We start from the raw sequence: 288,358 nt of genomic DNA on the forward strand, positions 1-288,358 counted from the left end.
ACAAGATTGATTGATTGATTGATTGATTGATTGATTGATTGATTTGTAATGTGCATTCAGAGAGGATGCCGTTGAAAATGTTATCAAGTTACAGATTCACAGAGTATTCTTGTTGAATGTGTCTGGTAATATAGGTCTGAAATATTACTACAGTTCCTGGCTTTGGCTGCCCCAAACTTCACTCTCCAAGGAACCATCCAGAAAAGCGATGCTAACAATTACTAAATTCAATTCTCAGATCAGCTCTTTTTGAAATAGCAGAACATGTTTTTAACAAATTCAGCATAGGTTTCCTTTCTTGTTGAGGAAGATGTGAGCTATAAAGACACTTTATTTTCTGCAACTGTATTATAAGGAGAGAACTGAAGCAACAGTTTTTGGCAGGTGATCCAGAAAGCAGCACACAACCAAGAAATTCTATATGATGAACAGGAGAAATTCTTCTCTCCTCCTTCTCCCTCTTTTTCCTGGTCAGGCCTCCTTTTCTTCCTACTCTTTCTTGTCTCCTCTTCTTTTTTATTGTACCCCTTACCTCCTGTTTAACCATTCCTCACCCTCTTTCTTCCTGCTCCTAATAACTAGCATTTATTTCAGTATTTCTGTCTGCAAAGAGCTTTGCTCCTACCTTATCACGTACCTTGTCTCATTATCACCGCAATCTTACAACATACATAATTATCATCCTATTTTACATGAGAGGCTTAAATAGGCTAATGAAAACAAGTTTCAAAATCAGGCTTCCTTATTTCAAAGCCTGTGCTTTCTTCTGGCACCTCAAGACATTCTTTCCTTCCTCCCTTATAGATCTCTTTTCCTCTTCTTTCCCTCCCTTCAGCTTCATTTCCTGACCACCCCCCCGCCCCCCTGCCGCACTACTTCACAAATCATTGTCCACCCCACCCCTACTCCCATCTGACTGCCCTTTCCAGTAACCTCCCTCATACTCAGCACTCAAAGGACCTTTCCTTGTCCAGGGACAAAGCCTCCCTAAAGCATCACTGACAGTCCTTGCCTCTGTCCCTCTTACTTCATCCCAGGAACAAAACCTTATCCTATCTCTTGTATTATTAGCATCTGTTTCCTGAATTAATCACACAGAGTATCCAAGGGAAGTACCCAACTGGGGAGTTTTGGGTTTTTTCAGTTTTTTCTTCTCTCTCTTTTTCCCTCCCTCCCCAAATCACATATGGTGCTGTTAATGGTATTTAGGTTGTCATTTAAACATTTCCTTACATTTGAAATAAATCTTTTGGATATATAATTTATATTATTATTCTCCCATCATTTTTTTTTAAAGAGAATAAGTTCTTTTGCCCAGAAATAATTTCTTCCTTTGAAAATTTTTGGATGATATGTTTGCCTATTAAAAAAACAACAACAAAACAAAACAGGATTTTCATAAAATTCTGAAGAATTACCTCTCAACCATTTCATTTTAGAATTTTGTGCTCTCACTTCGGTGTTGTCAGTTAGTCCAATATAAACTGTGAAACTAAGGTATGAAAGACAATAATTTTGTATTCCCTAGACTCCTTACAACAGTGAAACTTTAATTACTCAAGTGAAAAACAGTTTCTCGTGCATGATCATGAGGCTAGTGAAAGGTTTTGGACACAACACACACAAAAAATTTTTTTTCTACTTTAAGAATTGAAATTTTGAAAAAGTTTCTTTGTCCTACCAACATAATGGGAACAGAATTATTTTTTGAAATTCAAATTACAGTCTTTTCTGATTTTTATTTTGCCCCAGGGAAACCATTATACAGACACTCAATCACAGTAAAATATGGTCATGGTTTATGATACAAAGAGATTTTTCTATAAAATAACACTTTATTTTTGAGAAGAAGTTGTGATCGGTCGAGTAACAACTAAAATTCACATACAATCAGGGCATACTTAAACCCAAACCAAGTGTTTAAAAAAAAAGCAGAGAAAAGGGAAAAAAAGAGTATCTTTCTTTTATTAGGCACCTGAGCAATCCAGGTATTCAGTTCTTGCATATATAATAAAATAATGGATGCTCTGATCATAATAGTATTTCTAGATACCAAAACTACCAGTAATTAAATAGTGGTTATTTATAATCATTCCCCTTCAGATTTTGTTTTGCAGTAGTTTCTGTTTGTTTATCACACCTCATTTCCAATTCTATAGGCCAGTATAGTACATTTTTATTTCTGTTCTTATTCCATTTGCTATTCTCCCTAAGTCCGTCCCCTAAAGAAGACTACTTCGTTTCCACGGTAACTATTACAAACTACTGCTCCTGGGGTCGTAGAAGGAGAGAAAAACCAGCAGAAGAAAAGAAAAACTAAGTCTGTGTAGTTGGAGCGTAACATATTCTCTGTTATTGGGAGCTACCAAGAACTTTTTCCTGCTTCCCTATTTGGAAAAGTACTTAGAACTTTTCAGAGTAGCATTTCTAGTCAAGCAAGAAATACCTTTGTCTCCCTGACCAATGGTAAGAAATCCTTCTTCCACCTTCCATGATCATGACTGTCCAAATGGGATCAAGGTAGTGTACACATCCTCATTCCATCCACCCATCATTCATTCTCTCTATTTAGACAGTGCACAGCATAAGATTGCTTCTAACTGAAACACAAAGCTTTGTCAATCAGCATGAAATAATGAATGTGCTCATTGATGTGATCTGTCTATTTGATACCTAATTTGAGATTTTATATAAAAAGTATACCCTGAATCTTACCTCAGTCATGGCGAGAACGTTTCTTATTGGGAGTGATTCCCTTACCTAACTCTAGAGAACGCTTAGTTCTGTAATTGGGAAGAGCAGGAGTCCCTTGCTGGGAGTGAGAGAATTGTTTGGGGAATCCTAGAGTGTTTACTCCCAACTTCACTCTCCCTGTAAAAACACCTCTTTGCAAAAGGAATTCTTTCTCCTGTAGTTAAAGAGGATTTGGAAATCTGATCCAGTAGGCAGGGTTGTGTAGGTCTGGGTTTCCTAAGGACGTCTGAACCCTTGCTCCCTTTTTAATATGAGAATTCGAAAGCAGTGGGGAAGTGATGCTGGACCTATCACAGCATTGCTAACAGACAGCCTATTACAGTATTTAATAAAAACAGAAACAGCATGCTTATCATAGGCTAATAATCCTACCTCCTGCACGCTTTAAAAACAGTATGAAGCAGCTTGAACGGAGCTTCAGACAACTAATTTCAAGCATGGCTGTCTAGCGTGCCTGTCACTCCTATTGTCCTTCCAAACTCTTTCAGACATTTTGAGCAGGGAGTATTAATGCTATGAGTTAGCAACGGTTGTGACATTAATGGTCCAGAAAGCCTTTAGGCACGAGAGGTAAGGATGATTACCGGTGGCTCTTTGGAGGACTGCACTGGATCGCTGTCGTTAAGAAATTAAGCTTGGCTTTTGAGGAAGATGTAACAACTACTGGAGGTAAGATTTGCATGTAAAACAAAGGGATCTGTTGCTGTTCCGTGCTTTTTGTTTGCTATGTGCCCAGTCGGTCGTGAATTGCAGCCAGGTGCGGAGTGAGAAGCAGGAAGGAGAGAGAGGGGAGTGGGAGACAGATCTGCTTAGAGCAAAACACAGCGGGTAGTGTTATGTTTTATGGCAAAAATGCCTCGAGGACAGACTGGCTCCAGGCTCGTAGCCTGCTGAGTGTGCATTCCACGTTGCTTTTCTGTGGAGTAGAATGCTTAGAGGTCATGAAGAAAACAGTTTGCTTCTTATCTATGGTGCCAGCTGGACTGTTAGTAGGGTTCAGTGAAGACTTTGGTGGGTGGAAGGCAAAAAGGTGCAAGAAAAATAAAGAGGAAGCGGTCCTGAAGACTTGAAACCTGTTAGATAAATATTTTATTCCCATGGTCAATGTACAGTGATAGCCTGAGTCTAATTTTTAAAAAGGGGAAATTGAAAGATTACAAAGGATTTCCCTAATAAAGAATTACTTCAGACTTAACGTACTATAAAACAAAATTGGGTCTCTTCATCCATTTTGCATATTGAAATGTTGATCCACACTCTTTGTGTTAATGGTTTTATTTACTAAAGCAGAGCAAGAGTTTTAGACTGAAAAGGGGGCTATCCCTCTGTTCCTGCTCTTGCTTTTAAACAACTGCTGGGGCTGCAGATGAAAATGGTGATTCGTTAGAGGTTAGAAACTTGACGGTTTACCTTTTTCTTTTATTCTTTTTTTTAATGAACAGCATAAAAGCAAAATTCTCCTTGAAAGATGAGAGGGTCAGTTGGGTTCCAAAGTCCAGTGGATAATGAGTGGATTTGCAGAGGAACTTATACTGCTTTGTACTTTATTATGGGATCGGTATAGCTCAATCAGAAAAGGAAATGTCAGGAAATCATAGGCTGAGATTTTTAAAGCAAAAGTGCAATGATCAGAAACTAATGTTTTCCCAACTTGATCGATGGTGCAAATTTCAGTCTTTGTCATTGCATATGACCCTCACTGTGAAGTGACAGACACACAGTGAGTGAATTTCTCAGTGCTGCTGTGTTATGTTCCTGATGGACTTCATAAACTCTGAGATGTAAAGATGTTGCTTTAGATTTTCAAAAACTCTTATGTTCTGATGCACTGACTTAGTTATAATGAATGGCAAAGATACATAGAATAATTGTATATTTATAAAAGAACGTAATATTCTAAAATTCCTATATTAATGCAGTACTAATTAGAAATAAAAGTGAAAGATAATTATAGTATGTTTGTTTTCAGCTAAATGCTAGAATTAAAGCTAAGTGGTCTTTTTCTCTTGTCTGATGCAGTTGAGTTTGTACATTTGTGAGCTTCTGTGTATATACTGCCAGTCATATATAAAGTTGAAATCGTTGTTCAGTAGTGTGTGGCATCTATGCTTAAAGTTGTGTGTCTATTTTTTCTAATAGTATGATGAAAATTACTGAAATTCTCTTGGCTAGTCTTTATGTAACCAAGAGCACATGTCCATGAAATAACTGTATAGAATTTCTGATGCAATTGATGGCTATGACATAGTTTTTGCTTCTCTGTGGCCAGTGGGATGTGTGCCCTTGACCTTGTAAAATCCCAATCTCTAGCCAATTTTGCTCACCATCAAGAACCCATATACAGAGAGTTTGCAATACACAAACGGAAAAATACACACCATTTTATTTACGGCTGTCAGAAGTTTACAACTGAATATTATTTCTATTGTTTTCATAATTTTCACTTATTTGAAAAGGACTTTTACTGGCTCTGGTCTTACCAATATCTTCTGAATCTACTCACATCAAGCATTTATTATAGAGGCAATTTGTACCATGAAAATTGTCAACAGGAGAAAAAATTTTGCTGTGGTCATGCTCACAACACCTTACTGATAAAGTAAAATGACTTTTCACAATTTTCACAGATTTATGGAAAAAATTCCTATATTAAACCTCGATGGTGTATGTATCTAGACTGAACCCCTATAACACGAAAAATGTAGGGGAGATATGGTAAATTTCTTTTTCTTTGTAAGCTGTTGGGAAAACCAAGTAATTTAGTCAAAAAATCTATTTGGTATATCAAATTAATTTCATTACCTATTTACATTGATAGATATCAATCAAAGCATTTCCAGATATATTTCCCTTTAGTTGCTACTACACCTAGTCATGAAAAACCAATAATTCTTCAGCTATACAGACAGCAACACTGGAATCCACCCTAATACAAAAAATAGCAAAGCTCTAGTCAGTCTTGTGTTCTTAGTTCCCATGGGTAACAGTCATTGTTCAGTCACTAAGACACAAGTCACCAAGCCCAGAGTTGTCCTCGTTCTCTGTTTCTCTCACATACACACACAGTCATCATTCTACGTTATTGATAGATATTGGACCAGACATTTCTCAGATTAACATAATCTCTTTGATCATCTCTCTGCTCTTATCAAAATGTGATGAAAAAAGAATCGTCCACAAATATTCCTGCTATTATATCAAATAAAAAGCAGACTACAACAATGTATATACAATATAATCCTAATTTTAAGATATACCTGCATATGAAAAAACAGGGAAAAGTACACCATTTTATTCTTTTTATTTATCTGTAAGGTAATTCAATTTTTTCAGAGCAGGAATTTTATTAATGGTCACAAGAAGACTAATATCATAAAAGTTTATATCTCCTATTCCAACTATGTTGCCATCTTTCCCATTATTTTACTTCATATCATCCACTCTGTCTTCACCCCAAATTCCAAAGTCATTTGTTGGTCCACAAAAGACAGAGAAGAAGTGCCATTCCTTATAAAAGCCCCTTCCTCCTTGGAAAAACTCAGCATCATCCTATCATCTTTCTCAGATGCTGACTCCTACATCTTAACTCAGGTTTACTAGAAAAGGAGATTGTGTGTGTGTGTGTGTGTGTGTGTGTGTGTGTGTGTGTGTGTAATTCTCTTTACAGGTAGAGAATATTTCAATGTCCTTTGCTGGCTCCTCATTATCTCTTAAATATTTAAATGTTGGAGTGTTCCGTGGCCTAATTATAAATCTCTTCTCTATCTATACTTCCTCCCTAAATGAGTCTAATCTAGTCTCAAGACTTTAGAAACCATTCATACACAAACAGCTCAGAAAGTCTAATCCCTAACTTGGACTTTTCCCCTAACCTCTATATTTAACATGTTCAACTATCTACGTAATATTTCCACGACAATGTCTTATAGGCATCACACACTTAGCATGTTCAAAATCATATTTCTGAATTTCCACAGAAAATGTCCTTCTCCCATATTTTCTCCCATGTGTGTAAATGAAAACTCGATTCTTTCACTTGCCAGAAGAAAAAATTTTGAAATCCTCTTTGAATCTTCCCTTCACACATAACAGAAAATCACATTGCCTTTACCTTCAAACTGTAGCTAGAATTCAATTACTTATTATTCCCATGGCTACCACTCTGGCCAAGTTACCACCCACTCTCAGATTATTGCCTATATTTTCACCATTGACATCTTGCTTCTGCCTCCCCCTGTTCCCATACACACATTTTAGTCTAAATCCAACACCAGTTGGTCATTTCAAAATTGAAGTTAAATCATAGTATCTCCTGCTCAAAAGCCTCCAACATCTTCCTATCTGACTGCAGATAAAAGGCAGACCACAGGCCACGCGTGATCAGCGTGGGTTTCTCCCTGGCCCGTTAGCTACCTCTCTCACGTTCGCACTCCACTTCAGCCACACTGGCCTCAAACCTGCCACGAACCCTCAAACCTCAAGGCTTTTGACTTTATCGTGACTGCTACCTGGAAAATTCTCCCCCTACATAGTCACATGATTCCGTTTCGCACTTTTTCCAGGTCTCTGCCAAATGTCACTTCATCAGAGAAGAGTTCCCTGAAAACCCTATTTCAAATTACCCCCTCTTGCACACATCCTATTTCTAGTACCTGCTGCCTTTTTCTCTATACCATACCAAATTATCCCTTCAACATATTATTTGTTGACTTTTTATCACCTGTCTCTGTCCCGCCAGAAAGTAAATTCTATGAGAGCAGGGATTTTGTTTTGTTCCTTGATATATCAGTTGTTAAGTGAATAAATAAACTGATGAAGGTAGGCACTGAATGTTTTTTCCACATCGAAATCTATTGGTAGCATGAGACGCCAAGCATAAGGTTTTCAACCTCAGGGTCAAAGCTCTATGCCATAACACCCTGTTACTTTTTCCAAACAGAAAGATACTGAATACCTTAAAGAAATTCAAGGAGATTTATCAAGATCGTTTGTATTCTCCTGTCTACATGGTGGGGGGTGGGGGGGAATCATGTCACTGATTCCAATCTATGTTAAAGCAAATAAAAATTCATTTTGCCTGAGTTTGATCTTATCCAAAAGATGACTTCTTTTTTAAAAAAGGTATCTTCACAGATCTATACAAATGACTTTGGATATAAACACGTCTTATATTTTTTTCTGCTCTCCCCTGGTGATGCGAGAAGGAATAGCAAAACCAGATTGGAGGCTACAGTTGGGGTCAGTACACCTTTCTGAGCACATAAGCTCCAGTAGCCCATGTGGCAACAGGAATCAACCATTAATAATCAATAAACGTACTCATTTGCATTCTTTTATTGCTCTGAAAATCAGCATAGTCAGTCTCGTGTTCCGGTTAACAATGACCTCTCTACCACTCATCAATCACATGTTTTCAAGTAATTAAAGTATAACAAAATAATCTTATTGTCCAAATTGGTACAAATAATAATGCCTAACATTTCTAGAATGTTCTGTAGTCTAGGGAGGTAGTGTTTTGTGAAAAGGACATAGCGTCTGAGACAAGCACAGGCTTTAGAAACAGAGAGACTTGGTCTGAATCTCACCTCTGTACTTCATAACGATGTGACAATGGGTAAGTTCTTAAAATCTTACCGAGCCTCAGTTTCCTCACTGGTAATTAGGGATAGTAATGCCTCCCTCTTTGGGTTGAAGATTAAATACGATCATGTGTGTCAGTGCTCCATTAGAGTACTTGGCACAGAGGAGATGCTTGCAAAGTAATTGTGTTCTCACTGTTATTGTCATTTAATCTTCACAGCATGCCTGAGCAGTAGATATTATACTTTCCATTGAACAGATAAGAAAACTAAGGTATAGAAAAGTTAATCAAGGTCAAAGAACTAGTAAGCTATTGAAATTTACTCTCCCTTCAGCCATAGAGACTCCTGATAAATAGAATGTCAGATTAACCATCTTTAATGTATTTAGTGACTACACACTGCCAGTGATTAAGGAATTTTTTAAAGGGAGGTTCTGAAGAAAAGGTTTTCCTTTCCTCTATGAACAATGCGGAAACCTTATGGATTCCTTCCCTAAAGAAAAAATTGACTTAAACTCCTGTGAAACAACTTAAATGAAAGCTAATTTACTCATTAAGAAAACCTCAGTCTCTCGATGTGCAGTATAATGGGCATCAGAAACCAGCTTCACACCCCTGAAGAACGCGTTTGAACACCAGTTCTGCCAATTGCCAGTTGTTTAAAGCTTGCTAAGCCTCTCTTTCCTCAGCAGAAATGTAGATAGTAATCGTACATCACTCATGGGGTTGTGAGGATTAAATGAGCTAATCTGTGCATAGCTGTTAGCATCGTGCTTGACTCAAATTAAGTGCATAATACATATTACCTATCAGCACTTTAACGATTGTTATCCGGGATGAAACTTTAAACATTGTATATATTATGACACTGAGCGATTTGGTTTAAAGTATCTCCTTTAGTTCTTATTTCTTGGTATTGGATGTCTCTAAGTTCGGTATCATTTAAGAGTGATTTAAGCATCAAGGTATCGTATTACAGTTCAAGGTATCTGAGCATCTGTCCACCACCAGAAACAGAACTTCCTGAAATATGTGACATTTGCTCATTTCTTACTAGATCCAAAATGAAAGAGGCAATTCTGGAAAAAGCAAGAAAATGCCTGCTTTTCTGAGATAATGAACCCAGTTTTATGGATTCATATTAAAATAACTTGAACCAAGTGCCTTTCCTCGACCTTGTCAGGCTCCAGTTTCAACATTTCCTGTCTTCACTCTGTCTATGACTGCACTGACTGAATGACTGGTAAACTGACCAGATGAATGCATCATTATAAAATATGACTTCAGTGCAGGATGGGCATGAAATCGGTTATTCTAGCATCATCGGTTATTCTAGATTTAACATTATGAATTTCTTAATGCAAAGGCATTCCATTTCATTTAACTGCTCCATACAAATACTAATCTACTACGTAGGTTAAACTTTAATTGGTCTGAATTTCATCCTACACCAACTTCTCAACTTTCAAATTCTTGAAGATTGGTTTATGTTATTAATGATTGTATTTTTGTGTGTGTTTCCTTTAATATTCTATCACTTCTCAAATCCACCCCTTATAAATGCAACTAGTCCCAATAGCAGTGTGTGTGTGTGTGTGTGTGTGTGTGTGTGTGTGTGTGTGTGTGTGTTATGTGCCAACTCCTGGCAACCCTATGAAATGAGTGACGTCCACGATGTCCTGTCCTCAACAGCCCTGCTCAGCTCCTGTGGACTCCTGCCTGTGGCTCCTTTATGGAGTCACTCCTTCTCATATTAGGTCTTCTTTTCCTGCTGTCTTCTGTTTTCCCCAGCATTATTGTCTTTTCCAAAGAACCCAGCCTTCTTTGAAAAAGAAGTAGGACAGCTTCAGTTTTGTCATTTTTGCCTCCAACAGTGTTTCAGGCATAATTTGCTCTAGGACCCACATTTTTGTCTTTCTGGCAGTCCAGAGTATCTGTAGAGCTCTCCTCCAACACCGTAATTCAAATGAATCAATTTTTTTTTTCTTTTCAGCCTTATTCGCTGTCCAAGTTTTGCATCCGTACGTAGTAATTGTGAATACAAGCATGTGGATGATCTTAGCCTTGGCCACTGATGACACATCTTTGCTCTTGGTGATCTTTCCTAATTCTTCTTTCACTGTAGTACCTCTCTTGAAAAGTGTGGGTATTTCATTGTCTAAAAATGTCACAGATTTTCAAGGTTTGGCTTTTTTTTAATCTCCAGGAATAGTTTCTACCATGGCCTTTAGCACATGGTGCTATATATGATCTTTGGTTCACTAACCTGCTCCCCTTTTCCCCAGTTAGATTGAAAGTCCCTGGAAGGTTAAGGACTAGGTCATAGTCATTGCAATATGTTCAGTGTCTAGCAGAGTTCTTGGCATTAGTTAATGCTCAATAACTACTGGATCAACGATGTATATACTAGATTTGTTAGTGTCCAGTTTGACCTAAGGAGGGTAAATGACCAAGTGGGCAAATAAATCATGCAGTTCAGAAATAAAGTGCTACATTGCACTATGTTATAACAAAGACCTGGACCTGCCATGTGCTTACTAACTTTCCATTCAATTGTCCTCTCACCTCTTCTCTTTGTATTCTGAGGCCCATATTAAATGCTTTTATGGGACAGTTTCCCCATCCCTTCCTTTCACTGTCTGCCCACAGCAGCTACCCTATCTTTCTAAAGAGCACGGTGGAGCCTTGCATTCGAAGCTAACTTCGAGTCTGACAGCCTTCAACAGCAAACTTCTAAGCCCCCTCCTCATCAAAGCTAGGGTGACAGATGAACCTGGGTAAGAATTTCAGCTCAGGAGGAGGGGAGGGAATAAATCAGCTGTCAAAATGTCAAGCCTGCCAACTTCTTAGGAAAGAAAGAAAAGATGCTTATATTACTAGACAGGAGGGCTTTGGTTTACATTTGCTAGCATTTGTACTAAATAGGGAAAATGTCAGATGAATCCCACATGCAGGTTACTTGTCATCTTGGTGTTTTCCTGAGTGTGAAATTAAGACTCCAGAATATTCTGGACACATGAGCTTATTTTCAGTTTTCAATAAATTCATTCAGTAAGTGAAAAAGAATAGTTAGGCAAGTAGTAAAATACGTAACTAAATTTTAAAGTATAATTTTTAGCACAGATAATTAGGTTGCAAATTCCTTGAGATCAGACACTATATTTTTATAATTCGTAAGTGAATCAAACTGTATTAGACATACACAATTCTTTTTAAAATAATTTGTCGGTTAATGTATATTCTCCTCTTCACCCTGTTCCCTGAGGTAAAGCCATATTAGAGAAGTCAGGTAAATTTCTTATTGTTATTTACCAGGCTGCTTGACTAGAGATGTAGGGTCCTAGAAGCCACACGTATCTTAATTTCAGTGAACCCCCTTTGTGCTCTATGGTGTAGATAAGGCTTTTACAGAGCAGGAAGGAAAGAAAGGTTTCTAAGTTCTGATGTTGCTTGTTCTTTCATGGAAATGTAATTCACAGACTTTCTTTGATTGGAAATGATTTACAAAACCATTCCATGTAGGTTTCTATCAAAAGAAGATTCAATTTGGAACTTGGCCAAAATAAAGCCCTTACTACACTACAAGTGTTTGGGCATTCCACTCTACTTTGTACATAGTTCAGGACTTTATAAATAATGACTTTGATTTTGTCAGACATTTTAAGCCTATTTTTTTCTCATTATTATTAAAATTTCCACTGAAAAGCTGGTAAAGGTCAAGCACCTGACTCTATAATATACTCCTATCTACAAAGGTAAAATATCTTTCAAAGCGAAACTCTTAGAAAGTTGAAAAAATAAGCAGCAATTTAAATGCAAATCTAGAAGCTTTCTTGCTTTGCATAGATGTAGAGGACTGTTCTTATAGTTCTGTATAAGGTACTTAATGAGAAGGAGAAAGAAGCAGTTGGTAAACCTTACCCGTGAGATAATTCTTGAATGTTGAGTTTCGTTTTGTATAAGTATCTGAAAATTTCTGACCATATAAAGAATTTATAGGCCCAACAAACTGAAGTATAATTTATTTCCTCAGAGAGATTGTATTTCTATAGTAAATCTGGAACCACTGATGTTCTTTGGATTTTTTTTTTCATTTCCTAGATGTTTTTTTTTCATATTCCAAATGAAGAAATTAAGGGGGAATAAATAACAACCTGACATCCAGGAGAAAACAATACCTAACTTTACATACAAAATTGTAACAGGATGGATCCAGGTCCTTCCTCTGTGGGAATGATCAATGGCTGGTTTAACTTAGATTCCTAGTGTTTTTTTTGATCCTGTGTGCTGCTGGGGAACAGCCACATGGGGCTCTCTGTGTAGACAACTCAAGGTAACTATTTGCTTTAAAAACATAAAAATAGAAGAGCACAGGACACGATTCTCTGTTGAAATGAATCAAAAGAAAAGTTGAGAGAAAGAGAGAAATTAAAATTCCTATCTAAAGGAAGAGGAAGGCTTAGCTAACAGGTTACCAAATTTGAGAATATCTTTTTGGGTGTGTAAAAGATAACCACAGCCCTGGTACAGAGAAAACTGGTTAGAGAATGTCTATTACAACCTGCTTCTCAATCTTCTAGGCCTATTTCCCCTTTGACAAGCAGATTTAGTGTCTGCCGAACTGGCACTGGGGAAAAAAAAAAAAACTGGTATAAAGAAAACAGGGGATATACTCTGATTTATACGCCTATATGAAAAGTTGACTTGTGTGTAAATTTGATTTCAGATGGTGTTTAGTACGTTTACTAGAAGAAGGTTCTTCCCCTAAACCTGTGAATGTGCTCACATGTCCACATTATATTTATAAAAATCTATTCTCCATCATGCTATCCTTTAATTGAGCAGTCTTCATTTCATGTCTGCATTCATTCAATTATTCATTCATTTATTCAACAAATATTTATTGGGCTTCCACTACGGACTAGGCACCTGATGGTCCTGGGGTTACAATGTTGAGCCAAAGCAGAAATGAGCTCCTCCCCACCAACCATGAGGTGACAGTCTTGGGAAAGAAAGACATTATTCAAATAATCACACAAATAAATATAAAATTACAAATGTAATAAATGCTGAGATTATTTAATTGGAGACATTAATGTAGTCAAGGATGTCAGGGAAAGTTTCTCTGAGGAAGAAATGACTGAGATGCTAAATGAAGAAGCATAAAAACGAAGAAGAAAAATAAGCAAGTGTGAAAGCAGCAAAGATTAGAGAAGAAGCTTTCTAGGCAGAGAAAAAGCTTGTGCAAAGGCCAAAGCAGAGAACATTCACTTATGCAACATTTATCAAGCGCCTGTGTGTGTGTGTGTTTGTGTGTGTGTGTGTGTGTAAGTGTGTAAATGTGTATACAGAGAGAGATAATTAATTCCCTGCCCTTATGGACCTTACATTCTAATGAAAAGCAATCAATAAAAAATTAATAAATGAGATTTTTTGTAAAAGCCTGTTATAGAGAATAGATAAGGACAGTGCCTCTGACAGAGGGTTAGGTTTAGTGCCTGGAGGGTGGGGATCAAACAGCATGTGGTTAAAGACAGGCTGAAGAGACAGCAAAGAGCCTGGTTAGGTACCATGTTTCCCCGAAAACAAGACCTAGCTGGACAACCAGCTCTAATGCATCTTTTGGAGCAAAAATTAATATAAGACCTGGTCTTATTTTACTAACATATAAGACTGGGTATAATATAATATAATATAATATAATATAATATAATATAATATAGTACAATATAATATAAAATACTGGGTCTTATATTAATTTTAGCTCCAAAAGACGCACTAAAGATGATTGTCCAGCTAGGTCTTTTTTGGGGGGGAAACAGGGTAGGACTTTACAGGTCATGTTGAGTTTGCTTATTATTCTAACAGCAATGGAAAGTCATCCAGGGTATTGATCAGGGGGCTGACAAGATATTTCTGATCTGCAAAAGTATCTCTGCTGCAATGTGGTGATCAAAATGGAGACGAGCAGAGTGGGTACAGAGAAGCCCGTTGAAAAGCTATTGTAGTAATCCAGACAATGGTAGTTTGGGCCAGACAGCAGTGGGATAGCAGAAAAGTGGCCAGAAGGAAACATGTTCAGGAAGTCATATCAGAGAGTTGGTGGTGGGATAAATTTGAGAGACCATTGGTAAAGAAGAAGGAAGTGTCAAGGATAATTTTAGATTTCTGGCTTCAATAACTGAATAGACGGTGAGGTTATGGAACTCTGAAACATAGCCAGAGATCCCTTTCATCAAAAACATTTTGAAATCGTAGTCTATACTTACTGCCTCCACTTTCTTGCTCCCCAATCATTTTTTAAGGTGTATGAATTCTGGTGTATGAATTCTGGCCACACTGCTTTCCTGTGATGGCCCTTTTCACCCTTTCCAAGAATCTCTTTATTACCCAATTTGGCTTTTTCACAGCCTTCATAATTCTTGATCATTCTACAGCAATCAAAACCATGGTTTCTCTCTCTCTCTCTCTCTCTCTCTCTCTCTCCTACGTTACATTTCTTTTCTATCTTTCCTCTTTGCTGGGTCCTCTTTTCCCTTTTCTTACTTTTTTTTTCAGTAATTGAAAGTATTATCTGTCTGCATTTACATCCGAAACCACCTCTCCAGCTGTGACCTTACTCCACAACCCAAGTCCTATGTTGCCTGCTACCTGGTAGACATTTTCTTGTGGCTGCCATCTTTACACTTCAAGAGTCACTTGCAAAATTAAATTCAAATTAAGACCCAATAAATCTATTGTGTCTCATGTTTCCATTGCCTCTGCCACTGATCACCCAGGTTTTAAAGCCAGCAATTATCTTTGAACCCGTCTCCAACTATAGACCTAATTGGCCTGAGTACTATTAATTCTTCCTTCAAAATAACTTTTGCATTCAAATAAAGACCCTTTAGTCTCACACCTTGGCTATCATTATAACTAATCAACCTCCTTTCAACCTGTCTAATTTTTTCAAAGTGTTGTTCTTAAGTCACCTGCACAGGAACTATCTGGGAAGCTTTTGTTGGTGGTGGTGGTTTTTGTTTTGTTGTTGTTGTTTAATATTGATTCATGTGGCTTCTGTTTAATCAGAATCTTTTTTGGTAAGATCTGGAAATTAAAAAAGTACCTTAGGTAGATCTATCATACATAACTTTTGGGGGAAAAAACAACAACAACCCTGCTCTAATCTCTTCTTGCCTCTGTGTTCTTCTACATAGACCTTCCTAATGAATAAGTCCAAAACATGACCTTGATCATGGAACTTCCCTAATCACAGCCCTTCAGGAGCTCTCTCCTTAATCAAGCAAATAGTTTCCCAGGACTGGATATCACAATCCTCCAAGATCAGTTGTCCAGACAAATTTCCAGCCTAATCTTTACCTCTCCCTTCTCTCTCCGTTTCCATCTGAGCTATACTACTCGCCCCCCTTCCCTTGGCCTAATGCATATCAAACATCCAGAAAAGGTCTCTCTCCCTTTTCATTTTCGACCGTCAAACTCCTACCGACTCTCCAATGGCCTCTCCTGGGTAAAACATTCTTTCATCCACATAGCATTTTTCCTTTTCCTTTACATTTCTTGCCCTCCAGGTTAGAAGGGACCTCTTCAGGCTCTGAACTCTCTCAGCAGGTTTGACCTTTTGCTATTTGCATATCACGTAGTAATACACATACATCGTTTTCTCTTTTCTTCTTCTACTTACAAATATAATAAAGAGAGGAACTATATTTTATAAAAAGACAGATTTATGGAATAGAAAGAAACTTGACCTGGGTTCAGAATCCATCTAGTGCATGTCCTTGGACAAATCATCATCTAACTTCTCTGAGCTTCACCTCTATTTGCTAAGGGAGGTAATGTCACTCACACTATTAGATTTTGGTCAGTATAAGTTGAGCGCTTTATAAAAAGTTGATCCATATGAAATTGCCTATATTCAATTATTTTCACCTACGAAAATGGAAATTTTATTATTCCTAGCAGACCTCTATATTTTGGTACATTTTCCTTTAAAATATTGTTGTGTACCATACTATGCTTTGCACCTCCTTCACACATCAGAACTTGCCTATGAAACATATAAATAAGATAAATATATATTATATTATATGAAAAATATACGTATATATTATATAACCATAATAATGTTCTCACTATTGGCCTGAAGAGATCAGTAGAGAGAATTGCACAAACACCACGTAGGCAAACTATTAATGCACCACAGTGCTTACCCTTGCTTGTCTGTGCCTTTTTCAAAGCAGGTGAACAAACAATTTTAATAGTAAGCTAAAGTAAGCTGTTTTCTAATGAGACAGTTCTGTTAAATAAAGGTCAGCAAGAAAAGTAACAACTCTGGTTGTCTCTTGTTTATGGTTCATCTGGGCATCATGCAAACTTGCTCAAATTTCTCTCCTGAGCATTACCTTACCCTGAGTTTATCTAAAGGATACACTCCACCTTGGTTGGGATTCTTTGTCATTAATCAGCATAGCAATGATATTTTCAAATGCAACTTCTAAGGAAAGTATGCACATTTTGTCTCTTCAGCTATCTTTCTCTACTCCTGTGATATTATGAAAAAGCCTCTCGACCAATTAACCCAAAGGAAACTCTTACCTTGAGAAGGTTGCTGTTATAGTGGTTATAAAGGTATATGAGCTGAGAAGGAATTGGTGTTTTTATGTTCTTTCTTAGTGTTAACTCTTCAGATTTATCAGTCCGCAGAAAGATTCTTTGTCAAATGCTCCCTTTGTTAAAAACAATAATTTGTGCCAACAAGGCATTATGCTAAAGGAGGTTCTCGAGATGGTTACAAATTACTCAGGAATCATATCAAGTTCCAGAAGTTAAGAATGAGACAAATGCCATAAGAAAGGTACACAGTGCTTTGGGTATTTTAATGAACAGAGAACAATTACAAATAGAAGCTAAGAAAAGGACAGCTCTCCAAGAAGCACCAGTATTAGCAAGGTTACAATCTCTCTAACAAGCTCTCCCCGTCCCCATCTCTCTCTCTCTGGCCACTTACATGGCAGTTATGTTACATTGAGTAAGTTCATTAACATCTCTGTGCCTCAGTTTCCTTCTCCATAAAATGGGGCCACAATACCTGTCACTTAGAAGTATGTGTAAGTCCAATACGATCATGTACATGGGGTGGGAGCACAGTGCAGCACATAGTTGCCCTCAGGAAACGGCACCCATTGCTGCTATTAGTGTGGGTAATCATGTCAATGTCACAGAGAGTTCAGAGAGGAAGGGCTTTGGATTTAGTGCTTTTGGATTTTACTAATTCAATGGTTAAATGGGAGATCATTTTCCAAAACAAGCTTAAGCGTCAAAATTAAGTTCAATAGCATTAAAAGACTGAGTAGATGGTGAGGAAGCAAGTCATTCTTTCAAACAATTTTTTCCCCAAAAGGAAAGCAGGAGTAAGGGCAGCTGACATAGAGCCAGTAAGCACACAGGAATGATATATTCTTTCTTTTAAGAGACTGACTGTGAGGGCCTCTTGGTAGTTGATGAAATAGCATATTACCTTACTTTGCATGTTACACATGGAATTGACACTGACTTCATCTCTTATGAGTCCCACAACTCTGTGTGGTAGCCATCATCACAGTGCCTACAGACGGGGAAACTGAAGTTCGAAGACATTGAAACTACCTGCCCCAAGTCTCACAGCAAGTAATGGCAGACCCAGCCTTCTGACTAATTCCTCCATTTTTAAATCCCAGGTCACACTGCCTCACTTAGTTATGAACCCACCACTTCTATGTGTGGAACCTACTTCACAGATATTCCTAGAGAGAATAGCTGTGTGTTTTTGATAAGGTTTAACAAAACTTTTACAATGTCCATAATGATGCACACCATTAAAGGAACTCTTTGCAGATGTTGTTGTACTTTATAGCAGCAGTAGCTTGTGAACCCTTAGTAGGTGCAAGGCATTGTCCTCAGCATTTGATATACATTCTCTAATTTACAGCGCAGAACATCCCCAGGAAATGAGTGCAGGTACACTTGAAAAAACTGAGGCTCATAAAGAGAGATGAGCTTGCCCAAAGTAACACAACTTTTAGGTGGCAAAGCTGAGGTTCAGTTTGGAGCCAGCCTAACTCCCAAATTTTCAAGTATTGCATTTGACACCTGTGGGTCATATGACACCTTTCCTACCCATGTACCAATGTGCACGGGCCCCAAGTGTGCAGGCCTGGACTATGAGACCTGTGCAGAGCTCCAGGAAACAGAGGGGAGCATATGATTCATGCACAAATGTCTTGAGGGCAGGTGACCCAGGGAATCTGCTTTCCTGTGGATTGACATTTATCTCTGCTCTTTCCTTGCCCACTAAGTAAACCCCTAATGCATGGTGCTGGCCCCCATTCAGATGTTGACCAAGGTTTACAGATATGATTCTCAATGGTAACTGTGGAAAAATGATTTATCGGCTTTCCCTCCACAAGTTTCCACGCTGAGAAGTTGTGAAAGAGAAAGGAGGGTTAGGCAAATAAGCAAAATGTTTTGTAATAGATATCACGTTTTCCCTTAACATAGCATCAAATTGGTTTTCTACTTTTCTGCAGTCTTATCTCTTGAATAACAAAACCAAAAACTGATTCTATTCTTCTGCCACCAATCTCTAAGATAATTCAGGTTGATAACCTCTTTCAGATAAAGTATAAATTATGTCCCAATTCTATTCACCTAATGCTTTCCATAATTCAGTATGTATCAGTGGCATCATAAACTTTATCTCTTTCCCATCCCATTCCCCAAATCGGCTTTGACCTCATCAGTGTAGTGTATGGGCTGCTTTCCTATAAAATCACCTTTCCTCAATCTAGGTAGAATTTAGACCCAGGTCCTTCTATTTCCAAGTTCTGTGTTGTTCTGGGTTTTTTGTTTGTTTGTTTGTTTGTTTGTTTGTTTTAGTAAACTATTTAACTCAAGCAAATATAATAATTATTCTTGATTTTGCCTTTCCTTAAATTACAGAAATTCAAATACTCTATTATCCTGAAATTATTATAATTTGTATTCAAAAGCAATGACCTAATAAGTTACACATTTTAAGCCTCAGTGGTCTGCTAGATTTGTGAATAACTACCATAGTCAATTCTGACAGCACCCTTAATAGTGTTTAGATTTCTTTCTTCTTTGCTAGGTAGTGCAGAGTTTGATGTTATCCATATTTCAAGGAAATAATAAGAGCTAAGGGTTTCATATTGGTAGTTCTTCAATAAAGATAAGCAGGGGGAAAAAATGCCCTGTGCCAAAGTGTTAAATTGGCTGGATTTTTATCACTGCTTGTCAACAAGCTTCTTCTAAAATGATATTGAATTAATTTATATTCACAGAAGCAAATCAATTTTAATAAAACATTAAAATGAAGTTCAAACTGAACCTTCACCTAAAACTTGATCTTCCAAATTGCTTTTCATCTAAAGTCAGTTAAGATTTATGATAGGTATATAAAATGTGAGGAAGGAAAAAGATTTCCTTTATTATCCTACCTACGTGCCATCTGGCACCATGCTAGAAAAAAAGAAGAAAAAAATCTGGTTTGGGGCTAGTCTTGGTCTGGATGTGTTTTTACAAGATTTGATGAAAAAAATTATGAAATATTAACTAGGCATTGGCCAACATAGACTTTTAAGATTGTCTGTTGAAAACAAAATTAAAAAGCAGATACATGCAAGCTACTTGAATGCAAGAAATGATAGGAAATGTGCCCCAGAGACAGAAAGTGACAGTTTATGGCCAAAGACAAGAAGGCCACCCAGCACTGAGCATTCTCTGGTCAGCTCTAGAGATTCTTAGTGGTACTAGGAGATTGTACAAATTGGTTTTCCTGAAAATAGAAACTTGAAAGGGAATAAATGTTGACAGAGAAGAGAGAGTAGATTATTGGAAGAAATCATTGACAAGGAATATACCACAGCAAAACTGTTTTATCAAAAACTCATAAAATTAATCTCTAACGTTTCTTGATTACTTATCCTTGAGTCAGACACTATGTTATGGATCTTACCCAGATGACAAATTTATGAATGGGTTTTTATAATATTTATTCTTCAGATAAGGACACTGAGGCACAGAGAGGTCCAACAACTTGTTCAAAGTTACACAGTTAACAAGTATTAAGACCTTGATTCAATCTCAGGTAATCCAATCCTGATTCCAGAGTCTATACTCTTAATCACCATTGCTAAGAAATTCCAAAGCACTGTCTTTAAAATAATAACTTTCAGAGCATATGGTTATAGGTAACTTTGAAGGAACTTCTAATAAGAATTCAAACCTGAAATATTTATCAGAGTCAAATCCTGAAACTACAGTTGGTACCAAAACACCATGCCGGTTCTTCATCAGTTGTTTTAGAATAGAACTTAAAATTACAATGAGAGTATAGAGTATATAAACCTTTATGTTTAAAAAGAAAATGTGTGTTCTCTTATCAGAATCACCTAGAATCTTATTAGAAAAGATAATTCTTTCCTTTGTCTCTAATACAGAACAAATACCCAATGTAAAATCAATTTAATTCGATTCTTTTTAACAATCAATTGCTGGTTCCCTTTCAAAAGACAGCACCTGTGATTTTTATTTTTCTTAAGAATAAAGAACTGAAATTCACACTGTTTCTATGAAATAAGTATACTTTAGAGTCTAAGTCTGTAACCTTGTAGGATATGAAGATTTTTAAGATTACAAGACATGTCCCATTGTCCTCAAATTTCTTGCAAACTAATATTGATTAGTATTCAAAAGAAAGTATTGTACTGGTGGGTTCCCCAAAGCATACAGGTGTTGTGTAAATGACATAGCTCCCTTCCCTCTGAAAGTGACTTTATCATGGATAGGAGTTGTCTAGAGAGAACCTCATGAGGCTGTGAAACAAATTCTTCCACACCAGCTAGCTGATAAGAACATATGACCAAGTCCAAGATTCTTGTCATTTTAACTGGGATTTCTTAAGGATAATGCCTTCAGAATGAAAAGGGAGACGATGGAAATGATGGACTGACAGACCAGAGGAGCTGGCACATTACTAAAATATCCTCATACATTGCAACTGAAAACCCCCTCAAGGGTTCACAAACCCCAAATTAGCAGTGTCTGGTCTCCACATGCACTATACCTCTTACTAAGCAGACCCAAGCCTGGCAGTAATGGCAGCCAGCCTCAGTTCAAAGCTTAGCCTCTCCCATGCACCTCCAAGACAGCAAGTGACAACCATCTGAGGATCACTTTGTAGCTTATACCAAGGGACTCCGACCTTGGCCCAAACTAGAGCTCCTCCCAAGAAGCCCCAGAACCAACACATCTGGTAGCCAGCTCCAGAACATACCAGAGCACCACCCAATCACCTCCACAAATGACACATCTAAAAAGCAGACTGGGCAGGCACCAGAGCCCCACTGAAGTGAATCCTGTTCTTTACCATCAGCCCCTGCACAACATCTCCTGCACTGTAGTCATGGCCACTCCTCACAACCAATCAGACTGAGAGTCAGTCCCTCCTATTGATGTGCCAGCAGTAATCAAGGCTCAGTACAATAGGAGGGTACACACAACCCACAAGTGACATACCTAGAATACCTGGATCGGGTGACCAGGCAGACTGTACCACGTAGATGAAGCAGAGGATCACATCAGCAATTTGGAAGACAAGGTAGCAGAAAACACCCAATCAGAGCAGCAAAAAGAAAAAAAAAAGCCAAAAAAAATTTAGAATTAAGGGTCCTCTTGGACAACATCAAGTGTACCAATATTTGCATCATTGGGGTACCAGAGGAGAAGAGAGAAAGCAAGGAATTGAAAACCTATTGAAAGAAATAATGATAGAAAACTTCCCTAACCTGGTTAAGGAAACAGATATACAAGCCCAGAAAGTGTACAGGGTCCCAATCAAGATGAACCCAAAGAAGCCCACACCAAGACACATCATAATTAAAATGCCACCAGTTAAAAAGAGAATCTTAAAAGCAGCAAGGAAAAAGCAGTTAGTTACCTATAAGGGAGCTCCCATAAGACTATCAGCTGATTTCTCAACAGAAGCTTTGCAGGCCAAAAGCCATATGCATCAAATGTTCAAAGTTTTGAAAAGCAAGGACCTATAATGAAGATTACTCTACCCAGCAAAACTATCATTTAGAATCGGAGAAGAGCTAAAGAGCTTCCCAGACAAGGAAAAACTAAAGGAGTCCATCACCACCAAACTAGTATTATAAGAAATGTTAAAGGGACTTTTTTGAGAAGAAGAAGAAAGAGGAGGAGGAGGAGGAAAAGGAGGAGGAGAAGGGGGAGGAGGAGACAGAGGAGGAAGAGAAAAGAACATAAAGATAAATAATAAAATGGCAATAACTACATATCTATCAACAATTACTTTAAATTTAAAGGGATGAAATGCTCCAATTAAAAGACAAAGTGTGGCTGAATCAATAAGAAAAAAAGACCCTTCCATATGCTGCCTACAAGAGACTCACGTCAGATCAGAAGACAAACATACTGAAAGTAAAGGGATGGAAAAACATATTTCAAGAGAAAGAAAATGGAAACAAACAAAAAATCTAAAGTAGCAATACCTATATCAGACAAAATAGACTTTAAAACAAAGTCTGTAACAAGAGACAAAGAAGGACCCAGTAATTTCACTTCTGGATATTTATCCAAAGAAACCCAAAGCACTAATTCAAAAAGACGCATCCGTATGTTCATTGAAGCATTATTTACAATAGCCAAGATATGGAAGCAACTTAAGTATCCATCCATAGATGAATAGATAAAGAAGTGGTACATATATACAGTGGAACATTACTCAGCCATAAAAAAAGAATGAAATCTTGCCATCTGCAACAACGTGGATGGACCTAGGAGGTATTATGCTAAGTGAAATAAGTCAGAGAAAGATAAATAGCATATGATTTCACATATATGTGGAATCTAAAAAGCAAAATAAACTAACAAAACAGAAACAAACTCATAGATACAGAGAACATTTTGATGGTTGCCAGATGGGAGGGAAATTGGGGGGATGGGTGAAAAAGGGGAAGGAATTAAGAAGTACATGTTGATAGGTATACAATAGTCATAGGGATGCAAGGTATAGCATGGGGAATATAGTTAATAATACTATAATAATTATGTATGGTGTCAGATGGGTGCTAGATTTATCAGGGTGATCACTTTGTTAGTTATATAAAGTCTAATCATTATGTTCCTTACCTGAAACTAACATAATAATATAATATTGTATGTCAACTGTAATTGAAAAATTATATATATATATATATATATATATATATATATATATATATATATATATGTTTATTTATGTATATATAAAACAAGGTTTGAATAAGAATTAGAAGTGAGGAGGAAATAGATGTCTTAAAAATTGCAAAGGTGACATAGATACAACTTGGAGATTCATGGGACATGGCAAATGAATAAAAGAGAGAAAAGTGACAGAAACCCAGAGTTTTTAAGTTCAGAGAACTGGGAAGACTGGTGGTCGGAGTCTACAGAGAAGGAGTGGAACTGATGGAAAAGCATGAGTTTGGTTTGGAACATGTTGAATTTGAGGTGAAGGAAGGACATCCAGATGAAGATATATCCCGTTGAGGTGTAGCTTGCAACTCAGGAAAGGGATGAAGGCTTCAGAGTCATTTTCATGCATGTGATCATTTAAACTTAGGCGATTACTTTGAGGGAGAGAATAAATCAAGAATTTAAGAGCAACTGGGATTAAACTGCAAGAAGCTTCTATACTCCAGTACTCATAGAGATATAATTTTAAAGGAAATTTTGGGGACCTGTGAAAGAAACCAAAAGAATGCAGAATCACAGAAGCCAAAGGAAGAGGGAATTTCATAGTGGCAATGGTAATTAGAAATGTCAGGCCCTGCAGAGAGCCTAGGGAGGATGAAGACAGAGGGACCTTGTTGGCCATGTGGTGACCTCAAAGAAAGCCATTCCAGTACTGACTGGGAGCAGAAGGTAAAGTGAGAGGGAGGGTGATGCATGGAATCATAGCTTGAGGAACAAGGGAAGGTGTTTTATTAAGACAACAGAAGGCTAAGCACATTTGTTGATTGACCAGAAGGAGCCAGTAAAATGGATTAAAGCTGAAGAATAAACAAAGGTTAATTAATGCTTCAAGACCCCAGAGCACTGGTTATCAATGCTTGCTGAACATTAGACTCCCCTAAGACCCTTATAATAACACCAATGCCTACTGTGTTTCCCCAAAAATAAGACCTAGCTTGACAATCAATTCTAATGTGTCCTTTGGAGCAAAAATTAATATAAGACCCAGTCTTATTTTACTATTATACAAGACCAGGAATATAATATAATATATTTTATATTATATTATATGTAATATAATATAATTAATACAATACAATACAATACAATACAATACAATACAATACAATACAATACAATATAATATAATATAATATAATATAATATAATATAATATAATATAATACTGGGTCTTGTATTAATTTTTGCTCCAAAAGATGCATTAGAGCTGATTGTCCAGCTAGGTCTTATTTCGGGGGAAACACGGTAGTCCTGATCTGCAGAGATTCTGATTGAATTGTTTTGGGTAGGAAAGACACCTGTATTATTTATTAGTTCTCCCAGGTGATTCTAATATGCATCCAGTTATGCGAGAACCACTGACTTAAAAGAATCGGGCATTGGATTAAGGCCACAGTGGAAGGTTGCTTTTGGATGACAAAGGCTCTGTTCTTCCTCTGAGGTGGGGATATAGCATTATTGGGATGGGAGGTAAGGACAGTTTAAATTAAGAACAGAAAGATTTTGAAGGAAGAACATTGAAAGAACTCATGATGGATGGTTTGTCTGAGAGACTCGAAGGTGAGCTGCTTAAAAGGGCAGGAGTAAAGGTGAGTTATGAAAAAAAACTTAAAATGTCCCGAACAACCACTAAGATTTCACCAGGGATATAAATAAGGTCATTGTCCATTTACTGCTTCATTCTTTCTACACTTATTGGTTGGCCACTCCCTGACATAGAAAGGACCTTGCTGACTTTCTTGTTCCTCTGAGGAAAAAGAAGAAGAAAACGTCAAGTTGGAAACAGGAAAGATCTAGAAGAACAGTAAAAATTACAGAGCCTTAGGGAAGACTTAAGGAAGACTTAGAGTATCCAGAGTGAGAAAACCTAAGCTGCAGACTGAGATCTCTGTAGAGTCACTTAGAGCTTCTCTAAGTGAAAGTGAAAGCATTTTTGAGACCACCTTGCCCAGCTCCTCCCATTTAAAGGATAAGTAAACTGAGGTTCAGAACTCAGTGTGATTCAGCCTGCGAACCTGTACACACCTTCTTTATGACCTTTGTGGCTGAGGTTCCCAGTGAGCAGAATGGCTGCAGCTCTTCTGTGAGGATTAATAAGAAAATCCTCAAGTAAATTGTTTTTAGCTTGTTGCAAGAGAGAAAAAAGAATGTTCAATTTCTTCTTTATTGCTATTATTATGTGAGCCAGATTGAATTGCTGCATCTCTTTACAGTTTCTTATGACGAGTGTGAAGTTTGCCATTTTAACCCAAGCCAGTTTTAAATTGCCCATAGAATGACTGTAATAATTCAGTTGCCACGCTCAGTGCATTGTTTGAAATACAACCAAAGGGAAAGAGAAGAACTTGCTAGCCTGGAGAAGCAGCAAGATAGAGCCTGCAAAACTGTAAAGGGACAAATTTCAGATAATTGAGAAGGGGCAGGGTGTGGTGACGAAAATCAGTAGGTCTCCTGCACTGTGCGGCCACAGTACGTGGACGGGGCTTTAACCCTCTGGGTCTGGGTTTTCATCTATTAGGTGAGATGAATGAATCAGATCCCCTCTCAGGTCTCTTCCCTTTCTGTCTTGTTTTTAATTTTTCCATCATCCTCTACAAAAGTATTCTGACATAGTTTAAAACAAACTCCATAGAACATCTCCTGGATCACATTTCCTTTTTCTTTTTTTTTTCTTTTTTATTATGAATTTGTGTCTCAACTTCAGGTTTCTTATCTGTGAAGTAGAGGAGTGCTGGAGTAAATATTCTCCCCTCGCGGCTTTGTGCTGCAGTGGCCTTTTGGTAGTTGTACCAGGCACTAGGTCGGTTGCTATTTACCTTGCATGGTTGAATGCTCTGTTCCTATGTCCCACACAGCCGGGGTGGGGGATGGGGGGTGGGGCACTGACCAATGAGCTCTATGTCCTGGTACAAATGCCCCTGGGCACCTTTCTCTTTTTATTTTCTTTTACCTTATCCAAGTGTGCAGTACACTCTTAGGTCATGTCAGGAGCCCTGTGGGCATTTTGAAAAGAACTGAGACAGCAACAAAGCAGAGAGTGATGCGACAAGGTGACATCCACTATAGGTAAGCTAGAATCTCCCAGAAAACTGTATTTGTTTTGCTTTTATCTTCTTGAATTGGTAAAGGAATTGGTGACGTTGTTATGCAGAAAGAAACTACAATTCAAGAGAATGGTATTGGTTTGGATGTTTCACAAAATGACTAGAAGATAGAAAGCTAAGGAGCACAATGTTTCCTAGTTTTGGAACTATCTGTGTGGCTGCAAACTCAGGAGTAGAAGGAAATGATAACTGTGGAATGCTTTCTTTCATAGGGAAGTGATTTTTCTTTCCTCAGTTGGATTTAGGGTTGTTTCTTGATTCTAGTGTCTATTTCTCATATTTTTAAAAAACGGCGTAGTGTTAATTTATAAGTTGCAGGTTTCAACGCTAACATATTGGAGTTGTGTGGAGTTATGTTTTTGTCTTTCAAATTCTCGATTATCTTAACATAAGAATTTTCTTCTATTTGATCAATTTTCTGAGAGAAACTCTGCCTAGACAAGAAAACTGAGTTGGAGAAAGGATACAAATAGCTAGAAGACTCTAGAAAAAAGTATCTCAATTGGTTGTTTTAGGTAACAGTCTTTGATTTTCACTGGTATTAATTATCCAAGCATCTGTTTAGATCTCTAATTAATTTTGCATACATAGAAATTGACTCACAGAAACATTTAATAACATTGTTATTTTACAGGCAATTGTCTTCCTCTGCAAACCAGACCATAGTATTTTTAGTGATGAGAAAATATATACAAATTCAAGTTGACAGCCATTCACAGATCCCCAATATTCCAATGTTTCTAGTAGGAGATGTGATCTAAAAGTACGGTGAATGTTTAAATTTAAAAAGTTATTACAGTAAAAGACACATTGCTATTAATCCCCCTCAAAATCCTCCCCCTCGCTTCAGACACACTTTTCCCATCGTTCTTGCCATTTTCTGAAGCAGTTCTGGAAGTCCTCTTTTGTGAGTGTCTTTAGTTGCACTGTCGTGGCTATTTAGATATACAGAATCAATTCAAAACATTTTCTTTTCATGGTCATTTTGACTTTGGGGAAGAGCCAGAAGTCGCAAGGTGCCAGATCCGGTGAATAAGGTAAATGACGACACACCGTAATTTTTTTTTTTTTTAGCTATATGAAGTATACAACATACATGCACACACTTTAATTTTTTTTTAATTGGGGAATATTGAGAAACAGTGTGCTTTTCCAGGACTCATCAGTTGTTGTCCTTCAATCTAGTTGTGGAGGGCACAGCTCCGCTCCAAGTCCAGTCACCATTTTCAATCTTAGTTACAAGGGGCGCAGCCCCCCATCCCATGTGGGAATTGAACCAACAACCTTGTTGAGAGCTTGTGCTCTAACCAGTTGAGCCATCCAGCTGCCTCACCGGCAGCTCAGCGGCAGCTCATTGTCTTCAATCTAGTTGTGGAGGGTGCAGCTCACTGGCCCATATGGGAATCTAACTGGCAACCTTGTTGTTAAGAGCTCACAATCTAACCAACAGAGCCATCCGGCCGCCCCTGTAATATTTTTATTTGACAGAAATTGCCATACCAGAAGCGATGTGTGACATGGAGCGCTGTCATGATGGAGGATAAAGTAAAGAGACTCATGAAAAAGGACTTCCAGAACTGCTTCAGAAAGTGGCAAGAATGACAGGATAAATGAGGGGGAATATTTTGAGGGCAATGTGTCTTTTACTGTAATTTTTTTTTTTAATTTAAACATTCACTATATATATTTTGATCACACCTCATATATGTCACCAGTCTGCAGAATGCTTATTAATAGCCTGACTGAAAACTTGCTTAAGAAACATTTAATTTCAAATCAAGCATAACTATTTTTCTTTTAGATTGTACAGATACATTGTTAAGGCCATTTTCCTTCCCTATATTCAGTTTACTTCGCCTGTTTAAAAAAAAGAAAGGTATATCTATATATCTATGTCAGTGATATAGATATAGATATATAGAATGAGGACCAAAAAAAAACTTGAAAGGGTAGAATGAAGGAATAAGAAAGGAAAGAAGGAAGTAAAGAAGGAAGGAAGGGAGGAAGGAAAGATTTGGCAAGTAATTAGTTCATTTGATTATTTTAGGTCACCAAACAATACTTGAAGTCTTTCCAAAATACTTTGTACCACTTGGTTCAAATGTTTTTCTTTGAGGGCTAATTTATTAGTAACAAGAGAATGTTCAAGATAAGGCAGGGTGGACACCCAAGTAATTGACAACCAGCCAGGAGGCCTTTGTCTGAGAACCTTAGGTGAATAGGAAACACTGACAGTTAAAGGGATGGAGATCAGTTTGGAGAACATTTCTCACAAGAAAATAATTCAAAGTTAAGTTGAAGATAACCCCCTGAGTGAGGCAACTGCTATTCCCCTTAGAACTCTTCTTCAAAGCTCGAGATTTCTGTTGTGGACAAATAGCTACATTGAACCACACAAACAGAGCTCAATCAACCAGTAAGTCAATCAATAAAATCTAAGTATTTCAGATCCAAAGCCCAAGTTGTCTTCCCCTAAATGCATTCAGATCATTGATTTTGCTCTCTAATGTGCTTTGAAGAAGCACAGTAGACTTCACTGAGATAGAATGATAAAGATTTTGAACATTATCTGACACCTCTGAGCACTACATGTCAGACATGTGCTAAGTGATTTCTGTCTTTTAATGAGATCTTTGAAATAACTCTATGAAGTAAGTGCTATTTTTATCCCCAAATGAGAATACTGAGACTTGACTAAAGTTATTTTTCCACAATACCACAGCTAGTAAATAACAGAACCAGGATTGCAACACTGCCTGACCTCAGAGTCTGTGCCATTACCCACTACACTCTTCCACCTCCTCAGAGACAACTTTGTATGTTTTCCAGATGTTTCTGGACACTCAGAAGCCCATGACAGAATATTAGTTCTCTGAGGCTACAAGCCATGCCACATATTGCCTCTGAATCCCCAGAAGTGCTGGGCACACAGTAGGTACTTGAAAAATACCTGTTGAATTAAATTTACAAATGAAAACTCTTTGTTCTAATGCTTTATCCTCTCACTGTGCATGAAACTGAGTATGAATCCATAAAATTTTAGTCATAAGCATAATGTTATTTGAACAGGAACAAGATAGCATTATGAATAATAGATATCGATCTATAAAGCACAGAGCTACAGCTACAGTTTAACAGGCTAATTCAGGGATTATTATAAAATCTTAAGAGATTACTGTACGTGACACATGATCCCCTTCACTATCAATAAACACAAAACAATGCTGAGAAATAGACTTTATTCTTTATTTGTTTTTACATAAAAGCTGCACAGAGTTGTGCAAATACACTAGAGTTAGGACAGCTGGGTTCTATTCTTGGTCCCAAAACTAAATGGCTTTGTGACTCTCAGCGAGAGGCTGATCCCTTTGGGCCTAAATCTGCTCATGGTTAAAATTAGGGGAGCATCAGATTAGACGACCTATAAGGTCCTGCCAAGTTTAAAATCCTATCATTCTTTAATATTGCTGCATCAGGTCCCAGTGTTAGCGTAGCTGGAAATGCCCGCTTTGTAATTTTTTTACCTTTTGCAAAATGCTCTGTCAGGAGATCCAAGAGACATTTTATGGAAAACTTCAGTAGGGAAAGAAATACAGCAGCCTTTTAGCCACAAGTTAGACTATAGCAACTAGAGTGTGTGTGTGTGTGTGTGTGTGTGTGTGTGTGTGTGTGTGTGTATTTAAGAGGAGAGGAAATTCAGTCATCTGCTTTAGTGTAAACCAAAATAGTATCACCAAAATTTAGCATGTGTAGAATTAGTGACAGTTCATGTATAAATAGAGTTTCTAGTAATATCATCCACAGCACAATTTTACATACACAGACCTGGGAAGGATGGGTGCTGGCTTCTATGCCTACCTCTCTATGAATTAGCTGTGTTACCTTAGCTGACTATCATGGCCTTTCTGGATCTGGGTTTCTCCATCTGTAAGAAGAGAGCTGGATTGGATATGTTGCCTAGCTCTACCACAAGTGATCTTATTGTGATAGGAACAAATATGTTTTAGTTATTGCAATCATTTGCTGCCTCCTGATGAGCAGAGAATGCTGTGGGCTGAAGAGATGACAGGTGCGACCACTAGGTTTGGCACAGCTAGCCCAGAACAAATTGCTCTGCATATTAAGGGGATGAGATTGAGAAGACTCAGAGAAAGGATTCCAGGAAAGGAAGAAGGAACCAGTAAGGCTAAGTGTTGGCACTGAGAGAGGAGGTAAGGGAATAGAGAAGACCCAAGAAATGTAAGGCTAAGATCCCTGGAGGAAAAAAATTGGGCTTTATAAATGTTCTCTTTTGCCTCCAGTTCTGTCAATAAAGTATACATCCCTCAATAATGTTGATGCAAGTGAATTTTTTATTCTGAATGTAAAGTTATTATATCCAGCTTCAAAATCTGTGTGGAGGAACAGCTACCATATGGATTAAAAGTTCATTGTGAGGAAATGTATTATAATAGATAAATCTGGATTTGCAGTATTGATAGCATCATAGAATGAAGGACTCTTTCAACGGGGCTGTGGCCAGACAGCGTCTAGGTTCGGTTTGGTTCTGGACATGATACTTCAGCAGGGGTCTCAAACTCAGACACCTTTAGGGGCCAACTTGAGTGAAGCCAGAACTGACAATAGGCACAGATGGGAACTTGGAGCTGGAGAATGCATGCCCTGTAGAAAAACATTCAAATTTCTTTTGCTATTTCTTTCTTATTTAAAAACAAAACAAAAAAGACATTGTGCCAAGAAAAACACATCTGTGGGCCAGAGCTAGACAGCTTGCAATCTCTGAAAGAGTCATTAACAAATCAAAGGACATTTAGAGGGGAGTGGTCAGTATATGCAATAACTCTCAATTGTGCAGTCTGTGAAACAACTGAGTGAACTGGGATTCTTTAATTTGAAAAAAAAGAACATAGCGCCTGGGGTACTTGGTGATTCTTTTCAAAGTATTTGAAAGCTGTTACACAGAGATAGTATGAGAGATGTTTTATGGAACTAGAAAAATGGGGGCAGCCACTAAGGATTTAAATGAGTTAATATTTGTAAAGCACCCAGAACAGTGTCTGTACAGAGTAAACATTACAGAAGTGACTATTAAATAAAATCAACTTGATATTCAGAAGTTGTCCACAGCTTAAACAGGCTCTGTGGTGGCTGACTGGACAGCAAGAACCTCACAAAGGTGGTTGGGGGAGGAGGCCAGTAATCTGAAAGATATCAAGGTCACCCACTCTTGGAGACTACCAGTGTCCAGGCCCAAAAGGTTCTTTAAGGTAACCTGTAAACTTGGATTCCATTGCATGTGCATGAAATATACAAAGTAAAAGACATTCTCCTCTAATGAATGGTCTTGCATCACATCTCACTTTTCAAACAAGACTCATTACAGCTTTGAGATGGGAATCAACCAAAGTTGTGAGTTAAGTCCTCAAGAAAAATAAAGTTTGGGGAGGTATACACAATCCTAGAAAGTAAGAGTGATCTCAATGGAAGTGTGGGGACTTCAGAAAGAAACTACCGGAGTGCCCCCTGAGTCCACCAACAAAGGAGTGGAGAGATGGGCATAGTGATTAAGCGCATTAGAATTTAGCATCTGCAAATTATGCACAGCCTCATTTATGACTTTTTATCAGAAGAAATAGATGTGGACACGTCAATGTTGGATCATTCAAAATAGAAATCCATGTCTCGAAACTCCAAAACACATGGAAACAAAGAGCCACAACAAGAAGACTGAAAAGACGTCTGCAAAGTACTTGTAAAACACTGAAATTGTTAATAGGATGGTCACCACGTGTCATACAAGGATCATGGCCTATATAAAGACAGTAGTGATTAGAACTAACTTTTACAGTCAAGAAACTCAGTACTGATGTAGGTGTGAATATTAGAGTGCTGAGAACACTGCATATACTCCAGGTGGAAAAACTGAATCCTCTAATAATTGCTGTATTATTGCTTTGTGTAAAGTGGAATAGTTGGAGAAGTAAAAAGATGGGAATGAAGATTTATCAAGCACTCATTTCGGGCCAGGTATAATTCTAGATGTTTTGCATGCCTTATCTCATGTAATCCTCATATTAACCTTGAGAAATAGGTAATTTATCCCTGTTTCATACAGAAGAAAACTAGAGCTAAATGTAATAAACTTCCCCAACTCTTATACACATTTGATAGATTATAAATTGATTTAAAATATACTCTATGAAGAATAATTCAGAAGAACCTATCTAAAAATTTAAAGAGCAAAATTATTTCAGCAGTTTCATTCATAGCCATGTATTCCTTAGAGAGGCTTTCACAAGTGCGCCAGGGTATTATGTGCAATTGTCTTCATTCTAGCATTATTTGTAATACTGAAAATTTGGAGATAACATAAAGGTTTTTCAGCAAAATAACTTATGATACATCTATAGTCTAGAATACTTTGAATACAATAAAAAGATTGAAGTAGATGATGTTAAACTCATTCAGAAGGATGTCTTACAAATATTTTTGAACATACAGATTAAGATACAAAACATATATAGCAAATTAAGTTTATGTTCATAAAATATACATACATCTGTATGTACCTAATAAAAGGCCTGAAATAACTTCCACGTGATTGATAGTAGTTACATCTAGAGAATGAAAGCGAGGAGCTGGGATGGAAGAGATCACTCTCTACTTTCTGCTAATCTGTATTATTTAGAACAAATACTGTATGCTGTTCCATTAAAAATAGAAAGATTGAAAGTCATAATGAACCCAAAGTCACACAGGTAGCCACTGGCCCTCAGGGTTCAATAGAGTGCTTCCTCCAAAATGTACTTCTAAATTTACAGTTTGGAAGTTCTCCCCACCTGAAATGCATTTACTTTATCTAGGGCTAAAAAATGATGCAAAGTAGAATTACCTGAGAGAAAAAGCAAAACTTTTCCAAGGAAAATCAATTAAAGCATGGACAGGGGGCATGGCAACAATCATAAACACATTTTCCTGCCGAAGAATGAATATATACCTCTAGCCATGAAGATTTACAGAAAACAGTGTTGTGTCACATCAGTTTGTTTTCCCAAGACACAATTCTTTACAGCATTTCCAACTATTTTATTAAATTACTCCAGCAGACATGGTACATATAGCTATCATTGATTGTGTATAGCTATCACTGACTACATCACTGTGTCTATCAATTCATTTATATCTCTAAATTTAAACTTCAGCATCTCCTCTGGGTCTTCTCAGATAGTATGGTGCTGAAAATCAGGATTTGATAACAATAAATCACATCCCCACAGTGTAAATCCCATGGCAGGCAGAAGACATGGGTTTTTAGAAATATCACACTGTTTCACAACAGTTGACTATAGCTCTTAATGAGGTACAGAACCCTGAAACAAGGCAACTAGGAAAGAATAGAACATAAACATAAGAAACTTGAGAATATTTACAAAGTTCCATAGATATTGAGAGTGGGCAAATTAAACAAAGTGATTATGAATTATTTCTTTAGAGTAGGGTGGACTTTTAGTGGCAGGGGAATATCATAAGAAAAAATATTTATTAAAGAATAAATAAGGTGAGCTAGATGTCACTGAGGGTCTTTCTTTCCTTACGTGTATTTCCCCTAAAATATCCAAATAATAATACATGGAATCTTTCCAATGGAAATACTTAAGGTTAATTTGCTAAGCCCTGTAGTGGTCTATAACCCTCCCAAAATATAGCCTTAGTCGAAACATTTTTTGGTTTATTAAAAAACGCAGAGTGGGGGGATAATGCTTAATAAGCAGTTCACTGAAGATAGCAATTTTCTATTAGCTACTTGTAGACATAGATTTAAATATAAACCTAAGTCACATCTGCAAAGTTCAATGGTCTCAGCACTCAAGTAGGTAGTATCTGGCTACATCCCACAAATACACAGGTATGCTTGTGTGTACACACACACACACACACACACACACACACACACACATATACACATGTGCACAGACCTAATTGGCCATTTTAGCTCAGAGAAAACTCATATAGACTATAACATATAAGTCACTTAAAATTTTTCTCCAAAACCACATGAAAATAAAAAAGGCAGTCTGTCTAGCTAATACATCCTATATCCTTCCAGAAAAATCACTGTCTCTGTTTTCCATTTTGAACCAATGTCAAAGAGAAGAAAAGTATTGAGTAGTTTTTTGTTTTCATTTTTTTAAATCAGGAAAACACCAAAAATCCATTTCCCTGTCTTACATTCAGATAAGTGTGTAAAAATCCAGAAAACTCCATATTTATATTGCTCAGATGGGAATATTTCAGCAAAAATAATTTTACTAAAGCTATATTTACAATACAAACTTTGTGAAAGTTGTTAAGCAGCCTTGTGCTTTAAAACGTATACTCATATTCTACAGATTAACTGCCTAATGGCTCCAAAGGAACAATTACAGCAAAACACATTGGTGTTAGTATAATTGAGAAGTGCTCATTTAAAGATAAACTTTCTACCTTGTGTAGCTCCTAGGCACTGAGGATGCATAATAATGAGTAATCACATGAATTAATAAGATGCTTTCAAATCTTTCAGCACTTAATGAAGGTAATTAAATCATTACCCAACCAGCTTATCATGACTCTATGGAAGGTGTCCTTGGCATATCACCATTTGGGTTTTTCTCATTCCCATCTTTACTCTTGCCAATATTTGACCAAAGTCAGAAAGGTCAATGAAAGTAATCAGAGCTTCTGAGTGTGTATATATGTGAAAATGTATAGACACACATGTACATATGTGTCTGTCTACATGGAGAGAGAGCAAGAGAGACACAAATATAGTCATGCAGCATTCAAGACAGGACAGGGATATGTTCTGAGAAATGTGTTGTTAGGTGATTTCATCATTGTACAAACATTATGGAGTGCACTTACACAAACATAGATGGTATAGCCTACTACTGTAATTGTATGTGCTATACTTTTAAACTACTTGCAGCGAAATAGATTTGTTTACACGAGCATCATCACAAACATGTGAGTAATACATTGCACTATGACATTACAATGGTATGACATTACTATGCAATAGGAATTTGTCAGTTCTTTGGCATAACTTTATGGGACTACCATCATATATGTGGTCAATTGCTGACTGAAACATCATTATAGGGTGCATGACTATATTTGTGTATGTGTGTGTGCATATATACATAGAGAGGGTGCCAAAAATATGTATACACATTTTAAGAAAGGAAAAAATGGTATTAAAATTGTAATACTCAATGTACACCAAAAACAAAAGATGAACACAAGTCATGTGCATACAGTTTTTTGGCACTCCTGATATATATAATATATAACATCTTCTGTTTGAAATTTACCTGAGACCTAGAAAATAAGGGGGGAAAGTCCTCAGCAACCAATAGAAATGTCTAAAATGAGGAGTAAGTAGACCACATATGTGATACATCTCATGCCTTATAAAAATATTCAATAAATGATCACTGTATTAGCATTACTATCATCATTATTGATTCCATATGGCTACACAAAGGGCCTAAGATCACTTATTCTAGAACACCTACTTAGATTACAAGCAGCAAAGAAGCAATCAACTGAAATGGAGGGCACGTTTTGCTATAGCCAGGCCTACTAACAATAGCAATGGGTTAACAGTTAGCATTCTGACAATACGAGAGAAAATGTAGAGAAAATTATAAAAGGCAGTCATAATTCAAAAGCAGAAGCAATGTGAGACCATTTGCACCAGGACAAATAGTTTAGAGTATTTGAAGCCATGAAGAGTATCATTTAATTTTTGTTAAGAACTCACTTTATGTTCTTAAAGATGACACTGTGCTAAGAATAGCGAGGGTGGAGTCAGGCAGGTCTGAGTTCAAATCCCAGCTCTACGACCTTGTGGTTTTGTGATCTTGGCTATGTTACTTAACCATTCCAATCCTCAGTTTCCTCTCTTAAATGAAAATTGTACCTCTTCCGTCACAGGAATAGGACTAAGTGAAATGTTGAATGTGAATGGTTAACACAAGGAACACCACATGGAATCCACTTACTAAATGGTAGCTATATTATTACAGTACTTTGTATAAGAAAACATGGAACTATATAATGCATTTTAAAAGATGTCTTTCAAATAGCTTAATGTTATAAAACAATTTTGTCATTTAAGGGAGTAATTTCCAGTTATCTAGAAAATTAACATATAGAAAGCTTAATTCTCACGTGATACTTCCACAAATATGAGGACTTAGTTTATAATGTAACATATAATCAGACATAGATGCATGAGAAGATATGTAATCAAAAAGCAGAAGAAAGGATAGTGTCTTTTCTCCCCTTTCCCTGGGTCAAAGCAAGTTCATAAAGGTCTCAGACTTAAAAGGCTGTTGAATAATTGTTGAAACTGGACCAGTCATTACACTTCTGTAAGTATAATTAATTACTAGCTTTGGAACTATATTTCTGTGCTTTCTTTCATGATATTCCTTTGTTTGTCCATTTTAAATCACAAATAAAATGTGAATCACTCCAAATATACACTTATAAGTGCCAGCGATACCTTAAACACCCACAATGTGAGAGGAAGGAATTCTTTTTTGAAAGAGTATGAACCCTTCTGATGATGTTCATGCTATGATCATGAGGATATTCAATCAATTTAATAGCCACAGTGTTTCATAGCTATTAAGAGAAATGGTAAAAGGAAAGGGAGAGAAGTACAAAATAACCAGTGCCCCCCCCCCCACCCCGTGCTTGAAACACACTCAAAGGATACCTATTGGACTAATAAATACATTTATCCTAACTGGAATGTAAAGCGTATCTTTAAGATGATAAATATATAGACAGACAGATAAAATTAGGACTTTGTTCAAAAGAATTGAGTCTCTGTGCTATTCAGAAATCTGGATGTAAGTGACAGAAACACAATCCAAACACATCCAAGTGAATACGAAAAGTATCAGGTAAAAATGTCAATACAGATGACTAGCTTTGGCATAGCTAGATCCAGATGTTCAAAAATGTCTTTTCTTCATTTATTGGTTCTTTTTCTTTAGGATTGACTCTATCTCCCAGAAGATTCTTTCCATGTGTTAAGAATCGATAGCCACCCCCAACTTCAGATCTACACAGATATTTCCTTCAGGAAGATAGAGGGGCTCCCTCTTCAAATATCCAAATAATTACCTCAAAAAGGACTCCAAGTAAACTTACTTGGATTTGATTGGCCCTGGACTGATTGTGAAGACCAATCATAATGACTAGAAGGATAGGGCATTCTAATTTGCCACCTTGGTTCATGTGATCACATCTGTACAGAGAGAAGGAACAACGTCTTTGATAGTCTTACCAGAATCATATAGCAAGAGAAAGTGGCAATTTCTAAAAGGAAAGGATATAGGAGAGACAAAATAATAGATATCAACTACAGTCCCTTACTAAAATTATTTTTATATCCTATGTTGGTTTCCTCGAGCCTCCAAAATATTGTAGTCGGTTGTTTACATGCTCCAGACCTTCTCAGAATGTAAGCTTCCTCAGAATAGGGGACATGTTTTCCTCACAATGTGAGGCATTGAGCATTGTAGGCACTCATTAAATTAAGGGGAAATTTATACACAAAAAAACCTCTATGAACTGTAAAGAATTATATAAATATAAATATTTAGGAGGATAAATTTAATTGTCTTTGACCTTCTGAGAGAGTTAAAAACATCAGAACTTTTATCTCAAAATTCAGTGGTTCAGGACTGCTTCTGGCAATGGCTTCTGCATCTATGTTCCTTCAACTCATATCTTTTTATTGCCTGCCTTTTTTTCCTTATTCACACTATAATGATGCTGAAGATAAAATTTTAAAATTGTGTTATTACTTGGAAGTATAACTCCTATTGTAACTGTTGTAATATTGTTTCCCTGCTCCTGGCATATAGCCTTATCTGCTTTCCTTTTTGTTAGTTATAACTTCTAATCTGGTCGCATTGAGTCTTTCTCCTATAGATGATGTTTCTCTTAATACACAGAATGAATTGGTTTGTGGTCAATACAATATATTTTCAGCCTCTTACAAATCATCACTATCTTGAAAGTTCAGTCTCTCACTTATTTTTCTAAAATTTTATTTCTGAACTCTCTTAAGGTTCTCTGATTTTCATGTATTTACAATTATATTAGAGAGACACATTATAACGCTGGGAAGGAGGACCATGCTTTACACATCATGTTTTAATCACTCACCATTCACTCACACACACACACACACACAGCCCCTAAAAGTGAATTTTTATTGTATGAGAAAGGAAAAGTGTGTGGAGAAAATGTGAATATATTTCAGTAAAGATAAGAATAGAAAGTCAAGTCTCATTAAAATGAACACTACAGCAGTAGAAATTGCCTATAATTAAACTATTGCCAAACTCTCTCTGGATTGTGCCTTTTGATCTTGCTAAAATAAAATTTTCCTTTGTTAATAGCTCCACACAACAAAGGCTTTATTTCTTAGTTCTTGTCCACTTAATTGTCAATAGCTATTGTGGAGGAAAAGCGCCGGAACACTTGATTTGGGACTAAAAAGCAAGTGGAAAGAGGAGCAGAAAAACACCAACTACAGCAGTAAAAACCTCCTCACACACACACACACACACACACACACACACAAAAAGACTGTCAAGGAGATATGAAATGCAGCAGTTTTTGTTTAAAAGAGAAGGAAATAAATAACGGAATTCATGGACTCTGCCAACAAAATGGTCTTTGACCAAAAAAGGTATGCTACCTTACTGTACACTTTACACAAAAGTTTTAGCTATATCACCTCATATAGTGTAACCATTCAACAAATTTACAAAGTAGATATTATATTTTTATCACTTTTCAGATTCGGAAACTGAAATTCAGACTTCAAGTGTTTTTCCCAAGAGAGAAAACTAACCACCTTCTTATTTAAATATTTTGTACTGTTTCCATCGTGCCACATCTGCCCTCCACTAATCAACCAGTACTTTCAAAAACACTGAGTCTCTATGTGCACTTTGAATGGAACTTCTAATTCATTACAATTTCATTCTTTCTACTTTTGTCCTTTCCACTTTTTAGTTGTCCCACCTGTATGTGTCTAGGTTATAGCTTTACTCCTCAATCATGTTTTCTATAACCTCCCTTTAACTAGCATCACCTAAAATGTAGATGACATCTAATAATTTAATAATGTAGATTGGAATAAGATATAAATTATAGTTATGAAACAAAATAACCCCAGTTGTTTTCTAGTTATAGGTGCTTAATAGTATAATGCAAGACTTGAAAAAGTGTGTTACACACTGAAATGTGTCAGCATTGCCTACAATAAGACAATTTAGATCTACCACAAGCTTTGTCATCACTTTGCAGCATGGATGAGAAATAAGGACAGAAGGAAAAGTCTACGCAAATGTGTAAGCATGAAAGACTTCCATGAGCTTACATCTTAATTATGAAGACAAGGAAGATGCACTAAAAACATTCCATATGTCTCTCCATTCAAGGTCACCTAACTAGGAAGGAAATGGCCTTAAAGACACAAGTTCCATTACTTCAATCATTTGTATGATAGAGGCTACTGTGAACCCTCAATTCAGTACATTGGACAGCATCTTGGCAAAAAATAAAAACAAAAACAAACAAACAAAAAAACAGAGAGCCATCTACTGGCTAAGAATCTAAGCAATCTTACTAGAGTAGCAGCTGGAGTTTCAAATCTTCAGATTCTAAGATGAAAGAGAAAAAGAAAATTTGTAATGTTCCTTTTTCTGTGGACAATTTTTTTTTTTCATCATGGTGAGGTCTATGGAGACTCATTTCAGCTCCCTCAAACAGGACCAGCCAGTTCATGCAGCCCTGAACAGAGATAACTGACTAGAGCTCACCAGTGCCCTTCACCTGGGCTCTGACCAGTTCTGTATGATCCTGCCATAGTAATTACTTTGCAGACAAAGTATAAAAATGGCCAAGCTTTCCAGTTTTCCAGCATTGCAAATGTTTTAAAGTTCCAATTCTAATGTTGTTAATATATCTTCCCAAGCAACCTCTAATAATGTGTTAAGTAAATATTTGGTGATTGACTGTTGTAGGAATATTTGTAAGTAAGGTAAACTACATGGATATTTGAACATAATTTGGACATATGGAAATAATTTTGTTGCCTAATTGAGCCAGTTTAAATGAACAAGTGATATGATTGCACCTGAAATTCTTTCCTCTATACAAAACTATTTTCGTTAAAATATTTTAATTAAAAATAACCATGTGCACTGACTCAAACACCCTTCCTTAGTATTTACTTCATGCAACTAGTCCTAGAAAATGTCCTATTTGCTTAGAGAAATAATTGTTGGATAACATTCATAATGATAAAATTTTCAACCCAAACACCATCACTTATAAAAATAAATTCATACATTTGTACATCAATTTATAGAGTGGAAAACAGATCAGAAGTGTAAACCTGGAGATAGTAAGATAGTTTCTGGGGTAGAGAGTTTTACTTAAGCATTTTGAAGAAAGTTTCTCCAATAATGCTTTATGATCTCTTGCTATTGGTACTTACCAGGAATACCTTGTTTTGAAAGCATGCATGAATTAAGCACTTTTGTACTTAAGATATTATCTCAATAGATTCTCACTGTGACCTTGTAAAATAGTTAAGGCAGGAATCAGCTGCCTCATTTTAAGGATGAACAAACTGAAGCTCAGAGAAATCAATTAACTTTTTAAAGTCACATAACTAAGTTATTCTAGAACTGTATCTCAAGCCAGTTCCACCGACTCAGGGCCTATTCTATACCACTGATCCTCACGTACCTGTGGACGCACATATCAAACACACCTCCTCCGTGGAGGTAGATAATAATCCACTTGTCTCACTTTTCACATGTGTTCATGTGCTCTGCAGTGTGTCTTAACTCTATTTACCCCCTACTGAAGTGAAGAGAAGATAAGGCTAGTGGGGTGGACAGGAAGGCATAATGTGCTTTCTGGAATGGTATTTAACCATGTGCTTAAACTTGTTTAAGCCAACAATGCTTAATTTCTGAACTTAAAAATTGCTAGTAGGTTGGTGCAAAAGTAGTTGCGGTTTTTGCAATTATTTTTAACTTTTTAAACAGCAATTACTTTTGCACCAACCTAATATATGTATGAAGAATAAAAGCAATTATGAGTGCAATATTATTTTACTTGCAATCTTTGCTCTACAGTGCCCTGACAATACATACCAGCTTGAGAAATCATTTCCTTATCCTAGCCTTGCCTACACCAAATCATCTTTAACATTGTAGCACTCTGGCCTTGCTATTCCAATGGCTTCCTATTGCCCTCTGGAGAAAAAAATAAACTCCTTAGGATGACCTTCCAAGCCATCCATGATGTAATCCTCCTTTCCTCTCTAACACTCTATTTTCTTTTTCTACCTAAACTGAACAAGTTTGCAGTTACCCAGTATAGCGCATATCATTTTACATCACCACACCTTTGCCCATAATCTGCCTTCTTTCTAAAAGGTCCTTTTCTGCTTCTTCTTTCTGAAAACTCCACTTGTTCTACAAACCCAATTCACGCATCTGTCCATAAAACTACTGGAGTACTTTCCACTCCTCCACAAAGCAGGGATGATGATTCTCTCCTTTGTGTATACCTGGATTAGAGTTAACTGTTAGGTTCGACTTTGACACCTACCATGGAATTTTATAAACAATCGTTTGTGTGTCTCCTTCCATGTTTTATCTTATTGCCCCTGTTTCTAGTACAATACATAGCAAGACACAGCAGGTGCTCAATAAATATTTTCTGAAGAATCAATGAATGCATGAATACCCATTTAATAGAGTAGCTAAGGAAACAGAAATTCATCGGTTTTTTTCAAGACCAAATGTTATCTTGTCTGATCCTTCCGATGCCCTATCTTAACTAATATTAATGAAAGATTACCAAGGCTCTCAAACACATGACTCAGTATATAATAATATAGTTGCTTAAAACTTTACACCTAGTGAGAATTAGAAGGGAGGTTTAGTCACCTCATGCAAAATTCTAGTGCCATCTTTACTGCCTTTGAGCAAGACTTGTAATCTTGTGCATTTTGATTACCGGTATGTTTTTCATCACCCCTCTTAAGACAGTTCTGCATCTTTAAAAATAAAACAGCAAGAAAAAACAAAGGGAAATTCTAGGGGTTTTGAGGAAAATATGGATCCCGTGGTTAATGATCTTATTCACGCCAGACTCAATCCTCAGAATACCACTTACATCGTAAGAAAAGCAATCACCAAATCTGAAGAACCTCATGGAGACATAGTATCAGAGGTTATGGTATTGAAAAATAAGTGTCTAAACAAATGCTTGTAGTAACTGAAAGAAATGGATCTGGAACTAATTTTATAATTGGATGCCTGTTTTAAGTGCTCTTTTGGTCATTTATTTACAAATTTGTACAATAATATGGGAGGTTCCCCAGAAACTGTTGTGAATATTGTGTGAACTATAATGTAACATAACTACAAATATGAAATATTTGAAAAAATGTACATAACAAATATATTTGGGGAAAGAAATATTTTTAAACGACAACTCCAAATTTTTTAATTTAAGGTCTAATACAATTAAATGTGGAATTGCTTCACATTAACTCTTAAAAACCATTTCAATATTTGAACAAAGATTCTATTTAGCAACAATGTTGTGTGAGACAGAATGCTAAACACCGTGAGGGATGAAGTGAACAGGACATAGTCTCTACCTTCTAGATGCTTAGTGTCTAGTAGCCAAGGTAAGGCATTTACAGAGATAGAGCCTGTGATCCATGCTAAACGAGATCAAAGTGATAATCAAGTACATAGAGAAATTCCCCACCCTGAGAAAATCAGGAACACTTCATAGACAGTAATTGCTGTTAGGAACAAATGGCATAATATACATTAAAGTACTCTGCACACTGTTACATCCTGTTCCAACATTAGATGATTTTTTCCCAAGAACAGAATGGAATATGTTGCATTCTAAATTAGACATCAAGGATAGTTGGAGTAGGCACTTGTAGATGTAAAAACAGAGGTTCACCAAGACACAGAAACCAAGGAAACACACACAATAACACAAACAAGGAGACACCAGGCAGAACAGGTTTTCATGGAGGAGGAGCTGGAAGTGGAAGCTTGTTTGGAGATCAAGGTTACTGTGAGGACCTAGACAGCTGAGCTTGTGCCTGTTCACACTTTAGTGTGAACATTCTAGTTTGGCTCTTCATAGGGTTCCTCTTCCTCTCACTACAGAACCAAGTGAGCTTTCTATCTCCCCTGCATATATTTTCTCTCTCTGCTTTGTTAACATTTCTCCTGCATATTCCACTTCTTACCCAACTTGGCCTCAGACTCTACTTTAGGGCTGCCCTCTATACATATGTCTTCTCCATATCAGGCCATGTCAGTTATCCCTGTAGAGCTTACAGATTAGCTGCCCTTGAGTCAGGTGGCCAACCATTGTCCAATCAACCTTGAACAGGGGAAAAGGGTCATGTGGTTCAAAGTGTGATAGCTTAGTGTTTCTCCTTCATTCAATCATTCATTGTTCTATTGTACTGATGATGCAATGTGAATGAGATTTTTCACTAAAGTCCCTTTCTTCATGAAGTTGGAAGAGACAATAATAAAAGAAAATAAATAAGCAAGATATGTAATGCTGTTTATCTAGGTAATAAATGCTATAGAAATGTTAAAATATGTAATAAGTGTGACTGGGAGTGATAAGGGGAAAGAGATGCTAATTTGGGCTGAGTCATTATGGAAGGAAATGGCATCCTGTAGAGGAGTAGAGCGAAGAGTGTGGTGTCATAATGCATTATATTGTAATACCATAAGTAAAATATATCAACACTGCTAAGTTACTATACCAGTTCTCCTCCCAACCAAGTTTTAAATGAACATATCAGGTTTAAAATATATGTACTAGCTATTATGAACTATGAGAAATCAACTTACAAACTAGAAGCACAAATCCAAGACAACCTAGTGATAGTAAGAAGCGATAAATCATCTCGGATTCATTGATAGTGATTATTGATAGGATAAAAGCCAATTTGAAATAAAGGATATAAAAACAATTTTAGATAGATCATTACTAGTATAGAGTGAAGGGAAGGACATTGACTCCCAATCCAGGTAGGCATTGACCAATCCCACCTTTTGGAAACTCTAAGCAATCTAAAAATGCCTACAGTATACACTCATGATGTTCAATGGAGAGAACACTACCAAGACTGAATTTCATTGAGAAGAAAACTTTACATGCATGTACTTATGTCATCCCTGTTAGAAATATTATTTAAAATCAAAATCCATTCACTGCACCATTTATTTACCCTAAGTGAATTGTAATTTCCAATGCTATAGCTCATAAAAATATAATTTTTTATCAGAAGTGTTTCTCCCTTTTAGACATTACATTCTCAAGTCCTACCACCTTTTCTACATCACCCTAAGCTCATATAAAATCAGATAAGTAGCATGACTAAAATATTTTAATTGCTTTCTCATTATAGGCATCATCGTGTAATTACCAGGTCATAGATTATCTAGTTTTACAAATACAGGTGGAAATCGTTCAATAGATCACTTTTTTCGATTAACCTCTTTCTGCATTTATCACCAATTCCTCTTCACGAGTTAATTTACATTGAGCTTTTCTCTGCAGAATGGTCTTTTACTATATTCATTTCTCTATGTCTCCTTTAGAACTTCAAAAAACAGGAGGACTTTGTTTTGCTTATATGGTTTTGTTTATATGTACACTTACAAAAATTAAACAATAATTTCTCTTTGGAAACATCATGGTTCAGAGAAAGACCTACAACAAACATTATTTTTACCACTAAATAATTGAGTGAACGTTAGCAAGTTGTTTAACTTTTCTGAAATCCAGATCCTCAATGGTAAAATTTATGACTGAAAGAGATGATGTATGTAAAATCTGGGGCACAATATAAGGACTCAATGATCTTAGTCCTCTTTCAAGAGGGAATAATTTTCTATATGTCCAACTGATTATAGGAGGAAAGAGAAATAATGTTTTTTGAGTTCAGTATAATGTAGGGATTAGAACTTCAAGTGAACATTCTCAGAGTACACATTATTTACTTGATGGATGAAATGGATACCTTAGAGTTATCAATACATATCAAAATGCATGTCTCAGAAATAAAAAAAAATTATAGAAAATTATACATACAGTATAAATTGGCTGTTCAAAATATAATCCTTTTGATATTTGCATTTTACAAGGTAATGTAAGCAATTACACTCTCTCTAATCATTGGCTAATCTTATACTAATCGTTTACTAAATCTTATTTTCCCATCTAAACCAGAATTAAGTTATACAAATATAAAAAGTAAACTCAATAAGTTTCAGTCTCTTTTTGGCTGAGAATTTATCAAAAACATTTTTTAATTCAGGAGTTGGAGATGATATTCTGTGATCATAAATACTCAGTTCAGAAATTTGAACTACTATTTTCAAATATGTCTGAGTCACAAAATGTTAAAAGAATAATGATTTGCCTTTGATTGGATCTTTCACCTTGATGACTTCAAAAGGATAGAATTTGGAAGCAAAAGATAAATTTTCTTCTTGAGGCTAAAATTTACTGACTGTGTAATCCTGGAAAATTACTTAACATTGCTGAGGCTCAAAACTTTTCATTTATAAGAGTGGAAACAATGTCTCCGCTACTCTCTTCATGGAGCATTTTGAGGGATAAATGAGATAATGCACAGAAAAGCACTCAGAAAACTCTGAAACACTAAAAGAGGAAGGAAGGAACTGGGCAGAATTAGTGTCTCCTTTCTTTGAGTCTCCAAACAGGCTGTTTATAGTGTTGTAATTATCTGCTATTATGGCCAGAAAATGATACAATGGCAGGGGGTGAGTAGAGACTTGGGGTCTGGTATACTCCAGATTAAACCATCTGGTCTCAGCAGCCAGGAAAAGCCTGGATTGAAATCACTTATTTAACCAGAAACAGTGTTGTTTTTGTGATGTTTCCTGACATCCAGCTTCTGGGAGGGAACTAACAAAAAAGGTGTGCAAAACACAAAAGGCAGGTTGTCCTGCCTGTTTAGCACCTCTGTCCTGGCTGGTTAGTACTTCTGTCCTGAGTTAGCACCTCTGTCCTGGCTGGTTAGCACTTCTGTCCTGAGTTAGCATCTCTGTCCTGGCTGGTTAGCTCTTCTGTCCTGAGTTAGCACCTCTGTCCTGGGTTAGCACCTCTGCCTGGCTGGTTAGCACCTCTGTCCTGGGTTGTACCTCTGTCCTGGCTGGTTAGCACCTCTAACCTGGGGTCAGCACCTCTGTCCTGAGTTAGCACCTCTGTCCTGGGTTAGCACCTCTGTTCTGAGTTAGCACCTCTGTCCTGGGTTAGCACCTCTGCCCTGGATTAGCACCTCTGTCCTGGGTTAGCACCTCTGCTTCAAGGAGGCAATGGAAGGGGTGGCTCATGGTTTTTATACCCCAGCCAACACACCAGTTTAGTAATTACAGAGGATCCCACCGTTCACCATGAAAATCCCTGAACAAGAATGAGAAATTGATACAATTCCTCAGGAATATTAGAGTCTTGCTGAGGTAAATTGGTGAGGCTTGGTGGGAGACAATGCAGTGTACTCTGCCCCAGGCACGAGTTATTCAGATGTTGCAGGAGAGAACCTGCTCAGCCTCACATACGTTCTCTCTCCCTTCGACCCTCTCCAAGATCCAAAGCTTGTATAAAAAATCATCCCTAGGTCTCGATTTTTGGACCCAATAGTCAGATTTCTACTATATTAACATCAAGAAGGAAGGACCCACTCAAATATACTCTTCTTGATAAAAGGGTGAGTTGGTTATTACACTTGCTGTTTTCCCCTGGCAAAAGATTGTAATACTTCCCTTCATTCTCTTCAAATAAACAAACAGAAACCATTCCAGGCAGAGCCATTGTTTATATATTATATTTGTGTTCACCTATCTACAATGTTCTTACTTCTAACCAGGAGTGTTTGTCTGCCAACATTTTCAAATTTAGAAGCAGGGCTCTTCTTGATAAACTAAGAGAGGGGTCCACAGAGGAATATTCGTCATCTGAGGAAGGTTTTTGGGTAAATTAAAACTCTCTGGACAGGATCCTCTTTCCCTCACTTAGATTGCAGTGAACAGAAAGTAGATTATCTCTCCAGGCCATTATCAACTCTAAAAGTGCTTGTGGTTTTAAGGCTTTGGCAGAACTTGTTGAAAACAGCATCATCATAATACACTTGTTCAAACTCTAATTTCAATGGCTCTTTTGTCCCACATGATGAATGATGAAATCTATGGTCTGCTTCCCTGCCTCGGGTCATTTCTTTTTTCTTTTTTTTTTCACAGAACCAATCTGCATCACTTAAGTCCAAACTATTATATTAATCATCCTTTACACTAGACTAGAGAACTTCTTTTTAATTGTCCATATCATGGCCACCATGCATCAAAGGTAGGATCATTATTTTCCACTTATTTTCTTTTTTAGAGACCCAGATTCTTGTAGGAGGAGTTCTTAGGGTTGGAAACAGGCAAAAGTCAGAGAACTGGGAGCAGATTCCACCGTCAGCAATTTGATCTGGGTACTTGAATATACCAAGTCCAGGACACTCCATACGATACCATATTCAGTTTTCAGTCTGACTTGTTTTCCTTACAGATGTAGGGTGGACGGACTGGGACTTGATCCAGAGACAAGCATCTGATGAAAGCTACTTGAATAATTTTGCATTTTTAGTATTAAAGCAATATAAAGTAGTTTTCTGGGGCACTGTAGTCTCGCTTAAACATGTATAAACTGCTCAATTAGAGATTATAGCACTATTGGGAGAGAAAGCAAAAGTGATCATTTATATGATAATATGAGCTGATAATTTAGAAATGATTCATTCTCATAAATGTTCCAACATGGCCGTGTAAGTTTATTACTGAGTACGGATGGTGGAACAGAAGTCCTGTCCAGAAAGTAAGGCCTTTTATAAACCAATCTTTAATTGACTTTTTTAATTTTTCCTGTGTGGTAGAGTGGCACATAAAACTTAGTAAGATTTTAGGATGTGAGGATATGAGCATCCCCTCCTGCCGTGTCCCTGCTCTGAGTTCTTTGCCTCGTTCACAGAGACTGGGACAGCTGATGTGGGCACATTCATGGAGCTTGAGGGGATTTGTGGAGGGAGTGCATTTTTGGAATGGGAGATTTGACTAGTAGATGAATTCTAAGTTTTCTTCCAACCCTGACTTTCTCCTGCCCGAAACAGGAAATGGAAATAATTTCTAGCTGCAAACGCTGGCAGAGATCCAAATTAAAAAGGAATTTTGTGATGTGCCATTGGACAGGAAAAAAACAGTAATTGTAATTACAGGTCAAACAGAAAGTCTGAGGATAGACTATTTTAGTCAACATTTTATTTCAGCTTAAAATAAATCCTGGGTTTTTACAAGTCAATTTTTGAAGGCAGTCACTTATGTTACAATCTTTCTCAGAGGATGAGAAAGGGGTAGAGGATGGGGGCTTTTCCAGAAGCATATTACCAAAGATGAAAAAATAATCTCTACTAATAAAATAAGAAGAACTAATACAAGGCAAAATTGTGTAATAGTTAAAGATCCTACCCTATTTTTCAGATAGATAGATAGATAGATAGATAGATAGATAGATAGATAGATAAAACACAAATATATTTTCTCTAAACATGTTTCTTTTTAATGTTTTTTTTTGGTAGCATTAGTAATATATAACCACATGTCCTTTGCATTACCTTCACTAGAGGTAACCATTGTTATGTTATTAAATATTTTTTTAATATTTACATATATTTTGCATCAGTTTTTCATTTTTTTATCATCAAATATGTCAGTCTTTTTCCTATGGTTTCAGGATTTGATGTCAAGATTATGAAATTATTTCTAGGACAATACAGTATTTTGTGTTCAGAATTTTGATCTACCTGGAATTTGTTACGGATGATATGTGAGGAATGTTATTTGTATTTTTCTCCAAATGGGTGTAATAAAATATTCTTTTCTTCCTTTACTGATTTGAAATGCCACATTTGTCATAGAAACATAGCAGTTAAGACAGAGGGTATGCTCTCTACCTTGTTCTGTACCATCGGTCTACTATCTATTTCTCTACTGCTACTGTATGGGTGTTAACTTATACTTACATTTTTTTATCTACTAGGGAAAATAGATAACCTCTAATAAATTTTCTAGCAGAGATGAATTATTCCAGCTTGAGCTAAAGCCTTCCTTGGAAGTGCTGGGAAATAGAGGGTGGAAGGACCCTTGTAGTCCAAGGATTTTTCTCCCTCAATAAACAGAATTTGCTGGGTTGACTATATTTTCCTGATCTTTCTGTGGGAAGTGACTCTGCCTGACCACACTAGGAGATGGCAGGTAACAGAACACCTGCACGGGCCAGGGTGCATAACCTTGACCAGATTCAGTCCTTGCCTTTAAGGAGCTCACAGCCTAGCAAGGGAAGGCACCTAGATAGAAAAGGGTCTCATTCTAACTAGGGGTTGAATGAGAGGCTAACATTCCTGCCACCGTCACCTGAGGTAAAAGCAGAATAACTCATTTAACTAATAGGAGAGCGAAACGGTTCCCAGGAACCTCTGAACAGAGAGATGGCAGAAAGTAACTAACACTCTGTCTGCCCTAGGAGTATGTTAGCAAACCTCAAATGAAAGCTTCTTCATTTGCTTCTCACCATGTAATCCTCTGCGGAAGCAAATTGGTGTTTGAGAAAGATTTCTGTTAAAATAATTTATTTTATTAAACGTTTATTATTTATGTCACAGAAATGCATGCACTGTGTGTATATTAATTTTTGAATTTATAATTTTAATATACATGTATATCATATGTGTGTGTATATCTTCATTTATTCATGACAAACTCCCTGGGAGGTAGCTCTTATGCCTTTTATTTGCCATTTGAATACACTGAGACTCAGCTGGTCAGTATTATCACCATCTTACAGGCCCTTAGGCAATTATTGCACTACTCTAAACCTCAAACTCCTCAGGGAGAAAACATGAGGATTGATGCAAAGGACTACTGTGAGTAATTTGTGAGATAATGGATATAAAACCGGGAGTGCAGGGCCTGACACGTAGAAAGTGCTAACCAGAGCCTGTATGAATAAGGATTCCCTGCAGGCTCAAATCAAACACTACATATTTATTTATTTAGGTTAGGTTTTTCATAACTATCTTCTATAGCAAACAGAAGAAAAAAGGTCCTTTAGTAAAAAGAGGTTTATCTAAAAAGAATATTATTTAAAATATATGCCTGTTACAAAACTAATGTAATAAGTCTTTAGTCCAACATTCCAACAGCTCAGCTTTCACCTTCCAAGCCCTTCGGTCAGGTCACTAACAGGTTTCCAGACCCCAGATTTGTAACAGAAGCACTAAAAAGCATTCCCTTTTGCCAGCATCTTTAGTTCTACCTGAGCCCACATCCAAACACAGAAGCCTGTGCTGAAACAAAATGGATACTGCCCCATGCCCCACAGACAATCCCCAACCCTAATCTCCACCATTAATCAGGGTATCTCCAGGCAGCCACACATCATAGGGACTCAGGCCACAACTTTCTCTGAGCTGAGCCCAGCCAGGGTCCGCTCACATCTGAAAAGGGACAGTGTGAGGTCATCTGGAAGGGCAGGAACCCGTTCAGGTCAGTTTTACAACCTGGGCCTAGAGTAGCCATTCAATAAATACTTGCTGGTTCATTGATTGGAGTGGCAGGACCAGGTGAAAGCTTGCTCTCAGAACTCCAGGCTGCCATTCCCTAAAGCTAGAGGCCCCAAACAAGGTCATAGCATTTTAAATTGTTCATTAAGAGCTGGGAATCTTTTTAATGATCTCCTTGTCAAAACCTACAAAGAGAAGAGGTGAGATCAAGCCAATGTTTCCATGTTAATAAACTGAAAATTACTGGCCCAAAGTGTGACAGTGAGAGGGGAGGGTTCACATGAGAGTAAGATGTCATCCCACTGAAATCTGGGGTGGTTTAACCAGAGGCATTGCATCTGAACATTCTCATTCTTCCTCTCACCCCTCTTCCCTCTCTTTTTTGCTTTGGTGCTAGAAGGTCATAGTGACAAAGAAAGAGGAAACAAGAGAAGGTGGATATTTTCAAGAGGAGTAGATTAAATGATTTTATCTTTCCATTTGTCCCCTTTCCCTCCCCTTCATAAACACACTATTTCATTTAAAAATTGAACATCAAAGTTTGGTTGACGGTGGATTTGGAAAAGGGAGAAGCTTTTCAAAATTGCCAAATTTTCAAAAGTGGATATTTTTTCTTTGTTTTGGATTCATAATTTTAATTTCTGTTATACTATAACATAACATATTCACATAAAAATTGGGGGGGGGGAACTGAGGGGAAACAAATCACCCATTGTCCCACTAGTTGGAAATAATAACAGCTGACATTTATTGAGAACTTTGTAATGCACCAGGCACTTCACCAAGAGCTTTATGCATCATCTTGTTTAATCCTCACAACACTAAGAAGTAAGCACTATTTTTATATCCCATCTATAGTTGAAATTAAGGCACACAGTAGTTGAGTAACTTGCCCAGAATCACACAGCTTGTAATTGGTGAAAACAGGACTCAGACTCAGAGTGATTTCAATGCCCAAGCCTTCAACCACACTACTTCCATCTAATATTTTCATCCTTCTAAAATTGGAATTAAAATCACACTGCACGTACAATTTTGGAACAGACCTATTATACTCCTCCGCCACTCCACAAACAGGGGGATTTCCTAGTCCTCATCTGAATGAAAGAAAAAGTAAGTCTACTATTTCAAAGTGTTCTATAGAGTTTCATGAGCCATTAAGAAACACATAACATAAAATTAGTGACTGAAAAGCAAATTACTTCATAATTTTGCCAAGAAAATTTGTGGGGAAAAAAGTACAATCTAGAATGGAGAAGAGGCTAATATCTCATGAATCACCTTTTTATGGGTCTTTATCTAAAGTAATTCTCATCCTCACACAGTCGGTCCCACCAATCTGAGTACGACCAGAGAAAAATCTCAGACTTCCCCACATACAATCAATACACAGTGGTAGCACTCCCTATCTCTCCTTTGTAGACCGATGTCCCTAACGAAACCCACTTTGAAGAAAACAGCACTTAGCCAGACCTAAAGAGTTGAGTTGTTAAAATCTAGTATCTATATCGAGGGGCAAGAGGCAGCTTGACCTCTCAGGGTCCCCGGACCCTAAATTTGAATTTAAGGCTCCACAGCTTCCCTGATATGGGCAAATCCCTTAACTTCTTTGGTCATAGTCACTGCACTCAAAAATGAAGGCATGGACTCACACAGTGCCTTCCTGTGAAACCTGGGCTCTGATGTAGGATATCAGGTCTGCCAGTCAGCAGGTTGAGAGAATCAGACCCAGCTCTCCCTAGACTCTGGCTTCATTCAAAGCAGCCTCTGCCTTTATCTTTTTATATTTTGGAGGTTCTATATAAAACTTTGTTTGAAAAAAGGACTTGCAGCTAATTTTTTTTTGGTAAAAAATACTGAATTAGATGATGTCTAAAGTCAGCTTCAGTCCTATGCGATCTTTTTTTATAATAACCCAATTCAAATATGTATGTTTTATGCAAAGCCAAAACGTGCATCCCCCTCACATCTGTAGCATGTGCTGTTTTTCACAGGCCTCCATTTTTCTTTTTTGCTTTTACTGGCAATATTTATGAAGGGTCTGAATTATCTTAATCACACCAGCAGCTGTATATCATGTTCAGGCTACATAATTTATGATCTCTCACTCTCAACTCTCAGCATTTTGGACCACATTTTTTAGACTCTGGGAAACCAAGAGTTCTAGATAGAACACAAGGGAAATACTGATCAGCCCCTGCCTCCCTCAAAAGAATGTTCACCTCTGGTTTCCTAAGGCAGAGGTTCATTGAGGGCACACATATCATTTAACATTTATGTTATTCTCTGACTCTCTTAAGGAATGACACACGTGAGATGCATCCGAATTAGGAGAGCTTGATACTCAAATGTCTGGAAAGGAATAGCTGGATTTGCAATGACCATGTTATGTTGCCATCAGCCGTGAAGGTCTCAAGATGGGCTGTGTGTATTTTCCATAAAAAGACGCTAGTAGAGAAGTTCATTTTATTTATGTTTTTTGTTTTTGTTTTTGTTTTTTGGTTTTTTTTTAAGTAGTGTCTGTCAGTTTAAAATCTGGGTAATGCTATAATCCTGGAAGGTGACTATGTTTTGGTAAACTTATTGTTTGTGCCTGCCTATTTTGTTTCATTTAAATCGTTCTCAAATTGTGGCACATGTGATACACCATCTGTCTTAGCATCATGGCAGGGAGGTATATTTGAAAGTGACGGTTTCTACTGAATCAGGATCTCTACAAGAATGGGTTGTCTTCTTAATATGCTCCAGTGGGCTTTTAATGCTCATCAAAGTCCTTCTCTTTTTTCATGTGACTCTTTTGCTGTAATATGGCCTCAGAAAACATAATTTGTGTGTTCCAAATGTTTTGGCCACCAAAGGTATGAAGTTTGGCACATCCCCTTGCCACTCAATTTCTTTTTAAGAAATAAAATAGGGACTCTAAGGCTGGGGTGAGGGTTCTGTAGATGATCTCTGAGGTATCTTCCAACTCGAACATGTTATTCCTGAGGTTATTTGGGTAACTTAAACTTGGAAGCTAGAGCAGTTTATTACCTTAGGTACTTTTTAGTTAGAGCTCTTATCCATTAAATGGCACACATTCAACCAGGAGGAACAGAAACTTTTAAAATATTTATGTACATATTTATGATGTGTGAAATGGAAAATGATACATCTGGGACCAAGTACCGCATATGACAAAAGTGCCTAATAAAATAAGCAAACCACTAAGAAGTCATATAACATCTGACTCAGTTCCTCCTAGAGGGGCAATCGAATGAAATCTACCTTGGAATCCACAATTAAATATACTATAGAGTCTAGTCACAGAATACTGCATCAAAAGACATAATTTGGTCCTTTATGAGCCTGCTATTTTGTTGAATAAGTTAATGTTCCTAAACTGAATTCTAGGTAGTTTTTTGATTCATTGATCTAAATTTTTCCCACTGGTATCTATTTACTCTAAAAATCAGCTTCTGACCAACTTTTATTCTATTGATTTTGACCAATGCTTATTTTTTGGACCGATGGTTATTTAATGTTTACAAGTGTGGCATGTTCTACTTCCTGAAATACTCTTGATCATCTTCTATATTCAGTGTCCCAGCCATAGATTGAGCCTTCAACATCTTTTGCCTGTGCCATTGCCACGTCCTCCCAACCCATCACCCTACCCATTTCAATACATCTTCCACCCTGAATTCCTAAAACGCAAATCTGATTATGTTACTCTTCCCCTTAAAACTCTATTGGCTACTCATTTTCTGTTGGGATAAACTCCAGCCTTTTGAACATGGCGTACTAGTCCATTCATTACTTAGCTAAGCCTATATCTTGCATAGGCTTATCCCCAAACACTGAAATTTCAATCACGCTAAGTTCTTTGACAGCCATAACTTTAGAGATGCTGTTGTCTCCTTCTGGGATGCCCTCCTTCTTCCCTCCATATGTAGCCAATATGCCTGGCATGTTTGATAAATAGCAGGAAATCCACTGAGGGAAGACCAAAGTGAACAGGGGAAGAATGTTAGAAGATGGGAGATAAAAATAGAAAATCACATAGGGCCTTATACTTTGAGTAAGACAAAATATCATTGGAAGAATCATAGCAAGAGTAGCCTGATTTGTTTTGTATTTTAACATAGAATTCACTCTGGCTGCTGTGGTGAGAATAATCTGTGAGAGTGGGGAAGTGTGAGAAGAACAGAAGCGGAGAGACCAAGTAGGAATAAATTACACTAACGTGAGCAAGAAATTAGTGTGGAAACAGTGAGAAGTACCCAGATTCTGGATATATTTTAAAACTAGAGCCAATAGGCTTTCCTGATGAATTCATGTAGAGTATGATGGAAATAAGAAAGCAAAGATGACCCCCCAAGTTTTGGGTGAGAGCAATCGGCAAAATGGAGTAGCCACTTATTGAGATGTAGGAAGAAGTGTACATTTACAGGAGATGGTAACACATTAGAAGTTCAGTCTTGGGGATGTTGAATTGTCTATTAGACACTCAAGTGAGGCTATATTGTAGGCAGCTGGATACATGAGTCTGCAATTTAAGGGGAAGGTTGTATCTAGAGAAATTTATTTGGAAGTTGTCAACTATAGGCATAATTTACAAGTGGTACAGATATAAAAGAGGAATATGAACACATAAAACACTATAAAAGTGAGATGAATGAATAAATTAATGAATTATACTGATTGAGATTCCAACTTGCAGAGTGAAGTGAATAATACAAAAGTCTCATCAGTATCACTCAAAGGATTTCATTCGTCACTCTCTTCTCTAACGGAAAACTCGTTGGCAACCCTCATTTCCAAGAACACACCACTGATGCAGTTATTTATTAGGCTAATATAAATATAGTGCATACAATTATCTGTTTGAATATTGAATAACTCATGTCTTCTTGTTCTGTACCTTAGAGGTTACAAGTATATATTTGCAAAAAGAAACAAAATGCAATACAATATGATGAGACTGTCAGGTTTTTAGATGGATATCACAGCTAAAAGAGGTGTCTGGACACATTAAAAATTCTTCACATCCTCACGTGATGATTTACAGTTTACAATGTGCTCTAGCATCTATTATTTCTTTTTGACTTTGACCTCATGACATGCACATAGTAGGCAGGTGGACATTACTATCCCTAATTTAAATTTGGAGAAACTAAGGCTCAAGAGGTGAAGTCATTTTCTTGACTTGATGAATGGGTCATCCTGGCCTGAGTCCTGGTAGTCCAACATCTGCCTGCTCCACTTCCACTTTCCTGAGGAGCCCAAGGTCTGCCCCATCCTTAACTGTCATCCAATAAAACTGTCACAGGATGGCAAGTAGCATGAGTCTTTTTCCATTTCATAGTTAAGAATGAGAAAATAAATGGTCCTTACTGACACCAGTTTGCCAGTCAGCAAAACTACGTGTCTTGGATCTGAGATAAATCACCGGAAACACCCTGAGGCATGGAATCTTGGGCTTTCCCAAGCAGCACCATGGAGAATGATGACCCTGAGAGTGTATCTGGACACACCTTCTACTCACCCACCTTCCAGTCATCCACTTCACCCCCTTGTCAGCCCTTGTCACCTTTGCACTTGGATTTGTACCCTCAGACGCCGAGGGTACATTTGCTCCCCACTCAGATCTGACATCTCTCTATCATTAACCTCCCATCTTGGACACTTTCCCTTTATGAACTAAATTTCTAAGTCTTACCCACACACTCCCTTACATCCAGATGCAGATGGTCTATTTTAATTTTAATAACCTCTGCTCAACAATAGTGCAGAATAAGAATGCCATTGATTTTATACTTGCTACGCTCTCGGCCTTTACCCACATTTATTTAAGCTGTACAATAATTCTAACAAGAAAGACATTGTTTTTCTATTTTACAAATGAGGAAACAAACTCAGAATGACATGACCAAACTCCTATGGTCACGTAGCTGCTAATAATAGTAAGAATTGAGATATGAACCTACGCCTATATTACTCCAAAATCTAAGCTCTTTCATTAACTCTGCACTATCGCCTCCCCTCATCCTCTGTCCCACTCTCCATTTAGCTCAACACAAGCTCATTTGTACTCTATTTTTCTCCCTCTGGATGAGATTAATCACTTCTTGTTTCTCCCTTAAGAGATCCAACAAAATTTTCCATGGTCTTTCATTCTCTGTCCCCGTGTCTCCACCACCACCACCCTGGAGACTGTCAAAACCTTGTTAGAATTAATGAAACCCAAAAATGAATCAGATATCTTTACAACACCCAGGTTAAAAGGAATTCCCATGTGTCTAAAAGACAAAAGATCCTATTTTGTATCAGGCTCCAAAACTGTTTCTCAAATAGCTCTCATAAATCTTTACCAAAATCAAAAGATATGATTTATAAGAGAACCTCTTTTAGTTAACACATCCATCCCATTGTTATTTTAAAGCAAGGGTTCTATGTGGCATGTGGTTAGAGAGGAGGGAAAGGGTCAGCAGGGTTTCCATCCTGCTCAGTCTTGGCAGGTGTACCTGGTGTTTCTCTACACAGATGCCAGACATGCTGGGAGACACTCATAAACGAACAGGGTTACTCACACAGTCCCAAGCTACCTTCCCTAAACAGGCATCATGGGGAGGAGTTTAAGTCATAAGCTGACATTCTTATGTCTGTTGCCCATAATGGATTTTTATTACATCATAAAGGAGCTCATCAGCCAATTAGAAATCATTGCCTTGCTGAATCAGTTATGATTGCAGGGCACTCTGGAATGTTATGTTGATTGCGATGTTAATAGGTAGGAAGATACACACAATGTGCAGCTCAATAACCATTCCATTAACGTCCAGTTTAAAGTTCATTTCTGATATCATTCTTATGAAGGAGAAAATGAGCCAAGGACTCAGCATTGGGAAAAGTAAAACTCCCTTATAAGTATGCAGACATCTAAAAGCTACTTGCCTCTCCCCAGCTTCGTTCATCATGAAATGTGCACAGAACTGAGTTTGCACAGTCAGACCCATTCCATAATCAAAGGGAAAGTTTCAATTGAGACAAAATTGGGATGCAAAGCATGAGAGTGGGGGCAAAGTCACACTGTCATTTCCATTACTGATGCAGTAATACAACAAACACAGCTTTCGCCGTGAATTGCATTAAAACTCCTGAAGCAGAAGTACCGCCATGTCAGTGCTTTCACATAAATACTATATTTGAATGATGACTGGGTTCCATTTGCCGTGAGCTGTGTTTGACATGATTATGGGCAAGGTATTTAAACACTGATTTTCATTTTTCCCCCTGATAAACACTGACCTTGTTTATAAACGCCTGGGCTGCAATTCCCTCTTTTGTTTGGGCTCTGCAATATTCCAAATGTTAAAATCTGGAGGGGAGAAGGAATGACAGAAAAAGCAAATCATGAAGTCTTAACAAGAACTCACATTTTTAAACTTTGGGTGGGAGGGTAGTTTGATGACAAGAAATCTGGAGAAATACAGGACAACAGACAAGATATATGAACCTCGAGTTTCTAATTAGAATCTAACACCAGCCTCCAAATCTCTAGAGCATACATACAGTCATAAGCTCAAATTGTCTGACCTGTCAGCTACACTCTCTCCATCTGAACCCAGACAGTAGTTCCAGGCAAAAAAGGGTTTGGCGAGATGAGTTTGGGATTTATAGAGGACTCCAGGTTTGAGTCCAGTCAAGTGATCTACACAGCACTGCTTTTCTGAGATACAAATTATAGACAATTAAAGTCTGTAAAGCACCACAGGATATGAATTGGAATATAGAGGCAGAGTGATCAGACTTCTTAGCAACCTGGTAGACATGCTATTCATTTATTCATTTATTCATTCATTCATTCATTCATTCATTCTGCTAAGGAAACTTATTCCATGGATACACACCCGTGATAAGCCAGTTAGTGAGGGAACGAAAAAGGAAAAGCTATGATTATAGTAGTTTGTTCATTAATCAGAAAGGAGAGGGAGAAATAAGGGAAGGACGGAACCAACTTGAAACTGGTGATACTTGAGCTGTGTTTTCAAGGAGGAATCCCAATCTGTCAGGATAGAACAGAAAAGGCCAGAGTGAGAGGGAGCAGCCTGAGCAGAAGGAAGAAGGAGTCAGAGAATACATGTGTCCAGGGGACCTCATCTAATCCTAGCTGTGCAGGTCCATGTTGAAGTTAAATGTAATTGGGCAAAGATCACACCCTGAGGGTCACGTGAGTCAGGTTAAGGACTGTGTACACTTACCTCTAAGTTAGTTGTTTGCAGTTCTGGCTGCACATTACGCTTGAGGAGCTTATGAAATATACTCAGACCCCATCCTCAGAGATTCAATTTGTTTGGTTTGGGGAAGGTCCTGAAGTGGCAATTTTCAATGCTACCCAGGTACAGCTGGGGCTGAGCACCAAATTACAGGGATGGAGTTATGCCAAGAATGTTTAAGCAGAGAAATGTCAAGGTCAGTTCTGTGTTGAGAAAGATAAGCCTAGCAGATGTGTGGAGAATTGATGGGAGAAGTGGAAACCAGGTAGGAGACTAACATAGTCTATTAGAGCAGTGGTGTTCTAACTGGTTCACCAATACTCGTCTAGGATTTTACGGAGTTTTTACAAGGGTTATAAAACATTGGCTTTTGATTTGTTTTTTAAACATTTCTTTAATTACTGCTAAAACGAATTATTGACAAAAAAATTCCGTGATATAAATCAAATTTTAACACATTAGCAATGGTTGAATTTATGTTTCCAACTTAATTGAATATTCTTCTGAGATTTTTAATTGGCAAATAGTCTAGAGTTATATGGGAAGCTGTTTCAAAGGGGTGGGGGCGTCACCGAGCTACAGGATTTTTTAAAAAGAGCATACAAATAAACAGAACACACATTGAATGTTAAAGATGAATGGCCACTCAGGACTGCAGACTTCAAATATTTGTGTTCTTCAAACTCATTCTCATATATTGACTTCCTTTTTCTTGTACATTTACTTCTTTAAAAAAAATTGTGGCAAAATACACATAGAAAAATTTTACAATCTGAACAATTTTTTAGCGTACTGCTCATTAGTGTTAAGTATATTCTCATTGTCATGTAACCAACTTTCAGAGCTTTTTCGTTTTGCAACTGAAACTCCATTCTCATTAAACAACTCCCATTTCCCCCTACACCCAGCCCCTGGCAACCACCATTCATTCTGTTTCTATGAGTTTGACTATTCTACATACCTCAAATGATAGGAATCATACAGCCTTCTTGTGACTGACTAGCTCATTTCACTTAACATAATGTCTTCAAGGTTTATTCATGTTGTAGCATATGGCAGAATTTCCTTCCTTTTTAAGACTGAATAATAATTCAATGCATACAATGGAAAAAACAAATTTTGTTTATCCATTCGTCCATCGCCAGACATTTTGAGTTGCTTTCTTCTCTTGGCTATTGTGAATAGCGCAGCTCGAAACATGAGTATGCAAGTATCATGATCTCTTCAAGACCCTGCTGTCAATTCTTTTGGCTCTATCCCCTGCAGTGAGGTTGCTGGATCAGATAGTAATTCTATTTAAAAATTTTTTAAAGAATACATTTACTTTCAATAAGGGAAAGTAACACATTGGAAAATAAATGTATCCTTATAAGAAACAGGTTTATCTATTTAAAGTTAGAGTTCTACTTAAAAACTTATTTAGAAAAGTTGGGAGGGGAGAAGAATCTGCTGCTTTGGGGGAGAGAGAAAAAGGGGGTACCACAGGACAGAGACGATAGGAATGGAGGGCAGTTGCCAAGATGGATCAGAGAGATCTCTGGAGCCTCCCCCACAACCATCACCCTACTCTTTAATGATTGTGGCCTTGAGGAGGAGTCCTGGTCTTTATGAAAGTAAACTCCAAATTAGGAAACCCTTTAGAGAGCATAATCTTGGAGTCAGGGCAAGTTCCTGTCCACAGCTGACTCAGAGGAAAAGCTGCTACAAAAACTATAGAAAAGTGAAAAATTGCATTATTTCCCCAGACATTTCTCAGCAGTGGGTCTCCTTTTAAGTCACAGGGTAAAGAAATTGTACAGAGAAGCTCCTCATTCTGTTTTGCCTGGGGCCTTGTCTCCTCCTGCAATATTCCAAAATGTGTAGCACCACAGTAAATTCTGCATTGTGCTTTGAAAGGCAGGTTACCTTTCTGGACATATCAGAAGAGAAGGTTCCTATCAGAGGAAGTGGAGAACTACCTACCAGCGGTCCTCTTAAGCAATTAGTTGGGGCCAGAAAACAACAAAAGCAACAAAAGGAAGCCATTATGCAAATATACAGCCAATAATTGCCCACCCACCTTAAGTAGCCTTGGCAAAGAATGGAGGGGAGCACCTGACTTGAAGGGTTTCTGCCAGGCTAAGTTATTAGACCTCTTTATAGTTAATGACAGACTTCTGCCTAATTTTTCCTCAACAGGCTTACTGTCTTCACATGGTGGGGGGGGGGGGGGGGGAGGAGGACATAAGAAGCACGGCTCAAGGATAACACCTTGGTCACAGCTCAGATGACTTAGCAGAGGCCTGGAGTACAGGGTGGAGAGAGGTTCGGGGACTTTGAAAAATCAGCAGTCTGGAGTAGGTACAACCTGTAGCTATAGAGCAGCATGAAGCCGGAGTGAAACAGGGCTCAAACCAAAATCATTCGCCCAAAAACCTTTTGTCTGGATCACCTACTATGCCCATGGAATAATCCTTGTTGCTGGGAGAGCTTTGATGAATAAAACAAACATGGTCTAAATCTTCAGGGAGTTTCTAGGGGATGTAACAGGCAAGTGAGCAGTAATTACATTAAAGGCGGTCAATGAAAAAAAAAAAAAGAGGTTGCCAAGAACTCTGTGGGACACTTAGGACAAGCCCCTATTAGAGCTCTGGGGATTGGGGGAGGTAGTCCAGGGGACGTGGCGTCTCAGTACAGCCAGAGGGATGAGGAGAAGCCAGCCAGGTGAGGGGGAGTGGGTTTCAGGCAGAGGAAGCAGCACAAACCATGTTTCCCTGAAACTAAGACCTAATCAGAAAATGAGCCCTAGCATGATTTTTTCAGGATGACATCCCCTGAGCATAAACCCTGATGCATCTTTTGGAGCCAAAATTAATATAACACCTGGTCTTATTTTCGGGGAAACACAGTACAAAAGTCCTGTGGCAGGAGAGAGGCTGGCGTGGTGGGTAAAGACAAGGAGCTCAATAGGATGAAGATGAAATGAGTCAGGCGAGGAGGTTCGTGACACTCGCCTACTTTAGTGAGCACCAAAGCCATTTTGACAACTTGTGAAAGTACAGATAGCTGGGCCCACTACCAGATTTTATGATATTTTAGCTCTGGAGAATTCACATTTCAGCAGGCTCCCAGGTGATGCTGATGAAGCTGATCTGGGGACAACATACTGGCAACTACGAATATAGAGAATATAGTGGAGTTTGAAAGCACATTCCATCCAAAAGTGATCATTATAGTAAGAAAGATGGCAGCTGCCTGAACTACAGAGGTAGATATGGGGATGGAGCGGTATGGAGACTGCAGAACTGGCAATTCTCAATGACTAACTGCATGTAGAGGTGATGGGGTATTCAGAGTGTAGTGTCAGAATGATTGTGTTACTCCCTGAAGCAGGGAGAAAAGAAAGAGCAGATTTGTGGAAGAAAATGGCATTTGGGTCCTGAGCGTGGTGCTTATGAGTCACAGAAGTAGAAAGTAATAATCAAACGAATGTTATTTCAAATGTATGTATCAAATATATATAAAGCAGGTAATCAAATGTATGCTCTTTAGGAGCTAAAGGAAATACAAAAATGGGCTGGAGGCACAAGTTAGGTTCCCAGGACAAAATCCTGAAAGGAATAAAACAAACAAATAAGAAACCACATGATAATTTGAGAAATAGGCAAAGAGAAAGCAAAAAAAAAAAAAAAAGACCCAAAACCAGGAATGCCCAAGAAATGCACCAAATAGAAGAGAGAGTTTCCAGGCGTCAGTGTTCTACAAATACAAAGAGGACCAACAAGACAGGGTCACCAGCATCCATAGACTTTAGAAACAAGGAGGTGTGAATTAGGGAAGGTGTTTTTGTTGAAATGACAAGGGGGGTAGTTGGATGTCATACCAGGCTGATGGTTCTATATTCTGTGCAGTGGAAATTCTATTGTGAAATGGAAATTTGACAATAGAATTTGCTGATTCCCTAGTATAAGCACCTTAATTCTACCTCATGGGACATTTGAAAATGTCATGTGTACGGGAAAGCAAACTCGGAGGCTGGTAAGAGAAACTGACATTGAACATATATTGGTCTGAAAGGAAGCGTGCCCACAACACAGTTCAAAGCCCCAGAACAAGAGTTCTCACACGGAGGAGACCCAGAGCCATCCCAAGGCGACTATGGCAGCCCTTTGCTGGAGAAGCTCAGCAGACTAACCTGCTGACTACAGCTCTGCTCACTTCTTTCCCTCAGGTTCATGCAGCCTCTGCTCTTTTTCTCATCACCTCATCCTCGGCGTGCTCTCATCCTTGCCCATCCTCCCCAGGAGTCTCATTCCTCTGGGACAAAGCAATTGAGAGTACCAAATGTGAGCACGGCTCAGGGGTGAAAGAATGAAACCATAGGACAAACATGCAGCTGGAGTGGGGTTGAGAGTAGCATGAGGATAAGACAGACGAAGTTAGGTATAATAGAGAGAAATTATAATATTAATTCCAAAATATGGATGATAATGCCACAAATAGAGGTTAACTAAATATCATTCAATACAGAAACGTGCTGAAAGAAACTATTAAATCTCGCGGGGAGGAAATGCAGTGTAACCCAGAACCATGAATATTTCATAGCCAGAAGCATTTAGAAATGTCTGAAATCCACATTACAGTTTTCTCATAACCTAAGTTTACCATACAGTTTTAGTTCAAAAATTTGAGCATGATGTTAAATGTTTTATGGATATTTTAAAAATGAAATAAAGAAATATAATGCAATTGACAACTTTGAGCTGACAAGATCTGATTTTTAAACTTAGAGAAATACGGAAAATCTCATTTTAACCGATACCTGCTAGCGGTTTCCCTTACCAAACCATTCATCTGACTTGTTAGTGCCTAATGATATTTATTTTGAACTTACTTGCCTTATGATAAAGCTCAGAATCTGGCTGTATTGCTGGCTAATATATTTGACACAAAGTAAACCATTTAATCTATCAGTTTCCTATTAAGTAAAATTACTCAATTTGAGTAGATGATCTCTAAGGTCCTGGCGAGCCTAAGGATTCTGTAAATGTGACACATTATACTGATAACTCTAATATAATACCTTATGACCAACAAAATCATAAAGTAGACAAAAGTTAGATGTTATCAAATTCAACCTACATGTTTCACTGATCAATAAAAAGAGTCCCTAAAAGAGTTAATACCTTGCCTATTACCAAGCAGCTTTTCAGGACCAGATCCAGAGTCAGATTTAGGACCAGTACTATTTCTACTACAGCAAACAGCTCTTACAGAGAGATGAAGAACATGAAGGATTGAACACAGAAACTCAGTACTGAAAGGGGACAGTAAAATTGCAAATATGATGGACTTCTTAGAAGAAAGATCTTTTAACTAACTTCTAAAGAATTTGAAACATATGGAATGGCTGAGAGGAAGTAGAGAATAAATTAAGAAAGCAAAAGACAAGAAGGATTGTGGATGGTATATATTATTACATACTTAAAAACTAATGTTTTTGTGTTTAAAAGGCCTTCAAACCTCTGGTCACAATAGCCTGCTAACTTTAGTTTTTAAAGTGCCCAGATTTCAGGACTACAATTAGAGTTGTGTTTCTCATTCTCAGCAATGGAGGTATTTTATTTTATTAATAGTTGAGAATATATATATATATATATATATATATATATATATATATATGTTCTCAATAGTTGAGAACATATATATATATAGTCACCATAGTAAAGAATAAAGTAAATGCAATTATCACTTCAGTTAGCAATAGCCCTCTGAAGTTCATGCAGAAAATGTGTGCGTGTTCGTATGCTTCAGGTTTGTTAAGTGGTTTATCAACAAATACTGAAGACAACAAAAAAAAAACATAATTTCCGAGGTCAAATTAATAGGAGTAATTTCCTTCTATGCTCTGGTATCTTGTTGACACAATCTTTTAAAACCAGATTTTTCTTAAAAACTTTAATGAAAAGAGTAAATCAATGTGCATTGGATCCATGTTGCTTCTCAGCTTGCAGGAATGTGCTTCTGTGGTAGTTATAGGGTTCTCCTTTAAATAAAATTTTAATGTGGATGTGGTAGTAGACCCAAGGAACACAAAGGGAATAGGCAAGCTTAAACATATGGGTCCATATTATGAGTCATTCTAAACAAACATGAAAATATATACTGAGGAGAAATAAGATTATAGATAGTCATGGGTTATAGAGGCTTAGAGGGAGGTAAGAGCAAAATAAACAAGATTAGAAAATTAAATTCAAACATCTAAAGGAAAACAACAAATAGCACAAATGCTTTGGGGGAAAAAATAGGATGTACTTTCAAGAGATTTTTAACCCTAGAAAAGTTTTATAGTTTTACCCACAAGCTGGTAAAAATCATTTGACCTGTCAGGACATAGTGTTAAAGTTCAAATGCTCAAATTACCTCTTATTCTCTTGTTAAAACAGCCCTAAAATACATGTAGGATTGGTTTTATAATCCCCATTTCATAGATAGAAAAATTGAAGAAGAGAATAAGCTTTCATGATATGTCTACAGATCCATAAGAAATCATTTGTGAAAATGGAAAATGGGACCTAGATATCTTATCTCCCAACCCATTCCTTTTTCATAGACTAGGCAGGATTGGATGACCAGAGGAATAATTCCATTTCCTTTCCTAGAGAGATTCTAGAACTAGACAGATACCCATCTATCTCATTGGGGAAATGTGGCATGGCAAGGCCAATAGACATGTTTTAGTTTTTGTTTGTTTGTTTGTTTTCCTAGGTATTAAAACTCTTTAAGGTGATTTTTATTGTGCATGTATTACATTCTAAAAGGAACATACAAACAAATAAGAATTATCCAAATTCCTAGGAAGCAGAATTAATTATTACTATAATATTGAAATATTTGCTTCTAATCGTGTAGGTCAGTTTGCTTTTAAAACTCATTGCTATTAAAAAAGTGTTATTATCATATTAAAAAATTAAATGCTTTCAAAAAGTGCAAAGGTTAAAGTTTTAAAATAACACAACAACAACAAAAAAAACATCATCCAGGAGAAATCATCCTTGACATTAAGAAAACATCATTCCTGATACATTTCCAATGTGCATATACCTATAGAAGAAATGGTAGATAGATACATAGATTTATAATAAAATTATAATTATTTTATAGGTGGTATTTGTAATTAAAAATAATGAATTTAATTTTATTTCCTATAGGTAATAAATAAGAAAAAAATTAACTGATACCAAATTGCTTATATAAGTCAAATTCTTACTTTTTCTTATTAAAAATGAATAAATCACCACCAACTTGAGTTGTATGCATTAAATATATACAGCTTTTTAACATGTCAGTCATAACTTAATAAGTGTTGTCATGTTTGTTTGTTTTTTTAATCAGCACAAATAATACAACTTTCTTACTTGTTTTGGTGGGGCTTTCCTTCTAGCCAACACACCACCACCACTACCATCATCATCACCATCATCATCATCATCGTCATCATCATGGTCGTCATCATAAACACTGCTATTATTTAGGGCTCACCATGTTTCAGATACCATGCTAAGTTTTTCTTTACATTAATTATGTTATTTTATCCTCAGAACTCATCTGACCACAGATATGTGCTGAACCATCTTCCCTTAAACTTCTCTAAACTCACCTATTTCATGAGAAAGGCAGAGCAGGTAGCTAACCAAACAGACCCAGAGAGCCTCATTCTTGCATTCAGAGGATAAGCATGGAGAGTTTTGACACTTTCTATCACGTTCTTCATGCCCTTTTCTTACTTATAATTCACAAGTGAGAAATCCGGAGGTTAAGAGAAGGTAATCTGTCTGACAAACAGAAATCTATATTTGTAAAACTGAAGTTACTGAAAGAAAATCAGAAAGAGGTTTGGAAAAATCTCAATGATTCTGCCGTTTTCTGATCTTCCCACTACTTTTCATAGCTTTTCCTTTACATAGTTTGTTCTCTTCTGAATTTAGTCTCAGCAAGAGGAGAGGCAAAGAGAATAAAAAATAGAAGTTGAATTGGGATGTCTCCAAAAGGAAGGGGAGATTTTTTTAGTGTATGTATACTATGTGGTAAGCCCTCTCACACACATTATTTCCTTCAGACTTATGGCAAAGTAAGAATTCTTTTCCCCTCTATTTGTATCAGAAATTGGGGGCGGGGAAGATAAATGACATGTCCAGGAACACACAGCAAGTGATGGGTGGATTAATACCCAGCTCTGTTTGATCCTGGAGCCCATGTCCTAAAAAGGTTCTCTAATTAATGGTCAGGGTGAGGAAGTATAGTCATCATTAATTTCCTCAGCTAATACTTACTGCACAGCTACCAGACACAGTTTATGTTCTGAGGATACATAGTAGAGCTTAAATGGCTCCTGGCTTCAAAGAATTAAATGGCTCCTGGCTTCAAAGAATTTGTAGTCTGATGGAGGAAGGCCAGCGAAGTCAGAAGCACTCATATGCTATCCTCCATCCACTGCAGGTATTACAGATGTATTTAAAATATGGAACTGCTCATCTCTTCTAAGAATAAAAGGCAGAAATCATATGGATATTTAAATGCAGAGAACAGAAGTACCTCAAGTAGCCTGCTCAGTTGTGGCCAAGAGGATAGAAACCTAAAGAAACACCCAAAGCACTAAACGTGTCACTCTTAGTAAAAGATGGCTGCCAGGTGGAGTTATCAAAGATTTATAAACTAAAGATGGGTGAGAATCCTGTAAGACTTGCAACCAAGTTGGGAGTAACAGAATAAAATAAGACCACCTCTAAGATATTTTATTATGAAGATTTATTAAAGTATGAAAAAATTAGGCCTAAAGGTATTTCTGCTTGCAACAATTAAGCCAGAAAAGTCTAAATTATACAAAACCAAGAGCCACAGAAAACATAAGTGAATTTAATCACTATCATCTCCCAACCACATTTTCACGAAAGCTTCCAACCTACTTCCTTGACCCAACAAATTGCTAAAAATACAAATCTGCATTTCTTGAATAATTTTTACTGAGTCTAAGAGTCGTTTTCTTGTGGGAGAAATAAATGTCTTTTGTTTCTCATAGGTAGAACTAGGAATTTTTTTTAGGGGCAGAGAGAAGCCCTTTATATGAGAGTACCCCGCCTTGTTCCCCACTAAGTGATCTACCGTGTTTCCCAGAAAATAAGACCTAGCGGGACAATCAGCTCTAATGCGTATTTTGGAGCAAAAATTAATATAAGACCTGGTCTTATGGTAAGACCAGGTCTTATAAAAATTAATATAAGACCCGGTCTTCCGGGTCTTATATTAATTTTTGCTCCAAAAGACACATTAGAACTGATTGTCCTGCTAGGTCTTATTTTCGGGGAAACAGGGTCTCTTTCAGCTGAGAGCAGATAAATCATGGGAAATTTTCCTAGCAAAATAAAAGGAACAATGGCCACCATTTATTAAGATTCCACCATGTCCTAGGTACTGTTGTGAGGGCTTTAACATATGTCTAATTTAAACTCCACAGCAACCCTAGGAGATAGGCTTTCTCATTGACCCTTAAGGATAAAGGAACTGAAGCTCCATAGAGGAATCGTTACATGTACTATAGTGTCTTCCTACACTTGATTTTATGCAGCCCTTAAAAAACAAAACAAAAAAAAAACAGTTTCTAAGAGTTTTGGTGGACATGAGATTATAATAGAAGAGAGGCAGTTAACTATGGAATCTGGAGTCACTGCTCTCAGAACTTAAAGAATTACACTCGCAACCTCAACATATACAACTAGAACAAATATGTCAAAATACTAATAGCTAGGTGGGTAGTAGAAACTATGGATGATGTTTTATACTTTTCTATATGCAGTTTTTAAATTTTGAAAAAAATGAGTTTTTTATTTCTGTTATTTTTTAGAGAAAAAAATTACATCTCAGAAATAAAAACAGGTACAGCATTTTAAGACCCATGAACCAACTTCTGGCTGGCACGACCTTGGATGGTTTCATGGAAAAAACATTTGACACAGACCTTGGAAGATAGAATTTACACAGATTGAGACTGGAAACAAAGGGTGAAGAGGGATGCATTCCAGACAGGGAAGAGTGGAGCAAGATTGATAAGATGCTGGGGCATGTAAGAGGAAATTGTGATAGAAAAGACCCAAAACAGGTAGAAGTCAGTTAGGAAATGCCACTGAATGCTTGGTTATGGAGTTTGGAGTTTCCTAGACAATGGCAAACTTTGGAAGGCTTTTTGGTCGGGCAGTGCCATGATCAAAGGCTTGCCTTAGGACCTTAATCTGCTAAGTATATGCACAACCAATGGAAGATGCGAGTGTGTAAACACAAAAAAATAATTACAAAGTCACTAAAATAATTTAGGGCTGAGATAATAGGGCTCTAATCAGGATGATGACAATGGAAGAGAGGAGGAAGGAACAGACAGAGAGGCTCCTCTCCCTACCTCTCCACCCTAATGCCCCACTCCTGCTCCTCTTGCTCAATCCATTTCAGCCACACTGGCTTCCTCTCTGTTCCTGAAAAGAGCTAAAGGCCTTCTTGACCAGGCTCCTTATACATCCTGCACCCTCTACCCTTCTCTTTCTAACAATTTTGTTCTGATTTCATCCTTTGGGTCTCAGATTAAATATTTCTTCCAGGACTGTTGTCCTGCCCCTAGGTCTTTCTATTTGAGTCCTAAATAGTACCTTCCAATTTTTCTTTATCACACTTATCATGATCAATAGCTATAAATTAACATATACCATGGATTTGTAATGTCAGCTATTATATTTCATTCTTTACAAGTATTATCTCATTTTATTCTCAAAATAATCCCATTAAGCAGGTATGAGTAATATCCTCTATTTTCCAGGTGAGGGAAACTAAAGATCAGAGAGGCAGTTAACTATGGAATCCGGATTGACTGCTCCCACCCGCCAGATATACTAGGTCCCAAACGGGGGTAGATTGATGCAGTGATTATTAGCATGAGCACAGAATTGAGAACTATATTGATTGGGTTATTTTCTTAGCTGTCCAATTACTAGCTGTGAGACCCCTGGAGCGAGCTGTTTAATCTCTCCGGATCTCAATTTCCCCACCTATAAAATCAAGCAATATTGCCTCTCCCGTAGAATTGTTAGGAGGATCAAATTAGTTAAAGGCTTAGAACAAGACTGGCACATAGTAAGTGTAATATATCTGAAAACTATTATTAGTTGTATGATAATTTGTTTAAAACTTGTCTCCCTATTTATTCTGACAAGATCGGGCACCTTCTGAGTGGTATGGCAGTAGACTCTCCATTTATTCCGTAGGGGCAGAATCTGTCCATAAGAGATAGAGTTTGTGTTTACAACTGTATTGCTGAGTGCCTATTATAGTACCTGGTCATAGCGGGTGCTTGTTAAATATTTAAATGAATGAATGAACAAATGAGAAGCTGAGTTCAGAGAGCTTATCACCTGACACCACCACCATGCACAGAGCACTTTAAAATTTATGATGTATATTTTATCATTTGCTTAATTCTAACTACTAACTCAAAGACGGCAGAGAAGGAACTATTATCATAATTTTACCTTTGAGAATGTTGAGTCAGACAGTTGTTTGCTCAAGGTGATATAGCTAATAAGTGGTAGAGCCTAAAGAAGAACCTAGTTCTCCAATTGCCTAAGGCCATAGCTTGCCTTAAAGACAACCCAGGGGAGACACACAGGGTTGAACCAATCACCACTGACAATGCTGTCCTGAGTTGCCTACCTCTGATCTGAGCCCTGGCCTTGCTGTGATTCCTGAAAATCTCTTTAACTGCTATCTCAGCTTTGCTTTGTATCCTCTGCTGAGGCACTTACTGCTCCCTCCTGTCCAAGCACCCCTTACTGGCCCCATTGCTCACCCCAAATATGAGTACAGCATCACAGACCAAGCCTGACACCAACATAGAGTGCTTTAATTGGACCATAGCAAGGTAGAACACTGATTCTTTCTTGGGTGGATATGAGAAGAAAGGAATTAAATGAGTGAACTGGGTTATATGCCCGGCTAACCAGAAGAGTGGTAAACACCTTAACACAAATAGTCAACAGAGAAGGAGTTTGCTTGAGGGAACATAGAACAGTTCAACATTAGACATGTCATGTTTGGGATGCCAGTGAAGAACTCTAAGTGAACAAAGGATAGCTAGCAATTGGAAGTGGTATTAGTATTCAGGAGAGATGTCAGATAGAACTGTAGGAATTATCTATACAAAAGGAATGATGGAAGCCAAAGAACCCAAATCCTGCACAATATCATTTAACTCAGGGTTTCACAAACTGTGTTCCATGGTGTGTTGATTTTCCTTAATGGTGCACCAGAGTCCAGCTGCCTTGGGCTTGGAGCCTCAGGCTCTGATTCAAACAGTATAGGACCACATTTATCTTATTTATATTGCTATTGTGTCAGAGTTTGTTTGATTTAAAAAAATGCAGCTAAAAGAAAAGATTGAAGTGTTGATTTAGTCGGTATTCTCTCTCCCTGTTCTGCTACCAATGCCTCTTACATCATCTCTCCTCACACACAAATAGATACATGGCAGGAGAACACGGTTAACTTGAATTTAGTTCTCATAATCAGCAAGCTCTTCACACTAGTGACTCTAACTAATACTCAGGTGGCTTATGTGTGATTTAGAAAATATTTTGATGTTCTAGTCTAGTTCCAGTTCAATGAATCAGTTACAAGTTCAAACTGGTTCACTAGGGTTTAATTTTTAAAAACTTTGTTTCATTTCTCAGATCAGTAGAAAATAAAAATAATAATCCTTGGGTTTGATTTAAGATTCGGCGAGCTTATGTAATTCATTCCAGGTTTTTGCTCATGGTTTGCCTCTGTACCACCTGTTTTGGAAAAGTGCCCTATAGATATCCGCAAATCAATACTGGTAGACTGTACTCAATGCCTCCACATAACATGACATGTCAGAACCACCCATGATGTCACGAGGTAGACCCCAGCTAGCCCTTTCCTTGAGTTCCGGGCAAGACTTAGGTCTGTATCAAGGGAGAACACCTGCCCAGTAGGTCTCCTGAGAAGAGGCCCAGATCACAGGATACCCAAAGGACAATAGCACCATGAAGATAAGAAATTACCTCAGACACAGCTGCCCACTTCAGAGCCTCAAGCTTCACGTGGATTAGAACATACTTGTTATTTCTGTCTGGGCCCAACTCCCAGAGCTGTTAACTCATCCAAAGCCCCTCATCGATAGGAGACTTGAGCCATGCCAGGGCAAATTTAAACTGCCACAAACATTCAAGCAAGGGCAGATCCCAACGATCCTTTAGTCAAGATTCAGAGAATTAAAAACAAAACAAAACCTGCTTCCAGGGTATCTATTTATTTTAACCCCTTGATTGGTTGATACCCAACTGACGAACAGGTCAATTCTTTTTAATGTTTCTCATTATTGCCTTGGATTTTTGAAAGCACACAAATTCGTTTTTTTGCAGCTGCAACATGTATGTGCTAAAATGTCTGACTAAAGAAAATTCCACTATGGAAAATGTGTAATGTTGCCTAGAGTCAATTTTTCTATTTTAATTAAACATACTCATTAAGACAATACATTATTTACCCAGTGTTATCCATTTGATCTCAACATTAGTAATTTGCATAATACCTTTAATTTGGGGACTCTTAGAATTCAAATAGCTTTCTATTTTTGAGCCCATAGCAATAGTTCTATCAGAAACATAGAGAATAGAGGTTGCCACAAGGAGTCTGTACATTATTACGAGGAATGTGAAGCAGGGGAGAGTGAACTAGGGGAAAGAAGGTAGGGCCTGAAGTCAGAGAGTCTTAGGTTCAAGTCCCAACTCGTCACCTACTTGTTAGGTGAACTTGGGCAAGTCACTCAATTTTTCTGAACCTATTTCCTCTTCTGCAAAATGGAATGAGAATTAAAAGAGATACTGTGCCAACAATATGCTCAATAGATATTTGTTCACTTTCCTACACTTCGCAGATAAATCAGGGGTCATCTGTTCATGTCCTTCCAAACATATTAAGCACAAAAGGTAAAACCTTGAAATGACTCACCCTACAAAGTGAGACTTGAGTTTATCCTAGACACCACTGAGGAAAATGGAAAATAATGTTTCTGTAAACTTCTATTGCTGGTAATATTCACTCAGGCAATATAAAAGATATTGCAAAAAGGCAAAGGGTCCCTGAAATCCCAGAGACTTGAATTTGAACATCAGTTCTGCCACTGATTAAATGTCAGACATGAGCAACTTATTCACCATTTCTGAGCATTTGTCACTCATCCATAAAGTGAAAATTATAATGAAATCTACTACATACAATTGTGGGAAGGATTAAATAAAATAATGTAAATAAAGTTCCTGGCTCATGGTAAGCATTCCACAAAAAGTCATTATTACTATAACTATGTTACCTCACACTTGCCAATGGTGAAATCCAAGATTATAAAAGCAATTTATAAGTGCTTATGTCTCCTTTGTAAAATAATTAAATATTATTAATACCGTCTTGTTAATTGCCTCATTGAGATTCAAAGGCTTGAGTTAACTGGAGTATTTATAAACTTCGAGGTTTATTTCATTTCATTAAAAGCTTCAGCTTCTGAGGTGCCCCAAAAGGAAAGTTGAAATTCTTTATGTTCATTCATTATGGTCCTGATCTTTTTCACCTGGTAATGTTTTTCCTTAAATGTACAACTACGAAGAAAATGGTAAAATCAATTTATACTATGTCATTTCATAAATTTTGCCTTTTGAAACTAGTTTGAAGTCTGACTGTATAGCTTTGAATATCCATTTAGAGAGTTATAATAGAATGTCCTGGGAGGACATTTTTCTGTCCAGTCAGGAGCGTCATCATTAAAATGATGCGGAAACCCAAAATCCCTAGTCCTTTTCTAAGGGACTTTCACATTTGTTTTCCTAAGTGCATCAGAAAAATAACTCATTTTGATATATTTCACTTTGATAATAACATTCTCCATAAACAACTTTTCTCACGAATATTCAGATAACTCCTCAACTTTGTCTCTAAAAACCTTTTGTTAACTTTCTCTCATCAGGGTGACCATTTGATTAACGGTCACAGGTGAAAAAGAACGGGACCTGCAGCTGCTGATTACACTGTTCTATCTCCACCTGTGTGTCATGAACCAGTTCAACCCTGAGATGCTAATCTGATAACATTGTATTTGAATTAGTTGTTGCTTTTCAAAGACCAAGAATGATATTATGGAGATACCACTCAGTACAGTCAAATATTCTGGTCTTGTATTTCCGTCGCTGATTTTCCAAAGAAAAGCCAAGAATATAAATTTTGATGGAGGAGGAAAAGTGAAACTTGAAATTCAAAAACTGCTAAAGAGGCCAGATGTAATTGTGTGGAAGGAGGCAGTGAATTTTCTGGCCAAAATCCATGAGTGCAAACTAACCGTTTAGCTAGTTTTAATTAAGAAAACAGCTTAACCCTAAATTAACTAAATAAAATCTTGATCCATATTTTTAACATTTTTAAAATACATTCATACCCATACTTCTAATGTGAGTGAGTTTAAAGATAGGTTATTTTGTGACTCATACAGCAACTCTACCTCGGACCCACCCCCACCTTTCTTCTAATACCCTCCTCATTAAACCCTCCTCTCCTGGATTTTGTACCAATTCTTAATGCTGAAAGGAGGATTGAACATGAGGAGTAAAGAGCACTTGGCTTCCTCTGTGAATGGCAGATTCTATTCCCACTTGATTTTGTCAATAAATATTTCTTGAAAAAGAAACCTGCAGGAAAAAAATAATTATTCTGGTTTCTGCCAAGGAAAGTGCATTTAATTTGTCGTTTAACTTCCTACACCACAGAACACAAATTGAAGAATAGATGTGGTCAAATACTGAAGAACATAAGTTAGCCATCATTTCTGAGATTAGAGAATGAGGTTTGAAGGTTGTTACCTGGCAATATTCTCAGTGAATTACAGTCTAAAACTATAAAGAAAACAATGAGTTTTTGTAAGTGCCCAGTTCAGGTTATGATTCAAATGAACTGAAGAATCATTATCGAGAGATGCAATTACAAAAAGACCCTCTAAGAGCACGTGTAATAGACTCTACCATAGAAGGCCATTTTCTGGCTTATCTATTAAGGAACACCATATAGATAAGGGGTTTGGGGAATGGGAAATCATGCTAGAGAAAGGGAGATGCTCAAATGCCTAAGTCTTAAAGAATTCTAGTTGGTTTGCTCTGGACAGAATATTTCTGACTGCGTGTAATTTTTAACCATTATATTTATATCTAAGAAAGCACACCCAGTTTTAAATTGCTCATGCCCTAAAAGTATGGACTACTTTCACTATGAGATCTCTACTTAAATACTTTCTCTTAACATTATTTCAGCAATACAATGTTCACTTGTTTATGAAATTAAATTTAGTTAATTGAATTTAATGTATATGATAAATATTTTCCTTCAGCTCACTCTTTTTATCTAACATTTTAAATGACTCCTAATTATCTACATCATAACTCCAAACCCCTTACTCCAAGCCCCAGTTAGTTTTCCAAACTTCTATTCTTTGGTATGTTTTCTGCATTTTTAGTACCAGCCATATTAAATTCCTCACTGTTCTATAGATAGTCCTAAATTTTCCTACATTTGCACATCTGTTCACATCACTTTCTCTCCCTGAATTTGTTTCTATATCATAAATAGTAGGTTTTGTGGTATAGAGCAAGCAAGGATGAACTAAAAACAATTCTACAGGAACAATTAACAGAGGCAAAAGGGATAATCTCTCCGGGGATGGAGGGTGATGAAGGGCAAATTCCTCATCAAAAGTCTGAGAAGCTAGGTCAAGTTTAGACCCTATCTGTAGGGCCTAATTTGTTTGGGGTGAGGATGGGAGGTGTGGGAAACACAGAGACATTAAAATGACATTGGGATTCTGTGTCATAAATCAGAGAGGTCCACAACAACATAAACAGGTCCTGCTCTGAGCAATAGGGCTACTAATATTCTAACATCACAATCATTCTTGTACTTTGTTATTTAACATTTATTGAGTACCTGCTATGTGGCAGCCTCTGATAGATATACAAAGATCAATAAGACAAACTCTGACCTCAAAGAACTATTCAATGAGCACAAATAATTCAAGCGAATGTAAGACCAAAGAGGAGAAGTAGTGAGGTTGGGCTCATGGAGCTAGCCAAATTGGAAATTCCAAATTGAACCTTCTCATTAAGTTCAGTCCTATGAAGAATGAGGCAAAATGTTCTACATACCTCTGTACCCTCCAAGGGCAATTCTGCACTACAAACCAGTACACAGTAACCAGCATATATGTGCAAGTTTCGAGAAATTTAGAAAGATAAGATGTTCAACGTATTCCCAATGTCACCAGGCATTACCAACAGATTCATATTTATAGTTATGCCCAAATATAGTTCTGACTCTCCAATGCTAAGGGAAGATCTCTCCCTATCCCAGTGCCCACCATATTTCTTCCATGTGCAATGACCACAAAGTCCACTTCCCTGAAGTTGCTTTAAAGACTGTCTGCTACCATTAAACTATTTGTGTTTGTGTGAGGACCATAATAAACAAGGTGGTGTCAAGGGATGAGCTGGGTGGGCTTTAGTTTCCTCCCTCCCCAACAATTTCTATCAATGCTCTCCTAGAATGCACTGCCAACTAAACTTACAATCTAAGTTAAAATTTGAACACACAATTAGTTTCAAAATAAGTGTCCTAGCAGCCCCTTCCAACAATATTGCTTTCCCTAATCTCCCTTGTAAAGCCACCATTAATGCCAAGATAATGGAATATTGAGATCTATTGATGCTAATTATAGAAAGAATAACCCCTTTTAAACACTTTGCTACACTTTGTCACGTTGAGCCCAACCAGGCTTAGGTTGGTTCTGGAATATTACAAATTCTTTCTGGAAAACAGTTTGCCAGCTTCTGGTTCTTATACTATGGGCTTCAGAATCTTCTCCTTTCCTTCTTTCCTGCGTTCACCTTCCCAGATACAAAACAGAAGCTATTATATGTATCAATAGATGAAAATTGATGTAGGGAATAGGGGCCTGAGCTTCAGACCTGCCAAGCAATATGTTTTATAACATTAGTGGGCTCTGCTCTTTAGGTCAAAAATGTCAGAATCGTTTTTAGAAAAATGTCCATGAAAGCCTAATCAGCGTTAGCGTTTTAAGAAGCAAATTACAATTATCTGGAAAAGTGAGTTTATGCGGAGTACCTTCTTCTTTGGTAACATTGGTTGTGAAGTGTTATTTACAAGCAAAGAAACAAACCAAAACCTTAATAAAACTACACAGCATCCCTAAGACAAAGGAAGTTATTTCCTTTGTCTCCTGATGGATGCTAAATTCTCAAAAGAACTGTACTTCGAGAAAGGCTGAGACCCTTTCCTTTCCTTAACATGGTTCTTAGAGGTGAAAATTGCTTCTGACTCACTACCCAACCCTTTTGGCTGTCTTCCTACTACAGTTTCTTTCCTCTCTCTGACTGATAAGGCTCTCAGTGCCTTTTGAGATTTCTGGTAAGGATGTCATTCACAGTGGTAGCTGCCTAACATGGCCCAAAAAGTGACTGACAAGTTATTAGTGTTGTCATTCACAGCTACACTGGGAGAATGAGCTAGAGAACCCAAGTTTCTTAGCCAAAAGAGCCTGTGTGACTGTTACCCCACAAAAAACAACAACAGGCCAACAAAACTACCCAGCACCTGTCCATTTAGCTGGCATCCCTGATTCCTTTTTGTGTCCATGTTTAGGCTCAAATAGCACATGGTGCAGGGATAGGTGGATACATAATGGCCCCTTGACTAGAGCCAGGGTATTTAAAGAACAAGAAAATGAAACTCAAATCTCAAGTGTGCTATCTGCTGCGATTCAAATTAAAGGGTTTGGTGAGGGAAGGTGGGACTAAAGCTACTGACTAAAATTCAGTTTATGTATTTCAGCTTCTCATGCCACTCCTTTGGCTAACTAATTTGGATTTACTAAGAGTTTATTGTTTTAGTGTAAGTCTCTAGCCATACAAGCATACACAGCATAATGGATTTAGTGTTAACTCTCTTATGGGGAAAACAGCAATTCTAGCCACATCTTCATGTCTTGTATTGTTTCTAGCTTTGCCTAGATATGTTTTCCGGTCAAATTAAAATATGGCCAATTTAGTTTGCATTCACTGCAACAGGTTGATAGTGCAACAGGTTTTGCAACCGTTTAGTTGATATCATGAATTATTCTGCATCATCTGGGAGTCAAAACCATATTATTCTGATGTTTTTGTTTCCTTTTGAGCATGATGCCTCAGGAAATGTACACATCTCAAAACAGAGGATCAGAACACAGGGCGCCATTTAACTGTTGGGTGTGGCCCTCTGCCTTTATCTCCATAACAAACAGCACAGAGATCAAGGGGAAAAGGCAGGTTGCAGCCACAGCATATGCTCTTAAACCCTGGAATTAAAGTATAATTCAGAGTTTAGTTTGGTTCGGTAGTGCAAAACCCAATGCTAAACTCCTCAAAAGCAAAATGAATGGCTGCCATCTTTCTGATACAAGATCTTAGGTAAAAATCTTTAAGAAGGCAAGAGGGAGGCAACTGAGATTAAATTTATGGAGTGCCTGTGACTCTTCTGGGGTCTATATATTTAAATTGGTGAGCTTTAATGAAAATGCCTTTGAGGTAGAAGGTCAAGGTCTCCCCGGGCCAGGGGTGAACTAGGAGAGATGGAGGCAATGAAGGGAGCAGTGGCACAAGGTGGAGCCCAGTGGAGAGGAGAAAACTTTCCCCTCTCCCTGCTCCACGTGGAATATTGAGGCTCCTGGACTGTGGCGATCAAAGGAAACTGATCTATGTTTTGGTGTGCGATTTCTCAGGTTTGCGATACGGCAGAAGACAGTAGTACCCTAGAGAAGGAAGTGCTCTTTTGCTGTAGAAAGCCTGGAGTAACACCAGCAATGAATGCCCTGTGGGCAAAGATTTGATTGAGCAAGTACTTAATAGCCCAGGAGATGAGCCAAAATACTTGCTTGGAGAGGGTATTTTCCCAGTGTGCTAGAACTAGGGAGAGCTAAGAGCCAGCCCAATTTGAATACAAAATAGTGATTTGTTCTGTTCCCTACCAATAGGTTCCTGAGGTCTAGGGACCTGCAGGCTACAAAGACAAGTCTTCTACAGACACGGGATTCTGGTTTTCAATGGTTATAAATGCCTTACAAGGTACATATGCAAAAACACAACTTCCTCTCAATGAGCTCAGTTTTCACACCAGGCAGAGTGAAAAGCAAGACAGTTTTAGATGTAGTTACAGTGGACTAGCTCTGAGAAGCTCCATTTCACAGATTTTTATAAATTAATAGACGTATCCTTCGGCATCATGCAATATTCTCCACACCAGGTTCTTACCGCTCTGCCTCGTCTACTGTATTAAATTTCTTCTCTACCCAGGCTGTATGGTCAAGTCAGAGAGCTGAAAGACTACATCCAAATATATCTTCTGTATTTCTTCCACACACCAGTCATTCACTCTGAGTCCATATGGCCAACAGTAAACATTTATATTTTAGCATAATTTTTCAAGTTATTATCATTGTAAAGGTCGCTGTGATAAATGATAAATTACTATAATTATAAAAACCCAGTACTTCACTTCTTGCTCATTACCTATTAATTCATAGTCTTTAGTACCACAATTATTATTGCTAGTTTCATAATTGTGTTGACATTGTTGTTTTTGAGACCAGAAAGGAATATTCCACCTGTGCACCTCATACGTGTACAGTGCATGGTTTGTTCATTTTTACCCAAGAGTAATTTTGGACTTCAGGTTTAAAATTAGATATAATAAATAATTTGTTGTTTGAGTATTTGATGTGGTTGGACTCTATGACTCAGATATGACAATAAATCAGTATCTCGTTTCTTCACAAGCCTTCAACCCCAACACAGGAAATCACAGCAAATATTTTTCACACTAAATGTCCCTTTGATTTAGACAAATTATGTTTTTCAGAGGTGTCATTTAACAAGGCAGATAGACCCATGTCTTAATTCATCACCTTGCAAGATCACTGGAGACTTAAGTATTAGAGACTTAACATATGTATAATCAGAAAGAAAAAGTACGCTCCCTCAGCCTCTTGGTACCTAGAAGCTTCCAGCATTTTGTTTATCTTCATGTGGAACAATATGGAACACTTGTCTAGTAACTTGAACTAGCCATCTGGGGCCTCTTTCCAAGAACAGGGTCTCTACTTGGCATTGCTTTTTCTTTTCCTGAGGTCAGTAGTTTCTTGTGACATAGGGGTAGGCAGAAGTATCTTATGACACAGGGAAGCTTTGGAGAGAGTTATCTTGTAACTGACAGAGGAGTGGTAAGTAGATCCTTCATCAATATCTAATAACCTTTAGAAGCTACTTAATTACATTGATCTTTAGTCTCTTCATATTTACGGTGAAATTATAAATGAGAAAATTTCTGAGGTCCCACACCATCTGATTCTAATATTCTATGGGTTGGTGAATGTAAATGATTTAACATAAGTAAAATGAAGGTCACACAGGGAGAGAGAGTCCATGAAGAAACCACTAAGAAAGTCATAAAGAGAAGCTGGGGATACCAGTCAGTCACAAGAATGGTAGAAGAAACCCAAGGCTCATAACCTCCCCTGCATATGGTGGTTACTTTCCATTTCTAATACACCATTCCCCCTTTCCAATATCTTACTGGACATTCCATCTGGAGGGTCTTTCTATAAGACAAACTTCAAATTTATGATATGCCCCCGTGATTTCAGTATTTCTGTTAAACCTGCTTTTATTGTTTGGGTTGAAGTTTCCAGCACCTTATTAGCCACACAGCCTTAATATGTGTCCCTGGAAATTCATCCAAACATGGCTCAATCCTGCCAATTCTATTCCCACAATTCATTGCAAATATGTCCTTTTCACCCTCAGCACTTTCGTTCAGACCTCATTGTGAATTTCCACAATACCTAATTTACCTCTTCACCTCTTCTCTCTCTCTTTCAGCCCAGACTGTAAATGGCCACCAGAGTTATTTCTCAAAGGGCAGGTCAGATCCTATTATTCTCAGCTACATTCAGCTGTACCCCTTAGCCTGGGCATACAATTCAAATGCTCTAGAATGCTTTTCAATCTCACAGCCTGATATAAATGAGACTTTTCTTTGTTTCCTTCTAATCTCTTTTACTCCTAAATTACTGAACTCCGCTGTCCTTCCTTTACATTTTTCCTGTTTTTATGCCCTTCTAGATAGTCATCACCATTATCTCTACACAGCGAAATCTACTCTTGTGTCAAGGCACCAACCAAATGCCACATGTCTCTAATCTTCTCATCCTCCTGCTAGAAGCAATCTTCCCTACCTTCAAACACCTAGTGTGTAATCTACACCTCTCTTATGGCACTTCTCACTTTTTATGTAAAATATTTTTAAAAAAAATACTCGACAGGTGCTCGCTTCGGCAGCACATATACTAAAAATACTCGACAGGAATGTAAACTCCTGGAGTCACTACTGTAGTGCCTTGTACATATTGTGGCCCCAATTCTTATGCAGATTTGAGTTATTGAATGTCTTTAGTAACGGGGCACTAAAATCTACTCACTTAACCATTAGACTACACCACTCCTGGTAGAGAAAAAAGGATATTGGCCTTGAAGTTAAACAGGTATTTAATTCTGCCTCTGCTAATTACTATTAGTTCTATGATCTTGAAAAAAAATTGTTTTTCCTGTCTGAGATTCTCTTTACTATCTATCAAATGGTTAAAATAACACCTATCTGGCAGAGTTCTTAATAATAAAGAAAACAATATCCCTGTAATCCAATCCCAGGCTCATTACCCTCAGGCATAACTTTCCTCTTTGAAAAAGAGGCTCTTCTCCACCTGATTCTAAGTTGTCTGTTCTCGAGCTGCATGTTCCTTCCTCTACTTCCACACTCCAAGCATCCTGCTGGAACATTAGAAAAACAGGACCCACTACACCACATCCACACCTATGTCCACAGCTCAGTTCTATAAAACATCAGAAAGACTTCTGAAGTAAAAGGTTTTCTTTATTATTTGGTAAAATTCTTGGTTTGTGTCTCCTATTACTTCTACATGGAGTGAGAGATGAAATTAGTGGGCAGGATAAGGATGTATTAACCACATGGCTAAAAGTGGGAGAGGAAAAGATTTCTTCTTGCAGTTTTGCTTTAAGTATTTAGTACAATGCCTGACACAGAACAGATATTCAATAAATATCAGTTGTCTTTTCTTGCCCCAGAAGGAAAATAGCACCATGTAATATTGAAATATTACAAAGGGGAGAATCTTATATATTATATATTGTGGATCTTATATATTACAACTGACTACCATCCAATGAAATGGGCAAACTCTACTGATAAGTTTCAATACCTTGAACGTTTCCCTCCTTTTCTTGTTTATATATATTTGAAAAGTCATTTGGATTAAACATTTAATATTACTCATAACCAAAAATTAACCTTGTATCTTGAGATCTTGCTATAACCACTTATTTCCAGGAGATTTTCCTTGCCAATTTTTTATGATTTTATGCCTAGCTAATCATATCATCGGTGAACAAAAAACATTTTATTTCGTCTTTCCCAAACTGTACGCCTTTTATTTCTTTTTCAAGTAGGACTTTCAGTACATGTTGGATACGAGTGGTGAGAGGAAACTCTTCCCTTGTTCCTGATGTTAGGGGGAAAACATCTATTATAATTTCTTACCCTCAAGTGTGATATCAACTGTGGGTTTTCTGTATATGATCTGTATCAAGTTGAGAAAGCTCCACTCTATTCCTAGTTTGGTAAGAGCTGTGATCATGAATAAAACAATCTCATTTTTAAAGACTCAAACTTTACTTTTTGCTTTCATTTTTAATCTCTGTATGTTTAAAAATTGTGCTTATTTATCCATTTTATTTTTAGGAACATTTGGTTCCTAAAATGGTATAATTAAGCCATCTGGAGATTTCTGTAAGACTTAGTAAATAGCTTGGATTTTGCCCCCAGGTAAAATAAATTACTGCAATTATGTGTAATGACATACAGTAGTTTATTCTAAGTATCTCTAAGATTTGTTTGGGGAAAAACAATCAAGATAGAGCTTCTGTTTTTTAAAAACATGACTTTCAGCAAGTGAATGTTCTAGAAATGCATACATGAGGTACTTTGACATTGAGATTGTGAGAGTCAAATGATGAAAACAGCCTCCAAATAAAAAAGCAAAGATTTCTCCTTTTCTAAAAAGGGTTTACTTATCAATAATAAATAGCAGTCTAATAAGGGTGAGTGTGGAATGAAGATCGAGTTCCAGCTGGGTTCATTCATTAAGCAATTACACAATCTTGGATAAATCAACTGCCATTCTTCTAGTTCTGTGGTCTCATTTGTCAAGTGCAATGACAATAACACCCACCAACACCACCACTGTGCTCCCCACTTACCTCACAGTATTAATTCGGGGTAAACAAGATGATGGATGTGAAACTGCTTTTTTTACAATTTTGAAGCAACATATACGTGGAAAGTATTATTACTATTAGAAGTATAAGTTAGGAAGAAGTTCTAAAATTCTCTTATCAGATTTTCACACCTAAACTCCATCATTCATGCAATTACATTTTCTGGGGATTTCAAGTTTTTAGTTGAACTTCATTGCTAGGGTAAAAATCATTTGGGGTGATCAAGACACTAAAGGCTGAAGTTTTCAAGCGTGTCACCAAATTTGCATGTAGTCTGATCACACTAGCAGGCAAATACAATTGTTGTGTCAGTTCACCTTACTTGATCCACTTCTTCACCAGTCAAATGAGATGACTGATCATTTAGAGGGGCTCATGGTGATGGGTTTGAATCAGAAGGTCAGCATACTTGGCTGTTCTAAATGGTGTGGAAATAAGTTGCTTCAGCTTTCTCCAGTCTTGCAAGATATTTGACCCAGAAAGTTATTTGCAGAGTCAAATTGTCTTTTCACATAGCTAACACTGAGCTCCAACCATCTGTCAGGTACCATACAGGAAATACAGAGATAAAAAGTAAAGGATTCTGTGATATACAACGTATACATACCATGAACTAGAACTCAGCAATAGAAAGGAAAAAAAAGAAAAAACACTGCAGGCAACAACCTGGATGAACCCCAAGCAAATTATGCTAAGTGAAAAAAAAAAAAATCTCAAAAGGGTATCTACTGCATAATTCCATAAAATAACATTCATGAAGTAACATTTATGAAATAACATTATTATAGAGATGGAGAATGGATTAGTGGTTGCCAGGGCTTAGAGATGAGAGTGGAGGGGATGGAAGTGACTATAAAGGGGTCACACGAGGGAGTCTTATGATAATGGTACAGTTAAGTGTCTTGATTGGGGTGATGGTCACACAAGGTTAAACATATGATAAAGTTGTATAGCGCTATGAGTATATAAACGTCACGCACTCATATACACACACATGAGTACATGTATAACTGATGGAACTAGAATAAGCTTTAGGGATTGTACCAATGTCAATTTCTTTGTTTTTATATGGTGCTATAGTTGTGCAAAATGCTAATATTATGAGAGACTGGGAGAAGTGTGCATAGAACTTCCCTGTACATTTCTTTGCAGCTTCCTGTGAATCTACAATTATTTTAAAATATGAAGTTCAAAAAAGACAAGGTGCCCATAGAATATACAGTACTAAGAGTGAACCATAATGTAAACTATGGACTTCAGGTAATTATGATGTGTCAAACAAGGTTCATCAGTTGTAACAAATGTTACCTCTCTGGTAGGTAATGTTGATAATGGGGAAGGTATGCATGGGTGGGGTAGCGGATATGTGGGAAATCTCTGTACCCTCCCCTCAATTTTGGTATGACCCTAAAACTGCTATTGAAAAGTCTTAATTCTTATAAAATAAAATAAAAATTGTGACATGTGAAAATTATATGAAACTTAAATGTCAGTGTCCATAATAAAGATTTATTGGAACACACACACACACACACACACACACACACACACACACACACACAGACACACACACACATAAAAGAGAGAAAGAGAGAGAGAGAAGCTCCCTAAATTTCAGCCTGACCCTCTCAGGGTCTTACGCTGTTATATCTGGGAGCCTTCAGGGATTCCTCACAGGTGCTCACTCCTCCTTCCGTAATCTCCACTGCTCACCATCAATAGTGGCTCCTTCTCAGAGCTGTCTGTGAAAATACTGAGTCTTTGCTAAATACCATCATCCCTAAAGAGCTCAGACCCTGTCTATGAAGCTACTAGAGGAATCAGTAACTGTCTTCTCCAACCCTCTTCACACCCCACACCTTTAGACATCTAAACAATAGCCCTCTCACAGACCATGTCCCCCTGTACAAACCGACATGTGGAATATACCCTCGAGGGCCTACCAGTTCCATCATTTCACCAGCTGTGTCTGGTTGTCAGGAGTCCTTCAGAATCTGATAAAAATGATAATGCCCAAGGGAAAATAAAGTACTTAACCAGAGTATCTAATCAGGAAAGGCCTAAGGTAGTGCTTGACTGAGGCTTGAAGGTAAAGGAGAGACTCTCCAGGGAAAAAGGAGACAAGAGAGAATTCCAGGCAAAGAGAACCTATGTGCAAAGACACTGAGGAAGTACCTGTAGTCAAGAAAGAGAAGTGGTTCATTGTTAGAGTAATGATGTTGGGGGAGGTGGGCAGAGAGGAGAATTGGAATCCAGTCCTGGTGATTTCTGAAATCCATGTCCCCCATGGCTCCCTGTGACCAAGGAGCATCCTCAGACACAATTACATGAGAAACACTGTGTTTGGTCCTACCTAAGGCTTCCACCCATCCTGAGACACCTAGAACTCAACTTGCCTGGCAAGGCAAGCTACACTCAGCACTGGAGCAGCAGAGATGATCGAGGCCAAGAAGGGGCAGCTTTTGTCCCAGTGCACGCACAGGCCGTCCTCAAGCTAAATGTATATGTAAGTAAGTATGTGTCACCAGCTTCTCCTCGTGGCTTCATGTCAGTTTCTGCCACAGGCCCACCCTTCCTTTTGTACCCTATCCACAACCGTGAGGCAGAGAAGTAGGCAAACATGGGGTTGTAGAAGCACTAAGCTAGGAACCACATGATCTCAGTATGAACAAAAGTTCTATGTCCTTTACAAGCTATGTATTAGGTAAGTTCATTTTATTGAGCTTTAGTTTACCCACCTATAAAATGGGGGATAAGAATCCACCACAGAACTCTCGTTAAAGCAATGGGAGAAATATACATGAAAATACCTTTCACAGCCTTTGTCCCTAAGAGACATGTTTGTGTTTCTCCACAATTTTCCTTTCTTTTTCTAATGATAGTTCTCCTTCCTTGTTCAAGATCCAAGATTCTCATGTTCTCTCACTGCCGTGTATATTTGGACTCCTAAAGGAAGTCCCCGAAACAATTCTAGTGTCAGTTGTTTCTTGGAGAGGAGACAGAAACACCTGTAGGAGAAGTGAATTAAAACTGAGAAGGAAAGGAAGCAGGTGATGGGGTGACATCAAACCAGCTGCCTGTTTGAGTCACCAATGTGGAATTCCACTAGTGAAGCCCTTGAAGCTAGTGAAGGATACCTTGGAGAAAGTGTTTTTTTGTTGTTGTTGTTGTTGTTTTTTTTTTTGTTTTTAATCTAGTCACTGATTAAGTGTGGTTCTGCTGGAGCATAACGTCACGTCTTAATAGAACTTCTGTCCTACTGAGCAGGGGTGCGAAAACCCACAGTCAAGACACACAGTGCCTCATGGGAGGCATCTGCAAGTTGTACCCTGAGATGCTAAGGGAGGGGATAAAGGCGAAGCACCAAGAATGAGAGTCAGAAAACACGTGTGTTGAGATAATCAATAAATCTCAGTGAATACATTTACCTTTCAACAGAAGAAAACGTATTTGATATTTAACAACTCTGATAGAATTTCTGGCACCACGGGAATGGGAGACAGGTGTTCTATGGGGTCTTGCTAAAACCACGTGATGAGGACACATATTTTTTCCAGACAGGAGTAAGGCAGTCTCCCATCTCTGGCATCCATCTGCATGCATTAACCTGCATCCAAAGTTATCATCACTTTCAAAAGAAAGTTTTTGATATATACAGGAGAAAATGTGGTTTGCATCACAAAAGGTGACAGTACCCACAGAAGTGGATCTGAGAACATTTGTTTCCTGAGGGCATCTGTCTCCCTGCCTAGATGATAGTCCTGGAGAGACAGCTTCAAGATCACAGGGAAATCAAACAGCTGTAGGGCAAAGCCCCAGGCACATTACCACCTGGCTCAGCCACAGACTCTATTAAGGCTCTGGAAACTGGCAAAGACCTGGCAATGGCTCAATATGCGTGACACAGATTGTAAGGAATAATCAGGCATCATTAATTTGTTTCCTCCAAATTATAAAGCTTGGTTTAACTCCTGGCTTCCTTTTGGCACAGACTTAGCATAATTTAGCTATGCAGGCCAAGAAGAGAGTAGGCTGAATTTCTGAGGGGCAAATGGTACCTGTTCTAAAAGACTTAAAGGAAAATAAAAAAGAAACAGTTACGAGGTGGTGAGTGTTGATGCTGTAGCCCAGGGAAAACATGACACTGGTTGTAAAGAAGTCAGGATCTACTAATGTGAATGCTGCCGAAGCCACTCATTCCGGCCAGCACATCTGAGAAAGTCAGCTAGGACTGTAGAAGAGAGTGGTGGAAGCTCTCCCGCATCAATCTCCCAAATCACAACGCAGGACAGTAAGTTAATAGTGTGTCATGCAGTTAATGAACTTGGTCTAGCCATGGTAACAGAGTTCATTAGAGAACATTTATTCTCCACTCAAGAAGGAGAAAAATGACTTCCATAAAAATTATGCCAGCTCCACAGATATATTATCTTTATTAAAAAGGCATTTTCAGTAGTAAAATTCATTATATATTCACATAATTAATCTAGACCCATATCTCCATATATATTGTTGTTGGATAAATGCTAGTTAGCGTTAATGAAAATAAGTATGATCTTACTTACAGCTACAGTGTAATTGAAAATAGATGTAATAAAAAAGGCAACTCTAAAGTATGTTTATGTTTTGATTCTTCTGGATCACTTTATAATCTACCCAGGTCAGAGCTAAGGCCTCGCCTGACTTCTGATGAATCCTCCTGTGTTGCATATGTATTGATGCAGGTAGAAGGATAAGCTAAAGGAGACGATTCCTCTCAGGCAGCTGAAGTTTGTTACTTGTGTGCTTTTTTCCATCTTTTCCTTTTTTATAGTCCAGAAACACACTCAAGGAAAATCTGGAGGCCAAAATGAATGAGAGAAAGAGTGTAGCTGCTTTCTATCAGCATCTGGCAGTGTCTTGTGGTTAAAAGGCCTCCGGAGTCAAAATAACCTGAGTTAAAATCTTACTGCCACCACTTGTAAGCTCAGAAAAGTTATTTGAACTCTCTGAACCCAAGTTTCATCATCTACAAAACACAAGTCAGATAGCCTATATCATAGTGTTTTGTGGATTAATTGTGAATCTATATTACTCACCTGTACATAACACAGTAAGTGCTTAAAACAGTTAAGTAGCCTTCATGCTGTTTTGGATAACCAAGTCAGTTTTATTTATTTACTTAAGAAAGCTTTATTGAACATCTATCATGGAGCAGCCATAATGTTTTAGGTCCTGGGGATATGTGGAAATGAACAATATGGTTATGGTCCTGACTGCTTTAAAATAGGGAAGATAATCATTGAACAAATATTTCCAATTCTTCATGAAGAAGGGGGTCTTGTTTTAAACTAAATGATAGAAGATATAGTGACCTTTTATTTTTCAAATAGGAGTAACAGTAATGCTCCAATATAACAATAAATAAAAATAATTGATTTCATTTACACTGTATATAATCTTTTTTCTTTGTTTTCCTTTTTATTTTTTTCCTTTTTGACTTCAGGTGCACAAAATTGAATTAATCGTATTTCTGAGCTCATGATGCATTCTCCTCATAAGTACATGCAAGGCTCTATTTTTTCTCTTGTCTTCCATCAACACTCCCATTTCCCTCTTCACCATAAGCACTCACTCTAAAGTATTCAATATATGTCCATCCACTTCGTAGTCATTTAGAGATACATGTATTTTAAAAATATACATAGCATTATTTTTCATACGTGATGACATAAAAAGTATTATGTTAAAATATAAACAAGTTGTTCCTTTGTCCTCTTAACACTGTTCTTGAGTGAAGTATTCCAGTTTTCATATAAACCTAGCTTACTTCCAAGCGCTGCTTAGTAGTCCACGGTGTGCATATATCACATTTTATCTATCTGTTCCCCTAGAGATAGTCACCTAGGTTGCTTTACCACCTTGCCGCCAAAGCAATTTGACAAGTAAACATCAGCACGCATATATCCTTATGAATCTCTGAAAGAGATTTTTTGGTATATAAACATATGCAGGCGTTAGGTTTTATATACTTAACGTCACTGATAGATTTTTGTATCATTTTCCAATTGCCTGTGCCTTGCCAAGTATGGCATTATTTGATGTGTTAATATTTGTCATCTGATGGATGTAAAATGGTTTTTCATTGTTTTTTGAATTTGCATTTCTCTAAATAATTGTGACATTGCTCATATCTTACTTAATGTGATTATTAGATTAATTATATCCCTCAGTTCATGGCTCATAGATAGCCCATCCGCTAAATAATACTGTCCATTTTTCTATTAAGTTTCCTGCCATTTCTTACAGATTCTTAGTTACCTATATGGTTTAGATGTTAGTATTCTTTGTCTGTTTTCCACTTTGCAATTAACTTCTCTATTTTCTAAAGACACTTCCATAAGATAGAAGCTACTTATTTCTTGTCAGTTTGGTTATCATCTGTGAAATGGGCTAAACCTGGAGGCTTTAGGTTGTAGATTTAGCTAATTCTCTTTCTTTTTAAGCCAACTTTAGCATTTTATACATTTCCAGAAATTTATTCATTTTATTTCAGTCAAACTTATTTCATGTAATGATTCACTATATTCTTTATATTATGTTTTTTATTTTTTTTCTGTGTCTGTTTTTCTTATTTCATTCTGAACTACAAGTATTTTCATCAATTTTTAAAAATTAGTCTTGCCATAGGTCTGTTACTCATGTTTATCTTTATCTTTTCAAAGAAAGACTTTATATATATATATATATATATATATATATATATATATATACTTATAAAATACTTTAAACTGAAGGGCATGAAACAATCATCTCAGGTCAACATATGAGGAACACAGTTAAAATAGTATTTATAGGAAAATGTATAGTTTTGAATATATTTATCACAAAACCAGGACTGAAAATTTAAATTGAATATTCAACTCAAAGGAGAAATAGAGAAAACCCAAAAGAAATATGAGAAAAAAATTAAAATAGAATTAATGGCAAAAATCAAGAAACAGAAAAATAACAAAAAATAGTCAAAATTGACAATATATACTTTTTAAAATGCTTTACATGTATGACATCTCTTGGGGCATGAATTTAAATGGTAAACCAGTACTTGGACTGGAAAAAAGGGGCGGGGGGATGTTTTTGTTGTCTGCTTTGTTTTGTTTGTTTTTTAAATGTTGAGAGTTTTGGGAAAGAAAACCAGAGAGGCAACGAGTACGCTGTGTCATCTCTCACTAAGAGGAGCAATAAAGCTCCACTTCAATCAGCAAAAGTTAAAGTGGAGCTTCATTACTCTTACTGAGAGACAACACAGCGTACTTGTCTAAGGGGTAAGCTCTTTATTCAGCGTGAATAGGTCAAATGTTTGCCTCTGCCACCTCTTTGCTGTGTAATCTCAGGCTCCCTAGCCTCAGTTTCCTCATTTGCAACATGGAGAGCTTCACGGTTTCTATCTCAAAGAGCAGTTATAATAATTAAATGTTATAACATAAAGTATGTAATGTGCTTAGCAGAATGTTCAGTAAATGTTAACTCTCTCTCTCTCTGTGGGTCTTTGTAAACTGTATTGTATTTAAATACCCCCTTCCACAGAAAAGAAAATCTACGAATGTATACTTAAGTATTAATTTTAATTCTCCCATAAATGTGATAGCATTGTGTAAGAATATACCCAAATCCAGACTTAAAGTGGTGTAAGGCAGCTTCAAACCACAGGTGAGAAATTCAATGACAAAGAGCTGATGTAGAATGATCTCTGGGTTTCATTCACAAAAAAGTAGAAAGAGGAATGGAAAATAACACATCACAGCTCTAGCCCAGATGGAGTGCTGAGAAATTGAACGAGAAAGCTTTTTAGAGTCACTGGGAAAGAACTACACACTTACCAGGGCAGTAAATATCCTTGTGGATTTCCCCTGGAGTTTTTTTCAATCTTTTCTACAGAGTATTTTCAAGAAAAGCCAAAACAAGACAGAGGAAATGTGGGAAGTGAGACAGCCCCACAGAAGTGGTAACAGCACTGTTGTTTCCTGGTCTGCTGTGCGGGGTTTCCTGAATGCTGGGAGGTCCAGGCCCTTGGCTCCAGCTAAGAATGCCCTTGGTCCTGAGAACTACACTTCTGAAGCCAATGCCACCATCCTCTGAGGCATTCCCCAGACCCATGCTGGAAAGTTATTTTTATGAAGCATAGGAGCTTCCTGGACTTCCTGAATTTCACAACGTGCCATCAGAATTCGCTTTTCTCACAGGAAAAAAACAGGAAGTCTGCATAACAGCAGCTGTCAACCCACTTTAACAAGAGATGGAAACAGTAATGAAAACAAATGGGACTGGTACATTCTCTTTAAGGGAGGCCCCCAAACAGGCATATTGTTACCTTTAGGAAAATGGCAACAGTTGTCTCGTATCCAGACATGCAAATATGCTGTAAACATGACAGATGCAGGCTTACATGTAAACACAATCTAGAAAATACCAACTAAGACTTCAATTACATTATATTAATATAAATGGGAACATGTGTTTAATACCTTTACAGTCTACTAAATGTGAATGGATTTTATTTCTGACAACTAAATTTCAGCAGAAATGAAACCTATAAGTTTCCAGAATTAATCCTCCAGGAAGAGGCAAGTTATTTTATTTAGTATGTTAATAAGCATTAATGCTAATGAATGCTGAATTGAAATGGTATTCATGTAAAGTAGAAATTAACACCTGAAAATTCATCTCAAATAATGGCATTATAGCATATGCCAAGAATGCGTTAATCAGTCTGGTAGAAAAGGTGGCAGAGTGTACTCACAACCATCTTGAAGAATTCTGTAGGCATCTCAACCCACATTCTAAGTCTCATGTGTGAAGTTTAAATAGCATGTATCAAAATGATTAAAACATGCCTTCCTTGGAGTAAAGGAGACAGGAAGCAAGCGCAGCTGAAGAAAAGAAAAAGGTACCCAGTGGAACCCAAATATGAAGTAGGCCGTTCAGAGTTTGCATTGGTTGAGCACCTACTATGTGCTGGCCCTCTGCTGCTTGCCTGCTGGCTGCTCTCTGTTTCTCAGTCCCTCAGTTGTCATTACGTCCCTGCAAAATGCAAAAAATAAGGCTCACATAAGGAGAAATAACTTGCCCAGGGCCACACAGCCAGGAAGTGGTAGAGGCTCTCCCTAATTCCAGAGCCCATATACCTTCTCTTTGGCTATGCTGCCCCCAAAAGGGGCCCACACCATACAAGACGAGCTTCTGAATTCATTTGCCCAGGCTCCTGGTTTTCACGCTAATTTCTCTGAATCCTTGGAAAGACACAAGGGTTTGTCTTGAGTTGCTGGTTCTCAGTGGTTCCACCTTGGATTAAGGTCTCTTGCTCCCAGCCTAAGACTTAGCCTTGAAGGTAGACTGACCTGGGAACAAACCCCACCTCTGCCCCTATGTGATGTTGGCCAAGCTATGTCATACCTCTAAGCTTTGGGTTTTCACCTGTGAATTGGGGATGGTTACTCCTACTTCACAGGAGTCTGTCTTAAAATGAGATAACTTCACACATACTAAGCTTCCCATCAATGAATGGAAGCTACTGTCATGTCTGTGGCCTGTCATCAACAAGGCTATTGTTCCATAATTAACATTTTGTCCCACACTCCCAAATTTCTGACCTTGGCCTGGCTCATTTTAACCATTACTTCCATCTTGCAACTGGCACGTTAGAACGCCATACTGCTTAAATGCATGGAAAGAGTCCAGGAAAGAGAAATCATAAAAGGGAGACAGAAAGAAAAAAGAGAGGATGAGAGGCTAGACAGCCATCACTGATTTCAAAACATATGATCTTATCAAAAAGATGCCATTTCCCCAGCCTCTTTCTCAAACTTCTAAAGTATGCACTTGAAGAAACAGGTTTTCCTCATGATACCAAAGGGTAGGTCCAGTAATCTGCTAGTCTCTTCATCACTGAGGAGTTAAGTCAAAGCCATCTGTTCAAGTGGAATACATAGACCCTCATTATTAAATCAGGGTAAAAGTACCCCTTCCAAATAGCCTTCTCCCCCTTTTTCTGGCATCCAACTGGAAAAACCCACCTTGCCAATTACTTGAAGAAGACTTTTCTAACTCCTATTCTGATCCCTTTCTTCATTGTTTTCCCTTTCCTCTGAACATTGGTGTTGCATGCTCCAGCAATGGTTTAGAAGATGAATTTCTTCATGGATTAATTGATATATGGTTGGTTGGCTCCCAATCTAAATGGAATGCACACCAAAGGAAAGAAAGCCCAAAGGGCCATGCCTTCTGCTTTCATTACTTCACCCCAAGCCTCCTGTAGCTAGTGCCACACAGTGCACATAGTATGTTACCCAATAAATGATGCCCCAAATAATAATAAACTGAAAGAACAGCTCAGACAAAGACTTACAATATGCCCAGAATGTTATCTTCTCAAATTAGTATACCCTCACTTAGTCTGGCATGTGCAGTGCTAAGGGAACAGAAATCACATGCGCAGCAGACACATCTCACCTATCAGACTCTTGTGAACACCAACTCACTTCTTCAGGCAGATGCCTGAGTGTGGGTCTCAGCAGAAATCCAACAGTGAAGCAAAGTGTCACTCAAAAGACACACATTTCCATTTGGCACCTTCTGCTACTAAAGGAGCTTTGCCAAGCAATAAGTTGAGGATGTTTTTAATATTTCAAATAGTAAAGTCAGTTCATCCGTGAAGTACTCACTCTGGAATTCTGTGCATGTTTCCAAAGTGGAAGCTAAATCTGATGTGACAACCGCCAGGTGAAAATTACAGAAGCATAGTATTCTGCAATTTGATTCCAAGGCAGGATGTTCTAAATCCTCAGGTTGCAAGCCAGACATAACATCTGTGAAGAATAAGCCCACATTTAAGCATGGAGCCCCTTATGTTAAATATTTGGATGAATGTTATGAATTCTTAAAGATAAAGCTCTCAACAGGTTCCTCAAAAATATAATTCTTAAAAGTTCTAATAACTCCCAATAATATTAGTTAAGTTTTGATGCAACTTTCATAGAACCTTAAAATGTTAGAGATGGGATATCCACGAGCTATTATTTGGTGAAATTCCCTCGGTTACAGTAAAGAAATGGAAACTCAGAGGGGTATGTGACTTATCCAAGCTCACCAGGTATTAATATCAGAGCCAACATGTGGTCCCAGAGTTGATCAATGCCTGTGCCTCAAAACTAAGTTCAAAGCCATAAGGAAACTACATGGGTTTTGTGAGAAAGTAACTCCTGTTTCATAGAGAAGTGATGATAATTAAGTGAGATAGTATACATAACACATGACCCATCATAGTACTTCATACATGGTAACTGTTACTATTGTTACTATTATTATCATTATTATAATTTTTATTATCTAACCTGCAATTAAGCCTCATGCAATTTCCCACCCAATCATGAATGAATGAGCCTGGCTATTTCGAGCAGTGAATGGAGCTTGGAATTGATGTTTCTACGATTAGCTAGGGTTCCAACAGGTCTAGGGTGGGCCCCTGATACTACTCTCTGTACCAACCTGCAGTCTTGCCCTCTAGCCTACAGAAAGAGAGCCTCATGGCCAAGTAGAAAGAGCATAGGTTTTTAATCAGATAGCTCTGGGTCTTAACCCAGTTCTGCCACTTATTATGTGGTTTACCTTAGAATACTTAATTTTATCTAAGCCTCAGTTTTCTTCTTTCTCAAGTGAATAGTACCTATATTGCAGAGTTTGTAAAGAAGATTAAATAAAATAATGTGTGCAAAATGCTTAAACCGCAGCTAACAATGGTAGGCACTCAATAAAATCACCACGATATTTATCATTGTGAACCTTGCCTACTCCTGTGATAAGACTTCTGCTTGGGTTCTAAACTATTACCATTAGGGCTAGAGCTCTGACATAAAGCCCAGTTCACTTGGCTGGGACCAAGCTCTCACCAGGGCCCTTTCCCCAAAAGGACTGTGTGGAACCAGGAAACAGCTACCCACTTGACTCTGAGCATCACAAAAGCTTAGATATTCTTCTAGCAGCCATGTTTCTCAGCTGACAAGCCTCTCTCTTCTTAACCAATGCAATAGTAAGTTTGTCTTAGTCCATTTGGTCTGCTATGACATAATACCACAGACTCAGTAGCTTATAAATAACAGAAAGTTATTTCTCATAGTTCTGGATGCTGGAAGTCTGAGATCAGGGTCCCAGCATGCTCGGGTGAGGGCCCTCTTCCTGGTTACAGACTTCTTTTTGTGTCCTTACATGGTCCTCACACGGCAGAAGGGACTAGGGACTAAGGAGCTCTTTGGAGACTTTTTTTTTTTTTTTTTTTTAAGATTTTATTGGGGAAGGGGAACAGGACTTTATTGGGGAACACTGTGTACTTCCAGGACTTTTATCCAAGTCAAGTTGTTGTCCTTTCAATCTTAGTAGTGGAGGGTGCAACTCAGCTCCAGGTCCAGTTGCCGTTGCTAGTTGCAGGGGGCACAGCCCACCATCCCTTACAGGAGTCGAACCGGCAACCTTGTGGTGGAGAGGACATGCTCCAACCAACTGAGCCATCCAGGAGCTCAGCAGCTCAGCTCAAGGTGCAGTGTTCAATCTTAGTTGCACAGTGTGGAGCCCACCATCCCTTGCGGGACTCGAGGAATTGAACTGGCAACCTTATGGTTGAGAGCCCACTGGCCCATGTGGGAATTGAACCGGCAGCCTTTGGAGTAAGGAATATGGAGCTCCAACCGCCTGAGCCACCAGACTGGCCCCTGGAACCTCTTTTATAAGAGAACCAATCCCAATCACGAGAACAGAGCCCTCATAACCTAAGCACCTCCCAAAGGCCCCACCTCCTAATATCATCATTTTAGGGGTTAGGTTTCAACATATGAATTCTGGGTAGACATATAGACCATAGTACAGTTATAATCTACTCTGTAGCAGCTTAAATGTCAAATATCATGTGAAATCATTAATTTTCTAATAGAACCCTTGAGCTGGTTTGATGAATCCCATTTTACAGATGAGCAAACTGAGTCTCAGAGGTAGAACAGGCAGGGCCAAGATTCCAACGCCTGCTCACTTGTCATCAGGCCCTGTTGCATCTTATAAACAGTGTCTGTCACTCACAGATCAAGTCCTACCCATTTGCAGCATGTTGCGCTCCTTACACTGAGGTCCCCATGAGATCCATTATAATACCCTGATTCCTCAGACAGATCCTTCCATCTTCCTCTAACAGCATTACATTGCTCCCTCAACGTGTTATGAACTCACAGTGCTTTATGTCAGGGGTTGACAATCTTTTTCTGTAAAGAGTCGGACACTAATATTTTAGACTTTGTGGGCCATACAGCCTTTGTTGTAACCGCTCTACTGTGCCACTATACTGTACAAGCAGACATAGATGATACATAGACCAATGAGAGTGGTTGTGTTCCAGTAAAATTTCATTGACAAAAACAGGCAGCTGGCTGGATTTGGCCTATGGGCCGTAATTTGCCAGGCCATTCTCTAGGCTTGTTACTCAAAGTATGGTCTGTGGACCATAAGCACCAACATCATCTGGGAGCTTGTTGGAAATGCTGAACCTCGGATCTCACCCCAAATCTATTCGATCATAACCTGACTTTTTGGAAGACCCCCAGGTCATTCAGATGTACATTAAATGTTGGGAAGCTCTGCTCTCTTAGTCTTCAACTCACTGCACAGCTATAGTCCAAGTACTATTCCAGGCATCACACATACTTGATGGGTAATTGTCACGATGTGGCAGGGTGGCGCAATTATCTCCTTTCACGTGTGAGGAAACCAAAGTGCAGAGAAATTAAATCAAGACAATAACTGATGGCATTGAGCTTAAGCTAGAAATTAAATAATCTGTTATTGATATTCATCTCAGAAATACAACCAAGGCTACACAGAATATTTCAGAGCCATTGACTCTGAATGTGAATAAATATCGCCTCCCTAATTATGAGCACAAGTGTTTTTATTCTAAAGGATTGACAGTATTACATAGTCACAGAAATGAATTTCCATTCTCAGAGATAATCTTAAAAATAGGATACCTTTTACCAAACTGTTCCCTTCACATACTGCCCTTTACTCAACTTTATCTGGCATCATAAACTTTTCAAAGGGCCATGTCATTATTTAGGTAGTATGTTATGTATTTTTATATTCAGTGTTCTTTCTAATGCCTCTTCAAAAATGTTCAAAAGGATTTTCAGTGACTTAGATATACACATAAAATACAGCGTAAAAAAATGAAATAATGATGTTGATTATTGAATGCTACAAACTATGTGCAGGAATGAGGGCCATATACAAAATGCACACCATAAGGTCCTGTACATTTTCTGTGGTATTTTACCAAAAAATTATAACCACAACTTTATTGCCTGGTATATAATGCAAAGAGGCCAAACTTGGAAAACATTTGCTTGTCAAGTGTATCATTTAATTTCTATTTGTTCATATATAAAATGTATATAATAATATCAAATAAGAAATACGAAAACATTGTATTACTTCACTCCAAATTTTAGTGACCTTTTAATTATTATAATAGTTACTGATACAAAATACAATATTATCATAACATTTATTGATTACTTATTGTGCTAAAATATCTGAACAAATTTATCTCATTTAATCTTCACAGCACCGCTAAGTTACTGAAATGAGCCCCATTTAGAAATGACAAAACAGGTCCAAGAGAAGTTAAGCAACTTGGTCTTTCAGTGTATCAGGTAGCTATTGCTGTGTACAAAACCACCCCAAAACATAGTGTCTTAAAAAAACAATAATCATTTATGTGTTCCCAATTTGGGGGCGGGGGTCAGCAATTTGGGCTGGACCCAGCTGGGGTGGTTTATCTCTGCTCCCTGTGGTGTTGGCTGGGCTTACTTATGTATCTAGGAGGGCTGGATCAGCAAAGCCTCTCTCTCCATGTGGTCTCTCATCTTCAAAAAGGCTAGCCCAAATTTCTCCCCTTGGGGACAAAAGGATTCCCAGTTAGCAGCAACAAAAGGAAAGCTTCAGTGAATAAGCACTTATTAGGCCTCTGTTTATGTCACATGCTAATGTCCCAAGCTGAGAATCAACATGGGAGAGAATTCAACAAGGGTATGCATACAAGAGGCATGATTCTCTGAGAGTCATTACTGTAATAAGCTATCTTACCCAGTATATGAATGAGTGTTCCATGTGTGAACTTAAGACATTGTAAATTCAGGTCCTATGCTCTTAACCATCCCATCACACTTGCCTTCAAGAAAATTCCCCTTAATATTTTCTAGATGATGTCTGTTTCTCTTTTAATTCTTAAGCTGCCACGTCCTGAAACATTGAAGATATTGTTAATCTCATCTCCAAATGATTTATTTCTGACTTAGAATTACCATGAACTTCACTGTAAATTTAACACAGTGATGTAGGAAATTTCTGTGAGTGCCGGATCGTGTCTCGTGAAACCAAAGAATGGAAGCAGGGACCAAGGAGAGGCGAGGAGTTGCAAAACAGGACAGTTTATTAACAATAAAGGGTTACAGCTCCCGAGCGGGCGGGGGTCCCATCTGGGGTGGCCTGTGACTGAGGCAAAAGCTCTTATTTTTATTCTTCCCTCGCCTGCTTGGATAAGGGACCTGGCGCTTTCTAATGGAAGTTGTCTGTCCGGTTTGTTCTGTTTGTCCATCCTGAAGGGATTAACAAAATAACCCATCCCTATCTATCAGATCTGCTCCATTTGTCCAGCCAAAAGGGATTTATGAGATAATTTATTAACCTCAAGGCACCTTTATGTTTTGTCCTGGAGTGAATGTTACTTCAGAAACTGGAGTTTTAGGATATGGCTGCCTTTTGTTTATTTTACCAGGGACCTTCCTGTCTACCTAACAACATATTGACTAACCTGTCTCAACAGGACAAATTAAGGCAGATTACTTTTCATTCTTTAAGTCATTAATATTATTAGAAAGATATAACTTTACATAATTATTCTCTAGGGACCTAGCTGATACCAAAAGTGGCATCAGTGTATTAAAAGATAACACTATTGCCTCCCTTTGTATAACACTGTAACTCTCAATATAGGACTTTCAGAGTGAAAATGCATTTGGCCTTTTCCTATGGGTATCTGGGATGCTAGGAATGCGGGAAGAAGGTCAGGTTGGAAAGCCACTGTGGACACAGGATATGGAGTGTGTCATATGCCACTAAGTAGTTGGGGAAGTCTGATGGGGGAAGAAAATAGATAATGTGATCAAGTTGGCATTTTAGGAAGCTCTCTCAGGCAATATCAGGTGAAGTGAATTAGAATGAACAGAGACAAGTGGGAGATGGATCAATTACATTAGTCTGGGTGAAAGGCTATAAAAACCCAAGTCGAACTGACAAAGGGGATGGTTCCAAAGTTGAACAACCTGGACATACACCCCTATTTTCTACAGGATATGTTTTTCCCTTTCGTCAAGAATGGCTGGGTAATAGAATCATGCTGGTGGGGGCGGAGAAGTGGACTATAAAGATTTGTTGTTTGCTCTGTAACTATCAGGGATCCTTTGTACCCAACGATTGAGAAAGGCCTTCCCCATACCCTGAGATTTATTTCCTCTACTGTCCTTAATATAAATCTCCCACAGTAAAATAAAAGGAAGGAAGGGAGGGAGGAAGAGAAATTTCACTGTTGTGTAAACAATAGTGGTGGCATCCTTCTTAGAGAAAATAATAGAAGAAAATTAATGTAGCATTAGATTAAGCTCTATTAGTATAATTACACAATGCATGTCCTAAAGAGATATGTCATGTAGACAATCTTTATTGTCACAGAAGACAATCTATAGGAAAAAAAAAGGAAATAATTTTAATAAAACATTTTGCCCTGAGCAAGGAATGTGCTTTGTACATCATATATGAAAAAGGGTAGCTGTTTGATATTAAATAAAACTGTGACCTTGCTATATGGGTGTCCATTATTTAATGCCACTGAAAGCAAATTAATAGACTCCCAAAAGGTGTAAAATTCATTTTGTTTTGTGGCATTTGTTTGCTGACAGAGGAGTTTAAGAGGGATCTTTTCGTGTGATTATTTAAATAAAGAGCTTCAAGGAATTCTCAGCAACCTTTTAGATTTCACCAAAGAGTATTTCTCTTAGAAAAAATTCTTCTGAGAGGGAAGTCACACCTTTGAAAGAGTTTATTAACAAGGGAAGAGGGGTTCATGTGCCACCAGTAAATTCAACAATTTATGCTTTCAAATATAGCGATAGCTATTTTATTTTAGGTTTCTCTAATCAAATTAGTTTAAAACACACACACACACACACACACACACACACACACACAAACAGCTGAGTTGTGAGCAACCCAGAAAATTAACTGACTTCTTTAAAGATTTGATTTGCACTCCATCAATTCTGAACTCCTTAGGTGACATTAAAGCTCTTTATTATACTTATTATACCGTGTCTCTTTATCTTGTTTCCTGACATTCAAAACCACATACCTGTATATCTGCTTAACTTATCTTTACAAGACACTGTATAGTTCATAAATTACATTTATGTCTCATTAGATGTTCTTAAATGACCTTGAGGTTAGGAAGAACAAACATTGGTATTATCATTTGACATATGAGCAATTTAGCTTCAAAGTATCTAAGAGACTTGCTTAATGTCAGGAACATATCCAGTTGCTACCAATAGAGCAACAAATAAGACAGGGAAATTTCTTGCCCTCTGGGAGTTTGTCTTCTAGAGTGAGAGTACACACAAATATATGAATAAATAAATATGTAATATAAAGTCAGGAGAATAATGAATGGAGATACTGAGACCATAGAACTCATATGTCTCAGATCTGAGCTTTTCTTAGCATCTTTCCATCAGTACAAATACTATAGAGTAGTTGCCTGAAGACAATATTCCCCATTAAGCCTGTCCAGTATGAATCCAGTCAATCCTACTAGGCCACAGAGCAGCTGTGTAGATCTCTACTACTTGTCTATTCAATGTATTAGATATCCATGTGTCATTGGGGAGCTGTAGACCAGAGAAATAGATGTTATTATAATGTTTCAGAAAGTTTACTTAAAAGCATGGTTTGTGAACAGTAGAGAATGGCAATCACTACAAGCCAGCATGGTTCACTGAGAACAAATCAGACAAGCCAAATCAGCAGGGCTTGCATTTGCAATATGGTCATGAAAGAGATAAAAGAAGAGGATGCTAGAGATATACTTTGTCTACATTTTAAGAGCCATCTCAAATCCTTTTTAGGAATCAGTTTGGCAATAAACAAATAAATAAAAATTGTGTGAAGACCCTTGGTGAAATAAACATGTAAACAAAATATCTTTGTGGAGCAGTATGGCCTGCACAGCCATACAGTTAGGTGGATTTAAAATTAGCTAAATAAACCTACCAAAAAAATCATGGCTCATTGTTCAACTCGTAGGAGGGTTGCACAAGGGAAGGCTGCAATCCTAGATCATGGTCAGTGTTTTCAACTATTATTTGAATGAGAATGTCAACAAAATGCTGATAAAATCACATATGTAAAAAAAGGCTGAGAGGGAAAGGTTATGTGTTGAAAGGACATAATCAGAATCTTACTTCACATCTAAGTGGAGCCTGTCACTTAATTCTAAAAATGTATGAAATGCCCTTCATGAATAAGACACTGTGACGAATGCTGAGGCAATGCATAATCCCTTCCTTTCAGGGGTCCCTGTCTGATGTCACATTGCTGTTCTCATTACCAGTCTGTCATGGACTGAACTGTGCCCTCCCTAAAATTCATATGCTGAAATTTTAACCCCCAGTACCTCAGAATGTGAATGTATGTGGAGACAGGATCTTTAAAGTGATAATTAAGTTAAAATGAGGTCATTCGGGTAGGTCCTAATCCATTCTGACTGGTATCCTTATAATAAGGGAAATTAGGACACAGACACACACAAAGGGAATAATACCCTTTAAAGACACAAGTGGAAGACAGCCATCTACAAGCCAAGGAGAGAGACCTTAGAAGAAGCCACCCTGCTGACACCTTGATTTTGGACGTCTAGCTTCCAGAATTGTGAAAAAATAAATTTCTCACAATTGTTTAAGCCACCCAGTCTGCAGTATTTTATTATGGCAGCCCTGGCAAATTAATACAAACCTCCACCAGAACCTTGACCATCCTAGGCCTCTGCTACCAGTCATGCTGTGTTCAATTGACTTATAAGCTTATAACATAACCCATTCACAAGACAAAGATCTTTTGAATTTGCAAACTCAGTGTCTGTTCCTTCACTGAACAGCTGTTTACTGAGCCCTTGTTCTGCACCAAGCCCTCTGCTAGTCGTTTTTACATTTATCACTTCATGGAAGGAGGTATGGGGGCATGTCAACAGGAGATGAGGGCATGGGGACAAGCAGCGCATTCTGGGAAATGGGAAGTTGTTGTTCAACGGATCAAAGGCTTTGAAGGGTCCACAGTGTCTTCAGGAAAGAGAAAAAAGCTTGCGGTGGCTGAAGTAAAATGTGTATTGAATACAGGAGCAGGAGATAAGGTCAAAAGATGTATATGGTTGGAGTTAAAGGGCCTTTTCTGCTACACTAAAGAGTTTTGGATCTCATGCTGTACACAATGGCAAATCTACAGATGTTTTTAATAAACAACAAGATGTGTGGTTATCTTTAAAATTATAACCTGGCAGAAGCATGGTTATATGGGGGTAGGAAAGGAGAAGTATCAGGGGACTTTGTTCAGAAGTTCTTTAAAGACCTGAAGTAATGAATCTCATTACTCATAAGGTCCAGAAGTTATGAATCTGCCCATTGATCTAATGGCATTGCTACAGTGTGTGTGTTTGAATCACAATTCCTACACAGATATGTGTAGACATTGCATACTTGTGAGCTGACCCAAATTTAATTCAATTCATCAGCACTAATAGTAAAGCTATTATTACTTTAGTAATTCACTGTGATTGTCCATGTCTTCTGTTCTCCCATTTATAACATTAAATGGTTTATATATTACCATGTTAAAAAAATGCTTAAGACTTTATAAGCCAGCACATTAACATTACTGAATCAGAGAAGGTTCATTTTTCCTTCAATAACAAAGCGCTCATCTCGAGAGATCCAATTCATAAAAAGACATTTACGTAGTTGAGTGAGATTTTTTTCTCTCTCTTCAGCTTCTTATGAGCAGAAAAGAGGACTAGGGAAGGAATCCAAATGAAATAGAAAATTAAAGCCAAGGCAAAAATAAAATGAAAATTCTCAACCATTGGTGTGATGAATAGGGTGGGTGGTGTGACAGGAAAAAATGAAATCGCACAGGCTCGTAGGAAATACCTCTTTTGAACACAAATGAAGATGGATGGGCACGTGACCCACAGGGGAATTCATATCGATTCTTATTCTATAAATAGTAGCTGCCGCCTTTTGTTGTGTTCCTGAAATAGCTTGCACGTTAACAGAAGAGACAAGTGAAGTGTATTGCAGCAGATTTTGTCAATGAAAATAATTAACCTTCAACAAAAGGAGAGGAGGGGAGGACAGGAGGGGGAAGAGTGCAGAGGCTGTGAAGGTAATAACGAGGAACATTAAAACAGGAATCCTAGTGCTGTCCGAGGGACGTCCTGGGCGACTGCAGTGACCATGAGGGGGTGAAGTTCAGTCACAGGGACAATAATGTAATTCAACATATGTTGGTTGAGCCCTCACTGTGTGGAACACATTGGGCTATATTCTACACAGAATTCAAAGATGAATTTGAGATGACTCTTGCCTTCAAAGGACTTATTATTTAGGAGGATTATGCAGGAATATCAACACCTACAATATAAGGCAGCATAGAAGATATGTCATAAGATGTAAAATCACAGGGCTCTGGGAGTCAGACATAAAAAGGAAACACTATGATGATGTGGAAAAGCATCATGGAGGGGGTCACAATTGAGTTCTTTCTTACTTAAAGGATGAGTATAGGATTTTAATAGCTACCGAAGGTCAAGAAGATGAGTGATAAAGGGAGGTGATGTCCTAAGCAGAGGGGGAAGTATAAAAAGGCAGTAAACCACAGAGATAGGGGAAAAGAACAGATGTAGATACAGCGAAGAAAGTGTTATTTGTAGGGGGTCAGATGGGTTTTTGCTGATTTCTTCTAAACTAGAAAAAATAATTATTAATTTGAGGGAGAGGAATGGAAGTTGAACGTTCCCTCTGGAAAGGTAAGGACATAAAATGGGAATTACCATCTTCCTATATCCCCACACAGGTGGAGCCAAAAGCAGCACCACTGTTAGTATATATTGATTTGGCAAAGAAAAAAAAATGCATCTCCAACAGATTCTCAAAGCAGCCTTTAACTACCCCATAGCAATACTCAAGGGCAGGGTAATTCTGGGTTGATGGGAGAGAGCTGTCCTGTGTATTGTAGGATGTCTAGCAGCATTCCTGGGCTCTACCCACTTGAGATATCAACACCAGTCATGACAATCAAAGAACTAGAAGGGAGTAGGGGATAATAATAAGTAACTGGAAGATTTCTTAGAGGTATAATAATAACAACAACAACTAACATTTTTTGTGCTACATGCCAATGTTTTAAGGTCTTTGTTGTATTAATGTTAGGTAGATTTAAAATTAGCTGAATAAACCTATCTAAAGAACAGGGGAAGGTTGAACAACGGAAGGCCTCACTCCTTACAAATTAGGTACAATTATCCCCATTTCATAAGTGATAAAATTGAGGACCAAAGTCATAAAGTTCTTTAGTTTTGAATCCAAGAGTTGAACCACATCATCTGATTCCTAGCCAAAAGTTTTAACCACTCTGCTGTTGTGCTTCCACTATAAAGCAGCTAATTCACAAATTCTGCTAAACAGGAAGCTGAGTCTTGGGGAGGCAATTGGATTTGCCCAAGGTCACCCACTTGTTGATAACGGCTCCATGGCTAAAGTCTAGGTCTTCTGACTCACTCTTCAGATGTTTTTCTACCTAGAGAGCTCTAGGGATGTGCACAAAAAACATTGCTTCCTCCTCTTCAGAGACCTATGTGTAGAAGCAAGATTGGAGCAAGTGACAGGTAACAGTGGAATTGCCTCTGGAATAGAAAGCAGTTTCAGATTCAATCTGATGCCTGCATTAAAACAACTGACTCCTAAAGTCACCCCCCCAACATATACACACACACACACACATACGGACATAGGTTACAAGGAAATAGAGTACTTGGTAGATATTGGTTTGAACCTGTAGAGATCTAGAGTCAAAATGCTTATGTTGTTTCCCCAAAATTTCTAGGTACATTGAAAGAAAACTTTCTTGTGATTAAAGTGTCCAATTCAGGGTAATTCCACTAAAATTCCAAACTGAAATACAAGAGCTACTTTTCAATTGCTTTGAGGGTTGACAGAAGATGTTTTGACTCTCCCTTAATTGTGCCACCTTGTGGCATTTAGAATGAGAAAGAGGGTCTGAATACACCACCACTGCCCATATGTGACAGGTGCTCCCATCTGCTAGGCAGAGAAAATGAGCAATCTAGACTCATGATCTCAGCCCTCAGTGTCTCAGAGCAGCCAGCTCTGAGCTTAGGGAGAAAATACAGAACACAGACAGAAGGTGAAATTGATGATCCACGGTAGTTTTCTGGTCAATCAAAAGGATGGGGGGGGGCCTTTTCACTTGCTGCTCTCTTTGCCAAGAACCCCCTTTTCCGAATTCCATGTGGCTCTCATGTTTTCAGCGAGACTCTTTGACTTCCATAATTATAATTGCAACTCCTGTACTTCCTATCCTACTTTCCATCAAATGCTTCCCTAGAACACTTATTATCTTCCAATATAACACATGATTTATGCATTGCCTTTGCTAATTGTTACAACAGACAGGAAGCTCCATGAGGGCAGAAATTTGTATTGTTCTGAGTCCTCAGCACCATGGGTTTGGGACATGGTAGGTAGGTATTCAGCAAATATTTACTAAATGATGAATGGAGGTTAATTTTATTTTAAACATAAGTCTGATTCATTTTTAATTCACTCATCAGCATGTCCTATTATAAACGCAATTAGTATTTCAAAGCCTAATGAACCTTTTAATAAGTGTTGGAGAAAAGCCTGGTATATTTAAATTACTGAGTAGTAAACATCAGCCAAGACTGCTAGAACCTGATGAGGTTTAAAATAATGGAGTTTATTCCTCTAAGTGGAATCAAATGAGGTACTGAGCTACAGCATTTCTGAGGACACTCCAAAGAGACCAAGGTGAAATTAAGGTTAGAAGGATAAACTGCCAGTTTTCCAAAAGGGTTGATTTCTGTAGATGTCAGAACTTCTGACACACCTGCTCAGGGTAGACTCAGGACAAGACTACAAGTTAGCATCTGAGCACTTTTTCCTTAGGTATTAAAAAAAAGTGTTTGCTTTCATAAATAGAGGAAATCTTTGATCAGTATTCCCACAGTTTCTTGGAAAAGCATATCTAAAAGTGAAACTATCTGCTCTGCTGTAGACCCCTTCTGGGGACGAGAGAACAGACTCAGTTTTCAGCAGACCGTGACTATTAGAGGCCAGGAGATAAATTACAGTGCACAGAATCATTACAAAATGAGGGCTGATATCTAAGCTTCCAGATCCAGTGAATGGAGTGGTCTATGGCCTCCTGTCAAGCAGGTAACAGCATACTCATTCTCAGGAGACTCTCCATGTGGAATAACCATAAATAATTGTAATATCGACTATTTATTAACCACATATTATGTGTCAGGTCCATTAGGTAGTTTGCATGCATTAGCTCATCATTGCTCAAAACACTTATCTCCATTCTAAAGACAACGCTCAGAAAGGTTACTCCGCTGCCTACTCACCCAGCTATAGTACAGATGGGGTCGATATTCAAACTCAGGTCTCTTTGATTCCAGACCCAAGTCAATGCTCCTAGGCTAGGCTATAGCAGGGGTTTAGAAAAACCACTTGGGCAGATTCAGGTAAGTAGGCTGGCATTACAGCAGGGCTCATGTGCCAGTAAGGAACTGGAGGCCACCTAGGGTACCAATCCAGCCTAACAGCCTAGACACACTCAGTGGTATGAATGACAAGACTAGCTTGGTGGGCACAAATGACAAGGGCTTCATACCAGGCTTAGGGCTGCAGACCAATTTTTGGTAGACAGAGAGATGGACACACGCACAGATACATGGAGACACAGACATACACACACAGAGCAATAGTGCAAGCCGTGACAGACAGGAGGCCTCCTGCATTTTCCTCTTTTCTCCCTAACAGCCAAATTCTGCCTTCACATCCTCCTCATCCTCCATTTTCCTCCTCCAGCCTCCACCATTCTCCCCAAGCTCACCTTATTTCCTCTGCAAAAGGGGGGTCCTGGCACACTGGGTTTAATTGCACCACCTCCCTCCTCCTGAAGAGACAACTCAGCCCCGCCCCCAGATCTCATCAACGCTCCCACTCTAAGCTCCAAGTTTTCCAGTGGCACCCAAGTAACAACAACCCATAAAGAGGTGGAACATAACTCACCTGGCTGTAACATAACCCACTTGGTAGTATAGTAACCTCTCACAGCCAGTGTCCTCATGGAGTCCCTCAGGCCTGACACACAGATCCTAGGTCAGAGTCCATATGCTTACACTCCAAGCAATTTTCTCATGTTTTGCCCGACACCCACTTATTCCTGACCTTTCCATGCCAGGGAAAGATAATATCTCCCATTTGTTTAGCGTTTTCCAGGTTACAAAACACTTCCAGGTGTGTTACCTTACTGAATCCTCCCAAGAGAGCTAAAGGAACTCCCTCACCCCCGCCCCCCACCCCGCCACCAACCCCCATCACATGATGAAATGGAGATTCAGAGAAGGTAAGTGGCTACCCATGGGCCACAGCCTCGGGCCTTCTAACAGGCAGAGCCAAAGCCAAATGCCCTGTCACCACGGCAAAGGAGAGAAGGACTCAACCTGTCAGAGAAGAAAGAGAAGGCTTCTTTAGCCTAATGTTTATTTCTCCCTGACATAACCTTTGCTCCCATTAATCTGAGTAAAACCAAATTAAACGAAAACAGTTGCCACAACTCTGGGAGTGGAAAATCAAACTCTCATGCTGACATCAATTCACAGAGGACCTCTGGAGCCAAGATTTCACTCTACGCTCCATTTATTTATAATTTTATAAATGATACCGCCTTTCCTGTGAAAAACACTGGAAGCCATAAGAAGAACATGTACACAAAGGATAATTTTAGACTTTGAACAACAGAAGAAATCAGAGGAATGAGGACAATGGGCAGGAAAGACACAAGACAGCATGAGAAAGGGCTCACATGCAGAAAGCCTGGACCTGCAGGAAGCCAGGTCACAACGTGGCCTTCTCTCTTCGTGGGCAGCCCTCTGTGTTGGCCCAGACGAAGCACAACAGTCCCCTCTCCTTTCCCCTGGCCTTGGCCTCCCTGTTTTCTCTTCCCACCAGCAGCTCTGTGCTTCATCGCCCAGCCTTCTCCTGACACTTGTGGTCTATAGTCTGTACACCAGCCATGTAGAGAGAACTACAGTTGTTTTGTTTTGTTTTTAAATTATGTTTTTCAGTTACAGTTGACATTCGATATTATTTTGTATTAGTTTCAGGTATATAGCATAGTGGTTAGACATTTATATAATTTATGCAGTGATTCCCCAATTAGTCTAGTACCCATCTGGCATCATATATAACTGTTGCAACATCATTGACTATATTCTCTGCGCTGTACCCCTCATGGCTATTCCATAACTACCAACCTGCATTTTTCAATACCTTCACCTCTTTCACCCAGCTCCCCAACCCACCTCCATTCTGGCAATCATCAGTTTGTTCTCTGCATCTATGAGTATGTTTCTGTTTTGTTTGTTCATTTATTTTGTTCCTTAGATTACATATATAAGTAAGATCATAAAGTATTTGTCTTTCTCAGTCTGAATTATTTCATTAAGCATAATACCCTCTAGGTCCATCCATGTTGTCGCAAAAGGTGAGATTTCATTCTCTTTTATGGTTGAGTAATATTCCGTTGTATATGTGTACCATATCCTCTTTAGTCAATTGTCTATTGATGGGCATTTAGGCTGCTTCCATATCTTGGTTATTGTAAATAGTGCTGCAATGAACATTAGGGTGCATATATTTTTTCTAATTAGTGCTTTGGATTTCTTCAGATAAATACCCAGAAGTGGAATTGCTGGGTCATAAGGTAGTTCTATTTTCAACCTTAGAGGCTGTACCAATTTGCAATCCCACCAACAGTGCATGAGGGTTCCCTTTTCTCCACATCCTCTCCAACACTTATTGTTTGTTGATTTATTAATGATAACCATTTTGACAGGTATGAGGTGATATCTCACTGTGGCTTTAATTTGCATTTCTCTGATTAGTGACGTTGAGCTTCTTTTCATATGTCTACTGGCCATCTGCATGTCCTCTTTGGAAAAATGTCTATTCAGGTCCTCTGCCCATTTTTTAATTGGATCATTTGGGGGTTTTTTGGTGTTGAGTTATATGAGTTCTTTATTAATTTTGGATGTTAACCCCTTATCAGATGTATCACTGGTAAATATTTTCTACATTCAGTAGGCTGTCTTTTTGTTTGTTGATGGTTTCCTTTTCTGTGCAAAAACTTTTTAGTTTGATGTAGTACCATTTGTTTTTTGTTTTTTGGTTTTTCTTTTGTTTCCCTTGCCCAAGCAGATGGATCAAAAAAAATACCCCTAGGATCAACGTCAGAGGGTTTACTGCCAATGTTTTCTTCTGGAAGTTTTATGGTTTCAGGTCTTACATTTAAGTCTTTAATCCATTTTGAGTTTATTCTTGTATATGGTGTAATATTTTCTCATAATCCTTTTTATTTCTGTGGTGTCCATTGTCACGTCTCCACTTTCATTTCTGATTTTATTTATTTGGATACTCTTTCTTTTATTCTTGATTAGTCTAGTTATAGGTTTATCAGTATTGGTTATCATTTCAAAGAACCAGCTCTTTTTTGGTTAAATTGATCATATATATATATATATATATATATATATATATATATATATACACATATATTAGACTATTTTGTTTATTTCCTTCCTCTACTCACTTTGGGCTTTGTTTGCTGTTCTTTTTCTAGTTCCTTTAATTGTAAGGTTAGATTGTTTATTTGAGTTTTTTCTTTTTTCTTGAGGTAGGATTATATTGCTATGAATCTCCCTCTTAGGACTGCTTCTGCTGTGTCCCATAGATTTTTGTGTCATTGTGTTTTCATTTTCATTTGTCTCAAGGTATCTTTTGATTTCTTCCTTGATCTCATTTTTTACCCATTCATTATTTAGTAGCATGTTATTTAGTCTCCACGTGTTAGTGTGTTTTTCAATTATTTTTTTTTTTTTTGTAATTGATTCTAGTTTAATACCATTGTGGTCAGAGAAGATGCTTGATATGATTTCAACTTTCTTAAATTTTATTGAGACTTATTTTCTGCCCTAACATGTGCTCTATCTTGGAAAAATGTTTCATGTGCACTTGAAAAAGAAAATAAATGTATATTCTGCTGCTTTGGGGTAAAAAATGCTCTAAAAATAGAAATTAAATCCATCTGGCCTAGTCTGTCATTTAAGATTGCTATTTCCTTGTTTATTTTCTGTCTGGTAGATCATTGGTGTCAATGGAGTGTTAAAGTTCCCTTCTATGACTGTGTAACTGCTCATCTCTCCCTTTATGTTTGTCAATATTTGCTTCACTTAGGTGCTCCTATGTTGGGTGCAAAGATATTTACAAGGATTATATCCTCTTGTTGTGTTGATCCTTTTATCATTATGTAATGTTCCTGTTTGTTAAAGTCTATTTTGTCTGATATAAGTATTGCTACCCCAGTTTTTTGTTTGTTTGTTTCCATTCACTGAAATATCTTTTTCCATCCCTTTACTTTCAGTCTGTGCATGCCTTTCAGTCTGAAGTGGGTCTCTTGTAAACAGCATATATACGGGTCTTATTTTCTTATCCATTCAGCTACCCTATATCTTTCAATAGGAGCATTTAATCCATTTACATTTAAAGTGATTATTGATAGATACATAGTTATTACCATTTTATTATTCATCTTTATGTTTTTCCCTCCTCTTTCTTCTTCTCCTTCTTCTCCTTCTTCTCCTCCTTCTTCTCCTTCTCCTTCTTCTTCTTCTTTTTCTTAAAGAAGTCCCTTTAACATTTCTTGTAATACTGGTTTGCTATGATTATCTTCTTTAGCTTTTTCTTGTCTGGGAAGCTATTTATCTCTCCTACAATTTTAAATGATAGCCTTGCTTGGTACAGTACTCTTGGTTGTAGGTCCTTGCTTTTCGTGCCAATCCCTTCTTGTCTGCAAAGTTTCTGTTGAGAAATCAGCTGACAATCTTATGGGAGCTCCCTGTAAGGAACTATTTACTTTTCTCTTGCTGCTTTTAGGACTCTCTCTTTGTCTTTAACCTTTGCCATTTTAATTATAATGTGTCTTGGTGTGGGATTGTTTGGGTTCATCTTGTTTGAGACTCTCCGCACTTTCTGGGCTTGTATGTCTGTTTTCTTCACCAGGTTAGGAAAGTTTGCAGTCATTATTTTTTCAAACAGGCTCTCAATCCCTTGTTTTCTCTCTTCTTTTTCTGGTATTCCTATGATGCAAATGTTGTTATGCTTGATGTTGTCCCAGAGGTCCCTTAAACTGTCCTCATTTTTTAAAATTCTTTTTTTTTTCCTTTTTGCTGTTCCAGTTGGGTGTTTTCTGCTACCTTATCTTCCAAATCGCTGATTCAATCCTCTGCTTCATCTAGTCTGCTGGTGAGTCCTTCTAGTGCTTTTTTCATTTCAGTTATTATATTCTTCATTTCTGACTCGTTCTTTTTTATGGATTCTGTGTCCTTTTTATGCTTGCTAGCTCTCTGTTGAAGTTCTCACTAAGTTTCGTGAGCATCCTTATAACCATTGTTTTGAACTCTATCTCTGGTAGGCTGCTTGCCTCCATTTCATTTAGTTTTTTTTTTCTGGAGTGTTCTCCTGTTCTTTCATTTGGAAAGCCTTTCCAAATGGAAAGCTGTTTCTTCATTTTTGCTCCCTCTCTGTGTTTGCTTCTGTGTATGAGATAGATCTGCTACATGTCCCAGTCTTCGCAGGATGGCCTTAGGTAGTAAGTACCCTTTGGGGCCCAGTGGCAGAGTCTCCCTGGTTATCTGCATCAAGTGCTCCAAGAATGTCCCTTGTGTGGGTTGTGTGTGCCCTTCTGTTATAGTTGAGCCTTGATTGCTGTTGGCATGTCTGTGGGTGGTACTGACTCTCAGGCTGATTGGCTGTGGAGTTTGGCCATTTCCACAGCTTATGGACTACTGTGAAGGGGCTTACCTCATGGAGTGGAATTCACCCCAGTGGGCTCTAGTGGCTGTTGAGACCACCCTTTTGGTGTACCACTTGTGGGGCTCTGCTGTGGTCTGAAGCCAACCTCCAGGTGTGTTTGTTTTGGGGCTCCAGTGTAGGTCCAGGTCAGTCACTGCCTGTGACCAGCTGGGGACTAACTGATAGAAGCTACATAGTGATTTGCAGTTGATCACTGCCTGTGCTAGTCCTGGAGGCATGTGGGAGAAGCCACGCTATGAACTAAGGATGGCTGCCACCAGTACCAGCCTTGGGGTAGCTCTTCAAAAAGCCAGGACACCCTGAGGCCTGCTGCTACCTGCCAGCTCCTGTAAGGCTCAGCCACTGATAAAGCCTTGTGAGGTACATGAGTTTGGTAAGGCAGGGATCTCAGGCAGTCACCAGGGTGGGATGAGTGGTGTTCACCAGATTAATGTAGATTCTGGTTTGGTGCCAGTGCTGAGTCTGGAAATACTCAACAAAAGTCTCAGAGTACACCAAGGCCAATCACCACCCTCCTGGTGCCCGTGGACTCCTGAGAGTTGTCTAAGAAAAGTACAATGTGGGTGAGGCAGGCTGCTTGCTGAGAAAGTACTCCTGGCATAAGGCGAGTTGTGTGGGGCAGGGTTCCAGGGAATCACCAGGGTGAAGTGAACAGAGCTCACCAGGCAAATGCAGATTTAGATTTGGCCATGTGTCAGGGGTGGGGGGGTTGGGGGGCTCAACAAAGGAAAGATGACACCCGCCTGCTGGTTGCATTTGTGGAGGGTTCTACACAGGAACAATGGTGACTACCCCTCCAATCCTCACTCTGAAGCCACACAACTCAGTCTCTCCCCGAGACACTCTCCTTCTGCCAGAGCCCAGGGTGAGTGCCTACAAGTGAGTGAGAGAACCAGAGTTTATAAGAAATTACACAAAAAGGGAGGCAAATCTGGCAATACTACTTAAGAAAACTAGAACAGACCTTAGTTTTATTTATCTCCATTCAATGTGGCAGCCTGATGGGAATAGATGATGAAAATGGAGTTGTCTTGGGAAACATATTGTGAAGGCTGATCACCTCATTTTTGACATATTCCAGTGGCCACAATACTGAGAGTAATCAGTACATGAAGACTCAGAAGACCTCCCCACACTGGGAATTTATGTGACTATGTAAAAAAGAGAAAGGGCAGTAAGATAAACAATTTTTTTTTTTTTTGTCTTCTATTTGAGTGGGAGAGAGAAGACCAACATATCATGGAATAATGTAGGGACATGTAACATCCTGCTGCTGGCAGGTATCCCAGTTGCTGGCATGATTGTGACTTTCTCATCACCTAATAGGGCTTATTGTAAATGAGACTATCTACCTTTCCTGACCCCCTTTTTAAAATAGATCCTTCCATTATTCTCTATCACAATACCCTGTTTGTATCCTTCTTAACACTTAACAATAAGCTGCAATTGTTTTGTTCACTTATCGATTCATTTGTTGATTGGTTCTGCCAAAAGACATAAGCTACATTAGCATGTCTACTTTTATTACCAGTGTGAAATATTCTTAAGTAAGGGCTCGACTTATGTCAATGGAGTGAGTGAATGAGTATTAAAATCCCTAGCACAGTGTGTGATGTTCAGTAGCTAGTCCATAAACCCAAGTTTTCCTCTCTGAGCCTTCAGTTTATTAAGGTATGTGGACACATGGAAATATAATTCTACAGAGGGGTTATTGAGTACATGCTGATTTAAAAGCAGAAACAAAGAGCTGGTAATGAAGATTATGTTCAAAGGATGTCTCAGGGACTAACAGGAGAGTCCGCATGAACACTTCAGGAAACAGAGGAAAGTTACACCTAAGTGCTCGCCCACCTGTTCTTCCCCCTTTTGCCTCTGCATCTGTCAGTTAAAATAAATACTAAAAATCAGAACAAATGGACTGACAAGTACCTACAGAGACATAGGATTTGAAAACTCCCTAGAGCACTAAAGACCACGCTTTGCCCTCACCATTCCAGGGCACCCACCATTTTCTTTTGGTGCACATTTTCCTCATTTCTTTCCAACAAGGATTTGAGACAGGGTAGCTTAAAATGCCCCATTCACAAGACGCTCTGTTCTTAGAAATGTCACCTAAAGACCTATTTCAGGCCTGCTCCCCCAAGTGATTACAGGAGGATGTATAGTCCTACCTGGGCACATGATGGCCGAAGGGTAGATAGGATCCACCCCAAGGAGACCCCAAGGAGCCCTGAAGCATTCCCCTCGGCACACAAATTAGCAACCAATTGTTCCTGCCTCCCACTCCTTCTTATGGAATGAATCTGCACATCTTCCCTAATTCCAATAAAGTGGAGGCAAAGCCTGTGGGAGAGAGATAAGATTAAAGAGAGCTAGAGATGGTGGAAGGGCTATGCCTTTTCCGTAAATCTGAGTGCCAGCACCTGCCTAGTGAGGCCTCAGAGGTCTCTTTAAGGGCTGTCTGGCTCGGCTCACACTTATCCCAGCACTGCCCATGTTCTCCAGCTGTGTTGACAGCCTGTTCCCCTCTTAGCTGGGCCATCTGGAGACTGGCTGTCATTCACTTGGGCTGTTCTTTATCCAAACGTTTTTTTTTTTTTCCTTCTTTATTTTTGAAGAGGTTTGTTTTGTTTTGTTACCATTTGGGAATTGAAAAGTCAGGAAAATGGAAAGACAACGAAACTACTTTATATTACCTTTTCTTGAACAAAAATATTAGAACTCAATTCTAATACCAGGAATTTCTAATTTCTCTTTTTGTCTATTGAAGCGACTGAGGTCACTTCTCTGATATCTCCCAGTAGGGTTCTCCGCAGACACTTACATATATCTAGTCTATGCATCCAGAAGGTACACCACACTCTTGTGGTTTTGCTCACTCTTCTTTTAACCACCTTGCCAGTGACTTGTTCTCTAATTCTGGCCTCTCTATCCTCTCAGCAAAAAGTGTCCCAGAAAAGAAAGAAGACTTAAAGTCTGAAGACTTTGTTAGACTATCTCTTAGAAAAAGGTCCCAGATGCCTCTGAAGAATACCTAAAGTTTCTGAAGGGCTGTCAGTGAAAGATGTTTAGGCCAACTGTATGGTCCTGTGGGACAAGATTGTGTCAATCAGTAGAAGCTCCAGATTTGGACTCTTCTAACAGTCAGAGTTCCCAGCTGCCTCACAGGACAACACTTACCACCAAGATCTGAGTTTGAATCCCCAATCTTCTCTCACTAGGTTGGATAATTTAGGAGAAATTATTTAGCCATTCTAAACCTCAATATTCTCATCTGTGAAAAAGAAAAAATACGTACATACAAGATTGTTGTAAGGATTAAGAGAGCTAAAGGACCTGTGGCTTCCCCCTGCAAATTTTTCTGAGCTGTAAAAGCCACAAGAACACAATCCTCCAGTACAATTTTTATTTTATCACTCACCTACTCAGATCTTTCCATCAGCATCTCCTAAGCAATATTCGCCTCAAGTTCAAACTCTAGATGAACACTGTCCAATAGAAATACAGTGCAGGCCACAAATGTGAGCCATATACGTAATTTTAAATTTCCTAATAGCCACTTTAAAGCAAAGTAAAAAGGGACAGCTGAAATTAATGTTGATGATTTATTTTATTTAACCTAATATATCTGAAATGTTATCATTTTAACATGTAACCATAAAATATTATTCATAAAATATTTTACATTCCCTTTTATACTAAGTATTCAAATTCAAGTGTAGGTATTTTATACTTACAACACATCTCAATTTAGACGAGCTACATTTCAAGTGTTAAATAGCCATAGGTGACTAATGTCTCTTATATTGGACAGTACAGCCTAAACCTAAGTTTAACCTTCACCTACCAACTGCTTCTATTTGCTACTGATTCTGATTTCCAGGCTCATCAAACACTGCTCAAACATTTATCACTCATCTGCCTCATTATCTCTTTCTTAAATCTTTCACCCATCTGGAAGATTCTCCCTCCTTCTTCTCACACTCCTCCCCTTCAGAACCTTGACTGTTGAACAGCTCCTCCAGGGACGCTGTCTCTGCCCAATTCCACCTAGGTATCAGGTAAGACTGAGAACAGAGGTCTAATGACTGCAAAGGAGAGTGAGCTCGGTGAAGAGTAAGGACTGGGAAGTAAGGCCAGCCTGGGTTTACTTTTATGCCTAGGCTCTGCCACTAACTGACCTTGATAGACAGGAATGGGGATGGGGCTGCAACCAGTAGCTGTCAGTATTTCAAAAGCTCATGGAACAGGCCACAATTAGCCATAATAATACATTAGTTTAGCCCAAGAAATCCACACTGGAGAATGTTTCTTTTAGTGGCTCTTTCATAGACCCCATCGGGTGCCTATTGTCTTGTGACGTGGAGGCACAGGGTTAGCATGTCCAATATTAGCCTGCGAGTGTTTGTACCATCAAAAGGCAGCCAAAGATCAAGGCAGCTATTGCTCATCCTTGCCATATCGGCCAGCCACATCAGCACTGGCTCCATTTTTAAATGAAGAAATTAATATTTGATACTTTAGTCACTTGTGTTTGTAAAACATCATCATATTGCCTTGCAGAGCTATCGGCATGCAGGCAGGAAGATTTTTATTTTTTATTTTATCAGGAAGTTATTAACTCCAAGCCTGGGCTATTTTTATTTCCTCACTATGAAGTTTATAAATAATGTCCTCATAGTTTAGCAAGTGCTGCCTCTTTTAAACAGTATCAGTCTGAAGAAAAAAGCAATGGGTAGGTAGAAACTGGGAGGAGAAAACTTAGTTAAGCATTTAATAGTCCATTCAATATTTTCTAGTAAATTATTCTTTACCCTTTTAACTTAGAGATAAGTGCTACCCAAGTTGCAAATTGTGGTTAATTTAAGTGGAAACTCCCCCGTACTTCGTGAGAAAACACTGACTACCACAACTCCATGTTCTTGTGAAATTATTATTGATATATTGTTTAGAAACATCATTTAAAAAAACCCATAACTGTAACTAGTGTTCTTCCATAACACATTCCCAACCATTTCATTATGCTAGAAAGAAAAAGACCTTGATGTCCCCACACTTTTGCCCATAGGAAACTGTCACTTTTTAGTAATTCCTTTTCATATGTATGTTCCTAGGTCCATGTCTGTATATTGTATACACTTTTAATTAGCTCATCTTTAATTGAAAAACTTCCCCAAAACACAGATCACGAAAGAGGAAAAGCTAGTTACCAAGAGGACTTACTAAAGAATCAGAGTAATATCTAAACATACTATATCTGCTTAGTACAGGAAGCCTTATCTTTAAAAGAGCAACAAATCACATCCAAACCAACTGTGGATTGTGAATTTCTACTGGCGAGAAGTGCAGATAGTCTTTATTTACTGTTTTAACCATAGAAGCAAATTTGCAAGTGCCTCTTGTATGGAAACTGTGAACAGATTTAGACAGATAGGAATATCTCTTGAGCATGCTTGATTTAGGAAAACAAATACCATCCAAGGACAAAGTGGCGCAGTGGAAATGACTAAGGACAGCACTGAGAGCGCTTCATTTCCATCCAGGAATCTGCATGAGGATTCTCTTGGAAATGGGAACTAAGGAAACCTCTGTATCTTTGGCTACAGCCATGACATTTTCCAAAATAAAGGTAGTGCCACTAAACCACGGTTGACTCCTGATTTACCTCCATGTGATGAGAGTGAACTTCATGGATAATTCGGAAAGTCAGATCAGATTTTTTGGTTCATAACCTGATATAAGGATGATTAAAGTTCGTATTCCAAAGTTTCTTCGTTGATATTTTTGTAATGAACCTCGGTGTGTCGGTGTGTTTGTGAGTCTGGAGTTTCTACTGGGCTGTGCAATGGGAATCCAGTAGCTATTACTAAAGGAAGACTTTTGCAAAGATGACATGAAAGGCAAGGTACGTGTCAGTGGAATGCTGACGTCTTCTGCTGTTTGTGGAAATTAGAATAATGCCCAGCAATTCTGTGAGTAAAACAATTAGAGCAGCAGGACAGAGGAGTTTCAAAAACTGTAGAAATAACCAGTGGATGGTAAAACAAAGATGGCAGAACCTCAATTTTTATTTTTATTTATTATTTAATTTTTACTGTTATGACTGCTGGTTTTGTTTCTGAGCCTCCACCAGAGAATATTTGGAAAATACTATCATTTTGAAAATTTCAGTATTTGCATGAAATTGTTTTTGTCTTGCTTTAAAATACCCTTAAAATGTGAAGATAAAGAAAGGGGACAATCCAAAATTCCTTGGATAGAGAAGAGGTCTATACACTACTTATTTTTAAATAGGCTTTCTTCCGAAAGGTAAAACTACAGATGAATATAACTCTGCCTGACACAATTGAAATCTTACTGGGAACTTCGGATCCACTGTTGGTAAGGTAACTCAATCAATTCAAGTTCGGTTAATATTCCAGAACTTATTAATGAAACATAAGGAAAGAAAAGAGATTAGGGTTAGAGTGAGAAATGTGAGGAAGTGAGAATGAAGTGGGCTACAACTCTTTGCTTTGCTTTTTACATTTCAGATAAGAATTCTCAGACCTGAGCAGTTTTGTAATGATAAAGAAACTAATGAGATTCTTAGTGCTCAGGTAAAAGATATTTTATAGGACAATAATTTGAGACTTAGTCTTATGACATAAATTTTGCTACTTCATCTTTAGCATAAATAAAGCCAGTGGCAGCAGTTGTAACCTGAATTTTTAAAGCTCAAGTATATAATCACATTTTTCTGACAACTTTATAAAATTTGTCCTCTAGTCCTATTGCTCTGTATTACCTCAGGTTTCAAATTAAGTGAGAACACAGTAAATAACTATTATTTTTATTTAAAAAAAAAAAGATGATGAATTAATGGTGGGAAGAACACACAGAAATAGAACTTCTGCAGCATAAAAAATGTGCTAACGTTGAGGCTGAAAACTCATAATGCTTTTTCATTTATAATTTGTTCTGCTATACCTTAAGTGTACTTATCTCAAAGGTCTCTAGTGGTAATGTCCTATATGTAATTCCAGAGACAATAAATGGAGAAGCAAAATATAAAAAATAAATAAAGTTTACCTAAAGATGGAATTTAGAATGTTTAATTCTTCTATTATTGAACTTGTGGCTCAAAGTTCATGTCTAGTAAATTTGTTTATTTATATTTCCATATTCTTTGGTTGTTGTGCAAGGACAAAAGAAAGTTGTTGAATATTAGAAAAATAGAGTAAGACTTAAGTAAATATAGTGAATTCCCTCTGTTTCCTATCAAGAAATGTGAATACTGTGAATACCAGTGCACAAGTATATCAGCTCTGCTATCAGTGTGTATTCTTTTTTTTTATTAAGATTTTATTAGGGAAGGGGAACAGGATTTTATTGGGGAACAGTGTGTACTTCCAGGCCTTTTTTCCAAGTCAAGTTTTTGTCCTTTCAATCTTAGTTGTGGAGGGTTCTGTTCAGCTTCAAGTTGTCCTTTCAGTCTTAGTTGTGGAGGGCGCAGCTCAGCTCCAGGTCCAGTTGCCGTTTCTAGTTGCAGGGGGCGCAGCCCACCATCCCTTGCGGGAGTCGAACTGGAAACCTTGTGGTTGAGAGGACATGCTCCAACCAACAGAGCCATCCAGGAGCTCAGCGGCAGCTCAGTTCAAGGTACAGTGTTCAATCTTAGTTGCAGGGGGCGCTGCCCACCATCCCTTGCGGGACTCAAGGAATTGAACTGGCAACCTTGTGGTTGAGAACCCGGGCTCCAACCAACTGAGCCATCTGGGAGGCAGCTCAGCTCAAGGTGCTGTGTTTAACCTTAGTTGCAGGGGGCAGAGCCCACTATTCCTTGTGGGACTCGAGGAATTGAACTGGCAACCTTGTGGTTGAGAGCCCACTGGCCCATGTGGGAATCGAACCGGCAGCCTTCAGAGTTAGGAGCACAGAGCTCTAAACTCCTGAGCCACCGGGCCAGCCACAGTGTGTATTCTTATTTGAACAGCACATGCGTCAGCAAGTTTTTCATATGCCAAAGAAAATACTTTGTAAGAATTAAAAATATAAGAAACAGAGAAAAGGAACCTTAAACTCATCATCAGTTTTGGCTTAAGTTATACAAAATTCTTCAGAGGATTTTATGTATTATAAAATTTTAAATGAAGTAATATTCAGAAAATCCTGAGTATAAAGAATGCTAAATATTCTTTATTAAATGTTAAGTGCTAAATATTATAATATAAATTTGTATTATTACAGTGACTGTGATATTCTCTCCTCCAAAATGGCCACAGAAAATATAAACTGACTTGATAATAGTGAGCATCTTAGTAATCACAGATTTTTAAGAATATCATTTTTCTCTCATTTTATTGTGCTTTGTGTAGTGTTCAAAGAAGATATATTTTGCCCGTGATAACATCTCTAACTTTAGAAGTTAGAGAATGCAGTCATCTAAATGAGCTCATCTGACACCCAAATACTCTGGGAAATACCTCGCTTTCCCTTCCTTTGTCTGAAGGAAGAAACATAGACTGAATGGTTAGGTGTCTTTCCAAGACCTCAAGACTAGTGAGTAGTAGGACTGCAACTTGAACTTGAGTCTTTTTGTGCCAGTCATATGCTCCTACTACTACTCTATAATATCTCCATTAAAAAGAGGAACTATTACTAAATATTACTATGGAAACCTCACCAAAGAAAAGAGAATACATCAGGGACTTCAAGGGTGATTGAACCGTTAGCTTATGTGTAGCTAGACATGTAGACATGTTTCACATGTTGAAAGAAGTTGCAAATATCTGTTCATTCAAGTTCTTTCATTCCTTGTTGCTTTCTTATAGGCTGTGGCACTTGTCATTTTTAAACTATTAATTTCAGCTAACCTAGGTTTCCATAAACAAATGTTGGCATACAATAGGGAAAGTCCCTATTGTAAGTACATGTTACTTAAAATGTAGTGTCATTGTCATTCTGTGCACATTTATATTATGCAAATTTTAAATACTGTGATATAGAAAATATTAATGAAGTTACTTTATACATAAAATTTTATATAATAAAAGCTTGTATATTTAAAAATCTAGAACCACACAGTGTCAAAGTTAGCAAGCCAGAAGAATTATAAACTGTATTATGCTGTTACCAAACAGCATCTGATATGCCCTTGCCAGAATCACGTGAACCATATTGGTATATGTATCAGAACTTCGGTAGGTGATTCTAGTGACTATTTGGTTGTTCTTTTAATACTTGTTGTTATGATTACATACTACCTTTTTCTATACTATAATAAAGTTTCTAATAATTAATCAAATCATGGTGCTAGTACCAAAAAAATCAACAAATAAATAACTTTGGAAGAAAGGTTAGATATGCTAAAATACTTTAAAGAAGGTCAAACAAGTGCCAAGAAACAATGAGCTGCTGATTTAGGAGAGAGAGCTCTAATAAATAATAGAAAAGTCTGCCTCTAGATTTATAAAAGCATCTCTGAAGGAGAAGGAGCAAGAGGAGAGGAGGAGGAGGGAAAGGAGAAAGAGCAGGAGGAGAAGAAAAAGGAGAGGAATGAAAGAAGGAAAATGAGAAGGAAAAGCAATAAGGGGAGAAAGAGGAAAAGAAGAAAATAAGGGAGAAGGAGAAGGAAGAAGACAAAACAAGGGGAAAATTACCGTAACGGTTGTGTTCTAACAAGGCATTCTCCATCTTTACACTTATCAATTTGGGAAAATTAGCCTTGGATTATTCAAATTTTGTATTATTCAAAGTCTTTAAGAACATACCATTCATAAAATATGATTTCCCTTATAAAATAATGCACTCGGATTTCGCACTAAGGATAGTTCATCTATAGGAAGATTTGATCCTCATGTGATGGAGTCAACGTTGGAATGAAGCTTTAAGGTCATCTGCTCCAACCGAATTTGGGACAGTATATGGACTCTCCTCTGAAACATACCCCCAAAGTGATCAGTGATCCAGAGAGAGATCTATCGGTATATGAAAAGGCTTGGGTTTGCAAAGTACTTTCATGTGCATAATCTCATTTAATTTTCACAATAATTCTGTGCAGACATAATTACATTAATTTTACAATTGAAAAAAAATAGCAAAAAAAACTGAGGCCCAAAGAGTTTATACTAATTGCTTATGGATATAAAACTAGCTTGGAAAAGACCAGGTTTTCTGACAGCTAATTCAGTACTTCTCTCCTATCAACTAAATAATTTCACTTCACAGTCTAAAAATATTTATCAAATTTGTTTAAAATTTCATTTGATGCCTAAACCTTATAAGTAGTAGACAAATATTTTGGAACATGTATGGTCAAGCTCTCCTCCAGCTTACCACGCCTCAGTCCAGTTGTTAATTAAAACTTCAAATCAATTAACGCAGCGAAAGTTAAAACAACTGACCCTGGAACTGAGATTCACTGAAAGGACTTTTTAGTCCTAGTGCAAGTCCAATGACTTCCTTTCTCAAAAAGAAACACAGTTTCAAAGAGGGGAAGAAATTTCCTCTGTGTTATTACATGATTCTTTCTTTAAAAAACATAAGAAGCCTAAATAATCTTACACATCTAATATGACAGATTTAGGAAGAGATCTGAGAGGATACTTCCAACTAATGGCACTCCAGATACAGAAACAAGAGCTCATTTCTTTTAGCAACCATCTTGAACCACAACATCCTCTTGATGAGTAGTATTTAAAAAAAAATACGTAAATAAAAGGAAGGAAGGGAGGGAGGGAGGGAGGGAGGAAAAGAAAGAAACCCAAGAGGTTTTACTTGTTTTTAAAATTCTCTTAAAATAGAGTTTTAAAACTGTAGAGAGTTGCCTTGGTTGAGTGTAAAACTGAGCCCCAAGAGCCAAAGGTCCTTCTCTACAGGTTTTTACTGAGACAGCCAATCTAAGCTCACTTAATTAATGCTGCTTAAATTCTAGGTGGGTTTGTTTCCAAAACAAAAATAGATTTAGTCTGATGGTTTTCTTTTAAATTCTAATAGCATTCATTTCTATTTAAGTACCAGAGCTGAAAAATGTTAATCAAGGGATATGAACCTAGTCTGAGCCCATCACTGCGGTGAAAGCAGATGGCGTTAGGGTGCACACACCAAACAGTCTTCCTTCCTTATCGAATGTATCTAATCCCAGCACCTGATATAAAGTGGGTGCTTAGTAATTCTTTTTTCTTTATTATTGCTTCCATCGCTTTACCGTAGTGAGTTCCTTCAGCCTTATCATCTTTCAAAAATATATAATATATAGGTATACGTATAGGAGGAGCAGGTGTAGGTATAGGTAAATGTGTAAGTACAGGTATAGGTATGGACTAGTTGGTAGGAATGACCATGTATTTGCAGACTAAGGAAGAGGAGGCAGACAAAGAAGAAAGATGAAGATAAGTTATTTAGTTAATTATACATACAGCCTTATCACTTTCAAGTTTTAAGATTGCCAAGAGGAATGTGAAAAAGATGGTTAAAATTAATAGAAAAGAGAAGGAAAACAAAAAAGGAAAGAGAATTACAAAATAAAGAAAAGAGAGAATGGCAATGAGGCCTAAGCAATAATATTAATAACATTTATTAAGGGACTCCTGCTTGCTGGGTACTGAATACTTTACATTTTTATCTCTACCGGATATTTCTACTTGCATTTTGCAGAAGAAGAAATTGGAGTTGAGCACAGGGCCATAGAGCGGGAATGGTTTTGGAGTTGAGATTTGCCAACATACTTTCCACCATTCCACTATTCCCAAAGCATTTAGGTTTACAAAGAGGAAGTGGCTGGGGAGAAAAAAGAAATAAAATAGAAAAAAACAGGGAAATATTGAGTTCTCCATTTGTACTCCTTTGGCTTCCAACTGGTCATTTCAGTCAGGTGGTCATGTTAGAGACCCCAGTAAGTCCCCCTCAGATGTCCAGAAAAAAACAGTAGCCATTCACTTATTTCAAGTGATATAAATGAGTGTTTTATTTTCATACATTAAAGATTATAGAAATGTTCAACACGCTCAGGTCCAGCCTATTCACAGGGCCTCATTGCCATTCTCTCTTTTCTTTATTTTGTGATCCTTTTTCCATTTTTGCACGTGTTGAAATTTATAAATATAAGGGTTTTAATCACAGGGGGAAAAACTGTTATTCTTTAACTAATGGTACTCAATTAACGTTGGGCCAAATTTCAGGAAAATATATACAAGTGAGTCATGAAAGCTTCGAGAGTCACGTGACTATAAGCATTCTCCATAGGCCTTGTTCATGCAAACATGTATGTGCTTACATGAGAACATGTCTTGGCTCGTCCATGTAAACCATTGCTGTCTGTGAACCCAAGCTCTTTCTAAATATTGAACAATTCAAAAGGAATTCATCTGTACTCAATTTTAAGCATTTATTACATTTATAATGCTGGAATTTGAGAAATACAGCTTTTGTAGTTGATGAAATGTTTTTACGTTTAAGTAGTTTTATTTAAAATCTGCATCCTCCATGGAAAACAAGTTTCAAGCACCCTGGTAACAAATAAATGACATGCCCTATGTTTAATTTGCTGTGTAAATTACAGTCTCAAACAAACATTCTCTGGTGGTTCAAAAGAGTGGTGGCAATCTACAGGGAGAGAGAAATAAGAGCTAGTCACTTCTCTGTTTTATGCCATTTGTCAAATATGTTGGGCATTACCCCCTACACACACTTCAAAGTGAGAAGCATACTCTATGTTTCAAGAATATCTAGACCAGAGCTGTTCAGTACGATACTCAAAAGCCAATGAGGCTAAATTGATTAAATTTAATTAAATTTAAAATTCTGTAGCCCAGGTGCATTAGCCATATTTCAAGTGTTCAGTGTGAGGCATATGTAGCTACTGCATTGGTCAGTGAAGGGTTATAGACTATTTCCATCATTGCTGAAAAATTATCTTGGACAGTGCTGCTCCAACCAAATCCAAAGGTGAAAACTTTTTTAAAAGATACCTGTCAGAAAGAACAAAAACCCCATCACTTTTCCTCCTCTCCTACAATTTAAGAATGCGAGACTCAAAAGGTTAACTGGCTTTCTCAAGGTCATAACACCAGTTAATGAAAGATCCAAAACTGAAGTCCACATCTCTCGCATCACGCTCAGGTCCAGCCTATTCACAGAGCCTTTTAACCTAAAGCTAGGAATAAATGGTACATTTGAGTGGCCACAGTATTTTCAAGCACCATCAATTCCTTACTTCCATAAAACAAAACTTTCACAAGTGTCGAACCTCTTCCATTTCTCTTCTAATCTCTCTGGGTATCTACCACCCTTTCCTCCTCTTCAAACTCGAATACAAGTTCGCATAAACTCTCCTTTGATATCTGCTCCAAAGCCCTTTCCTGTAAGTGCCACACATCCACGGTCCCAAGTCTCAGACAAGCACCATGCTCCCACACCCAGCCCTCAACCTGGGATCCTGCTCCAACTATATCTGAAGAACCTGCCCACTGCCTACATCCTTACACAGCCCCGCTGGTAGCCTCACCCGGCCCTTGAGCAGAGACCAACCCTGAGTCCCTGGCCCTCTCCCACAACAGTGTCCATACACGGGTGGTCTTGGACACATTTTTAGGTGATCATTTCTGAGTCATGGGGCTGAGACAACCATGCTGTCACTACACAGCAGCTACTTGGGGGTGGGAGATATTATCCAGCCATTGGTAAAGACCTATCAGTAATCAGTCCTGACTTGTCTCTCAAGCCATCCCATAGGCTTGGACTGACCTAGCCCAGAACCTGTATCAGGTACTGTGAATTGTGGACAGCTACTTCATTGTCTAGTAGGTTGGTGCAAAAGTCATTGCATTTTAGAAGTTTAAAAATAATTGCAAAAACTGTAATTATTTTTGCACCAACCTCTCATTTATTTCAAGTGACATAAATGAGAGTGTTTTATTTTCATACATTAAAGATTATAGAAATGTTCAAATTAGAATGTAATTGCACGGGAAAGAATGTTTAAAAATGAGTTCCAGATATACACTCGCACATACATACAACCCCCACCCCAGAAGGTTTATGATCTTTATATGTGAGGAGAGACTAAACAAAAGAGTGCTTTTTATAGTTGTCGTAATAGTCTCTTTTTTTGCTAACAAATTTTTTTTATTGTTATTCTTCATTCCTATACTTTTTGAGCTGTTATTTAGATTTAGCATATCTGAAATAATTATCATTGAAAGGAAATACCAAAATCAGAGTCAAAGGCGTCTCCTCCAGGAAACAGAATGCCAAGTACCCTGGAATCCGCATTAAGAAGAACAGAGTTCTATCCCCTTCTTCCAAAAAGAGTTAGATAGAAAAAGAGACACAGCAGCAGAGAGAGAGAAGGACAAACATGGGAGACATACTTTGGCCTTAGTTCTACCAAGGCCCCGCTTCTACCAGCCCCATGGCAGACCACAGGAGACTCATCTAAGTGTTTAGGGAGAGGGGGAGTTTGGGCATGTCAGATCTCACAGCTGTTGGAGGTTGAATGTGAACATCCACTCCACATACATACAAGTTAAGCCCTCTATTCTGTGGCTCCTTCCCTGCCTTTGGTGTCAGCAGCCTTAGGCAGGAGGCATTTGCCTAGTTCTCACATTACCAGCTGTTTGATCTTCAGCAAAATACTTACAATATTGGCAATTCAGTGTTTTTATCAAGGTCATGATAATTCCAAGCTCATAGGATTTTTTCTTCTGTAATTAAATGAGATAACGTATGCAAAGTGCCTGGCACAGAGTAGGACCTCCCCAAACAACAGCTGTTTCCCTTTGTGATTATATGCCCTTTGTATAATAAGGCGACATCGGCAACGCTCACCAACCTGGCCTTTTGAGTGCACAGAAACAACCACATTTAAAAGGTCGACACTATTTCCAAATGGGCTCAGAGGAAACTTGACTAGACACAGGCTCTAGTCTGGTCTCCCTTGTTTTTCTAACTTCACAGCCTTCCACCCCGTGCCCTCGGAACTTCAAGAAAGGAAGAAATTGTTCTTTTCTGGCTTGTGGTCTTATTCAGGCCCTTGATAAACAAGAACAGATCTCTCTGCAGCTGCAGACCCTACCCCGCTCTGATGGCTAACTTGTTCTCCCCACCTCCCAACCCCCCAGTCCTCTGCCTGTCCTCACCACCATCTCACCAGGGCTTCTCTGTCCCCAGGCAAGCTCCTCTCCACAAAAGACATCTCACAGTTAGCTTGACTTACTTAACACGTCAACACCGCGCCCAGCCAGAGGATTACCACAGAGCTAGCACACCTAGTCACTTCTTATTTGCAAGTGAAGGTACAAGGAGAAAGTCCTGGGGGAGATGTGAGTGGTACATGGTACTGATTTCCAGGGTGCAGTTTCAGGGTCTCTGGTATGAAGTGATAGCTTATGGCTGAGTGAACAGAAGCAGAGGCATCTGCCACTTACTATCCGTGAAACTCTGGGAAAACCAGTTAAATTTTTTCGTCATTGGTTTCCTGGTCTGTGTAAAAGAGATTAAAAAAAAGTACAAGTACCTAACTCTTAGGGTAGCTGGGATCATTAAATAAGATGATAAATCAGAAGCACCTGCCACAGTGCCTGGCACATAGTAAGTTCCAAATAAATGAGCTCGGTTACTATCAGTACTAGTATTACTGCTAGTACACTAGAAAGTCAGAGGTATTGCTATCACTGCAGTTGCTACTGTCACGTGTTCGTGGTAGGGTAGAGATAACAAGGGTAAGAACCTCATGGCTCCTCCCGGGTACTTGTGCCAGTTTTGCAGTAAATATGATCAGTATCACCACTTGGCAGCACAGTAAAATCATCCAAGAGATTTAAAAAAATCCTGATGCCCAGGTTATGTGTCCCATACCAATTATCCGAATTTCTGGGAGCAGAATCCAGACATCAGTCATTTTTAAAGATTATTTTAACTCGTAGCCAGGTGTGAGGACCATAGTTCCAACGGCTGCCTAAGGAGAGTAACGCCCTTACTGGGGCTTCTACTGCCTCTGTTTATACCTCTATTATCATATTTGTCCCCTTCTAGGTAATTACTTTGAAGTGCGCTCCAGCCCATGCCTGGACCCACGAGACTACTCAAGACCAGGGACCATGATTTATTCATCTTTGTAACTCCAGCGGCAATGATACATAATGATAATAATGGTACCCAGTTTCCGTGTATCACAACCCCTATGTGCCTGGCATTGGACTAAACTCTTTACAATATCCTCTCATTTAATTACAACAACCTTTAGGGTAAAATGCTATTGTTAGCCTCATTTTGTACCTGAGAAAATTGAGGCACTGACAGGTTAAGAAACTTGTGGAAACAGGTAGTCTGACTCCAGAGCTTATATATACTCTTTTCCATTAAGTTATGGAAATGTCCACATCACAGTGTGGACTTAGAGTGGGCCGTTAGCAACAAAAATGACAACAGTAGCAATAGTATCACCTGTAATTTATGGAGAGCTCCCTCTGTACAATGAGCTATATGGATCCCTTTACCTACTTTCATGTAATTTTCACCCCACCCTCAAAAGAAAAAGAAAAAACAACAACAAAAAAATCCCTTACAAGTCAGGTCCTATTATTTTTCCCTTTTATGAAGAGGAAATCGAAGCTTAATAAGAAGTTAAATGACTTCAAATGAGGTCATTAGGAGTGAGGTAGAGATTTAAAGTCAACTGTGTCTAATTTCTGGCTCTAACTTATTAAACAATACTGTATTCATTTCTTAATTGACTAATGGATGAATGAAAGAACAAGTGAACGAGTGAGTGAGTGAATGAATGAATGAATGATCTTTTCAAGTCTGTTTCCATCCTTGCCTTCTTTATCAACATTCTCAGCGCGCATCCCTGCTATATAAGAAGCTTAACTCCTCTTATAGGTTGAAGAAAAAAAAAATAGCTTTTGAGGAGGAGGAAAGGGAAATCAACATGAAGGAAATGAGTCTCTGTACATTCGCACAGATTTGGGGCTGAAGCCAATTTGTTAGTTTGCAAATGAAAGCGCTGTCTCTGCTTTTCACTACTCTGTTTCATGCTTTTAAAATTTAAACAGGAGGCTTAACATCTGCTATGTGTATTATAAAATCAAGAGAATTGCAAACATTAAACAGAAGATGTACTGGGTATTTTCAAATGTTTCTGGTTGCTAAGCAACACACTTCCTACTTTCCAGGCACCTCAGCTAGGTCACCTGGGCTTCAACTCTGAGGAAGTCTTGATTTAACTTCCAGCCATAAGCTGTGACATGCGAAGTATTGAAACAGAACGGTGAAGAAGGCCTTTGATCTTATACAGGTTTTCTGAGACTTGCCTACTACCTGCTGTCACTGTCAGTGCTGGATCAATAGCATGAGATGGGTTAACACTATGTGGTTTTCTTAGAAACTCAGTGTTTTTATACAGGAAGACTCCCTGACTCAATTAAACATTAGAAAGGGCCTTTCTGAAATAGTAAAAAGTATAAATTACAGAATATTTTTAAAGAATAGAATTTTGTTTATTCAGTTAAGTTCAATCACTTCAAATAAACTAATAAAATTGTCAAGTATAAATCCTATTTTAGTGGAACTTGAGTTTTTTCTTTTTAAATTAACACATTAATGTCCCAGTTGTGGCACTTCTCGTACTTGTTTACCAGTCTCCCCAGAATTTTATTTGTACTGTTCATTTAATCAATTCCATGTAGATCTTGTTTCATCTCCACTACAATTCTGGGAGAAAAATATTTCCACCATTTTTAGAGCTAAAGTAACTGAGATTATGTGGATAAGACCCCTGTCTGGAATTCATAATTCGGTTCCAAAGACTTTCAGAGAAGCCCAGGATATAAAGCAATTTCTGTGTGCTTAAATCCTAGCCTACGCTCTGGAAATGCATACTTATCTTTTCTGGAAGCCTGCCTGGGCCAACGCTGCCCAAACCGGCTACCCAGGACCCTGTCTGTGCATCTCCGTTGGGATCCTCAGCCCTAGCAGGTATCCCCCAGGGAGCTGAAGAAATACAATTAAACCAAAAAATACCACTGGCATCTACTGTATGAACTCAATGGTACCTGCAAGCCATAGGAGTCAAGCAGCGCTCCAACTCTGGTTTATTCGCAGAGCAAGGCTCTCAGGGAGCCCCAGATTACAAATTACAATCACTTCTGAATTTCTTATGTCTTCCTTCCCCCATCATAATCCCTTAACCACTCACATCAAAACTGGGGGTGGGGATGTAGTGCAGTCAGACATTTTGGAGTGAACCTTAGCAGGAGGACACACTTCCCAGGAGCCTCATTCCAAACCTCAATAATCCTAAAGTATAGATTTGAAGGTCAGCTAGAGGAAAGCAGACTTTTGTTTCTCTGTTGCTTGTAGAGGGCTATAACTGGGCCTGAGGCCTGAGGGCAAGGTTATTTTCAGAGGGTTCCTGACTCAATTGGGGTATGTAGTTGTGTGTGTGTGGGGGGGGGGGGGGGTGAGGTACACGCACAAACGTAGGGAGGCAGGCATGCACTGAGGGAGACAAAAAAGAAAAGCCATTATGGCAGGTGAAAGTCATTTAAAACATCCGAAGTCTTCCTGGTACTAAGTGACATAGGGGGCAAAGTTTGAAAATGTTCAGTCTTCCATAGGATCATGTTAATTTACTTTTACACTAGATCTCATAGTGTCAATATTATGATTCAGCTTCCTATGTTTTCCATGAGGTCCTGGCTATCAAATGCTTCCTCTGTTACATCCATTGTGCACTCATTCATTTATTCAACCCATAGTTGATATGTGTTGAGTGCCTATTATGCTGAAGAAGCTGGGGACATAGTGATAAACTGAATGGACCTGGGTCCTGCCCTCATGAAGATTGCTGTCCAGGGGACATTAATTGAGCACTTACTGTAGTCTGAGAACTATGCTAATCCCTTTACATCATTAGCTTATTTAGTTTTTATTGCACTCAATCTTCACAACATCCACATCACATAGATATTATGATTAATCCCCTTTTGCAGAACACCGAGAGGTGAGGATATGGAACTTGTCAGTAGTGAGTCAAAATTCAAACACAGCTCTTCCAGAGCACAGACACTTCACCACCGTGCCATACTGACTCTATTTTAACTGTGTACATTTGCATATATTTTAACTAAATGCTATAATGCAAGTAAAACTCTTAAGATCATGCCTGGCATTTAGTCTGCAACAGTTATTTTTATTCTGTCATCTCTCACACAGAGAACCTAGCTAATCCTGAGCTCCCAACATCTATGTAGCCGAGTCCCCTTGGTAAATCCCAGGGAGTCTTCCTCTCGGTCTGGCCCTGCCTCTCCCCTCAAAACAGATTCCAACTCTCCTCTCAGGGCCCAGAGGCCAGACTCTGTCATGCCTCATTGACAAGGAAGCCTGGTACATGTTCCTGGGACACTGTGCCCTGGGTCAGAGCTACTCAGAAGGGGCAGCATCCTCTCCAAATTGAGAGTGTGCAAAGCCTGTCCCCGTGGTCCCCTAGGCACAGGGTCCCCTAAAGGCCTAGCATTTGTTCACAAAAAGTCAATATGCATCAGAATCCTCTGAAGGTTTTCAAATGCAGACCTCCAGGCCTCACCCCTAAAAATTCTATTTTGGTAAGCTGGGTGGGGATGGGTGGCAGGATAGGAGCTTTCCATCAGGCATTTCATGGGCTTCTCCTGCAGGTTGCCGGAAGACCACAGACTAAGAACCAGCTTCAGGATTAGCTTTACTTGGGGCTGTGAGGCATTTTAGTCAGTGAAGTCCCTTCCTCCAGAGAGCCCGGTCCCACCCCACAGAGCCAGGAAACACTGGGCCCTCAGACAAGGCTGAAGGTCCACTTATAAGTAAGAGCAAGCCAAGCATCACTCCCATCGGCATCCCTAGCCAGTCAGGAGAACAAAAGTTAAAGTAATATTTTCTCTAATACTTGCCACTTACTGGGAATTTTCCATGTGCCAGGATTGGTTTAATGGAGATGGCACTGGTTTGGGATTAAGATAATCTCTTTTTAAATCATGTTGTTTCCTTGGGCAAATTATGTAATTTCTTTGAACCTTTGAGTCCACATCTGTAAAATGGGAAGTATAAAATGCGGTGTTGCTATGGGAATTAACTGAGATCAATTATCTGGTCTATGGTGACATGCAATGCATGTGGGTTCCTTCAGTCCCACCCTCTCCCCATCAGACAAGATTCTTGCTGATGTCACTGTGCCTAGGGAGTCTGTGATTGTTACCCTGATGTGGTGTGTGTAATCCTTCTGCTGTGCTACCTAAATTTAGAATGTCCCTCCTAGCATCCTTATTCAAACCAGGAGATTAGTAGTCTGCTAGCTCCCTGTCATTTTTCCCCAATAAGAAATAATGAGATTAACATTTTTGTCAGTGAGCCTAATCACCTAGATGTTGTCATCTGTAGACATTGTGTATAATGGATGGATCTTGGGACTCAAAAAATTCACCTGTGATTCTGGAAAATTTTCTCAAGAGGCTCTGTTAATATTGCTCTATTCATATTGTATGCAGTCTGGTAGAAGACAACTACAGTGATGTGAACGTGTGTGTGTATTATATAGACTCAACAAGTATTTATTAAATGTTTCCCAGAGCTAGCCACTGTTCCTGGTGCTGGGGATAGATACCATGTTGAATAAGGCAGACTAGGCTTTCACGGCACTTTAACCTAGTGAGAAAACACTACTAATGATAGCTGACATTTATTACACGCATTCTATGTGCGAGGCACTGCACTATTGTTTTTACATGCATGTTATTTTCTTAAGACTCCTACACGCATTAGCTGCTTTTATTGTCTCCATTTTACAGATGGGAACGCTAACGCACCAAAAGGTTAAGTAACTTGCTCAAGGTCACACAGATGATCAATATTAGAGTCAAAATTTAGATGGACACCAGAGATTTCTGCCTCAACCACTGTGCAAATTGCCTTTCTATATAATCTGGTGTTTTAAGTGGTATTTTATATTATTCAAAGAGATTTTACATTTTATTCTATGAGTCTCACAACACATCTATGAATTTACAATAGCAAGTGGTAAAAAATCACCATTTTTGAAACAAAAACCAAACAGAAAGGTAAAATAGCTATAGACAGGAAGGCAGTAGGCCCAAGAGCTCATACTATTTATACTTTCTATCTTTAGTATTCCTTTTACTACATATACATACATATTATGTTGGGGAAAATGTTGTTAGAATATGAACTGCGCTAAGTGACCTGAGACAATGCTCAGTCTCTTCATTGTAAAACCCAGGTAAAACTGTGGCCTTGGGATGGTTATTATAAGGACCAATTTCGATAAAGCATATACAATTATTGGCATGTAATGATTACTCTGTAAATGATAGAGCCTCTGTATCTTCTAGTTATAGGTATACATTTCACTTCTTTCACATTGGATAAGAGCAAATACTCAGAGAAACTTCATTTCATTTGTGGGAAATATCTGAAGTCAAATCACTGTTAATTACAACCCCAAACCAACTCTATAGAGCTGGTCCATGTGAATATTTAGTGACCACATAAAATAAGAAAAATAATATTATAGCTAAAAATTAAGAAAAGGACTTACCTACTCCTGAAGTCACCTACTGTTAGAGGAAAAATTATTCTTAGGAATCACTTTAGAAATCAGGTCCAACAAATTAAGAAACCAAAGCAGAGACAGGAATTGCCTTGTCCAAAGTTTCAAATCCGGTCGGGGGCAACGTACTGAGACTGGACTCCTGCTGCGCCACCCAACCCCGCCCCGCCCCCACTCTCTACCATCATCCATATGCTCTCTGCCACATAGAATGACTTCACTCAAGGCTCTATCCAGTGCCCTATAATGCCACCCAAGGCACCATTCTCTGAGACCACCTTCAGGCAAAGCTCTCTTTGGGTGGAATTCTGTGGTACAATTTGATGGAAGAGCCCCTTTAATGTGTGTTTGTTCACAAACTGCCCGCATACATGGAGGGCAAGGAGAGACCAAAGAAAGAGTCAGAACACTCCAGATTGGTAGGTGGAAGGTTTAAGAAGAACGAGAACTTACCAGGCTTGTCTTAGTCACCGCAAGACGAGCAGATCTCTGCACTCACCCACCACAGCCTTAAACGTTTATGTAGAGGTCTTAGCCTTAGCGGTCCGTATGGTCTCAACAACATCTTACTCTCTCAAGGCTTGAAGCAGGGTCAGCTATGAGAACCGTGGGCAGAACTTACATACCTTCCAAAGACAGGGGAGCAGGTGAGGAGCTTCCAATTGCTCGGGTGCAGCTCGGGGATGAACCAGACGTCACATCCTCTAGAAGACCTCCTCCAACAACGTGGTCTGAAAAAAAAATCACTATTACAAACATCTCAGTCCTGTGGGACAAACCTATATAGAAGTTGCCAACTAACAGACCTCCCTGTAATGCAGAAATCTCTGATCATTAACCCTGTGGAAGAAATGTTGTTCTGTATTGTCTTATTAGAGTTTTGTCCTATGTTTTTAAGGAAAACAGAAATTCCCCTTACATATAAAAATCATAATTATTTTATCAAACTGTCGCACATTTTTCTACTGTCCATGAGAAGTGGAACCCTTCAGAAAATAGCCACAAGCCAGAAAAACTTGGTATTAATTTTCCAAGAAAAAAATGCTGAATATGATTAAATTACACGTCCCTTCCTTCAGTCACACACACACACACACACACACACACACATACACACTTGAGAATACCAGACACAACATTTCTTCTTCATTGCTTCTAGATTTACCCTATATTTTATTTCAATATTCATTCAGCAAATATTCCTTGAGCCCTGCTAGTATTTGATCCTGTGGTGGGCATAAGCTGTAATGTTTGTCTGGGGGGCTTCACTGGGGAGACAGACCCTCTAACAGGTATGTTACAAGAGCTCCCCTAGACTCTAAAGGATAGGCAACATAGTGGGGGAAGTGAAGGGAGCAACTATGTCTTCCTGACACAAGCAGGGAAGGCTTCACGGAGGAAGTAACTTTGAACTAGGTTTTGGAGGACCAGTGGGAATTTGCAGAGTGAAGAGTGGGGAGAGTGCTTGGGACAGGGAAGAGCATGTCTAAGGATGTGGATTCGGGAGAAAGCCTGGTGTTTTTAGTAAATGACAAGGAGGAACCATGGGCAGGAGTGAGTGAGCCAATTTAGGAAAGATAATTTTTGCAATCCTATCAAGAAGGGTCTTTGGAGTCAGGTGAAAGAACTTGCACTGGTTAATCTGCAGGTGGGCAGTTTTGCCCCGGTGATGGCTTTTAAGCAGCAGTGACCAAATAAGGTCCATTTTAGTAACATCTAATGTTTGCCAGTATTTGAAGAAGCTTGTGCAGTTAACACAAAGCCCATCTCTCTTTGAGAGCTTGAGGAAAGATTGGTTAGGGAAATCACAGCTGTACCAGAGTCCCCTGTCTAGAATAATGCATCTGCAGCGTTCTGAAGCTCTTCATCCCTGATTCTGAAATTCTGTATGTCTGCCCTAGCATTTCTATAGCACTGAGGAGGGGGGAAAAAAAGAAAGAAAAAAAATGACCACTTGTTTATTTTGGAGGTAAATTACAGAGAGGTTTTACAGGGTTCCAGGCTACTTTTTCAGCTTGAGGATTTAAAAAAGAGAGAGAGTTTGGGGCTGATTTGAATAACGGCTTGTGTTCCCAAGAGCTTTGTGCTTTGGTAAGCAGTGTTGGCTGATTATTGCCTCATGCTTTTCTGAAACAGCTGCCTGTCTCCTTTTAGAGCTCTATTCTAGGGGGATTGCAAGAGCCACGGAAGAGAATTTAACTCCTGAAGACTCAGTTCATTTGGGTAGAAGAGATATGAAAGAACCATGGTACAGTGAGTTTTGTTTGTTTCAGACAGTTGCTGGTTGTTCGAGGCAAAGAGTGAAAGTTTCTTTCTCTGAACTCAAATGGAAGTTTTGTATGAGCCATTCCACTAAAGTCTACCTTCTCAGTATTTTGATGTATGTCTCTCTGTGTCTTTGAGCTAACTTGGTTTTCAGTGAGAATTCAGTATTTATTTCAAGAAGGGACAAGTTAGGGCCTGTATCACTGGCTGTCTTTCTGTTTTCTGAGTCCTTCTATAAACCGAGTTTATTTGGAAACCGCCATGCAACTGTAGCTGGATTTATTGCCACACTCAATAAGGAAGTCCCTTTTACTCATGTAGAGATTATTTATTAAACACTCTGTGCACCTGGCATTTTTTAGATGCCATGTGTATTTAATCAATAGCATTTGGTTTCCTACCCATTCTAATTGAAATCACACAATTAACAAAGGTCCCTTGGCTTACTGAACTTCCCTTTTATAGTAGGATGGCAACTAAACAGAACTGACCAGAGCCCTGGGTAAACAGGAATCGATTTTTCAGGAAGCAAGTCAGAGGTTTGCCACAGTCCCATGGCCATCCTGAGGTTTGGATAGAGATTCAGGAATTACCTGCCGCTCTCCCTCGCTGTATAACCATTCCTTGTCAGGGCCCCCGTCCTGGGAGGTGTCTGTCCTTACTGTCAGTTGTTCCCACATCCCTCTTACCAAAGTTTACAATTCAACCAACTCCCAATGGTTTTTCGGACTTAACCATGGACTGCTCATTCCCAAAGGACAGATGGAGTGTTCTGAAGTGTTAGGTCACATATTTCAGCAGTGACCTTGGCTTCTCTTCTACATTTGATATGTCTGACATTTCTGAATGCTTAATGTACAGAATAACATTAATCATATCAATATTTATTGAGCACTTATTATGCATCAGGGACATGCTAAACATTCACATGCTATCTCATTTATCGCCCTCATCACAATCTGTGAGCTACATACTATTATTCTCCCCATTGTGCTTGTGACAGAACTTAGTCTTAGAGAGGTAATTCACTGGTAATTACAGAACAGATAAGAGGCAGAATCAGAATTAGAACTTGCAGTTCTTAATACCGCAGCCCTTGGGAGCCCCTCAGGGACAAGAGGTTTTTCACACACTTGCATGTTTATTACCACAATGGGCCCGGAGCTCTCTGGACCAGGTAGCATTTGATCCCATGTCAGAGACTGAAGCACTCCTGGGCGCATGCCCCCTCCTGCCAGGTTGTGACTCCGTTAAAGAGAGGAGCTCATACTCACAGCTAAAAGTAGAGTCGTCTTTCTCTCAGCATTGCTTTTGAAAACATAAAACACTACTTTTGTGGAATAAGTTAAATAATTCACTTAATAGGCTCATGTTTTATGTTTGGGCAAATTTCAGTAACTTAAAAAAAACAACAAAAAAAGATAAGCTATTCAAGTTCCAACATGTCTAACTTAAACTACACGTATATATGGAACATCAAGATGTGTCCAGATAGAAAATTGAGGGGAAGAAAACCAGTGTGTTTCTATTGTTTTTTCCTCCTTGTGTCTAGTTGGACCTGGGCTTTTAATCTGGGCACCAGCTCCCAAGGCATGGGCTACCACCACCACCGTGCTCAAGAGCCATTTACCTTCGTCTTAGCTTACAGCACATTTTCCCACCTGTTTCTAATTCCTCAGACCCTGCCCAGGCCTTCTCACTCATACCTGCATCCTTTGCCCGATCATGTTTCTCTCAAGCTGACATTGCTTTCCTTCCTTGGCTATGATTTGCTGGAACTTTACTCCTGGACCCTCTAGATAATGATGGAGTCTAGTACAACCTCAGGATAGGGACCCTACCCAAGTGCCAGCCTTCAGGTACACTCTCCCCTGGGTTTGCTTCAACTAACCACCCAAGGGAGAGTTGGACAGCTGATGTTAAAAGTCCCCTCTGCTCACATCACGCATGACAACTGGCTTTTGTATCCAGGAGATGACAAAGCTTCAGAGAGGCTCCTCCTCACCGAATACTGAAATCTCCACAGTTCTGTGGCCCCTTAGGGTTTACAAAGTCGACCTTATCAACTTATTCAGCAAGCAGTTATTGAGCACCTGTTGTATGTCAGGCATTCTACTAGACCAAGGGCTACAAAGAGAACTAAGAAAGTCTCAGGATATTCTGGGGAGGAGGTGGACAAAGCAGGTAAGTGATGGGAACTTACCCAGGAAGGGAAAGAAAAGTCAGTTTTGTTGGTTCTGACATCTTTGGTTACACAAAAAGGCACTTCTTTCATCTTTGGTGACTCCTGACAATTCGAAGTGAGAGCATCTTTCCCCAAACTCTCCGTCTTCTTATCAAGAGTTTACCTATTCTGCCTCAACTCCATCATAGTGTCTTTATCACCAATAAATGGACATGCCTTTTCCCTTTTGTAAAAAAAGTTTGCCTTATACCTCTTTCCTTCAGAATAATCTTCATTGTTTCTAATTTCCTGATCTTCTAACAACAAGCTCTTGTCTGAACCGCTTTGTGAAAGCCACTCTCCATTGTTTCTCTGGATGTACTAGGTCAGAACAACCCCTGGCCAATTACAGCCCATGGAGTTGGGATACAATAGTGTCTTGTTACCTCGTGTCTGAGAAGGGACATTTTCGTACAAGGATAATTTCCTCTCTAGTCGATATTATTCTATTGTATTGTTGAGGTAAAAGAAAAATTTCCTCACTGAGTACCTGAGATTTTATCTATCTATCTGTCTGTCTGTCTGTCTGTCTGTCTGTCTGTCTGTCTATCTATCTATCTACCTACCTATCTACCTAGTTATCTATTTATCTACCTAATTTTTCCCCAAAGAAGCAAACTTTTCTCCTCAGAAGTTAGATAGGACTATCATATCAAAAACATTTCCGTACCTGTTCCCTGACCCTGGAATCAGAAGAACAGCGTTAAAGCCACTTTGGGCACTAAATGACTGTGCGTTCTAAGACAAGTCATTTCATCTTTCCCAGGCTCAATGTCCAGATACGAGGACCAGACAGGACATGGCATTAGGTGAGTTCTAAGAGTGAGTTGGGACAGAGCTGGGCTTAGAAGAAGCCCCAGGTTCTTTCACCTGCCCCAGTCCACCTGAGAAAGCTCATTAGGAAGCACATCAGCATATTTTAGTCTGATTTTCTTTCTCTGTATTGTTTAGGTATTTTGCTGACCTATTCAAATATGTGGTCCTACAGATATCATAGGGACACAAATCTCCTGTCTCATTTTAAATTCAAAGTCATGGATTTGAGGTCCCGAGTTTTACAAGACTTATCCCTTCACGGTGGCAGCCAAGCTTCCAAGCGGTGGTGAGATCGGGTTCAACTAGCGTTCTGGACCTCCAAAGGCAAGGGAGAGTCCCTGAGCTGACAGCTTTCATAGCCTCCAGCTCAGCCCTGTGACTTTTTCACAAGCATCACTACATCAGGCTGGCCTAATCAGTTCTCTCCGGATTAGGACTGCTTACAGAGCACAGCTTAGTCTGGTTTCTTGCATTTTCAACACTTGCTTTACTCTTTCCTTTAAGATTATTGAGTGTAAACACTCCTTTTCCATTCAGCATATCAAATTCTGCACAGCGGAGCGTAGCATTGTTCAGAGCAGGCCAAAGTCATGGGCTTTCACTCACTAGAGTTTTTTAACCACAAGGGAGTTGCAGGATCTTTGAACATTCCTGTGGGTTTCATTTCAAGGTTATAGCCATGCCACATTTGACCTTGATCCCCAGTGAACAACAGGCAAGGAAGGCCTTGCTTTGTGACTCCTAGGTGACAGCCTGTGTGACTCCACTCTGGGCCTTTGAGCCACTTCAGAAGCATTAACCCTGTTCTCAGAGGGCAGCGGGCAGCTTCTGGCTTCACTGTATTCCTTCTCCAAGTTTGATTTCTTTTTCTTTTTGACTTAGTTTGCTTCCAAAACATGTTTTCCTCCAGTGGCTTGGGACCGAGTGTGATTTTCAAGTGGAAAAAGTTATGTTTTCCCCTGTGCAACATCAAAAACACCATTGTAAACTGGAAATACACAGCAAATTATCTATCAGCTTCTACAATCTTCATGTCAAATATTTCTTTTGTTTTCCTGTTTTAAAATCATTTTACAGTAAAGTTGACCCCCCCCCCCCATTTTGGGGTGTTTGGTTTTATGAATTCTAACACATGTATAGATTCATGTGATCACCACCACAATCAACATAGAGATCCCTCAACCTGCTGCACCTTTATGCTCAAATCTTCCTCTACCTTTAGCCCCCAGCAACCACTGTCCTATAGTTGTATCTTTCCAATAATGACATGTAAATGGAATCATATAGTATGTAATCTTTTGAGTCTAGTGTATTTCAATTAGCACAATACATTTGAGATTCATTCATGTTGTGTATATACAGATAGTTTATTCCTTTTCTTTGCTGAGTAGTATTCCACTGTACGGATGTAAAATAGTTGTTTATCCATTCATCCCTTGAAGGATATTTGGCTAGTTTCCAGTTTATGCCAATTGTAAGTAGTCTGCTATACACAATTGTGTATAGATTTTTGTGTGAACATGAGTTTTTATCTTTCTGGGATAAATATGCTAAAAGGCCCAGAGTGGAGTCACACAGGCTGTCACCTAGGAGTCACAAAGCAAGGCCCTCCTTGCCTGTTGTTCACTGGGGATCAAGGTCATATAGCAAGTGCATGTTTAACTTTGTAAAGAACTGCCATACTGTGGAAAAGGATGGCTGTTCCCATTTGCGATTCCCACCAACAATGTATGAGAGTTCCAGTTCTTCACACCCTTGAAAACACTGAATATTCATTGTCAGTATATTACAATTTTAGCCATTTTAATGGATATGCATGCTCTCTAATCTTGGTTTTAAATCACGCTTCCCAAATGGCTAACAATGTTGAATATCTTTTCATGTGTTAGTTTTCCATCTTTATACCTACTTTGATCAGGTATGTGTTCAAGCCTTTTGCCCATTTTAAAAATTAAGTTGATTATTTTCTTAGTGTTGAAGTTTAAAATTTCTTTATATATTTTGGATACAAATTCTTTGTTAGATATGTGATTTGCAAATATTTTCTCCCAGTCTATAGCTTGTATTTTCATTCTCTCAAGAATCTTTGGCAAAGTAAAAATACTGAATGTAGTGTAATTTTCAGTGCAATTTTATCAATTTTAATGTCATATGTAAGAATTCTTTGTTTACTTCTAGGTAACAAAGATTTTCTCCTGTGCTTTTTCTAAAAGTTTATAGCTTAATGCTGTAAGTTTATACCTATCATTCATTTAAAGTTAATATCTGTATAAAGAAGTATGAGGTTTAAAGTGAAGTTATTTTTTTCTTTGCATGTATATGTCTTATTCTTTCAACACCTTTGTTGAGAAGACTGTCCTTTCTTCATTGAATTGTCTTTGCATCTATGTAAAAAAAAATTAGTTGACTATATTTGTGTGGATCAATTTATGGACTCTATTCAGTTCTATTTATCTATGTGTTTATCTTTTCACCAATACCACACTGTCTTATTTACAGCTTGATAATAAGTCTCAAAATCAGTAGTATGATTCTTCTAATTTTGTTTTTCATTTTCATAATTGTTTTGACTATTCTAATTCCTTTGCCTTTCCATATAACATTTAGAATCAAATTGTCTATATCTTTAAGATCAGAATCTTCATTGGAATTGTACTAAATCTATGAATCAATTTGAGGATAATTGACATCTTTACTATATTGAGTCTTCTAATTTATGAACACAGCTTGTCTCTCCATTTACTTATGTCTTATTTGATTTCTTTTGTCAATGTTTTGTGCTTTTCAGCATACAGAATAGATATTTGTTATTTAGAAGGGTATTTTTATTTCTAAGTGTTTGGAAATATTCCTGATATCTTTCTGGTATGAATTTTTAGTTTAATTTTATTATGGTCAGAGAAAATACTTTGCATTATTTCAATTGTTTTCAACTTCTTAAGGTTTCTTTTGGCTCAGAATATCACCTATCTTGTTGAATATGCCATGTGCGTTAAAAAAGAACATTTTATGTGCAGTCATTGGGTGAAATGTTTTATAAATGTCAATTGGATCAAGTTGGTTTATAATGTTGTTTAGGTCTTTTATGTCCTTACTGATTTTCTGTCTACTACTTCCATCGATTATTGAGAAATTTTGAAGTCTCTTACATATACTTGTGGATTTGTCTATATCTCCTTTCAGTTAGGCCAGTTTTTGCTTTGTATTTTCAACCTGTGGTTAAGTGCATAATATTTAGAACTGTTATTCCTTTTTAGTGAATTGATCCTTTTATCATGATGTAATGCACTGCTCTTTATACCTGGCAATTTACTTTGCTCAGAAGTCTACATTGTCAGATACTAATATAACCACAGCAGTTTTCTTTAGATTAGTGTTTGGATAGTGTATTTCCCATGCTTTTACTTTTAACCTCCCTATATCATTTTACTGGAAGTGAGTTTCTTGTAGATACCATATAGTGGGCTGATTTTTTAAAAATTAATCCTGAAAATCTCTGTCTTTTAGTTGGTGTACAGTCATGTACTGCTTAACAATAGGGATAAATTCTGAGAAGTGCTCATTATGCAATTTCATCATAGTGTGAACATCATAGAGTGCATTTACACAAACCTAGATGGCACAGCCTACTGCACACCTAGGCCACATGATATAGCCTATTGCTCTAAGCTACATGCCTGTACAGTGTGTTGCTGTACAAAACAACATAATATTAAATAAGGCACAAGAGAAAAATGATGTCATCAAGAGACGTGGTAAACAGAAGAAGTATGAAGTCACTGCCAGTGTAACACAGCATACTGTTTTATAGTAGACTTTTCATTTTCTAAGTAGAAAGAGTAAACTCTAAAATAACGATAAGATATATACTATAGTAACTACATAAACCAGTAACATAGTTGTTTATTAGCATTATCAAGTACTATGTGCTGTACATAATTGTATGTGCTATCCTGTTATGTGACTGACAGAGCAGTAGGTCGTTTACACCGACATCAACACAAAGACATGAGTAACGCTTCCCGCTATTACATTATGGCAGCTACAGCGTTACTAGACGATAGGAATTTTTCAACTCCATCATAATCTTATGGGAATACTGCCATATTTGTAGTTCATCACTGACCAAAATGTCATTATGCAGTGCACCACTGCTTTTATCACATTTGCTTTTCATTTAACTATGGTGAATTTATGTCTACCATTTTATTATTTGGTTTTTGTTTCCTCTGTTTCTCATTCCTTTGTTTTCCATTCCCTAACTTCTTTTGAATTATTCAAACATTTTTAGTGTTTACTTTTAACTTAACTAATGTGTTTTTTACTGTATATCAGTGTAATTTGCTTTTAATGGCTGGTCTAGGGATTACAATATACATACTTAACTTTCTGTAGTCTATATGGAATCAATATTTTACTACTTCGAGTGGAATATAAAAATCTTACCACCAAATAGGTTTCTTTATCTTTCCCATTTTTTATAATTGTTTCGTATATTATATCTGCACTCACTGAAAACTTTATATGACAATATTCTAACTTTTGTTTTCAAGCATCAAACATATTTAAAGAACTCAGGAGGAGAAGAACTGTCTACTGTATTTACCATTTCTCTTGCCCTTTCCTCATTCTTGATATTCCACGTTTCCTTCTGGTATCATTTATCTTTTGTCTAAAGAGTTTCTTTTTCTGATTGTTTTAGAGCAGCTCTGCTGGCAACAAATTCTTTTGGTTTTCCTATGCCTGAAAATGTTTTTTAGTTCACTTTCCTTCCTGAAGGGTATTTTCATTGGTTATAGAAGTCACAGGTTTTTTTTCCTTCAAATATTTATTTAGATAATTTTTAATATACACTAAATCTGAAGAACATTGAGATTGATATTATGGAACAGAGTCTGTTCTATTTTGTCTTCTTATGATAAGAAGATATATGCTAAAATAGACATTCAAATATATTATTTGTTTACATTTCTATATTTGCCCTCAAAATTTCAAATTAGAAAAGCTGGTATAACAAACATAACATGTTTACCTCTGCTAATATGAGCTGTTGACCCAACGTAGCTCGAGATCACAGCCTGTCACTACTTCATTAATTGCTTTTTATCCCATAATTAACTAAAAAGACATGTCGTCTCTCTCATTACAGTTCTAGTTCTCCTTTCACTTGATTTTTTTCATACTGTTGTGATCACACCTTCATTGTTGTCCTGGCTTGAGACCACTAGTTTGCAAATTAAAACCAAGCAATCTCCATTAATAATAGCTACCATCTGCTTCCCTCACTGGGCTGCTAATTAAACAAGAATTAATAAGCTGATGATAGCAAAATTCTTGGCTATTTGGGTATTTATTGAAGTAACAGAAAATAGTCATATACTTTTTTGAAAGACCAAGGAAATATCAATTCTAGCTTTCATTATATCTTGAATTTATATACTGGCTTCAGAACATATCTCCCCCATCTAAACTGAGGTTCCCATCTGGTTTTGAATCCCTTCCTCACCTCTCTTCCCTTCCTCTGTTCACCTTGAGAATTTCAGTTTGGTCTTCAGCACTCAAATAAAATGTCACCTTTAGGAGACTTTCCTTCATGTCCTATTTCCCCACTGTGGTAGGCAGAATAGTAGTCCTCCAAAGATGTCCATGCTCTAATTCCTGAAACCTAAAAATATGTTACCTTACATAGCTAAAGGAATTTTGCAGATATGATCAAGTTAATGACCTTGAGATGAGGAGATTATCCTGGATTCTTCAGGTTGGCTCAATTTAGTCACATGAGTACTTAAAAGTGGAGAACCTTTCCTGGCTGTGGTCAGAGGGAAGGAGGGTGAGAGAGATGCAACATTACTGGCTTTGAAGATGAAGGAAGGGCCCATGAGCCAACAAATGTGGGCAACCTCTGCAAGCTAGAAAAGACAAGGAAACAGATCTCCCCTAGAAACTCCAGAAAGCAGCCCTACTGATACCTTGAATTTGGCTCAATGACACCGGTGTCAAACTTTCAACCTACATAACTATAAGATATTTGTGTTGTTTTAAGCCACTAAGTTTGTTATGACAGCAATAGAAAATTAATATAACTGCCGCCCCCAGGTTGGATTTAATGCCCCTTTTATCCACACATACTGTTAACAATATGTACGTAGCACTTATCATACACTATTGATACCATTTGCTTACTTGCCTGCTCCTAGAAATAGGCTGTGAGTGCTTGAAAGCAGGTATAGATCTTATGTTGGAATGTGGTTATCCACAAATTCATTGATTCATCACACAAAACAGCTATTGAGACATCACTTCACACCTGGCTCTAGGACAGGCTTTGATAAGGAAAACGCATATTAACATTACTTTTCCATCTCAATTGGTCTCCTGCCTGTGATTTTTTTCATTGAAAAAATGGAACAGGATCAGGCGTAATAAAGATGGGTGACTTCACCCAGGCTTGGACCCTAATAGCATTCATATCTTTAGATCTGGCAGTTAAAGAACATTAAAGACATATTTGGAACGACAAAATCTTTCCAGTGAATCAGTGAGGTTATTTTGGGAAATATGATGGGCCAAGGAGAAGGGGGAGAAACTGCAGAAAGGAAATGCAATTGCTTATTTTTTACACAAAGAGTGTCAAGCAGGAAGCATGAAGCAACGTTGCCTATGACACCATCAGACAGATGACTATTTCTAAGCCAAGTTATGAATCATGTTAGTGCTGTCCAAGAAGCAAAAGAAATGAGATCGACTTTGGGATAAATGTGTGCTTTTCATCTGTTTGCAATAGCCACCCACTGGTCACCTCTGGCAGCACCACGTACGAGGAGTTCAGCTCTCGCTCATCCACTTTCCCCCTCTACACCTGTTGTACTTTTACAGGCAGGAGGATGCCTGCCTCCAGCCCAGTTGCAATTATGCTCCTGGAAGTGACATTTTCTAGAGGGACCCACTTTACCTTAAAAAAAAATAGTATATACAATTCAGACTTTATATCTCACCCTTTTTTTTTAAACTGAGAACTACACTCCTGGAACATTACCTGGGAAGAAGTTCCCACTTCATCATTTGCACCTATCTCATTCTCCTGCAAGCTTACCTAATCTGGTTTGTGTTGAGAATCGAGAGATCAAGTGTTGATCTGCAAATACGGATACAGACTCGTAAACTCGTTAGAAGAGAGGTTTGTGTGTTATCGTCTGGCTTATTACACAATTTTCCAGAATGAAATGTTAGACAAAATAAACAAACAAACAAAAACAAGGTACCTATTTGGTACCAAACATTCCAAAATGAAACCAATTCTAGTCAGGCTTGTTAACTAAGGGGACACTAGAACATGAGGAAAGAAAAAAATAATCCACAGGACTGTATTTTTACTGAAAATGATCAAAATGTGACACAGACACATTTTGTCTGTGAATGAGGCCAGATATATCATGGTGCTAGGTCTCATCAACTTCTCCCAGGCTGTGTTGCATGTACTGTACAATCAATTTGGTCCCAGCTTGCAGCACTGATTAGGAAGATGGCTGAAATGATTGTATCTTCCAGAGTCAGGTTCAGTAGCTGCAAGCAGACCAAAAAATCCAGTCAAATATTTCACTAATTCTCTACCTTCTTCCTTTTCTTTTCTTTCTTTCTTTTTTTTTCTTTTTCTTTCTTTTTCTTTCTTTTTTTTTTTTTTTTGATTTTGTTGTTGTTGTTGGTTTGTTTAATCTCTGGCATCACCCATAATCTTGAAATCCCTTATCTCTTTGAGCCAGTGCTGGTCTGAAGTCAGCCAGGTCAAGGGTTCCTTCAGAAAGTTTTTTTTTTTCCTAATAACTAGACTGATAATATTCTTGGCAGAATATTACATTTTAAATCTCATGTCCAGGCATATTTTACACTTTTCTTCATCTCAGCTTGTTAAAATATGTATTTCAACAGGTTTGGAGAGCATCTTTGAAAGGTGGTCATTCCCAGACACTTCCTGGACAATGGTTTGATTTTTCTGTCTTTAAGATTTTGCCTTATGTGTCATATCTCAACCATAATGGGCCAGATTATGCTGCAATTAAAAAAAAAAATCTCAGTGGCTTAAAACAACAAGGGGTTTCAAAATATGAGAAATGTTTGTGTTGAATGTAATGCTAACATGAATACTTGGTTTATCAAGCACCAAAAGAGCACTGCATCGTAGGAAATGGTAAGTGGGAAGCATATGGTGCTCTTTCTTTACCTTCTGATTCTAACACGTTCAAGTGAGCTGTTGTGTGCTGTGCCATAGTGTAGCTTTTAGGAAACAGGGGAATGTTGCTTAAGAAAGAACAACACAGTTGTTTTAAAATACAAGTAGCAGGGTATTGCCTTTGATTCAACTATTTTAAGTCCTTGTTTTTTCAAACTAAGTTCTAGCCGTTCCTGAATATGCAGGAATAACATACACTTTTTTCCTCCAACACTTCTTGGTTGGCTTTGCAGAAATAAAGTTTAAAAAACAACAACAGGGGTTTATTCCTTACTCATGTTTCATGGCCATTGATGGTTGACAGGGGAATCTCATTGTAGTCACTGGGAGGGGGAACAAAGCTTGACAAAGTAGCCACCATTTGCCATTTCAGTGGAAAAGAAACTTCTAGAGAGTCTCACACTGAAACACACCTAAATGCTCTAGCCCAGTGTGACACACTTCATTTCCATTCACAACTTATTGGCCCCAAACAATGACAAGAAAATGAGGAAGTACAATTCTACCATTACAATAAATTAGAGATTGAAAATATTTGACAACACTAATGATAATTAATCATGTGCTGCTATAAAAATTTGTGCTTTGGGGATGTCGGACAGCTCAGTTGGTTGGAGCGCGAGCTCTGAACAACAGGGTTGCTGGTTCAATTCCCACATGGGCCAGTGAGCTGAGCCCTCCACAACTAGATTGAAGACAATGAGCTGTCGCTGAGCTGCCAGTGGGGCAGCCAGATGGCTCAGGTGGTAAGAGCGCAAGCTCTCAGCAACAAGGTTGCCAGTTCAATTCCTGCATGGGATGGTGGGCTGCGCCCCCTGCAGCTAAATATTGAAAATGGTGACTGGACTTGGAGCTGAGCTGCGCCCTGCACAACTAGATTGAAGGACAATGACTTGGAGCTGAGGGGCCCTGAAGAAGCACACTATTCCACAATAAAAATTTTTTTAAAAAATTGTGCTTTGATGTTGCCAATTGACCAATAAGTTATCAAATTGCGCTTTTCCCATTGTAAAGGTGCGTATTATCATACTAACCTACTAGACATGTAGGTAGTTATATTTATGAAGTCAGAATATGTCAGTTTCAGTGTTCTCATATTTGAACTGCTTCTTTCTCCATTGTCACTACCATTCCCCCAACACACACACACACACACACACACACACACACACTCACACACTCTCTCCTCCCCCTTCTAATCCTTAGCTACTCTTCTAATAGCTTTCTAACTGGTCTCCTTGTTTCCACTGTTGCCTTCCAAAGGCTATTTCTTCACAGACTACGCAGAGTATTTCTTTTCAAAATGTAAATCAAATCGTCTTCTCCTACTCAAGACCTTCCAATTTCTTCCCATTGAACAATAAAATTGTTTACCATGTTCACCAAACAAACTCTTTACCATGGCCCATGAGATCCCCACTCTGCTTATCTCTTCAACTTCAACTAGCACCATTTTCTTTTCCCACTCTGTTCCAGTCACAATGGACTTCTTTTTGATCCTCAAATAAGTCAAACTAATTCTTGCATCAGAAACTTTGTATTAAACCTTCCCTCTGCCTGGAATGCTCTCTCCCCAATTCTAAACATTGTTGGCACCTCTTGCCATTCAAGTCTTACATTAATGCACCATCTATAGAGAGGCTATCCCTGATCACCCAATCTAAAATAGTACCCCCTTCCAATTACTCGCTGCCATTCATTTATTTAACAAATACTTAAGTGGCGACACTATTTTAGATATTTAGGTATATTCAGGAGCAAACCGTACAAGTATGTCTACTCCAGGGTGGGGTAGACATACAAAATATGATAAATATATTAAATAAGTAAGTTATATATTTTATTAAGAGAGAAGAGGGAAGGAAGGAAGGAAGGAAAGAAGGAAGGAAGGAAGGAAGGAAGGAAGGAAAGAAAGAAGGAAAGAAAACAGAGCAAGGCATTCACCTACTTGAATAGGCTTGCTCCTACTGGCCAAGGATGGGACAATATTGATCACCATTGTGTTTAAATTCTGCCACTTTTCTATGAAATATACCTTATGTTAATCAAAGTTTATGATTAAACATTGAGGGGAACTTTCTCTATATAAGAGTACGTCACTTAATCAAAAAATCAGGAATGACAGAATTAGAGTATCACCATTTTACAACATTCTGGTCTGGACAATTTTTTGTCACAGGGACTGTCTTGTACATTATGCAATATTTAGCAGCATCCCTGGCTCTACACACTAGATGCCGGTGATTTCCAAATGTTACCTGGGAGGAACGATAGCCCTGACTGAGAACTACTGACCCAGGAAATCAGCAGCAATGGCTGTTTACATGACAACACAGGAAACAAACTAATACTATATGCTCTTCTGCTATCTGATGGAAGTACAAACAACAACCCATAAAATAATCTTGATTAAAAAATAAAAATAAATAAAACCTAAAATGTATTAAGCCTGTAGATCTAGATGCCAATACACAGGAAGTACAGGAGACAAAGGAACATTTTAAACAAACAGCAAAAGGACAATCAGCAAAATCAAGGCCATGAAAAACAAATAATCTATTTTTTAACAAAGGACTGCAAGGTGAAAACAAAAGAGAAAAAGAGAGAGAAGTAGAGAGGGAATGTATTAATTAAAAGAGATTTAGCAAAAATTGGGGGAAAAAACCAGAACAATGATTGGATATTTGGTGACATTAAGTAATTATTAAAATTTTGATAAAACAGTATTGTGATTATGTTTTTTAAAAGAACTTCTGTTAAAAGTAGGTACTAAAACACACTCACTCTTCATTATTTGCAGATTTTATGTTTGTAATTTTGCCTACTCACTAAAATTTATTTGTAACCCCCAAAACCAATATTCACAATGCTTTTGCAATTATTCATGGACATGCACAGTGGCAAAATACTTCAGTCACCTGACAAAAGCTCCCAACTGAAGTTGAACAAAGCTTTCATGAACAAATGTCCTTTTCATAGTCTGTTTAGTGCCATGCTTTTTTCATAGTCTGTTTAGTGCCATGCTTTTCACATTTTTATAGGTGACTTTGCTGTTTAAAATGGCCCCAAGTGTAGTACTGAAGTCCCGTCTAGAGTTCCTAAGCTCAAGAAGCTGTGATGTGCCTTACGGAGAAAATATGTATGTCAGATAAGCTTTATTCATGCATGAGTTATAGTGCGGTGGGTCATTAGTTCAATGTTAAAGAGTCAACAACATATATTAAATAAGGTGTCTTTTAAATAGAAATACACATAAACAAGGTTATGTATTGAATGGTTGACCAAACCGTTGTGACCAGAGGCTTGCAGAATCCTAATGCTATGTTTCCCTTAAGAGAAATGGTTCAGTACTTGCTAATTCAGTGTGTTCACAGCAAATTTATAGAACATAACTACCACAAATAATGAGAATTGACTATATAACAAATGTAATTATAAGACTTGGGATTTCCCCACTTTAATCTTGTAGAAATAGTTTTCCAGTAGTCACTTAATGTCATCCTTAAACAGTTCCCTAATCCATGTATATAAAATATGTCATTTGTGCACTTATAAATGTAGATATAATGTTTAAAAATAAAATCACCCTGAATAATAATTTAAAAAAAGACAATGGACTGTATAACAAATGAAATTATATGATTTTAGATTTGCTTTAAAATAATCTGACGGGAGGAATAGTGGGTAAAGGTAGATGAAACAAGATTGGCCATAGTTGGTAACTATTGAATTTGGGTGGTGATATTTGGGGTTTCATTATATTCTACTCTTGTATGTGTTTGAAATTTTCTATAATAAAAAGTTATAAAAATAGAGCAAGAGTAGCACAGGGATTTGGGGAGGCAGGCCTCAGAAGTTTGCAATTTCAATTAAGATGGTCGGGATAGGTGTTGCTGAGAAGGTGACATTTCTGAAAGAGATGAGAACATGGGCCATGTAGAGACCTGGAACAAAAACCATCCAAAAACAACAGTCAGGGCAAAGGCCCTGAAGCAAGGCTTATTTTGTAGATTCAAGGCACTGCAAGGAAACTAGTGTGGCTGGAGTAGAGTGAGCAGGAGGAGACCACATTGGAGGTGATAAGAAGACAGCTCACATAGGGCTTATCAGTCCTTGTAAGGGCTTTGATTTTTACTCTAGATTGGCTAGTCGAAGGAGGGCTTTGAGAAGAGGAGTAATGCGATCGGGCTTAAATTTTTAAATGATCATCTGGTTTTTGTTGAGTCTAGACTCTAGACTGTAAGGAATGTGGAAGAGACCCAGAACACTGTGGTAATCCAAGTAAGACATGATGGTAGCTGGCGCCAGGAGAGGCAGCAGTAAAAGTAGTAATCAGTGGTTGATTCTAGACATGTTTTGAACGAAGAGCCAATAGGATGTTCTGACCAATTGAGTGTGGGATGTGAGAGGAAGAAAGGATCAAGCTTTTGAAACTCAGCAACTATGAGGAAGAGTTTTTACTAACTCCTATGGAGAAGATACAAGTTTCAAAACACTGGTATATCACCATGCGAGATGATTCAACTATGTCCCATTTATATGAGTATGAATAAAATATACCATTTGTTTGTTGTCACATCCATACACTGCTTTTTAATACTCACAACATACTGAGGCTCAGAGGGGCCAAAAGTCTTATCTGGGGACACAAGGCAAGTGAATACCAGAGCTCGGCTACAAACTCAACATTTCTCTGTACACATGAAAGGTGCCTTTTCCAGAAAAGCACAATTACTTGAAAATTAGTATTTTAAGTATGGAAAAGAAGGTAACTTTCAATTCATAAAAGCGTAATTAAATAAAAATATCCATGTCATACCACATAATAGTCCCTTGAAAGATAGCTTATCTAAAACAGCCAACCTTGGAATGCCGGAGGGCCTCCGTGTATGTTGGCCGTTGGATCTTAACAGGGCCTGCTTCTAAATTCTACACTTGTTTTGCTGCATTGAGACTCCCTCATCCACGCCCACTCGGGCTTTCTTGTCTTTCTCATCAAAGAACAGCCTGTACTCCCCTTTCTGGCCCATGATGTTCTGCAGCTAAAAAAGAAGGGCTAAGAGCAAGCCAGCAAGCTGCAGAAGCACCTGACACATCACCACAGGCTCACTCACCTCTGCCCACACAGTATCAAGTTTGATGGATGGCTTTGGATGACATTCATAATGGGCACCAGCTTTCAGAGAAGAGCTTCTAGCGGAGTCTCTACCCAGACGTCGCAGGTTCCCAACGGACGGACATCAGCTGTCAAGACTAAGTTAAAGTCGAGGAATAAATACTAAGGAAGTTTTTTTTAAAAAAACAAATGAACCAGGAATGTTTCATATTTTTAATTAATTTAAGGACTAGTGCCAAACAATGATCTATGATGCGTGACTGTCCCTGACCAGGTAATTATAAAAGAAATCTGTAGAAAGATCACAGAAAGCCTACCCGGCAGCTTCATTAAAGAATGGTAGAAGCTGACAGAGGGCCAGGTCCCAGTTTATTCCCCTCCCAGAATCTGTAACCGAGCATTGTTACCGTAGCATTACAGCAAACGTTAGCTCCACATCTTCCCCCAAATCAGGAAGCTAATGGTTCTAAGTACGCATTTCAGAACGCAAGCAACTAAAACAGCTTTTCTTTTTCTTTTTTTTAAACGCACTTTAATGAACTACAACCCGAAAGAGTTCAGTTTAGGTCTCAAACGTCCTCCTCACCTACTTTCTAGGATATTCCTACAGTCATTACAGTACATTGTTAGTGGGGAGAAAAATGAGACTAAGAAATGACAAATGTAAAACTTGTCTATGATCTAAAACACTCAACAATCATTTGCTCCATTAGTCTCACGTGGCAGGCATATTCTGGACACCTAGAAAATAAATCTGAGTATGACATGCTCCCAGCCCTCAAGAACTTCCAAAGTAGTGGTGGGAACAGGAAACAGCACACACGCACAATTTAATATGAGAAAAAGAAAACTATAATGTATCTATGAGTAGTGGTGTAAGGGAGCTGCACATAAAATGTGAGTTGAAGGCAGTGTCAGGAAAGAAAGCTCAGAGATAATAGGATTACTGGGGATTAGACTAAAATTCTTCTAAGTGGAGCCCCAATGCCATGACTTTTGCCAGTGAACCCCAAGACATTCACTTTGAAGAATATGAAGTCTACACGTTTGCTGACAATACTGATGTTTAATAAAAACTCAAGTAGGAGCCAGTAAATGTTCATTGACTGAATGGCTACAAATTGGCAATAATATCTCCCTGCCAGCGATCAGAGACCATTGGTGTTTCTGTGGTGAGTGAAAGTCGCCATGTTTGCCCACTGACAAACCATTGGCATTAACTCTTTAGTGCTGACCTCCTCTTCCCCACAACTGCTCTCCTTCTACCATTTCTTATCTCCATGAATGACACAACCTCCACCCAAGACAGAAACCTAAGAGTAATCCTTACCCTCAGTCATCCTCACTCCTGGTCTGTAGTCTCACACCAAGTCTGCTCCCCAACGTCACTCCCCTCCTTTGCCCCAGCCACCGACAACTCCAGCATTATAACCTGTCCACATCCACTGTTGGCTCTCCTCCATCGATCTATTCTACTTTAAAATATCAATAGGACTGATATTTTCAAAATTCAAATCTGATCTTATTGCTCCCTTGCTTAAAACTGTTACTAATTTCCCATTTCTTTCAGAATATAGTCCAAGATCCTTAAGGTGGCCCCAAAGTCCAACGTGACCTGGGAACTTCACCCTCCTATCCACCCTCCTTCACTATTGGAGCTCTAACCCACTGCTATTCTGCAACTTCTCCCAATAAGCCAAACTTCCTGCTGCCACAGGACCTTTGCACTTCCTCTCTCCTCTGCCTAGAAATCTACACAGCCCCACTTTAGACCTCAAATCAAATTTCACTTCCTAAGGAAAGATTTCTCTGGCTCTCCATAGTAGATCTGCCTTTTGTACCCCTAATCTCCACCCCACTCTATTACGCCCTCTCACAGCTCAGTACTTTTCATTCACTGGAATATAAACTCCTGGGGACAAAGACTGTCTATACTGTTGACCAATTATAGCTTCTAATTACATACCTTGCAAGTATTTAACTAAATGTCTGTTTCCCCCTCCTCCACAGACTGTAAATGCCATAAAGTTAAGGACCGTATCTATCCTGTGGTATGCCTACAATAAATATTTACTGAACCCCTCTCTGTCTCATCATGTGCAAGGTGATGAAAGTCCATGGCAAGGTCACATATTTTTATAAAAATACATAATTTTCAGTGATCAATTGATGTGTAGTTAGGAAAAAGTCACAAGATGGATGGTGTGTGGGGGCGGCGGGCTCTTGATTGGAGAAATGTCCTTAAATAATAGAAAACAATGTGTACATGTGTGCATGTTGAGGGAGGGGGTATAGAACTAGAGGACTCAAAAGAACAGACTGGGCCAGACCCAGGTCTATAACCTGTGGGCTTCAGGCTGCATCACTTAACCTCTCAGTCAGCTTCCTCACGTATAAAACGAGAAATAAAAACACTTTCCTGACCACCTCAAGTGACATGTTGGAGAGATTTCTACGTGGAAGGAAAAGAGCTCTGCAAAAGTAAGAGGCTGTTATTGTATAGTGTTGGAAATAATATTGTATTCCTACTGTTCAACTTTGTAAATAAATAAATTTACAAAATTAAACAGTGGAAAGAAAATATTTTCTGCGGCCAACTCCAGATGTTTTTTTGTTTTTTTGTTTTTTTCCTTGTAGAGCTAAATGAATTGTCTAGTTGGGCAGTCTAGGTGTGACCAAATTTTCCAGTGAATTACCAAGGTTAGCAAAAGCTCTCCAAAGAACAGGTGCCACTTCACACGATTCTTCACAAGTAACAAGTTTAGAGCAACTTAAAAGGGTACAAGTGGAAGGCAAAGAGACAGAATAGCATTAACGCCATAAAAGAAACAAGTGAGAGGTAGATAATCTTGACTATCTGGCCTTAATAGGGTCTCAGTATTTGTTGAGTGAATGAATGAACATGCTTGTGAATTTGTGATTGCGGTGTTGGCATCTGTTGTGGGAAAGAGAGTATATTTGGAGTTAGACATACTCCTTTACCATGCACTGGAATTTGAATTTTGGTAGATAGGTAACCTTTCTAACCTCAGTCATTCAACTATAAAATGGAAATAACAACCACTTAGAGGGCTGTTTTAAGAAATAATCAGAACAACATGTGTGAAATAACTAGCACAGTGTATGGTGCCTAATAAAAACTCAATAGATGTTTACTTTCTCCAGCCCTTTTGGGAAAAAGGAGAGATGTTTCTTGTATTTCTTTTCCCATTGATTTTATTCATTTTCTATAGTCCTCTTACCTCCATCAAATTTAGCCCTATCCCATTCTTCCTTCTTCACTTCCTTCCCCTTAACTGACTCTGATTTACCTCACACTCACAGGGCTTTCTGTGAAGGCTCTTTTCCAACAATCCTTTACCTCAGGGCTGGGGGTGAAAGGGGAGCATGTTCATATTCTGTGCCTCCGGCTGGCAATTTCAGATGAAGGGTCCACACCCTCCATTCAGCTGTAAGACTATAAGACCTTCAAGAGACAACCTGCATCCTCCTCATGTTGGTTGAACCCTCAGCCTGGCGTGGGGTCTGGCTGACAGCAGACCATCAGCACATACGTGCTGAGTAAATGAACCTGCCTTACCAACGATTTAAATTCCTATCTTGTAAACCCCAAGTCTGGATCTAACCAAGGTTCATAGATTCGATTTAGGGTTGTTCAGTAATTGTAGAGAAGCTTAACAGTACTTGGTAATTGATTAGCATCTGTCCAGTGCTTAAGATTATTATGCGGAAGAATAAATGTAAGTTTAAGCAGATTCACTTTTCTTAATTACATAGATGCACTGAGTTATGGATATAATGACCAGGTAAAGGGAGTCTAACCAACTGTTAATATCCCTGATAAAAATACATTTGACTAAGGAATCATAGTACTGAAAGTCATAGAATACTTGATAAAGGCAATTTCATTATCAGTATGTATTTCACGGAGTACATCCATTAAAGCAACACTGTAGTAAATGATTAACTAAATCAGGTATATTCATTTAGGAAGATTCAAAGGGTAGTGCCACTCATAAAACCTCTAATGGAATAGCACGCTCTTCCAACAAGACAGGAGGCTTTATCGGTTCTGCACCTGGACCCTCGGGTCTCGGCTACAGTGAAGTCTCTGTTCCGATACTCATTTCACGCTTGCGAAGTCATAACCGTGGCCATGCAAATAACTCTCACAACATTGCACGTTCCTCAAAACTGACTCCATTTGGCCCCTGACACAGCATTATCCAACCCATAGAAATAATGATTGTTTTTTTGTCAAGGTGAAACTGAAAGCAAATTTTTAAAAATCTGCTTTGTTTCTATTTTCTGAGATTGGGGTAAAGAAGCCAGTAAAGTCCCACTAAGGCAAGTCTATTACCAACATAGTTAACATCTTCTCAGTACAAACCTAGGGCTCTCCTCTCCGACTCCCTGCACAGCAACAAGCAGTCAGTCATTAGAGACCCCATGTTGACAGAGCAAGTAGGTGTGTAACGGGGACTGTCCAAAAAAACGCCCAAAGTGATCCAGGAAGACAAACATACCTATGGTACTAAGCATATGGTTGGGGATGGAGGAATCCCTGAAAGGGTTTTGAATTGATTGTCACACACACCTCGAAATATTATTCCAAAGTGGCTGTGGGGCACCATTTCCCATCGCTATGCTCTGGCATATGCTGGCCAGAAAGTATCCAAGCCCTTGACCTGACAGAAGGGGACTGGGTAGATAGGAGGGCGGCACGGGGTCTTGTCCAGGCATGTCTCACAGGCCTGTGGGAAGTCCAGGGCAGGGTAAACGACATGATTTTTGGAGGCGAAAGCTATTGTAGGAAACTGTATCTTGAGGGAAACTAGGACTAAGCCTGGTCTGTAAAATGAGTGGGATTCCTAGAGGGAAATTAAAGAGGAAAAAAAAGACTTCAGATGTGACCACAGTAGGGTAGTAGAGCGTGCAGACAGGGGTTCAGGGCCTCTGTGGTCGCGTTAGGCACAATGAGCCCCTGCTTAGCACGTGGCTTCTCCCCAAACTTTCACCCCCTACTAAGAAGCTGTAAGTGTCTACATATGTTAGGACAATAAATCAATTCTAGAAATTGCAAACATAAATTTATATTTATAAGTTTTTGTGAAAACAACAAAAAATTATGATGGGAGCCTGTCACAGCCACATAGGATATCAGATTATACGCCCCCTGCCTTGTACCTCCACCACAACCACCCCTCCCCATTTCCTCTTTATAGCTCCATCCTCCAAGGTGCCAGAGGCTCAGAAATTCTCAGAACAGCCGAGCTTTCTCATTTTCTGAATTTCCCCCAAGAAAAAGCAAACACAGACTCTCAAGTGCTACTACTACAAGCCACATGAATCCCCAGGCTCCTTCTGTGTTGACAAAATTCTGCAGGCACAAATAGACTTGGTTGGAAAGAGCCCTGGGTACTATAATTCTTTAGTAGTGACATTTTCCAGTCTCTGCGGTCATGTGGCTCACAGAGTTCCTCTGACAGGAGAGGGTTCTGATAGCAAACTGTTTCAGCCACCATAGGGGGTGGGGGACACAAACACAGAAGCCTGTGCAGGGATACAGCCCTACAGTTTGACTTTTCATTTCCTTCCATCTCTGGACCTCATGGTGCTCTAAGCTCCAGCATTAAATTTTAAGCATTTAACGTAGGAGGATCAAGCGGAAGCCAGAAAAGTGTTCAGATCCATCGACCGCAACTCTGGCTATGAATTTTCAGCCAGAAAAAGAGAGGCATTACCTGAAGAGAAGGAAATTGGTGAAAATGTGAAACATCTATTTCTGGAGATGGGTGCAATAATATCATTAACAGAGTTTAGTTTAGTGTATACAGACGTGTGACCCTCAGGAAGGTCAGCATGCCCTCAAATATGATTTGCTGTAGTGATAGGTGTTAAATCTTATTTTAACTACCAGCAAAGATGGACTGAGACTGTGATCTCTTTGAAATTACTATGGTTAGGATGAAACACACTTAATATAGCAAGTTAATACCACAGTATTTCACAATATATGAAGCTCTAATGGGTCTTTTATATTAGGCATGTGTGATAAATTATTGACATGCTAGATATAGAATAATAACATAAAATGTCTTTTTGCTCTCTTAGTCCTTCAAGTAAAAGAAATCTGAACCACTTAGTTTTATGACTATAATACAAATTCTGTTTTCTAGCAGAAGGTTTTTTTCTGTAACTGTATAGACTGGTACAAGGGGAATTACTCTTTGAAAGAAAAAGAACAGAGATAGCAATCATTAGAAGAAACTAATATACTTTATATCTGTTTAATGCTTCACAGTTTTTCACTCATTCATTCAATGAGTATTTCAGGAGCCCCTACCATGTGCTATGCTAAATATTAGGTGGGAGCTGGTGACCAAAACAAACTGACTCTGTTTCCATGGAACAAAAACTTTTCATGCGTCCCAGAGAATAAGACAGAGCAAGGGTTGGTACCCATTGGCTCAAACTTGAGAGTTCCTCATTTTGTTGTAGTTATCTTTAGATCAGAGGCTCACAGAAGCCCTCTCAGGAAAGGGGATACTTCCTGGAAGGACACACAGGGAAAGTACTATCATTATATTTATTTTACTGACAAGAAACCAGAGCTTTAGAGGTGTTTAATAAATTGCTGAACATCATACAGCCAATAGGAATCCATACATTCTAAAACCCGTGATCTAAATGACTATGCTAACATAATAACTGGCTTAGTCTTGTCCTTGAATCTGTAAATCTTTTCTCAGTCTCAAGGTTGCCCGATGGAAGTGCTCCTAACTTCCATTCACCATGACCTCTCTTGGCCTCGATTCTATCTTATGGCTCTACCCTGTTTTCTATTTTAAATCCCAGCTCATCTTTTCATGACAAATCCCTTCCAAGTTTGCTGGACCACCTCATGTCCGCATCCACCTCAGGCTAGTTGCTGTGGCTAGAGGAAGTGAGGTTACTTTTTTCAAAACAGGGTCAGACAGAAGGGGCTGTGGGCATAACAGGCAATATGATTAACATTTAAATGTACCTATTCTACAGATAATCAACAATCGAGGTTTTTAAAAGTCTGGTGATTGAGCCAAGATTATTCTGTTAATTGTTGCCAGAGGTAGGATTCCTATCTGGGAGTTCTGACTTTGAGACCAGTAAACTTTGTGTATTTCTTTTGGGATATTTCTCTCTGTGTACATGGAGGCCAAATTCAGCTTTGCTTGGAGCCACCACTTTACTCAAAAGTAACTACAGCCCAAATTATATTCAACAATAGCAAGTAAAAAGTAAAGAATTGAGGAGTCTTAGAGTTATGTCCATACTCTGGTCCATATCTCTAGTCCATATCTCTAGTAAACATTTGTTCTTTTCCCCTCTGATTCCTATATCAAAATTTCCTGCTTATGTACTAAGGAAAGAGCAACTTTTCATAGCTCTATCAACGCACAGTTCTTGCCAGCTCAAACACTGCCAGATGCCATTTTGGGGAGGGGAGGGAAGCTTGGGGGATACTAAAACTCCCAGAATAATCTGCAAAAATTCAAAGCTTAGAAAGGAAAAATGATAGCTTATCAATGGGAGTGGAGAATTGGGCAGCATGGGATGCAATCTTTTTTCTACTGCTCAGCAGAGAGTGTGTATGTATTAATTGATTCTCTGTAAAGAGATTGGACTTTGGTCTATACCCTTTCCCCCAGGCCCGCAGCAAATATTCTGAGCTCTATACTATTAAAAGGTTTGGATTTGTGTCCAGAAAAAGCAGCTAGCTATTGAAAATTGAGAATGGAGCATCACACTGAAAGTTACCTGGGAACACAAAACTATTCTTGAGCTATTCTGAGGCCTTGCGCTTTAGTGACACCATGTCCATTATGACTGAGACTTGTCCTATTAAGAGAGGAGATACAATGCTTATACTTAAGAAACTCAAGAACCCTATCCGACAAGTAATAATGATTGCAACAAACTGAGAAGATCTCAGTTTAACAAACAGGTGGTTCCCAATGATTTCAGGGGGAGCGGCAAGGACTTCATTAATGGCTTCCCTACTGGTTGAACCCTGTTTATCAAATTACCCACAGAGACAGTTTGATGTAATGGAAAATGCATGGCCCTAAGAATCTGACTACGCTGAGTTCAAATCCTCCCAGTCATTAATTTAGTTTCTCTTTCTGAGCTTTACTTTCTTTACCTGTAACAATGAGGGTGTTAATACCTATCACACCATTGTCATGAAGAATGCATATAATAAATTAGAATGCCTGCAGAGAAAAAAAATACATAAAGGTTATTTCCTTCCCTCCTGAGAAATCCTTATAAAGCAAACTTCCATGACAACAGAACAATTTGGCATCCAGAATCATTATGTCTGATCTCAAATATTAACACCTAGCACAGAACTAACTGTAAGTACCTCGTCCTACGAGAATTTATACAGTAATAATTCTAATCTAACTTACTCACAAGCTGGTTACAATTTTGCTTTGAACCTTCCTACTTTTTCACTAAAGCAAGTGAGGATGTTTCTAAACAACTATCTGCTAGTTGACAGTGAAAATTTCGTCAGAATATTGTTCTGTGCCATCTGGTCATCAACACGCCCATGTCTCACTCCTCAGACCAGTCCTGTGGAGGGAGGAGGCTGAACTCTTTAAAGATCTGATGCTGGCACTCACTAAAAATTTTCATAATTTGCATTAGGAAATGCTTAAAGTCATAAGCTTGGGTAATTAACTAACTTGGCATTGTTCAAAGTTCTGAGTGCAGAGAATTAATTAAAGGCAGCATTTCAAGTGTTTGCAAGGGGTAATTTGGGGTGAAATTTGACAGCCGAATTGAACAGTTTGGAATATAGATGTGTGAGGGCAGAGGTGTCTGAGAAATGTTTCTAACCTCTGGGAAAGCTGATTAAATTTATTAATCTCAGCATTTTCTTCTGCCTTTAAGTTGGTGATGACACCCAGACTAACTATATAAGCCTGGAGACAGGCACCCTTTCCCACAGGCATGGACATGAAAATCACAGGAGAACAACAACAGAGCTTCTTCCGAACACGACATGTGTCTCTGAGAACCAATGGACCTTGGACAGCCCCAAGATACGTGTTTTCAAAAGTGTTCAAATAAATATTAGGTGTTAAAATCTTAAATACCCGTCAATCGACAAACGTGTATTAAAGACCTAGTATTGGTGGGCACAGGGGCAGAAGCCCAAAGAGCAGATTAGGCATATTCTTACGAAAAGGACAAGTAGGAAAACCATCAGCACGAAACTGGTAGCCAGAGACATCCGTTAACCACTTTTACAGCTCAGAGGTGGGAACTCTTACTCATTGCTGAGGAAGTCACTTGGAAAAGAGGTTCAATGGGAATTCAAATAACCTACTCACTCAGCCATGAAGATCCCATGGTCTTATTAGTCAATGACCTTGACGAAAAAATAAAAATAAAAAGTTTGGAAAATAAGACATGGAGACTTAGGAATCTTGAGAAGGAAAGAAAAAGGAGATAAGGCTTTGGGTTTTTGTGTGTGTGTGTGTTTTTTTTGGTTTTTTTTTTTCAAAAAAAAACACAAACAAAATAAAGTAGATGATAATTTTAAAATCTCATGGTATTATTCCAATTCGTGGCAGCCATCCACAGAAGACCCACTTCTTAGCTCCGTTTCTAAACACTCTCCATTAATGAGGACGGTAGAATGACCAGGTAGCCATTCTAATCTGAAGGGGAACTTCAACAGACCTTATTCCAGGGCCTGGTACGTGAGGACTTTCCTCACAGATGGTGTCACTCCCTACCCTCATCTAATCTAATCTGGGCTTCAGGAGTCACTGTGGAGGTTTGCCTTGTCATTCAGTGCACACTGCCCAGAAGGACCCACACAGAATTTCATGCCCACACAGACCCTAGCGTCAGGTTTTTCAGGAAGAATTCTGATTCCACACTGCTCTCAGACAGTGGGAGTTTACGGGTCTCCTGCATGGCAGAGCCTCATTAGGCAATGAAAGAGGGAACAGACGTACAGAAATTAATAGCCAGTGATTCCCCAGTGTAACCTCCTCATCAACGCCAGCAGACAAATTGATTGCCTGCCTCATGCAATGCTCATGTTCTTCTAAATTCTGCCTGCAACCACCATGGCACTGTCCTTTCAATGGGTCTACTTGTTATTTGAGGGAGGAGTGGCTCCATCTGCCCCATGATATACAATCATTCCCAGCTATGCTGCCCAGAAGCTCAGGCTAGTTTTGCATAACTGATTTGAACAACTCATGGAAATAAGTAGTTTGTGCTTTTTTGCCTACCACGGGCATGAAGGCCATTCACTTACGCTCCATTCATTGAGTCAAGAAATATTTAGTTGCTGCCTACTAGGCTTCAGTCATGGTACTCTGCAAGAGTGAGGTTTTCTTTATGTTGCAGGAAGACCAAAGCAAGGGGATACAAGAAATAGTTTAGAGATAAATAAAGTAATTAATAATAACAATGATGATAATGATAATAATTAATAATAATAATAATAAACTCTTCAAAATTAAACCCATTTACAAGGTACTATTAAATAGATTTTTTTGTTCCAGAGCAAGTGGAGGCATGGTGGAGGTACCTAAAGGGGGGCAGATAATAGGGGAATGGGAATGTTTTTTTAGGGGGTATTCTAGAATTAAACTTCACGTGTTTTATTACGAAAATCAATCAGTCCCTGAGACCGAATGGTTCAGGCCAGGTCTCAGTCACAAAAAATAAAGTGCCAAGGAGTTCAACCATATGGCTAATCAATCCACTGTTGCCACTATCAAGCTTCTACTATGCCTCTGCCTCCGATGCTTTGCAGATGTTACGTCTCTTGCCCTCACAGCAATCCTTGGAAGTAGGAATCAGAGTTAATAGTTTTCTTTCGGTACACTACACAAGCTTGTTAAATGATAGAAGCAAATGTAAAGGCAACTAAAGCCCTCAATACAGAAGCTAGTCATATTGTAAATGGTTACTGCCTCCCAAAAGCCTACAGGCTATGTGGAAAGATGAACCTTACACATTTAGAAAGCTAAAAATACAGGACAACTACTGCTAGGTGGTGTGCAGCTATGAAGATGAATTAATTTTTTTAAGTTCCAGGGTCTTCCAATCTATTACAGAAAATGCCTATTAACCACCCTATAATGTAAACAAAGTAAGTGTCAGAAGAGAACTAGAAACATAGAGTTCTTAGACAGAGCAATGAATTAATTCTAGCTTGGGGTAATCAGAAAATGACATTGGAGCTTGCCGTAAAGAAGATCAAATGTTTTAACAAGAGGAGAAGGAAAGGAATTTTTTCAAGAAGGTAGAGCATCTGTCTTGGGGCCATGGGAGCACATGATCTACTTCAGGAATAGTAAATAATTCATTTTGGCTATAGTGTGGAATTAATAAAGAAGTATGATGGGAGACAGTAACCGAAGAGCAGGTTGGGGCCAACTGTGGAATGCGTTCACCATGCTAAGATGGTCTATCTTGGAGGCAATTGGGTCCCATGAATGGCTCTTGACAGGGAGGGATATTATCAGATGTGTATGACATAAACGTAAATTAGAGAATGGGCAATTGGAGGAAATACTAAAGAAAATACAGGTTGTAGCCTGGGATGCCAGGTAGGAACCTATTACAGATGTGTAATCTGAGATACCGAAGTTAAAGGCAGTCAGAGTAGAAGGGAAGGGATATCTTTGAGAAACATTTAATGGGAAGGATTCAACCAAAAAGTGAAGGAGAGGGAAGCAGAAGATGACGCTTTGTTGTCTAGCCTAGGTACTATAAAGGGTAGATTGAGGGTAAAGACAAAGCCAGTGAAGAATCAGCTTGGGTACAAAAGACAAACTCATACAGAGTCTTTGGAGGAAGAGATCACTGTGGGCTGAGCCAGTAATCAGAAGTCACCCAGAGCTGGCCTCAGTGCCATAGCGCCACAACTGAGGTGAGGACAAGATATCAGGGACATTTTCCCAGTTCTTCTATAGCTGAACTTGCATTTTATACTAAATCTGCTCAGCTCTGGTCCAGTAATGGTTCCCTATCTGTTATTGAGCTCCAACATCAAAAGTAGAAAGCTGAGATTTCTTTTCTTCCAAGTTCTGCACAATGTCAATTCTACAGTAATATTAATAATTATATCTACAACAAAAATAATAACAGTGACTTAAACTTATAAAGTACTTTGCACTTTTTAAAATATTCTAACACTCAGCACTCATTCATTCAGAAGCCCACCATGGGAAGTAACTATGGTGATAAAGGGTATGTGCTCTGGAGCCAAGCTGTCTGTGTCCTGGCTCTGCCACACACTCGCTGTGTGACCTTAGGCAAGTTACTTAACTCCTCTGTGCCATTTTCTCATCTCATCTATAAGATGTGTATAATAATAGTATTGTGATGATGACTGAAGGAGTTCATTCATGCAAAACATTTAGGAGAATGTCTGGCACTAATGAGTGTTTGATATATTTTCATTACTTTCCATAGCACACGCTGATGACTGCTTTGTGGTCGTCCAGAAGTCTTTAAAGGCAGAGACTCCATTATGAAGGAGCTTAGAAGTTACTGGGAGAGAATCATATGGAACATAGCTAATTTGTATTATTTTTAAAGTAAATCCTCAAGAACTCAGTTACATATCTTTGCACCAGATTCCACTATCCCCACCCCTACCTGCAACCACTGGAGTACTTAGAATAGTACCTGGAATAAAGTGGACACATCTAATAAATACTTGCTAATGTCCAAAGAGAGATGTTAATAGAATGCAAATGGAATTTGAAAAGAATGATTACCCTTTTGATAACCACAAAGGAGGCAGCATCTGTGCTGTGCCCAGATGAATAAGTGAGATTTGATGTTAGATCACACGTTCCCATAACAGTGAGGGGACATAGGCAGAGTACATTCTGTAATCTGCAGCTTACAAGTGACACTTGGCTATGACAAAGCATCAAGGTGAGGTGACTTGTCTAAGGTCATACCACTACATAGCAACAGAACTGGGTTAGAAAAAAAGTACAACCAACTTCCTGGACAGTGCCATCTGTTTGTGCCTGCACAGACCCCGCTGCCTCGTGGACAGCCTGTTTGGCATGTTTCACCCTCATTCTGTGTGATGAACTGGAAACAAGTTACCTGGAGTTCCGCCTTCCATGGCCTCTGAATAAATGTCTACTGCACACCCTGTGTTCAGGCATCTGCTTTGCAGCCATCACTGGTGATGAGTTTAAACCCCAGTGCAGAGCAGATGGACGATATCCCCATTCTGGCTGGCACACAGTAGGCTTCCCTGCACCCCAGAGGTGCTAATGCCAACATCAGGGGAAGGAAAGCACGACCAACAGCTCAGAGAGCACCACTGACATGGCAGGCAAGGGCAGCAACTCCTCCATCAGGGGCGGCAGCGACGGGAGACATGTCTGCGCCCAATAAATGCTCCAGGAAAGAACCTGACATTTAGAAATTAAAAAGGCTTCAAAATAGTCATTATAATAAATATCATATTGTGAACTTCCTCTCGCTTATTTTACAGTTTAGCGTTATTTTTCTTTTCCATTGCATATTGGGAGTGGGAAGCACCATAATCTTTTCAGGTTTGGACCCCCTTTTTTTTAAAGGACAAATGTTTATTTCTCACAGTTCTGGAGGCTGGAAGTTCTAGATCAGGGTGCCAGCTTGGTCAGCGTCTGGTGAAGACCCTCTTCCTGGTTTGCTCACATGATGGAGAGGACTGGATACTTTAAAAGTTACTATGTTTGAATTTTTGTTTAAAGCTTCATGTAGAATGGGAAAATTCATATTGGTATCTTAGAAATATTTTGTCTTTTGGTTGAGGTTATTTTAATAACAAAAAATTTTAAATCTTTAACCCCAGTTGGATTATAGCCACCTTTTTGTATAAAGCAAGTGAACAAAATGTCAATGTTATGCTGTGTTAGTTTTGGTTTTGCCCAAACTATTTCAAAATTAATTAATTTACATCTACAACACAACCTTCTTCCAAGTTTTACCCGACGCTGCTGGCAAAGCTAGAGGAACTCTTGAGACATAGCGTCACGCCTAAAGTACCCTATTTCAAAATTTTAACTGATTCTGGGTGGTAATTTTTCTTCCTTCCTTTGTTTTTCTTTGTACCCACCAGTATTTGCTAAATTTTCTTCTGTAAGAAGGATATGAACTTAACAAAAAGAGAAAAACAAAGACAATGGCAGAAAAGTGTACAGCAGCTAAGTAAGGATGGATATAGGGAGGTAAGGCTTTGAAATTCGCTAGTGTGCCATGTTAATTTAAGTAACAAATATAAACTCTAAATAAAAATATTTATAGTACTTTCTTAGAGATACGTAACAAGTAGAAAAATGTACAAATATTGGCCATCAAATGAAAAGATGTTTATAAGAAAAGGTATTTAGGATTTACTTTTTTACTGCTTATAACATTTTCTGATCAACATATTATCTCATTAATTTGGCTTACTAATAAGGATGTACACCAGTTGAAACTCTAGGCTTTAGGGTGTTGGCATTAAGACACTGAATGATTTCTTTAATCCCTGGAGTTCAATGAAAATGGGAAGGTAGGAGACCTTCAAGGTAGCATACTTTAATTACTCAGATACTTAAATTGAGATATGGGCAGTTCTTCTGGGTCTGCATTAACTTTGTGTCTGAATGAGCTTTAACTTACTTTTAAAGAAAACTTTCAAGCTTGGACAAAGAAGCTAGAAACGAATCATGGTGAGTGATACTCTAATTCACATTTTTTGCCCCTATGATATCACTGTTTTAAGACCATTTCCTGTGTTCAGACCATCATCTAAAATAAGCAATAGAAGCCCAATATTATGTTTTTAAGAACACAGAAGAAATAAAATTATATTCATCTTATGCAATGCCATTTCCCTATAAATCTTTCTTTACAGATATTATTTGCCTGAGTAAACATTTGCTTACAGTCTATCCATATGCTAGTCGTTCTAGTTTTGATTCTGCAAAACAAAAGATAGTTCTTCACACGGGAAAGGGAGCTGTTGAATGGCAAATATAGTTACTATGGCTTATCATTTTCCCTATTGGTGACCAATGCAGACCACCTGTGTCACGGATCTGCTAAAGTAATCCAAGTCATCTGTGACGAGTAGGATGTGTTACACCAGCATAGCCCAATGGACAAACAGTTTCATATCCCTTATGTTCAATAAGTACTGGAGAAAAGCAAGCACTGGAAAAAAGCTGTAAAGAATATAAACAATATCCCTAATATCATATGTTGAAATTCTGGTGAGCAGACACACACAATACATTAATAGGCAAATTCACAAAGTAATTTTAGTTATGAGAAGCACTGTAAAGAAAAAATTTAATGGTAGCAAGTAATTGGGAAAAAGAGGAAAAGCAAGTAAGACTGTTAGAAAGAGTGGTGATTTAAAGCCTCTCTGGTGACATGATATTGACCTGAACACAAAAAGATGTGAGAGGTCCAGCCAAGCCAACAGCTAGGAGCAGAGCATTCCAGGAAAAGAGAACAATATATGCAAAGGTCCTGAGGAGACTTGGCATGTCCAGTGTGGCTAGATGGAGAAGAAGAGGCATAATAATGTTAGAGGCCAATAGAGTTCAAATTTCAAGAGCAATGGAAATCCATTAGCAGATTTAAAGCAAGCAAAGACTTCATCTAATTTCTCCTTTAAAAACAGAAGCTCTCAAACTACTGTAAAGTATAGGTGGGAAATTCAAAGAAACAAAGATTTCATCAATTAGGCTATTACTGAGGTGCAGATGAGAAAAATGTTGGTAGCTTAAACCAGGGTTGTAGTCGCGGTAACAAAGAGAAGAGAACCGGTTAGAGCGATATATTGGAGATAGGAACGATAGAATATGGAGATTATCTGGATATGGGAAAGCATGGTAAAGTAGACAAAAAAGTCAAAATTATTCTTAAATTTTTAATTTGAGAAACTGGATTCTGGAGTTCAGGAGATAAGTCTAGAGATATAAATGTGGGAGTCACTTAGCTATCGATGATATTTAAAGCCGTGGAACTGGATGAGGTCATCTGGGAATCATAGACAAAAAAGAGAAGTCATTTTGACATTTAGGAACTGAGGAGCCACTTAAGGAGCCTAAGAAGAGACAGTTAGAGAGATGGAAGGAAAACCAAGAGAGTATGGTGTTACAAAAGCCAAAAGAGGAGAGTTGCTCGGTTAGCTACATTAAGTGCCAATAAGAGTTCAGGTGAATTTAGAATTAAGGCCGGTACTTTGGATCTGGCACCTTAGAAATCATTATTGACCTTGACAAGAAGTTTTAGTGAGAGATGAGGATTAACATCTGACTGAAGTGTATGAACACTGAATGGGAAATGAGGAAAAAAAGACAGTACGGATAACCAACTCGTTTGAAAACTGTTGCTGTGAAGATGAGTGGAAAAATGATGAGATGACTAATGGAAGATACAGAATCAAGAGGAAAGAATTTTTTTTTTTTTTTTTTTTTTTTTTTTTTTTTAATATGGAAGATTCCAGATCCCACTAACTGGAGTGATCAAGAGGAAGAGAGGTGGAGAGTAGTTGAGGGAGAGAGATCTTTGGGAAGATAGGAGAGAACAGGATCCTGAGTGAGAAGAAAGGGAAACATCTTGGACGGAAGCAGAAGCATGCATTCCATGAGAGAAACCAGGAAAGGGTAGGATAGATGCCAGCAGATGTGTGGTAGAAGAGGTGAGATCATCAGTTAGGGAAGCGAGAGCTGTGGGAGTTTGGACAAGACAGGTAAAGATATGAATTAACTGTTTCAACGAGAGAGAAATTGAACTCACTAGGAAACTGCAGGGGGTGGTTGAACGCCATTTGAAATTTACAGTCATTATTTAACGTGAAACAAGTAAGTCAGGCTTTCTGATTTTCTTCAGTAAAGTTTGGCTGCCACCGTACAGGCACAGAAAAGATGGATAGTTGTTTTGACTCAAGTTTGGGGTTTAGTCTAATAAATACAATGAAGGAAAAGTAAAGCAAAGGAGTTAAGGGTGTCTGCAAGGGAGGGACATACTAGTGAAAGATCATGAAATCAATTGGGTAATGACAGAAGTAGACAGAGGAGGTAAGAGGTTGATGGATAATGCAAAGAGGCGATGCCATTGGGTTGGGGGACTCAGTAAGACCAAAAAAGTTGTTGCAGAGAGAATGCTGGAAGAAATAAGCTTCGAAACAGTGCTTATTGCCCTGCAAGTAGGATGCTTGAAATCAAGCTTTCTGAGATAGTGTAGTTACTGGTGATGATAAAATTTAGAGTGTGACCATGTGAGCCAGTGGCTGAGGTGGAGAGGAAGATTAGATTGCATCTTTTGTTCCTCAGCAGTTTCTTATAAGGGAATCAAGAACACCACTGGAGTGGTGGAACAAATCTTCGATATGGAAGGGTCGTGTTACACTTCTCTTATTTTCTAGGGGCACGACTTGAAGACCTCTTAGTGCCTCAGTTTCATTATCTGAAAGCGAGGACTAATAAAAACTACGTCCACACTCACAAGGCTATTGTCACTTGTAAATAGAGTGACATCAAATTCATTTTAAACTAGGAAGCCACTATAAAATGCAAATCATGATTTAAATTATTGTATAGGTAAGTAAACCAAGGCTCAAGAAAACTAAATGATCAAGGTTAGAGAGTAAAGAAAGGAGCCAGAATTAAACTCCCATTATTTGATTCATAGTCCAGTGTTCTTTTTATCATACCATTCACCATTTTTCCAATCAAACAAAAAAATCTAACTCCCATCTGTTAAAAACAAATTATTTTGCATATTTTGATCATTGTGCAAATAAACTCATTATAATAAGCATGGTGGCACACTAAATTATAAACTGATTTTTCATGAATTGACACCCAAAAAGCTCAACTCCTTAATACTCAACTATTACAATACATTAACTCTTAGGGTCAAGGAACGGGGATCAGAACAACTGATTATTTTGAGTATTAGTGCTCAGTGCAGATCATCAGAAGAGTGATGTGAATGCAAGAGCGATCCACGATATGAAGCTGGGAGTTTTTCTGGGTTTGCATTGACTAAACGACACGCATATATTAAAACTAAACTTTCCAAAAAAAAAGAAGAAGAAAATCTCTCTCCTGGCCCAGAGTGCTGTATTAGCCACAGGATAAAATGAAACATAGGATAAAATGAAAGTAGAAGCAAAGGGTGTATAAATAGTAATTTAACTCTCTCAGATAACTGAACCTGTGTAAGTAAACTGTAATACTTGTGTGACCCTATGAAAACCAATCAATGAGAACAATAAACTAAATTTAGAACAGCAAGAAAAAGAAATAGCATATTTATCACACTTCTTTCACATCCATAATAAAGCATGTAGTACAGGAATCCTAACAAAATTACAGTGTGAGCACATCCAATTGAAATTGTACTCTACTGCTCATAAATTATCAGCTAATGGTGGCGGTGCCCTCTGTAAAGTAAGTACCAAAAATAATAATAATAATATTCATCCCAGAGTGTGAGATTGGACATTGACCCGAGAGTCCACTTTTTCTTTCCTAAAGGGCACTGTTGTGGCTACTATACCCCACACATGTGTCATCAACTAAACGCTAGAAAAAGAAGCCAACCATCTGCCAACTACTCTCACCCCTTTTCTTAAGAGATGAGGGAGAGGAGACTTATCACAGCCTTGCTCATTTTCTGTTTTATAAAATAACGCTTCCCATTCTTTATTCACTTTGCACATTCTACCTTTTTCAAATTTTTTCTGAAGGGAGAATGAGAGGAGATAAGAAAAGGACTATTACTTTAGTAAATATGATTTGGCTTGCCTCCTACAAGACCTGTAGACAGTTCTCCTCCCATCCCCCACCTACTTCCTCTTCAGCAAATACCAAGTCTGGCTTCTGGATCAGCTCTACTAGAATCTGTGTGTGTGTGTGTGTGTGTCTGTGTGTGTGAAGTCTGAAACTGTATCCTTTCTGGTTTTGTACAGGCATGCTTTGATTAACCACTTGTTTGTTTCCTAGCCCCAGAACCCCTCAAAAATTGCTATTCTAGACTTCCTTTCAGTTCATCAAACCCTATCCTATCTCTGCTTCCCTCATGTTTAATTAAACGCCCTTTCTTCTACTTCTACTGAGAAAACTGGCAATGCTAAATACAAACTAGCCTATCTTTCCTTCTCTAAATATTCTATTTTATTCTATACTCTACCTTCCTCTGACCCCTTCTCCCTCCTTCATTCTTGATCTAAGACCTTCTTCCTTTTCCGACACACCATCCCTACAATACACACCTAATGCTTTTCTTCCTCTCCACTCCTCTCTGCCTCTCCAAATTTCCTTGAAACAAAGATTCATCTCAAAAGAGGCAGGAACCTCTTATATAAAATCTCTCACCTCCCCAGGAAAAAAGAGACATCTCTCTCCTCCAAATTCCTACAAAAAACATGTTTTTAATACTTTTTTTTTGGCAGTGATTTGGCAGTTAATTTAACTGCCTTGTGACAACTGCCTTATTATCTTGAATTGTTGTTTTATTTCATATTTTGTTACTTAATTTTATTTTATTTTCATATTTTGTTACTTCATTTCTGCCATGTTTCTCCAGGTGTTACAAAATGAAACACAAACTAAACTCTTAAAAAGTGATTATTTGTGTAAAATGCTTAAAGAATTGACAAAGGTAGGAACTTATTGTACAAAGAGCCAGGGCCTCAAGCATCTTCTTCATCTATCGACAAGCCCTGTGAGTGAGACAAGGCATGAGGTCTTGTTTTCTGATTTAGGGCCCGGGGCCACACCTATGACCACTGCCCCCCCCTCCTCACCCACAAAATCTCAGTCAAGCACAACCTGATACTGACATCCGCATGCCTGAGGCCATACGCAGGTTTGTGCTTCTTTAGCCCTGAGATGGATCACTCATCCACACACACCTCACGTTGGGCCAATCCACTGGACAGGACTTTTGTCCAGACACTTTCTCTTTTGATGTGATCATTTGTATCACCACGGGCTGCAGGGTCTGCTTTCAATTTGGCTGATGCCCAGTCTGGCTCTTGCCAAATGTCTTTTCCTAGGGATGATTAGCTTCCTCCATTATCCACAGCATGCAGATAGAAATTTAAGTATGAACAGATTCCCCCAGAACAATTTATTCAATGATTCTTTTAACAACTCTTTATTAAGCACCTGCTCTGCCCCTGGACCTCAAACCTTGATGCCTGGGCCATCTGCTTCCACAGTACAGTGGCAGCCTCTCCCCTAAACTCAGTTTTCCCCAATCCCTGTGCTGCCTCAGTTAATAAGTTTCTGCCTGACCCTACCCCTCTCCTTCTCCACTGACTCCATAAGATTGTGATCATGACACATACCCCAGCCCAGCACACCTGCCACCAGTGTTCATTGTTGTATGTTGTAGCATCTTCAAGAATTTTGAAGCCATAACCTGAAACTAATAATAAAAAATAAATTTTTAAAAATAAACTATGTTACCAGTTATCTGAAAAACATTTTTTTTTTAATTTTGAAGCCATAAAATCGTCGGAGCAGTTTAAAGAATGCACCTGCATTCTAAACAATGACCTCAAATCAAAGAAGAAGGAATATAGACATGATCTGAAAGAAATGTATATTCCATATTTTTCTGTTTTCTGTATGATCCATTATTGAAAGTAAAATTTGACAAAAGGATTTCTTGACTGTCAGGAGGACTCAGAAAACAGAATGAAAAGCACTGCAGAAAGCATGGATTTTAAAAGGTGATGAAGCATTGTTCTCAGGATACCTGCTTGGTCATTTCACTTCTCTAAAGGAGCTCTGCCTTCACTAGGAAGAGGCCATGAGCTTTTACTTTTCAGGCAGCAGATCCACATTTCCTCCTCACTTATTCCCCCAACCTGCATCTTAATTCCCCTCACAAAAACAAGGAGAATAATAAAAGAGTCGCATCGCTGGCTCATGGAGCAAATGAAAAATGAAGGCTGACTCATCAATTCAGTGTTTCTAATGTTCCCACATTTCTCTTATTTTCACATGAGTAAAACCTGAAAGGGAGGATACCCAATGATGCACTAATATTGAACAGCCAAGTGACAGCAGTATCCAGAGTTACCCAGAGGGACCGTCTAATGTTTACATAAAACAGACCCAACACCACCCCGTTCTTCCCCCAAGAAAGAAACAGTTACATGTACAGGGTCTGTGAACATGAAACAGGCCCACAGGATAATGCTGAAAGGTGGCCTGCCACTTGCAGGGCAAGACAACTTCAGTTTTCCAAATGTGCCTTCCTTAATTGACCTTATCGATTCAGCTTTTACCCCTGGTATGCAGAGTCTCTCATTTACCTTGCATTCATTGGAACTATTTGATTTTTGCACCATTATTTTCCCGTTACACCATATACCATATAAATACATTTTCAGGTTCACAAGAGTACAGAATGCTTGCACTGCTTAATGAAAGCACATTTTATCATGTCTTAAGGTTTGTCCCTGCATCATCAGCTCTTACACCAGTTCAAGGTGAAATGGGAAAGACCAGTGCCTCCCCGCTGGGGTGAGATAGACACGGGTCTGACCCAGCTGAAGACGCTGAAAGATGGTGCAGTTTGTGCAAGGCATGAGATCCAGTTTGTAATGAAAATAACACCTCTGGAGAGAGGCACATCAAGTCCCACCAGTGGGATGTCCCAAAAGAGCACATAGATTGCTAATCCACAGCTAGCAATGATACTCAGAAGTACAGGCAGAAAGTACAGAAACACTTGATTTGGTAAAAATGTTGATTCTCTCCAAATTCATCCCAAAATTCAAGAAACTCCAATCTAAATCTTAATATTTTTAAAACATAAATTTGACAAGCTGTTTCTAAAGTTCATGTGGAAGAATAAGTGCTAAATAATAGCCAAGGAATTTTTGGTGGGAAAATAAAATGATGACAATTTCTCTCATATATTAAAATGTACCAGAAAGCTATAGTAATCAAAACTTTATTGATACCAGAATAAGAAAATTGTATATATGACCCAGGGTATAATTTAGACACAGATCCACAAGTTATATAGGAATTCAGTTTCTGATGAAGTTAACATTTAACAGAAAAACATCTGTCCATAACTCAGTCAATGGACTATACAATTTATTGTCCAAATCAGGAAAATTTGAGAGTGAACGGAAGTACCAATGGGATGCTGAGCAATGGTCAAAAATTGGAATTCTCTTGTGCAAATCCAGACCTATGATTAGGTAGCTATAGATGGGGTTGTCCCTGCAAAATTATTAATAGTTCCTCATTTCTTTCAAAGGTATAACAGTTTGGGCACTAAATTCTATGGTTACCTTTGTTGTAGGGTCCTGGCCACCAGACAGATATTCAAGAAACACACTCTAGGCTCTGAGAGAGGCTGTGACAAGAAGTCAGGTCCCTAATTCTCAGACAGGTTCAGAAGATAATATTTAGGTTGTATCTATAGGAATTTGGGAATAGCAGCCAAGGCAGAAATCTAGTTTTAATAAATTATAAATACAAGAGACAGAAGCATCAAAATTACCTTGATGTTGAGTGCTAAGTTCTGATCAGGAGAGGCTGCCTCAGTCAGAAAGGGCTGGAAAGTAGAGACCTAGTGTGGCATTATGCAGGGACCAGTAACCAGACAGGGCCTAGAACATGTTTTATTTAATTACTTTTAGTGAAATTTTTCAGACAATTTGATCATTATTTTTACCTACAAAAAAAAAGAAAAAAACACCATAAAATGGTCCTCAGTATAAAATATTCAGAAGTTAAAATAAGATAAAATATGTGCAAGTGTTAACAGAGGGCTGTGAAGCACTCAAGTGTCCATATACATTTTATTATCACTGAAATTACATAAATTATTCATTGCTAGACACTTTACATGCATTATGTCACTTAACCACAGCCACTCCAAGTAGGTTTTATTAGCTTTATCTAAAAGAGGAAGCTGAGACTTCCAGGAAAGATACTTCATGCCATTGCTAAATGGCAGAGTCAGAACCCAGGTCTGCTTGGCTCTTAGCCTTTATTTCATGTTGGTAACCAGGATTACTCTTTGGGTAAATGAATGAAAATGCCTATAAACACAGAGTAAGTCCAACAGACACTGTTGGGAAAAACAATTGCACAAAACCTAGTCAGAGACTTTAAGAGCATACATATTTATTAAATCATAATTACCTGCTTCCTTGGTAAGGCATCTGTGTTTACCTGATAACAGCAAAATAACATATTAACCTTAGAATCATCCTTGCCTCCTCTTTTTCTCACACACCCTGCAGTAAACACTCAGCAAATCTTGTCTGCTCAACCTTCCAAATACAGTCAGCACCTCCACTGCTATGAGACTGCTCCACAAGTCCATCATCTCTTGGCTTGACTGTTTCTGCAACCTCCAGACAGGACTCTCGGCCTCAATCCTTAAGCCTCTGCAATCTATTCTCAACACATTGGGCAGAACAATTCCGATAGAATCTACATTGATCAAAGTCCTCCCTATTTCACTCAGAGCAGAAGACTGGTCCTACCCATTGCCTACTAGCCCCTTTGTGACCTGGCTGCCGAACTCACCTCCAGCCACTTCCACCTAACTCACTTCTCTACATCCGCACTTAACTTCTTGCTGTTCCTCAAAAACAAGAAATACATGATCACCTCGGCGTCTTTATACTTGCCACTCTACTGCCTTGAATGTGAAATCCGTTACTGCCTTACCACTGGCTAAATTCTTTTCCACCTCAGCTCTTCACCAAAATGTCAGTTTGTCAGTGAGGCTTTCCTATCTGCTCTGTATACATTATCAGCCCCTCCTCCCACAGCATCACCTGCCTTCCCCTGTGTAACATTCTCCAAGACACTTATCACCACCTGACATGATACTGTATTTCCCCCAAAATAAGACCAGGTTTTATATTAATTTTTGCTCCAAAAGATGCATTAAGGCTTATTTTCAGGGGATGTCTTATTTTTTCATGTACAACAATCTACATTTATTCTTTTATTCATGTACAGAAATCTACATTTATTCAAATACAGTCATGCCATCTTCTGGAACATCATCATAACTCTCCAAACCCCAAATTCTGGCTTGAATTTCTTATTACTCCATTTCCTGTAGAACCATTGGCCCCAATCTCTCATGTCCAGCAATAGAGCTCTCCTTAAATGAGCACTTTTTGTTCATGTAGCTCGTAGTGCATTGGCAACACAGCTGTCAGTGATTTTAGCCCGGGAATTCTTCACCCAAGTCACAACCTCTTGCAGGCTAAGCTTCACAAAGTTTCCACACTGATTTCTCTCCATTCTATTTTCAATGTAGTCATTGATTCTCATGTGCAAATAGTTCTTGAATGGCTTGTTTATTGCAATGCCAAGAGTCTGGAGATAGGCAGTCATTCCTGCAGGAGTCATTATTTGATCTATTCTTCTCTCTGCAAAGAAGTTCTTCATGTCTTCTGTGCCGTGAGTACCGGCTGAATTCCAGACTAGCAGACCTCTTTGGCCACCTCGCAAAACAAGTGGCAGCATTAAATTGACCCACTTCCTTATAACTGCTTGTGTGCCCCAGGCTTTTTCAGTTTCAAGAACATAAATGCCTGGAACACAGTCAACCTTACCCTTCTTGCCCTTTAGTGATGATTAGAGGTGGAGCTTTCTTTCCATCCAGATGAATTGCCAAAATACAGGTAACACATGCCCTTTTGTAACCAGTGGAGGGAATGTAGATTGACGAGGCACTCCTCTGATCAATTGTCGTTTGAGATCCTTGGCCCATAAACACTGCAGTTTCATCCATAGCAATCATGTTGAAGAGTTGATTTTTAGCAAAGTCAATGCCATCAACAAAGGACTTGAATGCAAGTGCATGTTTAATAACTTCAGTATCTTCCAGCTTGAACAGTGTTGTCAATCTTAGAGACAGTTCATATCTCTAGGGGTCAAAATATTAAATATTATTCCCTTTAAATATACCATTAAATCAAGTGTTCATTGAAGACTTATGAGACAGGAGTAGCGACAAAAATGATGACAGTTAAGAATGATGGCCTACACAAAAGCGACGAAAAATTGCAGGCCCCAAAATTCAGAAAACATTTCTTTATTTCACATGAGTGCACTAAGTATGTCCATTATAACACACGACATATTGAATTATGAAGATTCATATTAGACACAACCATGTCTGTTCATTATCAAGTGCGCATATTATTTGTGCTTGTGTTTGTGCTCCGACTGGTCATTCAGCAATAAGTCTCAAGTTCATCTGTTTACATAGGCGTTTACCTCTAGTCCAAAAGTGCCTGCTTAAGTATTTACAAATACTTAATTATAATTTATATTATCATTTATTTTAAGTATTAATGGCAATATTATTATTTATTTATATTTAATTATATATTAATATTATTTTATAATTCAATACATCCATCGTGTATTGCAACAGACGTATTAAATGTGTCCATCTGGCTGATGATCTTAACTGGGGCTTATTTGGGGGGTAGGTCTTATATTATGAGCATCCTGAAAAATCATGCTAGGGTTTATTTTCCAGTTAGGTCTTATTTTCGGGGAAATATAGTATATGTGTAGTCTTATTTACCTTTATCCCCACATGGGTGTATTAGGTTAAACCATAAGAAATTGTCATTTGTATAGGTCAAAAATTGTCAGTATCGACAATTTCATGATATGCTTTACTCTCTGCTAAATTTCCTTATGCAGGTAATAATGCCTTACATACAACAGGTACTCAATAAATACTGTTGAAAAAAATGACTGATTTGAGAACTAGAGGATACAGGGGTAGTCAGGTGTCTTGCCTATCTGGTAGTAATCACTTTCCATCTCAGCTTAGTTTGGTCCTTTGTTACCATCTCACGCTCCCAATCAGGGAGTTAGTCTGATGTCACACACCCTTCATGATTTTTTTGGAACTTAAAGCCAGTGGCAGCCACACCATTTGCCTCTGTCATTTAAAAGACTTTAAAGCTCTGAGCTCTGTTGACAGTTTCAGACAGAGAAGCTGTCCTTCACTTTTGCTGTTGATTCCCCTTACGTATTCTGTACTTTCAAAAGGGAAACCTGGCATAAGCAGGGCCTCTGAGGGCCCCAGACAGGCTTCCAGATCAAGCAGTCATGAGTGCTCTTCTGAGTTAGGAGTGGAACAAGGAGAAAAGGCCTATAGTCCTCCTTTTCTCCTTTGCTAAAGGATTAGAGATTCCTGATTTCCAGTCTTAATACTTACTAAATACATTTTATTTCCTATTCATTATTATCTTACTGCTTTCGTACTAATCAATATGACCTTTACATATTTGCATGGCTGATTTCTTTCTTATAGCAGTAAGTGCTTAATAATCTCCTTTTTGAATCTGAGCCGAGAATAATCAAATAGGTTTTACCCCTTTGTTCAGCTGAATTAATTTTTAACGGGACACTCATATACTCAGAACTGGATCATTACTGGAATGCAGTAAGGAGAATATGCATGTTTTAGACATTACCATATATGCATGTTCACTGCCTCTTTCTCTTCATTCTTTCCACTAACTCACACTCTGGATCAATGTCCCCTTTTGGAACTCTAGAAATTTACTAGGCATGTACTTCCAAGAGTTTATGACACTTCACCTTCTTGTACTGAAACAATTGCCAAACTCCATGTAGTAAGGAGTTCCCCATTCTCCAGTTCTCATTTACAGACAGAAAGACATTACCTCTTCAATTCCGACAGAGCAAATGTTCTGTGTGCCCTTTTACAAAAATATTAACATTTTCTTAGGACAGGATTCTCTGCTTCAGTTACAGTCCTAAACTTCATCGCTACATCTTTTTTTCAGATTAGGATTTAGGAAGATTTACAGTGAAAGAAATAGAATAAACAGGATAAGAAACAGATCTATAGAGCACTTAATTATGTATGTCCTTTCAGGCTGCTATAACAGACTACCACAGACTGGGTGGCTTATAAACAACAGAAATGTATTTCTCACAGTTCAAGACACTGGGAAGTCCAAGATCAAGGTGAGGGAGCTCTCTGGTGTCTCTTTTCTAAAGGCACTAATCCCATTCGTGAGGGCTCCACCGAATACCTAATCACCTCTCAAAGTTCCCACCTCCAAATAGCATCACCTTGAGGGTTAGGATTTCAAGTTACGAATTTTAGGGGGACACAAAGATTCACACTATAACAGTGTCCCAGGCCACTGTTTCATAGAACTCCGTGTTTCCATTTCACGGTCTTGAGGAATCAGTTAGATCTAGAGGGGCTGAGCAAGGAAAGACCTGGGGTTTAGGGAACGAGATGGTCTGAGATGATGGCTCTGTAAGAAGTTACACAGAGAACAGCTCTCACAGCTAAGGTCCTGTAAGGCCTTGGCTCTCGTTCACGTTCCAGGAGAGGTGTGGGCATGCCAGGCCAGGCCTGTGTCACTGGCACTGGGAAAAGCACACACTGAGAGGACCCAGCTCTGGACTGGAATGAAGATATTGTGTTTCCCCAAAAATAAGACCTAGCTGAACCATCATCTCTAATGCGTCTTTTGGAACAAAAATTAATATAAGACCTGGTCTTATTTTAATATAAGACCGGGTCTATAATATACTAATATAATATAATATAATATAATATAATATAATATAATATAATATAATATAATATAATATAATATAATATAATATAATATAATATAATATAATATAATATAATATATACTGGGTCTTATATTAATTTTTGCTCCAAAAGACGCATTAGAGCTGATGGTCCGGCTCGGTCTCATTTTCAGGGAAACAGGGTAAGAGTGATTGGCTTGCCAAGAACTACTTCTAGAAGTGCAGAAAGTTTGTTTTTCTCCATTCAGACTTAGAACAACTTTACCATCCTTCTCTCCTTCATTGTCATCGAGGATATATCCAAAATGAGCAGACAGTAGGGTTAATAAAACTCAAAACTCTACCTACCAGGTATGTCATTTTAAAACTGAAGGCAATTTTAAAGGTCAAACATTGAGTGTTCCTTCTATCCAGCATCTCAGTATTTTCCTTGTATCTTTGACCTTAAGTTTGACTAGAAGTTCTTTTGAAAGGTAGCAAAAGATTTCAACTTCCAGAGGCTAACAGGCCTCCCACATCATTCCCATACAAATGCAAATATAGAATTGCTTTCTAAACCAGGCTCACTTTTATATATGTCATGGAATATTTGCAGTCTGATTCCAGAAATGCATTCAAAGTTCAGAGACATATCACAGCATCTTTGACTTTTCTGGGTCAAGAACTGACATGAGACTCACACAAGAATAAGCAAGCTGTTAATAATGGTCAGCAGTTCATCAATATCTGTTGCCAATTCACCAAGATCATTACTGTGCTTAAGCACTTAATTTCTTTTAAGACTTCCCATATTCCTGAGACTGGCCCAAAACACAAAATTAATCCCTCACATATAGTGTGGTATCTGATGCCTCGTATGTTTCAAATAAATATTAGATAAATGAATGCATCAATAAACGAGAAGCCTACAGAAACTGTTTAGAAGATAAAGAAAAAGAGAGTACTGTTTTCAGGGTTTTGAGGAGGAATGACCAAACATTTATATTCTAGATAAAACAGGCCTTTAACTCTTATTTTATTGAAATCTACATTTCCTGTATTTTCACACTAAAAATATTAGATTCTTAAAACAGGTATTCTTTTGCTTGAGAGATGATTACTTACCATCATCAGGCATACCATTTATACCCAATGGTCACCCTGCTAGAGTATTTTGGGAACATGTTGAAATGATGAACATGACTCTTGTCAAACATGTTATTTCTTATGTAAATGAAAATTCACTTACAACTGCCAAGGCCATAAAGAAAATTAGAATCATTTTGCTTGAGTTTTGACACAGGAAGATATGAAGGGCAGCTCAAGGACTTTCTCCTCAGGGGCTCCCAAGAACAAAGGCCAAACTACAGCATGCTGTCTACACCTGAGCCTTCCTTCTAAGTGCCTGCATACACCACTGTCTGCAGCCCTCTTCCCTACGTTTCACTTGGCACTTTCTTTATCCTTTCCAACAAGTCCCCATCTTCCCCCAAAACTGCATCCACCCACCCCTACCCAAAAGTACTGTTTCTTTTACTATATTACCCACTGCTGTTACGGATGGCCGCCCATCCACACAGTCCCCAAGAGAAACTTGGAAATCCTTTAAAAATCTCCTTTTCCATGATCTTTTCTCCCTTTTATCCTATCAGTCACCAAGTCCTGCCCTCCCATACCTTTCAAACACTGTCTGGATCTCTTCATTTTTTGTCATCCCCACTTTCTTCAGATCTTGCTTGCATTATTGCCATCACCACCTAATTCCTGTTTATCATTTCATCCTGCTCTAATTTATCCTCAACACTATCTTCAGAGTAATATTTCAAATATGTAAATATGATCATGTGGCTTGGTTCCTTGCTTTAAAATATGTGATGAATTTCAAACTTAAAAAATAATTGAATGCATAATAAGACTACATGACCTTTGAGATAAAGCCCTCTGCATGGACTTTGCAAGGTAGGTGTGGAATTTCAAGATTTGACTGCCTGTACTACCATAGTCAACCATAGCAGCCAGGGAGGTGATGGTTAGTCATCCTCAACACTAATTTGATGACACTAGAAGCACTATATTCAGAAAAACAGAACTGTACAGTGTTTAAATGTGTAGATTCTGAATGTAGGCTGCCAGGGTTCATATCCTGGCTCCTCTACTTATCAGCTCTGTGACTTGGAGCAAGTTATTCAATGTCCTTATGCTTTAGTTTCCTCATCAGTAAAAAAGAAATGGTAAGAGAACCCGTCTTATGGAGGTTTTGTAACAACTAAATTAATTAAAAAATATATAGCACTATTAAATAAATTTTCATAACATTATACTCATAATATTTTAAGAGAAACATTAACCAATGGAGCATGGCCTCAGGCGGTAACTAAAATTGAGATCGTGTTCTGTGAAGAACAGTTAGATAACATGCAGCTCATTGCGAAGAAGTGTTGATAGCTATACTGGAACATGTGGAAAGCAGTCCAGGAGTGATAGTGGAAATCTAAGAAGACAGATGCCAGTTCAGATTATGGAAACACTTTCCATGAAATAGAAATGTCCAACAATGGGAGGAGTTGTCTCCAGAAAAAGTGGGTTCCCCGTCACCAGAATTGTTTAATCAAGAGCTGGATAACTCCTTACTTAGAGTATCCCAAAGAGATTAAAGCATCAGATACAGGGGAGAAGAATAACTTCTAAGGGATTTATGAGTCTCAGATGACAAAGGGCTTAACATATCAGTTAACAGTAAATAGGTGCTTATAGTAATTGACTATTTTTGTTAAATTCTATGAAGTATAAATATTTATGTACCAACACCAGCCTAGGTTGATTTGTCATCTAATTTCCCTCAATAAACATTTTTACCAGAGCTGTGTGAACTCAAGATCTAGGATGTAACCTAGCATCGGAAACAATCTCCCTGGCCCTGTGATTCAAGCAGCACCTATGCATGGCTTGCGGCTACATTTCCTATTGTTTCTTACAGAAGTTCCTTAAAAGAAGCAATGACCATTTTCCTTCTCTACAATTTGCTTGTAGTGCTTAGCTTCATTCACTGACATCTTTTGAAAGCAATATGGCAAAAGTGAGTTTAAGAAGAGCTTTATTTTGACCTTACGTATCAGTTGAAAGAAAGTGAGAAAGCTCAGAAACAAAGAAATGGATAATCTTTTGACCTTGATACAACTGAAGCTTTGGGAATAAATCTATTACCAAGAGCTGCTCAGTTGAGTTCCTTCTATGTGCCAATAGTAATTCTATTTTAAAAATAAAGAAACAGACTAAGGTATACTTAATTGCCAACTCAAAGCCACATGGTTAATAAGGGGGAAAGCAGAAAGTCTGACACAATGATCAATAAAGAAAAAGTGCACTTACCTCCAAGCCTGTCTCAGTTGTGCTGCGGCACCCTCCTCACTTGTTCCAGACTGACTCCATGCATCATAGAGACAAGCATGTTTCAGAGCTAGAGAGTAGAGAAAGTCAATGTGTCATTCACCATGGTCCTGAGCCACCTTTTAGCCCTTAGGAACACACTGAGGCCAGTCTTTGAATCTGAATATAATTCTTGTTTGTAGAGATTGTATTGCCACTTCACTCTTTGACCTGACTCTGTTCACTGGTTCTGAACTAACCAGTTAAGATGTGCTTCCTTGTAGCTCTAGCATTCTTGCACCCAACTCCTGGTACCTGCCACTGGACTCTTACCACCACCATGAGAAGAGTGTTATAATTTAATCATTCGTTTTCAGCCATGGTGATAAGACACTGCGCTGTGATTTGTTTTGAAAGGTACAGCATTAAAGCTGGTGCATCACTGGGAGCCTAGGCTCCAATCTGATCGTCAGAATTTAGTAATCCTCAGAATAGAGTGCAAGGGAATGTGTGTCCTGAAGGGAAAGGATTGAGAATCATTCCTTATAAAGAGAGCCTCATCTTGTATTGTTACTTAAGGAGTAAAAGGAAAGTGCAATGAAAAATCCCACCACACCATGTAGTAACTTCTTCCAGACTTGGTTTTCACAGTTCTTCACACTATAGCTACACAACATGGACCCTCCACTTCAAGGAGTTCCAACCTTCCACCCAAGCCCACATAGTATGTTCGCATCAGTGAGCCTATTCGATTGCTTTTCCCAGAATGTCTTCCTGACATTCTTCCTTGGCTTTGGCTATCAATTCCCCTCTTCTCCTAAGTTCACACCTATTTCATCCTCCTTGAAGTGTAGCACTTGGATACTGTGAGATCTTTCTTGAGTTTACGTACAGATAATAGAAAGTCATTGATGCATATTAAGCAAGAAAGTAACCTGAATAAATGTGTACTTTAGAAAAAATAACCCGAGAAGGATTGTACTGGAATAAAGGTTAAAAAAGAAGAAGGAACATATTGTTTTTTCAGTGTAAATCAGAATCCAAATAAAATTCATACATTACAGTTGGTCAGTAATATATTTTAGGTCTCATTTAATCTATAGGTTTTTCTATATGTTATCTTAGTAATTATTTATTAAAGACTCCAGGTCATTTGTCCTGTAAAGTTTCTCACAGTCTCAATTTTGCTGATAGCATCCCCATAGCATGTTTTAACATGCTCTTCTGTCCTCTTTATTTTCTATAAATGGTTCCTTGGCTCCAGATGATTGATCAGATTCAGGTTTGGGTTTGGGGGCAAGACTAATTCATAACTGATATTGTGATTGTCTCTCTTTTTTGATGATAATCATTGCAATTTCAAGTCTAAATACAATAGCAACTTAAGAGTTATATTATCTTAATTAAGATAATGTCCTAATTAAGAGAAATATCAAATTAGATATTTAGTTCTTTTAAAAAATCTGTGTTCTCACAATTGTCTAGAAAATATCTGATGCGGTAGTGATTCAGTTGCTGTGGTAGCCCTACAAATAATATAAGTACTTTGGAATAATTTGTTTAAAGAGTTTGCATCTCCTACATTTTATAGCATATGGTATCTTGGGTTCTACATTAGGGACTAAGAAGCCAAGGAACTAAGAGAAATCACCTAAGAAAATGAGTGATTAACAGAATTTGGAATCCTATTTATTATTCAACCCACATGTAAAACCCTAAATAGTTACCCAAATCGGAAAGATACAGCACGGATCAAGGAAGCTGATGGGACTGCTTTTATCTCTCACTTTCATTCCTTCCTTGCCCTGTGACAAGGGATGAGTTAATTAACCCCTATGAATCTCACTTTCCTTATCTGTAGAAATGAAATTTGTAATATCTACCTCCAACAATTGTTTCAGTATTAAGTGAGAAGACATATTAAGTGTCTGGAACATGATAAGTACTAATCAATGTTAACCTCTCCTTAAAAAGAACTGATTTGGTTACCTTGTCCAACATCTGCTATCTAGACCCAGAACTGCCTTTCTTAAGTAGGCGAAAGCAGCCAATCTATATGGTTGTTTTCTTGAAAAAAGTGGACACCAATCCATTAAAAAGCATTTATTAAAAGTTGCTTCATATTAGAAGATGCTAGATGTATAGGAATGAATGAAAGAAGTGATTACCCTGTTCCTTACACCTCATCCACTGACGCTCCAAATTCTTGTGTATAATTTCTTACTATCTCTAGAGAACCTGTGTCCAGTAGATATATAATGTGAACCACATACATAATTTTAAATTTTCTAGTAGTCACATTGAAAAGAGTAAAAGGAAAAAGGAGAGGTTAATTATAATAATACATTTTACTTAACCTAATATATTCCAAATATCATTTTAGCATGTTATAAAGATAAAAATTATTAATAGCATAATTTACACTCTTTAAAAAAAAACGAAGGCTTTGAAATTCAGTGCATGTTTTATACTTACAACACAGAGCAATGCCGACTAATCACATTTAAAGTGCTCAACAGGCTCAAGAGGCTAGCATTTTGGACTGTTTTAGAAAATGCCCTCGGTCACTATGTCAATTTTTGCAACAATAATAAAATATCAAAAATAATCATGATTTTCCTTTATTGAGTACTTGCCTTGTGATGGGCCCTCTGGTTTATATGTAGCACGTTGACAACCCTGTCTGGTAGGTGTGATCACTACCCTATATTGTGAATGACAAAGCTGAGGCTTAGAGACATTAAATAACTTGCCCAACGACATGCAACTTTTTAAACGGCAGATCTGGGATTCAAACCTAGGTCAGTTTGACTCGAGTGCCTATCATTCTGCCTGCCCTGGATTGCTTGAAGAGCCTCCTAACTGGTCGGTTTGACTTACAGCAGGACATTTTGATATAGCTGTGTCAAAATAGCCATTTAAAATTATAATACTATTATTTTATCACTACCAAGTACTTCATGTCACAGACATCCCTGACTTCCAGCCATTTTTGAGCCTAAACCCATCTGTCATCATATTCATGAGGACCATCCAATCACTCATTCCATTGCCAAGTCATATTAGAGGTGCAGGGTTGGGGTGAGGTATAGAGACACAATAGGTGTTCAGAGTGGGTCAAGACAAATGGTTCAGAGTGGGTAGGCAAAAATGCCAGCATTTGTTTAAAAGGAATTAAGTTTTTTTAGGGAAAAGACTGGGCAGGAAATATAGGGCAGGAAATATGCAAGATGAGTCATACCAGACAGCAGGCCTTCTACCGAAGACTTAGGATCATTTAAAAAGAATTCAGGGCCTGACTTGAAGATGGGAACAATCTGAGTATAAATCAGGATAATAACAAAATGGATGAAAATTCAGTAAATACGTTTAATTTAAGACTTCTTAGCATTTTGAAAATTAACTAATCACCATTAGAAGATGCTAAGGAACCAACTTATTATGTTGAAAACTGGCAAGCATAGGGAAGGAATCAATCATTTAGCCTACATTTCCTGTGTTAACTAAAGCAGTAGGAAACCAAATAGTAGGTGAGGTAAAGTTTCTTTTTATAGAAGTATTTTACCTAATTAATAAAGATGGTATATTAGAATTAAGTGTTCATCATTTGTCTGAGTTGGGGTTCACCTGTCTCACTTTACTTTACTTTCTTGCCTTTTTTTTCCTCACTCCTACCAAGAAGAGAGGAATGGTTTCAGCACAAATCTGTTATTTGCTTCAATCTACGAGTCACATGTGAGTTATGAGCAGGTTTTCTCACACCAGCTGTGTATGTATGATCCCCAACAGTGTGAATGTTTAACAATTAAACTGGTTTTAAATGTAGCATGGAAGGAATCAAACCAAACATCAGTTGTGATTATCCACTTGAAAAGCTCATTAAGAAATGAATTATGGAATAGTGGACTAATTAAGACCATGTAGAAATGTGTTTTCCATTTCTGCATAGAACTTTTTTTTATAGTGAATCAAACAGAAGGACTTGATGTCTTGGTATGGCCCATTTAGGGGGAAATTTTTCTGCTATTTCCTCCAAATGGAAAACACTAACATTTACTGAGTGCTTCCTCAATGCCACATATCATCTGCATGGCAATTCTTTATGATATCTGTTATTACTCCAATTTTCTTGACGAGGAAAATGAGTGTCAGGGAAGTTTAACAATATATTTAGGTTACGTAATTACTACATTGTGGAGCTGGGATTTCAACCCGAAACTCATTTCAAAGTTCTTTCAACTAAGCCCCGAGATAGTCGTTTCTGATAGCTGTTATGACTGTAGATGTGATGCAAAATTTATTTCACTGAATGCACATGCGTGACACTCTTGTCCTAAAGATCCACAACCACATTCTCTGGCCAGTGAGTCTCCTCCGCTAGATCATAAGCTCCATGAAAGAATGGTCATGTCTGTTGTGTGACACTTGACTCAGAGCCACATCGTTACATCTTCAATAAATATTTGTTGAATGAAGACATAAATGCTGAGTGAACAAAAAGAATAGCAGTTAGCCCCACAATCATCCTTTCTTAGGTGGCACCACTGAGGGGGAAAAAATGAGTGTTCTTGCCTGCAGTTACACAATTACTGAATGACAAAGGGAAGATTAGAAGCCCAGAGTCTCTGATTGCTGAGCTCAATGAGCTAAGTCACCAGCAGGATAAAGGATAGGTGCATTATTTAATCTGAGCTGTGTTCTCCTCCTGAAGCAGAAGTCAAACACCTCATGATATCATGAACACTTCGTCCACATTCGTGACAGGGGTCACAAGTGTCTCCCACACCGTCTCCAGCCAAAAGAGTCTATACATGGTTGATCCATTCTCTCTCATTTGATTCTTCTCAAAGAGGCCGTAGCGTTCAGCGAAACATTTCTTTACCTCTACAACTGGACAGCAAACAGAGCTATTCACTCAGTCTTCCAGACATCAAACCGGAGAAGAAAGATCTTTTACATCCCTGTTAGGAGGCATGGTTAAGAGACTATTCAGGAGTACTTGCTAGTTTCCAGAATGATACTAACATTTAAGGGATGGGGAGAGAAATAGGAACCCAACATGGAAGGAGCAGCTAGAGAGTGAGAAAGAGAACCAAGAGAGCGTTGTCCTGGAAGTCAAGGTTGTAAAGAAGTTTAGAAGGAAATGACCAATGGTACTGATATCAAATGCAGTAAGCTGAGAGGTTAAGTAAGATGTGGCTAGACAGGTAACTACTGGATATACCTAATGGGGAGTCATAGCACCCTTTTAAAAAAAGCAATCTGTTATAGTGCAAATGTCAATTTGTTATTCTGACTCCTGCATGGACTATGCATTCCTTGGAAGCAGAAATGGGTGGCTTGATGCCTGCGGTACCCAACACAGAGCCTGGCACATAGAAAGCGCTTAATAACTGTTGTCGAATGAGCACCCGAATGAATTAATTAAAATAAGGTGCAGTAGTTCATTTCGGAAGACAGCATCCCAAAGACATTGAAAACTGCCCTTAATAAAAAATACCAATGTTTTCTAAATTAAATCACTAGGTCTAAAATTATCACCATACATTTGGTTTCTTCCTCCAAAGGCCCTGAAGCCCAAACAACTCAATTCCGATGGAGAACATGTAATTTGCCCTCTGCAAGGATAAAGTCACACACATTAGAAGCACTCCTAAATTTCTGTGCTTAGAGTGACCTTTTAAGTTGCTGCTGTGATGTCATTAGTGTTACAATTTTATGCAAGATTAGGTATGTAATTATGTGTTAAATAGTTCCTCTGGCTCCTACTTGCTGTGTAATAAAGCAGAGTACGTTAATAGTATTTCATATGTGTAGCTCAAGGCTACTGACACTAGAAAACTGCATCCCCTTTGCTCTTTCCTGCCTCATGTCCCACTTGTCCTTGCAGCTATCACCTCAAGGCCTTGGCACTGGAAGGAAGTGAAAAGTCACTGCACAGAGTACACTCATAGAGATGTTAATCTCCAGCCAAAGCTTCTAGAGACAGGGAGGGTCCTCACAAAGAATTCAACTTATTTGTTAGTAAGGATGCGGAGAAAAGGGAACCCTTGGGCACTGTTGGTAGGACTGAAAATTGATGCAGCTGCTATAGAAACCAACATGTAGATTCTTCAAAAGATTAAAAATAGGTATATCATACAACCCAGCAATTCCAATTATGGATATTTATGCAAAGAAAATAAAAACGCTAATTTGAAAAGTTATATGCACCCTATGTTCACTACAGTATTATTTACAATAGCCAAGATATGGAAGTAACCTAAGTGTCCATCAATAGATGAAGGGATAAAGAAGATGTGGGACATATATACACGGAATATTACATAGCAATAAAAAAGAATGAAATCTTGCCATTTGTGACAATATGGATGGATCTTGAGGGTATTATGCTAAGTGAAATAAGTCAGACAGAAAAAGACAAATACCATATGATCTCACTTTATTGTGGAATCTAAAAATCAAAACAAAACAAAACACAAACAGACTCATAGAAACAGAGACCAAAGAGATGATTGCCAAAGTGGAGGCAGGTTGGGGAGATGGGTAAAAAGGGTGGAGGGGAATATAGCCAGTAATATTGTGATACATTGGCATGGTGACAGATGATGATGACTAGAATTAGTGAGCTGATCATACCGTAAGGTATAAAAATGCCAAATCACTATATTGTACACCAGAAACTATATATATAATATACGTATATATTATATAACCAATATAATATTGTGTGGCAACTAGACTTAAATTGAAACAAAAGAATTCAACTTAATGAAATCAGAACCTCAGTTTGTAGCAATGCTTCTTACCTTGATTGCACAGCAGAATTCCCTGGGCAGCTTTCCATAAAAATACCAATGCCAGGGACCCACCCCCAGAGGTTCTCACTGGCCAGGCTTGAGATTCAGGCACCAGTATTTTTTAGAAGGTTCCCCAGACGATTCTAACGTGACTCCATGGTTCAGAGGCACTTTCTTTATGGTCCTCTTGCTCAGGATGGGTATTAGCCTAATGTGAATGAGGAAGTACTTCCTCACTGAGATTTTATTATCTCAATAGCTCAGAAAACTGTTTTTCCTCTATTGAGTGCCACTGATCCATAGGGGGGGAAAAAATCAATAGTTTCAATGTATAAGTACAAAACAACTTAATTGGAGAGTTGTTTTTGTTTGTTTGTTTATTTGTTTGTTTGTTTTTTAACAAAAAGATAAAATCCAATCCATTTGCTTTTAAAATTAATAACAGAGGAAAAGAAATAAACTAATGTTTAGTATGTGCCTACTATGTGCCTTACTCTACTTTAGGTACTTTTGCATCTGCAATTTCATTTATCTTCCAAGCGACCCAGAAAGGCAAGTGTTTGTATTCCCATTTTTACAATGGAGAAAACTAAGACACAGAAATGTTACACTGACTTATCCACGGTCACATTGGTAGGTGGTGATGCCGGGAGACAAACAGGCCCTCCTGTTCTTCTTTTCATTAGCCTACCCTGTCCTCTCTAAAGAAAACCTTATTGAATGATAATTCAGCAAGCAATAGAAACTTTCTGTCCAAGTCCATGAATGAGACCAAGAGAGCAGGACAATCAGAAGGGAAGAGATAATGAGGAAGGGCGTAAAAAGAAAGAGCAACATCCAAGCTAAGGGAAAGATTAAGAAGGAGACACTGGCTGCAGGCAGCAGTAGTGAGCCACACGCAGGGGGCCAGTGTCGGTACCAGTGGTCAGGCTTTCCAACAGACACTTACATGGTCAAAGCAGCAAACACACCCGTGTGTCACTGTGTGTCCTGTGCTATACCACAGAGCTGCATAAGACACAGCCCTGGCCTGGAATGTACACAGCTTCGCAGTGCAGGCAGATTTGCACACAACCAGAATAAACTGTTCCCTGCTTTAAGAGAGGTGAGTACCAAGAATTGGGAGCAGAGCTGGAAGCTGCTCATGTGGACCAGAGAAGGCTTCACAGAAGAGGTGACATCTGACGTGGCCTTGGAAACAGGAATTCATTCACTGGCAGGGAAGGGAGGCAGAGGAAGCACATGAACTGAGTCAGAGAGGTAGAAACCCACAGTGTGTTCGTGAGAAAGGAAAAGGATCCTTTTGTAAATTCCTCAGACAAAGAAATTGTTACAGTCTCACTGACTCCCTGCTTTCATTCAAGGGTAAGATTCCATCTTTTAGGGCTTCTTCTATGGTTTTCAGACCATACTCAACTGCATATCTCTGTGTCTCTGCCTCATTCACCCCAGTTCCTAAGTCATTTTTTAAATTAAGTTTATTGGGGTGACAATGGTTAGTAAAATTACATAGGTTTCAAGTGTGTATTTCTATAATACATCATTTATCTATCACATTGTGTGTTCACCACCTAGAGTCAGTTCTCCTTCCATCACCTTATTTGACCCCCTTTACCCTCTTCTACCATCCTCCTCCCCTCTCTGGTAACCACTAAACTGTTGTCTGTGACTATGAGTTTTTTGTTTCTTTGTTTGTTTGTCTTGTTCTTTTGTTTCTTTCAGTTTTATATACCACATATCAGTAAGGTCCTATAGTACTCGACTTTTTCTGTCTCACTTATCTCACTTAGCATAATAATCTCAAGATCCATCCATGTAGTCGCAAATGACAGTATTTCATCTTTTCTTATGGCTGAGTAATGGTCCATTGTATACGAGTACCACTTCTTTATCCAATCATCTATTAAAGGACACTTTGGTTGTTTCTGTGTTTTGGCCACTGTGAATAATGCTGCAATGAACATAGGAGTACATATATCTTTGCAGATAAAGGCTTTCAGATTTTTTGGGTAGATACCCAGGAGAGGGATTGCTGGGTCATATGGTAATTCTATTCTTAATTTTTTGAGGAACCTCCACACTGCCTTCCATAGCAGCTGTACCAATTAACATCCCACCAACAGTGATTGAGGGTTCCTTTTCCTCCACAGCCTCTCCAACACTTGTTATTATTTGTCTTGTTGACAATCGCCTTTCTAACAGGTGTGAGGTGATATCAGTTTTGTAATGGAATCAGACCCAGGTTTCCTCCACTTGCCCACAGTCCTGTACGGCCACTAACACAGCTTTGTTTCATGCTAAGATTCCAAGTTACAAAATTTTATAAAGTGCTTTTTTTGTTGTTTCTGTATCACTTTCCTAATCACAATTCAAGTGAAATGTTCCTTGTCTTACAAAGTGAGCGGAGTTGAGGTAATTATGTAAGGAGTTCAGGAGGGCTGCCTTTGAGCTGAGAAGGCCGCCAAACCAACTACATTAACATATTCTCAGTGTTTCTTTGAAGTCTGTAAATTGTTTTCAACCTCCACAGAACCTTTACACTGTTGTCCTTAAAGCAGCTACTCCTTCCCTTTTAATTAGCAACGAACTCAGCAGGTTTTAAATAACAGTTTGTCTTTATGAAAGAAAAATGGGGTAAAGAAACTCAAATCCACTTATTGGAAAGCTAAGAAATCAATAAGTCCAACAAACTTTAGACAGTTAATTAAAATAAATATATCTTTCATCTCCCCCTTTCTGTATCATCTTAAAACAACGGATCAAGGGTGCAACACTACAATAATGAAATGCAGTCTGAAAAGTATCTTCAGTATATTGAAATCACAACAGCTCCTTTCACTTTGAATGATTTCAAAGCATTTATAATATGTATGGTGTGTCTTTTAAGTGCTGGCTAATAACCAGCAACAAAACAGGATCTCGGTAATTTATTGCTTTACCTTGACTGAAACTGTACCATTTTTCTTATTCTACTCCACATCCCCAACTCTTTGAGGGGTGACTAAAGTGAACAGAAAATTCCACCAGAGTCAATGTTGAAATAACTTCCTGAAAGTTTAAGCCAATCCTCAGTCTCATGAAGTAGTTCATTCAACTTACATTAAAATCATTCTTGTTTCGTGAAGGCTGACTGGTTTTAATAGTTACAGATTTAATCTCTATTCTATTTGATATGTTTTTAAATTAAATGTATTGGGATAATATTGGTTAGTAACATTATATAATTTTCAGGTATACAAAATTATAATTCTACATCTGTGTATTCTGTTGTACGCTCATCATCTGAAGTTTATATTCCTTCCATCACCATATATTTGACCCCCTTTACCCTCTTCCTCCACCCTTACCCCCTACCATTCTGGGGGTAACTATTGTACCTATGAGTTTGTTTTTTTTGTTACTTTTTGTTTTATATTCCACATATAGGTGAAATCATACAGAACTGCCCTATAATCCAGCAATTCCTTTTCTGGGTATTTGCGTGAAAAATATGAAATCGCTTATTCCTAAAGATATATGTACCCCTATGCTCATTGCAGCATTATTTACAATAGCCAAGACATAGAAACAGCCTAAGTGCCCTTCAATCAATGATTGAATAAAGATGTGGTACACACACACACACACACACACACACACACACACACAATAGAATACTACTCAGCCATAAAAAAGATGAAATATTGCCATTTGCACAACATGGATGGATCTTGAGAGTGTTATGCTTTTTGATATATTTTAAAGATGTCCAAAAAGCAACATAATAACTTTAAATATCCCACATCCAGTCATTGAAAGAGGTAGCAGATTCACCTTCTAAATCTTTCTAAAACTGTCCAGGGTACCCATCAGATGTATTTATTCATTCCTGCCATTTATCCTAGGAGACCAAGGGTAGAAGTATGACTTTTTGCATCCATACTGGTTACCAAATCCCTGCTCCTTTCCGTGGCCTTGGTTTCTCCTGTCTCTGATGCTGACAGAAGGGTTATAGAAGGAGTTCTACTCCCAGAAAATCAGTACACGATGACTTACAATATACTTGAATTCCTTCTTCAGTTTACTGAATCACAAAATTTTGGAGCTGAGGGACATCTTAGACGCTACCTGTTTCAAACTCTTCATGCTACAATTTAAAAATAGTCAAGCCCTTGAAAAGTTAAGTGACATTCTCAAGGCCACACAGCTAGTTAGTGACAAAATTGAGCCTACAACCAACCACTCACTCTGAGCCCCTGCTGCTCAGTGTTGTCTGCAGATCAGCAATATCAGCTTCACCCAGAAGCTTACTAGAAATGCAGAATCCTGGGCCCACCCCAGACCCACTGAATCAGAATCTACAGTGTAGCAAAATCCCCAGGAAATGCATATGCACATTACAGTTTGGAAATCACTGGACTAGACCATAATGTGCCTTTCTCCGGAAAGCACAAGAGGTTGAAGCAAGGAGACATTGGTTTGAAGCATGATTTCACCTTTGCTAAATGTGACAAATATCCCGATCTCCTGGAAGCATCATCTGTAATCTGGAAATAATAGCATTATCTGCCTTGCGGAGTTTTCATAATATGAGCATAACACAGATAGATGCATGTACATTTCATGGCATACATAGAAAATATATGCAATGTGCTTAGCATCTAGGAGCTAATACAGTATATAAAGCTGATAGTGTTCCATCCTCATGCTTACCATTAATTAATATCGTGCTCAACCAAAAGAAAAGCCAAAATTAATAATGAAACCATATCACCTTCCTTCCTTCCTTTCCTTTCTTTGTTCTATTTGTTAAATATCACTTTAACTTTTATATGTGATTTAAGATTTCTATGATATTTCATGTTTCTAACTCCCTAGAAGATGATTGTTATGTAGAAAATAAATAGTATGGCTGATTATTGTTAGTGCTGTGCTTGGAGATGAAAGAACTTATCCCTCAGCCAAGTCATAACCGAGAGAACACAAGAGTCCTCTAATAACTTGACTCTGAAGTCTAAGCCTGGCCTCTAGGAGCCAGTGAGTACTTGCTGCCACTGCTGTGATGATTTTCTCAGAGGCCCAACTGCAATGGAATGAACCCACAGTTTTGGCAACAGTAGAGCTCAGTTAAAACATGATGTTCTGTCCCCCAAAATGTCACATTTGTCAGCTTCAAGGAAAACAGTTTGAAGAGGGAAGGAGAAATATAATTTTAGTATCCAAATCTGAACCAAATTTTAGAAAAATATAGTGTACTACAAAGTGTGAAGCCATACCAAAATTATATGTTTGAAGGAAGAATTTTGGAGGGAATACGATGCTAACCTCAATTAGAAAACTGTGTTGCTCTGAGGCGGTGGCTTCCAACCCCAGTGGTGTAATAAAACTATCTAGGAAGCTTTAAAAACACTGAATGCAAATTTCTGAGGGAGGTTCTCATGCTTCAGTGTTTTTTAAAAGATTCCCAGTTGATTTTAATGTGTGACCAATATTGAGAACCGCTGTCCGCTGGCAACAGAAACCTGGTCTGATTGAAAGGTCAATCCACTGAAAGCTATTGGTTGCTGTTGATACAGAGTTCCCAGAATTTAAAGTAATGGACTGAACTTCAGTGTGTTACCTCTTCTAGGTCTTTTCATCATTCCTCCAGGACTTCCACCATCAGGAAAGGAGCCCCTGGACCAACATCCTCTAAGATGTTTATATGGACCAGTGGCCGGACCTCTTCATCTTACAGACACGATGAGAAAAGGTAACTGATTACACGGACAGAATGCTCACTGGAAAGCATTAGGCAACCAAGCTTTACGTTTTGCAAGTATTAATGTGGGCTAGGCTCTACATTGAGAGAATGGGATTCCAGATATTTTGGCCTTCCTCCTCCTTGCACTTTCCACGCTCACACCCACCACATAGCTTTGCAATGACTTACGTTGTAAGAAATGCCCTTCACACACGCACACACATATCCACTCGTCACTTAGATAATTCCATCTCTGCCTTCAGATATCCATTCAATCAGAGCCTCCCACCATTTTCTTAACTAGCACAGACTATTTTACTCTCCCTTGAATTTCCAACACCTACCGGTGTGCCTGGATCATAGTAAGTGCTCAGTAAATACTGAACTGGAATGATGAAAATTGCATTGCAAGGCACTGGATCTATGGCAAGGAAGGAAAGCAGAAACTATGACAGGATAAAAAGAAGGTGGACAAGTCAATGGAGCCCTCAAATTTCTTGGAAGAATAGCCTGTGGTAGGGGGAAAATGGGGGAATAAGAAGAAAAATTAAAGGGCAAAGGCAGTGTTAATAAAAGACAAAATTACAACCACACAATTCACTCCAGCCCTCCCACATGGGTTAGAGAGTAAATGCATTCATAATATTCCCTGGCCATTTTTAAATTTTCGTTTTCTTCTGCATCTCTTTATTTCTCATTGACCTTGTACTATTACTTGGGTTTGGTAAACCTAAATTTTAAACAAAGCTCCCTATAGCAGCATATTGCAACTTAAGTACAGCTCACCTGACTGCAGAATCTGATAGAAATCAGGTTCTGGGCACAAGAAGAATGACCGAAGGGAAGTTTACTTGAATATAGTTTTGGTAGCTGGCAATTTTATTTTTCTTTTTAAAATCTGTGTTTCCCTACAGATAAAAGCCTTTGCAAATTTCTGAAAGTAAAATTGTACTACACAATAATTAAATATGACAGCAAAAATTTGGAAGCAACTTTAATATTCACAATAGAAAATTTGTTAAATAAATCATGGAATGTAATATATCACTTAGCATTTTTAAATGTTTTGTCATAATATTAATTTAAAAAAGGTTGAAAATTGCATAAAAACTATGACTGCAGCCATAAATATATATATATATATATATATATATATATATATATGTATGTATATATATATATATACACACACATATATATATATGAAAAAGCATGGAAGAAATAGCATGTTTTTCACTTCTCCAATTCACAAGTGCCTTGTAATGTATTATATTAATTATGAGAAAAAATAATGATAGGATGTTTAAGTAAAATTACAGCCCAAAAGGCAACTAGTGTTTGAACAAAGGTCAAAAAGAACTCCCAATACTCATCATCACCCAATCAGATCAAGCAAAAATTTACCGTCTTTTTTTATCTCTAGGTTTTCAATGCTTTTTCTCGATGCCTACTTAACTCATTTTTCATTTGTTTTCAAGCCAACTATGTTGATCATCTTTCAACAAGACCTTTACTATAAGACTAAACTTTCATGCGTCATTTCAAAATTCTATACTTTGGATACAATTTCTTCATTTCCTTAAAAACAAAACAAACTACAAAAAAAAACAAACAAAAAAAAACAAGTCCACTGCCAGTGATGATGCCAGTGATGATGCAGAGATTTTGTTGTCCCCCTGCCCCCTCAGGAATATTGTGATTGTCAGTGGCCAGCCTTCCTGAGATTTTGAAGGCTTCATCAGAGTAAATGATATATTTGTTTCACCTTCTATTTATTCTCATCGAATAATTTAATTAAATACATTTTACTCTCTCTATATATTGTTTTACAAACAAAAGGATTAATGTTTAGAAGAAAATACTGTGTATTACATGTTTTTCATCAACAGTTCGCTTTCAATGTATAAGATAGGGATTATTATGCCCGTTTTATAGATGGGGAACCTGAGGCTCAAAGATTTTAAATAACTTCCAAGGGTCCAATAACTAGCCAGTAATTTAAATCAGGGTTTGAATCCAAGGTCATACTCTCTCCCCTACATTCTTATGGCTTACGTAAAATCAAATATAAGAAATTTGGAGAAGCTGTGAACAGCAAAGCCCACAAGGGGAAAATTGTGTATAAGAGTTAAAACATGTATATTAAAGGAGATAATAAACATGTGAATATGATATATTGGCAATATCTGTGGAGTTGACAAGGAGAGAATAATTAGCTTCACATTATGCACCAATATGATTTTATGAAACTCTTAAATTACTGCTTTCATTTTTTTTATTTTTAAAGTACAATTTCAGTAACTATGAGACTTAAAATAACTAAAATGTTGACTATAAATGAATCATTTTCACAGGCTTTATTTATGGGATGGGGATGCCAAGTATTATGAAATCAATCTGCATGGCTTTGGCCGGACAAAGTCAAAGACAAATGGAAAAAATTAGCCAACAAATACAGCAATGGAATCTGCCACTAAGCCAGTATCCTTAGTTTCATTTGTCTGTACTTCTTTTTTTTTTTTAAGTTTATTGTGGTGACAATTGTTAGTAAAGTTACATAGATTTCAGGTGTACAATTCTGTAATACGTCACCTATTTATATCACATTGTGTGTTCACCATCCAGAGTCAGTTCTCTTTCCATCACCATATATTTGACCCCCTTTACCCTCATCTATGACTACCCACCCCCCTTACCCTCTGGCAACCACTAAACTATCGTCTGTGTCTATGAGGTTTTATTACATTGTTTGTCTTGTTGTTTTGTTGCTTTCAGTTTTATATCCCACATATCAGTGAAATCATATGGTTCTCGACTTTTTCTGTCTGATTTTTCACTTAGCATAATAATCTCAAGATCCATCCATATTGTTGCAAATGGCATTATTTCATCTTTTCTTATGGCAGAATAGTATTCCATTGTGCATATATACCACCTCTTCTTTATCCAGTCAACTATTGAAGGACACTTTGGTTGTTCCCATGTCTTGGCCACTGTAAATAAAGCTGCAATGAACATCGGAGCACATGTGTCTTTATGGATAAATGTTTTCAGATTTTTTGGGTAGATACCCAGGAGAGGGGTTGCTGGGTCATATGGTAATTCTATTCTTAATTTTTTGAGGAACCTCCACACTGCCTTCCATAGCGGCTACACCAGTATGTATTCCTACCATCAGTGTGTGAGAGTTTCTTTTTCTCCAAAGCATCTCCAACACTTGTTATTATTTGTCTTGTTGATGATCGCCATTCTGACTGGTGTAAGGCAATATCTCATTGTGGTTTTCATTTGCATTTCTCTGATGATTAGTGAGGTTGAGCATCTTTTCATATGTCAATTGGCCATCTGTATGTCCTCTTTGGAGAAATGTCTATTCAGGCCCTCTGCCCATATTTTAATTGGATTGTTTGTTTTTTTGTTGTTGTGGAGTTGTATGAGTTCCTTATATATTTTTTACCTCTTTCTTAACCACATCTTCATCTGCACTGCCTATGCACAGACTCTTGTAGAGTAATATTCAGATCTTAACTAACTTTGAACAGTATCCACTCCTCCTCTTAAGATGCTCTTGGTGACAGTAGTCATGGTGATAATGAAGGTGATGATGGCTGATAATGAATCTAGATAATCAAAGTCCTCAAGCTAATTATTAAGAAATAAATTAACTAGATTATCTGACAGCACTGTCCAGAACTGCTGATAATTGTTCCACTCTCAGTTCCTTCTCATCCTGCCATCCTGGCCTCTGTGTGTCCGGCTTTTCCAGCTGTGTTCCTACAACAATCCCAGAGGCCAGGCAGCCAAAAATCCTTGGCTCCCCTCCACACTGCCTCTCCAATACCAGTGTCCAACTTGTCAGGATATTAGCTTCCCTGGGTTGTTCAAGAGGTGGAATATGAGGAAATAGCTTACACATAAGTGCAGCAACTAAGTGACAGGGAAAGTCCACTGAAAATTCTGAAACCAAGTTCTTTATAGATCAAAGGAAGTTGAAGTCAATCTAAAAAATTTTTTATTATTTTAATTCAAAGCCAGTTCTTTTTCTCATCATCTGCTTTATGCAAAACACTTATTTCTATCCTTATCCTCCCTTCCACACACACACACAGCAATATGAAGGAATACTTTTTCTTCTCCAAAGAAATTTCTTGGTTAGGTGAGCTTACATTAATCCCTAAATTGCAGATAACAAAATAAAACAGCAGCAGCAATAACTAATTTAGAATTTAAAAAAGAAAGAGGTTATCAGCTAAGGACATTACAACTGAGTGTTTACCAAATATGCCTTGGATTCTTTTATTAAATATGAATTGATATAAAGGCATGTTTGTCAACTGTTAACATATAAAGAATGGTGATATAATAAATATCTGCATACCCTTCATTAAGCTTAAAAAATGAAACAATCAGAATTTTTGAAGGCTTGAGGATGCTTCTCTAATAGCATCCTCCTTTCTATCCCAGCTCCCATCCCGAGATAACAACCATCCTAAATTTTGTGTTTATTATTCCCTTGCTTTTCTTCATGGGTTTGTCACATTTGAATCTTTAAACAGTATGTTGTTTACTTCTGAATGTTTGAAGACTTTGTGTAAATGGAATCATACCATATGAATTGTTCTGCAACTCACTTTTTTAAACCAAACACTATCTTCCTATAATTTATATGTGAGTAGCTGTAGCTCGTTTCTCTCTTGTAGTATGCCATTATATGAATGTACAGTTGTGTAGTCACCCAGTCTCCAGCCAACAGACATTTGTGTTATTTCCAGTTCCTTTTGTACCAACAGTGCTGCTATAATACTTCTTGTTGATATCTCCTTGTACATGTACAAACACTTCTTAGGATATACCGTGTTTCCCCGAAAATAAGACCTAGCCAGACAATCAGCTCTAATGCATCTTTTGGAGAAAAAATTAATATAAGAGCCAGTATTAGATTAGATTAGATTAGATTAGATTAGATTAGATTAGATTAGATTAGATTATTTTATATTAAAGACTGGGTTTTATAGTAAAATAAGACTGGGTCTTATATTAATTTTTGCTCCAAAAGATGCATTAGAACTGATTGTCTGACTAGGTCTTATTTTCGGGGAAATACGGTATACCTAACTCGGGAATGGTTGGTTCCAAAATGCACACAGTTTCCACTTCACCAGGAAATGCCTTTGCTTTCCAGAGCACTGAAGATGTGATTCCACTGCTCTATAGCCTTGCCTAGAGTTTTCTGATTTTTAATTTTCATCAGCACAGAGGGGATTGTGCTTTCGATTCCCATTTCTCAATTAGTAATAAGATCAAGCCTATTTCTCCAGTTCGTTTCTGTCAAGTATCTGTTAAAAAATGTGGCCCATTTTTCTACTGGATTGCTTTTGTCTTTTTCTTATTGATTTGTAGGAATTCTTTATAAAAGCCTATATTAACACTTTGTCTGTTTATTGTATACAAATAGCTTCTTCCAGTTTGTTATTTGTGTTTCCATTTTCTTTGTGACGCATTTTCATGAACATATGTTCTTAATTTTAAGAAGGTAGCCATTCTTTGAATATTTTGACATCCCTTCGACTCCAAGTTCAAAAGTATATGCTCCTGTAGCATTTTCTTAATATTTTGTAGGTTTTCTTTTACAATTAAATTGTAATCATCTGAAGTTGACTTTTGGGTGTGTTGTGAAGCAGGCATCCAAATGTTTTTTTTGTCTATATGGATAACCAAGTTGTTCCAGCACCTTTTATTGGATAGTTTATCCTTTCCCCAATGATGTAAATGCACGCACATATCACAATAGGCTTCTGTACGTGCATGGATATGCTTCTGGATCTCTAGTCTGCTTCACTGGTCAAGTTTAGCTACTACCTCAAACAAACACCACACTTGAACTTCTACACTTTAGCGTTATAAAACACCTTGATATCTAATAGGACAAGTCTCCCACCTTGTTCTTTTGTAATCAGTAGCATGTTCGCGATCCATAACATTTGCACTTCCATATAAATTTTAGAATCAGCTTAAGTCACACCTACCTCATTTCAAAAAAAAAAAAATTATTGAAAATTTTTATTGGAACTTTATAAAATCTATTCATTAATTGTGGTAAATTTGTATCAAGTCACCAAGTCTTTCTTTGAATGAGTATAGTTAATCTCTACATTGATTTAAGTCTTTCCTAATATCTCCCAATAAAGTTTTATAATTTCTCCAAAAAGAAGTTGCACGTAGTTCATTAGATTTATTTCTAAGTACTTTCTTTTTGTGAATGTTTAAATTACATTTTCTATTTTTGTAGGTATATGGAAAGACAAATGATATATCAACTTTTGTTTCAACAATGCTAAATTTTCTTATTAGTTCTAATAATTTATCTGTAGATCTTTTGTATTTTCTTCATAATTATATCATCGATGAATAATACATTTTTGTTTCTCCTATATCAGTAAATATACCATTCATTTGTTTTGTTTTTCTTGCCTCATTATATTAGTTAATAAATCATGAATAAATAAGTAATAGTAAACATCTTTGTTTTGTTCCTATTCATAAAGTGAATTCTTTAAACATTTCCCCATTAAGTATAAAGTTTACCATAGACATTCTTTCTATACAATTTATCATATTAAGAATGTTTCTATTTATAATTTGCTAAGAATTTTTATCATGAATGGATGTTCAATTTTATCAAGTATGTTTCTCTACATATATTATATTACCATTTGATGGTAACCCTTTAATATCTTATGTAATATATTACATTAATAGATAATCGAATGATGACCAATACTGTATTTATGGGATAGCCCCAACTTGATCATACATTTTCACTTTTACATGTAGCTAGATTCAGTGAGCTAACTTGTTTTATAAATCTTCGCATTTATGTTTATGAGTGAAATTGGTCTGTAGTTTTCCTTTTTGTGTTATCTGATTTTGTTTTGGTGTCTAAATTTGCTAAGTACATAAATAGGTTGTATAGCAGTCCATCTTTTTCCATACACTGGAAGGACTGTATAACAACTGTAGAACTCACCTATCAATATCAGTCTGGTGTTTCCATTATAGTGATATTTTTTAGTTTATGGTTCGATTTCTAATGATTTAGACCTCTTTAGATTTTCTAGTTATGTCTGAATCCATTTCAGTAAGCTATATAAGAATTTACTACATATTTCAGTTATGTGTCAAAGTTTTCAAATGTCTTGGTATAAAGTTGTTTTTAATGTCCTCTATTATCTTTCTAATCTATTCTGTATCTGCACGTATGGTATTTTAATTCTTGATTTTTATTGGGCCTTCTCTATTTTTTCTTGATCAGTCTTGTCAGAGGTTTATCTATTTCTTTAGTCTTTTCAAAATATTAACCTCTGAATTCATTGATTGCTTAATATATCTTCTATTTCATTTATTTCTGCTCATGTTTCTTATTTTCTTCCTAATATCTTCTTTTAATATCTTCCATTAATCCTTTTATAACTTCCTAATTTGGATGCCTAACACATTAACTTTCAAACTTTCTTCTTATCTAATATAAACATTTAAGTTTATATATTTCAATCTATATACAGCTGTAGTTGCATGCCACTAGTTGTTCTGTAGTGACTTTCTTATCATTAAGTTCTAAATACACCCTAATTTATGTTTTATTCTATAGTCCATGAGTTTTTTGTAACTACATTTTTATTTCCATAGATAGTCATTCTAGTTATTTTTTGTTATTTATTTTCTACCATTGTTGCACTAGAGCCAAGTAATGTGGTCAATATAAAGATAATACTTTTCAAATGCTCTGTAGATATAAGGATAGCCCAACTTACTGAATAATTCCCATAATTTTCTGTTTTCTTCCGTATTTTTCCTAAAGTTTTCATGAACTTTAACATGCTAATAGATCAGGTAAAAATAAATAAGAACTAGAAATTATGATATCACTGGGGAATTGCGTGATCTAATAAGTTAAAGGCAAGACTATAAAGAATTAACTCCTACTTTTGTTTGTATAATTTCACTCTCACCGATAGTCTTATCCATAAAATACTATTACAAGACTTCCTGGGACGCCGTGAGGATTAATAAGTTGACAATTAATAACATTAGGTTCATGTACAAAACCCCTCATGTTAATGATAATTTTAAGTGTGACTGTCATTTGTTCCCAAACTCAAAAGCACATTCCCGCAATAGAATGTACACTTTAAAAGATTGAAAACAGAATAACAATTAAACTAATCAAACAGGACCATATAAATATATACCTACTAGCTCAAGGAAAAACCATGAAACCTGAAACTAATAGAAGATGAGAATATACATATGGGAAGCACATCTCAAAAACATGGAAGGCTTTGGTGGACAGAAGGCAGACCAATGGCTGTTTTAATCAATGCCACTCCCAGCTCTGCCATATGCGATAACAGATTGAGAGTTCTGGGGGCAGAAATATGTAGCAACTCTGCTCATTTCTGCTCAGCTGGCACTTAGCAATTCACTGCCCCACAGATTTCACCCTCACAGGATCTAACAGAAGGCACTTTTCCTTGAAGTCTGGAAATTAGAGCTCTTAGTGCCTGAAAAGCTTGAAGATTTTCCACAAAGAGTACTAAATTTGTTGATGGTAGAGTCCAGTGGGCAGTGATTGGAAGACAGAAGCCAGAAGCCGTTCCAGTCGTTATTTCCTGATTTATTTGGTTTCAATTGATCATTTAGCCTCCTTGTGTTGGCTACCTCACAATCTAAGTGTATTGTAGCCACTTCTAGCCCACATAGAAGGAACATATTTTGTGTTCCTTTTAAATGCAAGAGACTTAGCTTACAAAAATGAATGCAGTCTGGCTCTAACTCTTGAACAGCTCCCTATTCACTGGGCCAGAGAGACATAAATATAGATATTCAGTACATGAAATATTATGTATAAGTTTCTGAAGCACTCTCTGCCAAGTAATTTCAGATATGTATAATTTTCACTGCTATTCACATATTCCCTATTTCTCTTTTCTACACCCTCTCAGTGCCCCTCCAGCCCCAACCTCTCTATAGCTTTAGGACCCTTTGCAGACTTGCCTTCCTGCCCTCTCTCTACTCTAGCGCTCTAGCTGTCTTATGTTTCACTGACTACCTAGACAGTCTCATTCAAATCTATAGTGTTATATGTTACTTCTAGACACAACTGATGTCCAGAACTGATGTTCGTCTCCTCTGTAACTGCTTTTTTTCCAACCCCCTTTATCTAACGCCTGAAATCCTGGGAGAGTTTCAGAATGCTGATTCTTTGCCTCCAGATGTAAACCTTTCTAAACAACCAACCAACCAACCTTACTAACATGAGTGATCTTTCTAAAGTACAAATCTAAACACAGCATTTAAATTCTTGCTTAAATTCTTTTAATGGCTCCTCTAACTTCAGAAGACACACAAGATCTTTTATCTCTGGCCCCTGCCTACCAGTATCTAACCAGCTCACTGTCTATCATCCCCCACCCTACCAGATCCTGGAATCAAACCACTCAACTACTCGGATTTTCTCACATTCTATGTGGATACTCTTCCCTTCTCAATTGTTTGCTCACCAGAGACTCAGTTCAGTCTGTCACAGGACCCTGACCCATCTGCCCTTCAACCAAGTTATGGCCTCCAACTGGCAGCTCTCTAAACCACCTTCATGCCAATTAATAATCATTGCCCTGGGTCCATTTATCTACCACCAGTTCTTCATGGAATGCCTAATACAGTGCTAGTCAACATGCCAAAAAATCCGTTGCCAGTCAGTCATTTTGATGAATTTATCAAATATAGCTATTTATCAAAAACTCTATGATCACTGTAACCCTACATAAATCTATGGGTTAGCAGAGACTGAAAGGTTTCAGGGGGCCCATGTTTGGGCCTTCTGACTCTCCTCCTCTGTCTCTCAGTCTCCATGGCCATTGTCCCTCTATCTCTCTGTCCCTCTGTCTTTCCCTCCCTGTGTCCCAGACACACTCTGCCTCTAGTCTTCCCTTCTCTCTGTCCCCTGGTCTGCACCCCCTCCCCTCAGCCACCCCTACTGCTTTCTCTGTTCTTTAATTTCCCCTTCTCTCTGCCCCTGACTCACTCCCACCCCCACCGCCCCAGCAGGTCAGACTGTTCATTATATTGTTTCTCCTCAACTTTCCCCCAGCAGAGTCCCACGATTTTTACCCAGATTCCTCCTGTTGCAACAATAGGACCAGAGCAGAGACAAATTAAGTATTTTGTAAAATGATGTTATAAAGACAAAATAAAACTTCTTGAATCTAAAAAGCTGTTAAAAATTCCCATCCAAAATCAATTACCATAATCTTATGAATGGTTAAAAGAAACAAATTTTGGTTAATTGATAAAGCTGACCAAAGTAGTCATAATGTGAAATTTTCCACGATAATCTTAATGATGCTTAAATGTTAGCAAAAGAGCAAATGACTTTTAAAAAGATTTGAAAAAAATCAATATAAACTGAAAGGCTCCCATATGAAATGCTAAAGGTTTCTTACATCTATTAGCAGACTATAGTCACACACATATTCAAGAAAGATATATCTATGAATATATTCATAAGAATATATTTATAAAACTAAGCCTCCCTAGGAAACTTAGCTTTTTAGAAAAATTAAACAGATCTTGCTAAAAAGCTCTGCTAAAAAGAATGTATTCATAAGAAGAATATACTTTATAATTGAATGTATTTTTAAAATAGCACCTTAAAATATTTACAAGGAAAGTGTATTCATACTCATTTACTATACTTAAAAATGATATTCCTTAAAATAAGTCTTTGTTAAATCTGTAAATGTGATGAAGTGGGCAAATTATTCATTTAGCAAAGTGATTCTTCAAAGGATTGGTGAATTGGCTCATTTTGGTGCATTATCCATTCAGTAACTGATCCTTTGGTAAATCAGCCCCCAGTGTATTGACCTGCTTCCCTCTTGTACTCCTCTCTAATCAGTCTCACTGCAACGAATCGTAAGGATTAGTGTCTCACCCTCCCTCAGGACATGTCTTATTCCCTTCATATTCCCAGAACTTAGCACAGTGTATTTCATCCTCCAAAGATTAAAAAAAAAAAAAAAAAAAAAAAAAAAAAAAACATTGAAAATGAATTAGTAAATGACTTTTACTCTGCCTTAACCTGAATACTTTTCTCCCTGAAGGCTAAATATCAAGGGAATATGAATATAAATGGGTGAAGGACAAGGAGAAAAATCTTTCTTGTACATTTCACTTTTTATATCTATGTTTGTATAGACATAGCCTCATAAATAATTTGCTTATGAACTATCGATCAAATACCAAAGTTTAAGAAGCTATCCAAATATGGAGCTTGAAATAAAATTATTTGCATTGACTATTATTTGGGGTAAAAATGAAGCTTTATTTGACAATTAAAAATCCTTTTTCATGCAAAATATTTTGTTATACCTAGATTTGCCTTGTAGATTTATCAATAACTCACATGCTCCAAAAAGGATTTGGGCAGAACGTCCCTTGTGTATGTAGAGAAGACTATACATATCTATTATTTGTTATTGTCAACATGTATAAATGTTGATTGGTTTCCACCATATTGATTCATGGCTCACCAGGAACCGTAAAGCCAAGACTACCCCACCAGAGCTTAAACATACTGCCTTGCCAGTACACGCCACAACTGGATCTGCTTCAAACTTATAAATCCAATTTCCTGCTCTATACCTATTGTTGGACAGCCCCCATATTTGAAATTAAATTTGTAGTCATGCTCCAGACTCATTCTTTCTCCTGAGCTCTTTACTTCCAGTGAACTATACTGGCCTTCATTCCCTTACTTTCCCACCACCACCTTCTTTTAAGTAGAGTCACAGAGAATACACACAAAGAGCAAAACTGATAGGAGAGATCAGCTCTGTTAGTAAGGGCACAGTAACCCCCAAAGTACAAGACTTTCTAATATGAAGGATGATGTTTAGGCCTTAGGCCAAAAACACAGCATCATACGTACTCCTTCCCCGTACTACTGAAGACAACGTGGGATGGGAGGGACAGCCTCACTAATCCACTTAGTCTCAGGCTGTGGATACTCCCTTCCCGAGCTGGAGCTTGCCACCTGGATGTAGGAAGGCAAAGGCACCCCAGGCCTGAACAAAAGCAAGTACAAAAGGATGAAAAAAAAAAAAATTGTGCTACACATGAGCTGTGTGACCTTCAAACTCACCCAACTGATAGACCTGGTCCCTGACTGTTAGACTCCAGCCCATCTCATCAATCAGATTAGTCACTGCACTATACTCAGGACACATGTTTGTGGGGGAGAGAATTTATACATGCACAGTCAGCCTCTCCCTTCTTAGCCAGGGCAGTAAAAATACCGTGTTTGGAACCCTGAAGAGTAGGAAAATAAGCCTTCCTACTCTACCATTTTCTACCATCCCCCAGTCATCCAAGCCCAGTACTTGGGTGTAAATTGAAAGCACATCCTCTTTCTAACTTCTTCATCATCCCCTGGGTTCTATCAATCACCAAATCCTGAACTTTTATCTCCTAGATACTTCTCCACACATTGTTTCCTCTCCATCTATCCTACATCAATCCTAGATCCTCAACCTCCTTTGTCAACACTACAGTAACAATCCCCTAATTCTTTCTGATTTAAGCCTCATTCCATTTCTAATCTAATCTCCACATAGCAGCTAGAGTGATCGTTCTGAAACTAAATCCTGATCATGTCACCCTCTGACAGCTTCCCCTTAACTACACGGTAGAGGCCAAGCTCTTTAGCATGACTTATTAAAAAACCCTCATGACCTGCTACCTTTCCAAACTCATCTGCCCCATTACTCCATCCCACACTCATCCCAGTAATATAAAAAGGCTAGTAGTTTCTGACAGTGACCATGCAGCTGCAAATCTTTATCCCTTTGTTGATGTGATCCCTTCCATCTGAAATACTCTTGACTCCCTGTCTTCTTTGGTTAACTCTGATTCAAATTTGAAGATCCTGTCAAAGGCATCACACCTTTAGGAAGATTTTAACCTCCATCCTTCTCCCTGTCTTGCTCCCTCAGGCTGGGGAAATGACTCCTTTTCTGTACTCACTCTGTGGGTCGCTTCATCATTGAATTTACTACGCTATGTTGATTTTTTTTCATGTCTGTCTTCTTATTGGTTAGGGGCCATATCCCCAATAATTAGAGGTTACCAGCACTCAAGACAAGTTTATGGACTTAAACTGAACTCTTTGCTTTCCTAAATCATTCATTCATTCCTTACTGTAGCCATTCATTCAGTAATGGCTTATCGATGAATTTAACCCACTTTTGTTTTGCTGAGTAATATCCTAATTTCCCAGATGTGTTTGGTCTACGTGGAAACCAATTATTTTCTCTCTTCCCTAGACATTCCAGAGCATATGAAGAAAATTTGTTAACCATTTTCAAACTGTGATTTGTAAATTACCCATTTGAATCACTTTTATATGCTTCTTGTTCTGGTGACATTACTGACTGATTACCCTGCATCTATTTTATGGGTAGAGACTGACGTAAGTGATGTGGTGTGACAGCCTAATACTCTGGAACTGTGAGACTATTGCTCCCTCCTTGCTGGCTTTCATCTGCAGAAAATGCAAATCTCAATGGCAGCCATCAAAATTAAATACATTTTGATAAATAATAATAGTGGAGCAACATCAGATTATTATTTCACAGGGTTTTTTTTAGCCACTGAGACTCAGCCTGTCTCTTCCTCTTTCAGAAGTCTGCCGGCTCAAGGGCTCAAGGGCTTTAGCTGCTAATGAGCACTGATTTTCTTTTTTCTGTTGTTGTTTATATTCTAGTTCATAAAGGGTCAAGTTTAAAGAGCCTTGATATAAATTCTGCATTTTCCAAAGAAAATCTCAGAAAAGAATGGGGAAGCTTAGAGGGTGGGAAGTGGCTATCTTGTCCAGGGGCAGAGGGCTTGGGAACTGGAGAATAATGGACAATAGGGGCTGTCAGTGCTTCTGGCAATGAGGGCAATGAGCAGCCAAAGTGAGGGAGGGCAGAAGAGAACCAGGAATGACTGGGCCATGAAAAGATGGGGATGATTCTCCTCCTAGAATGGGCACATTCCCCGAGGAAAGAGTAAGATTTGTAGCAACTACCTCATGAAGAGGACTCTAAAATAATAATAATAGTAAGTTAACTGGTTAATTTTACATCTAATAACCAGATTAATAAATACCATACCCCAAAACCTTTTGGAAATATATCAAATACATACATACTCTCACACCTCTATCGACAATCAAAATATTTAACCAGCCCAAAATGTACCAGCCAACCAGAACAGATGCCAGCTATAAACACCAGTAAGGCCATCCTGAAGCACAAAGCTAAATAAAAGCCCTCAATATACATACAATTGTACATGTCTTCCCTCCCCTGCCAAGTTCCATACTGAATCCTACTCTAGTTTCTTTACCAAGCAACAAGAATGACTAGTGAGAAAAATGCTAAAGGAAAATCTGCAGTTATTCTTGTGTATATTGGATTTTTGCCTGAAGCTAAATAAATGCATAAGAGTTTCTTTCTCTATTTTCAGCTTTCTACTTGTCCTCTTCTCTGTTCCCAGACCCTATAGGCCAGCAACCAGAGCTCCCTTCTCAAAATAGAAACTAAAGGAGATCCAAGGTGCTCCTTGGTCACCTGCCTCCCCAGAATCCCTGAGCTTCTCCTGACTCCCCATACTTCCCCATATCTCTCCAAGCATTCAGCGCCCCCAGCAATTTCTTACATTTCTGCCAATTCCTCCAGAGCTTGTTTCACATCCAATCCTCTACTCTTAAGCTCTTTACATCATTCCTGTCCTTGCCATTCTGTCCTTTAAAAATTCTTTGGAGAATAGTAATTTTAGGATGTTCTGATGCTCATGTCTTGGAGCCGAAGCTCTCCATCCCATTTTTCGATGGGAAAAAATTATTAAATATTTTATGTCAGTCATTCTCCTGCGTAATTTATTTATGCATCTCATTTAACCATTACAATGCAGTGGAAACATTATTTCTACTTTGCAGGAACCTGGGAATCAGAAAAGCTGAGGAGCTTGTCACTGACCACACAGCTAATAAGCAGTGAAATCAAGTTTTGAACTCAATTTCCAATCCAAGTTTGATTCCAATCCCATGGAGTCAGACCCAATGTTGCTGCTCTGAAATAAATAATAGTAATAATAATAATAATAGTAATAACTATATAGAATTATAGACTCTTGCCTTGATCTGAGTAACATTTTCCTAAGACCACTCAAGTATTTACACAACACGAAAAGAGGGCTGGCTCACCACTCCACATCTTCACATTGCTTATAAACTCAGGTCAACAGTGTCCTAAGCAACTCTAAGCTTGAGGAAAATGTTAACCAGATAACTTGTCTATTACTATTGAGGGAAACTAAGGTATTAAGTTGATAGATTCCCGATGTATGCCACCATTTAATTGAATTGATGTCCCATTATGTATTCAGAGAGCACCAAAAGATCAGTGATGACCAGCTGGGGGATAAATGGCAAAAGCAACACACCCAAAGCATTATTTTAAGGGTTGAGAGAATTGCTTGCTTTCTTTAGACTTACAGAGAAGGAAAAAGTATTTACAGTTAGATATGGGCCCCAAGGAAAGAAGGAAGGCTTGTTTCTTTTTTTTTCTTTTTCTTTTTTTTTTTTTTTTTGAAGAAAAAATGAATTCCTTTTATAAAGCATAATAATGTACATTTTAAAAACAGTTAAGATAATTTTTATTATTTTGAGTTATGCTCCTGAGACTTTTTTTAATCCAACTCTCTTCATTTTATCAGCAAATAATCAAATAATACAGTTGCTCTATGAGACAAGAGAAAAGGAGGGTTTGGGTTACTTGTTTCAGCCCAGGGCTGCGTGTGTGTGTATTTGTTGGGAGGCAATGGGCATACCCTGGAATCTAACTGCACTCAGGCAGGTTTGGAGGGGGCTCCTTTCAGCCCTCAAGCCCTAGGAAAGCATGGGCGGAGAATTACCCACTGTATAGGGGTGTGCTGATTAACTGCAAACCTCACGTAAGACTTTATTATTTTCACCCTTAGAAATATTTACCAAAAAATCAGGGACCATGACCTCCTGGACAAAAGGAAAACTGTCACAGCACTGAAAGCAGGAGAGGACCGGGCCATTCTCCTGGGACTGGCCATGATGGTGTGCTCCATCATGATGTACTTTCTTCTGGGAATCACACTCCTGCGCTCGTACATGCAGAGGTAATGCTATTGGGCGGCTGGAACACTGTCTTTTGTCTCTTCTTTCTCCCATAGCTTATCAACTTCAGGTCTTCTTCCTTCACTTCTGTCCTAATAACTGCGAACAGTGCCTGGCACATAATTTTTTTCAATGTTATCTAATAATGATAAAAGTAACTCTAAGTATAAATTGCCTACTACGTGCCAGGAACTTTCCATACATTACTTGTTTAATTCTCAAACTACTCTATAAAGTAAGTATGAGTATACTCATTACAAAAATGGCAAAACTGCAGTTCAAGATAGAAATAATCTGCCCAGCGTCACACAGCTGCAGCATATGGCAGAGCCAAGATTCAAACCCACATCCCACTAATTCCAGAGTCCTTCTTCTTGCCTCTTCACACCTCTGTTCGTTCTCCATCCTCGTTCCTTTCCCACCCCACCCCATTCCTCCATCACCCCACACATCAGTGGTTCTCAGCTGCACATTTAAACTTCCTGAGAAACTTTGTAAAGTACTGGTGGCCCAGGGCCCCACCACCATCATCCCAGAGGTCAGATTTAATTGGTCTGGAGCAGGACCTTTCACCAGTAGCCTTTAAAGTTTCCCACATGATTCTAATATGCTGTCAAGACTAGAAAAAACTCTGCTATGTACCAACTTGAAAAAATTTATAGATTTTTGAACCCTTTTCGTTGTAATATTTTCCCTCAGTTTACTGACTAGATAGGGAGGCACTTAAATACTGAGAAAGCAAGTGTATTCCCCCCTGAGAAAGCCACAGCCTCTCTAGCTAACCGCCCATAAATAGGACACTTTGAGCACAAGAGAGCCCAGCATTGCTATAACTAATGGGGAATGTCTCACAGTGGTTGAGCTTAAAGAGACAAGAGCCTTTCAAATGAAAAATTGAGTTTTCAATCTGAAAACGAATCAAACCATTTTGTGGCATTCAGTTCTCCACCTAAATTAATACTTTCACCTCCGAAGCAAACTCTAGCTGAAACACAATAATTTGCTAAAATTAAGGCATCATCTTTCCCATTTGTGGCTGCTCTGCTCTGTTTCTTGGATGCCTTCAGCTGTGCGCCTTCTCAGTGAAAGCACTGATGCCTCAGGCCCCGAGTGTTCACTGATTCCAAAACCACTTTCAGATCCTCACATCTGCTTAGAACCATCCAAGAGTTTTTTTCCTCTGTGGATAAGCAAAATTTGACCACCCATGTCCCAGGAAAAAACAATTTGCCACACCAACGGGGGTCATTCTGCCTCTGGCATAAAACTGGACATGAAAAGGAGGGACCCTGTCAAATGCATGTCCAGCAAAAGGAAGGGGTATTAATGTGCAAAGGAAACATGCTGTTTTCTGTTCACTGTGGTAATCAGCTTATACTCAGAAGCAAAACATTTATGGCTGGTGTGTTACTTCCTAATCACAAATGTTACCCTTGATTATAAAATCATAAATATTTTAGAATGGAAAGCTGGCCAATGGGCAGTTGGATTTGTTTTCCTTAATCTTCCTAATTGAGAGGTCCCAGGGCCCTGACTTGAACCCAATAATCTGCAGAGAATGTCCTCTTTTCCACTGTGTTCATGGGAAGCAGTGCATGGAACCATGGAAAGTGCCTGGGTCTTGGAGAAATCCAAGATTGGGTAGACTCAAAATTTCTGCCACTTGCTAGCTGTGAGTCCTTTCATGTTACTTGATTTCTAGGACCCTCAGTCCACTCACCTTTAAAAGGAATACCCAACTAATAGGGTTGTTGGGAGGACCAAAGAAGATAATGTATATAAGCAGTAATCAGACTAAAGAGAAATGCAACAAGTGGTTGTTCTTGGTATAATCAAGGGTGAGACAGACCTTCAAGGATGACATCCCTGTCCTACCTGTCAAGTTGGACCTCAAGCCCCTCCTCACCTTCCCATCTTCCCTCTCCTCCTCCCTTACACCTTCTCCATCAACAAACTGGGCAGACATTGCAGAGGTGAGGACCGGGGTCATGGCAGCAAGTTGCTTACAAGGTAGAAATACAGTGCAGGCTGTGATGTAAACAGATGCATTATGCTTTTCAGTGAACTTCAGATAGAAAAAAAAAAACTTAAATCAAGCATTGGAAAATATAGTATAACCAATGGAAGTCGTTGAAAAGTTCCCAGGTGCCAGGCAAAGTTTGTTATTGTTTATATTGTCGTTTGCTCTATTCAGCAGCATAAACTTTAACAAATAAGTTGTATTATAGAAGTGAAAAAGATTCTTCAGGCTAAGGAGCTGATAAATGGTCGCTTCTGATTATGCCTTCCTTGCTGTTAGCTCTTTTGACCTGTGTTTACTCTCCCCCTCTCTCTGTAGCGTGTGGACCGAAGAGTCTCAGTGCACCTTGCTGAATGCGTCCATTACGGAAACATTTAATTGCTCCTTCAGCTGTGGTCCGGACTGCTGGAAACTCTCTCAGTACCCCTGCCTCCAGGTGTATGTTAACCTGACTTCTTCCAGTGAAAAGCTCCTTCTCTACCACACAGAAGAGACGATGAAAATCAATCAGAAGGTAGGAGCTTGCGTCTCGGCCACACCTGCAGGGTTCCCACAACCAGCTCATTTCTCCCTGGAGGTCCCCTGTGCCCGCATTTCAAAGGAACACACCACTAGGAAGCAGGTTGTGCCGCATCTATAAATATAATTCACTATTTGACTCTGGCCTGCGAAGCATTTATTTTCTGTGCAAGTTGTGGACAAATCATTCCCCCATTTTGTGGTAGTGCAGATTTACCTTTTACTTCCATTTAGAAGGGTAAACATCATATCCTTATTTATACACAAGTGGACTGAGTCTTTCAAAGCAAATGTGCAGTTTAGAGTTATACAAGCCAAAAAAAACAGGTATTTGTAATATCCACCTGGGTGCCCTGAGGTAAAACTGTATTTTGCTCTTCCACGGTCATTGTTACTTAGTTCTGCCATCTTGGGGCTATAACTTAACCTCTCTGAGTGTCAGCTTCCTTTTCTCTAAAAAGATAATCACAATGGCCATCTTGCAAGGTCGTTCCGAGGATTGGAGCAGAGAATGTGAAGAGCTGAGCTCAGCACAGGGGAAACCTTCATCCATGGTCACAGTGTGTTATATATTCCTCATTAGGTTATGTCCATAGCGGCTGGATTTGCCAGCACTGATATATTCAAGTCCACATGGTAGGTGCTCAACAAATGTGTATTGTATTAAAGCTGCACATAAAATTTGCATTTATAAGGTCTGGGATGACCGGTAAAGTGTCAGCAGAACCAACCTGCCACTATCAATTTTAAGTTAAACATATTTAGTTTTGGATCTATGGTAGCAATTGAGATGGCCAGAGTACTCTCATATGCCAACACAAGCTGATGCCACTCTAATAGGATAATCAGCCCTCATTACCCAGATACAACCCTCATGAACTCTAGCCTTCCTTGTAAAGACTTTTCATTATTATTATCAGCACTTAAATTGAAAAAAAAAAAAATGCAGTAACTTCAAAGTTTGATACTAGACCATAGGCTTTATTTTGTGATAGATTGACACAAAGTATGGAAATTCACCTTGCATTTTGGTTGCAGTAACTTAAAAGAGATCCTTATAAATATCTCTGAGAAGTCACATAATGACTATTTCAGAGAATGTCATTTGAAAATGTCTGCTCTGATTTCCTTTTGTTTGTGGTAGCCACAAACAATAGCAGTCTTGACCCTGTTCTGAAAATATATAAAGCTCAGCTCTCCCACAAAAAGTGTGTTTTTCAAGATCTTCCCTCATGCCAGATTTTTAGCTGACCTGCAATGACTATGACCATTTTGTGTCAAGTGCCTTTTCATTTACTTATTGGCAATTTGTATATCCTCTTTTGTACAATGTCTGTTCAAGTCCCTTGTCTGTTTTTCTATTGGATTGTTTCTTCTTCATATTCTAAGAATTCTTTAAATATAGATATGAACCTCCACTGGTTATATGTCTTACAAGTACATTTTGCATTATGTGGCTTTCTTACTCTCTTAATGATGTCTTTGAATGAAAGACATTTCTAATTTCAATGTTGCCAAATGTTGCCAAATGTGTGTGTGTGTGTGTGTGTGTGTGTGTGTGTGTGTGTGTGTGTGTTTTCCTGTTTTTAGTCTTTACCTACCCTGAGGTCATGAAGTCATTTTCCTAAATTATCTTCTAGAAGCACATTGTTCTTCTTTGTACATTTAGAGTACAATCAACCTGGAAGTGATATTTATATAGGAGTCAAGTCCAATTATGAAAAGACAACCTCTTCCTTACTAGATTTTTTTAAATGATAATTTTTAAATTTTTATTTGTTTGTTTGTTTGTTTGTTTGTTTGAAGGAGGGCACAGCTCACAGTGGCCCATGAGGGATCTAACCGGCAACCATGGTGTTATTAGCACCACGCTCTAACCAACTTAGCTAACCGGCCACCCCTTACTAGATTATTTTTATAATCCCATTTCCCTTTCTATTTTCTTGGAAGTTATTTGTTCTGTTACTATTGTTTTAGTATTTAACCTAGAGCTTACATTTGCAATCTTGACTAATCAAGACCATTAAAACATTTCAACTCCATTTATTCTCTTCCCAACTTATATATTATCATTTTTCTATAATACCTTCAGGTTATGTAGACATTATTAGTGGTTTTGTACAGAGTAGATATTAATTTACATGTGTCCCCACGATTTTCCATTTTCATTATTCTTCATTCCTTCCTTTATCTCTAGGGTAATTTTTCGACTGCCTAAGGAACACTCTTTAATTAGTATTTATTTAATGCAATATATGCTCTAAAGAATTCTCTCAGCTTTCATTTGTCTGAAAATATTTTCATTTTAATTCTTGAAGGAAACATTCACTGAGTGTAAAATTCTAAGCTGTTATTTTTTTTCCGCATATTGAAAACATTTCGTTGTCTTCTGTGAGCATTGTTACTATTTAGAAATCAGTTTTCAGTCTTGTTACTACTTCTTTGAAGGTAATCTTGGTATATTTTAAAGATTATTTTCTTCGGTTTTCTACAGTCTAGCTTTTATGTACCAAAGTGCACATTTATTTTTATTTAACCTGCTTACCATTCCCAGGGCTTCTCTCCCTATTCCTTGATATTCACTGTCAATTTTAGAAAGTTCTCAGTTGTTATAACATTGAATACTGTCTCTGTTCTCATTTTCTCTCGTTTCTCCTCCTTGGACTCCAACTGGCCATATGTTAGGTTTTCTCATTGTATCCCCTATGTGCCTTATTCTCTTTCGTATTTTCCCTCTTTGTGTCTCTCTGTGTTTCACTTTTGATATTGACCTATCTTCTAATTCATAATTCTTTCCTCAGCTCTGATAAATCTATTAAACCCATCCTTTAAGTTCTTAATTTCTCTTACTGTATTTTTTATTTCTAGAATATCCATTTGGGTCTTATTTTATAATTTCCAGTTTTCTGCAATATTCTAATTTTTGTCTTTTAAATTCTTCAACATAAAAAGTAAAATTATAGTTCTTTTAAAGTTTATTTTGATGACTTCAATATTTGAAGCCCCTATGTACCTATTCTATGTTTGTCTTCGCCTGTCTGTTTTCATGTTGTCGTGTAATGTTTGGTTAATTTTTGTTAGGTTTCAGACATCATATTTGCAGAGTTAATTGTAACAATAAATTTAAGCCTAGGGTGATATCATATTTTCCAAAACTTATTTCCATTTGCTTCTGCCAGGCCCCTGGGTGCACCACCCTTTCACCATCACCTCATTCTTAATTCATAAATTGAGATATTACAGTCTGAACTGAAGTCCCTGTGAAGACCTGTTTACTTCAGGTTTACCATTATTCCTATAATGCAGCCCTTAAGGGTCCCAACACAAAGTGCATGGGGTGGGGTTTCATCAGGGCCCCCACTTGATAGGCCCTCAATGATAATTTCTGCTCCCAACTCTGCAAAGCTATCAAAAATCCATCCAGCCCGCTCGGCTCTCAGGCCTCTTCTAGAATCAGCAAGTGATCCAGGGGAAAGATGGTACCAAACACTGGCTCACCTTCCTATCCTGGTAGTTCTTCACTCTCTGAAAATCTGTTCTCTGCCCTTAACAGAAGTATATACACGTATATTAAAAATACAGTTATCACCATTTCAAAAGGCCATTAAACCATGATCTTCATTCAGCATAAGGAATATTTGTTTTTTTCTGGGGGGTGGGGGGGAATTAAAATACTCTCTATGTGGATCTCTCCAAAAATAATAGATTTTCACATAGTTATCAAAAAATGGACATAGTTTTATTGGGATACATCAGGCACTACTGACAATGTTTGATCTGAGACAACAGGAAGCACAGGATATCAGTCAAGATCTCTGCATCTTTGTATACAATATCCAAAAGGATTTTATTTTTAAATTTTTACACTGTCTCATGTATTCCTTTTCTTTAGCCTGTAAACCCAGTGCCCAGCCTCTTGTCAACATCACAGCTAACGCTGCTTAAGCTGATAAGCTGGCAGGCTCTTGGGGAGCAACTGCGGACTAACACTCTCTGGGAGCTGCGAGTGGGCTCGAGGGCCCCTGCCTCCCCTGGTTACAAAGTTGTCATGAGAAGCATAAACAATGGCTAAATATTAATTCGCTATGGTTGTTGAATCCCTCAGGGCAGATCTCTTTTGGGATTTTAAAACCTCACTACCCACCAGGGATTCTCAAAACATACCCATCTGGTTTGAGGGTGAATTTAAAATGAATTTGGTACAAAACAAGAAGATATATCCATTTTTCAGTATGTGGTATAATACCATACATATGGTATTTCATGTATAACCGTCATGTGGAAGATAGTATTTTTGATGGTGAATGAGTTCTGTAAGTTAGCTAGCTATTTACAAACTCCAAATTCATTTTGTCACTCATTCTGAAGCCTTCTGAGTTCCCTAAATCCTGAGAATATGTATATCTAGCACGAGGTTCTACTGCAACACTATTGACGTGTAGGATGGGATAAATCTTTGTTATCTGTGAAGGTTGGGTGAGGGCATTGTAGGATATTTAGCCGCATCCCTGGCCTCTACCTACTAGATGCCTACCATCCTCCTCCCTCCAGCTGTGACAACCAAAAACGTCTCCAGACAATGCAGAATCACTGCTCTAGATTTTGTTTATCCTTGAGTTTGGATGCTATGAAACCTTGGAATTATAAGAAACACGTGTACTCATTGAGCTCCTCTGCAAAGCATTGGTAGGGTGAGGGATAAGGGGAAGAAAATAAACGAAGTTGAGAATCTAAATAGGAAATAAAAGGGACCCAACATGTATCAAGTGTCCGCTATAAACTATGTGTGTACCACTATACTAAGAACTTTATAAAAATCATCTCCTTTCATCCTGATTAAACCCTACTACTAAAGTAATAAAAGCCAAATTTTATCAAGCGCTCACAATGTACCAGGTGCAGTATAGTACTAAATATTTTACATGAACTCACTTATTTAATTACAGCAGAAATCCCAAGTGTTAGGTACCACTCTTATCTCCACTTCACAATAATGAGCCTGAGCTCAGAAAATAATTTTCCCAAAGTCACACAATCACTAACTAACTAGGTTTGAATGAAAACAAAAGTGTCTTTACCTCATCATGTTATCTCTTAAACAGAAAACATGAGAGTATTCTCTTGAGAGGGTCAAGATAAGAGCTCTGAAAATATCTAAATTCCATGAAATTTTTATCCTTCTTTTTATTTTAGTGGATAGGTAAGAATCCGTGCCATTCCATCATATTCCAAGAGGTCCTTAGGATCAAGGAAAAGACCATGAGCAAAGAACAGAATTATCAGAGATCCATAGGTAACGGTCAGGGTTATATATCAGCAATGATTTACACAGGGTGGCTATTAAACAGACAGAAGTGCACCCTGGAAAGGGGCGGATAGGCCCAGAAATTTAACATATGACATCCTCATAATTAGCACCTTAATTTTAGGGATATTTATTAGACATTTGTTGAATCTTCCTATGGTCCAGAAATTCAGAAATGCTTTTATTATTAACAAAGCTTAGTCATTGCTAACCAAAACTGAATTCTGGAACAGATAAGGACACCTTTGTGCATAAATAAAAAGATGAATGTGCCTGAAAGAAAATTGCACTGAGCATTAGGAAGAAAAGCATGGGGAAGCAACCTACTCCTTTCCAATTGCCAAGAAAGAGGACCAGGGTGAAGGGCAAGGTCAGATTAGATATCTGACTTCCTCTAGGTCCAGTTGGATACATCATGGTCCTGGGGGGCTCCGTGGGTTAAGCTATTCTGGGTATTGACTAATCCCAAGGTTCCAGATGGGTTCTATTTCCTTAGTGGAGTTCCTAAGTCTTTCAAGTGTTCTCTCTATTCCAAATCAAGCAGAAATGCCATAATAAACATAAAAGCTCTGGAAAACCAAAAAAAGAAAACCTCTCCCGGGAGGACCCTGTCTCAGTACTGAAAGAAACCGTAGTACATAGCAGAGTGTGAGTACATTTTCCTTTCCTTTACCAAACAAAACCAAGCAGACAATGGAAGTGCAAACTAAACAAGTGTAAACTAAATTGTGTCGGATTCATATTTTTAAAACTGATAGTAAGGAGCAGGAAGTCTCAAAGGGGAAAGAAGATAATGTCCCAGTTTACCCTCTCAGCGACTCTGTGCATCGCTAATATTCAAAGAACTCAAAAGTTCAAGATGTGCTTGTGCGCCCGAGTAACCCAAGGCTGCCAGCTGGTGACGTCTACATCCTTTGAATATAGGGATTATGTTTTCTTCTCTGGCATAGAACACACAGCCGGGCACATTGTAGACACTTAATAAACATGTGCACAATATTTATTGTTTGAGGACACTGGAAAAGTTCCATTTGACTTTGGAACCAAGAATATTTATGATTCACATGAGCACTGTTTTTCTTTTTGTTTTTGTTTTATCTCATTGACATTGTGGACGAGATGTCCTGGCTACTAAAGAGTTTTGAGAGCAAACTTGTGGCCCACCCCTGTGAAGGGTATATTCTTTACTGAATACCTTTTAGCCTCCTAGCTTGTCCCATTTCATTACCCCACCCTTGTTTTGTATTCTCTTCCTGTTTCTTTCTAACGAGCTGTCTTCTATCGTTTATACTTTTGATGCCTCTGTCAAACATGCTACCTGGCACATTAGAGACAATAAATAGTGATTGGATTTCATTAAAATTCTAAGCCCTCTGTGAAAGAAGATACTTCCCTTTTTATAAAAGAACAAATAAAGAATGAACCCTTCCCCTGAGGTGATATAGAGAATTCCCTTCCTATCATCATAAGGAAAAGGAGGCTGACCAGTAAGGTTATTTAGCCAAACACTTCGTACTGCCCCCCACTCCTCCCCACATCTTTTCTTTTTCAGGGTGAAGGCCTCTCACTTTTTGCTTCCCATGTGCCTAGCAAAGCATGTCTAAGCAAAGCCCAACATGTAGTTTCTCAAAACTTCTGTCCATCATAAGAGTAAAAGTAACTCTATTGACGTAAAAGATTCTGGAAGTGTGCTTAAGAAAAAAATGTTCAGTCCCTTTCCAAAGCAGCAAAGAGCAATTGCTGGATCTTCACTGCCATGTAAGGGCAAGGACAGTCAGGAGAAGTTGACAGGTCCCAGGTTTCCTCTGCTAGGAGAGGAAAGGTCATGTCACGGGGCCATCTCTGTGGTTTTCAATACTAAAGGGAATTTAAGGGATTGGGGAAAGCAGAAATGCTTATTAACAAAATTCAGGATTAAGAAGAGAGATGTGAGTCTAAATTTTCTGCTGAATGACTGCCTCAAAGGTTTGCTAGATCTATTTAGTCATATATTAAGGCACAAAAGAAAGAATGACCTACAGCCATGGTAAAAAAATTAACATATTTTGATATTTTGATTAGTACTTACGTGTCTTACGTATATAAAATTATTATTCAGATGTTCCTTTGTGTTGTACATCACGCAGTCTAAAAGTTAAATCTTTCCTGTCCCACATTGCCCACTAAAAAAAGAATGATCTAAAATTGATGGGATTTTTATCTTTTCTATGTACATTACATTTTTCCAACTAAGTGTAGATCACTTAGTAAAGTTTCCATTTGTTGAAATGCATTCTATGTGTTCTAAACCAATCACATCAAATTATCCTTTACACACATGAAGAAATAATAAGATCACTAAATCGTCACCCCAAATTCATAGTAGCTTCAGAAACACACACACAGCTGTTGGTTGAGCCACAGAAAGAGAAACCGAGAATCCAAATATAGGATTCAGCACAATGTCAAGTCTCCTCGGACATAAAAACAAGGAATCTGAGACAAGAGGCATTGAACAAGACTGTTCCTGTAAAAACCATAGTCATCTTGCCCTCCTTAGAGTTTTCATTGTTTAGCATATGACCCTTAGTTAAAGGCTTTAGAAGATCATGTGGGCGACTGTGATATTCCAATAGGAAAATGTTAACAAAAATTTATTGAGGCTTTAGGTATATTCATCATCAATCCTGGTACAAATACTGCCAGTAAGGCTCCATCAACCCTATTCTATAAACAAATTGATTCTGAGGAACCAAGTAACTTGCTTATAGAAACACAGCAGCACAGTAACCCGATCTCCTGAACATGAGTCAGGGGCTTGTTAGACCACTTCATACATTCATTATCACAACAGAAGGATCTGGCAATAAGAAAAGTAAAGGAATGATTGACACAGGGTAGAGTTTTCAGGGATCAGTAACAATCTAGTGGGAGCCAGTTTATGGGTGTTGAAAGGTGGCAGGTGGCAAGGTCAGGTAAAGCTAAAAGCACAAGGGCAGAAGAATCTTTTTCCCACTAGCAGTCCGGAGTTGCACGTGTCGGTGCCACTGGCTCTCAGGACCCACGTCCAATTGTGTATGAATCATGCCTCATCAAGCCAGTCTAAATGAGCCCGTTTGAGACCATGATGGCTTGAAACTATAATAAGCAGCTCTTGTATTACAATTTTGCTAGACGGTCTCAAAAGTAATTTATATCTCATTTTATTTGGAAGAATCTTACCTACTGACAGAATTATTGTCATTTGGCCGACAAATGTTTCTTGAAAAAAATTTAAAGCCACATCAATTCACAAGAGCATAAGAAAAGAAAAACTCCATTTTTAATGGAATGCCATTTTTATTGAGATCATTTCAATAACTTAGTACTGTTGTTAGCTACTGAAACTACTACTATAAACTATCTTGGCACCAAAATATACAGAAGCCTATGAATTCGTAAGCTAAATTGGCTCTGCTTGAAACCAACCACAAATGGCTTGTCTGTAATTTTTTTTAATGCTTTGCTTCAAAAAACATTTAAAAAAATTAAACATGATATTAGCAGCACTAAAGAAAAAAAATATATATATATCTTTACTGCCTTAAATTCTTTTGATCCAGACGACATCCAACTGGTAGAAAATTTGCTTCATGGGCAATCATAGGCCAATTTTTGTACTAAGTTATAACTCACTGAGAAATTGTGCTTTCTTAGAGATACTTTCAGACCCTTAATGTTGTGCTAGTACCAGCTTTCTGCTATACTCCCATATATGAGTGTACTCATATTTACTCTTAGCTGATTAAATTTGAAGGGTGTCACCCATCCCTTGCTCTGGGAACATTACTTTAAGCCTGGTTTACAATAAATGCCAGCATGCTCATCCTCTATTCTTAACTAATCGAATGATCTTAACTAGTCAAATAATCCAATGATTACAGCACAGCAACATGAGGTGCCAATGTACCCACTAATAAAGTGAAGGGAAAGAGTGGAGTATCCAAACATACTCCATTAGCAAAACTCATTCCATTTCTTTTATAGTTTTTTCCTGTGAAATCTACAAGTCTAAATTGTTTTGCAGTTCCAGGATCCTATCCCAGAGCTCCCATCAGTGTGCTTCAAAGTTCACCAACACCCCCACCTCATCTGTGCCTCTGCATACAGCTGTGTGAGTTGTGCACTGCACAACCCGAGCAGTATCAGTCACATTGTAAAAAGTCATAGAGGTGAATATGTATCATCACAACTAATAAACTGGTAATAGCAGTAAAATGTATGGGTTTTTCATAAAATCAGTGTATTATGATCATTTTTCCATAGAAAATAATGTTTTGAAGAGAGGACATAGTTTTCTAAATCCCACTAAAACACTATGTAGACTATCAGTGATCTTGTTACAAACCAATGTAATTCAGATAAATCAGTTAAATTAATTATTTGATATGTATAATGAGAGACAGGGATTTTCCCCTATTGATATGTGCCTTGCCATAAAGAGGGGAAAGAGCTAACCAATGATCTGCACATCTCCCAGAAAACTGACTTAAATCACTTTTTTCCTAACTTTTTGTCATTGCCCAATTACAGAGCAAGGAAAGGGGGTCACAGAGATTTCATCTTCTCAAATACTGTTTTATAGTTAGGAAAAATGTATTCAGAAATATATCCAATAAATAATGTTTTTTTAAAAAAGAAAAAAAATCTACAAGTTATTTAATTCCATCTATATTCAGAGAAGAGAAAGAGGAGAAAGAGAAAGGACAGGAAGGGGGCCTAGAGAGGGAAGTATAAGCAGAGTGAAGGGAGGAGGGCAGGGCAGGGAAGGAAAAGAGATACACAGAAAGAATTCAGAGGATATACGTGTGTAGAAAGGAAGAAAGGGGAGACATACAGAAGACATATAGCAAGAAAGACAGGAGAAGTAGAAAGAGACTATAAGTTCTCAGGGTGCGGGTTTGGTACTGTTTTAATTTTCCTTGGTTTATGGAAAAAGGTGTTTCTTATGCTAACTTAGCATGAACCATTCATGACAACTCTTTATTCAATATCCCTACACTTTCCAAGATTCTTTTCCAGTAACTCACCAGGGGTATATAACTGTTTTCTTGACTACAGTCACAAGGTGACCAGGTGACTTGGCTAAATAAAGCCAAGCCAACAAGATAAGAGAAACTACTTTCCCTGAGAGAACTGGTAGCTTTTGATGTTACATGGTCAGCAGTGGACAGACAAGAGACAGAAAGGTTGACATTCTGATTCCATAGAAAAGTGTGTCCAATGGGAATAATTAAAACCCACTGTGCTTAGCTATAGCAGAAAGAATCCATTGAAGGCATGCAATTTTAATCAATGTTTAAACTTATATGGGTGAGCTATCAAAGTACATCTTAGTCGGATACCAAAAACATTGTTTTAATCAATATGTGAATTCTTAGGGTTTCTGAAGGCATGAGTTTGAATATGAACAGAATAACCATCATGTTTATTTCACAATTCAAGTTGGCCTCAATGCCCCATCCCCAGATACACCACACACACACACACACACACACACACACACACACACACAAGTACGTTCTGGTAACAATTTATTTCATTTTCCACAGTGCTCCTATATACCTAAGTGTGGAAAAAACTTTGAAGAATCCATGTCCCTGGTGAATGTTGTCATGGAAAACTTCAGGAAGTACCAACACTTCTCCTGCTATTCTGACCCAGAAGGAAACCAGAAGAGCGTCATCCTAACCAAACTCTACAGTTCCAATGTGCTGTTCCATTCACTTTTCTGGCCAACCTGTGTGATGGCTGGGGGAGTGGTGATCGTTGCCATGGTGAAACTCACACAGTACCTCTCCCTGCTCTGTGAGAGGATCCAACGGATCAATAGATAAAAGCAAAATGGATGAGATCATTTTCTTTAAAGCTCAAATACTGTTTTCTTTCTTTCTTCACCAAAGAACCTTAAGTTTGTAATGTGCAGTCTGTTATGAGTTCCTTAATATATTCTTATACGTAGAGCAATAATGCAAAAGCTGTTCTATATGCAAACATGATGTCATTATTATTCAGGAGAAGAAATAACTGTTTTGTGTTAGTTGGTTGTTTTCATAATCTTGTTTTGATGCTGGAACTAGTACTTCCTTTTCTTGTTCTACCAAAATAGGGCTCAGTTATTCATTGGCCAAGTTTGTGGAGGAATATCAATGTGATACGGTCTCTGTTCTGAGTTGTCACATTTCTGGAAGACATTTCTGCAATACTTTTCATCATTCATTGTTTACTAAAGCTGCAGCCAAAAATATTTTTTTCTTTTCTTACTCTCAACTGAGCCCCATAGCAAGTGAAGGGACCAGATTTCCTAACTAAAGGATGTTAACACATTTTTCTTGTATTTCTACCGCATCACTGTAAAGAAGGGGGGAAATCCAGCCAGCTATCTTTCTTTTATTACTTTCTACTCATAACTTTAGATTTTTTAACTGATTTCCAAAAAAAATTAGCTGTTTTCATTAACCAATTCTATAATCTTTTTGTTATTTAATTAGAAAATGAACAGAGTCCTTTTCCATGTAAGCCCCTGCTACTGTACGAGGAGATAACACAAGGTGTTCCATTACCTGTGAACTGAATGAATGTTGAGTAGATGCTTCATCACAATCCAGGGAAGTCTATATTACTAAGACATTTGTTTGAAAATCCTTACTTCATTTCAATTGTACTGTTATATGGTAAAGCTGAGACCCTACTTCTGGTCAAGACTAGTGAACTAATTTCAATGGGTAAATCTATTGTGGCAAATTAACATGTTGGAATATTGCTCTTTGGGAATTTCTCGTTAAGTTAATAGTCTCTCTCTTTCTAACATGTGTTTTCTGTCAAGATTTTAAAGCTGTGTGCACAGAATATTTGTCTCCTCTACATTTTTATTTTTCTATTTACAATTGCCTTTTTTGTTGCTAGATTTGATACACAGAATAGACGTTTTTTCCTAACACACACTTGAACTGAATAACAGATTTAAAGAAAGCCTTTGTTCAGGTTGCCATTCACTTTATTGTGTTTGGAGGGCGGTTGGGGGGGAAGAGGTCTGTTTTAAACAAAAACATTTCATCTTTTATTTAATATCAAAAGAAGACAAACATCTATCTTTCTCATCTACAGTTAAGTACCTTTTTGTAATGTAGTTTTCTAGGTATTGCAAAATTTTACAAATCATATTTGTGGAATGAATGGTAAACTAATCTGATGAAGTGAAAGTACTCTGCAATACTGTAATTCAGTTTGACTTTTCATAAGCAAATAAATCCCTAGGGTATAATCAGGACTTCAAATGTGTAATTAAAATTTAAAAAAAAAAAAAAAAAAGCACATTGCCTCAGCAAGGTTTGAATACCTCTTGCATTCTAAGCTGACAAGCCCATGGTAGTCCAAAAACCTAGGAAACTTATGATTCACTATCTTTAAAGGTATTTAAAGAGATTATAAAGAAAGCTCCTTTTTTTTAACACCCAAACACATACACACAATATTATGAATATTTGAAAAATATTGTTAAAGACTCGATTCCTACTCCACCTTAAAAATATAATTCTGAAGATTACAGAGAAACCTTTGTGACTATGACACCTAATATTTCTAATTATTAATGTCCCTTGAGGCTTCCTTCAAGTGATCTCAGGGTGAAACAATGCAAGTAAAATTACTAGAGGAGTTATTTGTTTTACAATTCCCTCTGTATTTTTAATTAAAAATTCCCAACTGAGATAAAAATGGAGACATCTCAAAATCATGACACCAAAAAGAAGTTAACTAGTGCCTTCTTGAATTCCAATTGAGCGACAGCCCCTTCAAGCAATTTAAATGCATACACAATTAAATGCTAATTACTAAAGGACAAGAACTGGGACTAATAACAATGTTTTAAATGCTTTGTGATAACAACCCTGTTGGAAGGAGCTCTATTATTATCCCACCCTACACGAGAATGTTGAGGCTCAGAGATGTTAAGTAACTTCCCCAAGGTTACACAGCTACTAAGATGGCAGAGAACTGAGAAAATACCCAGCCTTTAGCTTTCCCCATTATAGTAACCCTTTCCATGGCTTTGGGGTCTTTTAGATAACACTGAAGGATGCTAAGGTTTGGAAGGGATTATAGGGGGGAAAGAGAAAGAGCACTGAACTGAAAGTCAAAAGATTTCATTTAAGATATGGTGACTGGGTGACTTTAGACTTCTCAATTAGTCGCTGGTTTTCTTTGACTATCAAATTAGAATGTGAGATGAGCTGACCATGAAGGTCCCTTTTAACACTAACATTTCATCCTGGGTATATGGAAGGAAGAATGAATTCCATTCTCCAACCTTCATAGCACAAGTCTGAGTCTTAAATAGAATCTACACATATTAGTTATTGGGTTAAAAAACAGCATCCCTACTGATACTCCCCATAAGCCACAAGCTCCTTTTTTAGGGTCCAAAGCTTTATTTATACCTTCTAGAAGCAGAGCTCTGAGTCTCCACATTATTCAACAAGGATAATTTCCCTCACAGAATATCAATGCTTCCAAATCACTTTCATTACCAACTGGTACATCCATCTAAAACTTCATTGATTTCAGATCCCCTATGTTGCAATTATATTAAAACCCCCAAAATGGTAAATACATCAATGATTGCTAGCAAATAGCTATAATGAATATGATCCTGTAGAAAGACACTGGTGAAATGCTCACTGACCATAATGATGGTACAGGCAATCATAAAATACCTCTTATGTAGACAACATGACATTTACGATTTCAGAATGTTACTCTTTTTCACATTGAGCTGTAAGTGACCAAAAAAGTGATCATGCATGGCATTTATATAACAAATATTATTTTCAATATGTCAAGCCATAACATCTTACCACATTCCAGTGGGTGAAACATCTTGACACTGTAATCGTTCCATTGACATTAACAGAGAGATCTATAGGACAGAAAAATAACATGAGCAATTGAATCAAATGAGTTTAAACAATAATTTTAAAGGAATTATTCATTATTCACAGGCATAATTAAATTTCTTCCTCTCCTCCACCAAAAGGTTGAAATGAACAATGTTCGAGCAAGTAAAGTAATTCTCACTGTCCTAGTAGGGAAGAGGAGGTGATCAAAGGTTAGACATCATTCCTCCTCGTCTCACCTTCTACTTTTTCCTCTTTCCCCTTGTAAAACAATTCAATAAGAACAATCTCACAGTTCTGCAGTAACCTCTCCAATACATGAACCACATGAAAATTTTGACTCAAAGAACAAAGTTTCAGGACTCTCCTAAAAAATTTGTCAGGATTACGTGTACCACAGAATTGAACAGACAACTTTCCAGTTGAATCAGTCCCACCCTTCCATATTTGTAGCAACTGTAAGGAATAATACAAAGTATACAACACTGCCTTCCTTCTGAAGAATGAGTTTGTAATTAACTAGAAGGCTCAAGACATCACACATGAAAAATATAATAGAGAACAGGTAGGCCTCCAATCCACATCGGTGGGAATAATATCTATGGAAGGTTGATATGAGGCTTAATTGGATGTGTATGTAAAATGCCTAACACTGTATATAGCATACAGTAGATGCTTAGTAATGGTAATTATTACTATTAATGGTAGTATTAATAGTTTTAGTATAGCCACTAGTAGTATATTGTCTCTTGGAGTTAGACTAGCTCTAAAATGTTGTTTTGTGCAAACCACATACCGATGCATAAGTCCTTTCTATAACACCCTTAACAGGGATCACCTAGTGATAAGCACAGTTACTACTAGAATCTTCCCAAATATGGGATAGGTTACTAGTTAATAAGACTATGCTACCGTGTTTTCCCGAAAATAAGACCTAGCCAGATAATCAGCTCCAGTGTGTCTTTTGGAGCAAAAATTAATATAAGACCTGGTCTTATATTTTGTAATATAAGACTGGGTATTTAATATAACATAATATAATAATATAATACCAGGTCTTAAATTAATTTTTGCTCCAAAAGACTCATTAGAGCTGATTGTCCGGCTAGGTCTTATTTTCAGGGAAACACGGTAGAAAGCTTTCCTGATATCAATTTTAAATCTGCCCCCTTATAACATCTACCCCCTAAATCCATGCAAAATCAGATCAATACTGATGTCACTAACTTATTCTATTAGTGTTATTTTATTTTAAAAAATGGACTGGAGTTGGGGAAAGAGCAACTTCCATTCATTTAGAATATAAGACTACGGAAAATAACCCATTAAGCCAGAATTATGACATAAATGAAAATTTATAAAGGTAGCATAAGTGACATCAACATTAAAAAAAGAATACCCATTAGAACCTAAACGTTCATGGATAAATTAAATTGATGAGCTAGCAAAACTCTCTGATGCCCATGCGAATTTTAATCCTGTACTACTTCTTAAGTATATCTGGCATTCCGAAAGGAAACGTTATCTGAAATTCTACATTATGTTCTTATTCAACTTCATGACAACCAGACTAAGTTGTCTGCTAAGTAACCAGGTTACTTGGAAGCATAGATGGGTTCCTAACAAAATGTTGTACAACTGTGCCATGGGTTCATCTTGGCTAAGGTACCCTTCTCCAGTACAATGCCAAGGAATCGGAAGGAAATGTCCATCTGTGAATTCCAGCAGTGACTTTATGAATAAGTGCTTCATTTAGGCAGGAAGAGAAGTTGTTCTCTCAAATCAATATGATCACTTAAGTAGGACTTCCGTAACTGTTTTTTAGTCAAGTTCTTCAAAAACAAATGTAATCCCCAAGCACTTGCAACTTTTACTATGACTTGTTACCAACATAGCATGACATCAGGCCATGGAGAGGGCTTTGATGTCCTCTACACAATCCCATCACCTATTAGCACCAGTAGCAGTACCAGAAATTTCTTTAAGTAACAGTCATAACTTCTTTTCATAAAAATCAATCTCAATTATATCTCCCCCACATTCTCTCATTCACTCTCTCCCCCATTCACTCATTCTCTCTCCCATTCTCTCTTTTTCCCCGTTCTCTTCCGTCTCTCTCTCTGTCTCTCTCTCTCTGTCTCTCTCTCTCTGTCTCTCTCTCTCTCTCTCTCTCTCTCTCTCACTCTCTCTCTCCCTCATTTTCTCTCTCTGTCTCTCTCAGCTGTTTTCTCCTCATTCTTAATCTCCATAGCAGCAAAGATGACGCCCAGCAACCTCTTGTTCACAAAATCCCTTTTGTCTATAACCACACAAAAAAAGAAAAACCCAGCATTCATATCAGTCTTCAAAAACGCCCCCTCTCTTGTCCCCTGCTGGGCCCATCCCTGTAATGATGGAGGCACATTATATGCAGCCCCACTAGTTGGGAATCAAATAATTCACCAAAAGAAAGACAGTGTGTGTTAAAGAACAGAGGAAAGGGTGCTGGGCAAGGAAAACAACAGCTGTCCACTCCAGGCAACTTGGACAAACTCGTACCAAATTCTTCTGCCAACAGAGATTTGGGTTGAAGGAAAAAAAGTGCAACACATATGAGGAGAAAACCTAGTGTTACTGAGAGAGCAAAGGAGCAGAAAGAACCGGTGCTCAGAATTTACTTTGCAATTTTTCTATGTCTCTCCCAGTAATCTCATAAAATTTAAAAGAAAAAAAAAAAACATTTCTGATTTTCATTCAGTGAGAGATGCAGGAATATTTTGGTTTTAGCAGGAGACAAGAGGTTCTCTGAGTGGCAACTGATATCACAATAAGAGGAAATAGTTGATAGGAAGCAAACTAGTTTAAAAGAAAGAAGAGGAGTGATAATACATGGGAAAAAGGAGATTGGAAATTAGAAAATCTAATTTAAGCAACTATTTCTATTCAGCAGATACGAAAGAATTTCTCTATGTTTTTCTTAAGGGCCTTATCCTTTGGGATTGGTATATACCTATTTGGACTAGCAAGGATTCAATTGCCCCATTTACCACTTATTTCACAGTAAATTCATTTAAGGAGCATATGAGGACACAAAGGGGTGGGTTCTTCCTACCCTTTAGGTTTTTCACACATCATAACATTTAAGAAAATGATTTCTTTTTGAAGTACGCAGTGAGAGATCTTGTCACAGAGATATCAACAGGAAGCATTACTCACCACCTACAACCTCATCTGCCATCTACGACACCATGGTGACTTCAACATAGACATCCATATAATACCCTCAACTTAGGTCTGTCCAAACCCACCAGCCTCCACCAGCTGGAGAGCCATCAAAACTTAGCCCTCTTATTTGCTGCATTAAAAACACAGCAGTTCATGAGGCAGCTGCAAACCCTGACACTTCTTAGCTCCTTCCTGTGGTGCACAGGCCACCCCTGTGCCATCCCTGAACGTGACAGAAGTATCATTTTGGGAGCAATGAACAGTGTCTGTCTCTAACCAAAAACATTCAGCTGCTGTAGCTACCAACATCTAGCAAAACTGAAAAGAAAGCACAGAGTTGAGACTGGGGACTAATACGGTGTGGCATGTAAAACATATCCCCCCTTTCCAACAGGGGTGACAAGGACAGAATTTGATGCCAAAACTACACTTAGGTCCATCTCTAGAAAGTCATAATCAGCTGGGAAATTTCAGCTTTCCTAGATAAAGAGAGTGCTCTAAATACAGCTTGGGCATCTGTCAGGGGAAATCCCAGGAGCCAGGTCCAGCTCAGCCAGTTGAGGCCACTTGCAACAAACTGGTTTTGTGCTAAATACAACAAAGAGGCTTTCAAATTCTTGGTTTCTTTGAAAATGTCACACTACCTACTGAATAAATAACCCTTTGAATACTAACAACCCTCAAGTTAGCCAGGGAAACACCCAAGACTTTTTAGAAATTTTGGTGTGTTTGAGAAGCCCCATGTCCAAATCATCTAACAGTGAAAATCAGCAACTGTCTCCGCTTTTAAGAACAAAATATTTAAAAGCTGAGTAACCACAGAAACTGCCAGCATTTACCAATAAACTCGATTAAAAACAAACAACAACAACAAAAAACACCCTTGGAGAACTGGGACAAAGTGGCCCTTTGGAAGACCAGATAAAGCCCGCCGTTTAAGGAACCTCTGATACCAATGCAGTCCGTGGTCCTGGGACAGCAGCCACTGGGAAAACCACAGGCCAGCTTCACGTGGTCATTCCCCCCGTTTTCACTTCTGTTTGTGTGAAGGAGTAAGTCAAACCCAGCTAACGCCTGGCAGTTGCAGGAGTCAAGGCCTGCTAAAAGGAGAAGGTGTTCATTCAACAACAGACTGTTGATCAGCCTAATGTTCTACCTTTGTTTAGAAAGACTTGCACCCCAAGAACTAGTAACATTTTGCACCTGAAAATGACTCGGATCATGAGCTGAACTGGCCCTTCCAATCTTTTTCCCACTGTCATCCTCACACCTCTCATGTTTCAGCCACCTAACCAGTGGCCATTTCCAAGCTCCCAAATTCTTTACACTTCCAGGCTTTTGTTCTTAGTGTTTCCTCTGCCTGGGACTCCTTGCCCTGACCCCCCTTTTAGCCCCTTGACTAACTCATACTAATCCTTTAAGATTCAGCTTGAACCAAGGGGTCATCTGCACCAAGGGCTCTTTCCTGAGCTCCCTAGGCCCAGGCTGGTACCTATCTTCTATGCTCCAACAAAACCCCATGCACCTCTCTATAAAAACACTTATCACCCCACATTATAATCTTGGATTATTTCTCTGGTACTCTTACAAGGTTCTTGTAGACATGGATTTATTTTATTCATCTTTGTTTTATTTCTTTGTTCTATTCTCGTCACCTAATCCAATACAGTTCCTGGCCCATAGGAGGAGCTCAATAAAGGTGACTTAAATGAATTATTGAATTATTAATACAAAGTAGGCAAGTTAAGTAGATTTCTCTGTATTGTGATCTGAAGATCTTCCCAACTGATAAGCATACCTGCAAGCCATCATTAGGGAACCATCTATTTTACTGTAAATTCTTATGGCCTGGCAGTAAAATTGCAGATGGCCCTGGGTAACACTTTCTCAGCATTAGTTCTTTGGCACACAAATGTACCCTAGAAACATCACTCCAGAAACCTAGAAGCAGGGCTGCAGGGGAACATAAGAGGTAAGTTCTAATAGGAGACAGTTGGGGTCTTACACCTATTGACAGGAATAATGCCCAAGAAGAGGAGGTAGTCTACGTAAGTGATTAGCACACAGGCTTTGAAATCACTCAGACCTGAGTCTTGGTGCTGGTTCTGCAACTCACTGTCTGTGAGGTTTGGGGAAATTAACTTCCTCATATGTCCGTTTCTTCATCCATCTGGAAATGGGAATAGCAATATCCAAATTATAAGATTAAGTGAGATGACATATGAAATGCTTAGAAAAATGTCTAGTATATAATAGACACTCATGAAGTGACAGCAATTGTTTTATGATGATTAATAATAAAAGAGAGACTATTATGAATTTTAGGCCTGGACAATGAGAGATTGACGGCAAAGGTAGAAAGATAGATGCCATGTGGGAAATAAAAGAGTCTTAAGGTGAGCTTCGTCTCTCCTACAGTTTTTTCTAATAATGACCCCTGCCTTAACACTGCCAAATAAAATCTCATAACTAAGGTCAGTTCCGGGGAGATTTAAAAGCATCCCTTGGATGAGGAGTCAAGAGACTGATGTGAGATCTTGCATCACATGCTCCCCAGTTTCTTTGGAAGAGGGTTCCTGTCCACTCCCCCAAGTGGTGAGAGAAAAGATTGGGTCCCTGTATTGAACCTCATCTAGCCAGTGCATGAAATCCCAGAAACCTTTTTAAAAATAGGGGCATAAGACGCTGAGCCAACAAACATCTGAGTTTAGGGGCTCCAGAGAGCCACCCATAAAGGAAACGAGGAATGCAGGGAGAGACGCAGCAGAGGAGGAGAACGGGGAGGTGTGCACTTGAGCCAGGGTCATAAACACCAAGGCTATACTCAAGAGTGACAGAGACTGGATCGAGTTCCTGTTTATTCTTAGAAAAGAGTCAAGAAACTGAGCTCTGATTACCCAAACACCTGATCCAAGTAAGTTGACATTTTAATGCAAGGGATTCCCGGGCACTTATTTCAAGTTGAGACTAAGGACATAAACATGAGCTAACAACTCAGAAAGTGAAATGGTTGTTTATCCCCTACTTTCTGTCTCCAATTTCCAGCTAACTGGAAAGAATAAGAAGGAAATGACCTATTATAGGGGCTCATACTGGAAACATTTTTATTCTCCCCAAAAGGAAAGAATGGTTATAGGTGAACTACTTCCTGCCCTCACAAAATAATTTGGATACTCAGAAGGTCTGGTGTAGTGGGGACAGGGCCACATGCTTAAAAAGTACACACACACACACACACACACACACACACACACACACACACGCTTCTAGAAGTAATAGCTTATTCAAGCTTTTCATCAGGCAGGGCACATCTGCTTCCTAAGTGAGTCATTATCGTGTAGTGTCTCTGTTCTGGCCATTTCAAAGGGAGAAAGGGGGGGATAATATAAGGGACAGAAATTCCAGAAACTGTCCCTTTTCTCAAATAAGTCATAACCTGATTTCCATCACAATTAAAACAAAATAAGCAAATTCTGGTGATCAAAGTAAACGATCAGGATGGGGGTGTTTTTTTGCCTAAAACAAAATCATTAGCACACCCAGACATCAGTATAATTGACTACAAATTAGTTAAAACAGCAGAAAGCTGAGAAAACCCAACACAGAGGGTGTCCTGCCATAATCTGGGATCCATATGCTTAAAGAGGTGGGAAAGCAAATTGCCAGCCATAGCAGAACATGACAAGTCCCCTTCTGTTTGTTCTCTATGTCCGGGAGCCACTCCTACAGTCTGTTTAAACCAACTCTGGCTGGAACTGCCCCAGGGAGTTGTTGACGAGGGCTTGACTCACATGTATGTGACATTGCCAGGTTTTCTCAGATAGTTAAAATATGACACAAATCATGTGACAAAATATGTCACCATTTGTTACATATAAAATCTCTTCTGCAACATTTTCCAAATTTCAATGTCATTTCCCTGACAAACAAGAGAGGGAAGTAGATTTTTTAAAATATTGGCCCCAAATGGTTTTGTTCTCCATAGTCAGTGGTGGCTCTGCTTCAGGGTCCTTTCCTGACATGACTTATGGTCCTGTTTGGGGAGTGCTTTCCCCAGAGCACAAAAGGAGGAAGAAGAAAATCCTCAGAACATTGGCCACAAGCATTTAGGATGTCCACCAAATAAATCTGAGTTATTACAACCTAAAACTTCATTCTCCAGAGTTAGGTTGGAGGTTTAACACATGGTCAAAAATAATGAAAAGGCAGACAGCCCTGATGACCGGTGATACAGAAATAAATGGACCAAGAAAAACAACAGGAGTTAGCTGAGCCTCTAAGAATTCACCTGAAAAGCAAGCACAGCCTTGAAAAGTGAGATTTGGTGTCACCTATGTCTGTCTTCAATCACTATGTTAAATGTCTGTCCAATTATCAGCAAACAAGTCAAAAATTACAGAAAAGAACATTATATATCAAGTTTAGCCATTTGACAGGTTTCTACAATATAATAGAGACATGTAATATATGTCTCAATATAACAGAGACATAATGTGGGGAAAGATATGATATTATCTCTTAAAAAACACTTTTCTGGAGAGGAACTCCTCATATATCACTGGATATAGGCACACAACATATTTTGAAAGGGAGAGTAGGTGTGATGGGAGGAATCCATTGACCTACTCCTTGCCTCAGCTCTTCCCCTTTCCAGCTAAGGGAGATACCACCTGACCTCTCACTGTGTCCTAATTTTCCCACTTGCAAGATGATGGTGAAAATAATGTCTTTCCTCCCTACCTCAGGTGGTTATTACGAAGATCAAATGAGAATGTGCATGAAAGTATTTCATGTATTTTCCATAACCTTTTTTCCCTTTTCCCAAGAAATTCCATCCATGCCCAGGCTTTAAGATCTTCAACTATCAATTGATATTCTAAAATTTGTGTATCTAGTTGTGGGCTCTTTCCTAATTCTCAGTCTCTATCTTTACCTGCTTGTGGATATCTCCACCAGGGTAACCTTCAGTCACTTGCAACTCAATTTGTCCAGTTGAAATTGTCCTTTTCTACCCACACAAACAATCCTCCCTGCCATTCTCCCTACACACACCGCTGGCCCTCAGCACGTGCACCCAACCATCCCCATCACCATGTTGTATTGGCCCTATGCCCTAGGCATCTGTCAGGCCAGCTCCTTCTTGTCTATCCTCACTGTTACTCTCTTAGTAGCTGTAGCCTCAGTCTTCCTATCGCCAATCACTCCACTGCCCCTCTCCCCAATTCATTCTTTACCTTATACCAAAAGGAAATTTTGCAAATGAATATCTGATCATATCAACACCCCGAGTAGAACTATGCAATGACTTCCCATTGCCTTTGTGATAAAGCTCAAATGCCTTAGGTCGACCTACAAGTATTTCATGGATTCATCCCATGCATTTCCAGCCTCATCTCCCCCCTATCCTCATTCCCACTCCCCAAGCCATTCTGTTCTAGCTCTACTGAATTTTTGTTCAAACCCACCAGACCTTCTCAAGACTCTGTGCCTTTGCCCTGCTCTCTGCCCAGCCTGCCTCCTAGTGTCAGTAGAGAAATTTTAAGAGCATGGACTCTGGAGTCTGAAAGTCTGGGTTCAAATCCTGTCTCTACCCTGGGCTTGTCTTGGTTTGGCTTTACCCGTAAGCAGACCCTGAGAGTAGCATTCAAGTGTTAGCAGTTTATTTGGAGGTTCAGAAAAGTAGGGGAGTGAGGAAGTAAAGAGAAGTTTCCCCAATAAAAGAAATGTTATCAAGCCAGCTACCTCGCTGACATTTTATCCCACAGGGAAACTGAGAAATACTGAAGAACTCTTGCTTTACAGTCATCCCACTTAAGAAATTCTTTACCTGAGAAACAAGGTTACTGAGTTATAAATACACAGTTATTTTCTTCCCTGACTCTATTGAGATATAATTGACAAAAAACATTGTATAAGTTTGAGTTGTACAACATAATGATTTGATACACATATACGAGTATATTGTGAAATGATTACCACCATAGGGTTAGTAAACACCTTCATCATCTCATATAATTATCATTTATGTGTAGTGAGAATATGTAAGATCTACTATCTTAGCAACTGTCAAGTGAATGGTTAACTATAGTCAACAAGCTGTACATTAGATCCCTAAAACATATTCTTCTTATAACTGTACCCTTTGATCAACATTTCCCCATTTCCTCCACCCTCCAGCCCCTGGAAACCACCTTTCCACTCTGTTTCTATCCGTTTGGCATTTTCAGATTCCACATGTAAGTGATGCCATGCACTATTTGTCTTTCTTTGTATGAATTATCTCACTTAGCATAATGCCTCAAGGTCCACCTACGTTGTGACAAATGGCATGAATTCCTTCTTTCTCATGGTTGAATTTATATATACATATATATGCCTTCTGGGAAGGAACTTGGTGGCTGAAAGACAGGGGAGGGTGAGACATTTTTTACTGTATACCCTTAGTAACTTCAAATTTTGAACTATTTGAATGTATTACCTATTTTTAGAAGTTTAAATTTTTAACTTTAAAGACATATAAGTCCTTGAAAGCATATGATTCTACTTATTTTCCCTCCCCCTTTCCATATATTCAGGTCTTACTTATGTTCACCTAGGTAGATTGGCCCAAAACAATCACTTTTTTTTCAATGAGAATTATAAGTAATTTACCTTTTTATCATTTTATTTTTATTGAAGTATAGGTGACATAAAACGTTATATTAGTTTCAGGTTTGCCACATAGTGATTCTACATTTACATATGATCAACACGATATGTCTAATAACCACCTGTCACCTTACAAAGTTATTATGATAGTATTGACTATATTCCCTATGCTGTACATTACATTCCCATGACTTATTTATTTTATTTCTTATTCCCCTTCACTTTTTCACTCAACCACCTACACCCTTTCCCTCTGGCAACCATCAGTTTGTTCTCTGCATCTGAGTCTGTTTTTGTTCTATCTGTTTGTTTGTTTGTTTGTTTGTTTGGCTTTCTACATATATGTGAAATTGTATGACGGTATTTCTCTTTCTCTGTATGACTTAAATGTAAGACCTAAAACTATAAACTTCTAGAAGAAAACATAAGCAGTCAGCTCTTTGACATCAGTCTTAGCAATATTTTTTTGGATATGTCTTCCTGGGCAAGGGCAACAAAAGAAAAAATAAACAAATGGGACTATATCAAACCCAGTCACTTTTTAAACACACAACTTTCAAAATGTGACTCCTTAAAAACTATCCATGCCTTGAAAGATTCAATAGACAACGTAATTTTCAAAGACTTTGAAATTGTTCAAGAGAGTGTATATTTGCCAAACTTTGTGGCTACAAGTAGGATGAGGGAATTCATGAAAATAAATATCTATAGGGATAACTTTTAGTTGCTTCAGTGTCATGTATAAAAATATGGTTGAGATTCACTTTGAAATGGGCAAAACATCAAAGAAACAAGTAAGTACTCAATTGCAGCCCAACAGAAAGTCCCGTTACACTAAATTACAGGATCATCATTCATTTAGTGTTCCCTGGGATTTAGGAATATTATGTGAAGCCATGTAACTTGATGGTGATGTATTGATCAGAACCAATTTCTGCAGTGTGAAATGCCAGATGTTGTTATTTTTTTAAAAAAGACAATTTTTGTATCAGATGCCGTCTTTAATTTGGGAACTTACTATGATAAATGAAGCTATAGGAAACTAACTCTCCATCAATAAAATGGCAGGGAATAAAAGGCCAACATACAAATGACACAAAGGGAAACTAAGAAACTGCACCATCACTAGTGTGATACTGGAGGTCAGATTTTTAGTTTATCCCCTAATTCCTTGCTTTCCTTGTCATTGATTTCATTATAAGCAGAAATGCTGTATCTGTGAATTACAGGACGTGAAATAATAAAGAACTGAACAAACTAGCTTCTAGTGCTTTCAGAAAAAAATAAAATAACTGCTGGGTTAAAAAGCACAGAAAAGCTGTTTTAAAACAAAGATACCCAGAGAGCTCAGTTCTGTCAAAGTTCTGGGAGAATACACAGTCCACGGAAAATCATGACAACTGTAGCCAACTATCAGGCCACTGTACACTAATTATACCATTAATTCCAGATCAGGCTATTTTAGATGGATAGACAGGAGATAGATAGATAGATAGATAGATAGATAGATAGATAGATAGATAGATAGATAGACAGATGTGCCCTATTGGTTCGGTTTCTCTGAGGAACTCTGACTGATACATACCTAATGTCTAAAACCTGTAATTATTACCTTATTTGGAAAAGGATTTTTTTTTTTTTTTTTTTTTTTTATTTTTTTTTTTGCAGATGTGATTAAGGACCTTGAGATGAGAAGATCATCCTGGATTATCTATGTAGGCCCTAAGTGTCATCATAAGTGTCCTTAAAAGAACAGTAAAGGGATTTTAGACACACAGAGAGTAGACAGAGATGTGAGACAGAGGCAGAGATTGGAATGATGTGGCCACAAATCAAGGACTGCCAGCAGCCACCCAAAAACTGGGAGAAGCTAGAAATAGATTCTCCCCTAGAGTCTCCTGTGGCACTACGGCTCTACTGACACTGATTTTTTGTCACAGTGACACTGATTTTGAACTTCTGGCCTCCAGAACTATGAGAGAATATATTTCTGATGTTTTAAGCCATCATATTTTTGGTAATTTGTCACAGTGGCCACAGGAAACTAATACACATGCACATATTCATGTAGTGCTTGTATATAAAATATAAAAATCAAAGACTTCTTTTACGACTAGCAAAGTGAACATGGTATCATAGGAATAATGGGGTCTTTGAATTCAGACAGATTTGATCTCTAACTAATGCAGCATCACTAGCTACACGGCTTCAGGAAAATTATTTACATGCTGAGTCTCAGTTTCCTCATCCATGAAATGGGGTAATAATACCAATTGTGGTAGGCAAAGCAGTGGGAACCTGTGAATACACTACCATACATGGCAAAGAGGTCCATGCAGATCTGGTTAAGTTGAAGGTCTTGAAATGAGAATATTACCCTTGATTTTCCTGGTGGGCCCCTGTAATCTCAAAGTTCCTTAAAAGAGGGAAGCAGAAGTGCCAGACTGAGAGACTATGCGACAATGGAAACAGAGGTCAGAAAGAGAGATTGAGATTTGAAGATGCTATGTTACTGACTTTAAAAATGGAGGAACAGGGCCCCAACCAAGGAATGCAAGCAGCTTCTAGCAGCTGAAAAAGCCAAGAAAGTGGGTTCTCCCCGAGGGTTTCCAGAAGTTGTATAGCACCTGCCAAAACCTTGATTTTAGCCCATTGAAACCTATTTCAGACTCCTGATCTCCAAAGCTGTGAGACATTTGTGTTGTTTTAGGCCACTAAACACGTAGTAATTTGTTAGAGCAACAATAGGAAACTATAGGCCTACCTACCTATCAGAGTTGTTGTGAAGACTAAAAGTATTCTTTTAATTATGGTAATACTTATTATTAGAAGCGGCTATTTTTAAAAAATGACTCTGGGAAGTGACTTATCTATAGGTAAACTGTCTCTGTAAGCCAAAAATACTTCTTTCAATTGTTCATGTTTTCAAAACCTCTAAAGTAGAGTTTATTTTTGCGTATCCAGCTCTCCGTATGTGGAGTCGAATTGCTTCTTATATGTCCCCATAGGGTTCGATATATTTAAAAAAAGATTCTCTTTAACTTCCTGACCTTGAAGTAAATATTCATGGAAGGCATTTGGCCAAGAAAAATGAATGACCTCTGTGCATTTTTAAGTGTTTATCAAAAGGAGACAGACTCAAAGCTTATTTCTTTTTCTAGTGAAGTTTGCCAAGTTTTCTTTGTAAAAATTACCTTAGTTTTGTTCAAGAAGCCAGTGTCTCTCAAACTCCATGCCAATTCATGTGAACTCTAGAAAGATGCAATAAAATATCCCTCTGACCTCTACCTACACCTAACCTTCCATTCCGTAGTCTCTTTGGCTGTCAGCTGATTCCAAGTATCACTTGACTTGTTGCTGAGCTGGACTTCACAGTCAAATGCCAAGTATGTGCTCACCTGCCCTCCAGGACCCATCTTCCCGAGAGCCTCTCCTGGACCTTGTTACCAGACCTACTCTGGGAAAACTCCCCACCCTCACTCTCTGCACCTTCTTGCTTCCCAGGGAGATTTGCCAATGTCAGTTTCCTAATCGGACACTTGGATGCCTGGTCCATAAAATCAGACTGTGTCAGGCTGGCCTGTAGGGCTTAGCTGTTTCTCCTGTCAGGTGCCCTTCTTTCATAAGTTTGTCCATAACATACGCCTTGGCAACTATTCCAAATCTTTTTTCCTCTACTAAGACGTAAAACATTCACCCATCTCCATTCTCTCACCAAATAAATTTTCCCCTGAGATTAGTCTGCAGATAAAGGTAACCTACCTAGCAAGCTCTTTAACTTCCTTTTACCCTGCCTAAAAAGGCATGACCTTCCTTTCATCATTTTGTCTTCATTCTCCTCTCACACCTCCATTAATCATCCTTTCTTCCCACACCAATGTTTTCCACTTACTTTTTTACTTGGCCTACAAACATTCGCAAGTTTTTCCTGTTCTTCCATCACCTTTCCCGCTTCGTTCTCAAAAGTATCTAAATTTGTTGCCTCTATTTTTAACAACTAATATTATTGAATGCTTCTTGTAAGCCCAGTACTGTGAGAAGTGTTTATACATAATATCACATTTATTCCGGCTGAGAGGGGGGGTGCTACAATTAGTTCATCTGTACAACAAGGAAACTGTCTTGGAAAGTTTGACTAACTCATCAGAAACACAGAGCTAGTAAATAGAGAACGCGGATTTGGACCCAGACTAGTTACCTACAAAAGCATGGGCTTAACCACTCAGCTATATCACCTCCTCCCCTGACTGCCTTTTCCCTTTCAGCCTTTTGTGGTTGGACTCTCTCTGCACACTCTCCTTGAGGGCCATTGATGAATTCTTGATTTCAAAATCCAGGGGCTTTTTCCAGGTTCTCTTCAAAATGGTCATTTGATTTCTCCTGACTTCAGGGATACTGCACTCCACATTTTCCTCCCCTTTTGATTTCTCTTACTGTGCCTCTACTGGATTTCTGCTCAGGTCTGCTCTTGAGTCTCTTCTTTATTCTGTATACTCTTATCTTTTGCTGAAAGCCACTCTCAAAGATTAAAACCTCAACCCTATTTATATGACTCCTTTAGTAATGCAACAATAGTTTACTGAGGCTTTCCCTGTCTAGTCCTGAAAATTGTATTCTGACAAATGTGGAAGCTGTTTCAGGACGTGACCACAGTGTGCCAACTACCACCTGGTGAAGGTACTCTAGCTAAACGCATGGACAGCCTTGATGGTCCTCAAAAGAGGATGCATGAAACACGGGCTCGGGGACGGCTCCTCACTTTTACACTTTCAGTCGAGGATGGGGCACCCTCAAAGCTCTTGCTCTATTTGCAACATAGAAGTAAGACCATCGACCCACTTCAGCAGTGTGTGGGAAGCTTAGCATATGATTTAAACATAGCAAATATGTAAATCATAAAGGAAATACGTAAAGGACCAACCACAGATATCAAACAGCAGGGCCAACTAAAATGCACCTGTTCAGGCTAATACCCCAGTTCCTTATAAGGTTACTTATACAGTGTATGTTATTTTCTATCTGGCTCCTCATTGGTACTTCTGTTGACTGTGGTGGATACTTTGTGTGCTCTCTCAGCTTCAGCAAGCCTAGCTAAAACTGTTTTTCTGACAAATGTGTAAGATAACACCCAGTGGACTGACTAATAAATTACATTAAGCCAAGCTGCAATGAGGTGATGTCTGTTTATTAAGTTGGTGAGCAGTTTTATCTGCTCATTTTTTCTTAAAGGGCTTAATCCTTCTCTGGTTCAGGAGAAAACAAAACATATTCTCCTGAGGTATAGACAAGAACAGAACATTCTGCCCATTATGCAACAATGTTCTTGAAAGTATCTGGGCCTTTTGTTCCCTGGAGCGTCTCTCAGCTGCAGGTGGGATCCTTGCAGATGTGGTGCTGGTGCTGACCACAGAAAGGGAACTGAAGCAGAGGATGTCACAGGTACACACATTCAAGTAGTATCTGTCCCATCCTTCCCAGCCTGTGGCAATGTCCCCTTTGTCATCAAAATGTATTTATTAACTTAACCTTTGGGTATTTAATAACCTTCGTTTGCACAAAAGAATTCTAGAAACCAACATGACCACCCATCTTTCTGCTTTTTCACTATGGCTGCAGAAATCAGGGGTAGAAAGGTCCATAGTTATAGTTAGGTAATTTTCCCACCCACATCCTAAACTTGGAAATCAGGAAATTAAAGCCACCTTCTGAAAGTCAATCTAATTATATCAACACATAATGAAAAGAGACACAAAGTCTCTTGGTCCCTAAAAAGAGTTATCTAACTCTTGTTAATAAGAATGCATCTAACTAAACAAAGTATTAACAGAAGTCAGTGCCCAACAGAAAGCTGCGAGGTCCAGAAGGCAAACCAACACTGGCTAGGAGAATGAAATTTGCTGAATTGTCAGACCTCAATCTCCTGTATTGCATTGCTGTCCATTTCTCCTTCATTTCTGTCAATGTTTGCTTTATACATTTAGGTGCTCTGATGTGGGTACATATATATTTATAATTGTTATATCTTCCTAGTGGATTGACCTTCATTGTCTCTGGTGACAGTTTTAGACTTAAAGTCTATTTTATCTGATATAAATGTAGCCACCCCTACTTTCTTTCAGCTATCATTTGCGTGGAATATTTTTTGCTGCCCCTTCACTCTCAGCCTCGGTATGTTCTTAAATTTACAGTTAGTTTCTTATAGACAGCATATACTTAGGCCTTATTTTCTTCTATCCGTTCAGCTATGTTATGTCTTTCGATTGGGCAGTTTAACCCATTTACATTTAAAGTATAGATAGGTAAGGATTTACTATTGCTACTTTGTTAATTTTTTCCTGTAGTCTAAGTACTTTTCTCACTCTTTCCTCTCTTGTTGTCTCCCTTGTGTTTTGTTGATTGTTTGTATTAATATACTTTGACTCCTTCCTCTTTGTGTGTGTGTGTGTGTGTGTGTGTGTGTGTGTGTGTGTAACTTATATACGTGTGTTTGTGTGTGTTTACCTTGGGGCATACATGAAATGTCATATGGTTGTAACAGTCTATCTTAAACTGATAACAATGTAAATTCCATCACATAGAATAATTCTATACTTTAACTTCCTTCACTATACACTTTATGTTGTTGTTGTCACAATTTATATCTATTCATATTGTGCATCTTCTAAAATATTTTACAGTTATTTTTAATATTTTGTCTTTTAACTTTTATACTGGAATTCAAAATGATTTACCCACCATTATAATAACACAGTGGTCTATATTTGCCTATATATTTACCTTTACCAACAAATTTCATACTTTCTCATGCTATGATATTGCTGTTTAGCATCCTCTCATTTTGACTTGAAGAAACCTCTTTAGCATTTCTTATAAGACAGGTCTAGTGGTGACGAATTCCTCAGCTTTCATTTCTCTTGGAAAGCCATTCTCACTCATTTTTCAGAATGCAAATAAACATCCATAATGAGCAATCATTACTAATTTTGTTTAATTAAAATTATTGCAAGAATTAATACATCATAAGCTCCTCAAGGAGCTTACTCCATCTTTTATCACACAGTCAAGGCTTTAATTTAATTTATGAATCTCCTCTTTTAATTTAAACACTTCTCCCTCTTTCTGTTTTCTGTTAACCTGAAATACAACTGGTTAGCCTCTTCAAAAACACCCTTATTGAAGCCAAGGACCAAATCACCTCTTTGGACCCACTTCTCAGTAGCTCTCAAAAATAAAGCTTCAAATTTAAATAAAAGGGGGGTGATGAAAGAAGGTCTTCAGTAACAATATGTAGAAATGTAATCTGTTTAATATTTATTGTGTAACTACGATACGTGAGCAGAACACTGTGCTCACGGTTTTAGAGCTCCAAGCCAGAGCTTTAAAATATGCTCATAAATAAACTATGCAAACTGCATGGCAAAAATAGGCACTAAATGGTATCTATTAATTATTAGTAAAATCATAATATTATTTCTATTAACTTTTATCCCCAAGACTAGCACCTTGAACAGTGCTTTTTACATACTAAGAATTTATTATATATTTGAGGATAAAAGTTAGGGAAGGGAGGGAAATGAGGGAAGAGGGAACAAAAGTTTTTCTTGCCTTAGATTTAGGCTTCCCAGGAAAAAAGTACTATGACACTCTTCCAACTTTGAAATCTAGATCTTTTAGAAGAAAGGGAATATAACGATCAAACTGAGATCCCCTGCACAACCTCCAAGAACATAAGTCTCATTGAGGGAGAAGTCAAAATTTAGGATGGTTGTACTCAGGGAAAAAAAATCATTAAATATAATATCAGAAAGCAACTTTATGTAATTGAAAGCAAGATTTGTCTTACTTTATTAGGGAAAGGAAAAATTAAGTATAAAAAATGAAAACAGTCCTGCACACGAGTTGGCCCCTCTCCTGGTATCATTTGAGTAGATTCTTAACTAAGTTTATTCACAATTTGAATCGCTAGGAATAGTTCAGCAAACTAGGATATAGAAAATGATACATTGGAGAAGATTCAAAAAGAGGTGAGACAAAGGTAATCACTTCCACCAAATTGTTTTAAACTTGCCAGGCTTTGCCCCATTCATAAATGCCGGAGTTTAGTAAAATGGATCCCACTGAGAGCTTGTTCTTTTGCTTGCATTTGAAGTCCTACCACCTAATTTAACATATGGTCTGAGAATTGGATAGTTTGTGCTTAGGAACTCAAAAATATATTAAGAATAAGAAAAAAAGAATGACTCTGATCTTGAGACAGAACATGTTGTCATATATTGTTCATCAAAGGAAAAGGGATATAAATTTAGAACCTCAATGAATAACATGAATTAGTATCTGGGTGGCATTTGCCTCATAAACGTTCTAGTAGAAATGGGGAAACAGGACAATCCATCAGTTTAAAAGAAAGAAAAAGAATTTTAGTTAAAAAAAAATGTATAACCATAGAAGTTTTAGATCAGTTTCATTTGAAATGAGATTTAAGGATAGAGATGTTCAAAGCATTTGACCGTAACAGTGATCTTAAGGTCAAGACTTCCCAAGCGTTAGATAATGGGCTGTCGGGATTCATTAAGTCCATGGAAATGGCTTTTTAGTGTGCCCTGAAAACCAGAGAAATTGAATTCTCCTTTACAGTTTATGACAAACCCTCCAAAATACTTCAAAAGACACCCCAAAAGATTTAGAGATTATTTCAAGAATACAAACTCCATGAGAACAGATATTTGTATACCTTTTTCATCCACTGTATCCCTAGTGCCTAGAACCATGACCGGAAGAGGAGCTATTCTGTAAACACTGTTTAATTGCTTTTATAAAACTGAACATTATACAGCAAGGAGGAAAATTAGAGCCTCCTTGGGTCCATAAAAAGAAAGAAAGGAATGAATGGAGGGCAAAATGAACAGGCAAGAGGGGAAGGAAGGAAGAATGAAGGAAAGAAAGAATGAAGGGGTGCAAGGAAGAACTATTTCTCTTAATGAGTAAAAGAAATAAGTTAAATACTGTGCAGTCCATGAAAATACAATCGCATTACCCTATCAAATTCACCATCCCTTCAGGAATTAACTTTCCCAGTCGTGGCTACTCATAGTGCCTGAAAGCTCAGATCTGAAATAGTTTGAATTAGGTAGAAATTGCTACACAGTAGGAAAACAAACAAAACAGAGGGATATAAATCTCCTTCAATTGTAACTCTTTCACATGTTTTTCACATTTAAAATACATCATGGAAAAATACACTTAATTTATCTGGTAGAACCAGTTCCATTTAGTTCAATCTGAGGAGAAAGTTGCAGGAGGTTTTTGTGTCATCATAGGAAGAGCTTCTGTGTTCAGCACTATTTGTCTTAAATCTATATCTTATCGGTACCACATTCTCCTTGTTGTCAGTGATGACCATCAACAAAAGGCGACACTCCAAAATAATAAGTTTTGTTCTTATACAGCGGAATATTCACCTCAAAAGTAAAGTTTTCCTTTAAATGCTACAGTCCTGGAATCAGCTTTTTCATGCTAAATCCAAATTCCGCATTCCAACTATCTTCCTTCTAGAGTTGCTTTGTGGTTATTAATCATTATAAAAATCAATGAAAGACATAACTTAAAAAGTAAACTGGTTTCTCTAGTACCAAGTTTTTCACTAAACACTCATAGTCCATTGTCACTTTGTCCTGTTATCCCAAGTGTCCCCACAGTGTAGGCAGCCAGCTGACATCATAATCAGGCCGCAGAGTCGATGGATTTCTCCCAGGGACAGAGGTGTGCATATTGGCCCAACAAATTCAATCTGCCTGTGGGCTAACACACCTATTGTTTCACCGTGGCTGCCAGAAATAATGAACTGCCACACCGAGCCTTTCTACTCTGTACTTCCAGAAGTCATTTTTTATTCACAATGAGAAACTTCTATCCATGAGACAGAGCCTCAGGGTACGGTAAGAGGAATTAGATCAGAAACATATCACCTACAGAAAGAGAAATCCAGGAGGCCAAACAATGCTTAAGTTTTGTGCCTCCTTCCAGGTTCAAACAGATCTGAAAACAGAAATAGACGTCTGGCCCTGGTAATATTTTTCAGGAGCCCTGTAAAAGGCCTCTACCACTCCCCCACTGTGCCCCACACCTCAAAAAAGCTTCTTCTGGTGACTTGACAATAATTACATTTATTTAACAGAGAAAAAAATGAGAGAAAACTAACATTTAGTGTATGTATTCTGTGGTACGCATATACAATCCCACGTCAATTCTTACAACTTGAAATAAACATTATCCTCATTTCACAGCACAGGAAACAGAGACTCTGAAGGGACAGAAAACTTTCCCAGGCTCACATAGCTGGCAGGCATAGAGTCAAATTTCTTAATCCAGATTTATTATGTCATTCCATCCTATGCTGTAGGGTAAGGTCACATGATAAGTCCATGCTAAGAAAGAAATGACTAATATACCATTTTTTCCTAAGATTAGGTCTTACTAGGAAAAAAGAGGAAATAATACTGGGTGACTGTAAGAGAGACTGTAGCTCAGTCTCAGGATGTAAAAGAAACTTGGAGCATTATGACAGCCTTCGTCTGTATCCCAAGTTTGCCCTGAACATGTCTGTACCCTTGGATATAAGTAGAATTGTGTTAAAAGAGTTTGTTCTGTTGCCAGGTGGCATTAAGATGTGAGGATCGGCTGAATCATACCCAAGGGCCATAATAAAACAGATAAATTCTGAAGTCAAGGTTTCATTTGCTTCAGGAAAGACAAAAACTTTTGGTCAGTTCAGTAGACCTGGGATCACCATAGACCTAAATAAAATGGTCAGAGTGAGGCAGAGAAATCAAACACAGACCTACCTGGCTGTTTTGGTCCTTACAGAGCTGTCCAGCGGAACGATCTCCAACAATGGAAATGGACTATATCTGTGCTATCTAATACAGTAGCCGCTAGCCCTATGTGGCTAGTGAGCACTTAAAATGTAACTAGTACAACTGACAAAATGAATGTTTTTATTTAACTTAATTTAAAGTCATTTAAATTCAAATAGCCATATACGGCGAGTGGCTACCATATTGGACAGTGTAACTCTCACAGCCACATGGACCATCACCTCCTTCTGTCATGTTCCTGATGTGTTGATCACTCAGCTTCAACACAAGCCGGATCCAGACCCAGATGGCTGGCCTGAGCTGGTGGATTGACAAGTGTCATGAAAGAGGGGAGACGTGGGTAAAGGGGGCAGAGGGAACAGAGGAAGCGTCAGTGATATCTCTGCTTCATTTCCTTTGTTTCAGTCCCTAAAATTGTCAATTCAGTTTGATACTTGCTGAGTAGGATTTTAATCAATGCAAGAATGAATGAGACAGAGTTGGTCCTCTAGATCACAGCCTAGTAGTGACAAAGGTGATGTTTGAGCCAAGTAGGAGCTGGCCAGGCAAGGAAATATGGAAAGGACCCACATAAAGTCAAGAATGAGAGCAAGCTAGGAGTATTTGGAGAGCTGAGAGAAGTTTAGTGTGACCAGAGCATGAGTGTTGTTACAGGCTGAATTGTGTCCCCCCCCAAAATCCACATGTTGGAATTCTAACCCCTAGTACCTCAGAATGTGACTCTATTTGGAGATAAGGCCCTTAAACAGGTAATTAAGTTAAAATGTGGTCATTAGGGTAGGCCCTAATCCAATATGACTGGTGTCCTGATAAAAAGAGGCTATTTGGACACAGAGGGAAGATTATGTGAAGACACAGCCATCTACAAGCCAAGAAGAGTAGCCTTAGAAGAAACAAACCCTGCCAACACCTGGATTGCAGACTTCTAGCCTCCAGAATGGTGACAAAATCCATTTCTGTTGTTGAAGCCAACCAGCCTGTGCTACTTTGTTATGGCAGCTGTAACTAACACAGGTGTAGACACAAGAAATGAGTCAGAGAGTTACTCAGGAACCAGCTCATGAAGGATCCCAATGTCATGCTGAGGAATTGAAGATTTATCCTCAAACCACTGAAGAGTTTTAAGCAGGTAAGTGGCATAACCTGGTTTACATTGTTACCGTTTATTTTGTATGTTGAGTTTAACCTGCCTTCACTCTAGTTACTTGTTTATATTTGGCTTGCTAGTCTCCAGCCTTGGTTCAGATTTGACTTTAAATATTCCATAATGCCAAGTACAGCTGTGATAAAACAGACAGTTATTCTTTAACTCTCTGATATCAGTCATGGGTCAATAGACAAGCCTGTCTTAACATGTTTTAAAAGCCTTTACCCACTGCACCTGGGTCAAACATGATTATTCCATATTCACTGAATAAAATTCCCTAAGTGCCTAAGTGATTCTAAGGTAGAAGGAGTTCAGCAAAAGGGGAGGTACATTAACTCTTTCAGGTCACTAGGCTACCATTTAATGCATTATTGCAAATGCACTTTCAAATAAATAACAAGTTGTATGTAAGAGGCATTGAGACAATTAGTCTCCTTAAGCAGACTAAAACAAGGAGGTGGGGAGTGACAGGAAGCTCTGAACTATATGCAGGATGACTGTGATGTAAGGAGGATTTAAAATAAAAATAGATGTTAAAATTTACATGCAAATGAACCTTGTCATCTTAAGAGTCGATTTGCTTATTCCAAAAAATACTTCCAATTACTCTGAATACTATAGAAACCCTCCTTCTGGACATGTCTTCAGAGCTGGGTGATGAGACTCCATTCCTTAGGTCTCACTGGGGATCCAGTCTACAATCAATGTAAGGAAGAATTTTCTCTATCTGGAGAACAAAGGGATCATCTAGGGCTTCCTGAAAGCAGACCCTTCCTGGGTTAGAACAGTCAGGCCTTTGAGTGGATGGAGGACCTCTACCTAAGGATGTTCCCTGTCACCTGCATCTGGAGACAGGGCCGTGTCCCTGAAGAATAAGGAACCCCAGTATTTATTTGGCATTTTCCAAGGCATGTTGCTTTCTTAATTTCCATAATAACTATGCCATAGGGAAGAGCAGGTGCTAAAGAAGTGATAGGAAGATATGAAGAGGTTTCCTGAACAACAGGATCATGGATATACCATGGCACATCTGTGCCTAATGAGAAGGCAAAGTTTCCTCCTTCTGAATCCTTTACTGCCAGCCAATGAATCGAACCCACTGCTGCCAACTTGCACTTCTCCATTTTCTTAACTTTTCTCCATACACTTTCCTCCAAATATGATTGTCTTCCTTTCTACACATGGTTAATCCCTGCTTCTTCTCTCAGTATGGTTCAAATGCTACCTCCTCTATTAAATTTCTCCAATCTCCACAGCAAAAAATAATACAGCCTTTCTCTAAATTCCCCTACCCTTTCTTTTGCACTTATAATGTGGTCATTTATAGTCATCTAATAAAGGATAAGCTTCCTAAAGTCAAAGTCTCTTAGAACTGGAGTGTGTAGGAGATGTCACAGAGAAGAAGGAACTGGAAAGAGAAGGATCTCCTAAATGCCTGCATGATGTCCTAGGCGCATGAATGAGCTGTGTTTGTGTGGAGCCGATCCAAAACAGAATAGTAAAGACTTTGAGAATGGACTCACAGAGTAGACCACTGCTTAGTTCTACAATGACCTATGGGAGGAAAACAAGCAGAGCTCCCACAAGTTGCTCAGGTATCCTTCCCTATCCAGGTCCAGGATGGAGATGGCCACTGGAAAGGTTTGAGTACTAAATTGATATTAGATCCACAACCCACAGAAGATGGAATGGGCCTTGTGGTCTAAATTAAACCAGGTTGATTATTGACTTTCTCCAGAAGATTTTAATAAGACCCAAAGACCCAGAGTCATATAATATTCAATATGTCCAGAACACAATACAACATTAATCAAAAAAGAAAAAAAAAGTAAAATTTCAATAACTCTCAAGGCAAAATACAATTAATAAATGCCAATCCCATGATGACTAGATATTGGAATATCAAAGAAAGACTTTAAATTAGCTAATGATGTGACTAAGCTCTGTGAAAGAAGGGCATACTCCCTCTAATGAATGGAAAGACAGTAGTGTTCTCCAAGGAAATAGAAAACTATAAAAAAATAAATGAAAATTTTGGAACTAAACACATTAACTAAAATAAAATATTAATGAGATGGACTTAATAGCAAAACAATAGAAATAACAGTAAAGAGTGAGGGAACTTGAATATAGCTCAATAAAAATTATCCAATCTAAACAACAGAGATTAAAGAAAAGAGAGATTGGAATAAAATGAACAAAGCTTCAGGAATCTGTGAAGCAATCTCAAAATTCTAGTGTTCAGATTATTAGAGTCCCAAAAAGAGAAAAGACAGAGATTAGTGAAGAAAAAATATTTGAAGAAATAATGGCTAAAATTTCCTCAAATTTGGTGAAAGACATAAATTTACATATTCAAGAAGCTAAGTGAAATTGAACAGGATAAACTCAAAGAAAAGCATTCCTCAATACATTACAATCAAATTCTTGAAAACCAATTTTTTTCAAGAAAAAATTTTTGGAAAAAAAAAAGTAAAACAATATGTTAAACTTAGGGAAACAACGATTCAAATGACCAAAGATTTCTCATCAGAAACTATGGCAGACAAAATACAATGGGACATTTTTAAAGTAAAAGAACTACCAATCAAGATTCCTATATCCAGAGAAAATATCCATCACAAATGAAGGGGTAGGAAGAGACATTCTCAGATGAAGGAAAACTAAGAAAATTCATCATTAATAGATCTACTCTAGAAGAAATACTAAAAGAAGCTTTTCAGGAAGCAGGGTAATTATGAGAGAAACATAATTTCAGAAATAAAGAAAGAATAATATAAGTGTTAAGTAGTTAGGTAAAAGATAAACTGTACTTTTTTTTATGTTCTTGAACCTATTTGTGACTGTTGAAAGCAAAAATTATAACATTCCCTGGTGGAGTTTAAAATTATGTAGATGTTATATGTATGTTATCTACAATTTAAAGAAGAGACAACAGAAGTAGCTGTATAATTGCAAGGTTTCTATATTTCACTTGAAGTGGCAAAATATTAATTGTAAGTAGACTATCAAGAGTTAAGGCTATCTACTGCAATCTCTAGAGCAAACACAAAAAGAAAAACAAATCCCTATACAGAGATATAATCAAAAGATAATAGATAAATTCAAATAAAAAATTATATATGTTTTTCAAATAATCCAAAAATCAAGAAAATAAACATAAAAAATAGAAGGGACAAACAGTAAACAAATTAAAAATGGACGTAAATCAAACCATATTAATAATTACATTGAAATAAAATATTCCAGGTACAGATATGCTCCTCAACTTATGATGGTGTTACATCCCAATAAACCCACTGTAAGTTGAAAATATCATAAGTGGAAAATGCATTTAATATACCTAACCTGTCAAACATCAAAGCTTACCCTAGTCTACCTTAAACGTGCTCAGAACAGTTACATTAGCCTACAACTGGGAAAATCACCTTATTGCCACTGCCCAGCATCACAAGACAATATTGTGCCATATATCTCTAGCCCCAAAAAAGATCAAAATTTAATTTTTTTTTCTTTTTTCCTTTTTTTTTATTAAAGTTTATTGGGGTGACAATTGTGGGCAAAACTACATAGATTTAAGGTGTACAATTCCGTAATACATCATCCATATATCACACAATCAAAATTTTAAATTTGAAGTATGATTTCTACTAAATGCATATTGTCTTTACACTATCATAAAGTTGAAAATTTGTAAGTCAAACTATCATAAGTCAGGAACTGTCCACGTACTAATTAAAATACAAAGATTGTCAGAGTGGATAAAACATAAGACCTACAGGGAAAAAGTAAAATGATGGGAAAATATCTACCACAGAAACACTATTCAAAAGAAAGCCATAAGGGCTATATTCACATCAGACAACAAATTATTTTATAACATAGAAAGTAACAGGGATAAAGAAGGACATTACATAATGATATGAGTCAATTCATACCAAGAAGGCATAACTAAATACAGACCTTGAAAAAATCCAAAGCAAAAACTGACAGAATTGAAGAAGAAATAGACAAATCCACAATTATATTTGGAGTCTTCAACATTTCTCTCAACAATCAATAGAACTATTAATAATAGAAAAATCATAAAAAATATAGAACAGAAAAATATCATCACATAACTGGACTTAATTAACATTTATCAAACACCCAACAATAGCAGAATGAATATTCTTTCAAATGCACATGAAACATTTACCAAGATAGGCCATATTCTACCTCGCTATGTGATCCTTAACAAATTTAAAAGAATTGAAATCATACAAAATATGTTCTCTTACAATAATTAAATTAAGCTAGAAATTAGTAACATAAATATCTGGAAAAACCCCAAGTATTTGGAAATTAAACAACATACTTCTAAATAGTCCATGGGTTAAATAAGAAGCCACAAGAGAAATTAGAAAATATTTTGTTTGAACTAAATGAAAATGCAGCTCAACAAAATTTGTGGGATATAGCTAAAGCAGGACTTAGGGGGTAAAATCTATGGCATTAAATGCTACTGTTAGAAAAGAAGAAAGACCTCAAATCAATAAGATACGCTTCCACTTACGAAATTAGAAAATAAGAGCAAACTAAGTGGAAGAAAATAAATAATACCAGAAATCAATGAAAATGAAAAAAGGAAACAGAAAATCAATGAAACCATAAGTTGGTTCTATAAATAAATTAATTAAATTGATAACTATTTAGCCAGACAGATCAATAAAAAAGAGGGAAAACATACAAACTATTAATATCATGAAAAGAGTATATAGGACCATAAACCTCAGAGTTAAGGGATAACATTAAGGGATAACAATGGAACACTAAAAACTACTCCATAGCTATAAATTCAACAACGTGAATAAAGTACAGCAATTTCTTAAAAGATTCAAATGACCTAAAACCTACTAAAAAGAAGTAACTTGAACATTCCTATATCTACCAAAGAAATTGAACTTATAATTAAAATCCTCCTGACAAAGAAAACTCCAGATCCAAATGTTTTTACTAGTGAATATCATCAACTGATTTTCAACAAAGATGCAAAGGAAAATTCAACAGATAAAGAATAATCTTTACAACAAATAATGCTGGAACAATTAGACATATTTTTTTTTAAATAGGACCTTGACCTATATCTCACACCTTATGCAAAAATCAACTTAAAATGCATAATAGATCTAAATGTAAATCATAAAACTATAAAACTTTTAAATAAAACATAGGAAAAATCTTCATGACCTTGGGTTACGCAGTTTTTAAATACACCAAAAGCACGATCCATTACAAAACAACTAGTAAACCAGTCTGCATCCAAACTAAAAACTTTTGCTTGGTGAAAGACATTATTGAGAGGATGGAAATACAAGGTCCACACTGTGAGAAAACATATGCATATCGCATACCTAACAGTGGACTTGTATATTCCACTGGGAATATATAAAGAACACTTGAAACTCAACAAGAAACAAAAAATAGGCAAAACATTTGAACAGTTATTTTATAAAAGATATCCAAATGGCAAAAAAGCAAATGAAAAGATGCTTACCATCATTAGGCATTAGGAACTGCAAACTAAAACTGCCATAAGATAACTACACTCCTAAGAGAATATATATGTGTGTATATTTTCCCCCCAGAAACTGGAACTCTCATTCATTGCTGGTAGAAATGTAAAATGATACAGCCACTTAGAAAACAATTTGGCAATTATTTTCTTATAAAGGTAAACATACACTTACCATATGACTCAAATCAGAAATCTTACTCCTAACATTTACATAACAGAAATAAAATTTTATGTTCAAAAAAATTTTGACACAAATGTTTATAACAGCATTTTTTATAGTCATCACAGACTAGAAACTACCCAAATGTGCTTCAATGGATGAATGGATAAACAAACCACAAAACACATATACAATGAAATACTACTCAGCAATAAAATAGAATGAACTATTTATGCATAAAACAATATAGATGAATCTTAAATGCATTATCCCAAGTGAAAAAAACCTAGACTTAAAAGATCACATGCTGTACAAAGCCAGTTATTTCTCAATCTGGGAAAGGCAAGAGGAGTAAAGGCGCAGAGAACAGATCAGGAGGAGATCTCTGTAGGAGAGAATTTTAATACATGGCACAGCAGAAGGGAATTTGACCAGGGATTTTTTCTCTGTCCTGCTTGTGATAGTGGATACATGAATTTTGTATTTGTCTTCATTTTTAAATTAAAAAATAAAATGTAACAAAATAAAAATAAAGAGAAATAAACTTCAAATGGAACAGATCCTTTATTTCTTTGTTCCTCACTCACTCCCACATCAATAATTCCCAGAAACAGACCTGAGTCCCATTTTGGTAGGAGGGACAAAATAGGGAGGGTTGAGGCTAGTTTTTTGGGGGTCTACATCTCTATATTTTTGTCATAAAAGACCTTTCCAACTCATTTACTCTGTTTCTTAGTAGTCCTAATGGGAATGGGCAACTGTCTCTAGGGAATGTTGAGGAAACAGCTGACCTTGTTTGCATGGGTAAATCCTTCCTAAAGTGGCTATTCTTAAATCAAGGTCTACCTATATTTCTTTCACTGCACCTGGAAAAGCCTTGATACCTTCTAAGTAAAAATTTAGTTCTGCTATTTAAAAATAAAAAAGTCTGTTGCTACCTCAACAACTTGACAAAACAAAAACCTCTCCTCTCAGGCTGGTCATGGATAAAAACACTTCTGTTTATTTTTCATCCTATTTTATTTTGTTTATTTCTGTAAGTTACCTAATTCTTTCTTTGAATGAGTAGGGTAATTGTGTTTTTTAGCTTTAGGTACTTGCTGTTTGTGTTTAACAGTCATTTGTGTGTCTGCATGTCCTATTATATATTTGACTACCTCAATCTTACTTGTTTAGAACCATAATTTTCTATTATAAAAAAACAAATTGTTTCTGCTGTCTTTTCATAATTTTACATAGGTTTTGGTGCAGCTGAATCAGATTTCCTGGGTTAAAAATATTTTACTGTATTGTTACAGTGCTGAATATTCACTGGGCACAATCTTCTAGAATGTGTCACAAACATTGCAACAAGAGTTGTTTTAGCTAGCATGAATGCTCTAAAAATTAACATTCTTAACATTTCTCTAGTATAAAACTTCAATCTACAAATCAGACTAATCAATCAGAGGCCAGTTTGGGTCAGATTATGTTATGTTGGTCTAGGATCTTGCAAAAACCATAGACTTCATATATTATGAAACAGACCTGATAAAAATATAATAGAAGTTGTCTCACATGAATTTAAACAACAAAACCTAAAGGGAAAAAAGGAAATCTCTCCCTGAATTTCACAGACATGAAAGAGAATGCTTCAAGTTTATAAAACATGAAGACAATCGGCTCAAAAATAAATTTTGATTAAGAGTGTATTAAGCATAACTAGCCCTGAAAAACAATGGGGGTAAATTGGAAAATGCTTGGGGGGGTAAAAGAATGCAACTAAAATTGCTTCTAGATCTTTCTTTTTTATTAACATACTAAGCTGACAGATGAATTGATTCTTTCCCTTAAATCAAGGCTATAGGCTGAAATGCTATTCTTTTTCAGACGTTGTTGAGAAGTGACTGGCAGGTAGGTCAAAGGAAAGGCATTTTCTGACACTCTCCCCTCATCCTGCCCTCCTGATTCTCCTTTGCACAAGTCCTACTTCTTTTTGCCATCACCTCAATCTTCAGAAATCACTAACCCTGGCATTTCTTTTGTTGCCCTGTTATTCTGACAGATTCTTCAATTGCCCCATTGAGCATCTATATAAGGCATGATATTCAATTATCAAAAATAATAAATATAACACAACAGCTACCACTCAGAGTACCATTTAGTCATTCATTTAAAAAAAAATACATTTGAACTGCTTTTATGTATGTAGCCTCTGCCAAGGGCTAGAGATATTATGATGAACAAGACAAAGATGATTTCTGTGCTCATGGACTATAAAGTCTGGTATGGAAAAGAGGCAATATAAAATAAGTACTCAAAAAATATTATTAGTTGTGATATACATTCTGAAAGAAAAGCGCCAGGTGCCCTGAAAACACATAATAGAAGAGCTCCTTTGTCTAAGAGAGCTGAGAATTCCCTCTAAAGAAATAACATTCAAAAAAGTGTTAATTATTCAAACTGTGACCTGAAGAGGGAGACAGGCAAGGAGGGTTGGAGGGAGGAACAGGAGAAGAGGAAGCAGAGGAATTAAGTATCAAGAAGTTGACCTATGCTATCTTATTGAATATGCAAAATGAGAACTTGACTGTAGTCAGAGGAAATAAATTTCTGACCCAGCTTTGCCACTTAGTTGCCATGTGACCTTGAGTAATTCACTTAATCTTTCTTATCTTCAGTATCTTCATCTATAAAACAGGGATACTAACTGTCCTATAAATTTCATGATGTTATAAATACCATTACTTAGCATAGCAACTGGCACAAAAATATATTCCACAGTTTTTTAATAGTTTCAACCATGATGCCTGCCAAGTTCTGTATGGGGAAAAAAAGCGGGGGGGGGGGGGCACATAGCTTTTACTTTCTACATTCCACTGGGTCCAGGCTTCCGTATTTCCATATAGAGTATCCTTCAGCTGAGAGTTAGTTCATCCCAAAATCCTTCCGTCCTTTCTTCTTAAGAGGTGGTAGATAGTTTAAAAATGGAAACAGGACCAAAGAAATGTCATTAAGTAGAGGTATTTAGAGAAAGTAGACTTCCTTCTAGAGAAATTCCAAGTAAAATTTTAGATTGCCCCATGGCCAGGAAGTCATATGTGCCTAAGCTACTCTGAATCTTGAATATCAGCAGCTATCTGCAAAGAGGAGAAAATGGTAAGAAGCACATCCTCTATAATTCATCATTGTTTTCTAGAATTAAATTGATGGTACAAATCAAGGAATGCTAGGGAGGTGTTAAACAGCAGGTCTGGGATAATGACGAGCCTTCAGAAATTTCAACTGAGGCTTTGATGTGGAAGATAAACTTGATGGAGAGATGCTCCCCCATCCAAATATTGACTGGGGGAAAAAACAGAATATTAATGACAAGACTAAATAACATTATTTACCTGTCTATGGGCCAAGCTTCCAAAAGACCACAGAACCTAGCCAGCAACTCAGAATAATCGTCATTATGAGAAGGAGACAATGAAAAAGCCACTAATTTTGCAAGGCAGATGTATACCCTTTATGTCACCTCAGTAACAGCATTAATCTTTTTGCTTTGTGTAAAAGATTCAAAATTGCTTTCTGAATGACTGCCTATTTCACAAGGATTCCAGAGAGATAAAGCCTTTCACCTCCAGCTGCCCAGCCTGAATCAGTAGTGCCTGAAATTTACTACCATTTAAAAGCCAAGTGTTGACCTATGTGAAATGAAAGATTACAGAATATAATGCCACATAGACAGGTTTCAACAACTCAGGGTGACATTTGAGTCAGTGATGCAAATGGAACAGCTGGAAAACATGGAAAGGGTTAAATCACTCTGGCTGGGCATTTATTTTTAAAACAAATACCACAAGGAAATTTGACAGGCCATAATTACAAAGTAGACAAACAGAGAAAGATTATTTGATGTTTCAGAGAGCACATGACTCACTGTCCCGGCACCAGCTGTGCCTACACTTCTAAAATGTTTAATACATGAGACCCCTATGCACACACATGCTCGCGTGTTCTCTCTCTCTCTCTCTCTCTCTCTCTCTCTCTCTCTCTCTCTCTCTCTTTCTCTCTCTCTCTCTCTCTCTCTCTCTCTCTCTCTCTCTCTCTCTCTCTCTCTCTCTCACACACACACACACACACACACACACACACGACCAGTTTCTGTTTTCCTCCTAGAGAGTCTATACTCTTTTTCTTAAGATCCTCCTTCACATTCTATCTTTTCTGAATTATGAGAGTGATCTTTCAGCTATTATATTATTCAGAAGAATGAATCAGGTAAAAAGGAAAACTTAATGCCCGTCTTCATCCTTTCATCATCCTCTTGAAAGGGGTTTCTATTTCCACATTGTTTCTCTGCACCAAAGGACCCTGATGCTTATCTCAATAGTTGAGAGCTGCTGCAGAGAAAGACAGAGCAGAACCTTGGCTGATGGGAAAGATTGAACCAGCACTATATTCAGACTCACTGTTGTTTCACTGAAACTACTTTTTGAAATAAAACACCAACTTAAAGTGTCATTTAAAGTATCTCATGCTGTTTTTTAATAGACCTCTAAAAGCTAAAGCTTTAAGGGGAATGACTTACGTATTCTAACAATAAAAGTTATTGCATAAGAAGCACTATAATTGTGTAACCTTTGTCTAAACAAAGAGATGGATTAGATAGATGATAGATAGATGATAGATAGATAGATAGATAGATAGATAGATAGATAGATAGATAGATAAAGGGAGAGAGAAAAAAGAGATAATTTCAAAATCCCTGCTGACTGATGGTTTTCCCTGTTTGAGAAATGGATCTCATAAAATAGGTAGAGGCAATCGTGTTGATCTTGGGCAGCCCCATCTACCAAAACCTGAGCGCACTCTAAATTAAGATGACTTCAAGACTAATCTAGATGACTTCCCATATTTAACTGGTGTATAGTGCCCAAATCCTCCCACAAATGCATGATCATAGCACTCTAAGTCAACCTTATTATTATAATATATAAGTCCAAAGTAAAGCATCCCTAGAAATCTTGGGTCTATTTCCCCACCCCCTACCTCAAAAATCTACCCTAGAGGAAAAACGTTCATGCTACAGTGACCCTGGAAAAAATTTGATTCCGTGACACTCAACATCCAACAGCTGCAGGTCCCAAAACCATGGAATAGAAGGCAAATGATTATCAGAACTTAGATGTCTTTAAGCAAGAGTTCTCCAAGAGAAGGAAATCAAGGTGGTTCCCACTTAGTCCCTAGGAGGAAGGCTCGAGTATGCAGAACACCCAGCCTTTCCCAAGAAAAGAACCCAATCTCAGAGTGACTCAAAATACTATGGGAAGGGAAAGGATAGATAGACTCCGACCAGCAAAACAAGGAGTGCACTTCTCCTCACCCCCTCTCTTTCATGCTCATGCGCTCACGCGCACACACTCACACACTCAACATAGGGCACTAGAGTCTAGATTATTTGTTGACTTTAAGATTCATATTCAGTACAGTGGACACAAACCCTGGAAAATACATGTCTCTGAACTGAAGTTTTCTCCAACCTCAGAACATTTAAGGGATCCAGAGCACCCGTTTTGTCTTGTCAGTCGGTGTCTCCACCGCAATGAAGAAAGATCATCTGAAAACACAAAGCATTTGTCTAGCCAGCATCTAGGAAATCATATAGCTCCACAGCCCCCTATATGTCCTTTTGGATGACATCCCTAGACCTAATCATGTCACTGCTTTCACTGTAATTTGACATATAGTCTCTGGCAGAGATCAGTGAGTTTCTCTCCCAGCATCTTCCCACCTCTATATTCTAAGATCTCTGAAATCACATTCCTCAGAGCTTGGCCACCTCTAAGACACTGGTCTTGGGTGTCTAGCTCCCCATTGCAATTCAACCTTTCCACTTCCCATTCACTGCATCACTGCCATATTCAAAAAAAGTTCTATGGTCACTAGTGGTTTTTACTAAATCAAGCTTAATTTTACTGACTTTCAAGATCTTTCATAAATGATATCATCCCACTAGTCAGCCTGTTTAGCACAATTTGGAGGATTCTACTCAAGTCCATCACTATCCTGAACTAGAGAGCTATCCTCATTCCTAAAGTTTTCCAAATCTGTATCCCAGAGAAATGCTGAAAATTTATCTCCTGCACCGGTATAGCCAAGTTGGAAAACTCTGTAGTTGTTTTTCAGTGATGGTGGTGATAATTACAAATAAATCATTTTAAAGTAATTGCTTAAATTTTGAATTGAGGAGAATAGTTTGACTATTGAAATGTAATTAGTTTAATTAGGTATAAGAGGATGTTTCTTTTTAGATAATGTAATAACCACCAGAGTGAGTTTGCTATTTGACATGTATGCTGGCGGGAATTAATTAAACAACCACAAGTAACCTTTAACACAGTGGTTCTCAAAATTTAGTCAACATCAGAATATCTTGGAGGGTTTGTTAAAACACATGTTGCCAGGCTCCACCCCCAGAGTTTCTGAATCAGTAAATCTGTGGTGGGAACAGAGAAGTTCCATTTCTAACAAGGCCCCAAGTGACACTGATGCTTCTGGTCTAGCAACATATTTTGACACCCACTGATCTAGTATTCACTGTATCCCAGGCCATCTTCTACATTGTTTGCCTATATTATATCATTTCATACTTATAACAAAAACCTAAGAGGTTGACATTACTAATATATGCATTCTGTAAATAAAGAGGTTAAGTAAATTGCTCAAAGTCATACTGCTAGTAAGTAGCAGAGAAAGCATTCAAAACTAGGTAATCAACTCCAGGTTCTACATGCCTCAAGCATTTTGCATCTATTGATTGTGAAAGTGTCATTTGAAATAAGTAAACAGATTGGTTCCTTCCATGGGCACAATATATGTCCCTGAGGGATAAGGCAGAGGTTACACTAAAGTAAGCATTAAAGGGTCACATTGTTCAAATGAAAATAGAGCCATTACCTAGAAAGATCCAGGAGGACTAGTTACCAGTGTCTTTCTAAAGAAAAACATCCCAGCTTTCCATCATTCCTAAGCTCTTTGGAAGATAATCCCATATCCTCCAGAGGCTAATGATGATTTAGGGAGTTGTGCTGCACAGAAAAAAACCGTTAGAGTCCCCCCTCCAAAAAAAAATAAATTGTTATCACACTGATCTCTCCACACTTACCCAGGCTTCAGTAGTTTTTAAAGCTTCTGAGGTGATTTCAATGTGCAAAAAAGTGTATTAACCAGAGTGGCAGGCACCTGCTAGACATCCCCACCTCAGCTGATGACCTCTCTGGCAATAGAGCTTTAAGCAAGTTTATTCCATCAACCCTCTTTGGACCACTGCTTCTGCTGCACCCATTGAGCCAGCCCCCAACTAGTCTACATAGACATCAATATTCCAGATGTCCCTCTTCAACATTTCTAGCCCTATCTTTGATTTATCAGATCTCTGGAATTAAAGATCTATATACATTTACATAATTATTTCATTTATAATGGGGGCTGGGAATCTAGACAGACAGTCAAAGTATTTATTTTGTAAAAACTCTCCCAGTAGAGGAAAGTACTATTTAATATGAAACCACTAAGCAGATGACACTCTTCCTTGGTTTAAGTCATGTTTAATATGATCATACAAAATGTTTCCTTATGATAGAGCCTGATTTTCTGGTGTGAAATACAAAGCACCAGACATCCAAGGGGCTTCCAGTCAAAATGACAAACTAGGTAAACACTGCCCTTGCCTCCTCTGACCACTTCAAAATTACAACTAAACTACAGAACAATGATCATTGAGAACTGCCTGAAGTCTAGCTGAACAGAAGTCCTACAACTTAGGAGATACAGAAGAAGCACCTTGAGACTAGTAGAAGGGACGGAGATGTGAAATGGGCTGGTCCCACACACCCATGTGGTGGTGAAAAATTGGGAGAGATAACTCAGGTGCAGAAGAACAAGGGGTCTCAGCCCCACATTGGAACCCCACCTGAGGAACAAGGGGTCTCAGCCCCACATTGGGCATCCCAGCCCAGGGTTCCAGTGCTGGGAAGAGAGGTCCCCATAAATTCTGGCTATGAAAACCAGCAGAGATTGTGACTGGGATGGAGGGTGGCCAGAGTCCCAGGTGTTTCTCTTAAAGGGTCTACGCACAGACTTATTCACTGACAGACTCACTCACTGACAGACTCACTCACTCTGAGCTTTAGCACTAGGGCAGCAGCTCAAAAGATGCCAGGACATACAGGGAGCAACTGAATTGTCTGGCCTGAGGGCAAGGGCTGGAGGGGCAGCTTTCTCCAGAGAGAAGTGCTGGAAGAAGCCATTGTTCCTCTGTTGAACCCTCCTCCACCCACCTGCACACACAAGTGGGCACCATTCCTGAGTCTCCAACAACCTGGCTAACACCATTCACTCTACCTTGATGATTCCCTGAGACCTTGCCCTGCCCAACTTATGGGCCCACCCAAACCTCTTCCAGTGGCTTTTCCTTACAAATGGTCTGTCTTGGCTCATGCTATGGAGTTTCCTAAAATCTCTCAAAGGTTCACAAATACCAAACAAGCAGCATCTGGCCCCAGCATGCTCTGTACCTCTTGCTAAGCAGCCCCAAGCCTGGCACCAGTGGCAGCCAGCCTCAGTTCACAGCTTACCTCTCCCAGGTACCTACAAGCCCAGTGCAAGCAGCAACCATCTGCAAATGACTTGTGGCTCATACCAAGTGGCCCTAGGCAGAGCACAGGCTGCAGCTGACCTTGCCCTGCACCAGAGTCCCCCCCAAAAGGCCCCAGAACCAACACACACAGTAGTCAGCTTCAGAGCACCACCTAACCCCTTGTACAAACAACACACCCAACGGATAGACTCCCCAGGCACCAGAGCCCTTCTAAAGTGAACTATATTCCATAAGTGAATTATATTCTAAAGTGAATTTATATTCCATATTCAACAACTCCTCCACTGTAGTCACAGTCAGTCCTCACAGTCAATCAGCCTTAGGGTCAATACTTACCACTGATGTGCCGACAGCAATCAAGGCTTGATTACAACAGGAAGGCACACACAACCCATGTAAGGGAGCACCCAGTTCTGGTGACCAGGAAGACTGCACCACTGGTCACCACGTGACACCTACTACATAAGGCTACTCTACCAAGACTAGTAGACATAGCCACCCTATGTAATACACAGAAATAAACACAGGGGGACAGCCAAAATGAGGAGACAAAAACACATGTCCCAAATGAAATATCAGAGCAAAATTCCAGAAAAAGAACTAAACAAAATGGAGACATGCAACCTACCAGATGCAGAGTTCAAAACACTGGTTAAAAGGATGCTCAGTGATCTCAGGGAGAACTTCAACAGAGAGATAAGAAAAATAAAAATGGAGAAAGAAAACACAGAAAAGAACCAGTCAGAAATGAAGAATACAATAACTAAAATGAAGAATACATTAGAATGAATCAACAGTTAACTACAGTGTTTCCCCGAAAATAAGACCTAGCCGGACCATCAGCTCTAATGTGTCTTTTGGAGCAAAAATTAATATAAGACCCAGTCTTCTATTATATTATATAAGACCCAGTCTTTTATATTATATTATATTATATTATATTATATTATATTATATTATATTATATTATATTATATTATATTATATTATATTATATTATATAAGACCTGGTCTGATATTGTATTAAAATAAGACTGGATCTTATATAAATTTTTGCTCCAAAAGATGCATTCGAGCTGATGGTCCGGCTAGGTCTTATTTTCGGGGAAACATGGTAGATGAAGCAGAGGATCAAATCAGTGATATAGAAGGTAAGGTAGCAGAAAATACCCAGTCAGAATAGCAAAAAGAAAAAAAGAATATTAAAAAAATGAGAAGAGTTTAAGAAGCCTCTGTGATAATATCAAGTGTACTAACAATTGCATAATGAGGTACCAGAAGGAGAAGAGAGACAGCAAGGAATTGAAAACGTATTTGAAGAAATAATGACTGAAAACTTTCCTAACTCAGCAAAAGAAACATACATACAAGCCAGAAAGGGCAGAGAGTCCCAAACAAGATGAACACAAACAAGCCCATACCAAAACACATCAGAATTAAAATGCCAAAGCTTAAAGACAAAGAGAGAATTTTAAAAGCAGCATGAGAAAAGCAGTTAGTTACCTACAAGGGAGCTCCCATAAGATTGTCAGCTGATTTCTCAACAGAAACTTTGCAGGCCAGAAGGAATTGGCAAGAAATACTTAAAGTGAAAAGCAAGTACAACTAAGATTACTCTATCCCGCAAAGCTATCATTTAGAATCAAAGGACAGACAAAGAGCTTCCCAGAGAAGAAAAAGCTAAAGGAGTTTATCACCACCAAACTGGTATTACAGGAAATATTAAGGGAACAAAGAAGAAGATGAAGGAGAAGAAAGAGAAGAAGGAGGAGGAAGGGGAGAAGGAGAAGAAGATCAAGAATATGAATAATAAAATGGCAATAACTGCATATCTATCAACAATTACTTTAAATGCAAATGCATGAAATGATCCAATCAAAAGACATAGGGTGGCTGAATAAATAAGAAAACAAAACCCTTATACATGCTGCCTAGAAGAGACTCACTTCAGATTGAAAGACACACACAAACTGAAAGTAAAGGGATGGAAAAAGATATTTTCATGAATATGAAAAAAAAAAGAAATAAGAGTTAGCAATACTTATACCAGACAAAACAGACTTTAAAACAAGAAACAAAGAAGGACCCAGTAATTCTACTTCTGAGTATTTATCTGAAGAAACCCAAAACACTAATTTGAAAAGACATACGCATCTCTGTATTCATTGCAGCATTGTTTACGATAGCCAAAACATGGAAACAACCTAAGCATCCATCAACAGATGAATAGATAAAAAGAAGTGGTACATACAGAGGGTGCCAAAAATATGTATACACATTTTAAGAAAGGAAAAAACTGTATTAAAATTGTAATACTCAATATATACTGATAACAAAAGATGAACACAGTCATGTGTATATATTTTTTTTGGGGGGGGTGCATCCCCGGTATATACAATGGAACATTACTCAGCCATAAAAAAGAACGGAATCTTATCATCTGCAACAACATGGATGAACCCAGAGGTTACAGTGCTGAGTGGAGTAAGACAGACAGACAGAGAAAGACAAACGCCATATGATTTCACTAATATGTGGAATCAAAAAATAAATAAATAAATAAACAAACAAACAAAACACAAACAAACTCATAGATAGAGAAAACATTTTGATGGTTGCCAGATGGGAGGAGGGTTGTGGGGATGGGTGAAAAGGGGGAAAAGATTAAGAAGTACAAATTGGTGGTTACAAAATAGTCATGAGGAGGTAAAGTATAGCATAGGGAATATAGTCAATGATTTTGTGATAACTATGTATGGTGTCAGATGGGTACTAGATTTATCAGGGTGATCACTTCATAAGGTATGTAACTGTCTATTCACTGTGTTGTATACCTGAAACTAACATAATATTGTATGTCAACTGTAATTGAAAAATAAAAAATTATTTAAAAACATTCAAAAATACTTGTAAAATGCATCTATTAATGGTACCTTTTGGCCTTCATTTTTTTATAGATTCTGCCCATATCTAAAAATAATGCGAAAAAATATATAATATAAAGGTATGTATGAAACAAAATAGCTAAAATAAACATAAAATAATGACCACGAATCAGTATAACGATAAGAGAACAGTGAAATAGGAATTATGAATGAGTGACTTACTTTCTGTAACTGAGTACTAAATTTAGTTCTGAGCTTTGTGACAGATGAAAACATGAAGAAATATTGGGTGATACTAATTTTATTATAGAGAGAAAAGGAAGAAGGAAGGGAGGAAAGAAGAAAATGTATTTGAAGAAACAACGTTATACCAGAATTAAATTCTGGACAAATTAATAAATTAAATTAAATTATTACACTGATCCTCACCCAGGAGACACTTGGTATCATAAGAATCAACAAGTTTTTCAATTTTAGTTTCAAATGCTTTGTAGTGTGTCTCATGGCCTGTGCTGAATATGCAAACCATGACTCTGTAGAGCATAACGAGAGAATGATTAATGAGCTAACTGTCCTTCCATGCTTCCAAACATTAGCATACATTATCAGCCATAATATTTACTGTATATGATTATAAATTAATGCAGCCAGTTTAATAAAAACTAGTCTCATCTCAATGCTTCTGATGAGAAACCAGACACGTTTTCCTGGCCTCTTTCCCTGATAGATTTTTTCACAAAAGAGAAATTTCTGAAGTACATCAGGGCACAATGAAATTCCTCAGTTGAAGTAACCAAATCCTTTGTGTTATAATGTTCAGCAAATAGAAATTGGTACACTGGACTGAAAATCAGTTCTAAAGAAATCTGAGTGAAAATTGTTCTCTATATAACTGTAAAACATGGCCGACTTCAGTATAGTTCCTGCCTGCCACATAACAGAGGCTTAGTATGGACTTGCTTTAAAAAAGAAAATGAAGATCCCATTGAATTATTCCAGGCTATGATATTCTTGCATCATATGCAGAAGACAACAGGATGCCTAGACATATGGCTAGATGACAGAGTAGTCCACTCGCCGGCACTTCTAGAATCTGCATACATGCTCCCCAAAATTTAAACATATCTATCTCCAAGCTTACCTACGGTTATGGGTTGAAAGACGACTATAAAGTGGGTAAATGGCCCTCTAGGAAAATCCACAGCAAAGTCAGACCATCCCCAAGAGTAAGCTTATATACCTGGCCCCAATGATGATTTGTTTCTGTTTTTGTTGTTGTTTCTCCAGTATTATTTCTAAGTTACTCCAAAATATAGCTAAACCGGGCTGCCATTCTCCTTGAATGCTATGCATTTACAAGGATTGGTTAGTGCCTCTGAGCAGGGCTTAAGAACCCAGGATCCCAGAATTAGAAGAGGTGTTTTAAATGGGCTGGTCCTTTTATTTCCCTGAGATGAACTACATAACATGGAGGCACCTAGCTACAGGGAATTTATTCCATACTGTGCTACCCCATTCCATCTCTGGAAAACTCTGGTTTTCAGAAAATTTTGAAAAGGAGCTGCAAACATTCTCCTATTTTCTGGCCAAATCCCACCCATTGAGACCATAAGCATCTAATCATTCATACATCCGATGACCCTTTAAACATCTAAAGATAGATGCTATGTCTTATAATGGTTTTCTCTTCCCAAGTTTCAGCACCTCATGAAAGTTAAGCTTGTTTTCCTATGGCGCAGTTTAATGTCACTTCATCATCTTGGTCTCTTTCCTCTAAATGCACTGCGAATTCTTCTATCCTTCTTAAAATATAATAGCTTTCAACAAATGGTTCTGAAATAACTGGACATCCACATGTAAAAAAAAAATGAATCTGGACATGGACCTCACACCCTTCATGAAAATTAATTCAAAACCTATCATAAACCTAAATGTAAAATATGACACAATACAACTTCTAGAAGATAACATAGGAGAAAACCTACGTGACCCTTAGTATGACAATGAATTTTTAGGTACAACGTCAAAGACACAACCCATAAAATAAATAATTGAACATCTGGACTTCATTAAAATTCAAAACTTCTCTGCAAAAGACATTATCAAGAGAATGAGAAAACAAGACACAGATTGGGGGGGGAAATTGCAAAAGACACATCTGATAAAGGACTATTATCCAAAATATATGTACAAAGAACCGTTAAAACTCTATAGTAAAAGAACAAAAGACTTAATTTAAAAATGGGACAAAGACCTTAACAGACACCTCACCAAAGAAGATAGAGATGGCAAATAAACATATGAAAAGATGTTCCACATCATATGTCATCAGGGAAATGCAAATTAAAATAACAATGATATATCACTACACACCAATCGAAATGGCCACAATCCAGAACACTGACACCACCAAATGTTGGCAAGGATGTGGAACAACAGAAAGTCTCATACATTGTTGGTCGGGATGCAAAATGGTACGGCCACTTTGGAAGACAGTTTAGAGGTTTCTTATAAAACTAAATATATGATCCAGCAATTGCCCTCCTTGGTATTTACCCCCAAGGACTTGAAAACTGAGGTCTACACAAAAACCTTCATATGGATATTTATGGAAGCTTTATTTATAATTGCTATAAATAAAGCAATTGGAAGCAACCAAGATATCTTTTAGTAGGTGAATGGATAAACAAACTGGTCCATCCAGACAAGAGGATATTATTCAGTGCTAAAAAGAAATGAGCCACCAAACCATGAAAAAGTATGAAGGAATCTTAAAAGCATATTACTAAATGAAAGAAGCTAATCTGAAAAGGCTACAGACTATATGATTCCAACTATATGACATTCTGAAAGGGCAAAACTATGGAGACAATAAAAAGATCAGTGGTTGACAGGTGGTGGGGGATAAATGAACAGGCAGAGCACAAGGAATTTTTAGGACAATGAAAATACTCTGTATAATATTATGGTGGATATATGCCATTTGTCCAAACCCATAGAATGTACAAATTAAGAGTGAACCATAATATAAACTGTGGACTTTTGGTAATTATGACGTGTCAATGTAGGTTCATCCTTGGAAGCAAAAGTACCACTCTCGTAGGGGATGTGGATAATGGGAGAGGCTATGTTTGTGTGGGAGCAGAGGGTATGAATCTCGGTACCTCCCTTTCAATTTTGTTGTAAACCTAAAATTGCTCTAAAAAAATAAACTTTTCCATTTTTTTAAATAAAAGTAATAGCAAAGAGATTATCCAAAATGCTCAGTGTTGGGTTGAACATGACTGTCTCTTCTGTCTCACATATTAGACCTCCATTTGCAATATAAGAGTATATCCATTCTGTTGGTAACCAGATATTTACGGTACCCATTTCTGATTAAAATCACTTCTCCCACAGTTATTGAGACAGAGCTAAGAAGCGCTTTGGTTTGGATTTATTTACATGAGGAAATAAAATGTCTTTATTGTAAAATATGGTTTTTCCCATGTTCTTTCCTCCACTCTAAATGCCCTTTTACATGGCTGGAAAGAAGCTAGTTTTAAATATATCATGATACTTAGTTTTCAGCTCGTATGGATGTTAATAATACAAACTCTTCTAGTCTGAAATCCAAACTAAAATAAGTCACCATAATATTATTACCACAATAGCCATATTCTAACAAAATAATATACATGTTTGAACCAATCTTTCGTCATTTAGTGAGTCTCAAATATCTAGCAGTGAAATCAGCACTATTATTAACTTCATTTTGCAGCTAACATAATAGTAATATTGACAATGCCATGTACAACTTCAGAAGAGCACACCTGAAAGGTAACCTTTTGGTAATGTGCTGAAAATGGTACGCTAGTAAATGTTTTACAAGCAGTGTGAATGCCGTGTGATGTGCCCGTCAAGTGGGGCCCAATTCAGATTGAACACCTCCACAGATGGGAGTCAGTACGTCCCCAAGCCACACATAGCACTTTAAAGCCAGTAGGAACCTCAGGAATATTCAGTTCTACTTCCTGTTTTACAAATACATGGAATCCCAAGGTATTTATATTTGTGTTCAGGGTCCCACAGCAGCTAGAACTCACACCGAAGGCTTCTAACTTATAAATAACAGAACGCATCCTCATGTTAGGCATCAGAGCACTTCGTTAGTACTTACGTGAGGAGCATCTGTTCTTTAATCGGCTCTATGAAAAACATTCCATGGTCAAATAAGCACATATTATATGCTCCTCGTAGACACTTACAACACTCCTTAGCTTTGATAAAGAAATCTGTTTAATAGCTTTAATGCAGCATTTCCTAAATTATTGAATGCTTAAAACGTCCACGCTCCAACCCCAGCCCTTTCCACAGACCTGCAGAACATAATTGGGGAAATGTTTGCCTCCTGACATTTTTTACCTACTTATTCTGGTACTGTCACTCAGAGCTGTATACCCAATAAGTTAAATCCTACTCTACTTGACGGGCTTTCAAATATCTGCAGACAGCTCTCATATTTCTCTAGAACCTGCCAGAGCCTGTCTGCATATAAGCTGAGAGTTCTTTTCTAAAGGAAGATGGCAATGTAGGTGTAAAGAAAAAAAAATTTAAGTGGGACCCCTAGTGGTTTGGGGGGCACAGATGATCGTTAATTCCTTAGATCTCTCAGGCACACCTGGAGGGATTTACAAAAGATCCTACAGCAAAGAAGAGTCTTGAGTGTCAGCTGGAGGTCTCCCAGAAAGCCCACTGAAAACCCAGCAATACTCCAAAAGAAGGGGACAGGGATACTTCTAGCCATGGTTTCACCAGTTTAATCAACAGCCTCTGGAGGAACCACTTTTGGTGTAACACCAGTTACTTTCTATTCTGTAGACTCAAGCTGAAAAAAATCCTGATTACTATTCAAGTTGGGTTGAACATTTCCAAGTGTTATTTAATGAAGAAGAATGTTTCAAAGAAGGGCGAACTGATCAACTCTAAAAACCTTTTATCCTCTATTAATGAAAAGGCAAGCTGAATTGCATGGCATGAGCAGTCTTTTTTCTCAGCCAAACAGAAATGTGTTGGAAAAAAAAAAAATCTCTGCCAGGGTTTTCTTTTATCTTTGTAGATTTTTGCTCTAGCCACTCTGAGAAAAGAAATTTCTAAAACCATGGGTAGCTTTGCTACTTTTTCAGGAGGTGCAAAGCAAAGGAAAAAATAAAAATAAAAAAATCTTTAAAAACATGAGCTTTATAAATACAGGCCAGAGTTTGACAGGAAATATGGCTTTGAATTCCAACTGGACACACTCTCCAGACCTGTGCAGGGTTTTTATAAAGCTCTTGATGGATTAGTTCTATAGGTAACATAATTCAAAACACTTGCAGTAGGGCATATGATAGTAAAATTCTTGAAATAACTTTGTGTCTGAAGACAGGAGCCTTTCACTTGAGAACAACAAGAAATATAGGTGAACTGTGAAAATAAAAGACCATGTGGAGTTCTTTTAGACTTTACCCTCCAGCGAACCAAATAAAATTAAATATTTAATGAAACCTCAGTCTACTTCCATCCAATGCAAACAGAAAAATGCCAAGATGTTTTTTAAAACTTAATCCTTAACCCTAGGTCCCTCACCCAGGGATATTGCTAATGGTGTGACAAGTGAAGCAGAGAAAGGACTAAATTCTGGGGCTTGGAAACTCATGCATACTTAAAGCTACAGTACTGTAGGGTCAAATACATTTAACCTGTCATAGTCTGCATTGGCTGTAGAAAGTTTCTCAAGTTGACAATGTAGTGGGTCAGTTGAGAGAAAGCAGCGTATTGGATTTATGCTGTGAGTTATTAGTATAAGGACTGACTTTTTTCATACGATGCCTCTGAGGCAAAATATAACAATAAAAATAACAGAAAAACTACATAAACAAGCCAAAAACCTCATACACCACCCAAAGACCCCATAGGGAAGAAGGAGAGGGGACAGCAGTCATTATTAATGGCTCATTATATAAAGCTCTCGTGTGATTTCTCCCCCTGGATTAAGGAAATAGCCTGCTCAGTGGGACTCCCTGTCAACACTCCAGCCCACTGAAGTCCATTTTTCACACCACAGACCTTGTGATCTCACAAACCTGACCATAATCACTTCCTTGCCAAAAAATCTGTGTTGGCTTCCTGCTGCCTGAAAGTAAAGTACCAACTTCCTGGTTGACATTCAAATCCTTCTCAACTGCCCCTTGTCCCACCTCTCCAGCCTTGCTCCTCCACCCCCACCATTCATCCAAGTCTCCCTGCATAGTGAACTTCCTGTTTTATGTCTCAGACCTGAGCCTTTGCATCGGTCTCTCTCTTCTTACATTGCTGTCCATCCAAGCCCTCTTCTGGGAAATCACTTATCAATCCAAGTATCATCATTTCTATGGAGCTTTTCCCAGCTATCCTGGGCCAAATTAATTGCTTCCTTTCTTGTGCTCCCAGGGCACCCTTATTCTAAATAATAGGTAATAATAAACTAAAATTATTAAACACTTATTATAGGCCAGTAACTGTTCTATGCACTTTTATTCAATTTAATCCTCGTTAAATCCTAACAACCCCATGAGACAGGTACTAGTATTATTATGCCCATTTTCCAAATGAGAAAACTGGGGCACAAAGAGGCTGAAGGTCTTGACTAAGGTCACTTGGCCAGTAAGGCAGACACAGGATTCTGACACAGGCAGCCTGGCTCTATGACACTCATTCTTGACAGTATCATCACACCACCAACAGACTGAGCATGCTGGGATTAAGCTGGGCAGGAACGAAGGCTTAGCCAAAAGGATTCCCTGAGACAGGGGCCAACTGAGGTTGCTTATCACCATAAACTGTGGGGAGCGCCTAATCTGGGAAAATAACCAGGACCAAGAATTGAGGGGGAAGGTGAGTCAAGCAAACCAGAGAAGAGATTCTTTACAAGTCCTCCAAACCAAGAGAGAAGTGCCCAGGTCAGAAGCTGAGCTCTAAAATCAAAGATCAGAGAGCCAGGGACCAGGCTGCTTCCAGAAGCAGGAAATGCCTTATTCACCCTTTGTTCCAATAGTTGAGCTCAGCAAAGTTCTTTTGTTTGAAAAGGTATAAATAAATCAAGCTATCAGTGTGCTTTAAACTTCTTGTGGCAGAACCATGCTTCTCCTCAGAGGGTTGTTTCATCCCCCAACTCAGAATTTTGGAGGTTAAACCTTGAGGTGGTCCTCACTCAGAGGGACATGGTTCTCACCCAGCCTCACAGCAAACCCCAAAATAATGTAACCAGGATTGAAGTCTTTTGTTTATAAAGCACAGGCTACTGACTCGCAAATAATACCATTTGCTCATAATAATTTTTCATTTCAGGTCAAGCACATTGAAAACTCCTCAGCACTAATTTTCTTCTTCCTAATGTCCCAGTCTCTGCAACGCTGATTTTTCACTCCAAGGATTTAAAGAAGAAGGCATGAATTTTTCAGAACCTAACTTAAACGCTTTCTCCCCCATGAAGCTTCCCTTTGTCACCTTATTGGAAGTGAGCTCTCTGTCCTCTGATCTCTTAGCACACATTCTTTATATTGATTCAATCTCTGATTGGTTGTAATTACATTCATTTCCCAGGGCAGATACCACTAATACTAACAGCTATCATTTCTTGAGAACTTGCTATGTGCCTTTACACATATTATCTAATTCAAAACCATGTGGAGGAGAGGTTTTCCAATCCCCGTTTTACAAATGAGGAAACTGAGACACAGAAACATTGACAAACTTGCCCAGGTTCACAAACCAGTAAGAAGCAGAAGTATGAATTTATAACCAGGGCTTACTGCTCTAGACACTAGGGCTTGCCAAATAATCTGTGTGCTACCCTACATTTCCCAGCCTCTATGCAGTTAGGCTGGGGTGATGTAGCCGATGAGCTGAGAACAGAACAAATTATGAGAAAATGACAATGCTGTGTGTCACTTCTGAACTGAGGCATTTAAGAGTGGCAACTCTGGGGCCAGACCAATGGCTCAGACGGTTGGAGCTCTGTGCTCCTGACTCCGAGGGCTGCCGGTTCAATTCCCACATGGGCCAGTGGGCTTTCCATCACAGGGTTGCCAGTTCAGTTCCTTGAGTCCCATGGGGGATGGTGGGCAGCGCCCCCTGGAACTAAGATTGAACACAGCACCTTGAGCTGAGCTGCCGCTGAGCTCCCAAATGGCTCAGTTGGTTGGAGTACATCCTCTCAACCACAAGGTTGCCGGTTCGACTCCCGCAAAGGATGGTGGGCTGCGCCCCCTGCAGCTAGCAATGGCAACTGAACCTGAAGCTGGCTGAGCCCTCCGCAGGTAGAACTGGGAGGACAACTTGAGGCTGGACGGCACCCTCCACGGCTGGGAGTGAGGGGAAAACAACTTGACTTGGGAAAAAAAAAAAGTTGCACACTGTTCCCCAATGGAGTCCTGTTCCCCTTCCCCAATTAAAAAAAAAAAAGAAAAAAAGAGTGGCAACTCTGAAAGCCATGAATTGAGATGAAATGGAAGAATCTCAAAATAGAGAAAAAGGCTGGATCCAGGTGACACCATGTGGAGGAGACTAGTTGTGAGAAATCCCGAGATGCACATTAGACTTTCTGAAAGCAAGAAACAAACTTTTGTTATGTTAATCCCTTAAAACAGCAAAGATTTGGGGGTTTTGTTGTTGTCACCATCACCTTGACTAATAGACCCCAAATCTTATGTTCTCCACCCTAAAACACCAACTTCTTCCAACTTGCCTTTTCAGAGTACCAATCTAATGTGAGGCAGATGAAATACATGAGGAAATAGATACATCAAATGGCCCCCTTTTTCTTCAGTCAAGGCATGGGAATAAACTGTGAAGCAGCCACGTGGAAACCATGGATAACTTTACAACACACCACAATGGACCTGGTGTCATGAGGGATCCCACTGACTGGCTTGGAGCAAGAGAAGTGTAGGAAAGGCAAATGGGCTATGGTATAATTCTACTCCAACAAAATCCTTTCCCTTCTTGCTACTGACACTAAATTTACATCTTGGATTCTACTTTAACAAATTTCCTGATACACTGAAGATTGTCATACATTACAATACAAGACTCCATAATAAAAAAAAGATTTTAAAGACCCATAGCACGGCCTTTGGAAGCAGCGTTTCTCTCATCTATTTCAGGTAATTTTGACTGACTCTTTCTTGGTAGGCTAGAAAAGTGAATTTCCTTCTCAGCCCCTTTATATTTACTCATCTTCTTCTCCACTGTCTTGCCAATGATTTAGCACAAATCATAAATAGGTTACCTTCCAGCAATATTAAATCTGGAAATATTAAATGTGCTTACCTTCCTCACAGTTCTTACTTCCCTCACCCTAGTTATTTACACTATTAGTAATTTCACCCTAGTAATTCACACAAATTCAAACATTGATACACGTAACTTCACGGCAGCCTTCTTTATAATAGTGAACAACTGGGAACAACCTGAACGTCCATCAACAACACACTCGTTATATTTTTCTGCAAGGGAATTTATATTCTTTAAAATGACTTTGCTGCTCTAGATTTATTGACAAGGAAACATCCATGTCAGGATTGTGAGTGAAAATTTAAATTATAAAACTATCTATAGTGTGATTCTATTTATGTAAAACTGTCTGCATTTGTATGTATGTGTTTTTTGTTTGTGAATAGAGAAGGCTTAACAGATATTCTCCAAAATATTAACAGCAGTTCTCTCTTCTTAGTAGGTTTGGGGATATTCTAGTCTTTCATATGCTTTTCTAAACTGCTTCAATTTTTTAATGTTCACATAATATTTTTATAACCATAAAAACAATAAAACTGCTTTTATTTGGGGGAAAGCATTGAAACTGGACATTAGCTATCACATTCCAACCCATCCAGAACTTCATTTCAATAAAAACACCACAAAGTGACACTAATTAAGATCAACAGTCAGTTGATCTTAATCTCTTTCAGAGATCAGGTCTGCCTACAGTTTCCATACTAAGAATGGTATCTGGTCATTATTCAGACACTGTTCCATGAAAATAATAATGAGGATTTAAAAGTACATTGGAAGTTCATTTATTGTTTGATGAGTGTTCACACCAGACTCCCACATTCAAATGTGAAGGTAATTTGACAGAGAGAAGACATACAAATCCATTTCAATAAAAACTTCAGGTTTCTTAAGTTTTGTTGCAGAACTGGAATTCCCAAGATGATCAGTGTTTTCATTTACGATCTCCAGTTCATGTAGGCAGATGTTTTGGCATCATTAAGTCACTGGCTGTCTTATATCTGTCAATATCCCCAAAAACTATATCAGACCAGATGTTGTGAGATAAATTTTTCTTATTTTAAGCCTCTCTCACCTGTTTAGTAGAAGTTCTGTCAAAAAAAAAAGAATTTAATAAAAGGCAGAGTCAAAATACACTGTCAGCTCTCCTGTTTAAAAAAATTGACACAAGGGCCAGAATTTAATAACTAAGATCCAAAGAATGGGAGAATGAAAGTAAACAGGAGGTGGATGACTTCAAAATTTTAATGAAATTTCTAGATTATAAAAAACCTGTCAGAAAATTGCTCTAATGGGAATACTCCTCCAACAGATATTATGAATAAAGTTTGATTATAGGGCTAGCTCATCCCTTGAACATATTAGATGCTCAATAAAAGTTTGCAGAATGACTGAATAAGTATTATGTGTAATTCAGAAAGAAATTACCCATGATACTAAAATAAATACCCTAAAGTCTCAGTGGTTAAAACAATATATATTCATTTCTCTTGCAAATTATGGTTCAATGTGGTTGAGTGATGAGTCTGGAAAGCTCTCATTCAAGTGGTGACTTAGCGATCAATGATTCTTCCATATTGTAGCTCATCATTTGAAACGGTGGCCTCCAAGATTGCCACAGAAAAAAAAATGGCTGGGAAATCAAAGATAGTGTTTGATGAAATAGGCCCAGAAGTGGCTTGTATGCCATTTACACCCATTTTCCTTTGACTAGAACTTAGACACATGTTTTCAGCTCGCTGCAAGGAAAGCTGGCAAATGTAGTCCTTCTGTGTAACCAGGAAGATAAAATGGACTTGTGAGCGTGCCATATGCTGACTTTTCTTTTATGTTAACTATTTTGATGGTAAGCTTTCTAGAACATATTATACACTATCTTGCTTTCTTAAAGATAACAATAAACATTACACTCTTTTTTTATATGCCCCAAATTCATGATTACAAGCATTACTCACTGCTCTGAGCTAATTTACAGATCTGGAAGTTATGTTCCTTCTTTCCTTTCTTGGTATTCCCACAGCGAGGAATCCACATTCATACCTTATAATGCCTCATTCGTTCATCCTTTGCTTTGATCTGCTCCACTTGCCCAGGTACTCACCCCAGTCTCCTAGAAGATCTCTCTGACTCTACTCTGACCACCATTCCATACACTGCCACCAGATGAATTGTCCTAGAACAATGCTTCACTCACTGCTGAACCAACAAATCTTCATTATCCTAAGGTATAATATATTTCCCTTTGTCTTTCCCATGTCATTTCCTCAGCAATAAAGTCTGGTCTAAACTCCTTAGCCTCCTTAAGCTATAGTGGCTACCTAACTCTCTGATCTCCTTTAATATTGCATTTTAGGCAATTGTGTTGCATTTCCTTCTCTATGACATTGCTCATTTCATCCTTCCTGTCTGAGATCCCTCTGCATCTTCTGTAAGTATCTATGTCCTACACATCCTTTAGCATTCTGTAACATTCTGTTCCTCTCACTTTCTGTATTAGTTAGGTAACGTAAGCTGCTGTGACAAAAAGAACACATCAAAATCTCAATGGCTTAGCACAATTGAAGTTCACTTCTTGCTCTCATGAAATCCAAACTGGGAGTTCATGGTTATCAGAGGGCTCTCCTCCAAGTGACAATTCAGGAACCCAGGAACATAGCCTCCTTCCATCTTAGCCCACACTTTTGGTCTTTCTTTAGCCAGAGTTTAGCTACTGCTTTTCATTGCCTCCAACATGTTTATTATTTCTAGTCAGCATTCCTTACTCTACTTAAAATTTATGGTCCCTAATCTGCTATACAGTATTTTTTCAATGTTTAGCAATAGGTACTGTTCTACAAATAGAATCATCTATGGAACCCCAAAGAAGTGAAGAATAACAGCAGAATTGTTCAGTTTATGGCAGGTAGGGACACTCATTCTCCTACCAGCTGCCTGACCCCAAGGAGACTCTCAGTAAATGTAAGTCCCCTTCCTCTCCTCTCCTTCTCTCAATATTATAATTTGCTCACTGAAAAGTGCTTTGCTAGGCAAACTCATCTAACATTTCTTCTTAGTGGCAAAAACCTATTAATTTGGTCAACGATTCACTCTTAACACATCCAAACAAAGAAAGAAAGAAAAGGATGAAGAAGAGGGAATAGGGAAATAAAATGATTTTGAAGGCTCCGGTGAATAATAAAACTGATAGTTGTCACAGAGATTTACCAGGCTTTTCAATAACACCCCCCTGGTCCCCCCCCCCATAGAAATTCTCTTCCAAGTAGCTCACAAAGCCTCTTCTGCATTAAATGCCACCTGAAGACAAAGACATATAACTGCTTCAAAGTGTCATCATAGAGAAATACTACAACTAGTCATAAATGTTTGTTCAAACAGCCTTCAATAGAAACACAAATACTTCCTTCTAAAAAGAGTTTAGAATGACTGATTCATATATTTTTAAGCAAAAATGATAACATTATACATGTTAAAAAGTATAGAAATTAATTATAGAATATTAAGGTCTATAGGTTCAGTGAAAAGTTTCATGTGCCAAAATCAGTATTATCATATCTGTTAATGTTTATGACATTTGTTATACTGAATTAATTTATGTTTGCCTGGGCCACTATTTTATTGTCATTTTCGATTAAAGTGCCTTGAATTAAATTTTAACTGAATACAGTTTGAAATGAAATTTCTTTACGCCACACTGACCTCTAGAGACATAGAGGGATTACAAAATGCTCAAATACAACCAAAATCCACTTTCACAAAATCAGTGTGAATATAAAAAGGATTTATTTTGGGCCATAAGAATGGACTATTGTCTGAGCTCCACGTTATACTCCATTGACTAAGCATACTGCATTGTATGTTATTAAAATTTCACTGCAGAGATAAAAAGAAAGAGGCAAAAAGAAAGACTCTAGAACTAAAAGGAACTTGAAAATAATAGAAATGGTTCAAATGTATGAAATGGAAAAGGCACTGAACTATGGATCCCGAGATCTGAGTTCTGGTTCTGATTCTTCTATGTAATACCTGTGTGACCTTCGGCAAACCACTTTCCTCCCAAAGGTTTTATTTTCCCCATCAGCTAAATGAGGGTTTGAACCAAATTCTCTGATATTCTATGGTAAGTGCAAACTGGAAAATGTGAACGATTTCTTTTCCAACCTTAAAAAAAAGAAAAATCCACATTTTTAAAAAACACCTTCTATTATTGACTCAATAATTAGACTGGCCAGTGTAGTATATTACTGGTGAAGATGGTTGGATTGGTTTCCCAGGGCTGCTGTAACAAAGTACCACAAATTGGGTGGCTTAATACAACAGAACTTTATTCTTTCACAGTTCTGGAAGCTAAAAGTACAAAATCAAGGTGTCAGTAAGGCTATGCTTCCTCTGAGGCTCTGGGTAGAATCCTCCCTTGCTTCCTCTTAGCTTGTCTGGTGGTGGTCATGTTGGCATTCCTTGGCTTGTAGCTGCATCACTCTGATCGCTTTCTCTCTGGTCACATGGTGTTCTCCCTAGATATCTTTCTTCACATCATCTTCCCTCTTCTTATAGAGATGCCAGTCATATTGGGTTAAGAGCCTACCCTACTTTATAATGACCTCGTTGAACTTTACTAATTATATCTGCAATGATTCCATTTCCAAATAAGGCACATTCTGAGGTAATAGGGTTTATATTTCAACATATCTTCTGGGGGTCACAGTGATAATGGGGAAAATATATAGTCAGAGAAACTTGACAGTTTTTAAAAGAGAAGCAATGCCATTTGCAATTTAGGTCACTTATAAGACAGGATATGTATAATTGATCATTTCCTCTTGAATGATTTCTTTGCTGGAAAATCCATGGCAAAGAAATAGTTATTCATTGTAGAAATGATATGACCTAAGGCTGGCAAAAGTGACTTAGACAAGATTCTGGCACCATGTCAGTGAAGGCACGAGTGGTCCGAGCTAGCTATGCTTCTATGCAGTGCAGACTCAAATTCAGAACCAGTGACTCTGAGGGTTTGTGCTGCAAAGGTTAATATCATGAAGAAGCATTGAATCTCAACCTTGCCATTCTGAGTCAGAAAAATTGTTAAGAAATGTTTGTATTTTCCTCTTAAATTTTGATAAATGAGCAGGAAATAAAAAGATAAACCTGGAAAATATCATCATGCCAGATGGCAAGATAGCTATCAAAGATTATTAAGATTGTGTCAAGAGAATTCAGGAATCAACATGAAAGAATTTGCACTGGCTGAAGATGGGGAAATTTGTGCATCAATAAGAATAATAACAATGGATTAAAACACATCAAGTTCATTTAAACCCCATGAATTCCCAACAATACTTGGGGGGAAGCCCTTATTGTTACCCTGGTGGGATAATAGGAAACCAACAACTCATTATTTTGAAAACTTATAAATAAAGGGAAAGAATCAAGTATTGATTCTGCCTTTACTACTCAAACTGCACCAATGTTTTAAACAAACAATGGACAAGGGGATGTTTCTTTTTAGCAAAGTATTCTGAACCGGAAATGAAAAAGAATGACATAATATCACTGTCATGCAACCCCTAATTAACGAAAGGATGACGAGAAATACAATAAGTATACTCTGCTGAAAGAAAAATTCTAAATATACATAAAGTATACACATGCCATGTGCCCTACAACCAAAAGATAACACCACAATGCTAAGCATGCAAACAAGATGTAAATTTTCATTGATCAAATGCAGCTAAGTGATTGAAAGTGTGTTTTTTCTCAGCATATTGTTCTGAATGAGCAACCAACTGACAATCTGTGAACCACAACACTAGCTACACAATCTCATTGTGAAAATGTGTTTCTTATACCCAAATGGAAACAAAAATTCACAAATGCTTCCAGTTGAAGAAGGGACACACACACGCGCGCGCGCACACACACACACACACACACACACACACACACTTATTTCTTGTACTTTCTGAAACCCCACTGAAAAAATATTACAAAAGTAACCTCAAAGTCGGTGGGGAGGCAATTATGAGAGGCGATTATACAAATTACACAAATCACGGGAATACATTAAGCAGAGGACAGGGAGTTAGGAAGATATCGTCAGAGCCTAGGGTGTACCAGAGTCTATGGGGTGCAAAATCATTGAACACAGAAGGAAGTGTTGATGAGAAACCAGACAATCACCTCCCCTTTCACTCCCCTGAAATGAAGCCTGCTGAAGAAAATGCCCCACCTGTTCACAGAGCAATGCCAGTCAGGAACCCCACTCCAGAGTGAGACCCTCATACCACAGCAGAAAAACCTGCTGTAGCTACACAGTCACCAATTACTGATGAAATGAGAAATAGAAGTTTAAGGATATTATTTACAGTGACAAAGGCAGCTAATAAAGGAATTCAATAATGGAACGAAGGAAGAAGAGAGAGGTAATGACAAAGGGGAAAGAGAACATAATAGGAGAGGGACAAGTGGAAAACGAGAGAAAATGATTTATATTTGGGAACTACAAGTATTTCAGCAAAGCTAGTCTTTAGAACATAAAAAAGGGATTGATGAGTGAGGATGATTCTACAGAAGAAAAGTAGAGGCCAGAGCGTTATGTCACACTAAGGAGAGAGTGAGATTTATCCTGAGAATAGCAAGGATTTTAAATACAACATAACATGGTTAGATTTGCATTTCAGAAACATGACTCTGGCTTCTGTATGGAGATTTCTGAGAAACAAGTCTGGAGACAAGAAAATCACTTAGGTGGCTGCTGAAATCATCTAATAGCAACAGATAATCAATTGCTAAACTAAGAAAGTGGCAGTGGGCTGGAAGAATACTTTTCAAACTTCAGCATGCATCCAAATAAATGACCTGGAGGGATGGTTAAACACTGGGCCTCATGAGCCTCAGAATTTTATTCAGTACGCCTGAGATGGGACTCAAGAATTTGCATTCTAGTAAGTTCCCCGTGATGCTAATGCTGTTGATCCAGGGACCACACTTTAGGAACCACTGGCCTAAAGGAGCTAAAAAGATATTTGCGAGGAATACTATTATATATGAGAAGTGGAATCAACAATACTTGGTGACTGATCAGATCAAGATGATGAAGAAAGAGAGGAGAATGGGTGTCACGGTTCTTCTCAACTTTCTCCCTCGGGCCACTGAGAGCTGGTGGTGTCAGTCACCAAGGTGGAGAACCCTGAGGAAGAACATATTTGATGGGGGCAAGGAAGTAGTGAATATGAAGAGGTCCATTTAAGTACATATCAAACTTGACATTCATACTGAACATCAATGAATTCATACATACTTCTGGAAATGAAAAGGGAGAAATGGGTTAGAAATACAGATGTAAGAATCTTTAGCATATACATGATAATTAAAGCCATGAAAATGAATATGATTTCCCAAGGTCAGTGAGTACTAGGAGAAGTGGATAAGATACTTGAGGAACATAAAATTTAAGCAGAAAGGAATGTGGCACCATTACGTCAACTGAAATAGAAAAAGAGGGAGAGGATAGTCCATTGCTACATTGCTTGTAATAGCAAAAGATTGAAAATCAAATTTCTATCAATATGGGACTGGTTAAATAAATCATGACACTACAGTAGCATTCTTTGCAGCTATTAAAAAAATAACGGAATGAGTAAGTACTTTAACTACTAATAGAAAAGATGTTCTAAATACATAGTATTTTGGGGGTGAAAAGAGCAAGGTGCAGAATAGTGTGTGCTATCATTTAGACGAAAACGAGGGAAATATATATATATGTTGGTATATACAGAGTATCTCTGGAAAGATACACAAGAAATTTGTTATCTTGGGGGAACATAGTGGGGGACCTGGTAATTAGGATCCAAGAAGATCCAAAAGAGAATTTCAACCCAAAGGTCCAAATGTCCAATCAACCATAAGGTGTCAGCCTAATATTAAGGCAGCAATTGATGCGAAGTCTGATGCTATTTAATATGTAAATCACAAAAATAATTCTTATATTGATTCCATGATCACCCAAAAAGCATTCTGAAACTTTTCCATAGAAAGAGAATTCATTCTGCGGACTGTCCACTGGACAGTCATATTTTTATGGCAAATTAATCATTAGCATTCTACTACAGCTGTAAACATCCATCACTTGCAAGCTTTGTGAGCTTGAGGCAATATCCCTGGGTTCAGTCAGTTCTGCGAGATTATGCAGAGAATCTGAGTCTACAGAACTAAGGGCTAAATCCTGGTCTTGTGTAAATTAACAGAGATGAATTCTACCTTGTTAGGTATCTTGACTGCCAATCAGCTGGTCGCTCCTCACCACACTCCAAGGGTACCATGATGTAAACTCAAGTTTCTACAGGGAACAACGTTTGTTTATAAAACTCCTCACCTGATCTTTATGACACATATTTCATTGACTGATATCCAATTTCGCAATCTACCCACGAATTCCACAGGACTGTGACCACTAACCTCTCCCAGCAGCATCTACTCCCCTGCCTCAAAGTTCACCAGTATCATTCCATCAAAATAGTTCTTTCTACCAAAAAATATGTCATACACTGGAGTTAATAATACATTTAAATAGCTGTTATTCCCTTTCAAGTAGCAGCTTGGGAAGTTACATCTTGATTTCACTAGTGATAATTGCTGAAATATTTTTAAATTTCTCTTTTGGAACTATCATCAGGACCTGGTTTACGGATCTTTAATGGAAGAAAATTTCTGATCCTCGAGGGTACGCTTAATAAATATGGTATAAACATAATATCTTAGGTAAATGTATATTAAAATACTTATAAAGTAAGGATAATCACAGCTCCCTATGAATTATTATAACTGTAACAAATATTGCATTAATATTTTATTGTTTCAAATAATGATGATATATTTTTAACCAGGCAAACAAAAGTCTAAAGTAATTTTTTTAAAAGTATGTCATATACATAGACACACACTTACCAGGACCCACAGCCAAACCATAAACTTTCTGAGGGAAAGATCTGTTCTATTCACCTTTGTATTCCAGAAAGATAGTACAGTACCTTGCACATCATAGACATTCAACACATTCATGTTGAAATGGATGGAAATCCCTGCTAATATATTACTTACCCAGATAAGGAATTTTTTCAGGCACTTAAATCAAGAGCCCTCACAGAATTCTCTTTCAGGTGTGACCTCTATCATTGTAAGGGAGATAGCTTTGCCCACGGGCCTTTGACACCCTTCAAATGTAATCATAAATGAAGCCACTTACTCAACCTACTTAGAAAATCTGCTCAGAGAATAATAAACTGTTATCTAGCAAGGTCTGAAAATGGGTTTTCCATTCCAGTTAATAAAAAATCTCAACATACATGACATATACATTGCTATTTTCCAAATTAGAATTTGGCTTTTAAGATATGCCACATTTAAATGATGCCAAAGAGGATGCAAGTTGTCTTTGAAACTGTACAGGGGTGTGTGAAAACACTGCAGCAAATCCAAGCACAGAGAGAGCAGACACAGGTGGCCAAGGAAACCAGGCTCCATTA

General features: G+C 38.0%; 1 protein-coding gene across 5 annotated transcripts; it reads left to right on the plus strand.

The window, feature by feature from the left end:
• The first annotated feature begins 2,891 nt into the window (after positions 1–2,891).
• On the plus strand, positions 2,892–228,815 carry KCNMB2 (potassium calcium-activated channel subfamily M regulatory beta subunit 2). Of its 5 annotated transcripts, none has more exons than XM_074328155.2 (6): positions 2,892–3,423; positions 48,177–48,282; positions 197,324–197,446; positions 213,521–213,691; positions 216,028–216,223; positions 227,104–228,815. In XM_074328155.2, exons 2-6 carry the CDS (start codon positions 48,263–48,265, stop codon positions 227,386–227,388), a joined length of 795 nt encoding a protein of 264 aa, XP_074184256.1. In that variant the 5' UTR covers positions 2,892–3,423; positions 48,177–48,262; the 3' UTR covers positions 227,389–228,815. The 5 variants fall into 5 exon arrangements, with proteins under 5 accessions (XP_074184256.1, XP_074184258.2, XP_074184267.1 ...); XM_074328157.2 differs by lacking the exon at positions 48,177–48,282 and adding an exon at positions 140,534–140,576; XM_074328166.2 differs by lacking the exon at positions 48,177–48,282 and adding an exon at positions 113,065–113,131 and having other exon boundaries at positions 2,893–3,423.
• Positions 228,816–288,358: the final 59,543 nt, after the last annotated feature.

This window comes from Rhinolophus sinicus, chromosome 17 (genome assembly GCF_057876585.1).
Source record: "Rhinolophus sinicus isolate RSI-liver-muscle chromosome 17, RSI-T2T, whole genome shotgun sequence".
Lineage (NCBI taxonomy): Eukaryota > Metazoa > Chordata > Mammalia > Chiroptera > Rhinolophidae > Rhinolophus > Rhinolophus sinicus.

Coding starts and splice junctions, on each gene's coding strand:
- KCNMB2 (XM_074328157.2), top strand. CDS start 140,539: ATGTCCAGATACGAGGACCAGACAGGACATGGCATTAG. Junction 140,577..197,323: donor CAGACAGGACATGGCATTAG/GTGAGTTCTAAG, acceptor TACCTCTTCTAG/GTCTTTTCATCATTCCTCCA. Junction 213,692..216,027: donor CTGCGCTCGTACATGCAGAG/GTAATGCTATTG, acceptor CTCTCTCTGTAG/CGTGTGGACCGAAGAGTCTC.